The sequence below is a fragment of the Peromyscus californicus genome, unplaced genomic scaffold, assembly GCF_007827085.1.
Source record: "Peromyscus californicus insignis strain IS unplaced genomic scaffold, ASM782708v3 Scaffold_4__1_contigs__length_199733344, whole genome shotgun sequence".
Classification (NCBI taxonomy): domain Eukaryota; kingdom Metazoa; phylum Chordata; class Mammalia; order Rodentia; family Cricetidae; genus Peromyscus; species Peromyscus californicus.
In genome coordinates, this window is record NW_026294562.1 from 72,041,239 (window position 1) to 72,290,741 (window position 249,503).

General features: G+C 45.4%; 7 protein-coding genes across 7 annotated transcripts; 4 read left to right on the forward strand and 3 right to left on the reverse strand.

Annotated features, from left to right (window-relative positions):
- Positions 1–8,878: 8,878 nt before the first annotated feature.
- On the reverse strand, positions 8,879–10,077 carry LOC128094402 (protein FAM24A-like). The gene is made up of 2 exons (XM_052712766.1): positions 9,962–10,077; positions 8,879–9,062 (listed from the first exon to the last, which is right to left on the reverse strand). The coding sequence occupies exons 1-2, from the start codon at positions 10,075–10,077 to the stop codon at positions 8,879–8,881; spliced, it is 300 nt and encodes a 99-aa protein (XP_052568726.1).
- A 6,926-nt stretch (positions 10,078–17,003) lies between these two features.
- LOC128123829 (protein FAM24A-like) lies at positions 17,004–18,228 on the forward strand. The gene is made up of 2 exons (XM_052760124.1): positions 17,004–17,137; positions 18,033–18,228. Exons 1-2 carry the CDS (start codon positions 17,004–17,006, stop codon positions 18,226–18,228), a joined length of 330 nt encoding a protein of 109 aa, XP_052616084.1.
- Positions 18,229–22,096: 3,868 nt separating this feature from the next.
- Positions 22,097–33,953, forward strand: LOC128095353 (CUB and zona pellucida-like domain-containing protein 1). Its single transcript, XM_052714215.1, has 9 exons — positions 22,097–22,178; positions 24,211–24,361; positions 26,165–26,379; positions 27,563–27,713; positions 28,016–28,233; positions 29,379–29,551; positions 30,782–31,173; positions 32,813–33,081; positions 33,738–33,953. The coding sequence occupies exons 1-9, from the start codon at positions 22,097–22,099 to the stop codon at positions 33,908–33,910; spliced, it is 1,824 nt and encodes a 607-aa protein (XP_052570175.1). The 3' UTR covers positions 33,911–33,953.
- A 3,328-nt stretch (positions 33,954–37,281) lies between these two features.
- On the reverse strand, positions 37,282–155,364 carry LOC128123830 (deleted in malignant brain tumors 1 protein-like). Its single transcript, XM_052760125.1, has 66 exons — positions 155,301–155,364; positions 146,816–146,911; positions 138,245–138,277; positions 134,737–134,766; positions 133,114–133,176; positions 128,140–128,205; positions 124,852–124,911; positions 122,220–122,537; positions 121,711–121,740; positions 119,156–119,197; positions 117,810–117,957; positions 114,987–115,177; positions 113,997–114,026; positions 111,477–111,518; positions 110,292–110,609; positions 109,692–109,721; positions 108,569–108,886; positions 107,997–108,029; positions 105,763–105,795; positions 104,141–104,294; positions 102,526–102,743; positions 101,204–101,521; positions 100,466–100,492; positions 96,382–96,535; positions 91,521–91,738; positions 90,175–90,486; positions 89,234–89,286; positions 87,132–87,271; positions 85,197–85,414; positions 84,264–84,575; positions 83,078–83,128; positions 81,977–82,015; positions 80,736–81,047; positions 80,193–80,216; positions 79,378–79,422; positions 77,527–77,841; positions 76,471–76,515; positions 75,614–75,928; positions 73,845–73,905; positions 70,676–70,722; positions 69,866–69,934; positions 67,717–67,755; positions 67,580–67,618; positions 67,393–67,431; positions 65,731–65,769; positions 64,927–64,965; positions 64,715–64,750; positions 64,566–64,615; positions 61,192–61,255; positions 60,377–60,415; positions 59,732–59,770; positions 57,575–57,610; positions 56,842–56,877; positions 56,702–56,740; positions 55,901–55,945; positions 54,594–54,629; positions 54,462–54,500; positions 54,266–54,304; positions 50,650–50,688; positions 50,314–50,352; positions 48,639–48,677; positions 46,637–46,948; positions 45,257–45,289; positions 43,947–44,122; positions 40,946–41,328; positions 37,282–37,884 (listed from the first exon to the last, which is right to left on the reverse strand). Exons 1-66 carry the CDS (start codon positions 155,362–155,364, stop codon positions 37,593–37,595), a joined length of 7,398 nt encoding a protein of 2,465 aa, XP_052616085.1. The 3' UTR covers positions 37,282–37,592.
- On the forward strand, positions 62,921–64,306 carry LOC128094633 (poly(rC)-binding protein 2-like). Its single transcript, XM_052713101.1, has one exon. It carries the CDS (start codon positions 63,047–63,049, stop codon positions 64,133–64,135), a length of 1,089 nt encoding a protein of 362 aa, XP_052569061.1. The 5' UTR covers positions 62,921–63,046; the 3' UTR covers positions 64,136–64,306.
- Positions 155,365–177,746: 22,382 nt separating the features above from the next.
- Positions 177,747–180,909, forward strand: CUNH10orf120 (chromosome unknown C10orf120 homolog). Its single transcript, XM_052760126.1, has 3 exons — positions 177,747–177,943; positions 178,089–178,164; positions 180,154–180,909. The coding sequence occupies exons 1-3, from the start codon at positions 177,747–177,749 to the stop codon at positions 180,907–180,909; spliced, it is 1,029 nt and encodes a 342-aa protein (XP_052616086.1).
- Positions 180,910–190,659: 9,750 nt separating this feature from the next.
- On the reverse strand, positions 190,660–248,175 carry LOC128123832 (deleted in malignant brain tumors 1 protein-like). Its single transcript, XM_052760127.1, has 29 exons — positions 248,115–248,175; positions 242,085–242,408; positions 238,978–239,004; positions 237,943–237,972; positions 236,709–236,726; positions 234,451–234,669; positions 232,197–232,265; positions 230,562–230,885; positions 225,565–225,888; positions 216,066–216,213; positions 214,512–214,717; positions 213,351–213,380; positions 212,722–212,751; positions 211,731–211,881; positions 210,080–210,285; positions 208,919–208,948; positions 208,290–208,319; positions 207,298–207,448; positions 205,649–205,854; positions 204,488–204,517; positions 202,856–203,179; positions 201,664–201,693; positions 201,098–201,127; positions 199,908–200,058; positions 198,204–198,412; positions 197,083–197,267; positions 193,882–194,270; positions 192,374–192,645; positions 190,660–191,030 (listed from the first exon to the last, which is right to left on the reverse strand). The coding sequence occupies exons 1-29, from the start codon at positions 248,173–248,175 to the stop codon at positions 190,858–190,860; spliced, it is 4,377 nt and encodes a 1,458-aa protein (XP_052616087.1). The 3' UTR covers positions 190,660–190,857.
- Between the last annotated feature and the right edge of the window lie 1,328 nt (positions 248,176–249,503).

The following is a 249,503-nucleotide window of genomic DNA, read 5'->3' on the forward strand; positions in this document are numbered from 1 at the left end:
TCTTCTGATACTTCTAGAGCAACAGAAGTATAAGAATGAATTTTTTAAAAAAGATTTATTATTTATTTATTATGTATACAGTGTTCTGCTTGCATGTATCCCTTCAGGCCAGAAGAGGGAGCCAGACCTCATTACAGATGGTTGTGAGCCACCATGTGGTTGCTGGGAATTGAACTCAGGACCTCTGAGCCATCTCTCCAGCCCAAGAATGAATTTTTAAAGTATCTGAAATAAGCCTTTCAATTTGCCAACACCTACAATTACTGCAGCTTCTTCAGTTACTGAAACCTCTCCTAGGAACTTGGAGCATACTGAAAGCCCATGGTGTGAACTATTTTACAAAAGGAAGGAGATAGATGTATTTGATTAACCTGAGTCACCAATTGTGATTTGGTAACTCTGTATATAAAGCTTCTGACAGTTTGTGGGGAAAATAAGGGATATGATACTGCTGGTTGGTTGCTCCTAGCATCTCTGGGTAAATTGACAAAGAATGAGCTCCATGATAAAATTAACTAACTTCTAGCATCTCAGAATATGGTGAAGGACAATAATGAACTCAATGACACAAATGGCCAGTTCCAGACATACAAAAACATTCCAAAGGTTCCTAAGGCTGCCCTGGAAAAGAATCTTCTCTGCAGCAGCCGTAGAGCTCAAGTTGCAGAGAATCAAACCAAAGCATTCATTATAAGATTGGCTGAATTACAGGGAAAATTCAAGTCCCACTCTCTTTTGGCAGTCAAGGACATTAATTGGTAAAGAATGGGATCCTGTAACTTGGGATGAAAATCTATGGGAGACCTCTATTAAGACTGAGAACTTTGAGGCCTCAGATTCTCAAGGGTTTATCTCACCTGAGGAAGAAGTCTCTCTATCCTCAGCAGAAGATGTGTTCACACTCCAACCCCCTGAAATACTGCCTTTTTTCTGCCTTTGACTGAGGAAATTAATCCGTCATTGTCTGCTAAACCAGCAGTGACTTTCTCTGAAGGAGATGCCAGGCAAGAGAATTCTGATGTCCCTCACGGCCCACCAATAGTCATCTCTAGACCTATAACCAGACTTAAGGCAGAGCAGGTTCCTCAAGGGGAGCTAGAAAGTGTGGTCCATGAGGAGGTGCTCTACACTGCTAAAGAGCTTAATGAGTTTGCTAATTCATTCAAACAAGTCTGGGGAATATGTGTGGGAATGGATTTTGAGGGTGTGGGATGATGAGGAAGGAACATAAAACTGTATCAGACTGAATTTATTGATATAGACACACTGAGTGGAGATTCTAGGTTTAATATGGAAGCTCGCACAGTTTTAAAAAAAGTGTCAAAAGTTTGTTTAAATGGTTGGCTGAAGCATTTGTCAAAAGATGAGGTACTGAAAAGGAGTTGGAGATGCCTAATATACCTTAGCATAGTGTTGATGAAAGAATTTTAAGACTCAGAGAAATTTCAAAGCTAGAGTGGGTGTGCTGTGTGAAACTTAACCCTCTACGATGGGAGGCCCAGAAAACACATCATCCTTCAGTAATCCTTTAAGATGCAAAATGGTGAGGGGGCACTAGCACATTTGAAGAGCTCTGTCATTGTCATTGGCCTACTGCCAGACCTTAGGGTTGGAGATGCTGCTGCTCAGTTGGATGAATTGAATGCAGTAGGTTTAACTGGGCTCTGAAGTAGTGGGGGCCATGTGGCAGTACTGACTTGCCAAAGACAAGGCGATCGTAGTTATTGTAATGGGCAGCACAGACAAAGCAGTGTCCATAATGGCCTGACCCATAATGGGCTGCACGGGCACAGCGAATTTGATGGTGGCATGACTTAGATGGACCTTTGGTACTGGCTAATCAATCATGGTGTTCCCAGGCATGAAATAGATAAGAAGCCTACTGAATTGTTTGATCTGTATAAGTGGAAAAATTCTTAAGCAAATAAAGGCTCCATTGGGTCATGGCAAAGGGAATCTGGGCCTGTGAACCAATTTCCAGACTTGAGCCAGTTTGCAGACCCAGAACCCCTTGAATGAAGGGATGGCCAGGTTTCCCTGAGGAAGGATCTTCATAAAATACCTGAGTTTTCTTGTTAGCCTTTCTCCAGTCCTCCTCCCTCCCAGAGGAGCCTATGGGCTTTTACAAGGGTAACTATACTGGGGGAAAGGAAACAATTAGACTCTCTGGGGTCTATTGGATACGGTTCAGAATTGACACTGATTCTGGAAGACCCCTAGAAACACTGTGGCCCTCCAGTTAAAAGTGGGGGCTGTGGTGGTATTGTGTTCCCCAAAATATTGTGCACCCTAATAAACTTATCTGGGGTCAGAGACAGAACAGCCACTAGATACAAAGGCTAGAAAATGGTGGCACTCACACCTTTAATCCTAGCATTCCAGAGATAGAAATCCCTCTGGATCTCTGTGAGTTCAAGGCCACATTGGAAATGGCCAGGCATGGTGACACATGCCTTTAATCCCAGAAAGCGAGCCTTTAATCCCAGGGAGTGGTAGTAGAAAGCAGAAAGGTATATAAGGCATGAGGACCAGAAACTAGAAGCATTTGGCTGGTTAAGCATTTGGCTGGTTAAGCTTTCAGGCTTCTAGCAGCACAGTTCAGCTGAGAGCCATTCGATTATGAGGACACAGAGGCTTCCAGTCTAAGGAAACAAGACAAGCTGAGGATCCAGCGAGGTGAGGTAGCTGTGGCTTGTTCTGGTTCTCTGATCTTCCAGTTCAACCCAATACCTGGCTCACAGGTTTAATTTTATTAATAAGAACTTTTTAAGACTCCTGCTACAGGGGGTTCATGGGGGTCAGTTGATCAATAGAGTTTTGACTGATGTCCAACTCACAGTAGGTCCAGGGGGTCCTAGAACTCATCCTGTGTTTATTTCCCGAGTCTCAGAATGTATAATTGGGATAGGTATACTTAGAAGGTGGCGAATTTTTATATTGTTTTCATGACCTGTGACAGTATCACCTCCCTGGAGGAATTACAGGAATTAGTGTTACCATCAGAGACTTGAAAGGACTTGTGTTTCCACCACATCTCCCTTTAACTCTATCTGGCCAGTCCAGAAGACAGATGGATCATGGAGAATTGACAGTTGATTATTGAAAATTCAGTCAAGTTGTGACTCCAATTGCAGCTACTATACCAGATGTGGTGTCCTTACTTGAGCAGATTAACACATCTACTGGTATATAGCATGTAGCTAGTGATCTGCCAAATGCCTTTTTCTTGATACCTGTCCATAAGGACCATCAGACAATTTTTTGGTTGGCAAGACCAGCAATACTTTTACAGTTTTATCTCAAGAATATATTAACTCTCCAGCCCTGTGTCATAACTAGTTTGAAGGGATCTTGATAATCTGTTTCTTCCACAAAATACCACATTGGTGCACTATATTGACAATATTATGCTGATTGGACCAGGTGAGCAGGAGTTAGCAGCTACTTTGGACTTGGTGGTAACACATGTACATCAGAGGATGGGAAATAAATCCAGCCCAAATTCAAGGGCCTGCTACCTCAGTGAAATTCTTAGGAGTCCAGTGGTGTGGGGCCTCTAAGATGAAGGATAAGTTACCACACCTGGCCCCTTCCACCACCAAGCAAGCAGCACACTGTTTACTGGGCCTGTTTGGATTCTGGAGACAGCACTTTCTTCACTGGGCTGTGCTACTCCAGCCCATATACCAAATGACTCAGAAAGCTACTAGCTTTGTGTGTGGCCTGGAACAGGAGAAGGCTCCTCAACAGGTCCAGGCTGCTGGGCAGGCTGCTCTACCGCTTGAACCATATGGTCCAGAAGACCTGATGGTACTTGAGCTGTCAGTGGCAAATTGGGATGCTGTTGGGAGCCTTTGCCAGGTCCTTTATAGGGGAAACATAGAGGAAAACTTTGGGATTTTGGAGCAAGATTCTACCATCATCCACAGACAGCTATTCTCCCTTTGAAAGAGAGCTTTTGCCCTGCTCTTGGGCCTCAGTGGAAACTGAACATTTGACAATGGGTCACCAAGTTACTATGCAACCCTAGCTGTCCTTCATGAGGTGGGTGTTATCTGACCCATCAAGCCATAAAGCAGGATGTACACAGCAGAAATCCATATCAAATGGAAGTGATATGTACGTGATCAGGCCCTAGCAGGTCTTGAAGGCACAAACAAGTTTCATTAAGAAGTTACCCAAGTTCCTGTGGTTTCTAATCCCATTGAATTGCCGTATGCTGCCTAGCATGCACCTAAGCCTCATGGGTGTGCCCTATGGTCAGTTAACTGAGGAAGAGAAGACTAGGACTTGGTTTACTAATGATTCTGCGTGTTATGCAGGAACCATCCAGAAGTGGGCAGCTGTAGCATTTCAACTCCTTTTTGGGGCAATCCTGAAAGATACCAGCAAAGAAAAATCTTCACAGCAGGCAGAATGTTGGGCACTGTACCTGGTCATACATTTTTTTTGGCGGGGGGGGGGGGGGGGAGGAGAAATGGTCAGGTGTGTGATTGTTCACTGACTGATTCATGGCTGTAGCCAATGGATTGGCTGGATGGTCAGGGACTTGGAAATAGCCTGATTGGAAAATGGGTGAGAAAGACATGTGGGGAAGAAGTGGATAGATCTCTCCAAATAGACAAAGGATGCAAAGATGCTTGTGTCTCATGTAAATGTTCATCAGAAGGTGACTTCAGCTGAGGAAGAGTTCAGTCATCAAAGAGGATGACCCATTCTCTGGATAGTCAGCCTCTTTCCCCAGCCATCCCTGTCATTGACCAGTGGGTACATGAACAAAGTGACCATGGCAGTGGCAATGGAAGGCATGCATGGGGTTCGACGACATGGACTTCTACTCACCAAGGCTGACCTGGCTACCACTGCAGCTGTGTGCCAGATGTGCCAAGAGCAGAGACCAGTACTGACCCAACATGGCATCATTCCCTGGGGTGATCAGCCAGGTATCTGGAGTAGATACTTATTCTGGTTATGGATTTTCCTTTTCTTCATGTACTGCTCCTGCCTAAACCACCCTCCATGGACTTACAGAATGCCTTATCCACCACCATGCTATTCCACACAGTATAGCTCCTGATCAAGGAACTTCCTTCACAGCCAGAGAAGTGTGACAGTGGGCCCACAATCATGGAATCCACTGGTCTTACCATATTCCCCACTGTCCTGAAGCAGCTGGCCTGATAGAAAGATAGAATGGCCTTTCAAAGACCAGACAGCTACAGCACCAATTAGGTGGCAGCAGCCTAGAGGGCTGGGGTAGGGTTCTCCAGAAGGGAGAATCAGCATCGAGTATGTGGAATGGGTTCTCCTCTAGCTAGAAGTCATGGGTCCAGGAATCAAAGGGTGGAAAGAGGAATGGTTCCACTTACTGTCACCCCTAGTGACCCACTGGGAACATTTTTTCTTTCTGCTCCCATGACCTTAAGTTCTTCTGGCCTAGAAGTTTTGGTTCCAGAAGGGGGAGCACTTCTGCCAGGAAACAGAACAAACATTCCATTGAACTGGAAACTCAGACACCACCCCACCACCCCCACCCCTCCACCCCCCCAACCCCCTGCCACTATGGGCTTCTGATGCTAATAGGCTGAGAAAGGCATAGCAGTGTTGGGAAGAGCGATTGATCCAGATTACCATGAGGAAATTGGATTGCTTCTCCACAACGGAGGTAAGAAAAATTCTGCCTGAAGTGTAGGAGATCCTTTAGGGCATCTCTTGGTGCCAAAATGTCCTGTGATTAAAGTCAATGTGAAACTCCATCCTAATCTACGCAGGATGAAAAAGGGTACAGACTCATCAGGAATGAAGGTATGGATTATATATAATTGACATGAGTGTTTCTGTAATATTTTGTTAAGAATGTGTTTATACAAGTATTTGTGTTTTCTCAATTTCTTTATCATGTAATGTAATATCAATTAAGAGAATATCAGTGGTTTTAACATTTAAGTTTGAGATACTAAAAAAATATCCTTCAAGGGATATTGTCACTTACTTTAAAATGTATAATGCATTTGCAGTTGTATGAGAGATAATTATATCACATTATATGTAATTATGACCTGGTTAAATATTGAATGTGTTTGTAATTGTACATGGGATAGTTATATCAGGTTGAGTGTAATTATAACCTGGTTATTGTTTTCATTTGGGAATTAAGGATGACATAAGGAGATATGATTGTGTGTCAAGTTGAGTAGGGGTGGGTTTGTGGTGACTGTTCTTCGTTGTCAACTTGACTACATCTGGAATTAACTAAAACCCAAGCAGCTGAATACACCTGTGAGGGATTTTTTTTCTTAAATCCTTTGAAGTGGGAAGGTCTACTTTTAATCTGGGCCACATCACCTGGCGGCAGCCTGTATAAGGACATGGAGGAAGAAAACTTTGCTCTTTGCCTGGTAGAAAGCAGCTGGCCTGATAGAAAGATGGAATGGCCTTTTGAAGATAGAGCTACAGCACCATTTAGGTGTTAGCAACCTAGAGGGCTGGGGTAGGGTTCTCCCCAACACCCCCTACCCCCATAGCCAGCAAGTCCATTCCTTCACTACAATTAGAGCCTAATTTTTCAGGATTCTGGTGTAAACTGAAGACCAGCTGAGACATCCAGCTTCATGGACTGACCAACTACTGAATTCTCTTGGTAGACTTCCATATCAATTCTATTCCTCTAGAGAACCCTGACTGATCGAGTCTCTCTGTTCTTATTTAGTCTGGTCCCTTAGGGCCTGTGCAGCCCAGAACACTGGGCCTCCCCGTAATTCTTAACAACCTGTGATGGTTAGTACTGGTTATCAACTTGACAGGGTCTAGGGTCTAGAGTCACCTAGGAAACAAACCTCTGGGTATATCTGTGAGGGAGTTCCTAGCCTGAGTTGAGGTGGCTGGGGTTCCAGACTGATAAAAAGGAGGAAGCAAGCTGAGCACAGCTTTTGTCTCCCTCTGCTTCCTGACTGCTGACCCTGTGTGGCCTGCTTCTGTGTGACACATGCTCCTGTCACCATCACGTCTCAGCGGACTGTACCCTGAAACATTGAAGGCAGAGCCAACCTTTCCTTTGGTTTTCAGTAGCAGGAGTTTGGTCTCAGCACTGAGAAAAGTAACAAGTATGCACTTGAATTTGGCAACTTGGTAACAGATTTGCCAGCTTGATCCATGGAATTCAGGTTTATTAAACCCTAAAGTGTTTTCTTTTCTGTTAGTATATATTTAGTGATAAGAGTTTTTATGGTACTACTTTTAATGTTTAATAAATGGAACTTAGAAATAATGTGTTTTCAGTAGTAAAGTTTGGGTCAAGTAAATTATGATACATCCATGTAGAATTCTTATATTACTGATAAAAATACTTTTTGAGGGCTGAAACATGGCTCAGTAGTTAAGAGTGCTTGCTTTATTTCTACATGACCTAAGTTTGGTTCCCAGCACCCATGCCAGATAGCTCACAACTATAACTCCAGCTTTAGGAGATCTGCTGCCTCCTTCTGGCTGTATGGGCACTTCATAGAGATGGTGTACATATAGACAATCAGGCACATATGTATACACATAAATAAAAGAAAGTTTAACAAAGAGCTATAGAGGACCCACAGCTGGACAATGTACAGAGTGAGAGGTGCTAAATGGGATGTCTCTATAAATCCCACCCCCCATTCACATGTAGCTCAGGGAAACCTGCAGAAGAGGGGGCAGAAATACTGTAAGAGCCAGAGGAGATGGTGGACACCAAGGAAACAAGGCCTTCTAAACACAGCAGAATGGACACACATATGAACTCACAGAGACAGGCAGCATGCACAGGGCTACACAGGTCTGGGGTCTCAGCACTGAGAGTGGAGTGGAAACAAGCCCGTATCCCTAACCCAGAAGCTGTCTCCAATTGATAACTACTTGCAAGTTTTCTCTAGTGGAGTCTCACCGTGTCTACAGACCACTCTTACAACCAGGGCCCAATGCCCAATAGTAGATGATCAACACAAAACAAACTCAATGGTATTTGGGGAGTTTTGTTGGTTTGTTTTTGTCTCATAATGACTTATCTGGGACTTTTTTTTCATTTTCTTACCCTCCAGGTCTTAAACATTATGTTTCCCAATTTTCTGTTTTGTAGGGATTTTTATGTGTTTCTTGTGCATTTTCCTTGGCTCTTTTTCTGTTCATGTATTTGTTTTCTCCTATTCAATTTTATTTGTTCTTATTTTATTATTTTTTTCTTTAGATGCCTGTTTGTTTTCTAATGAAGGCGAGCAAGAAAGGATGTGGACTTGGGTGGGGAGGATCTGGGAAGAGTTGGGGTATTTGGAACCATGATCAGAATATGCTGTAAGAAAAAAATCTATTTTCAATTAGGAAAGTAAAATTTAAGTACAATGGAGTTAAAAAAAAAAAAGAATGGAAGTAAGAAAAAAGAACAAGGAATACCATGTAACAAAATTCAAGCAGAATTTAGCACTGAAAAAGTCATCTCACTCAGAGGCCTTATTTTTCTCTTTGGGCATAGGAAGTTTCAGTCTTAAACCTAATTTTAAAATACTTTTAAAATTTATTTTAGGCATTTAGCAGAATGATATCCCATTAAAACTGTTTACATGACCCTTTTTAATCTTCTACTCTACTTCTCCTGTTTACATGGCAACATAGTAATATTCTAGGCTCAAGTCTCAAAATGAGTGAGAAAGAATAAAGGCTGTTCATAACCATCACCACCACCAAGTGAAGGTACAGGATTATTTTGATTATTGTGTGCTTATACAAAGTACATAAATACCATAGTAGAGAGTAAATAAGAATATAAACATTATAGAAATTGATTTGAAAAATAAAATAGTCTACTAAGAAAGAAGTACTGATCGTGAAGATTTTTGTGTCCACCACTGCCATGTCAGAGTCCCTCATTTGTGCCACAAAAGCAAGGTGGCAGTGTGCCAACATCTGCATAGATGCTACAGTCATCACAGCGCTGGAAGGTGCGACAAGACCCAGGGATAATGGGTTGTTTGGGCCGGATGATCTTGTCTTGGTTGAGCTTGCATTGTTCAATACAGCTTTCAGCATCCTTTGCGATTCTTAAGAAAACACACGCACAAAACAAGCTTAGAATTTTCCTTCCCAGTGAGCTTCTTACAATCACGAGGGCTATGTGGGGAAGTCCAGGGCTGGAGCCCATCACACATGCGACACCAGCCTTGGGTTAAAGCTCTCTGCTCCTTCCCATCTTTTCCTCCCCTACAATCGCTACACATGTGAACCCAGGGTACCACTCCAAGCAAGGGAGGGTGAATTGCACCCCAGTGACTGCTACAGGCCCATGAGATGTGGGAATGATGGAGAAGGTGCTACAGTTGGCTGGACTCAGCTCTGGCCTCCACCATCTAAGTCCCCAGGGAGGGACACCGTTACTGCTGACAACCAGCCTCATACTTCAGGCTGTCCCTTCTCTCCCAAACTTCAAACATCTCTTGTCTGATTCCCATCCCTGTCAGCAGTCCTCCATGGAGTCTCTATTCTCTTGGCCCACTTGGATTTTCCCACAGCCATTGAAATGAATGAGGGAACGTGTGAACTTCCCAGTGAGTGGTAAGAGGTCACTATGGTCATAACTCTGTCTGAGTAGGAGACAGCTCATCCCCAAGGCATCCTCTGCATAACTGTAAGAGGATGGAAAAGATGCTCAGTCAGGGTCCTGTTAAACACCTGAAGGCACACTCCCTGAGGCCAAGTGACAGAAAGCAATGTTGGCGCGCACAGGGTCCAGGCTGAGAGCAGTGGACTTGTAAGCTCACAACCCCGAGCTAGAAGGAAGCCCTCAAGCTTCTGTCCCCACCTGCCCCCATCCCCTCACACCTGACAGTGGCCCTTGACTTTCCCCTCCAAGTGACCAGTGCAGTAAGAAGTGACCCTGCTCTGGCAGAGGGCCCAGTGTCCCACTGGAGAAGTGGTGTTCACTCCTACTCACATGACTTACTTGAGTGCCTTGGCTATCTTCACGTAAAGACAAAAGACAACGGATATCAGCATAATTGCAGTAATCAGCATACCGCTAGCAAGGCCCATCATAACCTTCGTCCTCAGGTCGAACATCTTCCACACCTGGCAGAGAAGTTCAGGCAGTGAAGGTGGCTTCATTCACAAATTCAACAGCCACCTGGCCACCGCTGCCCCACATACCATCCCCCGGTGAAGAAGAAAGGACCCGAACACAGATCTTTATGCATGTAAGTAGAAGGAACTCTGTCCAGGGAGGTCCATGCTGACCTCAAGTGGGTAAGAGGGTTTAATTTTGGTTGAAAAGAGACTTGGATGTAAAATCCAGATAGCAGGAAATGAGGATGACAGTAGAGAGGGTATTTACTTTTCACAGGCAGTGAGGAGTCCTTGTAGAATGAACCAGACTGCAGTGGAGCCTCCTACATGCCTTCTGAACTGTGCTTACTGAATGAGAACTGACTCAGAATTCACTCCAGCAAGTACATTGAGTTAGATCTGTTTTATGGACTGAGAGAATGACTCTTCTAAACATTATTGCCCAAAACTGCTAAGAATGTACACACCTATTTTGAAAGTAGTTTTTTTTAGTGGTGGTGGGGGGAACCCCACAAATAAACAAACTAGGTTATGCTATCTCAGGGTTAAAAAGATTCTGAATGCGTCCAGCCAACTCCTTACTGAGGCTGACACAGAGGCGTGCTCAGACCATGAGCCAGCTTTCTCGGGAGTCTCTTGTGCCTCATTCTGTCTTCTAAGAGACTATGTGTCTCCCTACTAAACACTTAATCCTCCCACAGAGTCCCCTTTTCTGGAATAAACAATATACTTAGTCTAATATCTGAAACTGGGGAGCAGAAAGCCCAGAGAAGACAGAAAACAATCTGACTACAAAACATACTTACCAAAGTCAAGCCGTCCAGCACTGAACTAAGGACATTTAACACACACACACACACACACACACACACACACACACACACACACACACACACACACACCCCTCCCAAAATAAACAGTAGAAAAAGTTTCAGAAATAGGATGCTTCAGAAACCTGCAGCTTCTCAGACCTGTGATTGAGAAAGAAGGATCTAAATGACCCTGTTAGAGCAATTAAGATCCAGGCTGGTGTGCTCTGCTGTGGGAGGCCTAAGGTCTGCTAGGGCTGCTGCTGGAATACACCAGCTCCAAGCCAACCTGTGTGACATCAGCTCCCTTTCTGAGAATTCTGAATTCTGTCCCACATCTAGGCATATTTTACCTCCAAGAAATATAAATACTATTTTGGGTCCCTTAAAAATCTAACCTTTGAGAGTCTGCCAATCAAAAACTGGTTAAGTGTTTCAATTCAAGAGAATGATGGATCAAGGTTTTAAACACCCTTCTATTTAAAGCTATAGATGACTGGCTGTGTTTCAGCTACACAGTGAGATAATGCAAAGCGGGTCACTAAGACTCAAGTCCACACTCAGTGACACTGGCAGAGTCTCCTACCTCATGGTCAAACAGCTGCAAAAAAACGAAAGTTAAAGAGAATACCTCTTTTAGCCAGGTTTGTACTGTATGTTTTTTTTGTTTTTTGTTTTTTGTTTTTTGATCAGTTTTTTTTTTCAGTCTTCATTTTTTTTTCTTTAAAATCTAAGGTGACCTAAGAGAAAGATCTGTGCCTCCTACTGGGGTTACTTTTGTTTGAGGCTTTCTTCAGAAGCCAGATTTCTCAGCAGGAAGAAGTATTTCTCTGATGAGTAAGTTCAGTTTCCAGCTGGATCAAGTTACCTGCGTCCCTTCCTTTTGAGCCTAATGTTCCACCTGTCACCTAGGGACATAGACATCCAAGGATGCATCTCAGCTGAAAGTAAAAATTATATGCAGTTTAAGAAAAATTTATGTATATATAATTTAAAAATTATATCATGTATATAATATTTTAAAAAAAATCCAAAGCCCTATCTGAGACTCAAAGCACCCTTTTAACTATCAACACTGTAAAATTAAAAAATAAATATACTTCCAACATACAATGGCAAAAACTATACATCTTTCCCACTTTCAGACTGGGCATCCAGGATCCACACTCTGTAGCTAGCCCACCCCTAACTCCAGGAAATACGGTAATGATCATTTGGATTCTTACTGCTGCTGGTGAGCTGTGGTTCTCTGTATTCACCTGTCTGTTTGGGTTATGGACTGGCTCTCCATCCTGACCTCCGTTCTCTAGCTGACTTCTGTAGAGCTGTTGATTTTCAGTTTGTTCAGCTTCTTGTTGTGAGCAGAAGGATGACTTAAGCTCTTCACACATTTGGAGGAAAAACTGAAAGCCCTGGATTCATTTCTACCCACCTGTTCCTTTTTCTGGATAATCTCAATTGGCCCCTCTCCAAGTTCATGGATTCTTCTGTCTGCTCAAATTCAATATTGAGCTCCACTAGTGACATTTGCATTTTACTTATTATAGTTTCCAACTCTGTAATTTCTACCTGACTCTTCACAGTAGTTTTCTTTTTATTAATATTCTTTATGAATACTTTCTCTTAGTTCCTTAGACATGACTTTCTTTGAACATATTTTAAAATGGCTGAATTAAATCTTTGGCTAGGTAGGATCAAAATCAGGACCTTTTCAATTAACATTTTGATTGATTGTTCTATCTTTTGTGGGCCCTATTTTACCATGCTTTACAGTCATTTTTTGAAACTAGATATCTTATTTTTTTTAAAGTTTATTTATTTATTATGTATACAGTATGTCTGCAGGCCAGAAGACAGCACCAGATCTCATTATAAATGGTTGTGAGCTACCATGTGGTTGCTGGAAATTGTACTCAGGACCTCTGGAAGAGCAGCCAATGCTCTTAACCTCTGAGTCATCTCTCCAGCCCAGAAAACTAAATATTTTAAATGGTACAACATGGTGTCTTTGAAAATTAGTCTTCTAAAGAAAATGTAGTTTCTTGAGTGGCTTTCCCCACTTGATTCTCTAACATCTGTGTCCTTTGTTGTATGTGGACACTGATTTGCCCAGAGACAATTAATAATTAGGCAAAAATTTCTTTAAATTTCTGTAACAAGAACAATAACAAAAATCTCCCAGTCTTTGCTGAGGGGCTCAGGATAACTGTGAGTCATGCTTATGACATAGAGGCAAACAGCTGAGAACTATGTCTCAGGCCTCCTCTCTTTCTTAGGAAGAGCCTCTAACATCCTCCAGATGCAGTATCTTAAGACTAGCTAATGCTTTTCTAGGTGTGTTTCTAGTCTTAGGCACACAACTTTAAATGGTACATGGTCTTCTAGACTCCCAGGAATATGTCAGAGCTTTCCAAAGTCCATAGAGTTTGGGAATCTCTTTGTCAAGTTCAAAGAAAACTCCATTTCCCCAAATTTCCAAAAGACAGAAAGAACAAATGGCTAGCTGTGGTGCCTATTAGCATATCAAAGCCCATGCTGGCCCCAGGCTCCCTCAGTATCACAAGTACCTGTTATACATTTCAAAGTTCATGCTAGCATCCTAGCTCTTCTTACCTCCTCCCCTACCCTAAACTCCCCCAGCCCACAGGCTTCTCTCCCCCTAGTTACTCATTCTCCTTATGGTCCTGCTATTTCATCTATGGTCAAGCTCTTTGTTGTCCTCTCTCCATCTCCCCCCTGTCCCTCTCTCTGCTCTCCCATGTTCTCCCTCTCTCTATGTTCCCCTTTCTCTCTCTTCCTGCTCTGCCACTGCTTCTCTCATGGCCAGGTCCAATCTGTTGGCCATGTTCAGTCTACTTCTTTCTCTCTGCTCTGGACTCTTCCAGATGCCACCGGGTGTTCTCTCTCATCGACAATAAAAACCTTCTCCTTAATTGCACCACAGAGTGGTCATGTCATTAGTGTATACACTAGGTATAATTGTCACTCAGCTTTTCCTTTATTTTTTGTCAACTAGCTAGAGTCATCTGAGAAGAGGGACTATCAGTTGAGAAAATGCCTCCATCAAATTGGCCTGTAGGCAAGTCTGTAGGGGCATATTCTTGATTAATGATTGATGTGGGAGGACACATCCCACTGTGAACTGTGTCACCCACCAGCAGGTGGTCTTGAGCTTTATGAAAAAGCAAGCTGAGTGAGCCATGAGGAACAAGCCGGTAAGAAGTATTCTCCCATGACCTCTGCTTCGGTTCCTGCCTCCAAGTTTATGCCTTGAGTTCCTTCCTTGATTTCCCTTGATGATGGACTATAGCCTATAAGCTAAGTAAATGCTTTTCTGTCTCAAGTTGCTCTTAGTCAATGTTTTATCACAGCAACAGGAAAGCAAACTAGGACAGTAGCCAAGGTTTTTCTTTGTTTTTATCAGGTTTATAGTACCAGGTATACATTCCCGCTGTGCAACAGACCTCCAATGTGATCAGAAAGTGGTGGGTTACCTCCCTCCCCGTACCAATCACGCCACTATTGCTCTAGTGGGCGTGTCTTGCCCGGCAGGTTAGTATTGTTAGTATTGTTCAGTGATCTCTTTTCTATCCCAGAGGCCAACAAAACACCTTCTGGAACTTGCAAGCTACCCAGCAGGAGGAAAGTTTCCCTGTCAGTTCCAGCTTGATTTCTCTATGTCCTGCAACCGAAGCATGTGGTGTCTTCAGCTGTAGAGTTTTGCCATCTAAGTTACAGTGGCCAACCAAGAGTGTGTCTCTTTGACTAAATATTCCATGCATGGCATCGAGATTTTTCATTTAGTAAAATGAGCATTTTAAGACATTGGCTTCCTCGCCTTATTTTTTGTTTGTTTATTTTGCTTTGTTTTGCTTCTGTTTTGAAACCCCAAATTTACTTTTGATTAGCAGTCAAATTCTAAGTTTCTCTGGGAGAAATAAAATCTGAAGAGGAAAACCAAGAGTTACACATGTTCCGATGTGTTTGGGAAATCTGTGCTGAGGTTTATTTGAGCATGGAATGGAATTCAGAACTCTGGGAAAGAAAGCCAGTCTCTAGAGAGTTGATGTCACACAGATGTGTCCCAGACTAGGGAGATGTAAGAGCTAACAATGGCTGTCCGTTCCAGCAGGCCACACTTCTGAAAGTAAGTTCTTCAAACTTAGACCTCAGCAATTACAGTTTTTTTTCTGTTTTAAGTAACATTTTTATTCTTTGAAAATTTCATATGTCGCATATGTATACAATGTATCTTGACCATATCTACCCTTCCCCCCTCACTGCCCCAGAAAGCTTCCTGACATCTCTTTCCTACTCTTATATCATCTTATAAATTTTTTTTTTATAATCTACTGAGTCCAATAAGTGCTGCCAATATGCACATGGGTGTGGAACTGTCCACCATGGCATGGACAAGTTCTTAGTGGAAGAAAATGGAGTCTTCCTCTCCCAACAACCCCCAATAGACTGCCTAGGGGTGGGGCCTCAGGAGGCCCTCCCCTATATATGCCGAAATTTTAATTGACTTGATCTTTTGTAGGTAATCACAGCTGCTCTGAACCATGGCCTCGAGAAAGCATGACACAGCACTCCTCACTCCACACCCTTTAGCTCTTATATTCTTTCTGCCCCCTCTTCCACAGTGTTTCCTGAGCCTTAGTGTCAGAGATCTGAGGCTGATAATATATGTCTCATCTATGCCTTAGTATTCACAGTCAGGTAATCTTAGCACTTTGACCAGATATTAGTATGAGCATTAACTGTTGCCCACTGCAAAAACAGAAGCTTCTCTGACCAAAGCTAAGACCAGCATTGACTTATCAGTATAAACATAAATATTAAAAGGCAGTTTGACAACATGACCATGTAGTAAAATATGAGTAGTGGGTTCCCTCCTAAAGCCCATGACCTCCCCAGTCAAGGTTTTTGACCAGAACTTAATTAACCAACATGAATTTCCTCTTGTGCAGCAGGCTTCAAATCAATCAGAAAGTAATTGGTTACACCTCCCCCAGCCCAGCCCATACACCATTCATGCCACCATTGAGTACCTACTGCCTGGCAGGTTAGTATTGTAGTATGAGGGTCCAGCATTGAGTAAGACCTCTGGTCCCTTTCTTCCCCACTAGGAGCCTGCACAATACCTTCTGGCACTAAGAAAACTAGTCATCAGGAGAGAGTTTCCTGGTCAGTTTGAGACTGATTTCTCTGTCCTGCAACCAAAGTGTGTGGTGTCTTCAGCAATAAGGTCTTACCATCTAGTTATGGTGGGCAACAAAGAGCATTGACAATACGTTGTGTTTTCTTGGGTGCTTCTGGGTCCTCCCTAACCAGTATCTCAGAAAGTTAATCCACGCTTAGCATTGTTTCCCAAGGTTTAGTTTGGTTGTCTAACTGTATTTCTAAAAATGTTGGCTTTCATCCAGCGTTGAGAAGAATCAGAAAGCTGCACGTGGGCTTTGATGTCCAGAAAGCCTATTTCCCTAGCTCACTTTTCCTCTGAGAGTGTCAGAGTTAAGTTTAAAGAACTTGAGTATTCCAAATGAGAAATGTTGAAGATTTGGGTCTTAGAAGGACAGCAGGAGCTTTCAGCACTTGAATCACCCACCCCACCCCACTCCTGCCTCCCATAACACCCACTATTTGCAAAATAGATGTTCAGGTTCTCAAATTCTTCAAGTTATGGCTTAGAAGTAGTCTTTCCTCTACAAGACCCCTGAAGCTCACACTCAGGGTGGAGTTGGTTGTGACTCTGAGCACAAGCATAATTCAAGAGGCCCAGGCATGTGGGAAGGAGGCACCCGCTAGCTCCAAGGTGGGCCCTTCTATTATTTGAGGGTCTATTAATTTCTGCCTGTCCACCTTTCCACTGCCTGTTCTTTAGCTAGCTCTCTTGCCTCAAGATTTTACATTTGAATCTCCTTTTACATGGAAAATTTCCCACCTACCTACTTTGGGCCCAGTAAGACCTCTCTGGAAAGAGTCCCTCTGGTTTACATGTAATCTGTATTTGAGGTCCATCACCCCTTCACTGAGAGAAGTATGTGGAGGCTGCTAATGACTGGGTGTGAGGGAGACCACATTCACTGCTTGTCTGCGCTTCTCTGCCCAGGTATGTCTAGGTCTTTTGACCTCCGAACAATAATCATGATCGCCATTGGTAGTGGGATCCTGGCAGGCATGTTTCTACTGATAGGAGTTGTTCTCTGTCTTTACACCAAAATATCCAAGGCACTGAATTCAACTAGGTAAGAATGAAAAATACTGTTATCTAATGGGACACTGGGCCCTCTGCTAGAGCAGGGTCACTTCTTACTGCAGTGGTCACTTGGAGGGGAAAGTCAAGGGCCACTGTCAGGTGTGAGAGGATGGGGGCAGGTGGGGACAGAAGCTTGAGGGCTTTCCTTCTAGCTTGGGGTTGTGAGCTTACAAGTCCACTGCTCTCAGCCTGGACACTGTGTGCCAACATTGCTTTCTGTCACTTGGCCTCAGGGAGTGTGCCTTCAGGTGTTTAACAGGACCCTAACTGAGCATCTTTTCCATCCTCAGCACTGTAGACTGGAGAATCCACAGAGGATGCCTTGGGGATGAGCTGTCTCCTACTCAGACAGAGTATGACCATAGTGACCTCTTACCACTCACTGGGAAGTTCACACGTTCCCTCATTCATTTCAATGGCTGTGGGAAAATCCAAGTGGGCCAAGAGAATAGAGACTCCATGGAGGACTGCTGACAGGGATGGGAATCAGACAAGAGATGTTTGAAGTTTGGGAGAGAAGGGACAGCCTGAAGTATGAGGCTGGTTGTCAGCAGTAACGGTGTCCCTCCCTGGGGACTTAGATGGTGGAGGCCAGAGCTGAGTCCAGCCAACTGTAGCACCTTCTCCATCATTCCCACATCTCATGGGCCTGTAGCAGTCACTGGGGTGCAATTCACCCTCCCTTGCTTGGAGTGGTACCCTGGGTTCACATGTGTAGCGATTGTAGGGGAGGAAAAGATGGGAAGGAGCAGAGAGCTTTAACCCAAGGCTGGTGTCGCATGTGTGATGGGCTCCAGCCCTGGACTTCCCCACATAGCCCTCGTGATTGTAAGAAGCTCACTGGGAAGGAAAATTCTAAGCTCGTTTTGTGTGTGTCTTTTAAGAACTTCAAAAGAAGCAGGTGCTGTAAGCGATACTGATCCATGCAATCCAGGCAAGGTCACCTTTGACAAGATCATCCGGGCCAAACCCATCGCTGCTGAGTCTTGTCCCACCCTCCAGTGCTGTGATGACTACAGCATGTATGCAGATATTGGTACCCTGCCACCTTGCTTTTGTAGCATAAGTGAAGGACTCTGACACGGCAGTGGTGGATAAAAAGAAATCTTCATGATCAGTATTTCAATTTCTTAATAGAATATTTTCTTATTCAAGCCAATTTCTATAGTGTTTATGTCACTGGTACTATCTAACATGATATCTATGTACTTTTGTATAAATGGACAATAATGAAAACAGTCTCTGTCTCTATTATGTTTCTTGGTTATACTTCTTATGCCAATACCCACTATGAGATTTGGGCAAGCAGGCATGTAACATGTTTTGGTAAAAATAGGAAAAAGAATAGAAAATAAAAGTGCCCTGCACTTTTCCAGTCCTGGAAGGTAAGTTGATTTCAGGGCACTTCTAACTTGAGCAGCAGTTAAGTGTGGGAAGCTGGGGTTATGGGAATGGTTCTGAGAGATTGTTCCTCCTCAGTCCAGCTTGTCAAATGTCCTGACAGGGACATCACTCACTGGGAGAGAGTGAATACATCCCAGTGGAGTATCTCTCAGTTTACCTTGTCTGACGTTTAATGATGGGTTGATCTTTGTGGCTTCGAAAGAAAGGGAATGTGGAACATAATGACACCCACCTACAATCCCACCTGGCAGGTGGAGGCAGGAGGATCGTGTGTTCAAGGTCACCATCAACTACACTGAGTTTAAGCCAATCTGGGTTACATTAGACCCTTCTTCAGAAAAGAGAGATGGTTTGTGTGCTAGCAGGAGCAGGCAAACCTGAGATTTCTCTCACTGCTGACCAGCCAGATTACACATCTGTTCAGAAGCAGGTGGCCCCTTTTGATCACTTTTACACTGGCCAGTGCCGATTCAGCTGACAAAAATCAACTATACCAAAAGCCTGTAACCCAAGACAGAAGCCCAGGTTCCCTTCCTCACAGCACCAGCAAGAGGATGGACCTCCAGCATGTCTGTTCTTTCTACGGATGCTCCTGCAGCCCCTTCTAGCGCAGATGCCTTACCTGTCATCACCATGAATTTCCTCTCCTTAGCTAGGCATATGAGCACCACAGATATAGTTAATATAAAGAGTTATTAACTAGTGATGGGCTGTCACCTACTAAAAGGGAATTAAAGAAAGACTGGAAAAGGAAATGCAGAGAGCCCCTGCTTCCTAGGGATGGAAAGAATGTGGAGGATGCAGCAGGGGACCCTGCTGCCCTTCGGGAACCATGCTGGCATGCCTGCTCTCAGAAACTGAACGCTCTAGGCCCACCTCTGTAGTGGGCTCCCCAGGGGCACCGCCCCAAGATTCTCTAGGTGAAATAACCTGTCTCTCTTGAGTTTCCAGAACACTGCCTTCATCCCTTACTTGGCTTTGATTCTTTTGTCTACCAGCAAGGTCCTAGTGAATGAAGAACAGTCGAGTACCTTCTAACCTCATCCAGTGGGCAGCTGAGTACCTGATATGGGGAGGCCTGTGGCAGCTTGTCCTTACCTGAGGGACTAGGTCTCATTTGGGTATTAGAAGGCACATGAGGAAGGTGGGACAGGGCATCTGGGGGATTTTCAGGATAGGCAGTAGGTCAGAGCACTCACAGAGAACCAACGGATTCAGATTACATCTTAACTTGGCCTGCACTTTGGGAAGCCCCAAGACCTCTCCCAGCCATCAGTTACTTTCATTTAGAGTGGGACTTGTGTAGGGACCATTAGTGAGAGGAGGTCTTCCATGCTCACAGAAATCCTGACTCATGGCAATGACACAAAGCAGGCTTCCCACCTACTTGGACTCCAGGTGTTCTTCCCCTTCCAGGGTGACTACAAAGCCTTCACACATAGTGTTGCTCAGGGACAGGGGAAGGAGGAAATTCTAGTCATGGGAAGGAGGAGTGATTGAGGCAAAACCCAGAATGGGGTGATTATATACAGATATAGCTGATTGTGAACAGTTCCTAATAACTAGAAGGGTCCACACAGGTATCCCATTCACTACCCCACATAAATACTATGTCCATGTCTCTTATGTGGCTACTTGTGTAGATAGAATCCAGCAGAGCTGTGTCAGGATCTGGGGAGTTTCCAAGCTCCTTGTGAAAGCCACTCCTCAGTGCCATTGGGGTCACCTTGCTGCTGTAGTATAGGGTATGGGGCTAACACCTGACCCAGAACTGACCAGGAATGGATTCCTTGGGGGCACAGTTGAGGATTATCCCCTCCCCAAGTCACAGTTCAGGACTGAATGAGGAAACCTGGACTTGAGAGAATCTTGAGCAACACAAAAGAGCGGGAGGTACAGGAAGGTTCCAGTTGATCCTGCCTCATCTTGACCTCCAAGGAGCTTCTGGATGATTCTTAGTGTCTTAGTTACTTTTCTATTGCTGCGATATGACACCACAACCTAGGGAACTTATAGAAGAGAGAATTTATTTGGGCTTACAGTTCCAGAGGGGGAGTTGATGACCACCACAGTAGGGAGCATGGCTGCAGGCGGGCAGGCAGGTGGGCAGGCAGGCAGGCAGGCACGGCACTGAAGCAGTAGCTGAGAGCTTGTATCTGATCCACAAGCAGAGGGCAGACAGAGCTAACTGGGAATGGTGTGGGTGGGCTTTTAAAACCTCAAAGCCCACCCCCAATGACACACCCTTCCAACAAGGCTACACCTCCTCATCCTTCCTAAACAATTCTACCAAGTGGGGACCAAGAATTCAAATACATGAGCCTTATGAGGACATTCTCATTTAAACCACCATACCTAGAAGGGGCCATTCACTAAAAATTTCCATGTGAAGTTAGAACAAGATTGAGTCTCTCTCTACCATACAGGTTTGTCTCCATCAACTACTGCCTGGACTTTCCTCCATCTCCCTTCCCCTTTCCCTCTCCTTTACACATAGTCAGACTAGAGAAGTTCCTGCCCCAGGGCCTTTACACATGCACTTATCTTAAAGAAATCCCTCAAGTAAGATAAATGATTATCTTTCTATATTTGCTTCCATTTCATCTTCTCAAGATGCCTCTCCTTTTCCTTAATTGGCATCCTTTCCCACCCAAGTTTGCCATAGTCTATCTGATCACCCCATTTTAGTACACTCAACACACTTGCTCCTATATGTATTTTTAATTTGTTATCTATTTCCCCCACTTAGAATGCAGGTTCCATAAGAGTAAAATCTATGTGTCTTGTGCTCACTTCTGTATTCCCACCTCCTAGGACAGTGAACAATGAAAGCTTGCTCAGTGAATAAATGAAAAGTGAATGAATAAATGAATGGATGGATGAATGAATGGGCAACCCCTTTCATACACACACACTCTTCTTCCTAGTCTCACTTGGACACCGGGAGTCCTGTCTCCGAGTTGCAAGCTCATGCCTGAGGGAGTCTAATCCACCCACTTTATCCTCTTCAGAGGGACAGGGCCAGAAATCTTTGCAGGGAGGCCTGACCTGTGTTGTGTTTTCCTCCCCAATCCTTTGTCCCTCTCCTACCCCTCAGATCAGCCTCCTGTAGGCATCTGAGGACCCAACTGGGCCCAGAGTTTACCAGGTACCATGTTATCCCCTGGCCTGCTGAGCTTCGGACCCCAACGACTTCCATTCCTGGAGAAGTCATGGCCTCAAGCCAATGGTGCCACCTCACTGGTGATCTGCACAGGTGGGGCCAAGGCTCAAGCGCAGATCAATCCCAAGGCCAGAGGGACTGCTATGTGGCTGCTGCTCCCCGTGCAGAACTGGGCTGGCTGGCCTACAGCCCTTTGAGAAGTGACGTGGAAGAATGAGTGCAATGCGGGCGACTGCTGGCCAGGATGCAGCCCCACAGCTGTGGGGTTCTCACCAGCATCACCCCCAGCGTGGCCAAACTGACACGTTTCCCTAGATGCCAGGAAGCTTATGAAACTCAGAGAAATATAAAAGCCTGCGGGACCTGAGGCACCCCGCAAAGATGGAGGTCATTGGAAGGTTGTTCATTTGGGCCGTTTTAGCCGCCTGCTGTGGGGCACAGCTGAATTCCACGGTGGCTGAAGGTAAGAAAATTGAACCACATTCTTCAACTCAAACATGGAAGACCTGCTTTTACCAGGCTTCTTCCCAAACTTAGAAAGCTTTCATATCTGCCCTCAGTACAGAGAATAACTCACCTCTGTACTCTCTGGAGGACTTCTGTTTCAGTGGTCATTTCCTTAAGGCCCATGTGGCCATGTTCATTGAAATAGAAAAGGCACACACAATTTCACTGTGTCATTTCACTTTTAACAGCATATCTTAGGAAAATAATCCTAAAGCTATATACCTGCATGAATAGATATTGACATAATTTTAAAAAATGTGAATTTTAGTTGCTGATTATTTTTAACGGCAAGTCAATACAGAGACTTACTCTTAAAAATTCTAAAAGATTACATATACAAGAAAGGGTCTCTATTAAGAGGGAAAACATCTACAATTTTACAATATTGATAGTGCTTATGTCTAGAACGGCGCATGGGACATTTTTAGAATGGAGAAAAGGGAAGAGAGGAAAGGACTGGCGGATTCACAGCAGGGTTTTAGCGAGGATGCTGATCCTGGGTGGGTGGGGTTGTGCTATCCTTTTCAGTTATCCTTGTTTTCCTTCCCCTGACAAGTGTGGAACTAGTTACTGTTAGGTAAACACAGGGATGGCATTCATCGGTCACAGGTGAAAGAGAACGCAAGAAGGTTTGTTTCTAAATACATAGGGGTTTTGATCATCAGTCTCATTTGGAAAATGTATCTATTTTTGTCTTTGCTGGAGTGTGTGTGTGTGTGTGTGTGTGTGTGTGTGTGTGTGTGTGTGTATGTTTTCATGAGGTAGGGTCTTACTACAAATCCCAGGCTGCCTTTTTGCAGGGGAGCCTCCTTCCTCAGCCTTCCAAATGCTGCAGTTACAAGTACATGCCTCCATACCTTGCTTTCCCCAGTTTTCACTGGGTTCTCTTATTTTTTTCTTTTTACATGTGTCTGTCGTGTGCGCTCAAGCACATGTGTCCTCACACATTACAGTGCTCAAGCGAAGTTCAAAGGACAACTCTCAGCAGCTGGTTTTTCTCCTTCCACCGTGTGGGTTCTGGGGATTGGGTTTGGGTTGTCAACCTTGGCAACGAGCTCCGTTACCCCACTGAACCATCTCACTGGCCTCATTTTCCTTCTTTGTTTCTAATAATTTTTGTTATATAAACCAATTTTTAACTTTAAACATATTTTGATCATATTCTTCTCCTCCCCCAAGTCCTTCCAGACCCTATCCTCCTCCATACCCATCCAACGTTAAGGTCTCTCTCAAAAACAAACAAAAAACCCAATACAAAAACAAAACCTAGAAAACAAAATACATCGACAGCAACAACAAAACCTATAACCAAGTAGAAGCACAAAAAAAACCTGTGGACTCTACTATATGTTGGTCAACTGGTCCAGAACATAAGGCCTGCCCTGGAGTGGCTGATATACTCAGTGTCACTCCATTGGAGAAAACTGATTTTTCCTCTTCCAGCGGGTATAAATGACAATTCTGTTGTTAACCTTTACTCTAGTACCCTAGATTTTCATTCATTCATTCATTCACCATTCATTCATTTAAAAAAATAACAAGATAAAATATAATAAGAAAAAACAAAAACTATCACACTGAAGTTGGACAAGACAAACCAACAGAAGGAAAAGAGCCCAAGTGAAGGCACAAGAGCCAGAGACCCACTCTTTCACACACTCAGGAGTCCCATAAAACAGCAAACTGGAAGACTGGCCTTGTCTTTTAACTATTGAATTGTAAGAACTCTTTATCTATTCTAGATAGGTTTTTCTTCAGGCCCTAATATATTCTTTTAATGGACCACATGTAGAAGAATTGCAATTTCTCCCCCAGGACACAAAGGGCAAACCTGTTGCTTGTGTGTTCGTTTGCAGCAGCTGCAATATTTCCCCGAGTCACCTGCCTATTTATAGGTCTATCCTATTCCTTGTGGGAGGTTGAATCTTGTGTCTTCTGTGGATACAGGAACCATTCCTTTCCTCAGTGCTAACTATGGTATCTACCAGGCAGATCAAGATGCACGGCCAGTCTGGGAGGGGCCAATCTGGGAGAGACCCACAAAGCCCTGATCCTACAGCTCAATGCTGATGAGAACTGTACCTGGACCATCGAGAGACCTGAAAACAGGAGCATCCGAATCATCTTCTCCCACGTCCAGTAAGTAGAGGCTTCAAGTTTCTCAAGGAGGGTGCTGACTCTAGCCATGCTGGAGCAGGGGGTGAGCTTTCTGTGGAGGGGAACTCAGCTGCTTCCAGAAACTGAAGGGATTCCCCATGATGACGATAATGATGATAATTATGGTTGCTGTTCATCACTGAAGACTGGCATGCTAAAATCTGAGTCACACAGGCGCTGTGAAGCCAGTGCTTGAGTTACAGATGCAAGGAGCTTGATAACTTACCAAGATCAATCAACTAGTGCCCAGAACTATCAAGGTTGGTACCCAGGTAGTCTAGTTCTAGACTGTAGACCTTAAAATCTTAAACTCTGGTTCCAAACTCTGATCCACATTAGAGCCATCATGGAAGCTTTCAAAAAAACCCAATCCTAGGCTGTACCCTATACAATTAGATCACAGTCTCCAAGGGTTGGACCCAGCCCTGACAATTTTTGAAATTTTACTTTGAAAACATACATTTATGCATGTTTTGTAATACCCTTGCTATACCATGTGGATCCTAGCCTCTGTTGTACTACAAAGCCTCAGGATGTCGTAAGATCTGCCCCAGTTCTTTTCTCAACACCCCTCTGTAGCAAGTGCAACCCAATTCAGTAGACAAGAAAGCCCAGAGAAGCCATTCTCTGGACCAAGGTCATCAAATAATAGATAAAAGAAGGGAATGGAATCCCAGGATCCTGGCTCTGGGGCCCCGATCTTACCCCACGTCAGTGGTTCTTACTCTGTAGCTGCCAGAATCATCAAGAGGGCTCATCAAAGTGCACATGCTGGGTCACGTTGGGGTCCATACTATCTAATTTAAATAATTGGGTGGAGCCTGAAAATCTGCATAAGAAACAAATCTCAAGTGACTCTGCTGCTGCTGTTCCATCCACCCCACTGGGAGAACCAGGGCTCTACATCCCAGAAGCAGGAATTTACTGACCTTCAGTCAAATGCACAGAAGGCAACTCACCATTTTCCTGGAAAAGGAGAGCTATCAGAAACCTACACCTCTCCTCATTTTTTTTTTTTTTTGATATATAAAGAGAAAGAGCAGAATTGTGGTAAGAGCAAAAGTCAGTGGAAAGAAAATAACATTCATTGGGGTAACTTCTTGTGTACAAAGCCTATGATAGGTGCTTCATCCTAAGAACACCAAAAACAAAAACCTTACATAAAAATAAAAAGTACACTATGATGTTCATTTTACAGAGGAGAAGACTGAGGTCTGAGGTCAAACAAGGTTAAATAACTGGTCTAAAGCTCTACAGCCAGGAAAGTGCTTAAGGTGGAAGGGGAGTTCAGCTTCTCTGTGTTTGTATTACTGGCTCAAAGCCATCTTGGACATAGCTCCTCTGGGGACATTTGGAAAGAGCCTGACAGCGTGGGCAGCTGGGGGATGCTTCCCTGGAAGGTGGCCTTGGAGAAGGACTTGATTTTCAGCAAGCTTGGATATCAAATATTAGTGAGGCTGGATTCTAAATTAGAACTATTCTATATCAGCTGGTCACCATGGAGGCACAGCAAACAGGGGGGACTGCAGCCCCGGATGCCAGGCCTGTGTTTGAGCATTCCCTAACTATAAGGTGCTGGCAAGTGACTTCACTTTCCTGAGCCCATTAAGGTTGTGGTTTGATGTTAAAGAAGGGTGAAGCCCATGACTTGTCTGGCAGAGGTCTAAATGAGCCAGATTGCCGCCACTTTATAAACTGTGGTGCTAATCCGAACAGGGGACAGTGTATTTTGAAAGCTACTTTGTGAATGGCTCTTCTCCAGCCACAGGCGTGTTCTGTTCCCAGGTTGGATCCAGACGGAAGGTGTGAAAGTGAAAACATTAAGGTGTTTGATGGAAGCTCCACCAACGGGCCTCTGCTAGGGAAAGTCTGCAGTAAAAATGACTTCGTGCCTGTATTTGAATCATCATCCAATTCCCTGACGTTTCAGATCGTCACGGGCTTGACAAGTGTTCAAAGAAGTGTCTTTATCTTCTACTACTTCTTCTCTTCTGATACCTGTAAGTTGTCCTTGACACATCCTTCCCACAGCCCTCTGCAAATACAGGTCACAACAGCTCCTGCTGGGACATCGTGCTCTCAAGCCCTGTCTGGAGGAAAGGCATTTCTCCAGTTCTGTGTACAGAAATCGCAGATTCAGTCGCCACCTTTGAAAATCCCATTCTTTGCTTCTGGGGAAGCTCAGGGTGCTTTTCCTCTAACCAGATTTCTGGCGAGGCAGATTTGGCTCATCAGACAGCTACAGGTTGACAAGTGCTAAGCCCAATGGAGAGACTCTGTTCAGCCTGTTTAGTAACTCGAGACCTCTGCGACATCTGCCAGGGACCAGACTCCCCTGGTCTGATTCATTAGATGTGGGTTGAGGCCCTTAGGTTCCTGGAGGATGGAGTGATTCTGACAACAAGAATGGGAGCACATGTGGTGTGAGGCTGATCCAATTTTTAGACAGTCAGATGCTACATGATTCTACATAATCAGCCCCCGGTTCCAGTTTGACCTCAGGCAGAAGCCATGGCCGTGAGCCAGCAGGTTCCTGAGGAGAGCTTCACTCTGGATGTGGTAGAAGAGCTGATCTTGACACTGATATCTTGTGCTAAGGTGGAGACATCAAGCTCTTCTGGAGCTGGACCCAGGCCACCTCCTCACACCAGATGTGGAGACTCTGCCTGACATGGGTCCTATGAGTCAGTCAACCCAAACTATTTTATACCTCCAGGCTTCAGTTTTCTATGTCGTGTTGGCCTCTACTGTACCTACACTGGCAGGGAAGGACTAAGGAAGGTTGCATCTGAGCTGAGCTTTGACTACCAGCATGACTAGAGGAGAGAGAGGAGAGAGGAGCAGAGAAGGATCCTGTATTGAAACCCAAGCAGACGTGTTAAGAAAGGGCAGTCTGGAACAGCAGCTCCGATGCTGGTAGCCAGTGAGACTGGGCAGTGACTGTGGGTGAGGAGCCTCCAGCACTAGCCCTGAGGGTGTGGCTATGTTCTGCAGTTCCATGGATCTTTAGTCTGGTCCATTTGACAGTAGGGCAGAACTGTGCTGAGGGCAAAAGGTCTGGTGCTAAGGGAAGGTGAAAGCCTCAGATATGACACACAGAGAAGACAGTGGTGTGGCACTCAGGGATGACACTTTATGCCCTTACACCACAGAAAAACGACAGCCATCTTTGTCTCTTCCCAGCTATTCCAAACTGTGGTGGTTACCTGGACACTTTAGAAGGATCCTTCACCAGCCCCAATTATCCGCAGCCACACCCGGAGCTGGCATACTGTGTGTGGCACATACAAGTGGAGAAAGGCTATAAGATAAAACTGAACTTTAAAGAGGTCTTGTAAGTATTGTGGTCTACTGTAGTGACCCCCAGCAACCGGGGGACCAAACGGGGGAGGAAAAAAATCTCAGGCCCCACGCGTGGGTACATTTCAGAGAAGCATTATAGAAAGGAAAACACAGAGCAGTGCTGTTAACTATTTTTCTGGAGATTCTGAGGTCCCATGAAGGGACTGACAAAGCTTTATCATAACTCTGAGATGTCATTGTAAGGACAAATCCTTCATGACTTCAGAAGGAGTGATGGACAGTAGAACTGAATTGGTTTGGAAAGGTTTTTACATTGGAGGCCATCCTTCTTAGCCTAGAAATGGACGAATACTGCCGATTTGATTTCATCGCACTCTATGATGGCCCCTCCACCACATCTGGCCTGCTGGAACAATTGTGTGGCCGCGGGCAACCTACCTTTGAATCTTCCTCCAACTCCATGACAGTTGTGCTATCTACAGATTATGCCAATTCCTACAGGGGCTTTTCTGCCTCCTACACTTCCATTTATATAGACGATGTCAACACCAGTAAGTCACGTTTCATGACCTTTAAGCTAGTTTGAGCTTGTCGATTATGACATACATAGACCCTGCTTCTTAGTTCTTAGCCTGAATGTGGCTAGCCTTGTTTGCCAGCCTGCCCCGGGAACTTGGAGAATATAGCTAATCCAGAGGCTTGAGGATCCGCTCTGTGCCTTGCTTACTACAGGAGGATGTAAATGACTCCATTAAGCTAAAAATGACTTCTGCAGGGTCTGGTTGGGCTAAGGTCTTCTGTAATGACATCATTTTAAAGAAATGTAACATAATAATTGGGGAAGAAGAGGCTACGAATTTGGGAGTGGGGTAATGGAAAGAGTTAGACGGAAGGCATTTGGGAGGGGCTTAGGGAGTGAATGGGAAAAAAGGGGGAAAGTGATGTAACCATTTTAATTAAAATGTATAAATATATTAGATGTGTAGATTATAGCTCTAAATAAGGTAGCAACGGGCATGTGGAAAAAAATCACCAACTACTTGCCTGTGGCAGTCTTCTACCTACTATTTAAGGTATTGTGAGTTCAGATATTTATTTATTTTGTGTGTGTGTATGTATGGGCACGTGCGTGTGTTCATGTATTTGTGTGTGTGTGTGTGTGTGTGTGTGTGTGTGTGTGTGTGTGTGTGGCCAGAGCAGGGCATGGGGGCTCCTTCTCTAGCACTTTCTGTCTTATTCCTTGAGACAGGGTCTTAATCTGGAGGTGGGCTGGCAGCCAGCAAACCATAGTGATCTTTCTGTCTCACTCCTCAAGAGCTCTAGAGTTCCAGGCACGAACACAGCCACACCTGGCTTTTTATGGGGATGCTGGGGATTCGAACTCAGGTCCTCATGCTTGTGCACAAAGTTCTTTTACTGCTAGCCATCTTCCCAGCCCAGTGTTTACAGGGAGTTTGTTGCTATTGTTTTGCTTGTTGAGACAAGGTCTTGTCATGCAGCCCTGACTGACCCAGAACTCACAGAGATCCACCTGCCTCTGCCTCCTAACTGCTGGGATTAAAGGCGTGCGGCACCAATTCCAGCAGGTTAAACTTGTAGTAGATTCATCTTCACATGGAGGTCTTGAAAATGCAAAGTTCCCAGCTGGCCAAAATGTGATCATTCTTTCTATTCTGTTCCCCCTTTTTCTTGATAGCATCTTTAAGCTGTGCTTCCGACAAGATGAGAGTCATTATAAGCAAATCGTACCTGCAGTCACTTAACTACAATGAGAACAACTTGCAACTAAATGATCCAACTTGCAGACCGAGTGTATCAAACGTCGTAGAATTCTCTATCCCTCTGCACGAATGCGGTACAGTTAAAAAGGTACTGTGAAACCCACCACTGGGTTCTGTCAAATGCTAAGCACATGGTGATGCACAGGCATGAAGCTTGCTGTATCTTTGACAAATGACATCAAACTCACATGGCTGGATTAAGAAAGCATGTTCATAGATGTGCACACACCCAATCACACACAGAGACAGGATTGTCTCATTCATTTGCAAGGTAACTGGAGGATGAATGCTTTTCCCAGAAGGCAAAGAGCTCTGAACCCTCACCGTAGAGAGTTGGAACATCTGTAGTCAAGATTACCTGGCTTAACAGGGAAAGTTGTTCAGAGAATGGTACATTCTGTATTTGGTAAAATTGAGCTGGATTTTAATCTCTTATTTTCCTTGAAAAGGCAGAAAGTAAAAGCATATTTTAAATATTGAAAGATGTAAGTCTGTGGTTTGGTCTGCACACTTTAGAAATACCATTTAAGACCTCAAGCATTGTCAACACTTCTAGGCCCCTTTAAGATACGTACTGTAGACTTAAACCACTTTGTGATTGAAGAAGGCGGAGGCTAGACCAGAGAAGCTGATAAATATTTTCTTCTGTCCATTTTTTCTTCCAAAAATGAACACACAAGCTTTATTTCTCAGATGTCTAGGGTGCCAAGCTCCAATCTATGTGCACGTGGGGAACTGCCTGCTTAGCCACATGAACTTAGGCCTCTTTAGGAAGGAAACATGGTAGAGTTCAGTCTTTTATTTATGGAACCCAGGGCCTCACACATTCTAGGCAAGCCCTCTGCCACCAAGCTACATTCTCAGTCCTCTTTTGATTTTTTTTTCAAAACAGGATCTCACTAAGTTGTCCACACTGGCCTTGAACTCTGTAGCTCAAGCGGGCTTTGAATTGTGATCCTTCTGCTTCAGCCTGCCTGGGAGCTGAGTTTATGGGTCTGTGCCAACAGGCCTGGTCTGATGAGTTTAAAATCTTTATAGGGCAGGAAATGTGCATTCCACAATGATGTTAATGTAATAGAAGGAAATCCGACCCAATTCCATCTTTCGATCTTTCCACTACAAGCTCCATCTTTCACTTCCTTCCTTCTGCAGGTCAGTGCTGCAGGAAAACACATTTAAGGTTGAGAGGATTTGGTGTGAAAGCTGCTCTCTCGTGACTTGTGGAAATTAAGTTGCTACCTGCAAGTCTTATCCTTCTCTGTGCTCTGAAATATTGACGGGCTAAAGTATAAAATTTGAATTCCTTCCCGTTCTGCAGATAGAGGACCACACAATCTCTTACACCAACATAATCACCTTCACTGAGTCTCCAATTTCTGCAGTGATCACCCGTCAGAAGCACCTCCAGATAGTGGTGACATGTGAGATGGAATATAATTCTACTGTGGAGATTCTGTACATAACCGAAGATGACATCATACAAAACCAAAGTGTCCTGGGCAAATACAACACCAGCATGGCTCTTTATGAGTCCAACTCATTTGAAAACCAAATAGAGGAGTCACCATATTATGTGGATTTGAACCAAACTCTTTACGTCCAAGTCAGTTTGCATACCTCAGACCCGGGTCTGGTGCTGTTTCTGGACACCTGCAGAGCCTCTCCCACGTCTGACTTCGCATCTCCGACCTATGACCTAATCAACGGCGGGTATGCACTTATGTAGTGGGTCTCTGTACGTGCCAGTGGAAGTGTTAGGATTTTGTTTGTTGTTTTGTTGGCTTTTCGAGACAAGGTTTCTCTGTGTAGCTTTGGAGCCTGTCCTGGAACTCGCTTTGTAGTAGTTTTTTTCTTTTTTTTTGGTGAGTATATGTGTTCCTGGGTGAATGAGTGAATGTGCATTATCTGTGCACGGGTAGGCAAGACACTGGCATCCATCGTCTTCCTCAAAGATTCTCTGACTTATTTTTTAATTAATTTTTCTTGTTTGTATCTACGTGTGGCACGTGTATGTATACATGTTCACTTGTGTGTTGGCACACATGGGTATTCACATGCATGAGTGGATGCATCCGTGGAGGCCTGGGGTTGATGCCAAGACTCTCACTCTACATCTTATTCATCGAGGCTGGGGGTCTCAGTTGAACCTAGAACTTTGCTGGCAGGGTGTTCTGGCTTGCTTTGGGGTTTTCCCTGTCTCCACCTTCTGAGTGCTGGAGTTACAGGTGCCCCCCCCCCTCATCTCCACCTTCTGAGTGCTGAAGTTACAGGCCCCCTCCCTTCCCCTGCCTTTTCTGTAGGTTCTGAAGAGGGATCCAAATTCTGGTTCTCATACTTGCACAACAAGTGCTTTAAGCGCGGACCCATCGCTTCATCCCCTCATTGCTTTTGGAGATAGGGTCTTTCACTGAACCCAGAGCTTGTGGATTCAGTTGGGCTGGCTGGCTGGCCAGAAAAACACAGGCCTTGTCCTTACTCTGCCTACCTAACTAACACTGGAATTGCAAGCATACTGACTTTCATGTGAGTGCTGGGGATGAACTCAGGTTCTCATGATAGTGCGCCAAGCGCTTTGCTGATTGAACAATCTCCCCAGCCCACAGTAGTAATGATTTCAATAAAGTAAGTTTTGTATTTATAAACACTCATTATGTGTGTGGGTATGTGTGTGTGTGTATGTATGTATGTATGTATATAAAATTTTCCTAGTATGGAATTTTATTAAGCTTAATCATTTAAAAATTGTTACTGTGTACTAGCCACAAATAACTCATGTTAAAATATTTAGATAGGCTGTCTGTATTCCTTGATTTAAAAATATGAATATAAAATATTTGTTGGTGGGGGAAAATAACCTACTTATGTTTTGTCTAGCGGGGCCTATTTGTGGTTTTGCTTTTTGTATATTTTGGCTGTTTTTTGCAAGGACATGGAAGGTTCTTAAATGTGTGCCATCCTTCAAACATGACGTTCTCAAGAAAATAGATGTAACATTTTTTTAAAAGAAAAGGCACGTGATCTTTTAAAAGAGATGCTCCTTTTTCCTCTAAAAGTTGATGGGCAATCAGCTGTACTTGCGCATCAATACTGAGCACTTTAGGAGAGGTGTTTGAGCCCCATATAGGTGCTGATGTTCTGGTAGCTCACAGGGCCAGGAATTTCAGAGCGGGACCTTATTACCTTTCCCAGAACCAGTCCCGCCTCTCAAGCTCACAACACTCTGAACCACTGATGTCTTTCTAGAGAGGTTCCTGGGCTCACACATTGAATACCTCAAAGCTTGTATCATCTCACTTTCACATGGAAAAGCTGCCATGTACCTTCTAACTGTCCCTAAATTGTGTTCCAGATGTAGTCAAGATGAGACTTGTCAGGTGTATCCCTTACTTGGACACTACGGAAGATTCCAGTTTAATGCTTTTAAATTCTTGAGGCATCTGAGCTCTGTGTATCTGAAGTGTAAGATTTTGATCTGTGATACCAGCGATGAAACATCTCGCTGCAATCAAGGCTGTGTCTCAAGAAGGAAACGAGATGTTTCTTCATACAAGTGGAAGACTGACTCTGTCATAGGACCAATTCGTCTGAAGAGGGACCGAAGTGCAAGTGGAAACTCAGGCAAGAATATGCTGTTCATGATCTAAGTTTACCTTGTGGCTCGTAAAATGTGGCTTAAATCTGTTGTTCCTGAGATGTGCAGTTTAGAGATTTAAAGTAGAAATTTTAGCAAACAAGTGACTACATACACAAGATGAATACTTCCATCACGTGTATCATATATGCATCTATAATCCATCGTACACTGGTACTATGCCATTAGTGTGGCCTTTAAGAGTTCATGGGTACTATCTGCATCTCTAAAAACAACTTTCTGTTAATGTCCCAGTTACAGATGTCTAAGCAGATAACCAAATTAGAAATAATCTATTTTAACTTCTCAATGAGGAACAAAGTTAACCAGTGCCCACACCAGAGCCTATTTGGGAAAAAAGGTTATCTTTTCACCATAGACAATATTAACACAGGACAACCTACTTACTTCTGGGCATGATGAAACCTGATAGGCTGCATAGGAAAGACTCAAAAGACAGCCCAGAGTTAAACGGCCTAGGATAAAACATAAACATAATGAATTCAGATTGTTTGAGAATTGTCCCCCTCTCTTAAGTTGAAATTACATATTATTAATTCATGCATACCATAGGGCATAACATGAAATTATAAATACTGCCAAAATTTGGTAATACTAATACGAAAACTATTTCTGATTCCAGGATTTCTGCCTCAAACACACGCAGCAGAAACTCCAAACCAACCTCTCAGCCATCTACACCTCTTTTCCTTCATGGTTCTTGCTCTCAATGTGATGGTTGTGGCCGCAGCCACAGTGAAGCATTTTGTAAATCGACGGATGGATCACAGATACCAGAAGTTGCAGGTCTACTAGCTCTCGACCCTAAGAAGGCCCCTTGCCTTCTCGTGGATGCTGGATGAAGCTGCTCCTCATGCCTAAACAAGGGTTAGGAATAAACCAGGAAGGCCTGAAAAGGCAACACAATACTTTTATGTTCATATCATGGTGATAGTGTGTTTCGTTATGGGATGGCTGAAATGAATAAACATTATGTCTGGTCACCTTTTTTTGGAAAAGGTCTCACTATGGAACTCTGACTGGCCTGGAACTTGCTATGTAGACCAGGCTGGCCTTGAATTTACAGAGACCCTGTCTCTGTATCCCCAGGGCTGGGACTAAAGGTGTGAGGCACTACATCCAACTCAGTTTCTTTTTTAGATGCTAAATAAAGCTTGTCATCTATAAAAGTTAAAGACTAATGCAGATACGGTACCCTTTGGATGATAAAGGTGATCATTTGAAACTGAAGGGAAGGAGTGTGGGCTCCTCAGTCCACTGCTGGCGGGCAGTCTGAGTACCTCACCCTGTGCAGCTCACAAGGGAGCTTTGGTGGGAAGAACCTGATGGTGAGACTTCAGACTGCTTTCTGAGTTATAAGATAAAAACATCCCTCTTCTCTTTCCTGTGGGTTTGAGCAGATGTTATTGAAGGCCCTAAAATGAACTACTTTATACCTGCAAATACCAGAGCTAATACGTTACACACACACACAAGTAAAGCAACCCCATCTTGCCAGCAAACAAACACATACTTTCACATTCCAGGTAGATCTCAACAGGTAGCTGCATCCCAGAATGCCAAAGGCATTTGCTTCTTTTTGGTTTTTGTTATGTTTTTCTTCTATAAATATGTGTCGTGTGCACCATGTATTATAGGGAATCCACCGACATACAACGGATATGAAAGACACCACCCCAGTCCTTCCAGACCTGCTGACTTTTTCCTGCCCTAAATCAAAGCAGATAGTCCTCATTTACTTAACATCTTAGTGCAGATCTTTCAAAGGCTTCCCAAATATTCATGTCATGACTCCCCTCTCTGTCCATCCATATAACCTAAATCTCACTACCACAAACTCCTTTTTAATATAACATAAAAACACCTGAAAGTTTCACTAGTCATAGGCAGATCATATTGAAGTTTTTAAAAAGATTTATTTTTATTTCACATGTGTGCATATTTTATCTGCATATATGAATGTGTACCACACATGTGCTGGTGCCTGGGGAGGCGAAGAGGGTATTGGATCTCCTGGAACTGGAGCCAGACAGTTGTGAGCTGCCATGTGGGTGCTGGGAGCTGAACTTGGGTCCTCTGCAAGAGCAGCAAGTGCTCTGAAACTGTGGCGGCCCCTCTCCAGCCTCACATTAACTTCCTATGACAGCACAACTGTCTGGTCTGGCTGCTGCCTGTCACCCATTTTGTTATCAGGAATTGATTACATGTTCTGTGTTGGCCATCGTGGTAGATATTCAGAGACACTCCAGGCACAAATATGCCATTCTAAGAAAATTATCACGTATCGTGACTCAATAGAGAGTAGAGTCATGGTTACTATAGTAAAGGGATCAAAGGTCCACGTCCTGGAGTTGGTGGGCTAGGAAAGGTCCTTACCTCTTTCCTGTTCAGATGTACTGTCCAGATTACCTTCACCCTCTGTCTCTACAACTGAACAGAGGGGTTGATAGGAGTTAGTGTTAGTATCATCTGGGGATATGGTCAATGAAGGAGAGAATTTCCTAGCAACTAGGGGCATCCGTGCTCCATTCATTCCCCACTGGTGAAGAGTCATCTTTGGATGAGGGCTGCTCAAATGGAGCTGTGAACTTGGACAGGGCAGCTGTCCTTATGGAAATTCCCGGGGAACAGTGGAGCTGAGCCCCTCACCAGCAGTACTCCCAGAAGCCTAGTGAATGTGTACCTCTATTTGAGGGGCATTTGATGTCACCTCTGGGCACCTACCTACTAACTTTCTAAAACATGGCTTTCAGAATGTCTTCCAAAGCAAAATCTGCTTCTAAGCTTTATTCAGGAGGCGTACTTAACCAAGCATTTCAGTAGGCTAAAAGCAAAGGGATGGGCATGGAATACCAGGCATATGCCAAACAGAGGGGCAGGGTTGGTCTAGCCTACCTGGTGTTCTCTGCTCCCCTGAGTGGTCACCTCAACCCTGGCTCTCCATTGGGCCTGCCTAAAATGAAAGGATTCCAGTTCCTTTCTAAACAGAAGTGGGAGTGGAGTCCAGGCTCCCCACCTGGTCAGCTCTGATGAGTGCGGATGAGGCACATCCTAACACTAACTCCTACAGGTGATGAGCACCTCAAACTCCATTCTGCCTTCTCTGAAATCATCCTGTCCTGGTAGAGGATGGAGGCAAGGGTCCTCAGTCTCATCAGGATGATAACTGGGAAAGGACATTTTTGTAATCAAAATGAAATGGTCCCTAAGGTAATGTGAGTTGTTAGTCGAATTTCTACCTCAGTCCCTCAGAGTTAGCCCCCAGGTCCCACTAGACTCTGCCTCCCCGCCTTCAGAAGGTAGGACTACTGTAATCTTCTTTCTTACATGCTCTTTATCAGCAGAGCCTGAAACAATTTCTTGGACAAAGACGAGGACTCATTTTAAATATTTCTACTGAATGTTTCTGGACAGTGGAAAGAACAAAACCATTTGCACTCTGTTCAAATCTTAAAGAGAATGTGCTGAGCAGGATTGCATGTTCAAAGACAACCCGGGCTAGGCAGTGAGACCTTGTCTCAAAAGGTACAGCAAAACCAAGTGACCACTTTGAAGGTTCTGAGTACAGCACCGCCTGCCTCTCCTTCCAGGAAACAGGGAGATCAAGGTGAGGGCAGTCCTCTGCTTCAGGAACAGAACATTACAGACCAGTTCCTGTTTGCTCTGCAGCTTTCCTGGGTAATTTTCAGGTTTCCTAGATGTTTTGAGAACATGACTGTGTGCACACGTGGAGCTCAGAGAGAAGCCCCTGGCTTCTTATGATTCTATTCTCCCATTTGCAAGCTGAAATCTAGACCCCCAGAAGCTAAAGTGGAGTTCACACAGAGGCCTCTGGCTTCTGATGATTCTGAAAGCCAGACCCTCAGAAGCTAGGCTCTGATTTGCCCCCTTCAAAACAAAACAACTGAGCGAAGAAACTTTCTGAAAGTTGTCACCGATGACTTGTGCCATTCAGCTGTTCTGATTAAAGGAGTTTAAAGAAAATGAACAGTGGTTTCCCAGAAAACGCTTTATTATTATTTTTTTACAAGATTACTGGCAAGATCTAGAAATGAATTCTCACATTTCCAGAAGAACAGAAAGAGGTCCACCCACCTATCAGCACCCAAATAGTAAGTAGACATTTATAAACAATCTCTAATTGCCCATGGTGTCAAAAGAGACAACCCTGTTTTTTCTAATATTTTGTACATTTTAAGACAGTGATCAAGTTCTTGAGAGTGAATAACAAAATCAGCATTCTTTTTTTTTTCTTTTTCTTGCCTACAAACAGGGCAACTGCGTTAGAAGTTAGTGCTCAGAGATTACTTAGTAACAAGCCCCAGAGAAGCAATCTCTTGGGTTCTTCCACCCATCTGAATGGGTAGTGTAGATGGTGTGGTCAATGTCTGGCTTCTGAGTGACTAAACATTGCTTCCTGGTAAGAAACAGACCTTGCTTCCAGTTTTCTGACACACTCATATGAGAGTCAGAGTGATCACACCAGGGCCTTGCTCTGATTATCTGCTCTGTGGATCTTCAGCGGCCCCACTGTTCGGAAATACTCAGTTTGTTCTTCCCTGACCTCTGCAGAGCCTGTGCCTCTCCTTCCTCGTTTTGTACAGCTTTGTGAGCATCGGGGAGAGTGGTCCCCGATTCGGCAAACGGCAACCTTACACTGCAGGTAGACCACATCGTAGCTTTTGAGGAAGCTGAAGGCGTTGAACTTGAACTGGGCCACGTTCTTCCCAGGGGCATGGAGGTTGGAGTAGGATTTGTCTCTGATGCACCTGATGGGAGAAAAACCCAGGCCTAAAAAGTTAACTAATCCATGCTATGAGTTTTCTCCAACCCACATAACCAGGCTTGGTTCTAAGGCTCTGAATCCCAAGTGGAGCTCTTCCCACTACCCTCCCTTTTATGAAGCTACAACTAGTACTACTATACTACGATTACTACTGCAGTTTTAACAGCATTGTTAATGGAAATCCTATACCTGGTCATAAACAGAAGGGGATTGTCAAATACAGTGAAAACAGGTCAAGGTTTTAGCTGCAACCTTTGCTTGCTAAGTCTATCCTAGTTTGTCTAAAGGGAAGGTTATAAGGTAGATGCTATATTTAAAAATGCACTTAGATTATTTAAAAAGTGTATTATAGGACTGGTAATGCAGATCATTGGATGAATGTTTGGCTACCTAGCACTCCCAATGTCCTGAGTTCAATTCCCAACACTACCCAAAGAAAGTATATTGTAAACCATAGAGTGATATAAGTGGTACATCAAGAGGAGATAAAATGTAATTATGTAAAATATGCAGTTGAAAAGAATCACAGAAGTCAGAAAAGGGGTCAGCACAGGGCAGGGAAAGACAAAAGACAAATGTAATGAATGAATGGTAAATTCTAATCTAACTGCTTGGATAAGAATGTTAAATACGAATGGTTCATATTTACATCAATATAAAGACAGAGAATATATTACAAGGAATACACAAAACATCAGACAATATGTTCTTTACAAAATAGTCACTTTAAATATAAAGACACTAATACATTGAAATGGAATGGAGAATAGTCCAGCAGCGGTTCAGAGAGAGCAGAATTGTCAGGATCAAGATGGATGTTTTACAATAAAAGAAAGGGTCACCTCTCTAAGAAGAGACCCTTAACCAAGATAATTGAAGGAAGGAAAAATGTTTATCCAAATATAATAATCATTCATGTAATGCACCATCAAGCAGAGCATTAAAACGTGGGAGGCAAAGAATACTGCAGTAAGATATGGACAAACCCACTATGATAATCGGATGCTTCAATATCCCTCTATCGATTGATCGGGCCAGTGGGCAGAAAGTCGGTAAGGGTGCAAATGACATAAGGAACACTATTAATCAACCAGATCTTGTTGACAGCAATTAAACAGTTTATCCAACAATAACAGAATACAGATTCTTCTCAAGTCCAGGAAGAACATTATTAGGACAGACCACATTCTAGGCCATAAGAAATGCTTTAATAGTCATTAAAAGATAGAAATATGTTCTCAGGTAGCACTGGGATTAAACTTGAAATTAATGGCAGCCATCTTTCTGGAAAATTCCCAAACACTCAAAACTAAACAGTATACTTTCAGCTAACTGTTGTATCAAAATGTCCTAAGAGAAATTTAAGACTGTTGAATGAGGTGAAAATGATATGTGTGGTGGTTGGATGAGAATAATTCATAGAGGGTCATTTTTGAATACTTGGTCTCTGGTTGGAGGAACTGTTTGGGAAGCTTTGTTGAAGGATATGTGTCACTGGGGTTGGGCTTTGAGGTTTCAAGAAACTAGTGCCACTCCCAACGTCCTCTTTCTGACTCCTACTTTTGAATCAAGATGTGAGCTCTCCCCTTTTCCTGCCATATCCCTTCGGTTGGCCATCATGGACCCTAACCCTCTAAAACCATAAGCCAAACTAAACACTTTCTTTTATAAGTTACCTTGGTCATGATGTTTGTTACAGCAATAGAAAAGTAAATAATACAATACCCAACTTATCAATACTTGTGGGATGCAGCTAAGGCAATGTTTGGGGGGATTTATAGTATTAAAATGCCTATAATTTGTAAAGACGTCTGATCGATCTAAGTTTTAAAGGCTAGAGAAAAGGGAGCAAATTAAGCCTAAAGCAAGAAGAACAGCATGCTAGCTGTGAGATTGACACCTAGCTCAACTTCTCACCTTAATAATGTGATCATAAGGAGGGTCAGAAGGGAAGCAACTTCTCCCTCTAGAGCTCCTCCAGTCTATGCATCTCATGCCACAGCTCACAGAAACCTGTGGCAGGTGCTGTCTTGCTCCTCTGTTGATCTTTGGTATCAGGTACCTCACTGTTCCCCATGGGCTTAAGACTGCTGTGGCTCTTACATACTAAAACTGTCACTGAGTAAATAATGAATTTCTTAACTAGTTGCCAGTTACCCTTGTCCTCCAGGCATGACCACTGCCAACTCGAAAGCAGAGCAGCTAGGATTAGCCATATTCAGGAGACCCCCCACGCCAGGCCATTAAGATTCCTTCATACAGGGAAGGAATTGTTAGTGGAAAGGTTGTTAGCTCCTGAGCTGATCCCAGCCACTCCCTCCTACCCAACCCCAGCCGCATGTGATCTCAGGAGCACTAGAGTATGTAGGAGGGGCTCCTGAAGGGGGCTCCATCTGTCCAGCAGCATTCACCGGGATATGTCATCCATGCTGGGGTGGCACACTTGGGGTCACCTATGCAGCTCCTCACTTATGCTTCTGCAAATAAGCCCAGAGAACTTACCGGTTCACCAAGCTGGACTTGGATGAAATTATTTTGGGGGAGGGGTTGTCCTTCATGCTATCTGGAGCAAATAGACATTTGTGTATGTTTCCCAGAGAAAGCAATGCAATAGCACATGATAAGAAATGAAGGAGTCACAGAGGCAAACAACGTGCCAAGGTTCTCACTTGGCAAGTCACTTGGTGAACCAAACAAGCTAGAAGACATCTGGCTAGTTTAACTAAGAGCTTAGTTTGGGAAAACACATTGACCTATGGGTATGAGCCAAAGTGCTGAATGTCTGTCCTAGGAGAGGGAAACTAGAAAGGAAGGGAGGATTAGGCAAGAAAGAGTGGTTTGGGGCAGCAAAGTACTGAATGGGGTCTTTGAGGCGTCAAGGGAGGTTGTCTAGGCTGCTGTATTTCCCACTGTGAACAGAGGCTTGGTAGAGACACCCTACATCCTTCTGACTTAGGATTCCAGGTTCAGAAACTCCAGGTTCCCCAGAGAAACAGCAAACACATTTAATATCAACTAGGGAGGAGAGGTTCCATGTTCCTTACCCTTCCTGGATCAAATCGTACTTGACAGTTGTGAAATCACTGGAGTCAGGAGAAGCCACACAGGTATCCACAATGAGCCTCAGATTGGGATCGTGGCTATGGAGGGTGGCCTGGAGGAAGACCTCTTCCCTCTGATGGGTATAAGCAGGAGCTCCAACCCCCATATCCTGAGATACAGGTGACTGGAGAAATGAAATCGACACATCATAGCTGACATCATCCTTCTGTGTGTCACTTCCATGCACAATTTCAACTGCAGACTGGCCATCCACTTTGCAGGTGAACTTCACCTGGGGCACCTTGTGCCTCACAATGACTCGGCCAGGGTGGCCTTGCGTTCTGCCTCTGATGGAGTTAGAGTAGCTGAGAGAGCCTTGATGCTCCTGTGAAGATGAGAGAATTGTCAGGTAGTGTATCTGGTGCCTTGATACCTTCCCTTTTTCTACAGTAGAGTTCTTGCCTTCCAATATGTGCCAGGTACCAGCTTCATGACATACTTGAGAGCTGGAGTCCCTGGCTGGACCACTGCGGTAACATCAGGAAGGGGTGTGTGTGTGTGTGTGTGTGTGTGTGTGTGTGTGTGTGTGTGTGTGTGTGTGTCTGGGGGTGTCCCTTGAGTGAGGACCACTCCTTCCCTCCTATAACAGCTAATCTGTAGAGCTTTGAGCTGGGTGGCAGGTCCATGGTGTCTATCTGGAGCTCCCTCTCTTTTGAATTCCTCCACATATTCAATTCCCACTGGCATCCCACCCCTCTGACCATATCCAACTTGGATCTTGTATCTTCTCTGCCCTTGACTGCTGCGGGCCACAGGAATATATCATAAGAGCTAAGCTGGTTATGGCAAAGTCACTACCTGGAGGAATCAGGGAATTCCTCCACAGGAAGCCAAATTCCAAGGAGCTTTTGGTGTTACTTGGCTTGTTATATATCAACTGTATTCTGTTATGAAAATCATGTGTGCCTTCATAGTTTTCCCAATTGACTTTTCCCTAAGAAGGGCTAACAGTGTGGACTGATCACTCTCTGGACACACACATTCCAGGTATTTGGAGAACAGCCTCAGGAAAGGCTTTCTCTGGAATCAGATATCTCCCTTAGCCACTTTCAAGGATTGCAGGAAACACCGCCCAGGTGGGCGCCCAACTTCCTAGATAACAATGTTAACAGCCCACGTGCAAGTCTCCTGACTTAAATTCCACAAGGAGACACCGCCCAGGTGGGTGCCCAACTTTCAAGAACTAACAGTGATAACAGCCCACATACAAGTCTCCTGACTTAAGGTAAATTCCACAAGGGGACACTGCCTAGGTCAGGTGGACATTAAGTAATAGCTTTATACAATTTAGCTCAGACCCTTCCTTCTTACAGTCTTACTAACTTTAGACCTCTAACTCCTTGCCTAACCACTTCTAGGAATATTTAGATTTTTAACATTTTTAACCAAACACATTTAAGATTATAGTTGTGCACATAAGATTCCTCTTCTTAGATATTACCCGAATTTAGCCTTTGGTTGATTCATTAGTCACTTCCCCTTTGGGTTGCAAATAGTAATTAACAACTATTGCCCCTCTTTGTGATTCTTATCACCCCTCCATTTGATCCTGATAGTGGACAATCACTGCCTGAGGAATTTCAGGCTGGGTGTCCTGGGTGGAGGGGAGGATTGTGATTTTTTTGGGATATATAACTGTAAAGCAAGAGACGATGTGGAGAATTAAAGCGAATGGACCAAAGAACTTTGTGTGCGTAGATTGATTCGCCGACCTTAAGAATAGATTCCCAGCTGGCTGATAGGTTCTTCCCCGGACCCTGGAAAAGAGACTATTGGGGGCTGGACCCCTATAGTCCCCATTACTTGACCCCAAGCTAGGTTTGGCTGCAGGTGAGCTGCAGGCCTGCCGCTGTCAGCCTTGGCCACTAGCCATGCTTCTTGCTTCTATCCACTGCACGTCACTTCCAGCAGAACATACAGGTCAGAAGTGGGATGGACAGCATGATGGGCAGGAGCTACCGCCTGCACTCCTTCAAATGCCCTGTGTGGATGCGCAGAGGCACAGCCTGGCCAGGGACGTTTCTGAAGCATGTGTGACTCAGATCCAGAGACTCTCTTTCAGGGGCCACCTTCCTCCTAGACAGAGGGACCTGCTGGCTTGGCTCCAGGGGCAGAAATCTCTCAGTTAAGAAGTGCAATATTCAGAGCAAAAAGGATAAAAATGGCCACAATCTATATAACCAAACAGCAGACAAAATGGAAGTGTGGCACTCGAGGGCTTAGGTTAGCTGCATCACGTGGTTGGTTTGAATGAATGTGACCTCCAACGTGTCAGGTGAGCCTTTTGCATATGGACAAACAGGGAAGCAGGAACACAGTGTCAGGGTCATGTTTGAATTGTGTCACTACCAACTACACTGAGAAGGGTGTCATGGCAGAACAGTTCCTTCATGTATACACAAGTGTCCTTAATTTCCGTACCATTGTTTCATGAGATACGAAGGCGGTTGCAGAGAATTAAATAGACACATGTATTTAGTGACTCCTGAATATCCTAGATGTTTGCTTTCTCTAGTGTGGACTACGACTAGCTGCTTAGTTAGAGACATAGCAGACAGGCAGACAACCTGTCCTCCCTCATCCCCAGCACCATAACTTGCTCATGGGAGATATGCCCTCACGTTCAGTCAAGAAGCATGTTATGACAAATGCTGGCCTTGGAACTGGGAGAATATTATCAGCCCATTAATCATTCATCTATCCATCACACTCAACACACTATCCATGTCACTGCACTCAACCTTTGTTGAGTTGACACCATCTCAGGACAAGTGTGTGTCTGAAGTTCTCCAAATGGTGGGACATTTCAGACAAATCAGTGAGCTGCTTCAGAAACGAAGCTCTTCCTCTGTCTTACACAGGTTTTAACAGGCAGTTTCATTCTCTAAGCCTCTCTTCTCGGTCCATCCACAGAAGGTCATCACCTCCCTGTCAGCCTCTTACCTGCCTCACGGTGCCACAGTGGCCATAAGGAATATTGAAGATGAGGTAACGCCCAGTGACTTGGGGGCGGCACATCTTATCATTTAAGTGGATGTCCCAGGAGGAGTAGCCTAATCTCCGGAGGTAGCCTCGGTCAATGACGGCTTGGAAGAGGTGAGGCAAACAAGACAGCTGAGCTGAAGGAGAGAGAGAGAGAAGCTGGTACATTGACGTGTAGCTCAGGAGCTGTCTGTCTGTTACACAAGTACCACGGACAGTGCTCTGGGATGGGGTGGACCTGCTTCAGTATCCCTTACTCCAGCGATTCTTAACCTGTGGATCACAATCCCTTTGGGGTCACATATCAGATATCCACATTACAATTCCTAACAGTAACAAAATTACAGCTATGAAGTAGCAGCAAAATAACTTTATGGCTGGGGGTCACCACAACATGAGGACCTGTATTAAAGGGTTGCAGCATTAGGAAGATTGAGAATCACTGATTCACTCTAATTTATCATCTTGGCTTGATGTCTGCTGATGTGTGTGCATGTGTGTGTGTGTGTGTGTGTGTGTGTGTGTGTGTGTGTGTGTGTGTGTGTGTGTGTTGTGTGTATGTTTGTGTGTTGTGTGTATGTGTTGTGTGGTGTGTGTGTGTGTGTTTGTGGTGTGTGTGCATGCGTGTGCGCTCACACACGTTTGTGGAGGAGGCGCTAGGTGAATGTTTATCTTTATTTTTTGAGACAAGGTCTCTCATTTAACCTGGAGTTGCTGATTTGGTTAGACTGGCTGGCTAGGGGGCCCCCAGGATCCTCCTCTTGTCTCCACCTTCCCAGTGCTGAGAACATAGATGAGTACAACTGTGCCTGGCTTTTATGTGGGTGCTCATGGTCAAACAAGTCCTCAGGCTTGCACGGCAAATACTTTACCAACAGAGGCATCGCCACAGCCCTGACTTTCATTGGCTTTGCTAATAGTCTCAAAAAAAAAAAAAAAAAAGGCTTTGAAGTTAGGCCACATCAATAGGGAATCCTGCTTAGAATCCCTAATCCATAGGACACAGGTCAGAGCCTTGCCCAGGGGGTTAAAGGACAACCCTTGACATGCTCAGTCTGAATGCATATCTGTCTGGACCTTTGCACAGTGGTAAGCTAGAAGAAGAGTCGGAGCAAAAATGGAGAGAGCTTGAGTACAAAGGGACTTCTTCCCCGACCTCCTGCTGTTTACGAAGTGGGCCTCCCTCATAGCCTGCTTTTTCTCTCCATTCAGCTCCTTTCTTAGTTCCTTCCCCAACCAGCTTCAGACCCCAGGAGGGAAGATGACTTTACCGTTATCCTGGGGCACAAGAGAGTCAGCTGGACCTGTTGAGGGGAGCGGAAAAGTACATGTCACTGGTCTGAAACCCCAGAGGAGGACAGTAAACCATCATTGGACAAACCATTGCAGCTGGATTGTAATGGCACGAGAACATTCCAGAACATGCAAAGGGGACCTAGTGTCTCCTGACAGAGATGGATTCTGACACATGTGAGGTAGCACTGAGGACACAGGTGTTATCAACACCAAGATTTGTGGGAGCAAAAGAATGGGGAATACAGACACCACCGCACGAACAAGCCATTGGCTTCTGTCTCTTTCTACACCCAGGCATGCTTGGGGCCCCAGGTTGAGAAAAATGGACTTCTCTGGCTCAGAATCAAGACAGAACAGTGTCCCAGGGCCAAGGCTCAGCCCAGGTAGTGTGCAGTCAGATTCACTCAAGCCCTTTAGACATAATAGATCCCTGTGGACATGGGACATGGTTGGAAGGAGGCCCCTTGGTGTACAGTCCAAGAACAGAATGTGGGTCCTTATTAAAAGTGGGCTTCTGAGAGGGATGAACTGTGAAAAGGCATGATAACAACCCGTCTAAAGGTACAGACTCCAGAATAGGCACATGCAGCTTCCATTTCTTGGGTAATCTTGGCTTCAGGGGACTCTGATGGTATTTCTATCTGGGCCCCATGTCTATGCAAAACAGGGCTTATACAAGGTAAAAGCAACGGCCATGGTGTGTTCACCTGTAATAAAAGCTGCAGCAGAACAGACGAGGTGAACTCAGGTTTCTTCAAGTCTTAGAATTCCCCAACTCTCTGAAATTTGCATGGGCCAGTTTGGGGCTAACTTAGAATGATTAGAAGGAGGTACTGTGCCATACAGTGGTAGTCAGAATGCCAAGACCGACATAGCTGACTGAGAGAAGATACAGGCAAAATCTTTGATGCAAAGGGCACAGGGAAGCTAGGACACTGTGGAGTGTATTTCAGACTCTGAAGGTTACACAGTGTCTCCAGGATGGGGCCTTTGGTAAGCTCAGAGACTGAGAAAGTAACAGGATAAACTGTGCCTGGCCACAGCAATTGCTAAGCTCTGAATGGTCCTATGACACTGTCACACCCTTCTTTAGATCTCATAATTCTTCAGCTATATTTTTGACAAATATTTCACTGAGCTGGGATTAGAGCAAGCTCATTAACAAAGTCAGGCCAACGACCAAAATGTCACTATCACTACGCTCTTTATCCTACAATGGGATGTCTTGGCCAAATGATGAATGTCTTAAGGATGGGTGGTGCTGAGACAGAGCCTGGAGGAGATTTTTACAAGCCTAGGCCCATACCTGCAAAGGAGCCCACAGCAGCCCTGCCTGCCTGCGTAGGAGCCCCTACCTGCGCAGACCACACTGGCATCCTCATAGTGGTGGCAGTTGTGCCTTATCCAGCCAGCATGGGCACAGCTCTCCAGAGAGTCCTCTCTGCCGGAACAGCGCACTTCATTCATCAGGATGGGGCCTGTGCCTGCCCCAAAGTGGCTTCTGCCAGGAGCGCCCAGAGCATGGCCGCAGCCCAGGAGGCGGCACACAACTCGGGCATTCTTGATGTTCCAGCGATCGTCGCATACGGTTCCCCACACCCCCTGGTGCCGCACCTCCAGCCGGCCCTCACAGCGGTTTCGCCCGCCTACCAGGCGCAGAGGCAAGTCTATGGAGCAAGAGAAGTCAGTTTAGATTAGGCTTCCACAGTAGGCACTGAGGGTGACATTTGCAGTGAGATCCTTCTCTGTGCCCCTAAATTACCCTTAATACTACTATCCTTAAGAGGCAACACTTTGACAACGAAACTGTATTATGTAATTTAGCTGTTCTACCCTTATACACAGATCTGAGCGCCACAGAATTCTCCAGGAGCCATACACCAGCAATAACCTTGCTGCTCATCTACAGGGCACTGCCCCATATGAATACTTCAAAAAAGTTTAAATTTGAATAGAAAACAGTAAAAAGCAAAACCTGTACAACTATGTTGCTTAATCATGAGGATACATTTTGAGAAATGTACGGATAGGAGACTTGGTTGTTACATACAAAAAACCAGCTGTGGGGTCACTAGGCAACACAGTCTATGGAGCAAGGAGTCAATGATGTATATGGATATGTGAGCACCATTGTTGACTGAAACATCCTTTGTGGGAGGCATGACCTTATTACTGTATCTGTGAGGTGTCATGCACAGAGATAGGTACCAGGTGATTTGTCTCTGTAGTAATTAGTCAGCCCTGCACTGTTTGGTTCAAAGAAAAGCCTTAGCAAATATTAAATCCACAGGCATTAGTTCTGACTATAGCGTGATGGTCTAGGATAGCTGCCCTGTCTTGGCCTAATTGGTATTATAATGCCAAAAGCAAGGTACTTGTGTTGCTAGGAGAATAGGCCGAGGATGCAGCTTGGTGGAGAGTGTTTGCTGGCACATGTCAGGTCGCGGCTTGCATCAAGCGCCAGGAAGGAGAAAAGTGTGACTTATGAATAGATGTGGGTATCTTCTGATCGAGATCTTGGAGGTAAATTTCAAGCATGTGTGACCGACACTGTGCATATGTCAGCATGTAATATACCTACAGGTTGGTAACTCTCTTCCTGTAGGGGTAAAAAAATCTAAGTGAAAAAGAAATGTGACCCTAACAGTATCAATAGACACCTTGTCATTTTTAGAGAGTAGAAAGAAACAAAAACTATCAGTTAACAATTGCCTCATCAATGCAAAATGTTAGAGGTTTACAAATGCTCACCCTCACAGGCTCGCATTTCAGTTTCAAGCTGAAGAGGAAATGCTTTCTGTTATTTCAGACCCCAATCCATTGACTTGAGCACAGAAATGCTATTCATGACATTTTACTCTCTCGGCATCAAAATATAACAAATATTGTTATGTTTTTTTTATTCTCCAAGAGAAAAACAATTTGTTAAATGCTCAAAACAGAACTTTACACATCGATTTTTAAAGGAAAAAATAATAAAAACCATTCAATTGTATAGGTAATTTTTTTTTGAGACAAGGTCTCACTACTTAGTCCTGGCTAGCTCCTGGAACTTCTTATGTAGACTAAGCTGATTCAAATTCACAGAAACTCACATGCTTCTGCCTCCTAAGTGTTGGCAATAAAGGTGTATGTCACCATATCAGGCATTAGGCAACATTTTTATAAGGGCTGAGAATAAAGGGGAGGATCAAGGTCCTTGGGTGAAGTTTTAAATGAAAAAAAGATGGACTAGTATAGTAAACAATACAAAGGGAAGCCAGGTAGAAACGTTAGCAACAGATGAGGAGATGAAATGTGGTCACATAAATTAGAAAATGGAGCTCTGCTCCATCAATAAGCACGGGTGATCATTACCAGGTGGCAGGGTCACTTTTGTCAAAGTTGGAACTGTGGCTGAAAAAAAAAAAGCAGTGAAAAGAAGGGATTAAAATGTGACTTCATTGAAATTCTACATTAGACTTCAGGTCTACAATAATAAGCCTGTTCCAGAGCAGTATGCATTTATTGTGTGTGTTTCTGCATGTTGGTATGGCAGGATGTGTGAGAAGCTGATGTTGTGGAACATGACTGAAGAACATTTTCATGGTGCACATCTCCAGCATGCCAGATAATCTACTCCCCTGATTCTTACAAAAACTAATCTGGGGAAGTTTTTATCACTGCTTTAGTATTGAAAGAAATGGAGACTTCAGAGGAAGTCTCAGGGTAACAGGACCAGGTCATTCTCAGCTTAAACCTTCAAGCCCCAGGGCCCATGTTCTTTCTAACTATTCTGTATTTCAGGGTCATAAGTTGTGGGAGCTGCATTCATGCTGGACTCAGGGTGAACTACAAAAGAAATAAGGTAAGGGTTAATGGTCACATTAATGACAGACAGAGCAGCAGAGGGCTTATTACTGAAGACAGAACTGTCACAGGAATCAGAAGATTTTCCTGAAAACACCAGGCATTGGAAGGACCTTGGATGAGAGTTGCGACACCTGGTTTTTATCTTGCTCAGGGATCTTAAGCAAACGAGTTTCTTCTCTGTGACTCATTTTCCTCCAAAAATAAGAGATCTCTCCTACATTCTCCTCCTGGTTCTGCACCTGAGGCTCCAATAGCCTGTTCTTGCTGTCCCCAGCATCTACCTGCCGCCATCACAGTGATCAGTGTTGCAAGCAGTGGAGGCCTGTTGCGCTCTAGGGGAGCTGACTGGCCTCTCTTGCCACCCCTGTCCTATCTTCTGACTTCTCCTGGAGAAATAGGACTTGCTATGGGCCTGTTTCTGTTTGGCTGACTATTGCTCAGAAAGTGGCTTTCCCGGGGGCTGCAGTGAGCAAGGAGTATGCCCAGGGTAGAAGAGGCCTGGAGTGGGAAATGGAGAAAAATGCTTTGGTTTGACCAACAGCATGGTGTAAAACAAAAGAACAAATAAGTAGAATCACTGTCATCACCTATTTGGGGTGTGTGTGTGTGTGTGTGTGTGTTTATGTGTGTGTGTGTGTGTGTGTGTGTGTGTGTGTGTGTGTGTGTGTGTGTGTTCTGGTGTGCAGGCTGGGTCGAAGCGCAACCTGAAACAACACACACAACCAGATGAGATGTGGACCCTCTGCCCGGCCTCCCTCAGGTTCATCTGATCAAGATTAGGGCTTGGGCAGAAGGTGCCTGCAGTGGAAGGGCCACTTAGGGGTCTACGGCTGAGTAAAGGAAACAGGAACACCACCATCTCTGTGGAGAGGATGTGGGGTTTCTGTGTACATCGGGCTTATGCTATAGACAAAGTTCGGGGCACAGAAATTTCATTCCCAAACAGAAAGAGCAAAAGCTATAGTTGTGTTTCAGTTAAGAAACACAGCAGGCTGAAAAGATTACCAGAGATCTCGGCAGCGTCTGTGTGCAAACCAGAGAAGACGGTGCTTTAAATGAATGCCTTTGTATTAATCTTTATTTGATGACAAGGGACTCATTAAACAGGCTCGTTTTATAAATGCAACATGACAAACAAGAAATCCATTATGTAAGTTTAAAGGCAACAATGGGGACTTACCACTTAGAAAGGTCGGTTCTGCTAAGGTTGAAGAACTATCTACAAAGAACAGAAAAGACCCAGCTAGTTTCATTTGCCAAAAGAAAGCAGGAAAGCCCTGACTGTGTTTAACATAAGCTGAAAGGATTACCAGACATCTTCTCTGCTGTGACTGAAGAGGCATCTGTGTGTAAACCCAAAGAACGAGATGCTTTAAATTCTACCAAATGACACTGGGGGCATTTTTCATATATTTACTTTGTGGTCAATATGATCATTAAGCAGATTCAGTTTTGAAATAAACCTAATAAATAAGAAACCCATCTCTTTATTTTAAATAGCGCAATGGGGACTTACCATTTGGAGAGCTCGCTTCTGCTGAGGTTGAAGAAGTATCTACAGACAAAAAGATGAGACCTAGCAATGCCATTTGCCAAACAGAAAGGGAAAGGTCCTCCTTGTGTTTAGGAAATGGGACCCTCTGGGTCAGATGGGGATTTAGAAGCTGTGTTGTGTATCATGAATATAATTGAGGAGAAGGACTTAGGGTGCCACTACAGTGCTCCAGCCAACTCTCTGACCCATGATCCATTGTAAGCTGTGTTTTCCAAAGAACATCTCCCACAAATGGCACTCTGGGAGGTTAGGTTACATGTGAATGGAGTGTGGATTGAAGTGGGAAAAGGAGCTGGTCAGTCTACTGCTGTCACCTAGCTGGGACACTGCTGCTGCTGCCATCCTGGCCAGTATTAGATGTGAACCATTCACAAGACTGGCACTGGAAAAGCCAATGGAAATTCTGGAAGTGAAAGAGTCACTCGATTAAAAGCACAGCAGAAAGTGTCACCATTAGACAAGACCTAGCAGAAGAGTGAACTTCAGGGTTCTACAACAAGTTGAAACAATAATACAGCCTAAAATACATAAAGAAGAAAACCTAACAAATATGACTCAGTTTGCAAGAGATCAAGCCTAAGAACCCATGGAATAGAAGAAGGAGCTCCAGGGGCCATGCTCACCAGCAGAGGGGCAACTACATGCCCTATGCTGTTCCAGACTGACTGACAGCCATCTCTTCCCACAGCCCTCACTACAGAGTGGAGGACACCACTTCCATCTTCACTCCCACCATGGGCAGTTAAATATGAAGACAAGGCACAAAGGGACCACGGACACGAGGAAGAAGATCCACCAAGCGCTGAGGAACCAGCTGTTAGGGGGTTTGCCTTGGACAACTGCAAATCAAATGATGAGAAACTCTAGAGGTCAAGAGCAGAATTTGTGAACTTAGAGTTCCTCATTTTAATTAGTGTAGGCTTGGTATCAGGTTCAAATCTCCTCATGGTACTAAAATAAAAAGGCTTGAGCTCAGAGATAGCAGAATATCTAGAGGTCTGGACATGTTGAGAAAGGCACTTTTAAAGCTCACACATCTAGATCTAAGTGGAAATATATGAAAGATATCAGCACCTTGAGACCTCTGAAAACCTTGGATGATCTAAAAAACTCAAATCTGTTGACTGTGAGGTTATTAACCTGAATAATTACCAAGAGAGTGTCCTCAAGCTCCTCCCACGACTGATTTTCACCAAGAGAACCAGGAAGTCCCTGATTTAAATACAAAGGTTGATGCTATGATGAAGAGGAGGAGGAAGAAGATGAGGACACTGAGGAAGAAGAGTTTGATGAAGAAGAGGATGAAGGTATAGAAGAAGAAGATGGCAAAGATGAAATCATTGGTGAAGGAGAAGAAGAATATGGATATGATAGAGAAGTTGATGAAGGTGAAGATGAGGAAGAAAACAGGAAAGGGAGAGAGAGAGAGAGAGAGAGAGAGAGAGAGAGAGAGAGAGAGAGAGACAGAGACAGAGAGAGACAGAGACAGAGAGAGACAGAGAGAGAGAGAGACAGAGAGAGAGAGAATGCAATGATGGAGAAGATTATTAATACCTCAAAAAACCTGCCAAAGCAGAATCAGTCAGTCAATGGCTGTTGGTGGGATTGTTTGGAGTTTTTTGGTAGATGTTTACAAAAGCTGTGATACAAACTCCAGGAGGCCTGCCCACTCAAAGAGCCGAAGAGTAGTTCCTGTGACACTCTGCTTTCCCCCATTTAATCTCTCATTGATAATGGTAAACTCCAACACCAACCTTGGGAACCCTGTTCCAACAAAATTGTTAAGATTGCTAGTTTTTCGTGTAAGTCTCTTGATGAAGTATGGATAGCTGTGATTGGTAAGACAACTGTGTCTACCAGTTACTCTGAGATTGTAACAACACTTTTATTGTATGTTCAGCCAACAAGAGAAGGCTTGGTAAATAAAATATTAACCTTTGGGGTCAGAAAATAATATATGAAAAGGCCTGGTCAACAAGTAGGTGGCTATGGAAGAATGAAATTAGATCTACATCTCTCACTCTGCACAAAATCGATTCAAGATGGATCAGAAACCTTAATGTAAGACACAAAATGCTGAAACTTCTAGAAGATAACATGGGAAAAAAACCACTTGAAGATGCAGAAATAGGCAAAAACTTTCTGAAAAAGACTATTAGCAGAGTAAATAAATTAAATAACTGAAAAAAATGGGACTACATGAAATTAAAAAGCTTCTGTACAGCAAAGACAACCACCAGTAGAGTGAACAGACAGCCCACAAAATCTCCTCCAGCTATAATTCAGACAGGCGGCTACTATCCAGAATACAAAGGACTGCAGAAATGAAATCCCTAAACCCTAAAGCTGTCAATCAATAGACAGGCTGACAATGGAATAGACAATTCAAAAAGAAAGAAATGCAAACGACCAACAAATATTTTTGAAGTTGTTCAACATCCTTAGCTCATCAGGAAAATGCAAGATAAGACTACTTCTAGGGATGGAGAGATGGCTCAGTGATTAAGAACAAGTACTCATAAGTGCTTGTGACACCAGCTCCAGGGATCCAACACCCTCTTCTGGACTCAGAAAGCATCTGCCTTCACATCTTTACATACTTACATACAATCTCTTACACACTAAAAAAATAGACTACTTCCTTTTTTTTTTTTTTTTTTTTTTGAGACAGGGTTTCTGTAGTTTTGGTGTCTATCCTGGAGCTCACTCTGTAGACCAGGCTGGCCTTGAACTCACAGAGATCTACCTGGCTCTGCCTCCTGAGTGCTGGGATTAAAGGTGTGCACCACCACCACCCAGAAACTACTTCCTTCTTGACCCAATCATAATGGCTGCCATCAAGAAATTAAATAACTAAATGCTGATGAAGATGTGGGGGAGAACTTATACACTACCGATAGAAGTATAAACAGATAGAGCCACTATGAAAATCCATGTGGATGTTTCTCAAAAGACTAAAATTAGAACTACCATATGACCCAACTATGCTACTGCTGAGTGTACACCCAAAGGACTCTAAGTCCTACCTCAGGACCCTTGCACATTCATGTTTATAGCTATGATATTCACAGTAGCTAGATGTTCATCCCCAGACGGGTGGATAACAAAAATGTGCTAAATATGCACAATGGAACTTTATTCAGATGTAAAGAAAAATGAAATAATGAACTCTGAAAGAAAACTGACGGAATTGGAAATAACTGTATTATGTGAGGTAACAAACTCAAAAAGACAATACCTCATTCTCTCTCATGTGCAGAGAGAGAGTTTTAAATCTTTCTGTGTGTATATATGTGAGCATATGAGTACAGATGTAGGTCAATAAACAGGAGAAGGGCTGTGGGAAGAGAAAAGGAAGTTTTAAGAAGGAAGAGGGGTAATAGAACACATGGGACAAAAAAGGAAGTGGCTTACTGGACTGGAATGTCACAAGTGCTGTGGGGGGGTGGTGACAACAGCAGAGTGTGTATAAAAATGACAGACTGAAACTAATTACCATATTTGCCAATTTCTTAAAAAGCAACTAAAACAAATTATGATGTTTTAAATAAAGAAATGTGACAACAGGACACTTTACCAGAGGAGCTTGTCTCTTCTGCTGAGGATGAAGATGTATCTGTACAGGAAGCCAGAGAAGGGGGTACTTTAAAGCGAACCTTCTGTCACTGGTCTGTATCAGATGCCAAAGTCATCACTAATAGATCATTTTCTAATTGTAACACAACAAATGAGTATTTGCTCAGTATTTTAAGCAGCAGAACAGGGGGACTTACCAGTTTTAGAGCTCGATTCTGCTGAGGTTGAAGACATATCTAGAGGTCAAAAGGAGATGCGTGACTGTATCCATTTGCTGAATAAAGGGAAGGCTGAAATTGTGTTTAACTTAATGTGGTAGAAAGTATTACCAGAAGATGTCTCTTCTGCAGAGGTTGAAGATGCATCTGTGTAAAAACAGAAAGCATGAAGCTTAAAAAAAAGAATGTCTTTTTATTGATCTGGTTTGTGGTCAATACAACCATTAAATAGGTTCATTTCCTAAATACTATATGACAAGCAAGCAAGAAACACAAATTCTTGGCTTGCAGGACATAAAGAAATAAAACTGAGATTCTGGAAGCTTTCACTCTGCTGGTTAGTTTTCACGGTGCTGGAAGGTTCTGTTTAGGCTGCTGGGGGAATAATTGCTATAAATAGTCTTACTCAGCTGTGACCCTTTAATGCTATACTGCTAACATGCCAGACATGATGTTCTCACAGGTGTAAGGGTGCCATGACTGTTATGGGGATAACCAGCTGCTTTCTGACTGGATTTGAAGCCCTCTCCAAAGAAGGGAATTTATTATCTGGTATTGTAAAACTGATCTGGGTAGGTGATAAGCCCTAGTGGGGAAGGTACTATGGTGTTCTTGCTAAGTGGATACAATGTGACTGTCAAATTGACTTCTAAATTCTTATAGTTCTGCCCATAGGTTAGTGGTGCTTCCAGCTTTGGCCAGAGAAGCTTGTTTTTGCATGGGTTTATGGTTATTGCAGAGACTCATGACTGGTCAAAGTGCTGAGAAGAAGTGACTTTTATGCTTAGCCCCAACTGAGACTTCAATATACCTGTTCCAGGTCTCAGGAACCATATGGTAGAAGGAGTAGAAAGAATGAAACAGCAGGAGGAAGTCCTAGGGAGTTCTAGAACATTGTCTTTTGGGCAAGACATAGATGTTGCATTCTTGACTTTCAGCAGCTGTGATTGTATACACAAGACTTGCACAGGATTGGGCTCATGGTCATCCCATTGTGGAGAGAGAAGGAGCTCATGAGGCCTCGCCTCATCCCTCCCTGAGGCGCTATAGGCAACTGATGGTTGCTGAGGGAGAGTGAAGGGCGTGGGGTGGGCTTTCTTCATGTTGTAGCCACTGATAAGTTGCCTGCACTCTTGTAAGTAACTCCTCACCTATGCTTTGCTAAGTAACCTTAATTAAACTGATTAGTTTATAAAATAAAGTCATGAAGTAGAAGATGGCCTCACTGGGAAGAGGAACAGAGTTAGTAAGAGTCTGAGGGGCACAGAGGAGGGTGATAGAGGTGAATATAGTCAAAGCACACTATATGAAAGTGTGAAATTGTCATAACAAAAGTCGTTATCATATATAATTAACATATGCTAAAATTGAAAACAAAAAGTACTTATTAGTTAAAACCACACAGTAAAAGATGTTACCACTTCGCTCTCCACTCTTCCCTTCTGCTGAGGTTGAAGACATATCTATGAGCAAAGAGAAGAAGAAATGTATGTGTGATCACTTTCCAAACAGAAAGAGGAAAAACTATGATTGTGTTTCACTTAAGAAATGTGATGGGCTGTGGAGGAACCCACAGACAGCTGACCTGAGCTTGTGGGAGCTCATGGACTCTGGACCACAGCTAGGGAGCCTCCATGGGACCAAACTAGGCCCTCTGCATGTGGGTGACAGTTGAGTGGCTTGGTCTATTTGCTCCTAGCAGTGGGATCAGAACCTGTCACTGGCACCTGAACTGACTTTTGGGAACCTGTTCCCCATGCTGGGATACCTTGCTCAGCCTTGATGTAGGGGGAAGAGCTTGGTCCAGCCTCAACTTCATATCCCATGCTTTGTTGATTCCCATGGGAGGCCTGCCCCTTTCTGAACTGAGCCAGAGGAGGAGTGGGTGGGGGAGAGGGTAGATAGGAGGTAGGGGGAGGGAATGGGAGGAGAGGAGGGGGGAGAAACTGCTAGGTATGTAGAAATAAATGAAAAATTTTAATAATAATAAAAAAGAAATGTGATGGGGTGAAAAGATCACCAGAGGAGATCTCTGCTATGGTTAAAGATGCATCTGTGTGTAAACCCAGGGAACAAGATGCTCTGAAATGAGTAGAATGTATGGGGGGGGTTCACTCACTTTACTTTATGATTAATGTAAAAATAAGCTTACTGTCTAGATACAACACAACAAATAAGGAATTTCTTCATTAGCTAAGCCCCACAATGGAGGGCTTTACCATTTGGAGAGCTGGATTCAGCTGAGACTGAAGAAGTACCTATAGATAAAGAGAAATAAATATTTAGATAATTTACCAAATAAGAAGAGAAAGGGCTGTCATTTGATTAACATAAAAACATGACAGGCAGAAAACATTACCAGAGGCGGTATCTTCTGTGGAGACTGAAGAGGCATCTGTGTGTAAAGCCAGAAAATAGAGACTTGTCATTTTAGTGTCTTGGTATGAGAAGGTGGCTCAGTAGCTAAAACACTCGCCTTGAAAACACATGAATCTGAGATCAATTCCCAGAACCCCTATGAAAATGCCTGGAGGAATGTGACCTTGTAATCCCAGCACTGGGGAGACAGAGCAAGAGGAACCCTGTGCCTGTGACCAGTCACTCTAGCCCAATTAGTGAGCTCCCAGCCAATGAGAGCCCCTGTGTCAAAGGAGATGGATGGTGCTTCTGAAATTGATACCCAACATTGTCCTCCAGTCTCTACATACGTGTGCACAAAGGTGCAAGAACACTATCATATTCATGCACTATCACAGATGCACGTACTATCACATAAGAACACACACACAGATATAGATAGATAGATGGATAGAGAGAGAGAGAGATAAGGAGAATTGGCGTTTTTGTATTTTCAAATCTTTGGACAATGTAATCATTAGCTAGGGATATTTTTAAATAAAACTTGACAAACTATCTGAATATAGAAACAGTACAGTGAGGACCCTCTCAGGTGGAAAGCCTGCTTCTATTGAAGTTGAAGAAATAGCTATAGAGCCATAGGAGAGGAGGCATACTTAGATTTTTTTTCTAATGAAAAGGGGAAAGCTCTGGTTGTATTTAAATTAATAGATGTGACGGGTTGAAAACATTACCTGAAGAAGTCTCTTCTGCTGAGGCTGAAGATACATCTGTGTGTAAACCCAGAGAACAGAATGATTTTTTTAATGACAGTCTTCCATTGATCTTTGCATTGTGGTCAATATGATTTAAGTAGTTTTGTTTTCTAAATATGAATGGCAAGTAGGAAAACCATCTCTATTATTGAAGATACCATACACTTTCCTGGCAGGACATGCAGAAAGGAAGCTGTAACTGAGCTGGAAACTTCCTCCCCACTGGCTGGCTTTTGTAGTGTTTGAAGATGCTGTGTGAGCTGCTGGGGAAGAACTGCCATCAGCAGCATTTCTCATCTGTAAACCCCGAAGGCTACAATACTGACTATCCCGGAAAGCTATGTCCACCGTTGTAAGAGTGCCATGACTCTTGTAGGTGTAACCGACTCTTCTGATTGGCTGTGAGGCTGCTCCATAGGAGTTCTGTGCTGAGACGTGGTCAAAAGTCCCTGGTTCCAGAGGTGATAGGCTCTAGTGGCAAAGCTACGGTTGATGTTTTGCTAAGTGGGTGTGACATGGCTGTCAAATTGACACCTAAGTAATTGTGTTTTGATGAGTGCTGGTTTTAGCCTTGGTCAAAGAAGGTTCTTTTTGCAATGGTTGGCAGTTACTGTAGAGACTCATAACTGGTCAAAGTGATGATAACAAGCGACTTAAAGGCTTAGCCTAAATTGGACACTTCTGTTTCCTCTCTAAGATCGGGGAGTAGCATGAAATAGTAGACAGGTTTATCATGGTTTTATTTAAGACTGTAGTTAGCTCTAATGATTCATGCTTCATTTTGAAGACTATATTTAAGAATCCTTTAAAACAAAGCAAGTGTAAAAGCCAGAGGAAGTGATGGAGAGCTGTGGAACATAATTTTCTGGGTATGGTACAATTGCACTCTTGAACTCTCCCCTGATGTAATTACCTGCATCTGACTTGCCTAAGGTTGATCCTATAGTCATTGTCATGGAAGTGGGAGACTCAAGAGACCTGCCACTCCTTAAGGGTCTCTACAATAACTGATTGCTATGGGGGGGGGCACTGACTTTAGTGGCATAAGCCACTGCTAAGTTGCCAAGGCTTTCAGAAATAACCCTCAACTATGCTTCTCCAGTAACACAAATCAACTCATTGGTCCATAAAATGAAAGGCACCAAAGGAGAAAAGATCCTCACTGGGAATAGAAACAGGGTTAGGCATAGTGTGAGGAGTATTGGACAGAGTATTGGGTATGAATTTCATTAAACATGCTATGTACACATTTGAAAATATCATAATGAAATTCACTATTATGTATGATTAAATGCTATTTTTTAAAAGGGGGTGCTGGAGAGATTGCTCTCTGGTTAAGACTGCCTACCGTTCTTCCAGAGGACAAGTTCACTTCCCAGTACTCACGTTGGTGGCTCACAGCTGTCTGTAACTCCAGCTCCAGTTGGATCCTAAGTCTCTGGTCTCCAAGGGCACATACACTCATGTGTACATATACATGTGCATACCCAATAGACACAACTAAGATTTTTTAAAAAAGAATTTCATTTTTTAGACAACACAGTGAAGGACTTTACCAGTTGTCTCTCCACTCTTCCCTTCTGCTGAGACTGAAGACATATCTATGTGCAAAGAGAAAAAGACATGTATGTATGCAATCACTTTCCAAATAGAAAGAGGAAAAACTATGACTGTGTTTCACTTAAGAGCTGTGATGGACTGCAAGATTACAAGAGGAGATCTCTGCTGTGACTGATAAGAAAGTCATCTCATTTAGCTAAACAATACTGGGGACATTACCAGATGGAGAGCTGGATTCAGCTGAGGTTGAAGAAGCATCTATGGACAAAGAGAAATAAATATTTAGATAATTTACCAAATAGGAAGAGAAAAGGCTGTCATTTGATTAACATAAAAACATGACAGGCAGAAAACATTACTAGAGGAGGTATCTTCTGTGGAAACTGAAGAGGCATCTGTGTGTAAAACCAGAGAACAGGATGTTTTGAAATGAATGAAATTATACTGGGGTTGGGGTTGTTTTTTACTGTCTTTACTTTGTAGCCAATGTGGTCATTAAACAAATGTACTGTCTAAATATACCATAGCAAATAGGGAATTTCTACACTAGGTAAGAAGCACAATGGGGTACTTTACCATTTGGAGAGCTTGATTCTTCTGAGGTTGAAGAAACGTCTATAGACAGAGAAGAGACATGGATGGCTAAGTCCTTTGCCCAATAGGAAGAATAAAAGCTCTCACTGTATGACAGGTAGAAAAATTACCAGAGGATGGATCTTCTGCTGGTGAAGATGCATCTATATATAAAACCAGAAAATAGGATGCTTTAGAATTAGTGTATTGGACTGGGAGCCTGTCTCAGGAGATAAAACATTTACCTTACAAACATCAATTCAAAATACCCACATAAAAATGCTGGGAGTGGTTGTGTGCACTGTCTTCCCAGCACAGGGGAGACAGAGAAAGGGGATCCCCATAGCTCTGTGTTCAGTTGCTTTAGTCTAATTAGTGAGCTCCAGGGCAATGAGAGACCCTGCCTCAAAGGAGGTGAGCACATGTTCGTGAGGATGACATCTGAGGTCATCTTCCAGCCTCAGACACGCAGAAAGATGCTCATCCTCTCCGTACAAACAACATCCACAAACACATAAAAGATGTGTTTCTTGTCACTGGGCTTTATTTTGTGGTCCGTGTGATTATTAAATAGGCTCGTGTTCTAATTACAGCATGACTGAGAAGAAATCCGTTTTATTTAGCTAAACAGAATATTGGGGGCATTACCAGTTGGAGAGCTGGATTCAGCTGAGACTGAAGAAGTATCTATAGATAAAGAGAAATAAATATTTAGATAATTTACCAAATAAGAAGAGAAAGGGCTGTCATTTGATTAACATAAAAACATGACAGGCAGAAAACATTACCAGAGGCGGTATCTTCTGTGGAGACTGAAGAGGCATCTGTGTGTAAAGCCAGAAAACAGAGACTTGTCATTTTAGTGTCTTGGTATGAGAAGGTAGCTCAGTAGCTAAAACACTCGCCTTGAAAACACATGAATCTGAGATCAATTCCCAGAACCCCTGTGAAAATGCCTGGAGGGATGTGACCTTGTAATCCCAGCACTGGGGAGACAGAGCAAGAGGAACCCTGTGCCTGTGACCAGTCACTCTAGCCCAATTAGTGAGCTCCCAGCCAATGAGAGACCCTGTGTCAAAGGAGATGGATGGTGCTCCTGAAATTGATACCCACCATTGTCCTCCAATCTCTACATATGTGCGCACACAGGTGCAAGAGCATCTGAGGAACACATGAGTGCATGCACGTGTGTGTGTGGGTGGGCGTGTGCGTGCAAGTATCTTTTGGTCATTGCTTTGTGGTCAATGTGATCATTAGTAAGCTTATTTTCTAAACACAACATGACAAATAAGAAAACTTAGTTAACCATCACAATGCGAGACTAACCAGTTGAAGAGCTCGCTTCTGCTGAATTTGAAGAAATAGCTGTAGATAGAGAGGAGGAGACACACCTGGATTCCTTTGCCAAATAGAGGAAAAGCTCTGACTGTTTAGTAGGAAATTTGACAGTCAAAAAACATTACCAGAGGAGGTATCTTCTGCTGAGGCTGAAGATGCATCTGTGTATAAATCCAGAGAACAAGATGCCTTAAAATGAGTGACTTTCATTGATATATTTATTTTGTGGTCATTATGATCATTAAGTAGGTGCATCTTGTAAATAGACATTACAGGTAGGAAAACGATATCTATTGCTGAAGATACCACACACATTGTGTGCAAGACATGTGGAAACAAAGCTGCAACTGAGCTGCAAGCTTCCTCCCTGCTGGCTAGCTTTCATACTGTTGGAAGGTACTATGCAGATTTCTGGGGAAGAACTGTCATCAGCAATATTTCTCAGCTGCAAACCCCACAGGCTACAATACTGGCCTTCCAGGCAAGATATGTCCACTGGTACAAGAGTGACGTAACTGATACGGTGGTAACCAACTCCTTTCTGTTTCCCCCTTTCCTTCAAGGTTGTCCTCATTGGGTGGTGTGGGAGCCCACAAAGGTTTTCTAGTGAGATCTGAGCTTGCTTTACACAGCAGGGCTGCATTAGGGGATGGCTGGACCATGTGTAAGGTTACCAGGTGTTTGGGATGGTCTACATTTGGCTGTGCTGGGGGAGGTCTTTTGCCTCACCCCATGGCATTCCTTTAAAAAGCCCTGTAGTCAAGGCAGAAGGGGCTGGTGGGTTGAGACCCAGGTCCTCCCGAGGCTATCCTGTGTTTTCTGTCTGTCTCTATCCTTCTATCTACAAATTCCTCATTTCTCCCTGCTCAAGAGTACCCTGGGGGAGTGAGAGGGAGCTGGCCTCCCTCATGGGGGGGGGACTTATGTCTAGTACTGTAAACTTGACCTGGAGATGTGAAAAGTCTTAGTGGGGAAGCTACTTTTGTTGTACTGCTAAGTGAACCTGGCATGCCTATCAATTCTTCTTGGAAATGTCTACATGTATGCCTATGGATCAGCTTTGATCAGAGAAGCTTCTTCTTGCAGTGGTTGGTGGTGACTGCAGACACTCATAAGTGGTCAAAGTTTTAACAGTAAGCCACCATTGAATGGGCATCTGTATCACCTCTTCCAAGTGTCAGGAAGTATCACGGTGAGAGGGTGGCAAGAAGAGAATGTGTGAGGAAAGGGGGGAGTGCTGTGAATACAGCTGTTGGGATCTTGGACTCTCAGTAGCTGTGATTATCTGTACAAGACAACCACATGATCGGGCTCATCGTCATCCCATCATAGAGGAGGGAGGAGCTCGTGGGATCCCATCCCTCCCTGAGGATCTGTAGGCAGTGAACAGTTGCTGGGAGAAAGGAACATTTTCAGTGGTGTAGCCCTGGTAAGTTGCCAATGATCTTGCACATAGCTCCCTACTGGGGATCTTCTAATAACCTAGTTAAACTGATTAGTTTATGAAATAAAGATGTGAGAGTAGAGGGTGGCCAAGCCAGGAAGAGAAACAAAGATTAGAGAGTATGAGGGGACAGAGAGAATGATGAAGGTTAATACAGTACACACATGTATGAAAGTGTCATCATTAAACCTTTTACGTGTAACTGATACTTGCTATTAAAAAAAAAAAAAACTCCAGTCCAGACCAGCAGAGGCAGCAGCCTGAGCAGCCGCAGCCTGCGCCCTCTCCCGCCCGCCCGCCCTCCACCGCCCTCCACCCGCCCCGGGGTCTCTTTCCCCTCTCCTCCTCCTCTACCCCCCCCCTCCTCCGCCCGCTAGCGGGGGGACCCCCTCGCCTTCCCGCCCGCCCCTATTGTTCTGCCCCCGGCTTCCCGCCCTTCCCCTTCCCGCCCGCTCCCCTTTTCCCCTCAGTCGACTCGCGCCTCCAGTGACCAAAGACTTGACCACTCAAAGTCCAGCTCCCTGTAACTACTAGACATGGACACCGGTGTGATTGAAGGTGGATTAAATGTCACTCCCACCATCAGGCTACTTATGCATGGAAAGGAAGTTGGCAGTATCATTGGAAAGAAAGGAGAATCTGTTAAGAAGATGCGCGAGGAGAGTGGTGCACGTATCAACATCTCAGAAGGGAATTGTCCTGAGAGAATTATCACTTTGGCTGGACTGACTAATGCCATCTTCAAAGCCTTTGCTATGATCATTGACAAACTGGAAGAGGACATAAGCAGCTCTATGACCAATAGCACAGCTGCCAGTAGACCCCCAGTCACCTTACGGCTGGTGGTCCCTGCTAGTCAGTGTGGCTCTCTCATTGGAAAAGGGGGGTGCAAGATCAAGGAAATAAGAGAGAGTACAGGGGCTCAGGTCCAGGTGGCAGGGGATATGCTCCCCAACTCAACTGAGCGGGCAATCACTATTGCTGGCATTCCGCAATCCATCATTGAGTGTGTCAAACAGATCTGCGTGGTCATGTTGGAGTCCCCCCCGAAGGGCGTGACCATCCCGTACCGGCCCAAGCCCTCGAGTTCTCCAGTCATCTTTGCAGGTGGTCAGGACAGGTACAGCACAGGCAGCGACAGTGCGAGCTTTCCCCACACCACCCCGTCCATGTGCCTCAACCCTGACCTGGAGGGACCACCTCTAGAGGCCTATACCATTCAAGGACAGTATGCCATTCCACAGCCAGATTTGACCAAGCTGCACCAGTTGGCAATGCAACAGTCTCATTCTCCCATGACTCATGGCAACACTGGATTCAGTGGTATTGAATCCAGCTCTCCAGAGGTGAAAGGCTATTGGGCAGGTTTGGATGCATCTGCTCAAACTACTTCTCATGAACTCACCATTCCAAACGATTTAATTGGCTGCATAATCGGGTGTCAGGGCGCCAAAATCAATGAGATCCTTCAGATGTCTGGGGCGCAGATCAAAATTACAAACCCAGTGGAAGGATCTACTGATAGGCAGGTCACCATCACTGGATCTGCTGCCAGCATTAGCCTGGCTCAGTATCTAATCAATGTCAGGCTTTCCTCCGAGACAGGTGGCATGGGGAGCAGCTAGAACAGTGCAGATTCATCCATAATCCCTTTCTGCTGTTCACCACCACCCATGATCCATCTGTGTAGTTTCTGAACAGTCAGCGATTACAGGTTTTAAATAGTTTGTAAATTTTCAGTTTCTACACACTTTATCATCCACTCATGATTTTTTAATTAAAAGCGTTTTAATTCCTTTCTCTGTTCAGCAGTTACGCTGAGATATCCATATTTAGTTTTATAAGCTTCTCCCCTTTTTTTCCATTTTTTTGGGGTTTTTTTTGGCTCATGAATTTTTGTTTGTCATGGAAATGTAAGAGTGGAATATTAATACATTTCAGTTTAGTTCTGTAATGTCAGGAATTTTTCAAAAAAAAATTAAAAGATGAAAAAAAAAAACTCCAAAGACAAAACCCACATGTCATTAGTTACAGCACAAGAGCACAGGAAAGGACTTTACCAGTTGTCTCTCCACTCTTCACTTCCGCTGAGGATGAAGATGTATCTGTGAACAAAGAAGAAATGGATGTGTGGTCACTTTCCAAACAGAAGAGGAGAAGCTCTGAATGTGTTTTTAAGAAATTTGACGGTCAAAAAACATTACCAGAGGAGGCATCTTCTGCTGAGGCTGAAGAGGCATCTGTGTGTAAGGCCAGAGAACAGGGACGCTCTAACATGATTACGACAATACTTGGGGTGATTTCGTTACCTTTACTTTGTGGTCAGTGTGACCATTAAGTAGGTTCACTGTCCAAATACAACATGACAAATAAGAAACTAAGCTCATTAGTTTAGCAGCACCAGGTGGGCCTTTACCATTTGAAGAACTTGTTTCTGCTGAGGTTGAAGAAATGTCTGTAGACAGAGAAAGAGAAAAAAGGCATATGCAGATCATTTACCAATTAGGAGGGGAAAAAAAGCTCTCATTTTATTTAAATTAAAAAATATGACAGGTAGAAACATTACCAGAGGAGGTCACTCCCGCTGATGAAGATGCATCTGTATATGAATCCAGAAACAAAATGGGAGGCTTTAAAATTAATGTCTTGGGCTGGAAGGATGACTCAGCTAGAGAACCTGAGCTCCATTCCCAGGAGTTATGTAAAAATGCTCGAGTTCTGGTGTGTGTCTGTAATCTCAGCGCTGGGGAGGCACAGACATGGGAACCATACAGCTTACTGGCCAGTCATGCAGTCTAATTAGCGAGCTCCAGGCTAACGAAAAACCTTTAAGACGCTGTCTTAAAGGAAGTGGATGATATTCTAAGAGTGACACACAAGGACCTTCTCTCATCTCCATATACAAGAGCACCTATGTGTACACACACACCTCACATGTGAACACACACAAACACACTAATATGCTCAGAAGAAACGAGTCTTCCTTTGATCTTTACTTTGTAGTCAATGTGATCCTTTAGTAGGTTCATTTTCTAAATACATGACAAATGAGATTACTATCTTAATACTTAAATAGCACCACAGGAGACTTTACCAGTTGAAGAAGTCATTTTTGCTGACCTTGAAGACACATATATGAATGAAAAATAAAAGAAACATATCTAGGTTCCGTTGCAAAATAGAAAGAAAAAAAGAAATGTGACAGTCAAAAAAACATTACCTGAGGATGTTTCCTCTCCTTCTGAGGCTGAAGATGCATCTGTGTATAAACCCAGAGACAGGATGCTTTAACATGAGTGTCTTTTCATTGATCCTTGCTTTGCAGCCAATATGATCACTGAATGGATTAATTTTCTAATATGACATAGCAAATCAGGAATCGTTCTCTATTTAGAAGACACCACACACTTTGCTTACTGGGTATACAGAAATCGAGGTGGGACTGAGCTGTAAGCTTCCTTCTTCCTGGTCACCTTTCACAGGATTGGATGGTATTATTCAGGCTGTTGGGGAAGCGCTGTCATCAACAGTCTTACCCTCTGTGAAGTCTGCATGTTACACTATTGATTTGGCAGGCAAGGTGTACCCTTTGGTGTAAGAGTGACGTGACTGTTGTGGGTGTAACCAACTCACTTCTGCTTGGATTTGAGGCTACTCCCCAGGAGTCTGGTGTGGTAAATCTGCTCAAAAGCTTATGGTATAGGATTCGAAAGCTCTAGTGGGAAAGATACTGTTGTTTTGCCAAGTGGAGTTGATATGGCTGTCTAGTTGATATCTAAATTGTTATATTTATGCCCATAAGCTGGTTCTGGTTTCTGCTTTGGTCAGAGAAGCTTCTTTTTGCAGAGACTCATAACTCCTCAAACTGCTAATAACAACTGATTTAAATGCTCAGCCCTAAGTGTGACTATTTGAAGTAGAGTCGGGTTGATCTTGAGTTTTATTGAACTTTGTGGATAGTTACAACAACTCATACTGCATATGATGAAGAAATGGAAAACTTCAAAACCAAAACAGAATGCAAGTGCCAGAGAAAGGCTCACAGTGATTTGGCATGCCATCTTCTGGGCATGGTATGTTTATGGCTTTCTCACAACTCCAACAAGCATGACTACCTGCCCCAAGACCTGCACAAAGTTGAGCCCACCACTATTCTGCCACGGAGAGTGGACAGTTATGAGGCCCTTCCTTTCTCTAAGTTATAGGCAATAGCTGATGGCTAGGGGAGGGAGAGACATTTTCTTCAGTGGTCTGACCACTGCTCCTGCAAATAACCCCTTCTCTACGCCCCTGTAAGTACCCCAATTCATACTCACTAGTTCACACATGCACAAAACAAGTAGAGGTAGAGGGGGAGATCAGCTGAAGTGTGGGGGGTACTAGAGAGGGTAGTGGGGTAAATATAAAAATACAGTATGCACACATGTATTAAAGGTCAAAATGAGGCCCCTTAGTATATATAATTTAAACATGCTAATAAACACCTTTAAAAACAAACACATCGCTGGGCGGTGGTGGCGCACGCCTTTAATCCCAGTACTCGGGAGGCAGAGCCAGGCGGATCTCTGTGAGTTCGAGGCCAGCCTGGACTACCAAGTGAGTTCCAGGAAAGGTGCAAAGCTACACAGAGAAACCCTGTCTCGAAAAACCAAAAAAAAAAAAAAAAAAAAAAAAAAAAAAACAAAAAAAAAAAACAAAAAACCACATCTCTCTGGCTGGCTAAGCAACATTGTGGGGGACTTTATCAGTTGGAGAGGTTGCTTCTGCTAACACTGAAGTAGTGTCAATAAACAAGAAGAAATTGACTTACAGCCACCCTCCAAACAGAAAGAGTAAAAACGCTGAGATATTTAACTTCAGAAATAGAAGCTGAAAATATTACCAGAGGGTGTCTCCTCTTCTGCTGAGACCGAAGCTGCATCTGTGGAGAACCCCAGAGAACAGGGCTTAATGTCCTGCTTTAAAATGGGCAGGACAGCGCTGGCTCTGTCTTGTCTTGGGTCTTTACTTTGTGGCCATCTTCTAAATACAACATGACAAGTGAGAAACAATACAACGCGGGACTGTACCATTCAGAGGGCTTGATTCTGTTGAGGCTGAAGATGTGTCTGCAGACAAAGAGGAAGAGGCATGCTTGGTTCATTTGCTTCAAAGACGGGGGACATGTTTTATAGGAAAAAAACCTATGACAATCAGAAAACATTACCAGAGGAGGCCTCCTCTTCTGCTGAGATTAAAGACATGTCTGTATGTAAGCCTAGGGACCAGGAGATTGTAGCCTGAGTGTTTGGGCTGGAGAAACAACTCAGTAGGTGTAGGAGCCCCCAGAGGCTATCTAGTGAGAACTTACTCAGGGTCAAAGAATCTGAGCTTGCTTTACCCAGCAGGGCTGCATAAGGAGATGATTTGGCCATGGGCGTGGTTACCAGGTGATTGGAAGAGTCTACATTTGACTGTGCAATGTGCTATGATCTAGCAAGGGGGAGATCTTTTGCCCCTTGGCATATTATAAAGAACTCTTTTGAATAAATGGAAAACACTGTTGGGTATTGATCCAGGCCCTCCCAAAGCTATCCTGTGTTTCTGTCTTTCTTCTCACCGTCTAGGTCTCTCTTTCTAGCTGATATTTCCTTATTCCTCTCTCCTCCATCTAAGAACCCTTCAAAAAAAAATAGGAGCTGGATTCCCACAAGTCGGCAAAGAAGTTGCCTTGTAAGCATAAGACCCGGGATTTGATTATTCCTAGAACCCACATAAAATGCCAAGCATGCTGGTATGCACTTTTAAGCCCAGCCCTGGGAGGCAAAGACAGGAGGATCTCCGGGGCTTCCTGGCCAGCCAGGGTAGTCTAATTGGTAAACTCCAAGCCAAGGAGAGACTCTGTTTGTAAGGAAGTGGTTGACATTTCTGAGGAAGACATCCGAGATTGTTCTGTGGTCTATACACATGCGCACATGTGTGCCGTACACATGAACACACACTTAGGCATTTGTATGCACATGAGTACACATATGCTTGCATACATACACATATGAAATGAATGCCCTTTCATTGATCTTCATGTTATTCTTGTATGATCATTGGACAGGCTCTCTCCCTCCCCCCCCCCTCTTGTTTTTTCAAGACAGGTTTTCTCTGTGTAGTTTTTGGTGCCTGTCCTGGATCTCGCTCTGTACACCAGGCTGTCCTTGAACTCACAGAGATCCACCTGGCTCTGCCTCCCAAGTGCTGGGATTAAAGGCGTGTGCCACCACCGCCCGGCAGGTTCTCTTTCTAAATACTACACAGCAAATGAGCAACCCATCTCACTAGATTACACAGAACAACGGAGACGGGATGCCCCGCTGACACTGGGTGAACGGCAAAGAGACTCAGGGATGGAAACAGATGTTCATCTAAGCAACTGTCCCAGAACCAAAAAGAACATTCAAATTACCAGTTGGAGGGATTAGAAATGGAGTAGTTGCCAAAGAGCCTGTAAATAAGAAAAGGTAAATGATCAAATACTATTCAATACCAAACAAAGGAACCCTGACACCTGACTTTCATGTATTTAATTAACTTTTCTTGATTGCCTGCTCCTCTGTGCCAGCACTTGGCTAGGGCTGGAGAGAAAGTCAACAAAACTACATTATGATTCGAGTCCTCAGAAAGAGGCCCGTCTCGTGGGAAGACAGACAAGATCAAACATTTCATAAGGAGTTGTAAAATTGCAGTGAGGGCAAGTGCTACGAGGGAGGTGTGAGTGTGTGTGTGTGTGTGGTGTGTGCGTAGTGTGGTGTGGTTGTGTGTGTGGTGTGTGTGCGTAGTGTGGTGTGGTTGTGTGTGTGGTGTGTGTGTCATGTGGTGTGTGTGATGTGTGTGTTGTGTGTTGTGTGTGTTGTGTGATGTGTGTGATGTGTGTGGTGTGTGTGCATAGTGTGGTGTGGTTGTGTGTGTGGTGTGGTTGTGTGTGTATAGTGTGTGTCTATGTGTGTGTTGTGTGGTGTGTGTGATGTGTGTGTGTTGTGTGGTATGTGTGATGTGTGTGTGTTGTGTGATATGTGTGGTTGTGTGTATATAGTGTGTTGTGTGATATGTGTGGTTGTGTGTGTATAGTGTGTTGTGTGTGATGCGTGTGTGGTTGTGTGTGTGTATGGTGTGTGTGTCTGTATGTGTGTTGTGTGTGTGTGTGTGTGTTGTCAGAAGCTCTGACCTGGCCAAGGAGCTCCCCTCTCTCTAGGAATCCCCCCTTCACCCTATCCCCAGTTCTGGGTCTGGTTCGATGAGGCAGTCTGCTCAAGGACAACGACAACCACTCTCAGGCCTTGTGTTCACTTTAGCCCCAGGGTCATGGCAAACACCTGCCGTCCTACCTGTGCACTGTGGCGGGCAGAGGCCGTTATCACGGGGAGGAGTTACTTCTACTGGAGTGGGAGCGATGTCTGATACAAAACACAAGTGGGAATGTCAGTCAACTGAACGGAAGTTTTCATTCATTTTCTGGTTACACTCAATCCCACCTTTACTGCAGTCTGCCTTTGTTATTGGGAAAACCGATAAGAGGGGTAGTTATTCCACATCTTTCTGAGTAAGGGCTTAAACATCCAGATTCAAAGCACACACCCTGTGATACTATAAATTAAATCTTTCCTGAGATGAAATCTGCTACTTGCATGATCCAGACCCATTGGGGAGAAAATTACTGTTTGTATTAGGATACAGTACAGAGGTAGCTCAAAGGACGTTGGGGTAAATGGGCATTTTTGCTCCATATGACTATTGTAGCATATACTAGCATCCCTGCCATTGCCAATAATAGGACTAGCCCTCCCAGTCCTTATACCCCCACCTCCAACCTATTTTTTTCCTACTGTACAGTCAGTAACTCAGTCAGAGAGCCAAGTGCTAGGGTATTCCAAAACAACACACTGGCAGGCCAGGAGACAGGCTTTGTGGAATGCCCAGAATGTATGCAAGCACAGGACTTGAACTTGAACTTGGTCTTGACTTGGCTGTAGAGAGGCCCTCTTGGTATACTTCTGGGATCTTGTCTATTTCTTGAGATATTCATTCAGCCAAGTGACTCTTGGAGAACCAGGGGTCAAACTGTACTAGCTTGGTAGAATTTCAACATCATATTATCACCGATAGAAAGTGAGTTGGAAAATGAGCAGAAAGCTTACCAGTTGCAAGGACAAAAGCTGCAGCTGGACTTGAGGTAGGAACTGTTGAAACAAGCAGGGTAAGAAAATTGTAATTAAATGCCATCCTTGTCAATCAATTCTGCTTGTAAAAGTGAATGACTCCATACACACATGTGTCCTAATATGTTCAGTTCTACTTTGTTCCTATTCGATTCCCCTAGTCTCCGTTTCATAAAGTTAAAGCAAATGAACAGTAGCAAGGTGGTACATGGGGCTGGAGCCAAGAGACTGGCTCCTAGTGTCTGTGTAACAGAGTGTGTGACCCTGGATGAGTCCTGAATCTCCAAACTTCAGCCCCTGCATGGGAAGGTCTACCCTGCAGATCAGCCGTGTCTGTGACCTGCTTTTAGAAATACAGATTCCTGGGGCTGAAGAGGTGGTTCAGTTGTTAAGAGCACGTACTCATCTTGAAGATGACCTGGGTTTGGTTCCCAGCACCTAAATGGTGGCTCACAAACATCTGTAACTCCATGTCTGGGCAATCTTATGTTCTCTTGTGATTTCTGCTAGCCCCAGGCACACACATGGTGCATATGCATGCACGCAGGTGAAACATTCATGCACATAAAACAAAAAGAAGAAAAAGGAATGTAGACTCTTGGATGCAAATCTGCATTTTAACAGAATCCCCAGCAAGTTTTGTGCACATCAAACTCTGAGAGACATGGGAAAAGAGGTGACTGCAGACCTGGACGCACATGGTGGAGTCAGGAGCAAATGGGAAAGCCTGTGCTCATACGCAGGACAGTCCTCTCTGCTCAGCCACAGCCAATTGCTGTCCCAATGAAATTCACATTACCATTGGGCACTTGGAGTTTTTTTTCCTTTGGTCCAAGCTAGAAATCTTGATCTAGAGGTGTAGTTTGATGGCAAATAACTTGTACAAGGCCCTGTATTTGTATATACTTGTATCTGACCCCTAGCATGGGGAAGAAGACAGATGGATGTGTGGATTTTGATATAAAAGCCTCTGTTTTTAAAAAGTGGGGCTAATAAAGAATGAAGTGGCTTCATTTGCAGGAAAATGGGTGCAAGTGGGAAGATCCCATCTCAAGAAGACATACCAGATCATGTTTTCCTTCGTTTATGGTTTGTGGGTTTTTATATAAATGCATAACGTTATGTGTGTTTGAATGCTATGAAAGCAGAAACAAAGCTGTCCAGGGAATGAAAAGGGCTGATGGGAATAAAAGAAGGGAGTAAGAAAAGGGAGACTGGACAGCAAGAGAGGGGATGTGTTTACACATAATGTATATGTATGTGGAAATGTCTTTATGTAACACATAATCATATACAATGAAGATATACAATGAGAACTATACACAAATTTGAAAAGGAGAAAAATGTGGAGCTAAAGATAACTTCAGCATTCATAGGCAAAGCTGGGTGACCTGAATTTCAGCTCTTAAGTGGGCAGTGGGCTCATGTGTTCCCCACTTGGGGCTTCTGGTCTTTGTGGTCTCTGAAGTTTCTTTCAGCCCTTGTAAAGTGCTGAGCCACAATGGTGTCACCCCTAATTTGTCCTGGCCTGGAATCCTTAGGCACATCTCACAGGTCCAATACAAAGAAAGAACTGGTTTCATTGTGTGATTTTCTTTCAAGGTTAATTTTTACCAAGCCTGGAAGATGGTTCTGTGATTTTGGAAATATGGATGACAGGCCATTTTCCTAACAGTTTACAGTTCAGAGGGAACTCAGGTGGTATTTCTCCAACCTGTTTAAGTGTATGCTCATCAACATGAGCTCTAGAATGAGCTCCAGAGCGTTATGTAGAAGGAGATTTACAACAGGGTGTAAGGAGAGAGGGGCTTGCATCCGGGAACCCCTAGACTCAACAGACAGCAGCATACACGTCCATGAGGAGCTCCCATCACCGAACGACATAGACCACTAAGTCCCCAGGACATAGCTCTGAGGTGACTCTTTATCCTCATGTTCTACAGATGAAGGGGTAGCAGCTCTGAGCAGTAAGGGGTCCTGCAGACCATCACCCAGTGGTTAAAGATGGAGCCAGAGCATAACCCTGGGTTCTCTGGCCCAGCATCCCAGGGTACAGCATGATTACCCAAGAGTTTTCCTTTTCACCCAAAGAAATCTGAGCAAAATTGGGTTCAACCAGAAAATTTAAAGCTCTGTTACGATACAGCCTTTGAGAAAACTGAATACATGAGTAGACTGTATTTAAAAGAGGAATTTGATATTTCTCCAACACATCCAGCCATGGTATTCCTTCCTTCTCGTTTCCACATCACTGAATTGGTGTCTGGTCCTGTGAGACACACTCGAAGCATGTGTCTCTGCACTGTTTTGTGAAAATGTAGATCAGAGTTTTGTCTGAGGTGTCTGAAGTCTTATGAGGGTTATTAAAGAATAAAAGCTAGTTGAAGAACCCATGTGCCCAACCCTGATGAGAATATGAGCGAAGCCACACCATGGTAGCTTTATCTCAGACACCAGACATCATGTCAAAAAGGAAGGGGACAGGGGCTGAGGAGATGGCTCAGTTGGTAAGTGTTTGCCATGTAGGCATGAGGACCTAGGTTTGGATCCCAGCACGAATCTAAGAGCTGGTTCTGGGGAGGCTGAGGCAGGCAGGTTTCTGGAGCTCACTGGCCAGCCAATTTGGTTCAATGAGAGACCTTGCCTCAAAAACAAAAGAGAGTGATTGAAGAAGACACTGATGTTAACCACGTGCACAGGTACTCATATGTACCCCCCCCCCCACATGTGCATGCTCACACACACGGGAAAGGGAACAAAGTATACATACTGTATTGTAATTGAGGAAAGTAACCCAGTTTACTCCTTCAGTCAATAAATGAAGGAACACCCTATGTCACTTTGATACAAATTTAGGGCACAATTTCTCTTTTCATATATAACCCTTTAAGAGACAGTGTCTCGTGTAGCTCAAATTGTCCTCAAATTCAGTTGTAGCTGAGGAACTTCTGATCCTTCTGCCTCTGCCTCCCAGGTGTTGGGCCTACAGGTGTGTATGATTCCAAGCCCCTCGCTATGCTAGGGTCAAATCCAGGACTTTGTACTTGTCAGGCAAGCACCTTGCCAAGTGAGTACATCCCAGCCACAGCGAGTCATTTCATATGATATACAAACTGGAAGCTTAATCACAGGTAAGGCAATCTACACATTAGAGAAAACAGTAAAGAAAGAAATATTACCGGGTGACGTTGTCATTTCTGTGGCTGCTGCTGAAATGGCAAAGCAGACAAAAACTTAGGAGGTCATTTTTATTTAAAAAGCTGGCACATGAGATACATTAAAATCCCATACAGACGGCTTCTGGAATGTGGAACTAAACCAAAAGACAGAGTTGGTTGTTTTGTTTTCATTTTTTTGTTCTTTACTGTTTGTTTGGTTTTTTATTTTTTGCTGAGACTGAAATAAAAATGGGCTGTATGAAGACAGGAAGCTGGAAATGTTCACTGGCTACGGACAGTTTGTTCCTCTAGGTAAGGTCAGAAAGCTACTTCTCCGGTGCAATGAAGAGGATGTGTTTTTCAGGGTGGCAAATTACTAGGCGCCTTCCTCATTCAGTCCTTAGACTGATAATGCTGACTTCTCATTTACACCAAATAGGGTTGTAACACAATGCTGAGTTGTCTGAACACTGGATAAAAAATTCCTTACAATAATAAAGCATATTATCACCCTAGATTCGCTCTTCATTCAAATTTGTTCAGATTCTATCATAGTTAACTGCATAAGTGATTGCAGCCCTCCTTACGAATGCTCTTTTGTTCAGTAACCACAGCATCGGCGCCTGGACAGCTCTGCCTGGTTCACAGAGTGCTCAAGGGATACATATTAAACAAGCAGTCAACACAGAGACTCTTTACTGGTCCAGGTGCTGAGGATAAGTGATTATTAAGTGCTCAGCTCTAAACTAGACATCTATACCGACCCCCTCAAGGCTCAGGGAATGATGAGGAAGTGGGGGGCAGAAAGGATGTAAGGACTGGAGGATGGAGGGGGTGCCATGTCTTCTGAGCATGATATGGCTGTTGCCCCCATGACTCACTGCAGTTACGAATATCTGCACAAGGTGAAGCCAGCAACATCAGTCAATGCACCGTGAGACAGATTAACCAGATTCAGTGGATGACAGAAAAAGAAAGAACAGGACATGAAAGGAGGGAGGGGACATGTTGGGTGGGATCCAGGTATCCAGGGAAAGCAGGAAGAGGAAACTGGGGCTTGATCAAGATACATTGATTGAAATTGTCAAAGGATAAATAAAGTTTAAAAAGAAATATATATTAAGTAAATAGATGAATGACTTCCATTTTCTTATCCTAGTCTCTGCCCTATTTAAGAGATGCTTGGCCGTGGTTATTTTCATTTTGTCTTATTTTCTTCTCTTTTTACTGTCTGTTGGGGTGGAGCAAAAGAAAACATAATGCATAAACCTTGCTGAATTAAGCAAAGACAGATGGACAGACAGGAAGGAAGGAAGGGAGGGAGGGAGGGAGGGGGGAGGGAGGGAGGAAGGAAGGAAGACAGGTAGACAGCAGGAAACCATCCCAAGTGAGAGGCCAAAAGGAAACAGTTTAAACTAGCAAGAGAAACTGGATTGTGTTCATAGAATTCTGCAGTGGTTAGTGGACAGAGCACCTGGAGAGCCCTCAAAGAGAGTACAGTCTGAAGGCTCTAAGGGGAGCTCATAGGTGTTGAGTCAAGCAGGGCACACTGAGGGAGGCCAGGAGTGATGGGGGGCTCCCAGAAGCAAGCGGAGGGTAGGCAGTGGGGCTGCATATTATGTACTACTGCCCCAGAAAGCCTCAGAACATTGAGACAGGGCCCTGGGCATGATTAGTAGACCCCAACAGTCTCCAAATGTTCCCATGTTAATTTCCAGGACCCACACCGAGAATCATTGACGAAGCCAGCAGCAGGTACCTGAGCAGATGGCACTGGCGTCTTCATGGTGGCCACAGTTGTGGACAGACAAGCCTTGGTGTTGGCACTGGCCCAGCGAGGTCTCACTGCCCTGGCACTGCACATCGTCCAGGAAGATGCTCCCCACGCCCTCTCCAAAGTGGCTACTCCCAAGGGCGCTGACACCCTCCCCACAGTTCAGCTGCCGGCATACCACATGGGCATCCTCGATTCCCCAAAGGTCGTCGCAAACAGTGCCCCATGTGCCATTGTGGTGGACTTCCACTCTGCCTTCACAGCGGTTCTTTCCATCCACCAACCTGATCATGAGCTGGCCTGGGGAAGACTCAGAGGTTAGTCCTGGAGTGGCATGGGCATCATGGAGGGCTTTTCTTTAGTTCTGGATACAATCCCTCTAAACCTCAGAACTGTAGGAACTCGGGCCTCCTGCCTCCAGGCCCCCCAGGACTACCCTGAATTAATGATTGTAAATGCAGTGACCTGCTTTCCCTGGCTAATTCTGATTTCTTATCTTCAGACTAAAAATATGTTAAAGTTATGGCAATGATAATCACATCCTTGGATCCAAACCGCCAAATCCATAGGCATTGGTGTTAAATATGTCAAACTCGTTTCATTTTTTCCCCCTTTTCTTGTCCCTGGGTGCAATTTCAAAGTTAAAATCCTCTAAGAAGCAGAGGGAAGGCATGCAGTAAAAGTCCATATGAATAGCCTTTCCTTCAGTTCAGCTTACTCCTTTGCAATCCCAGGGAAGCGGAGCTCTAGCTAGCCAGTGATAGTGCAGGCTATAACCTTGGGGAGGTTCCTAGAAAGATCCAATAATTAGGAAGTAGTGGGAGAAGCCATGGGAGTATTACCAACTGAGGGAGCCACTTCTGCCAAAGCTGAGGCAACGCTAACAGCTGAAAGAGACAACGAGAAGCATTCACATCAGTGGAGGAGGTTCATTTGATAAAATACCACAGGCCGAGTGGACAGGAATCCTCCTCATGTCCATGTGATGGGGCGCGCGCGCGTGCGCGCGCACACACACACACACACACACACACACACACACACACACACACGTGGTTTGGTCATATGTTAAAGAGCCAGCCCATGCAAACAATGTCTCTGAACTACCTTCCCATCACCTGACTTGCTAATCCTCACTGAAAACATCGTTAGACCTTACAGGCAGGTGGCATTTTGGGGATTTGTGACCGCAAAACAGGAAATGAGAGTTTTTTATTCCCTGGCCCCAGGAAACTAACTCTTCAGATAGAAACAAAACAAGACAACCAGTGAACTGATAGAGTGGAGGAGACAGCCTCTCCTCACCTTGATCTTCATACCATCTCCCCACCTCACCTCTGCCTGTTCCTCTAGAGGGTAGAGAATGAGTAGTCCTGGGCATTAGTGAGGCCTGGCAGTAGGACAAGGTTATAGAGTTTTTGGTAAAGTTCTTTTTTGAGTGGTAACCTTAACTTGTCCCTTGTGGCAAGAAAGTCCCAACACCAGCAATCAGCAATGAGGACAGTATCAGTATAATCAAGCTGCCTGAAATTTCATCATGAGGACTTGGGAGTTTGATGCACATAGAAGGACCGTTCCCAGGAGTTAAAAACCACCCTACAGCAGGGCATCACTCTGGCTTCCAGGTATATTATTACTTCTGCATGTAAAGCCTGGAACACAGGCTGTGACAATGGACAGTGGACCCTCATTTCCTGACACTAGGGTGACCAATGTTGTTAGCTGTTGGAGTCCAAGGATGCTTGAGAGGCATGAGGCTCTTGGTGCTAATGCCGGGGTAAGTTCGCCCCTAATGCCGGGGTAAGTTCGCCCCAGCAGGGACCCCGAGCCCTTCTGTGTGGTTGTATCTGGTTTGCTGCTTGGTAAAAAAAAATGAAGTCCCAACAGAGACTGGGTACCTGAACAGATGGCTCCTGCATCCTCATGGTGATCACAGTTGTGCACAGACAGGCCGAGGTGGCGGCAGTGCCCTAGGTTGGTCTCTGTGCCCAAGCACTTCACATCGTCTAGGAAGATGGGGCCAGAACCATCGCCAAACAGACTGCTCCTGGGGGCCGCCAGGGCCACCCCACAGCCCAGTTGTTGACATACCACTTGGGCAGCCTGTATGCTCCAAAGATCATCACACACAGACCCCCAGGTCCCATTGAAGTAGACTTCTACACGGCCCTCACACTGGCTGTTCCCATTGACCAGTCTCACCAGCTGCAGATCTGCAGGAGCCAAAGGACAAATCAGCTGAGGGTCCTTCAGAGCTCAGAGAGAACAGCGCATCAAGCTAGAGAATCCTAGCCTGGGATGTGACCTGCTGTTGGGGTAACAAGCACCTGTCTGTGAAAGGCTGTGCTGACGTGGGAGACCTATATACACAAAGGAACACATATGACCACTTTCTGTGCTGGAAATTTAATGTGTTTCTATCTACGTTGGGTTGTCATCCTGGGCAGTTTTATTATGGGAATGGAGGCCACAGGCTAGCATTGAGGAAGACGTACCTAAAAAAATACCATGCTTCCATGGAGCTGTTTCTCTAGTCCTCTTTTTACCCTTTCTTTTGAGGTAAGAGTCTCACTAATTTTCCTACGTTGGCTAGACCGAACTCCCAGGCAGCCTTGGAACACGCAATTCTCCTGTCCTAGTCTCCAGGTCTTTGACGCAATGCACACGGCTCACTGTTTCTAGGGTCCTTTTTCATAAAGCCGCTTTTCTTTTTTCTTTTCTTTCTTTTTTTTTTGTTTTTTCGAGACAGAGTTTCTCTGTGTAGCTTTGCACCTTTCCTGGATCTCGTTCTGTAGATCAGGCTGGCCTCGAACTCACAGAGATCCACCTGCCTTTGCCTCCCAAGTGCTGGGATCAAAGGCGTGCGCCACCACCGCCCGGCTAAGCCACTTTTCTAAAAACAAGGCAGCTGCAGGCTGAGAGTTCTGGCTGTATTTCTAACCTGGTTCCCTCAGATAGGACGTAATTTACAAAATAAAGTTAGTTGTTCATCACTTGAATCCAGAAAATGTAAAGTATCTATCAGAGATACAGCGTCCCTGAGGCAAGGTGGGGAATTAACCAGGAAGAAGACCCTCTGAACTAAAACAGATGAAGTCAATTCCCAGAGTCTGAACCCTCAGAACTGGGGTGGGCTCTTTTCAAGGGTTGACTAGGGCACAATGTGGAGCCTGGTCTTGGAACATCAGATTCTGCAGTTGAGATGGGTGGGTAAATTGGCTCTCTCCTTGAAAAGACCTCCATAATAGAAGCTACATGTGACAAGCTCTAATGAACTTCTTTGCTATGTAGCACCAGATCCATAGGCCATGGAAATAATGTTCTGTGTGTGTGTGTGTGTGTGTGTGTGTGTGTGTGTGTGTGTGTGTGTGTGTGTTTGCATGTGTGTGTGTACACACTTGCACTTGCCTGTATAGGTTAGATTAGATTTCACCCCAGGTTTATTCTTCAGGATGCCTTCTATTTTGTGTTTTGAGAATATTGGGTCTCTTATTTTTACCTGGAACTTCTTGATTTGGCTTGACTGGCTGGCCAGCAATCCCCAGAGAGCTGTCTGTCTCCACTTGTCCCAAACTGGGATTGCAAGCATGTGCTGCCGTGCCTGGGCCTGGGGACTGAACCAGGTCCTTCTGCTCACATGGCTAGCATTTTACCTACTGAGCCGTCTTCCAGGCCTCCTGGGCTTCATTTCTGTTAGTCACAAACAGCCTCAGAGCAAAGAGTCACAGACTGTAAGAGTGAGGACGTACCTATTGGATGGAAACCATGTGGATGTCCCTCAGGAGCTGAAGTAGCTGTACAGGTAAGAACGGGGAAGTGGGAGGAAGTCATCATAAATACATCCGAAGCAAATAAAAGGCCAGTTCATACCCTAACGTGCCATCTAAATCATAGAAGTGAGTTTGCCTTTAAGCAACCCTGCTGAGTAGCTGATCAGATAGTTTCCCATTTAAAATGCGACAATGGCTCATGCATGTGTGTGCATTATCCTACATAAGAACGAGACATCAAGTTCATGTTGGGATTGTGAAGCTGTGGCCTCATAGCAGGATCTCACTGTCAGGTCACCAACCTCATCCCAGGTCCCGAGTGTAGGCTGCAGATCGAGAAGGAGCCCCTGCCCCCGGGTTCATCTGCCCCTAGGACCACCTGCCCTCCTTGGCCTCCCAAGGCCTCTGTTACATGAACATCTATTTTGGGTCAAAAACTGGTATTATGGTTTCCTGCTGAAATGTGGCATTCATGTGCAGAAAGGATGGCACACCAATATGTTAACATCCAGAATGCCTTTTCTCTGGGTGTATGGCAGGCCCCCAGGGACTGAGGGACAACAATCTAGATCTCAGGGAATTGTCAAAAAAGAAAGAAAGAAAGAAAGAAAGAAAGAAAGAAAGAAAGAAAGAAAGAAAGAAAGAAAGAAAGAAAGAAAGAAAGAAAGAAAGAAAATGAAAGAGGAAAAAGAAAAAAGAAAAAGAAAACTCAGAAGAGAGACTCAGTGTGGTAACCCTATTGGTAAACTTTAGTCATTGGGCAGGAAATACAGTATTCATGAACTCACAGTTACCTGAATGTCCGGCAGCTGCAGAATCTATAGAGAGAAAGGAAACATGAGATGGTTGATATTAGAAACCACAATGGTGAAGTGACCTGAAGGACATGGTCTTTGTTTAATTGCAACTGAAGGAAGCTGGTGGGAGCAATTCTTCTTAAGCATCCAAGGCTGCCCTCCTCTGCTGTGGGCTTTCACTTGCCTAAAAATCCAGTCACATGATTCTGACAGAATTAATCTTAGTAACAAAAATTACAACAGCTAGCAATTTTGTGTAATTTACGGTTTCTTAGATGCTTGGCTAAGCATTGTATATGGGTTGTCTTGTCAATGCTTACCAACTCTATGAGGCCAGCACTATTATTTTCTTTATTGTAGGGCCTATTAATCTCTTCAGGCCCTTACTTTGAAAACAGTCACCCCAAGTATTGCAAGCATAGTTTTCAGTGTTGGCAAAGAAACCCACCACCCTGCCCATGAAGGCAGACTCAAGGTGTGCCAGCATTCAGGCTTGGCTTGGGGAGTTCTACAGCTGGTCTAAGATGGGCCTTCTCTCACCTGCACAGATGACACCAGCATCTTCCTGGTGCCCACAGTTGTGGGTGAGCCAGTCGCTGTGAGGGCACTGTGCCAAGGAAGACTCCTTTCCTGTGCAGTTGACATCATCAAGGAGGATGCTGCCTGACCCAGGGCTAAAACTGGTGCCTGGCAGGGCAGATAAAGCTGGACCACAGCCAAGCTGTCTGCAGACCACGTGGGCATCCTCTATGGACCAGTTGTCATCACACACGGTGCCCCAGGTGTTGGCATAGTACACCTCAACTCGGCCCTCACACCTGCTTGTCCCATTCACCAGCCGCAGGTCCAGACCTTGGTGGGCAATCCAAGAACAATCCCCTTGAGGGCTCATTCTTAAAGACTGCCAGAAATAGCAGCTATTTCCTGGGAGTCATGCATTGACCGTCAAGGATGGCAGACCCACTTCCTTTTCATTTCAAATTAAATCAATTCAATTCTTGTCCTTGGTACCATTCCATGTGTTTTCAAGATCGTGTTTGGTAAAGAAATGATTGTTCCTTGGCCAGCTGGACCAGGAACTTGCCCTGGGGTCCTCTTACTGCAAGTTGCAAGTCTTAGTTTCTGGTGCTCACAAAGTTGTTTTTTTTTTTTTTTATTTGTCATAAAGAGCTGTGCTAACTGGTGTGTGTGTGTGTGTGTGTGTGTGTGTGTGTGTGTGTGTGTGTGTGTCTGTCTGTCTGTCTGTCCGTCTGTCTGTCTCTGTGTGTGTGTGTGTCTGTGTGTGTGCCTGTGTGTGCACATGTATGTCTGTGCATGTGTACATTGATTAAGGGGTGATAGCAGCAAACACCAGGATCAAGAGTGTCCCATGTGTCAAGGTGTTCCAGGGAATGAGAAGGGCAGTCATTGCCTACCAATGCCCATAGTCAAAAGCTGTTGTGTCAGAAGAGAATAAAATGTCAGAAGACAGCCTAGGTCAGTTGCTAGGCAGAACTGGGTAAGGACAGCAAGGCACCCTGGGCCTTAACAGGAGCCAGCTTCCACACCAACCCCCTGCAAATTATCCTTGCTTCTTGCAGTATTTTCTAGTCCCAGATTTTCTAGATGGGCCAGGCATTCTCAGTCTCCTTCCAGTAGCAGCCATTAACAGGGCCAGCCTGAGCTAGGGAGGAGGGTGGGACTAGACAGTGTTCAGCAGGGACACATCTCCTCCAGCAATGCTGGATTCTGGGCTCAAACACTACAAAGGAAAGGTGACTGAGGAGTGGAGAAAAGGTTACCTGTTGTTGCAGACACCTCTGGCTGCTTTACCAATGATGCTAAAGATGGATAGAAAGCAAAAGAAGAAAATTACACTGCACCTTTGGTAAGTGTCAGGCATCTTCAACTCTGTCAATTTCCAGGGGGCTCTCCACCTTCAAGACTATCTACAGATAGCTTCAAATCACATCCCTTCCAGTATGTTTCTCTGTAAGGAGTAATCCTTCCATCCCTCAATCAACATGTACATAGTGAATACAAACTACTTTAGAAGCCCAAGAAAATCAGAGCCTGGGGGTGAACAGATTTTTTTAAAAATACAGTTTAAAAACAATGAAGCAGCCGGGCGGTGGTGGCGCACGCCTTTAATCCCAGCACTCGGGAGGCAGAGCCAGGCGGATCTCTGTGAGTTCGAGGCCAGCCTGGACTACCAAGTGAGTTCCTGGAAAGGCGCAAAGCTACACAGAGAAACCCTGTCTCGAAAAACCAAAAAAAAAAAAAAAAAAAAAAAAAAAAAAAAAAAAAAAAAAAAAAAAAAACAATGAAGCATCCTTTGAAGACCTCTGGCACCAGAATAACCCAAGCTGATGCTTCCTCTAAGGGCTTGGGGTCTTTCTCCCAATTCTTCTCTGCATGTTCAACTTTGCTCTTAAAGACCTGCCCTGAAGAGCAGTTAACCAAGTTTGAAATGTGGTAACTATTGGGCCGCAAAGAGCCAGGAGCAACTGTAAAAGTTAATGCTTTTGGCTTCTTTGTTCTTAGTCCTGCGGAGGAGAAAGCAGTATGCAGAGGGAAATGTTTACAGCGCTCTGACCCCGGGAACCAGAAGTTATGGCTGAGATCTACATAGCATGTTCTATCACATACCGAGCACCGTGCCAACCCCTCCCTCTGTACTAGGAAAGTCACCCAATCCCAACATATCCTGAGGATGCAAATGCCACCGTCCAACCTCCTCCCCCACATCCAGAGGAGGAAACAGAGACTTGGAATAATTCTGTGATTTGCTAGATTTAGTGATGATGAAGACAGGGTGTCTGGCCTCTAACTACTACCCTACTTCCCAGTGTAACTCTGCCAATGCAGATTAGAGTCAACCAATCAAGAACAACTGACATTACCTAAAATCGTATCACTCACGGGAGATGACGGTGCTGGGTGAGACAGAGAGGCTAGGAAAGACACAAGCAGAGTCAGGGGAGTCACCAAGTCACCTCTCTTCATCCTTTTAAACCCCACAGGTAAGACTGCTTATTTGAATTATTTGCTTGGGGAGGAACCAAAGCCAGATGTATGCCATCTGAGCATCTAAGAGTGACCCCGAATCACCACCTGAGGTTCTGGATTCCTAGGTCCATTATGTCCTGATAATGGATACTAGAATACAATTTCTTTCCTTTCCAGATAGTCACCTATATGAAGCATCTGTCTTACTAGTCAGTTTGGTTTTATAATTCTTATTTTTAAGTGAATTAAAGGTCAATCAATTACACACAAGATCCCATGCAGTCTAGGCTAGCCTCAAACTTGCTGTCAATTTGCTGTGTAGCTGTCATGTGGGTGCTGGGAACTGAACCTTGATCCTCTGGGAGAGCAGCCAGTGTTCTTAAGCATCTAGTCATATCCAGGCCCTACTAAATTTTTTTTAAAGATTTCTGATTCTGATAATGATTTCATTGTCACTGTGTATGGTGTTTTGAGGCAGACTGGCTCTCAGATATTTGGCTCATATATTTGAATGCTTGGTCCCCAGCTGGTGGAACTGTTCGGTTTTGTTGAAGGAGGTGTGTCCCTGGGGACAGGCTTTGAAGTTTCAAGAGCCTAAGGAATTCCCAATGAGCTCAATCTGCTTCTATGGGTGGATCAAGATGTGAACTCTCAGCTACTGCACCAGCACCATGCCTACCTGCTGCCATGCTCCTCATAAGGATCATGGACTCTAACCCTCTGGAACCATGAGCCCCAAAATGCTTTCTTGTATAAGTTGTCTTCATCATGCATGTTTTATCATAGCAATAGAAGAGTAACTAAGAAACTGTGCTTGTGTTGAATTGTGGTCTGTTCACAGCTTGTGGTCCAGGCTCTCTGTTTAAGCTGATGAAGTTTGAAGTGTCCTTGGAAAAGGAACTCACATAAGCAAAGAGTCAGGTTAAAGGAAATGGCTATGAAAATCACACCTTGAGTAGCAGGTGGGTATGCTGGCACAGTGGCCTGGGGACTGTCCTAAATTCCCTTCCTGCTTTATGTGTGGTGGGGCTGGAGGCTCCCAGAACTGGAAAGTCACTAACCCCTCAGAACCCAGCCCACCTGAGCAGATGACACCAGCATCCTCATGGTGGCCACAGTTGTGGGCAAACCAGCCACCGTGCAGGCACTGCCACAGTCTGGCTTCCATTCCCATACACTCCACATCATCCAGGACAATGGGGCCTAGGCCTCGCTCAAAATGTGCCCGGCCAGCGGCTGCCACAGCTCCACCACAGCCCAGCTGCCGGCACACCACCTGGGCGTCTCTCAGGTCCCAGCTGTCGTCACACACAGTACCCCAGCTGCTGTTGTAGTAGAGCTCCACACGACCTTCACATGGGTGGCTGCCATTGGCCAGTCTGAGTGCCACATCTGGAAAAGCAGACAAGCAGGGTCACCACCCTGAAGCCCCCCTTGGTTGACGAGCCCTCGAAGGTAAGAGGACATGTTCTCTGCCTTGACTAGCTTTGAGGGCTCAGTCCTCACACTGGGGAGGGCACTTGATGGCTTACAACTGGCTGCTGAGCACCTTGGGTTTGATACAAATGTGATATTTGACCCAAGGGATGTTTTTTCAACACCCCCCCCACACACACACACATACCCAGGGTTAATTTTATATTCCACAGAACCCAAAGAAGACTCTCAATAGCTTTTTATAAAGTGACAATATTGAGCACGCAAACATTGCTGCTCTATTGTTTGTGAACTCATTATCAACACAGCTTTGAATAAAACAGGTTCTAACATGGGGCCGGCTGAGTCCCCTTTCTCCGAACGGTTCATGGACCTCTAACCTCAGAAGATGTGTGCATCTAAGACCAGAGCAATGTGCTGAGCAAGAAGTCTCTCCAACTTACATCTCAGGAGCTGCAACTGACAAGAAGCCAGGGAACCACTCGCAAATCCCTAGCACCCAGTTGACTGAAGGTCCATCTGAGTTCAGTGCCACCACCAAGCAGGACCAGCAGCCGAAACAGTGGAAGGACCTACCTCTGTCTTTCTCATCTTGTAACAGAGACTCATAAGATGCATAGAATCCAATGTTGGTGACAATGTCGTCACTGTGGAACACCACGCTCATGTGGCTCGAAGAAGATGTAAATACTGGGATTGTTTCTGAACAGAATCTCCCCAGTGAAAATGATTCACTTTGTGGGCCATCAAAAATCTCAATGAAGTCGTAAGGGCAGCCATAGAAGTTTTCCATCCTGTGGATGAGATGGCGTCATTCAAGCTCCTTTCCGGGGCCCTTTTCTCCAGAAGTGACTTCCCAGATGGTAGCAGCAAGGGTCAGGCAAAGCTACTGCAAACCCATACCTCTTCCCATAGGTTGGAAGAAAAGGTTGACCCTACTGATGTGGCCAAAGGTACCTTTCTATTTCTAAATGTTTTTTTTAGTTTTGTATTGAAAGAAAGTATTTTCACACAATATCTTCTGCTCACATTTTCCCCTCACAGCTACTCCCCACTCAGCCAACTCCATGTCCTTTCTTTCTCTCTTTAAAAGACAAACAAGCAAACAACAAAAAAAACCACATAACACACACACACACACACACACACACACACACACACTACCCACAAAATGGAACTCAAAGTATACAAGCAAAACACCAATCAGACAAAAGAAATTCCCAAAAAAGTCTACAAAAATACCTTTAAATTCATTTTCTTTTAATTTGTCAAAAGTTTTAATTCAGCTGGGCGGTGGTGGCACATGCTTTTAAACCCAGCACTCAGGAGGCAGAGGCAGGCGGATCTCTGTGAGTTCAAGGCCAGCCTGGTCTACAGAGCAAGATCCAGGACAGGCACCAAAACTACACAGAGAAACCCTGTCTCGAAAAAAAAAGTTTTAATTCAATAATATCTTTTCAATGTGTGCTAAAAGCTCGTGGAACATAATTTAAGTGATAATGATGGCTTTTGGTAAGAAGGAAAATCTCCCATGCCCACTGATCCCCACACTTGATTCCGCTTCCCAGAAGCAGCTCTTTTTCCTTCCACAGGTAGCTTGCACACGAAGGGTGGCAGATTTGACAGTTGTCCACTGTTTTTTCAATCTCATTCTGTAGCAATAGTCACTTATTCTGTGACAGTAACATGTGGCTCTACCAAAAATCTGTTTAATGGATCTCCTGCAGATGGGCAAGTCGATTAATCCCAGTCACTGTCACTGTGTGCAAGCTGCACACTCTCCATGTTCTCACAGGACTTAAAGTTCTGGGATTTGTGTACTTACACTTTTGATCAATATTACAAGATACTTCAAGGTACAGCCCATTTGGGAGAAGTTTAGCCTTTTAATATTTTTATGTAATATTTATACATGCATGTACTATGCGCATTCTGACCTCCCCAATTCCTTCCTTTCCAATTCCTCCCCACTTTCCCTTCCAATTTTACATGCTCTCTCTCTCTTTTTTTAATTTTAGTTATTTTTACCTATTTGTTTATTTTGAGACAGGTCTCACAATGTAGCCCTGGCTGCCCTTGAACTCACAGAGATCTGCCTGCCTTTGCCTCTTGAATGCCGGATAAAAGGCATATGCTACCACATCCATTTTTATTTTGAATTTGCTACTCACTGAATCCATTCCGTGCATTCTGTACATGCATGGATACGGGACCTTCTACAGGAGCATGGGCAGCCTCTCAGGGCCTGCATCCCTGAAGACACGTGGCTCTCACTCTCCCAGTGGCCATCAGTTGCCAACAGCTTCTCAGACAGAGGTGGGACTTCCTGAGCCCCTCCCTGGTGTATGCTGGGATTTGGGCTGGCTTGGTGCTATGCAGGTCTTGTGAGGGGGGTTTCATGTTATGAGTTCAAGGGTGCCACGGCACTGCTATGTCTGGTGAAGCGGCGGTAAAACTGACGTATGCATAGCCAAGTAACGATAACTGTAAAAGCAGGAAATAGTTACTCACTTGACCACTTCAAAGGTGAGTCTGATGTGAGCACTAGTGTCCACTCGTATGTCCCAGGCACATACCACACTGGTGGGATATTTTTTAGGATACCAAGGACTGGAGAAGGAGCCTGAACTATTTGTGAGCAAACCACCACACTGGACATTTTCATCTGTAAAAAAAAAAAAAAAAAAAAAAGTGAGGAAATCCCGTGAGGAGACACCAACCTCTGATGCTTTCTGTTTTGTTTTATTTTTAGCAAGGTTAAGAGGAGACACATTGAAAGCAGAGGTAAAGAAAACAAGCTGAGTGTGTGTGGGGTGCACGTCTATAATCCCAGCACTGGGAAGGCTGAGACGGGATCTCAAATGTGCAGCAAGTATGAGCTATAGAGTCTGAAGCAAGATAATCATAACAACAAAAAGACGTGATGACAGCTTATGCTAGGGCTGCCTTTCCTTTTTTTGTTTTGATGCTTTTTTCTCGGGGTGTGTGTGTGTGTGTGTGTGTGTGTGTGTGTGTGTGTGTGTGTGCCTATGGAGGACAGAAGATGGCACTGGATCCCTTGGAACTGGGGTTACAAGAAGTTGTAAGCCACCTGATGTGGGTGTTGAGAATAGAACTGAGGTCCTTTGCAAGAACAGCAAGTACTCTCTTAACTGATGAGCCATGCCACCAGCCAGAAAAAAAAAATCTTTTTTGAGACAGGGCTCGAGTGGCTGAGGCTGACTACATAGCTGGGGGTGACCTTGAACTCCTGAGATCATCCAGCCTCCACCTCCTGAATGCTGGAATCATAGGCACGTACCATCATGACTTGTTTCATGCGGTGCTAGGGACTGAGCCCAGGGCTTCCTATGTGCTAGACAAGCTCTCTTCCAACTAAGCTACACCCCCAGTCTCAGCATCAGCCTTGACAGATGAAGATCATTCCCTTTGTGACGGGGAAATGATAGCAGCTAGAACTGAATGGGCCTTATGAACCCAGGTGCCCGGGTAGGTTTACATGTGCAAACCCAGTATGCTGTGCCGTAGAACAGATCAGTGATTCTCAATCTGTGGGTTGCGACCCTCACAGGGGTCACATAGCAGATAATTGTGATTCATAACAATAGCAAAATTACAGTTTTGAAGTAGCAACAAAATAATTTTGTGGTTTGGGGTCACCACAACACGAGGAACTGTCTTAAAGGGTGGCAATGTTCAGAAGGTTGGGGCTCTCCAATTGACTTTACTAAAAGAAATAATTGGGAGGCTGTTAAACTGATTCAAGATCTTAGTTCTGACATAAGCAAACCAAAGTCAACTCAGTGTAGATTGTCATAACCAATTAGGAACTGCCAACTCACCTCTAACTAGGAACTTCCCACTCTAATGATCCAAAGGAATACATTGGCACACTCTCACCAAGCAAACATTGGCCTTGCCTCCAACTTTGCCCTATCAAAGCCCGTCCTCCTGGTGGAGCCCCAAATGACCCCAGCTTGCAGCTACTCCGTTCAAAATGGCTATCTGCTCAAAATAAATCCTTTAAAGTTCTAAGGCACCAAAGCTTGTCTTTTAATAATTATATACAAGTTGGAGCTGAAATCAAAACCAAGATTAATTATCCAGTTAGTACTAAACTCTTGGATTTGGTGTGAGATAGCCATCGACTCCTATGAAGCAGCTTCTCACACAGCAGAAGAAGAAAGGGCATCAACCAGATATAGGATGAGTTAAAGTGGAAAGAGAAGCACATACAAGAGGAGCTGTAGTACCTGTCATGACGTCACCAGTGGAGTCTATGAAAATATACAGAAAAAAAAGTCATGATCAAGAATTTGTACTATATTTCATTTTTTTCTTAAAATACTGGAGACTGTTGACCTTCAGAGGCAATTATTCCCCTGCACTCAATGAACAGAGATGGCTCTGACTCTCAGGAGCTTGCACATTTGTACCTCAAGAATATGGAGGGGGCCACTGCAGACAACCTGGAATTTCTGGTTCCTTGCTCCATCTAGAACCTCATGACATGATCATCACTGCCAGCAGTTGCTCCTCTCTCTACTGAACCAGTAATGAGATTTCCTCTCTGGTGGGTCTGAACCTTCCCTTACTCTCTCCTGTCTTCTCACCCTCTGCAGCAGTTCAGTCCCACCATCTTGCCAACTGTAATAGGCGTTAGTGCCTTTGTTCATCAGAAATCAGAGTCTCTAATCAGGCCGCCCTCTCCAGCCCCAGAACTCAAATGGTAGCTGGGATGCTCACCCATGAGGGCCCTGACAACTGAGTGTTGACAGACAGTACCTGCTGGTCCTTGGCTTAGTGTGTCGTCAGCACCTATTCAAAGTCAAATGTGAGGGTGAGAGACAGATTAAATCAGGGGGTCACACGATTCCCTATAAAAATCAGGCTCTTGGTTTAGGATCAGACATGCTCTGTTTGGGCCATTGGAAAAGTAGAAGCAAAGCTCATCCAGGCCAGTGAAGGAATCAGTGAGCCGGAGTGAGGGAGCACACTATCTATACCCTTGTGGTTCAGGTACAGCATGGTGTTTGTTTGATTTTGGCCAGTCACTGGGACAACAGAGCCTCTGTAACAGAGATGAGCTCGGTCTTTAACCCAGGACCTCAGCCAGGCAATACTTATAGAACATGGCCCTGCATGTGGTGTTGGATATGCCTTTGAGGGCCTGATAAGCTGAGTACAGATGCTATTGTCTCTACTTTCCTGGAAGCTGTGGGTATGAACTGAAAATTCAGATGCTCTGGTTGTAGGACAGTTGGGCATTCACAGAACATTTGGTGAGTACTGGGTTATTACCAGCACCCAGGCATGTCAGGCCAGGTATACGTCTGCTAACACTGACCATTTATATAACTGCTATTTTGAGCACTTTACAGGTGCCAGAATCTAAGATCGAAAACTATCTCCTAAATAAATTGACTTAAAAATTGGCTCCAATCCCAGCGCTCATTGCTGACCGCTTGCCTGCTGGTATTGACATCTCCCTTCCCAATGGCTGGGGGTTGGCGAGGCTCTGTCTCTGAGGTGTGGTGCAAGCCATGCCACTCACCTGAGCAGACCACGCTGGCATCCTCATGGTGCCCACAGTTGTGGGAGAACCATCCGTGATGTGTGCATTGCCACACCTTGGCTTCATCCCCCATGCACTGCACATCGTCCAGCATGATATGGCCCACGCCTCTATCAAAGTAGCTCTCAGCTGGGGCTGACAAGGCCTTACCACAGCCCAGCTGCTGGCACACCACCCTGGCATCTGTCAGGTCCCAGCTGTCGTCACACACTGTACCCCAGGTACCATTGTAAGAGATCTCGACTCGGCCCTCACACCTGTGGCTGCCATTTACCAGTCTCAAGGCCATACCTAGGAGTGGAAAAATAGGCGCTTCTGAGATGTGGCATTGTCCTCATAGTCTAGGATCATCTGCATGTTGAAAAAAATGTTCTCCATGTTGGACCCTAGGAGTGGCCCTGTGACCTGATTCCCTAAAATAGTCTTGCTTTATGGCTGCTGAAGAGCAATTGATGCCTGCTAATTTTTTAACACCCCCCACCGTGTGTGTGTGTGTGTGTGTGTGTGTGTGTGTGTGTGTGTGTGTGTGTGTGTGTGTTTGCTTGTGTGAGTGTAGACACATTTGTGGATGTCAAAGGACACCTTTGGTTGTTGGGTCTTGCCTGGTTTGAGACAGGCCTCTTCTTCACCTATCTACATCCCATTCACACCAGTCTAGCAGGCTTGTGAGCTTCTGGGAATTTGGCTATCTCTGCCTCCCATTTTACAGGGATTACAGATATGTGCTACTGCACCCAGCTTTAAGGCTTCTGGGGGATCTGAACTCAGGTTCTTTACCCACTGAGCCATCTCCCAGTCCAGTATTTTAGAGTCTCATAAGCTCCCAAAAGTACCCCAGTTGGAGGCTAACTTACATTAAACACAGAGAGCTTTGGAATGTTCCTGCTCCCTGCTGTGGGACCTGGGAGGTCCACAAGTGTTCTGGATGGTGTGTGCTGATCACCTTTCTTCTGATCATCCAGTCAGAAGAAAGTAGATGGACAATTATACGCTGTGATAGTTCCAGAATGATCTTTCACACTACTTTATCCCTTCCTTTGGGAAGGGAGGGTCTCAGTGGGATTCTCTATTGGCACGCACAGATAATATGAGACAGGAGGTCTCAGCCATATGTTTCTAGATACTTTAGTAGAAGACAGTGACTGTGGCTGGCAGAGCAGAGATAAGGGCTATGACTGCAGTCATACCGAGTGTATGCCACAGTAGCAGAGGTGGACACACCAGGTGTGGTATAATTCAGGTCAGATTTTCAGTGCATCTTCTCTCTAAACGGGACAAGGCACAGGCAGATGTGCTTCCCGCAAGGTGCATGCCAGGATACCCACCATTCTGCTTTTCATCTTGGTGAACAGTGTTGTACAGAGCATAGAACCCTGTGTTGGTGATCATGGCGTCACTCTTGAACACCACTGTCATGGAGTTTGAAGAGGAGAGGAATGTGAGTTCTGCCCCAGCACAGACTTTGCCCATGGACAGTGAGGCAACTTGCTTTCCATCAAACACTTCGACAAAGTCATAAGGGCACCCGTAGATGTCTTCTAGCCTGAGCGGGTAAAGGCAGCATTAGTTCCCCCCCAGTCAATCAGCTCTGCCAACTCCTCCTTCCCACTCCTACTCATCACTCCACCTCTAAGAGCCCTTGAGTTTACCCCTACCCACATACCCCCCCCCACTATTCTGACTCACCTGGTCTATTTTGGTGGCCTCTATCTGGAAGCCTAGTTTCCAGCCTCTCTGAGCCTCTTCCCCTTTGTCCTAATAACTCTTTGACCCTCTGATTCAAGCCCTGCTTTGGGTGGTAGTCAGTGTCCATCAGAGACTCACAGAGTAAAACACTCAGGAAGACCTTGACTGGGGGAGATAACGACACCATAAAGAGGCCTAGCAGGAGGACTCATCTCACCAACGTCCCAAACTGCCTGCATTTCCATGAACCTGGACGATGACAGAGTTAACCTGGACAGTGGGTGGCAAGCATCCCACATGCTGTCTTCTTCTGCCTTGACCCTAGCCTAGTTTTACAGGTATTGATTGCTTTGACGTCATAGCGCATATTAACTTATCACTTCCTGAAAATTTCCACCAAAAATTTCACAGTTTGTTTCAGAACTGTTTGTCTTTCCATCTAGATGTGAACTCATGGCAGCAGAGGTCTTATCTATTTTGTTCAGCCCTCTAATCCCAGTCCTAGACAGGAGCCCACACAGAGTGGGAACGATCAGTACATATGGAAAGCTCTCTGGTGCTTATCTAACACAATAAATATTACGTAGCATGCAACATGATATGCATAATTTCTGAACTATAGCAAGTAGCCATCTGTGCCTCTGTTGTAAATTCTCATTGCAAACGCACTCACGGATATGTATAATATTATATTGTATATGTATTATACATATCCGTGAGTGCGTTTATATATATAGATATCTATCTATCTATCTATCTAGATAGATATATATATCCACAAACCCAACGGACACACTTTATACACAAACAGTTCTAGATTTTAATATCTGCCGTTGTACATCTATCCCAGTGAGTAAAAACCAAACACCTAAAACTAACACATTTTTGTTTTGTTTTTGAGACAGGGTCTCTCTATATAGCTATCTGTCTTGGAATTCACTGTGGGCACCAGGCTTCCCTGGACGTAGAGATCTTCCTGTCACTGCCTGCTAACTGCTGGGATTAAAGGCACCATGTCCAGCTATAAAAGAACCATTTTATTTTTTATTTTATTTATTTATTTATTTATTTATTTATTTATTTATTTATTTATTTATTTATTTTTGGTTTTTCAAGACAGGGCTTCTCTGTGTAATTTTGGTGCCTCTCCTGTATCTCGCACTGTAGACCAGGCTGCCCTCAAACTCACAGAGATCCGCCTGGCTCTGCCTCCCGAGTGCTGGGAGTAAAGGCATGCACCACCACTACACAGCTAAAAGAACCATTTTTAAAGGGGAAAAAAGTGGCAACACAATTTCTGTGTAAGGTACAACAGAGTGACAGTTACAGGTATTGAATTCAAATGGAAGCTGTACCCAGAGTGTTCCTGTGCAGAGGAGCCAAGAAAGCCCTTGAGGGACCTTGGCTTTGACTTGCAACATAACTAGCTGAACTTGAGCTATGTCTTGTAAATGATTGTATTGGGACTGAGTGGTATAGTGTTTGCATGGCAAGTATGGAGTTTTGGGTTCAAACCCAGTGGCTTAAAAATGAGAAATAAATGCCTATTTCTTTATTAAAGAAAGACAATTCAAGCTTGACCTGAAATAGTCAACATAATACATAGCTAGGGGCTTCCCAATGGGATGGACCAAATGAGGCAGTTCTACAGCTGCAGCCAAGCGAGCATTCTCTTTGCCTCACTTCTGTGTGCCTAGGAAGGCTTTCCTCTACAGTTCCTTAGTGCAGCTCCGGAATCAGTTCTTGTTAGTTACCTGATTCATGAATCCTTGTTGGCCAAATCAACTAAAAATGTCACTGTACCCCAGTTTACCCATTTTTATCAATCTGAAATGTTATTACTTCAGAAAGCAGGAACTCTTGGTGAGAATGAAATGGCAAAATTTAAATATAGTATAACTCAGAAATATCATCTACTTCTTTTGAGAGAGGGTCTCTTGTTGGTCTGGAGCTAAAGGACAGATGGCTTGCTAGCCACTGAGAATCAGCCTGTCTCTACCCCCCCCCCCACAGCAATGGGGTTACAAGTATGTATTACCACACTTAGCATTCTTATGTGGGTTCTGAGGGTCGAACTCAGATCCTCTTACTTGCCAGGCAAGCACTATCACCGACCGAGCTATCTTTCCAGCCACCACATACAGACGTAATTTTACCACTTAAATGTGAACCGAAGTTCCAAAGGTATGGTGATGTTTTATTTGTACTGAAATGTGATTTTAATTGTATGTTAATAAATAAAGTTGCCTGGGGGTCAGAGCTGATAGCAAGCCATAGCAGAAGTCTAGCAGTGGTAGCACACGCCCTTAATCCTGATCACATGACAGGCAGATCTCTGTGTGTTCAAGGATACCACCAGCTTGGAGACACACACCTTTAATCTCAATACCAACCATAGAAGACCTGGAGGTCTGTATAGACAGGCAGTGACGAGGAGGTCATGTGGTTGGGTTTACAACCAATGAGAAGGCAGAACAGAAAGTCTATAAGAAGACAGACACACAGGAAGTAGTTCTCTTGCTGAGGAGGACAGCAGTGGCAGTAAAGGGTAAGGCTTTTAGCTCTTAGCTTTTGCTCTGACCTCTTGGGCTTTTAACTTTGCAATTGACTCTGTGTTTCATATTTAACAATACGGTTAGATCTACACATAGGCATTGCAAAAGAAAAACAAATGAGCCTCAACATAGGTCAGGGCTTCTTGGTTTTAGTTTCACAACTGCGCTCAGGATGGTACTGGAAAACTCTTTTCTTGGGAGGGGTGGAGGGAGTTGTCTAGATCATCATAGGACATTCAGTAGCCTTGACCTCCATCCACTAGATGGCAGTGCTTCCTCCCTCAATTATGACACTCAAAAAAGACCCCAGACCTCTGGAAAATATCTTGTAGGCAGGCATAATCACCTTTAGTAGAGAAGCCCTTTGTAAATAAAAAAAAAAATTGTATAACTCAAGAAACAAGATGTAAACAACAATATATTTAGGTTTAAAACCATCAAACTCCAAAATCATCAACTTTCTCCCTGTTCTGGGCAATACATTAAACTACTTCATAATCAGTGTGCTTTAAAACTATAGGAGGAATTTATGTTGCAAAAATTATTTAGATTACAGGAGATTTGGGGCATTACAACTGCTTGGAATAGTGAAAGAGTGGCATGCTCCACGTCACTGCCCACACTTCTTACACCTATAAAGGTAGCGCTCTGATTGTTGACTGCTGTGACTAATGAATGCAGGTAGAAGGAAATGCAGAGGTCTGGGACACACTGAGAGACAAAGTCAGGAAGAGAGAATGACCCTGATGTGACAACATAGAAAGATGAAACCATGGCTGCATAGTATCTGGAAAGGTTGGTTTTTGGTTTTTTGTTTTGTTTTGTTTTTTGTTTTCATTAAGAAGTTACCTATATTCTAGGGGGGAGGGGCTTGGTTCTGCCTAAATTGAATGTACCAGGCTTTGCTGACTCCTCATAGTAGTCCTTATCCTTTTGGAGAAGGGATGGGGGGTGGGTCAGGGTGAGGGGAAAGGCTAGGGGAAGTGGGAGGAGGGATGAGCAGGGATCTGTGGTTGGTACGTAAAATGAAATAAAAAAAGAAAAAAGAAGAAAAGAAGTTGCCTATATGAATAGATGCATGTGTATGCAGGCGGCCCTCTGCATCTAAAAAGTCAACTAAATGTGACTCAAAAATATTTGACATAAACCTTGGTGCTGAACATGTGCCGGCTATTTCTTGTCACTGTTCCAGAAACAATACAGTATAACAATGATTTGTTCCATGTTTACATTGCATTTCTTGGGTATCCTAATAACATGGGATGATTTAAAGTACACAGGAAAATGTACAAGGGTTATATCCAAATTCTATAATATTTTATATAAAAGATTTAGACTTCTGTGGTAGCTGAGGGGGCTCTTGGAGCCAATCTGTGAACACCAAGGGACAACTATATATATGATATATAAAATGTAGACACATAAATGTGTACATGTAAATATACATCAAAATATGATTGTTTTCAAATGGATGATGATTGGTGAAAGAGCAGGGAGCACAGGTACTCGATGGGAGAAATGAATAAAACCCTTTAATTTGTTGAAGGAAATTTTCTAGCAGGGGATCTGATAGAAATTCTTGAAGGAAAAAGCAACTATACTTATATCACATAGTATCTGATAAAGGATGATCAGACAATGAAAAGGGGAAGACCAGATATGCATCTTGCAGAAGGAAGAAACTTATATGTGATGGAGCAGGGGCAAAGTCTGCTGGTGTGGACCTCCCAGCTAGAGCTCCATGTCTCCATGTCTGGGTGTTCATGGGTATTACCTCAATGAATAGGATACGAGGATAATAGACGAAAAGACACCCACAACAAAGACCATCAGTGGTCACCTAAAATGTGAAAGGATTTCCTCCCCGTGGAAAGGCATTCCTCTTGGGGAATCACAGATTCAAATCTAGTCCAGCCATTAAGTAGAGAAAGGCAAAGCTGCTTACTTCAGGCTTGGGATCGTCAGCTCTATGTTGAACTTCTCAGCCACATGTATCTCCCAGACGCATTCCATGTCAGTGGGGTAGTTCGTAGGATACCAGGGACTGGAGAAGGAGCCCGAGTGACTTGAAATTACTCCTCCACAAGAATTACTTCCTTCTGTGAAAGCAGATGAGAGACCTGCGGGTGGCATCTTCAGGAATGCATTTGGCATTTTCTCAGATGCAGAATCCAGAATTGCATTACTATAATTCTACATTGGGAATCATAAAATGGGAAGAGAATTGGCTGGTCTGGATAGTCATAGTTTGGCTGGTACAAGTAGGTATACATCTAAGAGGAGATGTAGGAGGGCAAAATACTTATGATTGGCAAGTAGGACTCTAAAACTGATTGAAAATGGGAGTATGTGTATGTATATTGGGGACATGTGGGGAGCATCCAGGTTACACTTCTTTGTGTGCATGTTTGTGCTGGTGCATGTACACGTGTGAACGGGTGGGCAGAGGCTAACCTTGTATGGTTTTTCAGGTGCTGCCCACCTCGTGTTTTGATACAGGGTCTCTCATTGACTCAGAACACATTGATTAATGTAGGCTGGCTTGCCAATGAATCCCAGGAATTCACCTTCTTTGCCTCTCCATGTTGGTATTACAAGCTTACAGCACTATGCTTAGCTTTTTTATATGGGTTCTGGGACTAAAACATAGATCCCCACACTTGTAAGACAAACATTTTACCAACTGAGCTATCTCTCTAATCTCCTAGACTATGCATAATTCTTAATGGTTTTCCTAGACTATTGCATGAAAGCCAGCTCAACTCAAATGAGGCCAACATAGCTGCTTGTGAGGACTCCATCCCACCATTCCTTCCCCCCATGTCATACAGGACAGACAGAGTCCATGCTGTTTATATGAGTTATCACAATGTCATTTAAGTTTGTATGTTACAGGTTATACTTCCAAGCAAAATAGTACCTTGTGGTTTATGGAATTGAGAAATGGAAGTTTCCAAAAAAAAAAAAATCCAGAGAAATGGAAGTTTCCCCCAAAAAAAATCCAAACTAAAAGCTAGAATAGAGTCAGCATTATATAGTCATTTATACTTAAGTGCCAGTGAATGGGCATATTACCACTTTGAAGTTTTAACAGATAATTTGGAGACACTCAATTCTCTTTCCATCCTGATCTTGGATAGAGCTCCCCTTCTCTCTGTAGAATCACCAGAAAAAGCATAGACAATGCCCATGAAGTCAAATTGTCATAGACATGACTTCTTTTCTGTAGAGTGCTAGGTCCACAAATCAAGGGCTGTCCTGACTGACCAGCAATCACCTGCAATGGCACCTCTGTCTTTTAAAGCATATACTGTGTAAAGCACCAAAATCCAGGAGACCAAAACTCACAATCCTTACAGCCAATATGGGGAAGAGCAGACTAGACAAGGGTTCTGTTGAGGGAAGAGGGCTGTCACTGGGGTCCTGTTGGTTTTGTTATGTAAACAGTTTATATTTCAATATTCTGTATTATCAGCATCTATCATATGGTGGATGAAGGGCGAGAAGTTTTGAAAGTTTGTCCTATGGGATTCTGGTACTTGATTGAGTTTTACATAAAGAGCTTAGTGGCGAAGTTTGAAGTAGACAGGTCAGATGGTTCAAGAACATACTTAATCGCTGGGTCTCCCTTTTGGCCATGTCTGATGTGAAGTTCAGCAAAGATGGATGCTAGCAACTTGCCCATCTTTCTTGGTCCTTTGTCAAGAGTGTTGCTGGATATTAATAGCATGGGTTTTTTTTTTTTTGCTAAAGTATCTCATAAGTGATTTTCTTTTGTGCCTAGGTAGGTACAGCATGTTCTGTCCATAAGTGGTTTATTGGGTTCTATTAGACACTGATGGTCCATCCCCCTTGTGGCGGTTTGAATGAGAATGGCACTCATAGGCTCATATATTCTAATGCTAGTCTGCAGTTGGTGGAACTATGTAGGAAGGATTAGAGGGTGTGGCCTTGTTACAGGAGTTATGCTACTGGGGGTGGGCTTTGAGGTTTTAAAAGCTCATACCATTTCCAGTTCTCTCTCTCTCTCTCTCTCTCTCTCTCTCTCTCTCTCTCTCTCTCTCTCTCTTTCTCTCTCTCTCTCTCTGTCTCCAACTTGTGGATCAGATATAAGCTCTCAGTTACTGCTTCAGTGCCATGCCTGGCCTGCCTGCTGCCATATTCCCCACCATGATGGTCAATATGGACTCACCCTCTGAAACTGTAAGCCCAATAAGCCCTTTCTTCTGTAAGCTGCCTAAGTCATGGTGTCTCTTCACAACAACAGAACAATAACTAAGGTCGAAGTTGGTACAAGGGAATGAGATATTGCTGTGACAGGGCCCCAATCATGCTGTTGTTTTAGAGAAATATGAAAGATATTAAGACTTAGGACTAAAAAAGTGGTTGAACATTGTAAGTGGGGCTTAATAGCCAAGTAGGAGCTTGGAAAGCAGTAGTGCTGAGAGCAATGTGGGCTATGGAAGCCCAGCTCAAGAGGTTTCAGAAGGGAACAACATCAGCAATTGAGCTAGAGATTATTCTTATGATATTTTGGCAAATAATATGGCTTTTTGCTCTTGTCCTAAGAATCTTCCTGAGGCTAATCTGAAGAGTTTTGGGACGAATTTTGTTGGCAGAGGAGATTTCAAGATCCCCAAATATTGACTCTGCCGTCATCTCACTCTGGGATACAGTCTGGACTTGGGTCAGAATTGGCAAGAGACCTCTACCAAGTTACCACTAAATATGTTATGGTCTTGCCAGCCCAGGATCTGGACAGCTGCCAGACACCTTGCTGTGCTCCAAAACACCATAAGGTACACTCCAAACTTTGATATTTGACTGGTCTTCAGGCCTTCACAGGAGGTAGACAGTAGCAACAATCACAGGTGGGGTTGGGAGGGTTGGAGGTGAAGTCTCAGGAGCTAAAGTCAAGAATGAGAAGAGCTGGGATCCCATTCCTGGGAAACATGGTGAAGCAGGAGGCACGATCACACAAGTGCTGGATCTAGAAGGAATCCTGAGCTTTGATGGAGGTCACTGACGGACATTGGCATTGAGCAGGTGACTAGAATTCTGCTGTGTGTGTTAGTAAGTCAGCAGATCCACAGAGGAGTCTTGGATAGTTTACGTTTTTAGCAGCATTGTTCTCTCATCCCTCTGGCAGGGTTTGCTATTGAATGCATCTTAGTTTTCCTGCATGTTTGCACTTTTTAACCCATGCCCTTGTGTCCACCTTTTCCCTCCTCCACATATCAATTCCCTCCTCAGCCACAGTGACTTCCTTCTCCTTCACCCTCCTACCCTCCCCGGTTCCACCAGAGAGGATGGTTTGGGATCTAGTTCCATTTGGAAAATGTCACAGCCAGTTCTTGTCTGAGTTACTGTTTTATTTTATTGCTACTGGGGAAGGGGGAAGAATGCAGGGTATGGGTTATGTTACGGCATCTCCATACATAAGCATCATTGTACTCTGCTTTTGTCCATTTCCCTCCCACACTGTGCTTCCTCATCTCCCACTTCCTCCTGGTTCTCTTCCTTCCTTCAGTTAGTTCCCACTTCTGCTCTCCTCGTACATAAATTCGACTACTCTCTCTATTTTCTACCTCCTTTAAAAATTCATCCTCCCCTCTCATAACCCCCTTCTCTGTTTCATGGCCTACAAATGCACATATAAACACACACACACACACACACACACACACACACACACACACACACACACACGTATGTACATCTTCTCCAAGTACATATCTCACAGGAGATTAATGTGCAGAGTATATATAAAGAACCACTAGTTTTTAAATTTTAAATATTAGAATCACATGGGAGCTTAACTATTACTGGTGACTAGGGGTGGCCCTGAAGACTCTGATGTGGCCAGTCTTGGGAACAGCTGAGCTTCTCGAAGTTTCAGAAGCCTCCTGGGTGGTTCTAGTATGCTGCCAGAATAGGAAATCACTGCTCTAGTCACTGTCCTCCAGTGTCTAGGTGAGGACACAGATTTCTCAACCTTGAAAAGATGGAATTTACAGTGTCAGACTTACCTGTGGGTGAAGGAGTCACCTCTGCATCTGCATGAACAGGAAACAAACGAGTTTAGGGAATTTAAATTGCATGGAGACAAAGAAATGCTAATTTTTCTAATGTGGGCATGTCTCAAGCAGACAGACTTCATGGTATATAAACAAGCACAAAGCTATAGTTTTTCCTGGGAAAGTGGCTTCACATGTGGGCAAGGTGCAGACAATAGGAAAAACCAACTAAGTGTCCCTGGGAATCTGTCCTCAGAACAGTCAGACTCAGCATTCCCTGTCTACCTTGCTGGAGGGGTGTTCCACTTGTCAATTTACCAGTTCAAGGACCCCCTAGGAGACAAACCTCTGGGTTGTTTAAGGAGTTTCTAGATTAGGCTTATTGAGGTGAAAAGACCCACTCTAAACGTAGGCAGCACCATTGCATGGGCTGCAGTCCCAGACTGCATGAAAAGAAGGAAGTTCAGTGTCAGTATTCACCTCTCTCTGCTTCCTGGCTTCAATATAATATGACTAGCTGCCTCAAGCTCCATCCTCCATGACTTCTCTGCCAGGGTAGACTGTACCTGAACTATGAGCCAAAACAAACCCTCCCTTCCATAAGTTGTTTTCATTGGGTATTTTGTTCACAGCTGTGAGAAAAGTAACCAATATGGCCATTTTCAATAGAGTCACATCCCTGCTCCGTTCATGGCTTCTATCCATCACTAAGCTGCCTCATAGAAGAACTCACTATGGGAGACACAGTACCTGAGCAGATAACTCCCGCATCCTCATGGTGGCCACAGTTGTGGTCTAACCAGGCAGAGCTGGGGCACTGGCCAAAGTGCTTCTCCTTTCCTGAACACTGAATGTTGTCCAGGAGGATGTTTCCAGAGCCCGGGCCAAAGTAGGCACTTCCAGGAGCAGCGATGGCATGGCCACACCCCAGTTGTCTGCACACGACCTCAGCTTCATTCATGTCCCACAAGTCATCACACACGGTGCCCCAGGCCCCCTGATGGAGGACCTCAACGCGTCCCGAGCACTGTCCGGAGCTGCCTGCCAGCCGCAGCGCTGGTCGGTCTTCTAAACAGGAAGATTTCAGTTTTGAGCATGGGAAGGTTTCTGTAGGAAGTGACTCCTAGAGGCTGTGCCAGGGCCAAGGCTAACACAAGCAGAAACCCTTGCGGTTGTCTTGATTCCATATGAAGCCCAAGGGTGACAGATAAGACAGACACTGGGGTGGAAATCTCATTCTGCTGCTGTCCTCTACTTGGCAATTGTTTCGTCTCTCTGAGCTGTTTCCTCATTTGAAAAGTGAGGAATCTAACAAGAGTTTATCTCAGGGGCCCTTGGGATGAACTGCTGAGAGCACACATATAAGACACACAGGTCACACCCAGAAAGGGGTTCCTTTCCTCGGAGACAAACAAACCCAAACTTCACACAGGAACTTACTGATTATGTGGTTTTCTGGCAGCCTCAAAGAATGATTGGAGTTCCCGCACGGGGAACTGGAACATCAAAAAATCCCACAACTGACAGGGAGTGTTCCTTGCAGGGTACAAACTGAACTCAGTTCTGCAATGGCTGGCTACAAGGCCAGGCCTACAAGGAGTCCCCAAGACTTTAATTGGGGGGAGTCTATGATTTGGGGCATGCTGGGTGTGAGTTGGGTCAAGAGGTAAAGAGCTGGGCTTCTGCATTTCAGAACTCTGGACAGTTCCCGAAGTGCATGTGATGGCAGATGCAGCCTGCAGACCCTTCATAGAGTATGGCTCTCCTTGGTAGCTGCCTGGCCCTTTACAACTATCCTTTCCAGTATTTTTTTTTTTTTTTTTGTACAGGATGTACATTACCATCTTTCTGTCACTTGCTACCTGGCCCTCATGGTGAGAAAAACTAGCCCCTTGTGAAGCAGGGGTAATGTGTGTGTGTGTGTGTGTGTGTGTGTGTGTGTGTGTGTGTGTGTGTGTGTGTGTGTGTGTGTAGTGTGGTGGGGGGAGCAAAAGGAACAGGCCTCTGTGAATAGGAGAGTGAAGTTAGAAATTGTTCTCTATTATATCCCCAAGATACCTGAGCTTTCCTACCTGACTCACTTCGATCTTGTGAAATTGCATTGAAAAAAGCATAAAACCCAGTATTTGTTGTCATATAATCGCTTCGGAACACCACTGTCAAGATGTCCGAGGAAGAGAAAAATACCACAGCTGATGGGGCACAGAACTTCCCCATGGAGAGTGATGCAATTCTGGGGCCATCGAAGATCTCAATTGAGTCATAGGGACATCCAAGGATATCTTCCAGACTGGGGGAATGAAAGCTGGGGATTAGTGACACCGTACCAAGATCATCAGTATCAATGCCCCAAACCATGACAGTCTCAGAGCATGAAGTTATTCATTATCTTTCCCAAAGCTTTATCAGAACTCTAGTTTCTTTGCCTGGGGAGTATGTAAAGCTTATTATTACAACTTTGTTATAAGTTTTATAATCATAGTGGTTCTGACCAGCCACAAAGATAATCTAGCTTAGGAATTTGTGATTGCTCTTTGTTTGGGTTTAAAGCAAGTCCAAATTGACAGCCTTGACACAGTCATGACTGAACTATGATTCAGTGCCTGGCTGAAGCTGACTTATCATGGAATCTCATGGTTTTGCTCTATTGCAGCATGGTGTGTGCCATGCTCAAGAAGAACAGCCTTGTGAAGATTTTGCTGGGAGAAAACTTTTGGTGAGGAATGGGAACTTTGACATCAGACAGACCTGTATTCATATCAATGGGCAAGTTAGTTACTCTCCATTATCTCATTTTCCTCATCTCTAATGAGGATGGCAAAGACATCTGTAGGCTATAATGATACTGGAGCATGACAAAGCCTAGGAGCATATAGCCCAGAGGCTGTGGAGATAACTCAGTTGGTAAAGTGCTTACCATAAAACATGAAGTCCAGAACCCATGTGGAAATTCTGGTTGTGGTGTCTTAGCCTACTTCAAGAGTTCAAGGCCAATGAGAGACCCTCTCTTGAGGACTAAGGTAGACAGTGCCTGAGAAATGACACATGAAATGACCTTTGACCTCCACATGCTCATAGGCACAGGCATGTACACATACACATAGAAGAAGCATGCAGTCAATGGTCCGGATGCACAGCATTCTAAAACATCAGCTGTTCCTTTATGTCACGGTGATGAAAAGGTGGCAGTGACTAGGGAACACTGGTCTCTTTGTGTCAGAGGTGAGGCAACAGCTCTTCCCTCTCCTTTCACTTTAGGGAACACTTAGAAAATGCACAACCCAGGCCTGGAATAGTTGACTAATATGTGTCTTGGAAAACTCTCTGAACATTTGTAAAAAATATGATGAGCAAAAAGTTGGCCTGAAAGAACATATATTGGTGCCTAGTGTATAATAAGGTCAAAGGTTTTGAGCATTTAGGGACTATTTTTAGAAAAAAATCAAAAGATAGACTATCAAAGCTGAGCTGTGTCAAATACATTGATAAAGAATTTTCTGCACTTTTTCTAGCTAGAAGAGACCTGCTGGATACCGCTACAAAAGTAAACTCAGACTTGAACTTGGACATGCTGCAGTGTTTTTCACTCCTACGCTTTCATCTCACTAAAGGATATGTCTTTACCACAGTTCAACAAACTGATGTTCTTACTCAAATTGAACTTTCTCTTTACAACTAGTTTCTTACTTTAAATTCGGAATCATAAGCTCTATGCGGAAGTTTTTCTCCACATGGATCTCCCAAACACATTGGATGTCTGTTGGATAGTTTTCTGGGTACCGTGGACTGGAAAATGAACCAGAGAGACTGGAAATGACCCCTCCACAAGAGTTACTTCCTCCTGAAACATGAAAAAGGATGTCAGGTTGCAGCCACATGGTGTCATTGAGTGATCTTCACAGACAGCGTGGTCAAGACAGAAAAGTCAAGTGTGGTCAGGTGGCAGTTGGCCTGGGTGAGCTGATACTTAGTTTAGCATCTCTTGGGAAGCCATTTGATCTAATTCTAATGACGCAAAAGCATCACTGTGTGAGAACCCCCATCCTTCCCTCTGCTCCCACCATCTGCACAGGGATGTCACACTTATCCTCTGCTTATCGCATCTCTCCTTTCCGAAACTGAAAGACTCTTTGTTTTCTGAGAGAAAGATGAGGCTCTACATTGTGAGAGACTGGGAAGGAGCGACAGAGAGATGAGAGTCTGTCTTGTGAAAGAGGAAACTCTTTGAGGAGGTCTGTGGAGCAAGAGGCTGTAGAAGAACTTTGAAGTCTGACTCAGCAGGGAAGGGGAGGGACAAGGGGCAGAGTTGGGAGCTTACAACTGGGCCCTCCTCAGTACATTGTCATCACTTTGCTGGATTGTGTTTATTTCCTTTAACTGGGTATACTCAGACTGGAACTTGAGTACTTGAGGATTTATAAAAGTTAAACAAGAAGACAGAGATCTAGTTCTTCCATAGTCATCATCGTTTTTAGTATGAATAGACACCGATCTACAAAGGCAGAATGCTGTCTAAATGAGTAGATAACTTAAAATTACCAAGTTATCTTGGAGGATCTTGAAAGCACAATGCACTTTACTGATCATATTATTATTGAATTGCTCAATTTCCCTTCTTTTCACCACTATGACCATCTTGTAATCCTCCCAGGATCCCACAGGTTCCTAATCTTGCCTAAGATAGATGCTGGGCACTGCTTCCAGACATCCTACATTTCTGCCACTAATCACATTGTGGGGTGGGAGGAAGCTTGGATCAAATTCAGGGTGTTGTGCAAGTGCTTTCTACCACAAAGCCAATTCCCCAGTCCCTTTTATGGAGACAACATCTCATTATGTAGCCAAGTATGGCCTTGAGCTCAAAACGGTCCTGTCTGTACCTCTCAAGTGAAGAGACGACAAGTGTATGCCACCATACTCCACTGATCATTCCATACTCCATTGATGACATCTATAGCTTATAATAACAGGACCAAGACACACATATGTGGCAAGAGAGGAAAACCAGGTGTCTATGAGCATCCACTACAGGGATGCGCCTAAACAAGACAGGCTGAGTGTGAGTCAGATGGATTGTAGAACTACATCCTGCCACCTTGTTGACCTCTTATCTACTTTGTCCTGGGAAGACCCACAGCCTTCCTTGTTCACACGCTACTCCTAATAAACAGTCAGCATTTACAGAGTGGCAGCAGCAGAGGAGTAAGCCCCTCACCCACATATGCCAGTGGCTTTTTTGAGCTACCTCCATGGACATTGCCTGGAATCTGCTGGCATAGAGTTACCATTTCAAGAAAAGAAATGACTACCTGTTATTGGATCCTGAGAAACTGGAGGAGGACCTAGAAGGGAAAAAAGATAGCAATGACATCCAGGGGGAAATCTTCAGTCCCATCTACAATTTAGTGCATGGTGAAGGCTTTCTTTGAAAACATCAATGATATGGTTGGTACAAACTTAGAAGAGTCTGAAGCTGCTGAGTGAACATTCTCTATGGTTCTATGCCTGATCAAAGTCAGCCAGTACTTGGACATGCCTCTTATCACCAGATGAGGACTATGCTCCCTCTCTTGAAGGCAAATGGGCTCAGCAACTACTTTGAACAATGGGATATAGCATAAGCTATGCTTGTCTTAAGAAATTGTTGATGCCTACTTTCTGTTCCTAGAATGATGCTTACTCATACAGCCTCACTCCAGCTTACCCACTGAACAGACAGGATGAAGAGGCCCTGAGACTTCCTGGAAGGGAAGAGGACCTATATTCCCAGCTGCACCCACAAAGGCACCAATCATGTAAGTAAAGCTATCTTGAGCGCTCCAAACCAGCACCCAGGTAAATGACATGGAGACCCTAGCTTGGTGCTCTGAGGAGAAGAATCCCAAGCTGAGCCCTGCTCCAATTCCTGACCCATAAAATCATGGCATGTATTTACCCATAGCTGTCTTAAAATGTTAAATTTTGGGACAGCAATGGAAAAGCAGGATGGCTCCTTCCACATTTCTTTAACACTCATACAATTTACATGAAATGAGCAAACTACAGACAAGCCTTCATTTGAATAGCTACTGTTGGAGTTGGGGATATAGCTCAATGGTAGAGTGCTTGTCTTGTAAGCATAAGCCCTGGGTTGGGTCCTCCAGTCTGAGAAATTATATATATATATATATATATATATATATATATATATATATATATATATATATATACTATTCTTGACCTTAACCATGGCCTTTGAGCTTTAAATGGCACTTCTCTCACTCATGACCCCAACACATAAGCTGGCCTTGCCTCAGGACACCCAGCATTCATCAACATCTCCTCCAGGTAAATGCCATGAGAAATGTTTCTTTCAACGACCTATGACTTACATTCTCTCTCTTGAAGCTGAAGGGAAGAATCCAGATACATTCAAAGGGTAAGTTCCAGTTTTCCTTTAAGCTACATATTATAAGATGTCTGACCACCCTTCTGGAGAGACAATGTGAAGAGGTCCTGGGAGCACAGGAAAAGGAAGGGGGCCCATTCTTAAAGTTGCCCCTAATAGAGTTACTGTGGGCAGGCTTTGGATCTCCCTTATCCTCAACCATGGGGATTAAATAATTAACATATCAGGGGCCCTTGCTTAATATTTACCAATGTTTGGGGCAGATGTTGTAATGAAATATGTTTTCATTCACTTCCAGTGTCATTACAGAATTTATAGTATATGCATTAGTCTGAGTTTTCTAATATCTGGTTATATATACATATGACTATATGTATGTATATCAGTGTAAAAACTTGGTTCCCCATTAATTTTCTTAATGATTAAAATTGTTTAATTGTTGTTAAATATTTCTTCTGAAAACATAGCATGTGTGTTTTTTAAAGAATTATCTTAGTGATAAGCAACAACCTGAGCAAACTGTCTCCCCATCTTTGCTACAGCTTTGTCTGATGTAGGTATCCACTGGGCCAATGTGGGTATTGCAAACGAGACTAGAGGTCAGCTGTACTGGCAGTTGACCCAAATGCCCTGGATATCCAAGAGTTCCCTGCTAACTTTCTATGTGTCTGTTTATCTGGAAAATGTAAATAATCAAAATATCTTCCTAAGGGGAATTAAAAGAGTTGGAGGGAGTCCCTGACTTATGAAGATTTGACATATTGATTTTTCATGAAGGGGAAACCGTCCTTCAAATTTTGAATTTAGATCTTTTCCTGGGGTCACATATGTGGATGATCCTCCCTTGAGATGCTGGACCACAGCGGTGAGCTCCCAGGCAACCACAGATGGTGAGGATAAGTGGCAGGTGCTCTCAGTGTGCTGTTGCTGGGCCAGGAAGTTCAGTAGGTTAGGTGTATGAAATGCATTCTTTGATATGATATTCTTACAGTGGGCTTTCTGGAACATAACCCCATCATGAGTTGGGCAATGTACATGTATGAAGAGCTCAGAATAACGCCTGACACTTAGCATTTTTTTAAAAAGTAGTTGATACTGTTATTATGGTTGTTCTTGGATGGGAAGTTCCTTCAACTAGGAGGGCAGTGGACCTACCTGGCGGCATGGGTGGAGGGAGGCCATCGGAATCTGCACACACAAAGAAAAGCAACAGGTCACTCTCTTTGGTGAGTTCAAAGGTTGAGGTGACAAGAGGTAGATGGTGAATAAAAGGGACAGGCTCATGCCCTTTCTGGGTGCAGAAACCAGCTGCTAAAACTGTCCATTGGGCACTCTCATCCAGGGAAGTCCTTGGCTTAGGAAACTTACCACAGCCATCAGGTCAGCTGTGTTTTATGATGGGCAGGACCAGGTTCCCCGGGGTACTCTGATGCAGAATTCCTGGGATTCTTGTTAAAGTGCTGACCCCCTAGCTCCTTTCCAAATCTACTCAGGCATAGTTTCTTGGGAGAGGTGCCCTGGAATCTTTACCATAATGCCCCAGCGTGATACCCATAGATACCCTGGACTTTCTGTATACTACCAGGAGCCACTCATGACAGAATAAGTGTCTGACACAGGACCCAGTCCTGAAGGGTTACTTAAAGAGTCAAACGGATGAGTGGAAAATACCACCCATCAAAGATGGTTTCAAAATGTCTTCAGGTGCATAGGAATAAGAAGAATACCTGAGCAGATGACACCAGCATCCTCATGGTGACCACAGTTGTGTTCCGACCATCCTGAATGTGGACACTGGCCAAGGTAGTGCTCCATCCCAGAACACTGAAGGTTGTCCAGGAAGATGTCTCCTGAGCCTGGGCCAAAGTAGGCCTCTCCAAGACTAGAAATAGCCTGACCACACCCTAGCTGGCGGCATACAACCTCAGCTTCATTTGAACCCCACAAGTCATCACACACAGTGCCCCAGACTCCCTGGTGAAGGACCTCCACTCGTCCTGAGCACGGGTTGGAGCCACCCACCAGGCGAAGCTCTGGCCAGTCTCCTGTAGACAGAGGTGTGGTGTGAGTCCCCACCCCCATGCTCTCATCTGGAGCCTAGCAGTACCAGGCTCAGAGGAGGGTTAGGGTGGGGTCTTGGGCATTGATCCTCATGTTTACTGTGGGTTTCTGAGTTGCAGCTTTTGGGGGTTACAGCTAATTTTGTTTCAACAGAATTTTTTGTTTCCCATGTTGGTACATGTTTCCACTGATGGTACAGACATAGACCCTTAGGGAGCATGAGTCTATTCACTAGTAAAATACATACATTAGTACAATGCATTATTCCACACTATGATAATACCATGAAAGCAAAGGGCAGGATTTTAGAGGATAATGACAGAGAGGAAGATCCTGGGAGAGAGCTCTTAAAAACTCAAGAAGGAGCTAGTCAGTGGAAGAGCCAAGGAAAGTCCTTCGGACCAGAGAGAAGAGCACAGGCAAGGAGTAAGGAGCCATGCCGTTTTTGTATGTACCTTTTCTCTTGGTGCTATGACAGTGAGGAAAGTGGTCAAATACGTAGCCCATTTGTCAGGTAATATGTGAGTGTTTTACAAAGAGCATGCAAAAACATAAAATGATGGATATACATGAGAACACACACACATACACCCACAAAATATCACATGTAATAAAACAACAGCAACAACAAAAAACCAAATTGCAGCCATACTTCCTAGCGGCATTCTGTAACAGTGTTTGTAGTTTGAAAAGTAAGTGAACTCAGAGGTGAAAGGTCAAATAGCTCAAGGATAAAGTCAAGGGCAGCTGATAGCTAACTGTCACCTATTAAAGGCAGGCACCACTGACCTGGAACATCCAACAGAGGTTTTTCAGCATCTGTAAGTAAGAAAAACAAACAGGTCAACATTTGGAGGAACTCCAGGCTTTAGTAACAGAAGATGAAGTCTGATACAAATTTATTAATCTATTATCAACCCCTTTAAAGAACATGGTACCAGGAAAACCAAATGTATCAATAGGTCTCACATAAGCCTCTCTCTGGGGTGTTGGTGTGTAGCATATGCAGTAGCTATGCTATCTAATATGCTGTGCAATAGCATAGCAATGTGAGAAGATAAACAGATTAAAAGGTTGAGGTTTGAACAGTGTCTGCTCCCAGGAGCTTGAGTCTATTTACTGGTGAAATATATACATGAGTAAGATGAATTATTCTGCATGGGCAGCTCTGTGGACCACACATCCATTCTCACAACAGTGACTGATTCTTTCAAGTCACATCTGGGATTGCAGCTGTTTGCTTAAAGACATCACATCATCAGACAGGGCAAATGAACACTATTATTTCAGCTCCCAAACATTTCTTGAATTCAGACACATTCTCTGCATGTTTCAGCAGAGCACACACTGTGAATGATTGCTTCCAAAGGAAAAAAATAGAAAGCGTACCTGAGCAGATGACACCAGCATCCTCATGGTGGCCACAGTTGTGGTCTTTCCAGCCCGAATGGGCACACTGGCCCAGGAAGTGCTCCACCCCAGCACACTGGAAGTTGTCTAGGAAGATATCTCCTGAACCAGGGCCAAAGTAGGCCTTGCCAAGAGCAGACACACCCTGGCCACACCCCAGCTGTCTGCATACGACCTCAGCTTCATTCAGGTCCCACAGGTCATCACACACGGTGCCCCAGACTCCCTGGTAGAGGATCTCCACACGCCCTGAGCACCGATTGGAGCCACCCACCAGCCTCAGCTCTGGCCAATCCCCTGCAGACAGAGACCTGGTAACTGTTGTCATCTGGGAGCATGATATCTTTCCATGAGATGGTTGAGCTGCCCTTTCCTATATTCTATTAGATAAAGAAAACCTACTAGAGTCAGCCAACTAGTCAACCCCAGTCAGAGTGTGATAAATCACAAAGATTGTCAATAACATCTAGCTCATACAAAATCCACTAATTGCTATCAGTTATGTCAGAAGCATGCACAAATCTGTTTGGGCTAAATGCAGAAAAATATGAAACTTGTACAAAACTTGGTGATTTTTGTGAGAAGCTGTCAAGTATCACTTTTATGGGAGCTCAAGATTATGCATCAGGGTGTTGGCATGCCAACCTTATCTGTGAAGGAACTGAAAGTATCCAAACTCTAATCAAGGCAACCAATAGGTCTACCTATTCAAGACCCTCCCCACCCTCTGCTTCAGAAGTGCCTTATTTTTTTTCTGTTGTTCTAGTTCATGACCTGTGGGATGGCTCTGAGCCTCTGCCTATTTTAGAAATATCAATTATTGATTTATATGGGAGGCAAACTGAACAGTACCTGGGTCAGGCACGGGAAGAAGTGAGAGACTCCCACTGGAAGTATTTGTAGGCTGTGCAGGATTTGAGAGTTCTGAAGGACATAAAAGCAAAACCAAACAACAACAACAAAACAACCTGTTTACTCAGGATGCAAAAGTCAGAAGATTCGAGGGGTTTAGAATGGTCTTAAATCCTAGGGCAGAGTCAATTGGTCCGTTTGCAAACACATGGACTGTGTATAGTTCTAGTACCCACATATTAAGCAGGTATAGACATGGATGCTAAGAGAAAGGGACACTTGGTACTCAAATGGGTGCATTCTGGGACTTACTTGGTCTTTCTGTTACCGTCTTGGAAGTTGCTGTGGGGATGGCTGTGGAGACAAGATGTGGTCTTGAAGGAAGGATTTAGGAAGTCAAGGGCAGAATTCTCAGATCAGCCTTTGTTAAACACCCAGACCCCCACTGATTCTTTCACCCTGTCACTTATATAATAAAGAATATCCCAAATCAAATCCTCTCTTCACAGGGGTCTTATGTTTCTCAGAAGTATGGGAACCAACTGAAATGGCATACCCCTCTGCCTCCTCACCAAAAATATAACTGCATAATTTGTGCTAAAATGAATACATTCATAGACCATGTCTTTCTGGGAGGAACCTCCCCCCCCCCTTTACTTTCTTCTTGTGATGGTGAGTCTTAATTTCAACTTAGTTTTTCTTGCAAAGACCTTTCCACCTCCTCAGTTAGCTTTATTCCTAGATATTTTATTTTTTAGAAGCTATTATGAATGAGAGTGTTTCTATGATTTCTTTCTCAGTATGTTTTATTGGTGTATAGAAAGCATATATATGATTTTCATAAGTTGATTTTATATGTGTCATTTCACTAAAAGTCTTGATCATTTCTAGAAGTTTTCTCTTGGCACATGTGGAATCTCGTGTTTGATGTCAAATCATCTGCAAATAGTAGTAATTTGACCTCTTCTTTTCCCATTTGTACCCCTATAATTCTCTTCTCTTGTCTTATTGCTCCAGCTAGTGCTTCAAGAAATGGGGGATAGTGGACATCCCTGCCTCATTCCTGATTTTAATGGAATTGCTTTAAGATTTTCTCCACTCAGGATGATGTTGGCTGTGGGTCTGTCATAGACAGCCTTTATTATGTTGAGGTGTGCTGCCTTCAGTCTTACTGTCTCTGGGACTTTTATCATGGGGACATGCTAAATTTTGCCAAATATCTTTCCTGATCTATTGAGATGATCATGTGATTTTTGTCTCTAAGTCCATTTATGTGATTTATTACATTTATGACTGACTTCCATGTGCTGAGCCATCCTTGCATCTCTAGAGCAAACCCAACTTTATCATGGTGGATGATCTTTCAGACATGTGCCCTATTTGGTTTGCTAGTATTTTATTCAGGATTTTTACATTTATGTTCACTGGTGTTACTGCCTATAGTTTTCTTTTGTTGTTGATGTGTTTTCCTGGTTTTGTTATTAGAGTAACACTGGCTTTATAGAAGGAGTTCTGGAGGGATCCTTCTGTTTCTAGTTTTCTGAATAGTATAGATCTCCTTAGAAAGTTTGATGGAATTCTTCTGAGAATCTATCTGAGCATTTTTTGAGGCTTTTTTAAAATTACTGTTCCAATTTCCTTATTTCTTATGGATCTTTGTAGGTTAATGATCTCTTCTTGGTTAACTTTGGTGATTTGGAAGAATATAGAAATTTGCTCATTCCCTTTATAATTTTATCTTAATGGAGTTTTTTTTTAAAATCTAGGGTTTTTTTTAACCTTAGTAGGTTTTTTAAAAGTATTCTCTTATTCTGAATTTCATTGGCTTATGGTTCCATGCCCATTTCTGATTCTGTTAATTTGATTGTTATTTGGATAATCTCCTTTCTTTCAGTTAGTTGAGTCAAGGGTCTGTTGCTAGTTGAGTCTCGTTCTTAAAGAACGAGCTCTTGGATTCATCAATTCATTGTATTGCTTTCTTTGTTTCTATTTTAATCAGTTTCTGCTCCAATTTTTATCATTTCCAGGAGACTGACTTCTGGGAATATCTGTGAAGTCATTTCCATAGAGTTTTAACTGAAATGGGAAGACACATCCTGGACATAGGCATGGTTTTTTATGGTCCCAGACTGAATAAAGAGGGAGAAATGAGCCAACCGCCTGTATCCACATCTCTCTGCTTCCTGACTGTGGATGCAATGGTAGTCCCAGCCACCACAGCTACAGCCACTCTCTATCATGCCTTCCGTCATGATGGACTACACCTCGAACTGTGAGACAAAATGGACCCTCCTTCCCGAAGTTGCTTCTGTCAGGCATTTTATCAGTCACAAGAAAAGGAACTAACATGTATCTGCTGTGTTAACTCTTAGATGTGGAATATCTAATTAAGTGCTTCTTGTTATCCTTGTTAAAAAACAAGGAATTAGAAGATCAAATAGACAATGATCAACAGAAAGTGACCTGTAGGTTGATTAAATGTAACTTGGTTGCAGTGTGACTGGACATTAGATTTACCCAGGAACTCTGCAGACAGAACCTCTCTGTCATGGTAGACTTATACTCGGAATTAGGAAACAGGAGAGTGAGAGCAAAGGCTGACAGCAAAAACACCAGGGAGGCTGGGCATGGTGGTGTACTTGGGAGGCCGAGGCAGGCAGATCTCTGTGAGTTTGAGGCTAGCCTGGTCTACACAGTGAGTTCCAGGACAGCCAGGGCTACATAGAAAGATCCTGTCTTAACAAAAAAAAAAAAAAAAAAAAAGCACCAGGAGTAGGAGCAGAGGAAGGAACTAAAAATGATGATTAAGTAAAGACATGAGAGTTGACTCACTGATCAAATATGGGGTCTTCGATGTCATCTCTGCAAAAACAAGGAAGCGATGATCAACAGATGCTTGATGCCAACTCTGGAGGTGTGTTTGACCCGTGTTTAGGTGTCATTCTCCTCTGTCTTGCAGCATGTGTCACCAGCATGCTCAGTGAGTTAGCCTGACCCTAACGGCCCTGGAGACTGTGTTAGCACTGTCTCCAACCAAAGAGATATGAGGCCCGCCTGGTATTTCTAGGTAGAGAGGAGTGTAGAACCCCAGGCAATTACTGAACCTCTGAAGCCTCAGTTTTCCCCTCTGTAAAAAGGGATGATCCATGGGTTCGTGTAAACACAACCCATGCAAGGAGCTTAAAACGCTAGCAAATGAATAATCAGTAAACATCAGCTGTTATTGTATTTGGCTCACAATTGTTTTAATTGATCTTGCTTAACTTGTGCATACTGTGCTCTAACAGAGGCCCTCAGCTTAGCTTCTGCCTTCCCAGCATGCACTGCATCCCATTTCCAGCACTGATCTTGCTTCTTGAGTCCTCTTGCTGTTTCTCTATGAACAGCTTACCCAATGTCACAGGCAAATCCAAAATTGATCTCCCCTGCTGTTTTCCTTGGTGTTTGAAGCCTTTAGTGCTCCTGTCTTTTCTAATGTCCCTTTTTGATATGAATATATGTGTCTGTGTAGCACATTCTAGTACACATACTATTTTATTGGCTTGCCTTAATTTAGTATATTCCATTTACCTTCTGATTGTGTCTTGTATATTAATCTTGAACTCCTTATATGTTGTGTACAAGTCTGAGAGAGGACCTAAAGGAACACATCCCCTTCCTCTGTATAATCTGTAGCACCCATCTGGGACTAGAGTCAGAGTGTTATCAGAAATGACTCCTTAATGACCCATCTTGTGTTGTGTGAAGCCCCACAATGGATTTCCCATCAGTCAAATGGCTTGCTTAAGGTCACAGAGCTGTGACTCCATGCCATCTTCTTACCTTTGGCTTCAAAATAATAATAAGCCATGAAATTTTTCCCAATGTTGTTCATGCCTCGGAAATACACAAGGGTCATTGAGCTTGAGTGGGATGCAAAGGTGATGTGCAGCCCACTGCAGGGTTTCCCCAGGGACTCCGTGGAAGATGGAGGGCCATCCAGGATTTCAAAATACTCATTGGTGCAGTCAAGTCTGGGGAAGCAAATATCATGAATGTCTCTTAATCTCCTCATTAGAAAGTTAGGAGGTACTTTGTGAGCCCTGCTTTATTTTGTATGAGTAAGAATGCTGGGGACAAGCTCAAATCCTGTCTGTGATGCAGACACAGTATGATCCTTTCATCCTGTATTTTTCCTTTGAAAAATACTGTCTGAAAGGAATGGGGTTTTTAGCTGATGGGAAGGAAAGAAGGCTGACTCTAGTGGACCCTGTTGAGGAATGGGGGCTGCTGTGACCACAGAGTACTTGACAGTTTTAGGCCAATAGCTAATCAAGGTCATTTCATCATGTGATGTTTGAGAGGAAGAGTCTAAAATGAGGAATTTTAGGGTTTGGTTGTTCATGAGGCTGGTAACAGAATATAGCTGCAGGTTCAAATCCACCTGGATCCCAAACAGACAAGCTTTGACAGTTAGCCAGTGGGACCCAGATCTGCTCCAGTGGGACCCAGATCTGCTCCAGTGGGACCCAGAACTGCTCCAGTGGGATCCAGATCTGCTCCAGTGGGATCCAGATCTGCTCCAGTGGGACCCAGATCTGCTCCAGTGGGATCCAGATCTGCTCCAGTGGGACCCAGATTTGCTCCAGTGGGATCCAGATCTGCTCCAGTGGGACCCAGATCTGCTCCAGTGGGATCCAGATCTGCTCCAGTGGGATCCAGATCTGCTCCAGTGGGACCCAGATCTGCTCCAGTGGGACCCAGATCTGCTCCAGTGGGACCCAGATCTGCTCCAGTGGGATCCAGATCTGCTCCAGTGGGATCCAGATCTGCTCCAGTGGGACCCAGATCTGCTCCAGTGGGATCCAGATCTGCTCCAGTGGGACCCAGATTTGCTCCAGTGGGATCCAGATCTGCTCCAGTGGGACCCAGATCTGCTCCAGTGGTATCCAGATCTGCTCCAGTGGGACCCAGATCTGCTCCAGTGGGATCCAGATCTGCTCCAGTGGGATCCAGATCTGCTCCAGTGGGATCCAGATCTGCTCCAGTGGGACCCAGATCTGCTCCAGTGGGATCCAGATCTGCTCCAGTGGGACCCAGATCTGCTCCAGTGGGACCCAGATCTGCTCCACTGGCTTTGTGGAAGCTATCTGCTTTGCCAGCTCTGTGTTTCTCTGTGAACTTCCATGTGGCTGTCGCCAGTGCTACTGTTTCCACATCACCAGCCCAACAGCCATCTATTCCAAACCATCTTTAAATTAAGCACAATTTAAGATACATAAATGATTTGGTGTTTTCTTGGGGTTAAATATAACTTTATAGTTATATAAAGTTAAACATAACTTTAATCTGTGAATGACTTCGTTTTTGTGTATTTACAATATTAAAACCTAAAATTTCCTCAGATTCTGTATCTTTCGCCAGATAGCCAGACACATGAAGTGTTTGTGTATGTGTGTGTGTTCCTCTCTCTGTCTCTCCTATCCAAAGCCTGTATAGTGAATTTTTTAAAATTAAAAAATGCATGGAAGTATGAATATGATCAAAATATATTGTTACATGTATGAAATTCTCAAAAAGTATATGAAACATTACATTAAAAAGTAAAGTCACATCTTGGAAAAATTCACAAACATACAAAAAGTAATCATATTTCTTTATATATATATAATGAAAGTGTGAAAAACAATATAATTCACAATCATTCTAACAGCATCTAAGGAAAGCAATATCTATATGTACAAGCTTGTAAAGAGGTAGTCTAAAATCCCACACATTACCTAGGGCAAGGTGAAGCCGGGTTACATGTGTTGCTGGTGGGAAGATGAAACAATAGTCGTTGTGGGAAAGTCTCTCTGTCCTAAGAAGCTAACTGTGTACTTACCATACAATGTAGCAGTCGCATTCTTGGACATTCGACCCTGACAAATGATCTTACATTGATGTAAAAACCTTCCCTGAATGTCCTGAGAAGTTTTATTTGAAATCATTGAAGACTAGTAACAAGCCAGATATTTCTCAGAGGGGAAAGGACTAACCAATGCTGGCTCAGCCATATTAACAAAACCCTTTTCCACAGTAAAGAGCAACAGTCCCTAGATACTACAGCAACCTGAATGGGATCTTAGGGGTACTATGCTGAGTGAAAAAAGTCAGATCTCTACCAAACTGTATGCTGTATCATTCCATTCACAGAACATTCTTGAAATGACAACATGTAGAGGTGGAGAATAGATGACAGTTAAGGGACAGAAATGAGGTGATCTGGGGATACAAAACGTGAAAGGGTAGTTCCTTTGTGCAATGGACCTGGAATGGAACAGGGATTTTGTGTAGCCATTCACAGGATTAAACTGTGTGGAACAACCCACCCCCATCCTCACACAAATAACTGCATGTAAAAATTTTTGAGAATTGACTATGGGTTTTGGTCCAGTTAACATTCACACTGATATCAATTTGGTGGCTTTGATAATATTCTATCACTGGGAGATGCTTGAGAGGGGTACACAGGGCTATGTATTGCTTTTGCAATTTCCTCTACGCTCACAGTTATTTCAAAATAAAAAGCTGAAAATACATGAAGGACTCTTTTGAATACGAGAATCAACGTCGTGCTGAATGATCAGAAGTGCACAACATACTTACATAGTGTGTATCACTTACTCAAGAGACGGGAATGCCAGTCTTACACGGTCAGAGGCATTTGCCCTGATTTCCCACACACAGGTTATGTTGTCATGCATTTCACTCATTGGGGGGTTCTTAATTTTTCCAGGAGCATTGGTAATAACACCACCACAAGGAGATCTTCCTAAAAGAAGAAAGAGGTGTGACAACAAAAACTGCACGAGACCACAGCAGTCAACATGCCAGCATGGGTGGAAGAAAGGTTCACAAGGCCCCACCCCTGGCTGAAGAGTGGCAGGTCAGACAATAACTCCCAACAGAGCATCAGTTTTATTTACTGATGAGGCCCCTGGTAGGTTGCTCTTCTCAAGTGATCAGCCCCCAAACCCTTGTACAGATGGGCAACACTAGCTGAACCCAGATAGGTAGATAGATGGGTAGATGGATAGATAGGTAGATAGATAGATAGATAGATAGATAGATAGATAGATAGATAGATAGGGACAAGGGGACATGGCATAGATTTGAGAGGCAGATTTGGGGATCATGGATTTGAGGATCATGGGAACATAAGGGATCAGAATGGTTAAGTTAGGGGAGGGACAAAGAGGGAGAGCAATGAAAAAGATATCTTGGTAGAGGGGGCCATATGTGATTAGGGAAAAACCAGGTGGCAAGGAAACTCCCAGGAATCCACAAGGATGACCCCAGCTAAGACTCCTAGCAATAGTGGAGAGGGTGCCTTAATTGGTCTTCTGTAATCAGATTGGTGACTACCCTAATTGTCATCATAGAACCTTCATCTAGTAACTGATGGAAGCAGATGCAGCGATCCACAGCCAAGCACTGGGCTGAGCTCTGAGAGTCAAGCTGAAGAGGGAGAAGGGTTTATATGAGCAAGGGGGGTGGTGGTTCAAGACCATGATGGGGAAACCCACAGAGACAGCTGACCTGAGCTCCTGGGAGCTCATGGACTCTAGACCAACAGCTAGGGAGCCTGTATGGGACCGACCTAGGCCCTCTGCCTGTAGGTGATAGCTGTGTAGCTTGGTCTGTTTGTGCTCCTAGCCGTGGCACCAAGATCTATCCCTGGCACATGAGCTGGCTTTTTGGAACCTATTCCCTATGGTGGGATGCCACGCTCAGCCTTGATGCAGTGGGGAGCTTGGTCATGCTTCAATTTGGTATGCCAGGCTTTGTTGACTCCCATGGGAGGCCTTACCCTTTCTGAGGAGTGGATAGGGAGGGGTAGAAAGGAGGTGGGGGAGGGAACAGGATGAGAGGAGGGAGGGGAAACTGTGGTTAGTATAGAAAATAAATTTTAAAAATTGATTAAATTTTTTTTCAAAGAAAGAGGATATCCAAGGACATTGAGTTCTCACCTGGAACCACTGTTGCTTCTTTCACGGCAGCAAATGGGGCATCTGCCAAACACAGAAAGAACATGTGGACCAGCAGCTGACATAGGACTGCATAAGAGTCTGTGTTCAAGAATCGTGAGGAGCTCATGGCAAATACAGTGCCTCGGGCCCTCCGGGACTCCTGAGTCCGTCTCTAGAGGAGAGGCCTGAGCATCTAACAGCCTTGTGCCACAATTCTCAAGCAGTGCTGAAGAGCTGACGAGATCCCTCCTAGACTTCGATGTATTACTCCCTTGTCACACATAAAAACAGGATAATTTTAAAATCAAGGGTTTAAAATAAAAACCAAAGAGCTCTAGCTCCTAAAGCCTCAGTAACCCATGGGGCTGGGGATTGTAAGCTTAGGAAGTAGAAATAAGAAGACACACCACTTCAGGGGCCAGAGTGACGGCTCAAACGGTAAAGCGCTTGCCTTGCAAGCACAGTTCGATCTCTAGAGCCCGTGTACAAACAAGCTGGGCTTAGTGATACACACTTGCAATCCTAGTGCCAAGGAAGCAAACTCAGGTGGGTCCCTGGGGCTCACTGGCCAGCCAGCCTAGCCTAACCAGTGAGCCCTTGGCCAATGAGAGTCCTTGTCCAAAAAAATTAAGATGGGCAATGCCTTGAGGTTGTCCTCTGACACACACTCACACACACAAACATGTATGTGCATGTGTACCCACATTCACAAGAACAGAAACACACACACACACACACACACACACACACACACACACACTCAGCTTTCCTTGGACTCGGTGTTGCTAAGAGATACTGAGTCAGGGCTTAAAGATGCAGGGCCTCTTCCAGGCTCCCAACATCTCCCCTCTAGCAACTCTAAGCTCAGTATCATCCATTGCAGATCATCCTTCTGGATCAATTTGTTCCCACCAGCAGGGGTGACCACTAGTGTAATGAAACTTTTCTAGACCTTGGGACACCCAGCTTTATTCCTAACTCACTCTCTGACTGAGAGTCATCTAAGAGTATGACATCAAGAGACCTCAAGGTCTGAGAAAGGGGGAGACTGGGCATGAGACACTCCAGGGAGGATGAAGGAATGCCAATAGCGATGGATACTTTGTGGAACCGGGCCTGAACCTGTCTCTATGCACACCTCAAAACTGACTGGACAAAATATTCTACAGAAGTCTTAGAAGTCAATTATCCTGTGTGTAGGATACACAGCAGAGGAGGTGAAGGGTGGTGGGGCTGGGCCAGATGACCTTGAAGGTACTTTCTACTCTCCTCTTGGACAATCAGGTGATTACATGTCTTGTCTATCTGCTACTCCACTGCCTTGGAGAATAAGACAAACGCAGTTTCCAACAGAACCTCTTCCCCAAGCCTCCAGTGAACCACATACATAAACATTATCTTCCCTACCTGATAGTGCCGTTACATATTCAGCATCTACAAAAGTGAGATATGAAAACATCTGCTGAGTGGCATACTGGCATATGTTCAGTGGTTATTTTTACACATAATGTGATAATTAGTTCATCGTTTACATATGAGCAACACCAATTGGACTCAGATATGTAGATATATAGCTCGATGGATGGTTAGATAGATAGATAGATAGACAGAGAGAGAGAGAGAGAGAGAGAGAGAGAGAGAGAGAGAGAGAGAGAGATGATAGTTTGATGATAGGTAGATGGATGGAGGGAGGGAGGGATGGATGGACAGACGGACAGACAGACAGGTAGATTTATAGATAGATAGATAGATAGATAGATAGATAGATAGATAGATAGATAGATAGATAGATAGATAGATAGAGACATGACATAAATTTGAGAGGAGTTTTGGTGATCAAGGGAGAAGTTAGAAGGGTGAGGTGGGATGGATATGATGCAACTATACTCATTGTATAAAATTCTAAGAAAAGGGTGCTTTGAACCTTTAGCATTCATTGTTCAGTTTACTAAATTTATAATTCACACTTTTTTCCTTTTCACTTTTCCAAAAAAGAGGTTTTACTGCTCAGCACTTTGTGGGTGTGCCTTAGGATTATTAAAGTTATAAACTTTAAGCTATTGGCAAACATGTGCCTGAAGTTCGAAACTTTTCTCATCTCTATAGAGACTTCCCTTTCCCTGCTGGGAAGACAGACATGGATCAGACCTTTCTCTCTCATTATGGAATGGAAATGGGAATTGCCTCACTGGGATAGTAATTTTCTCTAGCCATTTCCCACTTGGAAGGAAATGTCTTGGCCATATCTCACATTTCAACCATGCATCGGCCTCTGTCTCTATGCACACCTCAAAACTGACTGAACAAAGTATTCACAGAAGTCTGAGAAGTCAATTATCCTGTGTGTAGGATGCACAGTAGAGGATGTGAAGGGTAATGAGGCTGAGTCAGATGACCTTGAAGGCACTTTATACTTTCCTCTTGGACAATCAGGTGATTACATGTCTTGTTTATCTGCCACTCCACTGTCTTGGAGAATAAAACAAACCCAGTTTCCAACAGAACCTCTTCCCAAGCCTCCAGTGAACCACATACATAAACATCATCTTCCCTACCTGGTAGAGACCTTGTTACATATTCAGTGTCTACAAAAGTGAGACATGAAAACATCTGCTGTGAGTGAGTGAGTGGCATACTGGCATGTGTTCAGTGGTTATTTTTACACACAATGTGATAATTAGCCTCTCTTCATTGTCAACTTAACTAGATTTGGAACCACCTTGGAGACACCTCTGGACAAGTCTACAAGGGTGTTTCCAGAAAGGTATAGCTGAGGAGGGAAGACTATAATCTGATGGATGAGGGGTCCCAGGCTGCATAAAAGGGATAAAAGTATAAAGCATCCCCCGGTCTGATGTGTGACAGCAGGTGCAATGGGACAAGCGCATTCACACTTCCATCACAATGACAGACATTATCCTCAAATTGTGAGCCAAAACACACCCTTTCTTCCTTTCACTTTTGTTAGTATTTTGCTACAGCAGAGAGAACAGTAACTAAGATAGGCATGAAGGGTGTTCTCTTGGAGGGGCCGAGGCTTGGCTCTAAAGGACATGGGCTTTACCTGAACAGATGACACTGGCGTCTTCACTGTGATCACAGTTGTGGGAGAACCAGCCAATGTGGGAGCATTCCTCCAGGTGCTCTTCATGTCCCTTGCAACGCACGTTGTCAAGGAGAATCTTCCCAGAACCTTCCCCAAAGTAAGCTTCACTCAGGGCTGAAACAGCCCAGCCACACCCCAGTTGCCTACAGATGATGTTTGCTTCTGGGAGGTCCCAGAGGTCATCACACACAGTTCCCCAGACTCCCTGGTAGAAGAGTTCTACACGGCCCGCACATCTCCCATGGTTGCCTGCCAGCCGCACAGGGACCCAGCCTCCTGGGGAAGAAAAAAGGGGCAGGGAGGTGATAGTTAGTGGTCTTCTCAGTCCGCTGATGGCTATTGTCTACAATCCAGTCTGGTATTATCTTCCTTGACTACCCAAGGCAACCTATGCAATTACCCCACTGTGTCTGCTCCATAGAACCTATGGTACTTTCCTTATCTGCATCCTGTTTCAAGACAGCTTCACAGTGATGAATCATTTGCGGAAATAGCTATTATTCGCTTTCCTTATCCTCTTTGCAATACGACCCTGAGATGCTCCCAGTGAGACGCCAGGCTTCTTTCCTCCTCTATTGGCATTGTGCTCAGGGCCTTTCGTGCATCTTGACTTTGAGAGCATGCAGATGTAACTTACTCCCTGGGCACCCTAGAGCATCATGTGAATAAGCATAGGCGAGCATGCTGGATGATGAAGGACACAATGTAGCTGGTCATTTCACTCACTTCAGGTGGCAGCTATATTGCTTGCAGACATGTAAGGGAGCCGATTCTAGGATAGGCATCTTCAGTTGACTTTCCAGTGACTCACACTCATGAGAAAACCAAAGCCACAGTCAGCAAGCCTGACCTAGAGCAGCAGAACTGCCCAGCTAACTTGTAAACTCATAAGCAATAATTTAAAAGGGGGAGAGTATTTCATACCTTTGTATTTTGGGACTGGTTTTACATGGCAAAAGATAATTTAAACATTTCTTTATTCATATTCCCTTTAGATAACCTGCTCTACTCATAGCCAAAGGAAGACCTGGACCAGGGTCACATATCCTGGAATGGAGCCTGCCTGGTTAGGGTGTCAAGAGGAGTTCCCATTGACTCCAGAAGAACCAGTGCACAGCTGCACTGTGCCAGGTTCCTTCTGGGTATCTGGAGTCCAAAGGAGAGCTGTAAGATATAGGGGCAGAAACTTCCCCTGTGGGCAGCTATAAGTCATACAGAAAGGTAAGTGAAAAGAGAAGTTTCTAGGGTAGTGGCTGGTAGCCTAGCATGAGTGGGCACACCTTTAATCTCAATGCTTGGGAAGCTTAGGCAGGTGGGGTCTTACCATGAGTTTCAGACCAGTCTGGGCTATAGAGTCAGACCTTGTCTTTGAAAAAAAAGGAAAAAAAGTAAAAATAGAAGTGGTATAGCTGGGTCATGTGATAATTCTTTCTTTATTTCTTTCTTTCTTCCTTCCTTCCTTCCTTCCTTCCTTTCTTTCTTTCTTCCTTTCTTTCTTTCTTTCTTTCTTTCTTTCTTTCTTTCTTTCTTTCTTTCTTCCTTTCTTCCTTCCTTCCTTCCTTTCTTCCTTCCTTCCTTCTTTCCTTCCTTCCTTCCTTCCTTCCTTTCTTTCTCTTTGAAATTTCCAAACTGATTTCCAAAGTATCTGTACTAGTTTACACTCCCACCAAGAGTATATAAGCGTTCCCCTTTTGCCACAGCCATGCCAGCATTTGTTGTCATCTGTGTCCCTGATGATGGTCATTCTGACTGGGGTGAGGTGGAATCTTGAAGTAGTATTAATTGGCATTTCCCTGGTAGCTAAGGATGTTGCACACTCTTTGAAGTACTTACTGGCCACATGTATTCCTTCTTTGGAGACCTTTATAGATCTTGCTACAGAGACACTTGCACATCCACATTCATTGCCTCTTTATTGACAATAGATAGGAAATGGAATCAACCTAGATATGCATTGGTTGATGGATACATAATGAATATGTGCTACATTTACATAATTGGATATGACTCTGCTATAAGGAAATCATGAAAATTGCAACTAAACACATGGAATGGGGAAAATTACACTTATTGAGGTCACCCAGGCCCCCAAAAGACAATTGTTGCATGTTATCACTCACAGGCAAGTGCTAGCTTCAAATCATGTGTTTTATGAGTGTACCCTGGAATTCACATGAAACTCGGGAAGTTAGGAGGCCGGTGGGTGGATTGATGCATTTAGGGAGGAGAAAATTAATTATAGATGAAATGAAAGGAGAGAGAGAATGCTGAAGGCATAAAGGAGGAGGAACCATTCCCTGAGCAGGTGGCCTTGGGCTGTATAAGAAAGCGACCTAGGTATGAACCTGATCAAGGCAGCAAGCAGCCTTGATTTCTGCATCAGGATCCATCTTGACATCCTGCCCTGACTTTCCTCAGTGATAGACCATAACCTGTAAATTGAAATCATCCCCCTTTCCCCTAAGCTGCTTTTGGTCAGAATGTTTTATCACAGCAACAGAAAAGGAAGTAGAACACAATGCAGCACGAAGGCTTTTCTCCTCTCACTTGTGCAAGAGACATTCTCAGGAGGAAAAGCAAGGCAACCAACCTGATGGTTTGGATGACTCGGGATCTGCTGCTGGAGTGTGGTCTGGTGAGCCGTCAGCACCTTCTGAGGAAAGGAAATCAGCATTAAGGTCCAGAGCAGTGTTTACACTGTGGTTATAATAACTTATATTTCTGAAAAGATGAAACAGCATTGACGTCTGGGGAAATTACAGCCTCACACTGCTGCAGACAATGCCTGACTTCCATGACTAGATTAGAGCTCATCAACTACTTGGAGACAATTGATATTTCCTAAACAGCTCTTACAGAACAGAACAATAGAGAGCTCTTGATAGAACTCATTTGACACATTTGACATCCCATTGCCTGAATATCCCATTCTCTGCTAAAATAATCTCCAGTCCTGCCATGGATACATCTCTTTGACTGTAATTAGCATGTACTTTACTCTCCTAGCCCAGGGAGCTCTACTGTAATCCCACAAAACGAATTTTAGAAGGGGAAGTTTACCTAACGCAATTAGGGGAAGAACTGGATCAAGCCTCACAATGTGTGTGTGTGTGTGTGAGGATGCTGCAACCCCAGACTCTGCAGTAGGAACAGAAACAAGAGCCACCAGGACTGGGTCTGCACTCAGCGCTGAGTGCTGTGCCCTTCACCCATCAGTTATGGAGTGCCGAGATTTAAGCAACACCTCTCTAGGCTTGAAGGTGATGGTAGATCATTCAAAACCAGCCTCTTTAGACTGTTTGAAGCCTGGTACAACAGTTCATTTTCATACCACACCCATTACACAGAATAAACCAGAGGCAGAAGTCAATGTAGAAGGGATTCAGAAACCAGTGTTACCTGAGGGCAGGGAGTGTGTGTGTGTGTGTGTGTGTGTGTGTGTGTGTGTGCCTGCACATGTGTGTTGCTGCTGTTAGAGGGCCTGTTAGAGTACTGAGAGAAGGTATCATCTCTCCCAGAAGTGAGTCAATGACCCATTCAATCTACAGAACTCTTGGAATGCAAAAGACCCCCTTAGCAGAGCAGATGGCTCTGGAGCCCTCCTCATCCACCAGTGTGGGAGTCAGTTGTTGTGGGCACATGGGACTTTCCAAATCCCTGACTGAAGCAGGAGCTGAGGGGAGCAGATATTGTTCGACCACACATGAGTTGCCTATACATGCCCTGTGCCTCTGCCAAGTCCCAGCTACTGTCACACATGTGCCTTAGTGGGAAACCTCACCCACCCAGATCATCCTTCAGAGCCACATACCAGCCTCAGCCCAGAACAATCTTCTGTAGAGAGAAAATAAAGTGGGAGCTTTTCCGTTGAACCTGCCTAGTTGCCTGACTTACTATTCAGAGTCAGTCCTTCAGGTGTATAAGAGCATGTGGGCAAAAAGTATATAATAATAATATCACGTGATGTATTCTTTGTTAACCACTGAGCTAATCAGTTAGGCGATGGAGCATATGTTTCTAACACAATGGTACTTCACACTGATGTCAGCAAGGGAGACATGAAAATTTGGGGAAATTGATTTCACTGTGTGTAACATTCACCAAATTAACAGTTGATAGTAACAGTTATCTTTCTCCCTCTCCCGCTCATCAATTTGTCTAAAAGAGCAACTGGCTTTTAAAAAACAGTATGGCATGATATATAGGGACTAATGTAATTTGTGCTAGACCACAAAATAACATGGACAGAAATCATATAATTCATATGTATTAAAAAATGAAAAGAGGAAACTTGTAACATTCAGAAGAGTGCTTGTCTCTGAAGAAGGCGAAGGGGAGACTGGGGTGGGTAGTAGGAGCTTCATAGTAATTTATTTTTGCTTTAAAACACTGTTACTTTTGTGGTGTGCTAGGGACAGAATCCAGAGGGATACTTGGTAGCTACCATTGAGCTACAGTGCTAACCCTGGAGGCTTCATCTTGGTTTGTCTGAAAAGTTCATACATGCATATGATGTGTTTCGGTCAAATCACTCTCCCCTCCAATTCTTTCCATATATCCCCACCACTTCTCCCTCTCAACTTCCCATGCTCTCTTTATTTATTAACTTATTTCTATTTTTAGCTCACTGAGTCCACTTAGTGCTGTCTGTGTGTACGGCTGTAGGTCATCCACTGGAGTGTGGGTAGCTTCACAGTTACCACACTGGTGAGGAAAACTGACTCTGCCCCCCTCACCCCCAACAGCCATCAGATACCAGCAGCTACTCGTACAGGGGTGGGACTTCACAAGCCCCTCCCACATCCACACTGGGATCGTATCTGGCTTGATGTGACCCAGGTCTTGTGTAAGCATTCAAAGCCACTGAACCCATGTATGTAATAATAGCACAGCCATGTCAAACACATACTATTGTGCTGTTATCTACTACCTCCAGCTCTTACACTCTTTCTATCCCCTCTTCTATGAGGACAAGTGAACCTTGTGGTGAGGAGGTGTGAGACAGCCGTTCTATTTGGAGCTGGCTACTCCACAGTCTCTGATTCTATGCACATCGACTAGCTGTGGGTCTCTGTATTGTCACCTACTATAAAAGGAAGCTTCTTTGGTGAGGATTGAAAGATCTACTAACATATAGGTATAAAGATAAGAACTTAGGGCACAGTTTATTACTATGTAATAATAATAATATTAATACTACAGTAGTAATAGTAGTTTTCTCCCTAAAGCCTATGACCTAGACAGTCACGTATTTTTTGTTTTTATTTTATTTATTTTTTGTGTATTAATGATACTAGGCATGGGTTCTATCTTGCGGGGCGGGCTAAGTCTAATCAGAAAGTGGTTGGTTAGTCCCATAACCTTGGTAACACTATTGCACCACTGGGGCACATCTTGCCACGCCAGTTGTTACTGTCGGTCACGGAAGTCACAGCTATGTACGGCTTTTGATTGCTGCTCTCTCCCATTAGCATGCAGAGCACCTTTCAGAACTGTGAAAGCTAGCCAACAGGGATGGAAGCCTCGCCTTTAACTGACTCATTTCTTGGTAAGAATGGAAACCAGTAAGATAAAACACAGGTAATAAATAATAAGTAATGACATGGGGATCTGTTTGGGGTGTGTGTGTGTGTGTGTGTGTGTGTGTGTGTGTGTGTGTGTGTGTGTTCTGAACTTTACAACATTTCCCCTAGAAGAGCAAGAATAAAAAGATTACAGGTGTCAATGTCCTGTGGGGGAGGGGATCAACTAATCAGCCAGGTCTGGAGGATGGTGAGTCCTCTCTCACTGTGGTGCTTTCTCAAGTACTTCAGCAACTTGCAGCTGCTCTAGCTCCTTCTGATGATCCCCAGCGGTGGATCACAGGAAGCTCTCTTACCTTGGAGGCCGAGCCTGGGCACAGGCGCTCTTCGACTAGCAGGTGCTGCGTCAACCACAGGAAGAACTGGAATGATATGGAAATGGGGGTGAGAATTGAAGGTCTTCTCCTGAGACAAACACAGAACACATCATCAAAGAGCTGAGCTAGCATCTGGCACAGGAGTCAGAGGTTGGTCTCACTTCACCCACATCCTGGACTCACAAACTGCTTGATTTTCAGGGAAACCTGAACCAAGTTCAGAAGGCTGACAGCTACCCAGCAAGATCCTGCAGTTCTAAACACTTCCCTCCTCTTCACCCTGCAGAGACTCTGAGTTCTCCATGAGGATCCTTGGTGTTAATAAGGCAGTCATTGAAAAACTGGACCCGTGTTATAAAAGTCAAGGTGTTCTTGAGGACACTGGTTGTCTTCACTGACCCCAGAGGACATTATATAATCTGGTGACTTGTCTGCCCCACAATCCATCTAGATAGTGAGGCTGCACACGGCAGGACTGACGATGGAGGCATTGCTTTTACCTGACAGGACACTTGGTAACTTCTCACCATCCAACGATCCTAAAACACACACAAAACGTTTGTCAGAAGCACTTTCTTTTCTCATTTTCTCACTTGTGAAACATTAGCAGCACTCTCTAAAGAAGGAATTGTACAGATAAAGTTACTAACACTTTACAGAGAGTGCTTCTGTGTCCCACTGTCTAGCAGGATTTGGGGCCAAAAATCCAGGGTGCGTCAAGGGAGATCAAAAGCCTGTCTGCTCCTTGGACATTTTATTTGTTCAGTAAACACTGCTTTGGTGTCTAGCGTGTGGCAAGCACTGTGTAGGGACAGAAAGGTAAGGAGCAGAACAGATGAAGACCCTCGTGGTGGGTTAAAGTGTGGCACTGCAAATGATACTGAGCATCACATCCTCCGCGTATCCCTGAGCAGTATGTCTGCCCCAGCCCTGAACATCAGCCCATCCGTTCCACAGGCCTAGAATGCTGGGCATGGCCCATGCTGTGTACTACACCCAAGTTTTGTTGTTTCAATTCATGGCCCATTGACCTACCGGATGGTGCAGGTGGACGGGTCAAGTCTTCTGGAGTGTGGGAAGCTGGGAGAGCTATTGGAGAAACAGTACAAGGAAACTGACTTGGGATGGTTAATATTGAATAGAAGGAGGGGGACTTCTTTGATGCTTCAAGTTTGCTGAAAAATAATATATTACCTTTCCATTCAAAATTTTTGAAAGGAACCGCACAGCCTTGATTGATATTTTGCTGGGCGTGAACACACTGGATTTTCTGCGGTTTAATTTACATGAAATATCAAGAATAGGTAAATAAACACATAGAGGAAGAAAGCAAGCTGGTGACTGGCAGTGGTTTAGGGAGAAGGGACAGGTGGCTGTGGCTAGTCTCAGGGAATGGTACTTCAACTGCTTATCTCCCTCAGAGCGGTGGCACACTGCCATTAAACCTGGTCACACCGTAGGGCACCAGCCCCGCACCAGGCTCTCTGCTAAATGCTCTGCAGGTTCCCCCACTTAGTCCTTCTAGCAGCTCTTTGAAAGAAGTGGTCGTCCCACTTTTCAGAAGAGATAAGTCAAGTACAAGGAGGTGACAAGCCATGGTGAGGCCCACAGGGGTCGGAGGCAGCAGAGAGTTAGGTCCAAATCCAGCGTCCAGGCGTCAGCTCTGAGCAGAGTGGTGTTGGCTGAGGAGGCACAGCTCTTCCCTTTCTGATCAGCTCCTAGGCAGTCACTCAGATGACTCAAGAATTTTAATGCAGCTTCTCTCTCTCTCTCTCTCTCTCTCTCTCTCTCTCTCTCTCTCTCTCTCTCTCTCCTTCTCTCTCTCTCTCTCTCTCTCTCTCTCTCTCTCTCTCTCTCTCTCTCTCTCACACACACACACACACACATTTAGAAGTGAATGTAAACTGTGAACAGGGTTCTGAATTCATTACAGAATTTACTTATTTGTACATCTGATACTTTTGCCCAGAAAGGCAAATGTGACCAGCGCCTTGCTTAGCATCATCAGAGAAGCTTCCTCCTGCAGCAGATGGGAACAAATACAGAGACTCACAGCCAGATGTTACGCAGGGAGTGAAAGACCTTAGAACACTCAGCCCTAAATGGGATGTCTCCACCAAATCCCTCTCCTCAGGGCTCAGGGAACTCCAGAAGAGTGGGTGGAAAGAGTGTAAGAGCCAGAAGGGATGGAGGACACCAGAAAACAAGGCCCTCTAAATCAACATGATCAAAGTTCATATGAACTCACAGAGACTGAAGCAGTGTGCACAGGACCTGCACAGGTCTACACCAGGTCCTCTGTGTATATAATATGGCTTCCAGGTTAGTATTTTTATGGAATTCCTGCATGCGTGAAAGAGTGGGTCTCTGATTCTTGTGCCTTCTTTTGGGCTCTTTTCCTCCTCTTTGTCTTGTCCAACTCCTATGTGACAGTTTTTGTTTTATCTTATTATGTTTTATTTTGTTATGTTATTTTTAAAAAAGAATTTTAACATGGCTTCTCTTTTTTGTTTGGAAGTGGACATAGAAATGTAAACTGTGAACAGCCAAAGGGTCTGCATCCATTATAGAATTTGCTTATTTATGTATTTGAGTAGCAGACAATTCATCCTTGTTTCATGTCTAGTATCCTGCTATGAGTGAGTACATACCATGTTTGTCTTTCTGAGTCTGGGTTACCTCACTCAGGATGATTTTTTCTAGATCCATCCATTTGTCTGCAAACCTCATGATGCCATTGTTTTTTTCTGCTGAGTAGTATTCCATTGTGTATATGTACCACATTTTGTTTATCCATTCTTCAGTTGAAGGGCATCTGGGTTGTTTCCATGTTCTGGCTATTACAAACAATGCTGATATGAACATAGCTGAACAAGTGCTCTTATGGTGTGGATACTTCTGCTGTGGAGTGCTGGTATATGGTTGTCATGCATGCATGTCAAGCACTGCCCCAACTGAGCTATATCACCAGTCTCTACAGGGCTATTTTGTTTGTTTATTATATAAATACTATATTTGTTAACCTTGAAGGCAAATTTTATAGATAAGGAAACTGAATCCTCTGAATGGTTAAATCACAGGGTTAGAAAATTATAAAGGGTTAGATGGTAAACAGCTCTGCTCTTACTGTGCAAAAGCTGCCATAATAATCCGTACATAACTTGCTGTTCCAATAAAACTTTATTCATAACAAGCAGGCGATGGGTTATAGTTTGCTAATGTCCTGTAAAGATGATTGACACAGGGCTCAGACCTGAGTTTCTTGCCTTGCTCAGGAATCTTTGAGACTTCGGTCCAGTATGTGCTGACAAGTCTCTCATGCATGCTTTTCTCCTTTGGGATACCATCTTTGCCCAGATTCACGTCTCCTCCTGGATTCCTTATGAAGAGCTCAGGCTTACTAGGTCCAAGAACTTTGATCCCTTCCTCCTCTCAAGAGCAGGACAAGGCTGGGTTCCTGCTGCTCAGAGATTAGGGACCTGCCTAGCCTGAGCACATCCAAACACAAACAGAAAGAAAGATACTGGGAGAGGGTTCTGTGGGGAAGAGCTTGGAGAGACCTTGGTCTCCACACAGATGGGGTCAGTTGGGGCCTTTGGGAGCTGACAAGGACCTGGGGCTCTGCATCCTTAGGAAGGAAGTGCCCTCACTCTTGCGGCTGTGAGGCACATCAAGCACTGCCACTTCTGAGGCAGTGGAGGACATCTTGTGTCCTTCTATATCACTCTCTGCTGCATTCCTTTAGACCAGATCTCCCACTGAACTTGGAGCAAGAATATCCACCAGCAAGTCCCAGTGATCCTCCTGTCTCTACCCCTTCCTCCAGCCCACAGCTCTGGAGCCATATAGGCATGTGTGACTATGCCTGGCTATTTATGTGGGTGCTGGGGATCTGAATTCAGGTCCTGATGCTTACATAGAAAGTGCCCCTACCCACTGATCCACTCCATCCCGACCCTAAGTAATTTTTCAGAAAACAGCTTCATTGAAGTATAATTAGTGTACTATGTTTTCAATGTATACAAATTAATGAATTCAGAGCCAGAATATATCTGTGGAAGCATCACCATAAGTAAGGGAATGAATCTATCTCCTACCTCCAAGTTTCCCTGTGTTCTGTGTATGTGTGCAGCAAGGATGCTTACCAAGAGCCGCCCCCTTCACAAAAGTTCAAGTGAACAATACTGTGTTAGCATCCCGTAGCTCTCTGGAACTCGCTCATGTTGCTACAGAAGCTTCATGCCTGCTGAACAACAGTGTCCACGGCCCTAAGTCTTCAAAAGACCCAGCGTGTACTTAATGTACACAGCACATCTCAGTCCTACGGCTGTGTTGTTTTCAAGTACTCGGTGGCCACACGAACCCTGCAGAAGGAAGGGCCTGCTTTCCACCAGCCCTGTCACACTCTGAATTACATAGCTCATATTTGAATTATTGAAATGACAGTGGTCACAGATAGTGAGACAGCATCAGCTGTCACAATGACTAATGAAGTTGGACTGTAATGGTGACTCCTGCTCACTACATCCAGAAAGATGTGAGCCTGTGACTTACCAGCTTAGGCGAAATTAATTTCTCCTATTTCAGATTCCTCCTTGACATTAGCCAGCTTTTTTTTAACTTTTTTTTAGTGTTCAAAGAATGTGAAGTGACCTTTTGGTAATTTCTCTTTCTCTAGCACAAGCATATCCTTTCACGTTATAGTTTTCATTTGTGAAATGTGAAGCTTTGAGTTCCAGTGTTCTTGGAACAGTAAAACTAATGACAGTCAGATACAAAGTGAAGCTGGCAGGATTGAGTCCCTTTTCCTCAGATCACATGATCTCAGGTAAAGCATTCTGGGTAACACTCTCACATGATCTCAGGTAAAGCATTCTGGGTAACTCTCACATGATCTTGTAGACAACTTAAAAAACTGCAGTCAGTTCAGTGATGGTGGTGATGGGGTCCTACCTGATGCAGAGGAACTCGAAGCAAGTTTAGAAGATGGCTGAGTTGAGACAGCAGCAGGCAGAACTGGAGTAAAAAAAAAAAAAAAAAACTTAACAGTAATTGTTCATGGTGATCCAAGGACAGTATGGTGTCCAGGGCCCCCTGCGACTTCACATGTATAGTTTTTCCTCAGCTCTGAAGGGCCCACCGCATAAGTGATAGGAATGCTAACCTACCTCTTGGCCACTGATCTTCCAAGCCCTAGACTGAATCAGTGTTCCCTAACCTGTCTCTGTCAGACTTTAAGTCCAAATGCAGGTATTAGATGCTCTTCAATGATAATTATATTCTAAGAATTGGTACGTGCAGACCTTCAAGATCTCTTATTTGCTTTTTATGCTTGTTTTACTCAGTGTTTCATGACTGGAGGTTTTTGTTAGTAGTTTTTGTATTACACTATCTGTAGGTGTCACACGGCCTGTAGGTGCTGTACCAGTGTCTATAGTGGTCACTCTAGCTGTAGGTGTCATGTTGTCTCTAGGTTTGTGCTAGTGTGTAGGTACAGCAGTGTAGAGGACATCAAACTATGTGTTGCTGTCACTGTTGATTGTCAACTTAACAGAATCTAGAATCACCTGAAAGATGGATCTATGAGAATGCCTGCAAGATGTTATCACAATCGCATTAATTGAGATGGGAAGGCCTGCCCACTCTGGGTGGCAGCATTCCCTAGGTTGGGATTCTGAACTCTGTAAGTGAAGAAAGAGGGCTGAGCAGCAGCATGCATTCATCACTCTCTGCTTCCTGATTATTGATGTGATATAACAAGCTGCTTCAAGCTCCCGCTGCATTGATTTCCACACCAGGATGAACCACACTGTGAACTGTGAGCTAAATAAACTTTCTCCCTTACATTGCCTTTGTCGGAGTGTTTTATCACAGCAACAGAAAAGAAACTAAGACTCTTTTCTGCCATGATGAACTGTACCTCTAAACTGTGACCCAAAAGAAACCCTTCCTCCTTTAAGTTGCTTCTGTCACAGTGATAGTAACACCGATCCAGAAATGGATCTTCCTTTTCAAGACTTTCCAGAATAAGCATAGCCTGGATGACACCTTGCCTTTAGCTAAGTGAAACCCATTTGAGATTTAGGAATTCTAGAATTACAAGGCAAAAAAAAAAAAGTCTACATTAAGTCATCAGATTATGACAGTTTGTTATAGATGCCATAGCAAACTCATACAATAGGCTAGTATCATATGTGAGCAAATGAGTCTTCCTCCAAAGAAAATTTAAAACGTGTCGTTTATCAAAATTGAGGGAGTGTGAACTCCCAGAGGAGCAGGTCAAACTGAGCCGACCAACTAATTATGAAATCTACATAATCAAAACATTTTCTAGTATTTTCTAAAATTTAAAGTACTACAAGCCCCTTTTTTAGGCAGTTAGTGAGTCTATTGTGGTGATGTGCTGGAGGTCATTCCCACAAAAATTCAACATCCAGGGAAGGTTAAGACAAAGCTCTCCTCTCAGGGGCACAACTAAAAACCCACCTGTTCACCTTCTCTCCTGGATTTAGGTGGGTAAACATACATGCCCAGGAGAAACATCAATAACAATGATAATAACAATAAATCACTTACCTGATAATATGGTTGCTGAATTTCCATCACCTAGTGATACAAATAAATCAAGATATTTCTTATGCAATTCAATTGAGTGACTTTTACTTGGTATATTTATTAGTCTAATGTGATAGGTTTGAAATACAAAATAGGAAATCAATTCCTAGTAAAATACAGGCTCTTGGGATTAACAGGGTCCAAGAAATATTTGCTGAGTTGATTGCTTTGAAGATTTTCTAGGGTAAAGCCTTTAAACGTGGCTCTTTGGGAAAACTGAGAGTAAGTCAGTCACCACAGGAATTCAGGGCCATTTGTCTGTCCTGAGCAGTTGTTCACAGCTAGGCACAAAGCAAGAGGGTGGTGGCATGTTCAAAACTGAGATATATTCTCAGCTCATGCTTTCCTCAGAGCTGAGTGGACCTGTAGTAGACAACTCCACTAATCTCTTCTATACATGATTAATCATTCCATAGAACGTCATTAAATTATATCACATATTATAATGTATCATGATAATTTAAGTGTAGAAGATGATATATCATGCATCATAGTTATTGTATATGTCCGATTATTATATACTAATGTTGACTTACGACGTGGTTACATCCTGAAAAAGACCATAAGTCAAAAGAGCTTGAGTTAAAATATCCTAAATGAAAAGCCTTGTGTGGTGGTGTGTGCTTGTCATCCAGCTCTGGGGAAGCAGAGATAAGTAGTCCTCTGAGGTTTGCTGGCCAGCTAGCCTAGCCTACTAAGGGAACTCCAAACCAATAAGAGATACTGATGAAGGACACCTAGGGTTGACCTCTACACGCATGTGCATATGGACCCAAACACACATGTCCACACACACATATGTGTGTGTACCACACATGAGAACATGCACATATCTCCACAAAATACGGCAAACAAATTTCATACAACTAATCTACCAAACATCCAACTTTAGCAGCACAGCACCCTGTAGATACTGGTTGTTTCCTATGCCGACTTGTTGCTGTGATTCACTCTGGATCCCCGTATAAGGAAAAAATGATTTTCTTGCATGTTACTGACGTGAGAAAAGATGAATTTAAAATACGAAGCACCAAAGTATGGTTTCTGTTTAATGCATATTGCTTTCTTACAGTCATGAAGTCAAGAAGTCATGTCAAGGCAAAATAAGTACACACACACACACACACACACACACAGTGCTACAGATTCAAATGGCTGATAGTAAAGCACATATATGTGATAGACACATGTGAGATCAGAAAATTAGAAAGATAAGGGTAATGACCACATGGGTAGTAGGGAAATAAATGGAAAAACTACAAAACAACCAACTGACCCTTAGCTAATTACTAATTACTAGGAATTGGTTAATTTTAAACCCTGAGCTTCCTGGGATTGGAAAGGTGATGGAAACCCTGCATAATGGACCACTCTGTGCTTGGTAAGTGGTGTTTGCTGAGAGGAAGTCGCTGTCTTTGTTCATTGATCAATGACTTCATTAGGATGCTATGCATGCGCCAATCTTTCATCCTACAAGCATATTTAGAAGCTGTGACTGACTTGGCTCTTAGATAAAGATAAGGCAGCCCTCTCTCACTAACTCCCTACCCTGGGGAGGGAGGGAAGGGGACAGAAGCAAAGGAGTAAAGCAAAACTGTATACAAAGTCTCAGATGGGACAAAACAGTGGATCACATAGAATGTGACTGAGAGGGAGCCCATTTTCATTGTGTATTCCAAGGAATTCTCTCTGTGGGAGGGTTATTTTGTCTGAGACCCATGATAAGGAGAGTTTGGAACTGAAGGAAGAGCTGGGATAGGTCCTAGCTAGGGATGACTTTGTCTATTTCAAGGGTTGGACAAAGAGTCAGAGGTGGATCTGATGCAAGATGAGGTGTTTTCCTCAGTGGTCAGAGACAGGGGAGCCTTTGAGTGGTACATGCCTTAATCTAATCCCCGCACCTGGAGGATGGTGAGCTCAGCTTTGGCTCTGAGTTACAGGCCAGCCTGACTGTATACATAGTTTACAAAGTTAGATGCACTGTGGGGGACAGACACCAATGAAGCACCCTTTGGGAGGTTTTGAGCACAGAGGCATGATCCAGTTCACAATTATGGTGGGAACGCAGCAGAGGTAGGTGACTGTTGACAACACTGTTGTCATCACCGGAAGAAAGATGACAAGACTCTGGAAGGTGGTGTTCTTGGGGCTGGGGGATACTAAAGAGTTTAGCATATATTTTGAAAGTAGAGACATAATTTTCTGGTGTTATGGTTACGTAGAGTGAAGAAGGAGAAACAAGGAGTGTCTCCACTCTCTCCTGCTTAGATACACTCATGGAGCAGGAAGAAAGAGGCTACCTGTAGCATCAGCTGTCCACCCAAGCTAAACTAGGCATGATACCATCCAACCGGTTAGCACAATTCCCCTGGATGGCTGGTGACAGGGATCAGGGCAGTTTGATTAATTTTCTAATTCTGTTTTATCATCCATAAAATGGAAATGTAAAAAGGACCTAACTCATAGGTTTCTTAAGAATATTAAATAAGTCATGTATAGAAAGTGTTTAGAATTAAATCATTTAATACTGAAGTCAGGAACCTATCGCTCCATCCTACCTCATAGCTAGCAGCCACCCACCCCCACCCTTGCTCTCTCTCTCTCTCTCTCTCTCTCTCTCTCTCTCTCTCTCTCTCTCTCTTTCTGTGTGTGTGTGTGTGTGTGTGTGTGTGTGTGTGTGTGTGTATGTGTGTCAGAGGTTAGTATTGATGTCAGAGTCTTCATTCATCATCCACCATTTTTTTTTTTTGAGACAGAGTCTTTCACTGAACCTGGAGCTCATCAATTCGGCTAGGCTGACTCTGGACAATGAGCTCCAGAGATCTGCCTACCTCTGTCCCCTCGGCACTGGAGTTCCAGGTACACACCACCAAGCCCAGCTTTTATGTGGGCACTAGGTCTTCATGCTTGTGCAGGAGAAGTTTTTGCCAACTGAACTGTCACCCAGCTCCAGAACCTGATTTTGCAAGAGAAATTTTATGTGGAAACAGACGGACCCATGAGTTCATGACTGCCTGTGGCCAGTTTCATGTTGTCTCCAGCTGATTAGTCAATACTATGACACCATTGGCCTGTGACACTTAAATGTGCCAAAAGGGTTCTGTGCTCTGAACTAAAGATTCAAGTAGTGACTCTGTTGGTGAAGCTTCCACTCAGAATTGTCACACACTTCAGAGTGGTGTTGGAACTTGTCACCATTCCATGTCTGTGACCTCTAACTGAGATGTCGTGCTGTGAGGTAAGTGTTTTGTCTCCTTTTCCAGAAGGACGTAAGTGGCCTGTTATGATCATTGACACTAATGAAGTGGCAGAAATGGAACCTAGCCCTTCTGCTGCCAAACTCCTGAGAGAGGGGTGAGTAAGAACGGAACATACAACACATTCTCTCCAAATTTGTCTCAGTAAGTGTTAGGATGTCAGCATCAAATGAGCATGACGAGAAGAGCTTCAGCATGAAAACGACTCCTACCTTGGGGCCTCGCCACTGGCTCCTGGCCATTCCCTGTAGGGAGAGGGGATGAGAATTAAGGGGCTGTTGGAGCAAAAAAGAGCTAATGGTAGTTAGGTCAGATTCTGTGTCCAGCTATTTGCTTCACATAGTTCAGAAGAACATTCACTAGACAGTACTCTGGACAAGTCAAAGGATCTCCCTCTCCTTCTTAATGAGAGGGGGGAATGACTTCTGCTTTGACAGCAATTCCCTTAGGGAAAATGAAAATGGTAATATTGCAGAATAACTCAAACTTGAAACAAAAATGAAGCTAACTATTTAGAAGGATTAAAGTGAGCCAAATGCATTTTCTACTCAACATCTGGGATATCTTAATGTTTATTTTTAAATTTTGTTTATTTTAAAAATATTTGTTTGTTTTTATTGTATGTGTATGAGTGATTTGCCTGCCTGTATGTCTGTGTACTGTATGAATGTCTGGTACCCACAAGAGGTCAGAAGAGGGTGCAGGATCCTCTGGAATTAGATGGTTGTAAGCTGTCATGTGAGTGCTGGGAACAGAAGCCAAGTCCTCTGCAAAGGCAGCAAGCGCTCTCAACAACCAAGCTATATTTCCAGTTCTTTTTATTTATTTATCTATCTGTCTATGTATGTGTGTGTGTGTGTGTGTGTGTGTGTGTGTGTGTGTGTGTGTGGGTGTGTGGGTGTGTGTTAGTATATGCATGTGAGTGCAGTGCCCATGGAGGCCAGAAGAGGGCATTAGATTTCCTGGATCTGGACTTGGTGAGCCTCCCAACATGGGTTCTGGGAGCTGAACTTGGATCTCTGTAAGAGCAGTACATGTTCTTAACTGCTGAGCCACCTTTCCAACCCTGGGTAATACCTCAATAGCTCAGGAATGCAGACATTGTGACCACTGGAATAGACCAACAGATAGCCACTTCCACTTAATCCTTTAACATTAAACCAGCGTTCCCTCCCATTTGGTGTACAAATGTAACTTGGCATTGATAATGTGCTGAAAATTAGCCCTGTGATTGGTGGAAATCTAGAGTTATGTTTGTATCCCTAGACCAGTGCTTCTAAGTTAGGGGCAATTTGCTTTACAAAGGGACATATTAGAAGACATTTTTGCTGTTACAGAGGCATTGAGGGTACTACAGTTGTTTGTGAGTAGAGACCAGGTACACTGTAAAATAGCCCCAAATCACAGGGCAGCCCTGTGCCCACCACCAAGGCTGACCCCAAACGTCCACAATACTAGGAGAAGAAGCCCAGCGCCACACTGATCTCAATACTCTCCACTTCTTCAAAGACTTGTGATTACCACCAATACTTGCCATGAACTCAAAATTAGCAGGACAAACTAAAGCTATTCTAGGTCACAATTCTCTTTGTGTATGTGTGTGTACAGGTGAACATGTGTTGGGGCAGAGGTCAGCCTCTATCTACCTTGTTTTCTAGGCCAGGGTCTGGTCAGTGAGCACATGCCACTGCTCCTGATTCTTTATGTGGGATCTTGGGATCAAGCTCAGGCCCACATGCCTACATGGCAATCTCTTTACCACTTGAGCTATCTCACCAGCTCTATTTTTTTTTTTTTTTAGATCTCCCCTGTGTGAATCAAGCTAGCTGGAAACATAGTATGTAATGTGGCTGACCTTGAACCCTGAACTTTCATCTTTCCCCCTCCCTCAGCTGCCACAGTGCTATGCACTACCACTAGGCGTGGTGAGTATTTGCACTGTGAGTGTTAATGGGAAAATTTTATCTTCATTCATCACAATGCCCCTGAATGAGTCCCCTCACTAATGGGTCCGGTTGCCTTCTTATGAGATGTCTTGGAATCCTTACAATGGAACTGTTCGTGTCTGCCACCATGTAAATTTCTGTGTAAAATTCATTTCAACATCTAGTGTCTAAAATACCTGACCTTAAGTGCTGAGCACTTAAATTATCCACATCTCTTTAAGTCTGGTCTACCCTAGCAGCAGGGTCTATTTGTGATACAAAGGTCCCAAAGGGATTGGTGTAGGTGAAATCTTGATCAGAAGATGGGCACTGTCAGAGGGAGAGGTGACTCTTACCTTCACAGATGACACTGGCATCTTCTCCAGGACCACAGTTATGTAAGTGCCAGCCAGCATGAGGACACTGTCCCAAAAAACTCTCTGTCCCAGTACAGCCCATCTCATCCAGCAGAAACTCGCCTGGGCCCTCACCAAACTGTGCCTGGACTGGGGCTTCAAGGGCACGCCCACAGTTCAGCTGTCGGCACACCACGTCGGCTTCATGCAGGTCCCATTGGTCATCGCAAACCCTGCCCCAATGGCCATGGTAGAAAACTTCTATTCGCCCGGAGCATCTTCCTGACCCATTCGTGAGCTGCAACTGTGGCCAGTCTTGAAGGTACAAAAGGATGGCTGGAAGCAAGCTACTCCACTTGGATGGACTTGCCTAACTACACACCAAACACGCATCCAACAACACATCGGAGCAGACAGCACAGGGGATCCTATCATTAGCAGGATGGGCCTGAGCCTTCTTGTCACCAAGGTCAGAATCTAGCAGCAAAGGTGAATTCTGCCCCCTCCCAGCTGAGTTGAGATTCACAGGAAGAGCTGTGAGAAGTAGTATCTGGCACATTTAATCCTTCAGGTAGGTCCTGGTGGCGATACCTACCACTTTTCTAAAGTGAATTGTTTTAATAGAGAATTAAACAGAGATCTGTAAGCACGCAAAGGTGGTGATGGTGGTGTTCATAATGGTTTGAGAGTGGGTAATGGATGTAGGGTAGGGGTGTCTTTTCAAAGTGACAATGGACCCAAGGATTGGAGAGGCATAGGAAGGAGTTACTTGGACCAAGAACACCTAGGAAGAGGATAGAGCTTTCCTCCACACAGTAAGAAAAAAAAAAATCTAAACCAAGTCCAGACAGTGTTATGAATGGGGTGAATGCACAGGGTTTCTCTGGTGACATCATTCTATTCAGTAAGATTTGTATGACTAAAGGATCTACCGACTGGTTAGAAATACCTGCCAAATCACATCACACTAGGGGCTAGGAAATCTTGACTCACCACCAGGAAACGGTGTTAAAATTTCAGCATCTAAGAGCAAAGATAAATAAACAGGAGTCATTACCATGAAAAAGAGCCCACCCAAGTGCACTGCATGTGTGGCAGCTCACAGAGTAGACACTAGCTGGCACCACGACTACATGTGGGAAGCAGGGGTGGTGTTCAGTAGGACTGGTCAGTGAAAACTGATGACGAGTTCAGGCAGCTCAGAGTCATTCACAAATTGGATTATGTGCACAAATACATCGACTTCCAGAGAGCAGCAGAGTTCAAGGCTTACTAAAGAGCGCTGCTGTGGTAATCCCAAAGGAGGACATCAAGAGATTTGGTTGTTAGGTAAGCCAAGGCTTCCCCTTTCCTCCGTTAACATGTAATGGAGGAACTGAGGGCACACGTTGTCCTGGGACTCTACTCTCTGTTTTCATATGTCTGAAGTTAGGATTCTCCTTACTCGATCTGAGTTCAGTTGCACCTTTGAATTATAATTTGCCAACCCAGATCCTTGTCTCCTCTAGAAATCTCTGAAATACATTTGGGCAACAGAAACAAAGCAGTTTGGGGATGAAATACTACCCATGTGGTTGAAGCCAAGGAACTGACCTTTTCATTTTCCTTTCTTTTGTTGGGTCCTTATGATTAAGCCTGTGTTTGTCATCTGACCCTGCCACCCCCCACCACCGCCGCCTCCCACCTGGGTTACAGTAGCAAATGAGATCAGATGACTAGGGGAGCTGGTGGGCACTCTACTAAAGACGTGCTAAGGTCTTGGCTCTTACCAATATCTCTTGAAGTTTCATTTTCTGTGGGAATGTTTTCAGATTCTATGAGGAAAAAAAGAAGGTAGAACACAAGGTGAGTCTGTGGGAGAGGACAAAATCTGCAATGTCCTGCCTCACTGAGTGGCTTGCTGCTGCCCTGGTACCCTGTCCCCAGTAGAAAGCTCTGCCTAGAATTGGTCACATGGGGCTAGTTCAGAAAGGGCAATGCTATCCAAGAAGGAGGGTTCATTTGCCTTTGATGGGTGTTTGTGGGGATGTCAGGGGGAACTGTTTGCAGCAGGGTTTGCCCAGGTCTTTCAGTGAGGGTTGGTTTTGCCTTGGGATTAGAGCTGCATGACTCCAGGCTAAATAAGCACGTTTTCTTAAAGGATTTATGCTACCAGGTACTGAGTATTTCAAATGCTGTTTCATATTAAAATAAATGCAACTTTGGTATTATTTATACTTTGAAAGTGAATGGGATTCCAGAGTCTCTGCGGAGGGCAGGCAACCCCGGGGTTGTGCTGTTTAAGAAGGCAACTGATTCTCTCATGGGCGTTTGTTCTCTCACTGACAAGTCAACTACTCATTTTCCCAGTCAGCATCCTTTGTCTTTCTGCCTGTATCAGGAAAGGTAGGCACTTAAGGAGTTGGAATAGGGAATCTGAGGATGAAGGCTTTGCTTTAAATAAACCAGGACAGGTTAGCTGGCAGGGGCAGGGGAAGGGGCGGGGGTGGGGGGTGGTGAGCAGGGTGTCTCCCTGTACCTGAGGATCTTGTTAATAGTGTGTGTATATTCCTAGGTCCTCATCCTAAGCAGATGTTATGGATGAGATTATTAGCAGAGTAACACAGACAACTGTGGATGCTCACACACTTTGCTAAGGTTCAGGACATCTTTTCCAAAGTGTAGGCATATTTGGTGGAGAAATGGGGCATTGGGTTTGGGTGCCTCAGGCCCAAATGTGTGCTGGGTGACCTTGGTCAAGAAGGCATTCTTCTTAACCTTGACTTAATTTTGCCCTTTAATTTGGGTTTCTTTATTTTCAAAACAAGAACAATAAAACAACCCCACCTGAGTGATAAGGATGAGGTGGGAGACGGATGAAAAGTACTTACAGAATGGCCAAGTGCCACATGAGCAGACGGGATTTATGCTTTGAGGCAGTCTCTTAGGCAAAACCAGTCAGAGATTTGTTTCTAGGATACTAGGCATGCTGTGATTCAAATTCTAATTCAACATATCCACCAAAATAGCAAATTTACAAAAAAATCACAGGACAAATTTAATCAACTTCAATTGATAGAAAAGAAAAGCAAATGGGGCTGGAGAGATGCCTCAGAGGTTAAGAGCACTGGCTGCTCTTCCAGAGGACCCGAGTTCAGTTTCTAACAACCAGATAGTGGCTCACAGCCATCTATAATGAGATCTGGTGCCCTCTTCTGGCAAGCAGCCATACATGCAGGCAATATACTGTATACATAATAAATAAATCTTTTTTAAAAAGGACAAAGAAAGAAGGAAGGAAGGAAGGAAGGAAGGAAGGAAAGAAAGAAAAAAAAAGAAAAGAAAATCAGATGAAATTATTAGAAAGTGCTGGGCCCAGTCTGACACTTGGATAAGGAGTTGTAGACAATTTCCTGTCACTATGAAAGTAACTATTAATCAATTATCAATGCACTATTAATTTATAATTAGCCACTGATGTCAATATCTCCACCTGCACATGCTTGATTCTAAAGCTACATCCTGCACTACTGTCATCTGATTCTGGAACAGGTTTTACAATAGAGAGCCATCCTGTGCGTTGTATGAAGTTTCACAGTATCCCTGGATGTTACCACAGACACCAGGGGCATCCCCAAGCGGGGCAATCAAAATGTCCAAATGCCTCCTAGGGCACAAAATCAACTCCAGCTGAGAACAACCACAGAAAGATGTACTTGGGAAGGGCTTTTAAATCCCCCAAAGCAAGGTCTATACTTATGCTAACTTGCTAACTAGACTGCTCTCAGGCCCTCCCTCTCAGGGTACCTGCTCCAAGAATGTGCAGCCTCAGAGAGCAGCAAAGTCTGCCTTCTGCCCACCAGGGCTGCTCAGAGGACCCACATGAGGCCAGTGTGAGTTCTGCCCCTCGGTGGGAGGGCTGAGGGCTCAGGGAAATGCTTTCAGAAGCGGGTGGTCCATGCTAACCTTAAAGCAGGTCTCAGGGTAAGGATAATCAGAGGAACTTCCTCCAACAGGCTGAGGGCTCATCTCTTGGCCAGTGAATGAAGCCTTAGTTCCTGCTTTCTAGAAGGCTGAACCTTGACATATGAGCAGAGGAGACTCAGAAAGGAGTTTCTGGTTCACCAATTAGCAGCTGGTGAACGAGGAGGGGGCTTTCTTCTCTCTCCCACCCAACTCTACACCTTCCTCTGTCATCCACAGCTGGTTCCCCAAGGCCAGAACTACTCTGTCTCTGGGAGCTTGATTCCCCCAAAAGCAGAATTTTAGAGACCATGTCATTGGAAGCCCGGCTCTCAAGATATAGGTACTGGGTCACAATGATTACCGTCACAATGATTGCTTCCATTTAATTAGATAAAAAGCTAAAAGATATGCAATGCCACGCCAAGCATAGAGAGATGAATGTGGGGAGAGAACCAGCAGAGGGTTACCCAGGGGTGCCTCCCTGCAGTCCTGCAGGGCCCACAATTAGAAGGGGCCCACCCTTTGGAGCTCTGCTGTCTCTGTCTAGAAATTTCTCATAGCTCTCACACGAGGACCCACAAATCACATAACCTTGCAGCTGGCCTGAGTGTTTTCATTTCCAGTCTGTCACTCTAGTGTTGATGTTGGCCACCTAAGTAGATGCAAGAGGACTGGGGTAGAATACGAGGTCCACATTCAGCTGCCCCCTAAACCCCATGAAGGAGAGGCTCCGACATTCTAGAAGGTGCCTGGGACCGTGAGCAGACAAGGCTTTTGAGCACAAGACAATATGATACAAAGTTTCCTTTGGGTCGGGGAGAAAGGAGAATGATTGGATAAAGCGGAAAATCAACTCTTGGGAAAGATGGGAAGTGATTTACCGGAGCAGACGACACCAATGTCTTCCTCGTGCCCACAGTTGTGGATGAACCAGCCAGCGTGCGAGCACTGCCCCAGGGAGACCTCGGTCCCAGAACACTGCACATCATCCAGAAGAATGGGGCCGGAGCCCTGGCCAAAGTAGGCCTCTCCCAGGGTGGACACGGCATCCCCACAGCCCAGCTGCTGGCACACGACCTGCGCTTCCTTCTCGTCCCACAGATCGTCGCACACTGTGCCCCACACGCCTTCAAAATACACCTCCACTCGGCCAGAACACCTGTTAGAACCTTCCACGAGCTGCACAGGAAGCCAGTCTTTGGGAGAAAGGTAGTCCCCACCCCCACCTGAGTGTTGGCGAGTAGAGTGGACTCCCCCTCCCACTTCCTGGGAGTACCACCTTTGTTCCCAGCACATGGTTAAACCCTTCACACGGACATCTTTGTAAGGTTCCCAGATACCATTGCACCCATTGTACCAGGGAGGAAAAGACCACAGGAGCGGCAGCCTCCTGGGGGCAGAGCATTAACTAATGGGGACCAAAATGAGACTCCCTAGATCTCCTTAGATCCTCATGAAGTTTGGGTCCTGTTGTGATGGGAAGCCACAAGACTTTGCTTTGTTCTTGTTGGTCCCTTTTTCATTCTGTGCCCCAGCCACCACCTACTCCAACAAGAAAGTCTTCATCTAAGAAGATAGAAACTGTCCAACTCTGGCCACTTGGTATTTCAGTCTAAGAATCTGGATTCTTGGGTCATCTCCACTGTGCCCTGCAGTGTTGGGTCAGAGGTATTGGGCAAAGGCAAATGCTTGAAGAGTGCATTCTGCTGCGCAGAGACAGGGCAGGGCTACCCTCCACTGCCACTTGGCACTCACATTTTGACCTGCCAGCACTTTGCTGGGCAGCAAGCCTACTGGCTGTCCCAAGTTCTCAGGGGCAGCAAGCTTTGCTAAGACGGTGGCTAGGAAACCCCCAAAGGCAGGGCTTGACTTGGTCGATCACTAACTGTGCAATCCGTCTATGGGGGCCACCTAGATTCTCATCCACCTCGTCTGCAAAAGAAAACGGTGCCTTAAAGGGCAGTCCTGAGGCAAATACAGGCGTGGTGCCTGGCACAGAGGGAGTACTTAGGAGTCATTTTTGTTATCTCCATTTTATGAACCAATAATTAGATATATGAGGACTGTTCTGCATTCCCAAAACTGCTGATGAAGAGCTGTGACAGGGGAGGGGCAGAATGCTCTATTGCTCTCTCTTCTCTTCCCACAGAGCAGGACTTTAAAGTGTGGCCCTCAGACAGGCCCTGTTCCCATCTCTGAGAAAGCTTGTTAGATACGAAGGTTCTGGGGTACACCCTGTCTGAGGGGAAGGCCCAAGACTTTGCATGTTCAACAAGTTCCTAGCAAGTTCTTGAGTGATTCCCATGTACTCCAACATTTAAGAACACTCTTCGTCACTAATGTGTAAGAACCATGAAGGCAGAGAAGGTTCTGGTAATCTCTGTTGTGTTAGGCACAAAAAAACACCAGGGTATGTTTATGTCTGAGGATGAGTGACTCATCCCACTGAGTGTGGACTGTCCATCCCCAGGGACTTTGGTGTCCTTCCACCTCAAGGTACCCTTACTGCCTTGGCCCTCCTTCTGCAGGCCACAGGCATTGTCTGGCTAGGACTCACCTTCTTGCTCTTCCACAGACATGTCTTGAATGGTTCTCTTAGGCCTTTCCTTCCCCAACTTTGCTCCAGATCCTCTGATGTCCCTCCTGTAGCAAGCTGAGATGTAGCCGCCATGTTAGAGCCCTAGAGGGACCCTGAACACAGCCAGCCCAGGCCCTGTGGAGACCTCCTGGGTCTTGCTCCAAACCCACCACTCCCCAGGCACAGCAGATCCTGGGAATCTGAATTTGCAGCCACCCAGAGCAGGTGCCACCAGGAAAGGACCAGGTGCTCTGGAATCCATTTCCTTACGGTATAGTTGTCTTAAAAGTCCCCTCTTCTGTCAGTCCTGCATCAATTTCAGCTGGCCGGCTGACAGTCAGCAGACTTCATTATACTTCTCCAGCCGTCTGTAGTTAATGTCGGATTTTGTTAAGGAAGTGACAGTTTACATATAAATTCTACTATGCTCTTAGTTAATTTGCTGTTTCTAACTTCTTGGACTGGCTTTTTACAATTTTTCCTTTTAAAAAATTTTCTGTTCTTATTTTCTTCATAATTTTACATTGTTTTTTAATTTCTCTCTGTCTCTCTGTCTCTCTCTGTCTCTCTGTCTCTCTCTCTGTCTCTCTGTCTCTCTCTCTCTCTCTCTCTAGGATGATGTCACTCTGTGTAGCCATGGTTGGCCTTATGCAGACCAGACTGACCTTGAATTCACAAAATCTGCCCGCCTCTGCCTCCCAAGCACTGGGCTTAAAGGCGTGGCCCTGCTTTTTGTCTTTTAAAGGTAGACTTGGCTAATAACAAGATATTTGGTTTCTACTCAGAATAAATATAGCAGGGTTGTTGTTGTTGTTGTTGTTGTTGTTGTTGTTGTTTTAAACTGATTCCTGACTCTTCCTGTCCAGGAGCAACAGGAGCAATAGCTTTTCTCTAACATCATTAATTACAAGGCAGGACTGCCCCCACAGCAGTCCCCCTGGTGAGTCTACCTGTCATTCAGCCCAGACCTCTGCTTTAGCCATTGGGAGGAGGTGGCTCCCTGCTCAGTAGACCACAAAGAATCCAGGCCTACGGTACTGTTGGGTCAGGGTAATTTTACAATTGCTAATCAATGGCCAGGTGTTCGCTGAGCGAGCCCACTGTGCTTTGGCATTGGATCATGGCCTGGCACAGATCCAAGGTGACCCAGTCCTCTGTCCTCGTCACAGATGGACAACCACGTGAGGCAGTACACAGCCCCACTGAGCCGAGGTAGGAGTTAGGCTGCCAGAGACTACAGAGCTCTCTAAGGTACTGCTGGCCTTTCTTCAGTGTTCATGGTGGCCCCTTTGTGTCTAAGCACTGCCCATTCCCTGTTCTGAGCTGACGTGGGGAGACTCTGCCATCATTTGCACTCCTGTGTAACAGATGAGAAAGTAAGGACACAGAGAAGTGTGTGCAGGGTGTGCCCACGGTTGGTTCTGGAGGACATTCAGCCTCTGAAGTGTCTGGCCTCCCCAGAATCCTCTTCCTCTTATCCACACTCTATGGCTTGGCTTTGGCTCTGACTCTCCTCCTCCCAGACCTCACAAGCCACTACATCAGGTCAGGTCTTCCACTTCCCATTTACCCATTCTTCCTCACCCCCTTGAGACAGTCTGGAAGAGCCTCCAACTCTCCATCCTCCTGCCTCAGCCTCTTAAGTGCTGAGATTGGTACCATGCCTGGCACCAATTACTTGTCATTAATAATATTAAATCTTGGTGTATATTTTAGGCCTTTACTCTCTTTTGAAACAAGATCTCACTGTGGAGCCATGGTTGACCTGGAACACTCTAGGTAGACAAGACAGGCCTCAAACTCATAAGGATCTGCCTTCCTTTGCCTCCTAGCTGCTGGAATTAAAAGAGTGTGCCACCAAACCTAGATTCAACATTTTGAAAGTATTACGTATTCATCATCTCATTAGAAACCGTCTAATGTGTGCTAGTTAAGCCCAGCAAAGTGACCTGGATTGTAGGTGGTCATGGGAAAGAAGAAAGGAAGGGAGGGTTGGAGAGAGAGAGAGAGAGAGAGAGAGAGAGAGAGAGAGAGAGAGAGAGAGAGAGAGAGAGAGAGAGACAGCGGGGGGGGGAGGGAAGGAAGGAAGGAAAAGAGGAAGGGAGGAAAAGAGAAATGAGGGAGGTAGAAAGGGAGATAGATAAGTAGGTAGGGAAGGAGGGAGGAAGAGAGATATGGAGAGAGGGAAGGAAGGACAGAGGGATGAAGACTGGGAAGAAGGCAGGAAAGTAGGAAGGAAGGAACAAAAGAATGAAGAAAGGAAGAGAGATAAGAGGGAGGCATGGAGGGAGGGAAAGAGGAAGGAGGGAGAGAGGGAGGGAGGGAGGGAGGAGGGAAGGAAGGAAGGAAAGAAGGAAGGAAGGGAAGGATCTCTACTGCTGTTGTATGAACACATGGCCATCAGAGTAAGGAGGGGTGTGTGTGTGTGTGTGTGTGTGTGTGTGTGTGTGTGTGTGTGTGTGTATGTGTTTCTGTCTGTCTGTCTGTGTGTCTATCTGTCTGTGTGAACTGCCATTCTTTCAATCACTTTCCCTAATTTAATTTCTCCTAGTCCATGTCACCTGCCTACTCATAAAAAAGGCACATTAGCATCATTTTGATGACAGTACTAGGTCCTAATTATCTACTCGATAAAGATCGAAGTTCTTAGCCTGGGCTTAGAAACCCTCTATAATTAGACCACGGCTTCCTTCCCAGCCCCCGTCTTATTGGTAGGTTGTTCTTTCCAAAAAAGAAAGCTCATCCAGTCTTCCTCTAGCTCTTCTCTTGAACTATAAAATTCCCACATACGAACACAGCTTCCCGGCCATTCAGAGCCGACCGACTCTCAGCTGTTGGCTGTGACTGTAGATTCCAGGGGGCAAACTGATTGAGATAACACAAATTAACTCAAAGGTGCTCTTGGCTACACATGCTGCAAAGAAGAAAGCCAAGCACCAAGGTCCCTGGGATGCCAGCCACACAGACATTGTCTGTTCCCTGAGATAATCAGTGAACCAGTGGCCCAGGGGACATGGAGGAGACACCCGGCAAGCTTTCAAAGAGTTGACTCCCCAAACAAGGCAGTTTCAAATGCAGCTTTTCATGCCTATAAAATGGGCCTTATTTTCCCTTTGCTCATTGCCAAACCTGGGATCCCAGACAGGTTGTTTGTATGAGTGAGAATGGGCAGGAAGACCACTTTGTCCCTAGTAATAGTCAGTCATATTCTTCAAATACATTCCCCCAGGCTGTGAAGTCTGCTGTGCTGTGAATCTGAAGTGTGATGAGTGGAATATTGAGTAGCGCTGAAAGGTAAGTGGAGGTGGGAGAGGATAAAGGTGGGAAGGAGGGAACAAATTTCTTAGCCAGTGGTGGCAGCAGGAGAATGGAAGGAAGAGTGGGAAAGAGCTGCCCCAGGTGGCAGGGAGGGGACTGACTAACTGAGGGCAGGGAGAAGACAGATTAAGAGTGCAGCCACAGGGCTGAGTTCTGTGCTTGGGGTGTAGGGCTAGTACCGGGTAGAGTACACCAGAAAGCTGGAGGCTGGGACAGGTATTATGATTAGAGATGATTGGCAAAGGTCAGGAAGCAGATTGAACCACTGGGGGAAAGTGATCAGACGGGCCAGTGTGAGGTGAGGCAGGCTACAGGGTCAAGGAAGCAGAAGTACCTGAGCTCACAGATGCTAACCAACAGATTCCATAAGCTCTGTGAAGAAAGGCTAGCAATCACCTTCCCCTAAAAAGATTAATGCCAGGAAGGAGTTGGGTAAAGGGTTAGGAAGTGAGGGGAGCAAGGAATTATGACCACGTGGCCAGAATCTGGCTGTGGGGAAGAGTGACCTCCAGGGGTTCCACAGCAGAAAGGATTAAACTGACTACCTTCTGTTTGCTTCTCCCTTGAGTCATTGTCTCACTAAGCAGCCCAGATTGACCTTGGATTTACAGTCCCGCCTCAACCTCCTGGATGCTATAACAGGTCTCTGTATGGGAGAGGGACTCTATTGCTGGGGTCCGAACCTGGGGTCACACACAGGCCAAGCCTGTACTCTACCACTGAGCTACACCAGCTCTTGATCTTTCATATGGAACACTGACAATCTCCCAGTCTCGGGTAAGACACACTGCAACTCTGCATCCCAGCCCAAAGCTGTCCTCACGCCTCTTCTACAGAACTCCAGGGCAGCCATCACTGGGGACAAATGGTGTCTGGCCTGTTTGATTTGCTGTGTTTGGGAAGTATTAGTTGGAAACATGAGTTAAGGAGGCAGGAATTCGGGAAGATTTAAGGAGGACTGGGCAAGGAGATAACAGATACCCCAAGAAGGAGGATAAGATTGAGAACAGTGGATAGGAGCAAGGTTCCTTTAGGAGGAGGACGTGGAGGAAAGTGTTTGAAGCAAGTTGGTCAATTGTGGTGTTGTGTGTGAATGAATGTGTATGATGAAAGTGTATGTGTGAGTGTGTGGATGTGAATGAATGATTATGTGCGAGTATGTGTGAAAGAAAGTGAGGATGTGAGTGTGTGTGTGTGTGTGTGTCAAGTTGACACAAGCTAGAATCATCTGAGAGAAGGGAGCCTCAACTGAGAACTTACATCTATAAGACTGGGCTGTATGCAGACTTGCAGGGCATTTTCTTTATTAGTGATTGATGCAGGAGGGCCCAGTCCATTGTGGGTGAGGCCATCCCTGGGCTGGTAGTCTTGGGTTCTATAAGAAAGCAGGCTGAAACAAGCTAGTAAGCAGCACTCCTCCATGGCCTCTGCATCCATTCCTACCTCCAGGTTCCTGCCCTGTTTGAGTTCTTGCCCTGACTTCCTTCAATGATGAACTGTGATTTGGAACTCTAAATGAAAGAAACCCTTTCCTCCCCAAGCTGCTTTTGTTCATGGTGTTCATCACAGCAGTAGAACCCTAACTAAGACAGTATGTGTGAATGTATGTGTGAGTGTTTGGTAAGGGTGAGTATTTATGTCCCAGGTCCTCATTGCGTTCAGCAGGGTAGGTGACATTTGCTTAGCATTTGACCAGAGCTGCATGGGACAGCGGCTGGGCACCCTTCAGCAGCCTAGCTGGAAGGAGAGTCAGTTGACCACGGTGGCTTTGTGGAGACTGTTTTCCTGTTTAAGCTGGAGAGTGTTGTGAGCTGAAGCTTCCAGAAAAATAAGAACACTTGTATTGAAGAGACCACAAGGCTGGCTAGAACTTCATGACTGTGAACAGTCGGAAGGTTGCAGATCAAGAATCAAAACCATTCTGAGCTATTTGCAATCCCCTTACAGCCATTTATCACTCACCTTCTGCATTGGACCCAGCATACTTTTTGAGTATCAGATAACCCCTGGAATATATTCTTCGCAGACCACTAGCTTCCACCAACTCAAAGGCTAGGAATGTCATCAGACAGCACCTGAGTCCCAAAGCGGGGATTTACCCACTGTGTTAGAACTGGCCCACACTACATCTCCAGCCACAGCCTTCTTAGGTGGCCACCAAGTTGTCCTTTGTGCTTTTCATGTGAATTGCCCCAGTAACACCCAAGGCTCCAGGGATCTGCAAGCTCCACAAATCTCTTCTATCGGTACACGACCTTCGGGGAGCTGGACTGTGTCCCTGGATGGCTGTTCTTGGAAGGTCACACTGGCCCCATTGTCTATTAGACTCTGGTGCAATCATTAGGAGCCTGGCAAAGCCTATTGCGCCATATCATGTGACTAATCCTTGGTTCCTGGAAGCTCAAGAGCACCCCCGCCTGAAAGCTGTAAATGACTTACACACGTCAGTGGAGAGATGCAGCAAGGGAACAGGCAGGGACAGAAGGGTTGCAAAGGGTGCAGAGATAAAGAGGGTACCAGGGGCTAGAGGTAAAACCAGCCCCGCTGGTAACTGGGACCTGCAAGTAGTGTTACCAGGTCTGCTGAGCTGCTTAAATAGGCTTAGATTTGCAGAACACGGGTGAAAAACAAAACAAAACACACGTAATCCTCTTAATTTTGTTTTGAGAGAAGCTCGTGGGCAGAGGGGGCTCAGGGTACAATGTTCTTGCTTTTCCATTCATTTCCTCAGCATCTTTAAGTGGGCGCTCTGTGCTGCAGCATGATGCCACAGAGCAGTGTGTTTGCTGAACATGGCAGACAGCTCTAGCACTTAGTGGGACGTCAGCAAACTTCAAAGAGGACGGAAGCAAGGCAGAGAAGAGAGCTGAAGGCTGTGGCCAGCTTCCACCATTGCGGAATCACAACCATCACTGGCACAGACTTTTCTCACCAAGACTTGAGTTTCAGTGTGATGGAAGGTGGGACTCAGGGAAGGTTAGGACCAGGACCTGGTCATACCCCAGGAGCACTTCCCAAAAGTAGACCCCACTGTGGCTAGGGGCAGATCTCACTGGGCACCTTCTGAATTGGGTCAGGAGTCACTTTCACTCATGCTTAGGTTGGCATCCCCAGCGCCAACACTATCTCTTTGAATACACTCAACCTCAGCATCGTCTTTGCCACAGTGGAGCTAAAATGATTAAACAGAACTCTGAATTCTCCCAGCACATTCCAAAATTCTTATGTACCAGGAGACCCCATCAGTTCCCACATACCAATGGCATAGTTCACAGATCCTCAGTGTTTACCATGAACAACACAGCTTGTTATTCATGGAGAAAAAAAGGAAAAGTTCCTTTTCTGCTATATCTTGAAAGTTAAATCTACTACTTGAAAATCACTACTGAGGAGCTGGGGAGGTGACTCAGAAGTCAAGAGCATATACTACTCTTGCCAAAGTCCTGAGTTCAGTTCCCAGCACATGCACTGAGCTGCTCACAACTGCCTGCACCTCCAGCTCCAGAGGATCTCACCTCTTGTCTAGCTTCTGTGGGCACTGTACACATGTGTGCACATGCCTACACAGACAAATACACACAACTAACAGAGAAGAAAGAAAGAAAAGAGCCACTCAAATATTGAAAGGGGAGACTATCCTGATTGCTTGGGGGAACTTGGAGAATGGTGTTGTTATGGCTAAGTGTCACATTCTGCATCTGAGCTTCAACAATTTTATTTCTTCATTTGAGATGTACAATTTGTAACACACAGCATCTATAACAGCAATTAGATTGATTGAGCACTTTCTGTGTCTGAGGGACCCTTCCAAAACTTTGATTAACATCATTTTATTAAATCTACCTGAATGCTTCATGCATCATATCCTTTTGTAGGAGAGGGCACAGGAGCATGGGGCTTCAAAACTTGCTCCAAGTTCCTAGGGCTAGAAAGTGCTCATTAGAGCTTGAATGTTCTACAACAATGGTTCTCAGCCTTCCTAATGCTGTGACACTTTAATACAGTTTCTCGCATGGTGCTGACTCCAACCATAAAATTATTTTCATAACCATAATTTTGCTAATGTTATGAATCATAATGTAAATATCTGTGTTTTCTGACGGCCTTAGGCGACCTCTGTGAAAGGGTCCTTCAACCCCCAGGTTGAGAACTGCTGCTCTAGATCTTTGTGTCTCTAATCTGCCTTTCCAGGCTTTATAGGACATGTAGACTAAAAAGAAAGCACAAAGCACCCAAGAAATCATTAAATTCTTCCTTATGCCCTAGAACAACTGATCTGTTTTTCAATAGTGGGAATATTTCATGAACATATGCATATAATTATCAATAATCAAGTTATTTGTTTCTAGGAATATTTCCAAATATTCATTTGTTTACTTTCTCATTTATACTCAAGTGAGAAAACTAAACAATAAAAGACTTTAATATTTTCCCCCAAAGCCACTGAATGATGATAAAAATAATCAAGATTATGTAAATGTTTCAAGTTAGTTTAGTCTCAAATTAAATTAAAAGTTTCTTAAGCAAACTAGTAGAGAATACACATTAAAAAACCAAGAATATCAAAGGGATCAACCTGGTTTTCATAAAGTACAGATTTTTCAGAAAAGAAATCTTTATAAGTCAAGTTCTGATAATTTTATGTCATATCCAATATTTCAAGCCAGGAAACTTTATGGACATTTTCCAGATCCATCCAACACTAGAAAAGAAATGCCAACTATAATTCAATATTCTTAGTGAGCACTAAACACCAAGATATGAGCACATGAACCAAAGAACACTTCAAAGTCCCTCACCGGCTCATCTTGGCCAATAGCCCTTCTTCTCTGTTTCTTTCCAGAATCCTACAAACAGAGCCACAGTCTATGAAAGCAATAAACTGACTGATGCTTTGTTCACAGAAAACAAATCTTCCACGAAATATTTGACTCAACTTCCATAAAACGGATCAAGGTGGTGTGCAGCTCATCACCGCAACGGCGTCTCACCAGTGGTCGGATTATGTTAAACAGAGCAACCACTCCCTTGCTTACTTTTAAGCTGGTACATCAGAGGACAGGGGACAGATAGAACCACACTTTCTCTTTCCAGTTTGTCACAAGGCATTAGCTGTGTAAAGAGCCCTGGGGCACTGGCTGGGTACCTGCTTCAGGTAGAATCACACCGTGGAAGAACAGCAGCCAAAGTAGGCGGGCGTGGCGGCCCATGTTGGGAGGGCTTCCAGCTACTGGCTAGCCTCAAGTTCCAGCCTTATATTCTCTCCAGGCTCCCTGGTGGGAGTGGCCTGGCAACTTGATGCTCTTCTCCAGCTTAATTGGCAGGCATCCAGAGCAGGGCACAGCAACACATTTGCTTTGGCGTCTTGAATGTTTGCTCTGAGGAGCAAGAGTGATTTGACCTCTTAGGTACATTCCCTTAGAGCAGCTGGAAGTCAGTGCTAAACAGTGGGCTGGCACCTGGCCTGGCAGACAGAAGCCTCTAGGCCCTCGGGGAAGAGAAGCTAGGAGGAGTCTAGAGCCTCCCTAGGGTATCATTTCCTGTAGCATATGGCTGTTCCCAATGTAAGAGGCCTCTAGGATCCTATTTGTCACTCAGTGCCCACATCCTACCTCTCTCCTGTTCTTGAACTTCCCCATTAGTCTTCAACTACCTACACTTACTCCATCTTCTGATTCCCATAGCACTCATTAAGTGTGTGCATTTAACAACACTCAATACATTCTGCCTTGGTTATGATTGCTTGCACTCCAGTCTGAATTCCTCCACTGGCCTGTTCTAGTTTGCTTTCTATTACTGTGATAAGCACCATGACCCAAAGCAACTAGGGGTAGATAGAGTTTATTTCATCTTACAGCTTATAGTCTATCATTGGGGGAAGTCATGGCAGGAACTCAAGCAGGGCAGGAACTTGGAGGCAGGACCTGAAGCACAGGCCATAACAAAATACTGGCTTTGCTTTCTTCCAGAACTCAGGACCACCTGCTCAGGGGTAGCACCACCCAGAGTGAGCTGGGCCCTCCCACATGAATCATTAATCAAGAAAATGTCCCACAGGTTGGCCTACAGGGCCATCTGATGGATACATTTTTTTTTTTTTCAGTTAAGGATCATTCTTTCCAGATGATTGTAGCTTGTGTCAAGTTGATAAAAACCAATCAGCATAGGCCTAGAAGCTGTTTCAAGGCAGGGATTTTCTCCAGATTTTTGTAGTCTTGTTTATGGCATGCATAACACAATGCCATAAATATCTATTGGATTTCAATTACTGCTTCCTTCATAGGTAATTTCTCTCTACCTGAATAGTAACCCGAATCCTCTGCCCCAAGTATTCTGATTCACATTGCACCCTCTAAATCCTGTCTAACTTACATCCCTGCATATGAAACAGAGGTAAAGGTCTAGATTGTTCTGTGGACTTGGGTCGTGCATCATGAAAAGAAAAGGGATACCAAGAAACCCTTTCCCCAGTCTGAAAACTCCTTTTAAGGCTGCCCTACCAGTTGGGTGACTCAAATGTATCAGTCACCATGTCCAGTTAAAATAGCTTCTGAGATCCACGGCCAGGCACCAGGCTGAGCTCCGGCAATCCAACTGATGAGAGAGAGGAGAGATAATGCAGGTGAGGGATGTCGAGATCATGATGGGAGGATGTGCAGAGATGACCGGCCACACTAGTGGAGGCCCATGAACTGTGGACTGGTGGCTGTGGAACTCCCATGGGACTGGACTAGGCCCTCTGGATACAGAAGACGGTTGTTTGGCTCGAACTGTTTGTGGGGCACCCGGGCAGGGGGATCGGGATCTGTCCCTGGTCTATGGGCAGGGTTCTGGAACCCGGTGCCTGGGGTGTGACACCTTGCACAGCCTTCATGCAGTGGGAAGGGGCTTGAACCTGCCCAGGCTCAGTGTGCTGGGCTCTGCTGACTCCCCATGGGAGACCTCAATTTGAGGAATGTGGGGATGCGGGGTGGCTTGGGAAAGAAGGCTGGGGGTGGGAGGATCGAGAGGAGGGGATCTGTGGGTAGTATGTGGAGCGAGTAGAAAATTTCTTAATAAAGAAAAATGGAAGAAAAAAATAGCTTCTGAACCTCCACTGTGCATGCTCTGCTAAAAAATGGCCAACTCCACACCTGGTTAGGATGGTCAAAATAGGACCATGTGCAAGAAGGAGAGAGTCTGGGACTTGGATTTTAAGGGTTGGGTCTCAGGGCTTAGGATTTAGCTCAGTAGCAGAGTACTTGCCTAGCGTGCAGGAAGCCCTGGGTTCTATCCCCAGCACTGTAAAAATAGATAAATGCTTTTCAAAAAGCCTTCAGTCTTGTGCCTGACACTGTGATTTGGTCCAAATCAGCTTAGATTCCCAGAGCCTTGGTTTCCTCATCTGAAACAGTGGCTCCCAGTCTCTGCTCAGAGGACAAAACAAGGTATATAAAAGATGAGCACACGCACACAATGCAAACAAGCCATCCACTGTCTCTCTCCTTGAATTGTTTGTGAGGTAAGTTGTTACTCTGTAACACAGGCTGGCCTCAAAATCGTGGCAGTCCTCCTGCCTCTGACTCCTGAGTGCGGAGATAACACATGAATCACTTCTTCCAGCACTACTTAGCAATAGAAATCCTGCTTAGAGATTTTGAGATTTTTCTCATAGTTCTCGATGCTATTAAATGCCATCAAATAGGGAAAGGTATGAAGTGGGGAGGGGCGTTTAGTCAGATATAACTGTGGTTAAGACATTTCACAGGCATCTCTGGGCTTTTCCTAGGTCAGCCTGTCTCATGCTAGAGGCAGTCTACAGAATCACACAACAACCTGACTGAGAAAGCACCTCCTTGCCAAGCACAGCCCTGGTGAGTACAAGATTACCTCTTCCCTCCTTTCAAGTGTCAGGAAGCACTGGGCAGGCTGTGGCCCTGGATCTTGGCTTCTGTTCACATTGCCATCCATGTGACACACGTTTAGTCATGTATGGTCTTCAGACATGCTCATCCATCCATGTCCATGCTTGGTGACATGTCCGTGTCCCTCTGCAGTCCTAGTTGGGAGGGCACTTGCTGTTGTCTTCAGCATCCTATTCTTGGCTTTCACACCATGTCAGACTCGCCTTCCAACATGTCCCCAAGCACATTCCCTCTCCCTCCTCTGACTCAGACTTTCTAGGGAACTAAACCACTTCAGGGGTTGCCCTGACCCTCTGTCTCTTTTCTCTTACCTTTACCCTGCAGGACAACAGAGCACTCTGGCTTGGGTGGCATCTGTCAGGTCAGATCCCCCACTTATCTGTGTGCTGTGATGGTCCGTGGGCATCAGAGACCTGCCGGCATCGACCGTTCACTCCACTTCCTGCCCACGGGATACTAGGGGAAAACACACGACATTTCTTCCATGTGTTTCCTACTCTACATTCTCAAGCGCTAAGTATGGTGCTTTTACTTTCTAGGGCCGTTGATCTTGGAGGTGACACAGGCAAAATAAGGTGGGAGAAAAGCTAGATTTGCTTACATCCTCCCACTAGAAAAGGGGAGTTAGGGCATCCCATCAGCCAGGCCTGGGATGCAGATTCTGCCTTCTGTACCTTTTCAGTGCTCAGCACTTCTGTTTCCCAAACAGGACGGTGAGAGAGATCTCAGTGAGTCCGTGCAAACCATAGATAACAGGGAAGGTGGGGGACAGCTCAGCTGGTGATGTGCTTGCCCTAAAGGCACGAAGGCCCGACTTTAATCCCCAGAACCTACTTTTTTTAATTAAGAAAACAAACAAAAAACAGTCAGGTGTGGTAATGTGGGCTTGTAATCCCAGCACTGGGAAGGTAAAGACAGGCTGATCTCTGGGGCTTGTTAGCTGGCCTGCCTAGACCAGTCAGAAAGTTCTGGGTCTTGCCTCAGTAAGACCCAAAGTTTGGCAGACTAAAGGAATAACAACAGAGGCTGTCTTCTGACTTCCACATGTACGTGTATATGCATGCACACTCACATACACATGTACACACACACACACACACACACACACACACACACACACACACACACTAGGTAAGAGCATCCAAAGAAAGCTTAAAAGTAAATGAAAACAGCCGTTTCTATGTTTTGATTAAGAACAATGGGAGATGAGTACAGCCCTCATTCAAGAAGCTTTTCTTTGTAGTACACAACAATGGACACAGAGAACCTCATGATGGTCCATGAGCAGAGAACAAGAGCCTGTGGAGTGGTCAGCCTTAAAGGGCACGTATTCATCACATCCCTCCCATCAAAGCTCGGGTATCTTTGATGAAGTGGGGCAGAGCTGAAAAATTGTAAGAGCCAGAGGCAATGGTAACTTCAAGGAAACTGTTTTCCAGACACAACCTGGCAGTCACACTCAGGAACCCACAGTGATTGTTACAGCATGCATAAGAACTGTACCACCTCATGCCACACAGAATCCCAGCAGGGAGAAGGGGAGGCGGACATAAAATCCCAATGCCCGCTGAGGAGCTATTGGCCTTTGATAGCTGGGGAGAGGGAACGTCAGTTTCCTTTAAGGGTGTGAACCCTGATAGATCGACCATGCTCTAGGGCAGGTCCCACTCCCAAGAGGAGTTGGGCAACATGAACTGGACCGGATTGGGAAGGAAAAGAAAGAAAACTCCAAGTTGGGTGGATGGGGAGGGGAGGGTGTAGGGGGTGGATATGGGAGGAATTGGGAGAGGAATGTGAATATGATCAAAATATACTGTATGAAATTCTCAAAGAATAAAAATATTATTTTAAAAAGAACAATGCTCCCCCCATTCTAATATAAGCTTGAAACGTCCTGTATGGAAGGTATTTGAGGTATTTTTGTTACACTAAGTACTAAGAAGTTGAATTTTATATAAGCAAACTGGCCTAAGTCTTGGACAGCCCATCCATGAGTATGAGAATTTTGGAAGAATTTATACGTTATGATGAGTGGTCTGAGGCTTCTATTAAGGTCAGTTCTGGCCTGGGAAGGTGATTCAGTGTTTAAAATCCTTGCTATGCAAGCACTAGAACGGGAGTTTGGATCCACAGAACCCCCATAAATGCTAGGTGGGCATGGTGGCCTACTTGTAATTCCAGGCTTGGAAGGTACACACCGGGACATGGGGAATCTCCAGAGCAAGTTGGCTCATGGAAGTAGCCCGATCAGTGAGCTCTGGGTTTGATTGAGAGATCCTGCCTTAAGGAATAAGGTGAAAGAGCAAGTGAGGAAGATTCCTGACATCAACCTTGGGCCTACACACACAGGTGCATGTACCCCCACATACCTATGTGCACCCACCACACACAGGTGCGCCCACATATTATATGTGCACCCACCACACACACAAACAAAAGAAGAAGAGGAGGACATGGGAGATGACTAGCTCCTCCCAGGGCACCTGTGGCAGTGCAGATCACTCAGATCTGTACGGCCCTGGCTATGGCATGACCCTCAGATCCCCACCTGGCTCCAAGTGATGGCCCAGATCCAAGGTATTTGCACAGCCTCCGGTGGTATCAGGAGCTGTGAATATCAACCCAGATCCTGGCTGTGGTAGGGCCATGGACCCTGACGTCACCATGGCCCCAGGTGGTAGCATAAGCCAACCAGATTAGCATGGCCCTGGCAGCAGCATGGCCCTCGGACACCAACATGGACTCAGGTGTCTGACCAGACCCCGGTCATCCGCATGGCCTTCAGTGGTTACTGAAGCCATGGACATCAACACAGACGCTGGCTGCAACAAGGCCACAGACCCAGATATGGTCCCTGATGGGAGCACAGGTCACTCAGATCAACATGGTCCTGGTGGTGGCTTGGCCTTTGGACACCAAAATGGCCACAGGTGGCAGCCTAGATCACGGGCATCCCCGTGGCCTTGATGGCAACATGGGTCATGGACGTCAACACAGACCCTGGCTGTGGTAGGACCATGGACCCAGACTTGGCCCTAGGCAGCATCCCAGGCCCGGATGTCACCCTGCTCCCAGGTGACAAGCAGGCCACCAACATCATCCCATTCTTCACCACCCTCACTTCTTCAGAACTGCCTTTTACCACAGCACATGGACCATTCTGCTTCTCTTTCTCTCCCATTTCTCCACCATATACTTGTTCATCGTAATGGTGGGCCTGGGGATGTCTTTAGGCAGACTGGCCCATGAAGACACAGCCTGCCCTGTGGGTATCTCTTGACCTCCTGCGCCACATGGCATCAGGTAGACAGACCTGTGGAGGCCTTCAGGCAGGCTGCGTCATGAGGAGGACCCAGGCTGCCCCATGGGTGTCTTTGGCCTGCCTGAGCTGCATCCTGGCTTTTCTTTTTAAATGTCTCATTCACAGGAACTGTGGAAAGGTGATTATGATTCTGAATCCCCGTGCATTACCAAGCTCCATGTCATGTGTCCCACTTTTCTGTTGTTGGCTGCCACTCTTATGTCCCCACTGCGAAGCTAGATGCGTCTGAAAGCATCAACAGTGAGTCTAAACTCAGGAAGTTGCTTCTCAAGTGTTCCCTCGGCCTTACTGGGTCTGCAGAGGCCCCTGCACAGCTGCCGCCCCACCCCCTCGCTCCTCCCACCTTTTATCCGAGACTGGGGGCTGGCTCAGTTGGTGAAGTGCTTGCCATGCAAGCGTGAGGATCTGAGTTAGATCCCAAGTACCCGTGTGAAAAGCTGAGCACGCTTTCCAGGCCTATGGAGGTGAAGATAAGGGGCTCCTTGAGGCTTACTTGCTGTGGGATGGTCTGTATGTCAAATGTGTTGCTGATTGGTCAATGAATAAATCACTGATTGGCAGTGGCCAGGCAGGAAGTATAGGCGGGACTAACAGAGAGGAAAAATTGAGAGAACAGGAAGCTGGGAGGGGAGACACTGCCAGCCACCATGAGGACAAGGAAGATGTAAAGTACCGGTAAGCCACAAGCCACGTGGCAAGGTATAGATTAATAGAAATGGATTAATTTAAGCTGTAAGAACAGTTAGCAAGAAGCCTGCCACGGCCATACAGTTTGTAACCAATATAAGTCTCTGTGTTTACTTGATCGGGTTTGAGCGGCTTGGGACTGGCGGGTGAGAGAGATTTGTCCTGACTGTGGGCCAGGCAGGAAAACTCTAGCAACACTTACTGTCCAGTCCGCATAGCCTAATCAGTAAGCCCCAGGAACTGGTGTGAGAGACTGTCTCAAAAAAAAAAAAAACAAGGTGTTTGAACAGCTCCCACGGAATGACTCCTGGGGTTGACATTCTGACTTCCTCACGCAAGTACACACACATGCATGCAAAACAGTATACACAAACACACATAACTAGCACACACAGGAAACATACATGCATGCACACCACACACACACACACACACACACACACACACACACAAATTTGTAGACATTCACACAACTCATTAGATAAAATTTTAATCCGGTGCAGAACATAGAGAAATCAACTTGAACTGACCAGGAAACTTTCCCTGTCAGGTAGTTTATACAATGCCAGATGATGCTGTGCAGGCTTCTGGTAGAGAAAAAACACAATGTCTTACCCACCACTGAACCCTGCAAGCTACAACACAGACCTACTGGCAAGATGTGCCAACTGGGACAGTAGTGGCATGACAGTTATGGAGTTAGCCAACCACTTTCTCATCAGTTATGAGGCCTCACAGGATGGACTTCATGTCTTTTTCTGGAAACCTAATCTAAGGGCCATGACTGGAAAGATCATAGGCCCTAAGGGGTCTCTTATTCTTGGTGTCCTGCTAAAGTGTTGTGCTGTCAAACTGCATTCTAAATATTTGCGTTTAGATGTATAGCTTTGTGCTGTTCTCAACTTTGGTCAGAGGAGCTGCTTTTCACAGAGGGTGGTGGTTAATGCAGAGACTCATAACTGGTCAAGATGCTGAGTATAAACAACTCTGAGTGCTCGGCTTTGGCTGAACCATCCCATCAACCTCCCACTACCCAAGGATAGGGAACTCCGTGGAAGAAGGAACGGAAAGAATATAAGAGCCACTGGGGGGGAGATCTGTGAAAAGAAACTCTGACTTCTGGACATGCCATGGCTAGTACACACATCAACACGTAGCATCTGTGGTTATCTGCACAAAATGAAGCCAGTCAAAATCCCAGCATGGGTTGGGGAAGGATCATCGGAGCCCCACCATCCCAACAGAGCTATTGGCCATGCAGGCTACTGAGGGAGAGAGCATCACTCTCCTTCAGTGATGTGGCCCCTGGTAGGTTGTTCATGCCCTGGTGGATGGCTACATACTCATGTGCATACTATGGATAGCACTGATTGGACTTGTGAGGGGAGAGAGATTTTTAAAACAAGAAAAAGAGAGTGGAGAGAGAGAGAGAGAGAGAGAGAGAGAGAGAGAGAGAGAGAGAGAGAGAGAGAGAGAGAGAGAGATATGAAGCTGGGAGGAAGTTGGGGTGGGGTACTAGGGAGAGTTGGAGGGAGGTAGTGATGGATGGATATGATCACAGTACTTTATATAAATGTATGAAACCTTCAAAGAATGAAGAAAATATTTTTAAACTAAAAAACAAAGAGAATTTTAATTCAGAGACCCTCAACACCAAAAAGTGGGTAGAAAGAAAAGTAATTGTTTACATCTGCCAGAAAAAAATCTGACCTTTCACAGTGATGGTCAGGGGACATATCTGCACACACAGAATATGTCTTTTAAGTGAAATAATTTGGCCAGATTTTATTGTAGCGCTATTTATGTTTTTGTGACCTCCTAAAACCAACAGCTTTATTAGAATGCATATAATGAAAATAGAAGCCCCTTAAGGCTGGTGAGAAGGTTCAGTGGATAAAGGTGCTTCCCTGAGTTCAAGCCTGATGCCTTAGAACCCACGTAGTGAAATAAAGAACCAGCTCCCACAAGTTGTCCTCTGACCTCCACATATATGCCATGGCAGATGCATAACCCCCCCCACACACACACCAAACAAATAAATGCAATCCAAGTCATTAACTAAGCAAGGGAGGTAAATAAGACAAAAACAAGAGCGGGAGAGAGAAGAGGAAAAGTGGGAGACAGAAACATGATCGACAGGAAAAGTGCATTTGAAAGGGCGATTGCTGCGTGAGTGAAGGAAGACGACAGGATGCTCCTTGCACCACCTGACGTGTTTGCGTCCATGTTTCACATCTATTAGTCACATTGTAACCTTCTTTACAGTCCTGTGAGTGAGCACTGAAGATCCTCTTCTCTCTGATCTGGGCATGCAAGACCTGAGACCAGGAGATAGCTTTCCTGCCCAAGTCAGCTGGAGAGAACAAGGCAGTAATGAGAACTCGGGTTGGCTGGCTCGTGAATTCTCTGTCCCCATGTGATTGTGATTGTGGTTACATTCACTTTTTCATTCATTAATGGGAGGGGTATGCACTTGCCGGGACATGTACATGGAGGTCAGAGGACAACTTGCAGGAATCGATTCTCTGTTTCCACCATATGAACTGACAGTATTGAACTCAGGGCATCATCGGGCTCAGCCACAGGTGTCTTTACCCACTGAGCCACCTCACCAGCCCTCCTTTTCCTTTATTTTAATTATTTTTATTACTTTTGTACATATGAGTGTTTCCGGCATGTATCTATGTGCACTGTGTGATGCCCAAGGAGGCTAGAAGAGGGCATTGGATCCCCTGGAAATGGAGTTACAAAAGGTTGTGAGCTACCAAGTGGGTGCTAGGAACTGAACCCAAGTCGTCTGGAAGAGCAGTCAGTGCTCTTAACCTCTGAACCATCTCTCCAGTCCTCACCAGCCCTCTTCTTAAGAGCCAAGAGACATGTGGATAACATCTTGTGACTACAGCATACGCATGATGCATACACACACATGCAGGCAAGATACACATACACGTTAAAATAAATAAATCTTTAAAAATACTGGTGAGTATTCTTTCTCTCTATAGTGGACTCAATTTTATTATAATATCAAGTATTGCCCTTGACTTCAGCCTGTAAGGCTGGGTTATAATCATTCTGTGTGTATCCTCCCCCAGGTATCTTTGGGAACTGGTCTCTGAACGTCTGTGGATCCCAAAGTCCACAAATATTCAAGTCTCTTATGTATATGCAATATATCTGCATAGAACCTACACATAACCTCTATATACCTTATTTTTATAGTAAAAAGCAAAGCTGCCTTTATTCACACAGCACATAGTTATCTTAGAAATTTGTGATGGATCTACAAAAGAGCAAAGAAGTATATTTATAGAAGTCAAAGAATAAAAGATCAGTTAAAATTCTACATTTTCATATACAACAAAGAGTTATTAGAAATCAAAAATGCCAAAAATCAAATTTATTAATAATTACATTTAAAACAAAGAGTACTTATGGACAGATTTAGTCAATTATAAGTGAGATTGAGAAAATAAAACTAGAAAATACCACTAAAATTAAAGAAAACCCAAATAATAGAAAATTTCATCAGGTTCATGAGATGGATAACCCGGTACTATTAAAATATCAACTTTCTTCAGTTGATCTAATAACTACAATGTGATTTCAGTCAGTTAGCGTTCTAGCAAAAAGTTTTGTAGAGGTCAGCAAGCTGTCCTCAAACAATACATGAAAACATGTGGGAGCTACAGTAGGAAAAATAATTTTAATGCAAGCAAAATTAGACAACTTTACACAACTGTGTGATTAGTGGACTAATGTGTATATGTACGTGTATTTTTAAATTATTTTTGGTAATTAGCTTTTTAATGTCGATCCCATGCTTGTCTTGTTACTATAGCTCTATGGTATAATTTGAGATGAAGCATTCCTTCGAATGTGTTAAATTCTCTAGATTGTTTATAATACTTGATAACAATGCAATGTGACTATGTTGTCACACTATATTATTTATGAAACAATGACCAGAAAATAGTCTACACATTTAGCATCAATAGTTTTCTTTTCTAAATGTTTTTACTTGAGAGGTTGAGTCCATAGATGTAGATTCCATGAATGCAGAGGGCCAACTGTGATGGTCATTTTTATGTGACTCCACAGCTCAGCACTTTGTACCTCCTTGCACAAAACTCTGATAGGTGAGTCTTGATGTCTCTTTCTTCACCTCTATTCTCCTGCCTCAATGATGGTAGTGGTAGTCGGGGAGGTTGCCAAAAGGGGGCTTCCACAGATGGTAGTGGGTGAGGGGGCTGCATATACAAGTCCCCCAGGCATTGCCTGTGACAGAGGGTAGGGCGCACAGTGAAAGGGTGGATGGTAAGCCTGCAGCCACCGTTGGACTCCACAGATTGAGCTTTTCAGTTTGAACATCACTACTAAAGGGTTAACAGCTGGGGCCGGCCACCTAGCTCAGGAGGTAAAGCGTTGGCTGCCATGCCTCACAAGCTGAGTCTGATCCCCAGGCAGCACGTGGTAGGATGGAACTGACTGCTGCAAGTTGTTCTCTGACCTCCACACAGACACCTTCGTACACACAGGAACCTTCCTAAACACACCAAATAAATGTAACATAAGACCATTTTACATATTAACAATTGGAGCAAGAAATAGATGGGCTATTGTGGGCAAACGAAACAAACCTTTGTTGATCCTACGTGAGAGCTCAGCTGCCCACTATGAAGACCCCAGTACTGACTCATTGGGGTTCTTCCCAGGACTCTTCAGAGGCTCACAGTTGAAAGCTCATGGTTGCAGATCGATTGTAATTCCCTCCCTCTCCCTCCCCCCACCCTCCCAAGAGAGTGCCAGGATCCTGGGTAAAGCCTTGCCAAGCAGGGTTTTAAGATAAGGTAGTTTCATGTTTGTGTACCATAACTCACTTGATCTTCTTATGCACGTTCAATTAGCTTCAGCCCTCCTGGAAAACACGATTCCTTCCCTGGGCAAACCCCTCGAGGAGCACTGAGAACTCTATGGGGAGGCTAACAGAGAAAGACCAGCTCTTTGCACCACCCCTACACAACACAGACAGAAGTCTGCATCCTTGGTAACAACTCTTAGCAAGCTCCACCTCCAGTTGTGGAAAAGGCCGGGGTCTCATACTAGAATTTGCAAAGCCAGGGAGAGCAAGCAGGATTGCTTTACCAAACTCCCAGATAGAAAGAGATGCATGGGGCTGGAGAGATGGCTCAATGGTTAAGAGCACTGGCTGCTCTTCCAGAGGTCCTAAGTTCAATTCCCAGCAAGCACATGGCAGCTCACAACCATCTACAATGGGATCGGAAGCTCTCTTCTGGCATGCAGGTATACATGCAGATGGAGCACTCATGCACATAAAATAAATAAATCTTAAAAAGAAAAAGAAAAAAGAAGAGATGCATGAAGGAAGTGTACCTGTGTTTTCTGGAACATAGAGGAGGCTCCACCCTGAATGAAGATGGTGTCTGGTGGAGTTTGTTGCAGAATGAAGGTGAATCAGGACTGACACCTGCCCATAGGGATGGTATTTAGTCAGTATAGATCACCACAGCTGTCCCAGGCTGCACAACTTTCCCACTGGAGGGTAATGAGTCCTTGCATGTCTCTGTGACCACTGGGAACCACACCCCTTCCTTAACTCAAATATCCCTAATACAGAGCATTAACATGGGGTTAGTGTGGTCAGTACCCCATGACATACCGTGTACACAGCTCCAACATTGTATTTTAGATTTTGTGTGTGTGTGTGTATGAGCATTTTGCCTGCATGTAAGCATGTGCGTCACTGGTGTGCCCATGAAGGTTAGAAGAGGGTGTCAGAGCCTCTGGAATTGGAATTATTGGTGATTGTGAGGCACCATGTGGGTGCTGGGAACCGAACCTAAGTCCTCTGCAATAGTACCAAGTGCTCTTAACCACCAAACCATATCACCAGCCCTCAAGCTCCAATATTTTTAGCATCCCCTGCTTACTGACACAGATCATTAAAGCTGTTAATCTGCTTTGTCTCAGAAGTATGGATTCTTAAATATACCGTGCTAAGCATGTAAATGAGTTCATTCATGAACAGATGGTAGACTGGCACCTGCTTATAGTAGATGTACAGTGAGTATCAGATATTGCTACTATTTTGATGATGTTCCTTGTTTCAAAACCAGCCCGTCCTTTAAGGGTGTTTTGCCTGAATATATGCATATGCACCACTTGTGTGCCTGGTGACCCAGGGGTGACAACAGGAACTATTAGACGCTGTCTATCACTCTTTTCCTGGGTGGATGTCCTTAGCTTCGTATTTAATTTCGTTGTCCTTATCAGATGAATTTGCCTCATTCAGTCACCACCTCATTTCCTGGGAAGTCTGACCTCAGATTATTATATTGAGATTGGCCAGACTTCGTTTTACCTTGGTTTTTCTAAATTAAGATAGTATGACCTTGGGCAAATTATTGAAACTTTCATTCAGTACACTGCTTTCTTTGTCTGCAAAATTCTGCAAGCCAGACCTCCTGAGGGTTGCCTCCGATTGGCTCTGGCAGAGGCCTAGTGGGGGAGGGGTAGCCCTGGCTTTAGTGCAAGCTCAGCTGACCTGTCCTTCGCCTGGGTGATGGCAGAATCTCAATGCTTCTCTCTGATCTTCCACATCCAACATCTTCTTTGGGGGAGCCTCCCGAAGCCCTGTCTGTATATGGCCACCCTTCTAGTTCACAATCCCGTCTCTCATTTCAGGGAGTTGGGAAGGAGGGACTTGTCATCCTCCAGTCGGTTTCTCCTTGTGGTTGAATTCCAACACAGTTGTCCCATCATCTCATCGTACCTCAGCCAACAGTTTCCTTTGTCTCATCTAAACTCCCACAAATCTGTCAGAGCTGGGACTTGAACCCAAGACAAACCTCTTTCTTGGGAAGCATAGTTTTATTCTCTAAATGAAAAGACCTAGACACTTCTTTTTCCTGTCCCATCCCTCCCCGTCCTCTCATTTCTCATCTCTCCCCTCTTCCTCTTCTCTCCTGTCTCCTGTCTTTCAGTGTCTCCTTCTCCATCTTCCATCTCCCCTCTGTTTCTACCTCTACCACTCCCCTTGTTGTGTCCCATTTGTGCAGATTACTCTGGCTGTGTCTGACACTCCCATGCCCTGACTTCCTGAGCTGGCTTGTTAAGGGTCTTGGACCCATTAGCACATTAGCGAAAGGAGTTTCCAGAGTGGTACCTGCTCAGCAGGTTCTCAAACAGGGACAGAGAAGCCCAACTCAGAGGAGCAGCCTTTGGGGGGCTTCCTTTGGTCCCAGCTTATTCCAGGCTCCCTTGAACCTCCTTAAAGTCTGTGTTTTGGGGTTTCTGGCATCTAGTTATAGCCTGAACGTATATCCAACAGGGGTTGGACTTGTCCCGTGTCAAAATTGCTTTAGGAACCAGAAGGCTCAGGTGCCAAGTCTTCCCTTCAGGTAGAGTACTACCCCAAGAACATCTCTGAAGGACACAAGAGAAGCTGAATGCCCAGAACTGGCCTCTCCTGGTAACCTCTGGTGCTGGGTCCAATGAGAGTGGAGCTGCTCAAGAGAAGCTACCGAAGGCTGGGGACATAGTTTATTTGGTATATATAGAGCACTTGCCTAATGTACCTTGTGTTCAACACCCAGCATCATCACATAACCCAGGCATGGTGGTGCATGCCTATAATCCCAACACTCACAAGGTGAAGGCAGGATACCAGACGTTCAAGTTCATTCTTGGTTACATAGCTTGTTCGAAGTTCCAAGATCACAGCAGCCTGGGATATATATAAAACTCTATTTTTAAATAAATAAAGATGGCACTGAGGAGATGTGTGGCTCAGGGGCTCCAGGATGAGGGAACGTCCATGGAACAGCAGCATTCTGCTGCTTTCTTGTCCCTGTGGGTAGATCTCATTGACTTTTGCGCCACAGCAGGAGACAGACACATGTGTGAGTGAGAGCCTAGCATATGTTCCAACAGCCAAGCAGAGATCTCCTAACAGAGGCCCAGAGAAGGAGTTTCCCAAATCCCTTTCCCTGTGTTTGTTCACTTACTGTTGCTACTGGTGTGGGATTTGTAGGAATAAAAATCCATATCAAAGGAGACAAGTGAATGTTTCTAAATTTCCGTGTGCTTTATCTTCCAATACCCTCAATGTTGCCCTGTGGTACTTTCTGAGCCCTTGGATCAGCGCTGTGAGAGCACCCCATTTCCTTGCTATAGTGAGGACTGTATAGTTCACTGACCTTGAACGTCTGTCTCGTCCCACTGCACAAGCCCGTCCTCAAGGCAGGAACCCTGTCCTTTCTATCGTTGTGTTCCTAGTGTCTAGTGTAAAGAGTAGAGCTTATGGCAGGACTCAATTGAACGCATTAGTGTGTGAACACCAGAGAAAGCTGACCAGAGAGAAATATTCCCCTTTGCACATTTAGACAAACACGTATCTCACTAACCCCCGGAAATCAAACTGCTCATAGGTCCTGCTAATGATGTTAACACACACAAAACAAGCACTTGATAGTTAATTCATTCCCTGAGTGCTTCAGTGAATGAGAACGGGGGTGGTATAATTTGTCTACACAGAAAAAACCTTAGTCTCATCCCAGCACTATACCCCAATCCTAAACATCCTGAATCTTTGCTTCTCCATTTAGTGGTACCACATTGGTGTGTGGGGGACTCTGATTTACTACCCAGCCACTTGATTTTGGGTGATTCCTCTTCAGCCCCTTCTCTCAGACCTCCACAGGCTCAATGCATGCCCCACCCACAGTGAGCCATGAGGGTGGACCTCCCAGAAAGGGCCAATTCCTTTTCTACCAACTCAAATGGAGTTAGCCAATGGGGCACAAGGCACCATACGACTGGAGTGGAGCCTACCCCCTGCTCACCCTACCCTTTCCCAGGTCCTTCCCATTCCTTCTCATCATGGGAGGAAGAGTAACAGCATACTCTATGAACTTGACCAGGTACAACCCCAGGGACAGGGAAGGGTCCTCTCTCCTGTTTCATGTCTGTCCAGTCTGAACAAACAAGATGAAGGGGCTCCAAACACAGGGATTCTCCCCACCCAGTCTCCAGCTGTGTCTGGTTGTGGTCGAACCAGCAGAGTCACCGGAGCATTTGCCTGGCGCCATCTCCATGCCTGTCTAATACAGGAAGTTGTTATTTGAAGATAAGGGAAACCACAGTCAATTGCTTCCTCCGTAATCTGATATAACCTCGGAACTGTGGGAGACTACAGGCTAGGTTAGAGGCTCCGTAACTCAGCTGAGCAGGAACCCAGCAGGCCTGTGAGCTCAGGAGTTAATGCAACTCTAGACTCAGACAGGTACTTCCAGCTGCAAGAGAAGGGGGTATGTTTCCTGCCCATGGACCAATGGATGCTTACTTTGATGGCTGACGGACAACAAAGTACCCACCTCTTCCATGTCCCATCCACCCACTCCCTCTGCAAATCAAACCTCTTCTAGTTCCCCCAAGCATACTATCTCTCTCCAGCTCTCCTCCAGAAAGCATTTCCCCTCCCCTGCCAACTCCTCATTGTTGAGTTTGTACAAATGTCTGTAGACAACAGAGTCAAGGTCAGATGGGCATTAGGGTGAAGTTACCATTCCCAGGACCACTCAAAGTTCCCTTTCCTGGAATACACCTTTCCCTCAAAGGGTTCTGTGGTGGTCTAAATGAGAAATGTCCCCATAGGCTCATATATTTGAACACTTGGTCCCAGGCGGTTGGTGCTGTTTGAGGAGGTTTGGGGGTCTTTAAGAGGTGGAGCCTTGTTGGAAGAAGTGCATCATTAGGGGTGGCCTTTGAGAGTTTATAGCCTGCCCTCCACTTCCTGTTCACTCTCTGTTTCTCTGTGTGCAATTGAATATGTGGTCTCTCAGCTCCCGCTCTGGCAGCCTGCTGCCATGCCTCCCCAACTACGACCATCCCCTTTGGAGTCATAAGCCCAAATTAACTCTTCTTTGTAGAAGCTTCCTTGGTCATGGTGTTTTATCACAGCAACAGAAAAGTGAAAAATACAGCTCACTAATTCTTGGGTTTTCCAGAATTAGTCCTGGCTCTATAGGAACATCTGCTCTTCCACCCTCTCGCTTCTCTTCAACCCATGTGAGCTAAGGCTGGACTGACTGTTCGGGAAAGTGGACACAACTGAAGAGGAGCACGGGTCTGCAGAGCTGGCTCATGCCTGGCCGGGGGCTGCACTAGAGCTCCCTTGAAGGGACTCTGGCCAGCTTGAGTGTGGCAAGCAGGGCTCTGGCAGCCTTGCCTGTCTCTCCCACTCCCTCTGCCTGGCTAAAAACCACTCGATTACATTCCTAAAGCCAGAAACCAAGACTATTCCCTTATTTGGCCACTTCCTCCTCCTGAGGCTGACTACCAAGGTCCAGCTATCAAAATACTAAACTCCAACAATCAAAAGCCCCCTTTGGCTCACCTAATTAACATGTCCAATTAAAATTAAACACCTTACTCTAACACAGGGTTTCCCTTTGTACCATTATAAACTGCCATTTTCCTATGTACCATGTCTGTCTCCTCTCTATCCTCAGGGACCTGTCCCTTTTCCCTTGTTCCCTTCCCCTTCTCCTTTTGTCCTCTGCCTCCTGTCTTTGTCCCTTATCCCTGCCCTCTGTCCCTCCCTTTGTGCTGAAAACTTGGTCTTCGGGGTCCACAACAGGACCTCTGGGGGGGGTGGCATCCAGACATCAGCATTTTATAAAGCTCCCATATGAGTTCAGCGCAGCTCATTCTAAGAACCACGAGTGGTTGAATCCTCAGATACAGGATGTTTAGGCGCGGGAGGCTTCCTGAATTCAGAGATCAGTAATCTCTTCCTAAAATGGGAATAATCCGTTAAACCCATCAATGGTCCCAGAAATCTTCTGCAAATCTAGCCTACTGGGTTTCCAAGAAGAACACCACAGTGAGGTTGGGATGCTTTTGAAAAACGGAAGGGAAGAAGTTAGCAAGGCGTCTACTGTGGTTTGAATGAGAAATGTCTACCGTCATCCTTGGCTGTTTGAGCATTTGGTCCTCAGGTGGTGGCACTATTTGAAGAGGTTGTGGGGAGGTGTGGTCTTGCTAGAGGAAGTACATCACTGGGGGCAGGCTTTGAGATTAGAAGACCCCACCACCTCCAGTCCACTCTCTGCTTCCTGTGAAGATGGGATCTCTTGGCTTCCTGATTCTGACCATGCCTACTGCTTGTTGTCATGTCCATGCCATGATGGACTCTTATCCCTCTGGGACCACAAACTACAGCAAACTCTTCCGCCTGTGAGGTGCCTTGGTCACGGTGTTGTATCACAGCGACAGAGAAGTAATAAAGTGTCTAGGTCAATAATGTCTGTCCTGCTGAAAGCGAGGTTAATTCTAAGACAATTCTGGCCTTATTTTTCAGGTGACAGGCCAGGACTGTCAAGACCTTCACTTCCAATACAAAACCCATGAAAAAGTTCTCCAGAGATGACAAGGACAGTAGTAGGTGCCATCCTCTCTGGAACCAATCTGTTTGATTTTGACAGCTGAGGTGACGCCATGAACATGTGGAGACCACTGTTCCTTACGGGTCCCTGGGGAGCTCTTTTTCTCATTTAATCTTCCCAGCTGCCTCCTAACAGGGGTCATGTTATTGTTCTGGTTGTTCATCCAGAACTGAGGCTGTCTTATGTAAGGCCACTCCCCAGGGCTAGCAAGCTGGCAAATGGCAAGAGGCAATATTTGAAAGAGAGCCAATTGCATGCATTTATTTCTAATTCCATATTCCCTGATACCACTCACATCAGTATCATAACATTAATGCTACAGGACTATTTACACCAAAGAAATGGGTAAGTGCTACACATCAGGCCTTTTTCTGCCCTTCCACCAGCCCTGTGATGGAGTTGTCAAATAATATATAAAACAACCTGCTAAAATGGAATTGTCAATAAAAAATGAACTATTCCCTATGATAAGTAAATGGGATATATCTAAAATTAAAATGTAATGGATGTCCTGGATTTTTATTGTCAAACACAACAACTTCACTCAGAGAGCTCTTACTAACACATGTATGCTCCTTCCCATCATTCTGTAGTACAACTTTATCACTAACATTCAACTAATGCGTTAGGATTCTAATGTCAAACATCTAGTGACATATAAGGGGAGCTTATAGGTTCTTAAAATGTTCATTTATTAACTGTGAGGGTTAGTGGTCATCAGCTTGACAGAACCAGGAATTGCCTGGGATATGGGCCTCTGGGAATGTGGGGATGTATCTTGAGATAGAAAAACCTACTCTATCAAAACACAGTCCAGGAATAGAGTCAAGTGAGAATTCTGCGGGCTTGTGAGACCACTCCAAGAAAACAGGACAAAAGTCTTGCAACCTCATTTTCTTCAAAACCCCGAATTGTTCCTGGAATATGTTTTCACACTTGTTCCAGGTGTAGCAGACATGAGTGAGTTTACTTTGGATTACTCATTACTTCTTGCCGCTGCTAGTTAGTTAAATGTTTAAACCGGCCTTTGTGTGCTTCCATGGAAAAACATGTTTTTGCCACACGCGGCTTGTCTTTATTGTTGTGCACAGCTTGAACTCAAGTGAACTTTGCTCCTATGAGCTCTCTGCGCCCTCAGACTATAAACTGTCTGCTGCCCTGACTAAAGCTGGCTGTCGCATGAGACTTCAGTCGGCCTCCTTTCCCGGCGCCATGCTCCCAGGTCCCAGCCCCTCTGGAGCAGTCACTACGGGGTCACCATTTCTTGGGTGGAATCCTGGGCTGCATGCACAGCTGGAGAAAGGGAACGAACAGCATGCATTGCCCTCACTAGCTCTCTTCTTCATGACTAGATGTGACACACCCTGCTGCTGCTTCAAGGCCTGCTGCCTTTCTTCCCGCCGTCATAGACTGCACCTCGACTCATGAGCTAGAAGAAACCCTTCTCCCCTAAACTGCTTTTATCGGGATATTTTAATCACAGCAATGGGAAAAGAAACTAAGACGTTGGCCCTAATTTGAAGAGGAACGCCTGCCATATCACATAACCAAAAGCAAGACAGGAAGGAAAGTGTGTTTATTCAGCCTACACTTCCACGTCATAGTCCATCACGGAAGGAGGTCAGGACAGGAACTCAAACAGGGCAGGAATCTGGGGGCAGGAGCTGATGCAGAGGCCATGGAGGAGTGCTGCTTACTGGCTTGCTCCTTACGGCTTGCTCAGCCTGCTTTCTTATAGAACCCAGGACCATCCGCCCAGGGGTAGCACCACTCACAATGGGTTGGACCTTCCCCCATCAATCACTAATTGAAAAAATGCCCTACTGGCTAGCCTACAGCCTAATTTTATGGGGGCATTTTCCCACCTGAGGCTCCCTCCTCCCAGACGACTCTAGCTTGTGTCAAGTTGGTATAAACTCAGCCAGCACAATGTCGGCCTACACTTCAGGAAAGTACTGCTCATGCCTCATGGTGAATCTGAGCAGCACAAGAAACCAAAAGAAGACTATATTAGTTATTTTCCTCTTGGTGTGATAAAACCCCGTGACGAAGAAAGGGTTTATCTGGGGCTTACGTTCCAGGGGGATAAGAGTTCATCACCATGATGGTGGGAAAGCAGAACAGCAGGCAGGCATGGAGGCAGGACCAGCTGAAAGCTCACATCTCATACCACAAGCAGCTGGCAGAGAGAGATTAAGCTGGGAATGGAAGATGGCTTTTGAAGCCTCAAAGCCTGCCCTCGGTGACGGTGACATACTTCTTCCAGCAAGGCCACACCTCCTAACCTTTCCCAAACACTGATGCCAACTGTGGACAATGTCTTCAAATGCCTAAGAATATGGGGAATATCCCATTCAAAATGTCACAAAGGCACTTTTGAGGAGAACAAGGTGAGGGACCTCTCCATTGAACCCCTCAGGGGAAGGCTGGCAATGATTCTATGTAGACTCTGCTTTGTGTCTGATTCAGTGTCAGAAAGGGGTCCCTATATTTCAGGAACCTATTGCTTAGTCTTGGAGATGGCAGGTGGGCCTTGGGAATCATCCTTTAATGGGTCGAATATGAAACGCCCCTCAGAGTCTCATGTGTTTGAACCCTTGGGCTCCAAGTGGTGGTGACACTTTAGGAGGTTGTAGAAACGTCGGGACTGTGGCCTAGCTGAAAGAAGTGGGTTGCCAGGGCTGAGACTTGAAGGAGATAGCTACCCTGGCTCCAGCCTGAGCCCTCCGCTTCCTGAGCTGCGGTACCGCAGCAACAGTGAGCTCCCACCACTCCGGCTAGACCGCTCCACCAGGTCTTCCCCACCATGATGAAACTGTGAGCCAGTGTAAATCCCACTTCCCTCGAGTGTCTTTGGTCGAGTGCTTGGCTCCATCATGAGAAGAGCAGTAGATATAAGCTCTAAGACCTTACCAGAGGGAGCCGGAGTCCAGGCTGGTAGCTGCGGGGACAACTGTGGATACAGAGAAGGGAGTCCTCTGGCTTGCTCATAAACGCACATACTTCTTAACAGTCATTACAAAAAGAACTCGGAAATATACTTAAAAGAAATGGAAAGGGCAGTTAATCATTATCATATTAATGATTGTCCTGGAATTAATTACATGTGTATGAGTGTGAGTACCATTCCTACTTTGGATAGATGACAATTTCTTATACAATGTAAGGAAAGCATTAACCATAAAGGGAAATAGCAATAATTAGAGTGCACCTGGCATAAACATAGGAACTTCCATTCCCCAAAAGACACCTTTAAGAAAGTGAGAAGGGGCCTATCCCTGGTGCTTAACTGGCTCTTGGGAACCTGTTCCTCAGGCTGGATTACTTCACCCAGCCTTTTGGCAGGGGGAGGAGCTCAACTTGATGTGCCATGCTGTCTGTTTTCAAGCCCATGGGAGGCCTGCCCCTTTCTGAATGGAGAGTAGTGGTTGGGGAGGGGGTGGATGGGAGTCAGAGGAAGGGGATGGGAGGAGAGAAGGGAGGGAGAACCGTGGTCAGTATGTAAGGTAAATGAAAAAAATGCTAATTAAATAAAATAAAATTTTAAAAATAAACATTAAAAAGTGAAAAGTGGGACTAGCTAGTTTAGTTGCTAAGAGTACTTGCTACTCTTGTAAAAGAGGACCCAGGTTCTGTTTCCTACACCCACATGACAGCTTACAACCATCTGTAACTCCATTCCAGTGAATCTGATGCCTTCTTCTGGCCTCTGCAGGCACTGAATGCATGTGACATCCATGCATACACTCTGACACACATGCAACTACATAAAATTTAAAAAAAAAAAAAAAACAGAAACGTGTATAAAAATAGAAAGGTGTTAAAAGTTTAATAGAAAGGTGTAGGAGTAAATATTTGTAATTTATCTGACCAAAAATATGGAAAGCAAACCTATGGTTTTTAAGGAAAAAAAGACAGCACCCCAATAACCACCTTAAATAGGTATCGATGCAAAGTCTTTTTCTTCATCCCCTAAGAACTGAGAAGCTGCACTGCCTCCCAGTCACACTCTGCCCAGTTTCTTCCTGGGCTCCAGCCTACCACAGAGTGGCAGTGTTTTACCCAAGAGTCATTTAACAGACTTCACAATAAGGCCTTGGCTAAGCCAGTTATGACATGCTAAGTGCTTTTGACTGCCCCTTGAGCTCCCATTAAACTGTCTCAGACACTAACTCCAGGCAGTAACACCTCCTGCCCTAACCTATTGCCGGAGTATGATTAAAGAGTGGGAAAATCGCTTTCAGAGGTATAGAAGCCAGAGAGCTGCACATCTGAAGGCCCAGGAAGGGACCACTGCTGAGGAAGAGCAAGATAACAGAAAGCCATCCAAGGTGCCCAGTGTCAGCTACCCCTTAGTAGCTCAAGATTTTCCATACCGGAAAGAGGACTTCTGTCCCGCATCACCTCTGGGGTGAGTATGGCTTGGGTACCCAGTCCTCTCCTAGGTGTCCCCAAGCCTAGTTAAGGTAGAACTACCACCTGTGGGTTTCTCACCGCGAGAAGAAACTAGAAAGGCCCTTTCCAGTGCTCTAACTCATTGCCCCTCTGCCTTCCAGGATATGGACGGCATTCTACAAATCAGACCCACGCATTGCCCTTGGAAAATATTCTCCGATGGAACAGGAGATCCTGGTAAATGCCCTCAAGTTTGCATGGACTGAGTCCCTCTAGAGTCTGCTTGCAGAGGTGGGGGGAATCCTAGGGTTCAAAATCCATCAATCACAGATGCTTCCACAGTAGCTCCTGTTGGCTGTGTCTACTGATAGATTTCACTCTCTGAACATCCCAATCAGGAGTACAGCCATAAGCAGGGCTGGAAAAATGACTCAGAGGGTGAGTATCCTTGCTGTGCAAGCATGAAGGCCTGCATTTGAATCCTTAGCACCTTTTAAAAATGCTAGGCATGGCTGCATGTACTGTAACCCTGGCACTGGGAGCAGAGACAGGTGGACCCTGGGAGATTGCTGGCCAGCCAGCCTAAACAAAATGGTAAGTTTCTAGTTCTGTGAGAGACTATATCTCAAAGGAATATGGAGGAAAGTGGTAGGGGAAGGCACCTAATGTCTTTTTCTGGTCTCTGAATGCATATGCACAGGACATACACCCTCCCCCTATATGTTGGTAATACTTACACCAAACAGAAACACACACTAAAAAACACTGTGTTTTATGTAACTGTGATAATAAATAACGAAACTGCCATTTCTTAAGTACTTACCTGGCACTATGTTGTACTTTGAGTGTGACATGTCTCCCATAGGCTCATGTGTTTTAACCCTTGGTCTTTCAACACCACATGAGCTCTGCACAAATAGTGCCCATCAACATTTAGTCATGGTAGGTGAGGGTCTCACAAGGCTTCACCTCTCTCTGGGCAGTTCATAGTGGGGGCGGGGCAGAGAAGTCATTTTCTTCGGTGATGTAACCACTGGTAAGTTGCCCGTGCCCCCAGGAAAAACCTTCTACCAAGGCTCATGTGAACAACACGAATTAGAGGTGGTGGGTCACAGAGAAACCAAAAGAAAAGGAAAAGAGACACAAAAAGAGGACTTGTATGGAAGGAGAAGAAATTCAGTGGGACTGAGAGAGGGATGAGAGCAAGTAACAGGTGAAAATGTTCATATACACCTGTATGAAACTGTCAAAAATAAAAATCAGGAGCTGGAAAGATAGTCTAAACTGCTCTTTCAGAGTTCAGTTCCCAGCACCCAAGTCAGGCAACTTATAACTGCACATAACTGTAGCTCCAGGGTATCCAACATCCTCTTCTAGCCTCCACAGTTACCTGCACACATGTGCAAACACACACACACACACACACACACTTGAAAACAAAGTTAATCTTTTTAAAAAATAGTTGAAAAAATAAAAATGGAAAAAACAGAAATAAGGATAAGCTGCAAACCTCAGTGATAAAGATGAAGCTTCCGGGTCCTCAGCTCTTCTTTTGGGCACTGGGTTACACTTTGAGCGTGAAGTGTCCCCAGAAGCTCGTGCCTTTCAACATAGGGCTCTCAGTTAGTGGCATAGTTGTGGAACTTTTAGGAGGCGAGGTCTAGTTGAAGAAGGATGGGGTCACTAAGAGGGTGGGCCTTCTGGTTTTTGCCTGGCCTTGGCTCCTGCCCTGATCCCCTGAGATGGAGGCAAGCTGCTCCATGTCCCCACCACCATGGAGCCACCTGCCACCGTGTCCTCCCTACCATGACAAATTGTGTCCCCTCAAATTGTGAGCCAGAGTAGATGCTTCTTCCCTTAGGCTCCTTCTTGTCGGGTATTATTTAGTGACAGTGATAAGAAAATCACACACACACACACACACACACACACACACACACACACATGCATGCACTAGTTGCTCTCACACACATCATCTTTTGAGACTTCACAATACCCTTTGTAAGGTCAATAAAATGATTCTAAACTCACAGTGGATAGAAGGAGAGCCGGGCTTTGAACCCAGGCCTATGTGATCCATCCCCAAGGTCTACCCGCTTTCCTGTTTAATAAGGGATTCAATGCTCTTAGCAGTGGAGGAGAATCAGCCACTAGCTCATTCTCTCCATGGTGGCTGCCTACCCCTAGGTACTGAGATTTTTAACCATCTTTTTTTCCTGTGTTCAGCATCTCGGTGGCGTTCACACCATAGCCACAAGAAGATATTTGGCTGAGCAGCAGAGGAAAGAGTGGAGGGTGCTGAGAAAATTGCAGGCACAGTCATCAGACTACAAAATGGCAAAAAAATATAGAAAAGAGTCCTCTTCTCCTTGTACTGTGTGCGGACCCCCAGAAAAGATATGGACAGCGAAGGTGGTCATCCCTGCAGAGGAGTTTAAAATGCCCCACCGAGAGGTGATCGACATCGACAAACATATAAAAAGGATGCAGCTCGCACGAGCCCTGAGAAACAAGCAGTTTTCTCCATACCTCGAACGGCTCCGGAGTGCCACTTTGCTGTCTGGAGCAGAGCCGGGTACCACAGGAACAGTCAAGTCCAGGGAAGAGGGGGGCAAGTATGACAGGGATAGCTCTGATCAAGCCAGTCAAGAGGAGAAAGGGGAGGCTGAGTTCAAACCCACAAACCCACGAGAAATCACAATGAATGTAATTTTCAAGTCAGAAGAACCCAAAGGGTGTTTGGTATGTCATCGGAATGATCGGAAAACTTTCCTCCCTGTGAGGAAACAGGAGCGGCGCATCACGGGCCTGACGAACAGAAACCTCTTCCCCATCACTGGCTTTCCTGGAGACCTGATGCTCATGAACCAGGATTTTATATCACGGGGAATCCACCCGAGTGATGCCATTAAGATCTACTGGCTGCCAGAAGAGGATACCCGCAAGGCACTCAAACACAGGGCAGCTCGCTGCCCCTATTGAAGCTAGAGAGCCCAGAGCATAAGCAAGTGTCCTGCTCTTCATTTCTCCTGCACACCATGTCCCAGGGTCCTTCCTCTCTGCTCTTCTTTTGAGCTCCTTGGCTTCTCCTGCTCTGTCTCCACAGTGTCTCCAAGATGAGACCCTGCTGCTAAGGCTTCCTTGTTTCTGGCGACTCTTGAGTATAGCTCCCACCTCACCACAATCATAAGTTCTAAATGATGGGCATGCCCCCACTGGCCAGGCTGTTTTCCTGATCCTGGGTATTCACTCTAAAACTGAAGTTGCCCATCAAATACCGAGTCCTGGCACTAAGAGGCAATCCAAAATGTGAGTGAGAGGAAATGGATTCTCAGCCTCCTCCAAAGTATCTCCTGGCTCAACCAGAGCCTTGGGCATAGATAGGAACTTCAGCTTTTGGTGGGGAGGGGCATCTAGAGCAAATGAAGGGGTTTCCCTCCAATGGCAAAGCTCTGATGTTTCCTGCATGTGTGTCTATGTATCACATATGTGCCTGGTGCCCATGGAGGCTGGAAGAGAGTGTTGGATCCCCTGGCATTAGTGTTAGAAATGGTTGTGAGCCACCATGTAGTTGCTGGGACTCAAATCCAGGTCTTCTGGAAGAACAACCAGAGCTCTTAATTGCTGAGCCATCATTCCAACCCCTTACTTTTTGTTTTTAATACAGGATCTCACTAAGTTGTCCAGACTGAACTGCCTTTCCTTTCCAAGTAACTCAGATTTTAAACTTATGCCTTCAGGCCCAGCTTGTAATCTGTTTTTGACTGGTGGAAAAATAAAAGAAATTCAACATCCTCCCACACAAAAGTACATTCACATTTGTACACACACACACACACACACACACACACACACACACACACACCCATAAAGAAGGCATCTTCCCAGTGACAGGAAATCTCCTCTTTGCCCCTTCCTTCTCTTGCACTAAAGAAATGAGACATTTTCACTTGGAGGAGAGTCTCTTATAGCCTGTCTGTCATGGGACTTCTTTGTATTGAGCAAACTACAAAATTCTGAAGTTGAAGAGTGAGTGGAGAGTCTCAGGGAATAGAGAGGGTTCAGGAATTACATACTACCTATCCTTGTCAGCAATACCCAAACAAAGGCTACAGACATGCATCCTGAGTAAGGCCTGGCTCCAGCAACAGGGAGAAGTCAGCCTGGTGGCTTGGGGCTATGTGTGAGACACTGCTAAAATCTGTCTCCTCACCTTGAGTGACACTGACCAGGGTGAAGCTTCGGGGGGTACCACCAGGTCCACTGGATGGTCTAGAAAAGGAGAGTAAAGTGACTAGAGACATTTGCCTTTCTCAACAAGGCTCTGGGAAACAATAGCTCCTTCTTTTCTATCGTGAAAGTTTCCAAGGAAGAATATGCTGTGGATATCACTCTGTATAAATAAAATACTGATTGGCCAGTAGCCAGGCAGGAAGTATAGGCGGGACAAACAGAGAAGAGAATTCTAGGAACATGAAGGCTGAGTCAGAGAGACACTGCCAGCCTCCACCATGAGTACCAACATGTAAGATACGGGTAAGTCACAAGCCACGTGGCAACTTATAGATTAATAGAAATGAGTTAATTTAAGATATAAGAACAGTTAGCAAGAAGCCTGCCACGGCCATACAGTTTATAAGTAATATAAGTCTCTGTGTGTTTACTTGGTTGGGTCTGAGCGGCTGCGGGACTGGTGGGTGAGAGAGATTTGTCCTGACTGTGGGCCAGACAGGACCAGAAAAATTTTAGCTACAAGAATAACTAGTTGACCATGGTCCAACATGACTTCCTGCTTGAGGAGGTTTCCAGCCTCCTCTAATATACAGGCCTCAGGCCTGGGAGGTGAGACAGTCTAGGAATCTGAAGACAGGTGAGTAACAGACTAAAGGCCTTGCCTGCATTCACTAGATTTCAACGGCAGAACCAGGGCCAGCTCCCACTCCCCTGACTGATTTACATAAGAACCCTTTGAATGTCACTCTAGCTACAGAAACAAGCCCGGGTGGAACAGCAAAGATCTAGGAGCTGATCCCTTGGGAGTAGGTTGTCCAAACGGACAGACATGTATCTCCATTTATTACATTTCACACTAGGATCCTCATGGTTCATTCCCATGGCAGTGTCCATGGTTACAAAGTCTACAATACAAGCCCTTGTGTAACAGTCCTACAATGCAATGCTCAAAAGGGTTATACATAATGCTCCCTCACTGGGTACACATCCAGTAGAACCCAGAACATGTGTCCACACACAAGCTTGCACACGAATATTCATAGCATATTTCCTTAAAGTAGCCTCAAAAGTGGAAATAACCAAAAAGCCCCTATGATGATGGAAGGTAAAATGAAAGTGGCAATGTTCATGCAATAAAATATTTTTCAGGTGTGTGAAAGTAGGAACTGATCAAGATCCAATCATGAATATAGAAATATCATGCTAAGCGAATGAAGCCAGCCCTGAATGACCACACACTTTGTGCTTCTGTTTATGTGTAATGCCCATAAGAGCTAAATTCTGAGTTAGAAAAGAGGTTTGTGGTTACTGAAGTTTTGAGTGATAGTAGGAGCAAATGAGGACTGAGTTGTGATGGATTTGGTATTTCTTTTGGAAGGGATGAAGGCTGACTATGGCTGACTGTGATGATGCTGGACCATTCTGCCAATAGTCTAAAGATCCCTGGGTTATAAGCGTTAAGTGGGTGGATTGCTTGGTATGTAAATTATATATCAATAAAACTGGCATATAAGATATTAGTGGACATTAATGACATGATGAAATTAATAAAACAATGGAGTCAGCGGGGAAAAGCTGCACGTGTGGTCGAAAGCAACTGAATCCCTCCATTTGTAGATCTCTAGCAAATGGCCTGAGCTCTGCTGAAGATATAGGAGAGAAAGAAGGACCCAAAACCCAGGTGGGTGGACTCCCTTTCCCCTCCCAGTGGTAGGTGAGCCCCACAACAGAACACTGATAGACCATAGGCTTCCCATCCCATCCATTCTCTGCTTCTATGATGTTATTTATTTAGGGCAGGACTGCTTAACAAGACTGAAGTTCCCGTCCTCACGCCTCCCGATGTCTGACAACGGGGGACCCTGTCCTGGGATGCATGCTGTGCTATGCCATTCTGACCTCAGAACAGAGCAGGCTGGGCCCATAGCAAGACCACTGCTGCCTCCAAGCAAGAGCAGGAAGAAGGAGCTCACCGTGTAAAGCTTGTCCCTCGGGGAAACACTGAGGTATCAGCCTGACTGCGCAGATAGGAGCTTCTGGTCCCAGGCATGTCCCGCATTCTCTCCTCTCTCCTCCTGCTCCTCTCTATCTACATTCCTCTTTCTATCTATTCTCTCTGCATGGCAGCCCCACCTATTGCCCCTCCTGCCTGGCTATTGGCCATTCAGCTCCTTATTAGACCAACCAGGTGCCTTAGGCAGGCAAGGTGAACAAATGCAACACATCTTTACATAGTTAAACAAACACAGCATAACAAAAGTAACACATCTTGGTCCAGTGAGAATAGTATTTCATAACACATGGCCGTGGCTGCCTAGGGAGACAGAAAAAGGACTGTGTTTTCCAGAGACACCCAGAAATCAAAGTTTTGGTATTCCATGTCACAATGTCCTCTCAGCAGAAACATCTGGATTAGACTCGGTTTCTGGGGATTTTTGTACCCCAGATCTTTGTCCTGGCCACACTGTTTCTAAAACTGTCCTTAAACAGCCTCATGCATCTCGCCTGTGGGTCTTTCTTCTACTTCCCTATAAAACTTGAGACATCTGTCTGTCCAGACCTCCTAACATCATCCATCCCCATCTACTCTCTGCACTGCCCCAAGGCGCCCCCTCCCTCCCCAGTAGCCTCACTTCCATCCCACAAAGATGAGTGGAAGGACTGAAGGGTGTGTTATAAGCAGCCTCCTCTGCGCGGTCCCCCTCCATCTTAATAGAGAACTCCAGTTTGTCCAGCTATCCATTCCTATCCCACTAGCCAACGTGCCAAGAGGAAACTGAGTCCAAAACTCTGCTTGGAAACTAGCCCAAGAGCAATTTAGAGAAGGTATAAGTGACGGGCAGGAGCCCCGCCATCCACACCCGTGGCTGATGCAGACATGGATGTGATAAAAGCCCTGGAACAAGGAAGCAAAGTGACGTGTGATGCTGGGGGAGCTAAGAAGAGCTGCTCACCATCTGCTGCCCACCAAGGGGCAGGGCAGCTCTTAGAGTGGGCAGAGCAAGGCCAGGGCATGCAGGAGCGCCAGGGCACCAGACTGCTGTCAGGCTGCCACCTTTGTACGTCATTTCAGAAGTTGGTCCCTGTGCGCCTTTACACCCACTGGAGACTGGCTTTCTGAGACTTGCCACTACAAGGGGTCCTAAATACGTAAAGTGCCTGCCTCTTAGAGAGTCAGAAGAACAGTCTGTTACCTGCCGGCACCCCCAGGTTGAGAAGACTTTCTCAGATTGTTCACTCTGGGACATGCTAAATAGCTGAGGTAAAGGGTTAAGAAGCTCCTTCCAGGTCTCTCTGACAAAATATAGTAGATAGGTGATAGATAGATAGATAGATAGATAGATAGATAGATAGATAGATAGATAGATAGATAGATATAGATATAGATAGATGGTAGACACAGACAGACAGTCAGACAGTGTGTATGTGGGAGAGGGAGGTAGAGATTAGTGCTCAGCTCAGTTAGTGCTTCACCAAAATCTCCAAAGCAGTCACAGCTGCAAAAAATATCATCCAAAAAAAGTAACAGGAATAATCAGAGGAAAGCATGCAAAATATTCCACTTCAAGAATGCCCATCCTGATAGGAGACCATGGTAAATGAAGACCACATGAGAACAGGAAGAAGCAAAGTGCTAGAGAGGCCCACAGAAATCCACAAAGATACCCACACAACAGACTGCCGGCAATGGTCGAGAGACAGCCCGAACTGACCTACACTGGTGATGGGATGGCCAAACACCCTAATTGTTGTGCTAGAAACCTCATCCAACTACTGAGGGATCTGGATGCAGAGATCCATGACTAGGCCCTGGGTGGATCTCTGGGAGTCCAATTAACGAGAATGAGGAGGGTTTATATGAGCGAGAATTGTTGAGACCAAGGTTGGATAAAGCACAGGGACAAATAGCCAAATGAATGGAAACACATGAACTATGAACCAATGGCTGAGGGGTCCCCACTGGATCAGCCCCTCCGAATGGGTGAGACAGTTGATTGGCTTGATCTGTTTGGGAGGCATCCAGGCAGTGGGACCAGATCTTGTGCTCATTGCATGAGTTGGCTGTTTGAAACCTGGGGCCTATGCAGGATTGTTTGGCTCGGCCTGGGAGGAGGGGACTAGACCTACCTGGACTGAGTCTACCAGGTTGACCTCAGTCTGTGGGGAAGGCTTTGCCCTGGAGGAGATGAGAATGGGGGGGGGGGCGTTGGGGGGAAGGTGAGGGGGACGGGAGGGGGGAGAACAAGGGAATCCGTGACTGATATGTAGAACTGAATTGTATTGCAAAATAAATTAAAATAAATTAAAAAAAAAAAAAAAGAATGCCCATCCTGAAGATTGACAGGAAATTATTCCTAATGTCTTTCCTGACTTTGAACTCCACCACTTCAGCTTTCAAAAATTCGACCAACCATGGAAAAACAGAATACAGCTTGAATCAATAACCACACATATATTAGCAACTACATTGACAATTTCATTCTCCATTGGAACAAATAACCACAATGCTGTTCTGAGTAATTATTGCTAATCTGTGATACAAACTCAAAAATCCAAGCGATGTTGACCCAGAAGTCCGAAAGACTTTGTTCTCAGGGAAAATATCCATATTCCTACAGAGATTAATCAATGCCTGGGTTGTATTTCTATTTTCCTTGAGTATTCTACAGTAATTGTAACATGAAGAGCACACGGTGGAACACACGTGTATAGACCCAAATGCATCCTGGATGTTCCCTGCACTTCAAATAAGCCTGTTACTTACCATTTGGTAAATCCTCTGCCTGATGAGGGGCACAGCTTTTAGCTTTTAAATCAGCTATTACCATGAAAGCCTTTTCCCTCACAGCTTCTAACAATCCAACTCACTGCCTATTAGGGGTTGTTTCAGTTATTTTTGATATTCTGTGGAGAGTGTGAGGTACCCTTTCCTGCTTAGAGGGGAAATTTCCCCTCTTTGAACCTGAAATGCTTTCAAAGAGGAGAGAGATTGCCTTTCAAGAGTTAGAAAGCTGTCCTCCTCTTAAGAGCCGTGACGATCTCCAAAGGCTCCTAATGCAGAGAAAAGCATTAGCCACTTACATTTCTGCCTTAATGAGTACCGCGCTCATAGCTAGCCAACGGTAAATGTCACAAACTTAGGAATTATTTATCTCAGTGTGAAAAAAGTCAATCTGGTATCCACACTGTCCTCTTATCTCCGCTGATCCTGTGCAACACACATATGAGATATACATATCTCTTCTTATTATTCTCAAGGTTAACACAAATCACACCTGTATTTCTGCTGAAGAATTTGTCACTTAAGAGTAGGGGACAATTACAAGCAAGACGGTAGAATAGGACATTCCTAGCTCTTATTTTCTCCCATAGAAACAATCTGGTAACAATTAAGAATTGAGTCTGAAGTGTTCCCCTCAGACTCATGTGGCTGGTGGTGTCATAAGACCAGGCTGGAGGGAATGGGTCACTGCGGCATGTCCTTTGTCCTAGTTAGTTACTATTCCTGTGGTGAGACGCCATAACCAAAGCAAGTTGAGGGGGGTTTATTTGGCTTACACTTCCACATCACTGTTCATCATCTAAAGAACTCAGGACAGGAACTCAAACAGGGCAGGCACCTGGGGGCAGGAGCGAATGCAGAGGCCATGGAGGGGTGCTGCGTACTGGCTTGCTCCTTGTAGCTTGCTCAGCCTGCTTTCTTATACAACTCAGGGCCACCAGTCCAGGGGTGGCACCACCCACAATGGGCTACCCGCCCCCCTGCCCCCGTCACTCACTAATACAAAAAAAAAAAAAAAATGCTCCACAGACTTGCCTGTAGCCTGATCTTACGGAGGTGTTTTCTCAATTTTCTCCCTCCTTTCAGAAAACTAGCCTTGTAGGTCATGGCTGGATCCACTTCCGGGCCTGTTCCCTGCTTCCTGGTGTGTGGGCCACCACTGCTGCTTACCGCTGAGAACCGCACCGCTCCTGCTGCTGTTCCCTCCCACCGCCATGAGCCAGATGCCCTGAAGCAGTGACTGGGATAAGCTCCTTGTCCCTGCAGCATGTGTCAATGGGTCAAGACTAGTAAGTGAAATGTCTCTGGTTTGAGGTTCAGGGGACACTGAGGAGGACCGTCCTTTTGATGAGAGGTTCACTGGAAGAATTATTAGCACCATGGGCTTGCAAAGAGACAGACAATGTGGCAGGGGATCTAAAAAGGGGAGTGTTTTGCTTTGCTTCTCTGCTGCTGTGATAAGCACCATGACAAAACAACTTAGGGAGGAAAGGGTGGATCTGGCTGACAGGCTAGAGTCTACCGCCTTGGAGAATGAGACACGATCCTAGAGGCAAGACCCAAAGCAGAAGCCGTGGAGGAACACCACTGATTGGCTTGCTCCCGTGGCCTGCTCAGCCTGCTTTCTTATATAGCCCAGGACCACCTGCCCAGGGTGGCACCACCCACAGCAGGCTGGGCCCTCCTACATCAATCGTTAATAAAGAAAATGCTCCAATTCTGATAGAGGCGTTTTCTCAATTAAGGTTCCCTCTCCCCGGGCTGAGTTGACAGAAAAGTAACGGGCACCGAGGGTTCTGGCCCATGGTGCAGAGTAGCGGTCCCTTCTTATAGGTGTCAGAGGAAGGGAGAGGTCTGGTGGTTGATGAGTTGGCCACAGCAGGGGCCACAGCCGGGCTGCCCTTGATTCCTGGTGGGAAGGAGAGGGGAGAGAATTTCTTGGAAGGAACGTGTGACTCAGAGGCTATGGAGGAGGAGGAGCACATCAAGTTAAGGTGTACGCATCATACCAGTGGAGGATGTGCTGGAAAGTGCTGGAACCCAATCGTCCCCGGTGGCCCAGAGCCTAGCAACTTGAGATCTGTAAACTTCCTTGGGGACGAAAGAGTGGCCTGGGCCATTCTCCTGGAGTCTGTCTGGGGAGTCTGGAATCAGTCTAGGGGCTAGAGAGTCACAGACAGGCTCGGCTAAAGGAAGAAAGAGGCTTCTTCAGGTGGACATGGCCGCTGCCTCTAACCCAGCACTTGAGAAGGTAAAGACAGAGCAAGCTGAGGTGCTAGCCTAGCAGAATTGGTGAGCTCCAGGTGCAGTGTGAGGCCCTACCTCAATAAAGTGAGGAGCTATCCAGGAAGACACCGAATGTCAACTTTGGTCACAGACACAAGGGCCCGGGGGGGGGGGGGGGGGGGGGGGAGATACCCACATGCACATCATTCATACAGGAAGGAAGGAGGGAGAGAGGGAGGCCCAATAACAAAATGGCACTGATGTTGAGCTGTAGCGCCCTCTAGCTTCCACAAGTGGGATGGCAATAGGGTGATGGAGAGTTACCTGCTTGGAAGGGACTGGAAGTCAAGCTCTGACCCAGAAAGGTACAAGACAGAGCTCAAAACAAATTTGATGTGTCCTGTTCTTTTACCCACTGTGTGCCTATCATTCCTTTGAGGGTGTCACTCAACCTACAGTCACTGGGCTCTACACAGGTCCACATCTGTTCACATCTAGCCACAGGCTAGAGTCTACATTTCACGGTGCTGCCAATGTTTTCCAGGTTTGCCCATACAGAGTGACCCATTAGGACTTTCCCCTGATATTCCCAGCCTTGGACATGATGATGAAGGCCAGGAGAATGAAAATTGGCAAGATATGCCCTGGCTTCCTAGTTCCTCTGCATGCTGGAAGGGCTCAGGGGTCTGTCCCCACCCCCACCCCACCCACTGCCACTGAAGACTTATCACAGCTGGTGATGGGCAGTTCTCAGCCATCTCTGGTCAGAGCTGGCAGCTGTGGCGGAGTCTCTGCTGGACTTCTCTGGCCCCTTGTTCTAGGAGGTCTCACCTAACTCTAGCAACATGTTCATAGTTAGCATCACCCTAGCAGCTGCCTGCTGGGGTCTGAGCCCGGCTCCTGACATTGGCATTGCCAGCACAGTACCAAGGGGCTTAGGGCCTGCTCTCTGCTTCATTAATTCACTGCCACCTTGAAACCCACTACGTTCCTTTATCTTCAGCGATCACCTGTCACACTTCTCCCTGGAGACTTCATGCAAACAGGACTCCTGTCCCCGGCATCTGTACCCCTATCCAAGCCCTTGCCAGTCCATAGCTCTGAACACTGTGTCACAGATGGAAACATGAAGAGTCTTGGAAAACTAAAGATGATCGTTCTCTTGAAGGTTCTGGAAGCTGTGAAGTAAAGCCCCTGGGCCTCTTATCATCTCTGTTGCCATGGCACCACAGCTGCCAAACTTGAGGGAAGCCAGCATGTGGGTAAACCTCGGCAGACAATGACCAAGCAGACACTTGCCTTGAGAAAGAGTCTTTATTTAGTTTGCCTCGTCGTGAGGACAGACTAAGGTTGACACTACAGGTTGAAAAAGTCAGCTACAAAAACGTGAAAAGGAAAACTATCTAGAGAAAACATTATTGTTCCAATGTTTGGCTCAAGGTTGTGTGGGGTTATAGACAGGGATCTCGTTTTCCTATGACATTCCTCCCAGCCTTCAGCCGGTAGACCCTGGGAAAACTTGGCCCACACCTTTCTTCTCTGCCATCTCATCATACTTTGCCACGCATGCATTTGTGCTAAGGGAAATCTAGCCACGGTGTATCCAGTTGCCGAACCTCACGCGCTCATGTCTTCCATCTTTTCTGGGAATCTATGCACGTGGAGCCAATGTCTGGGTGTGCTTTGCTTCACATCTTAGTGCTCGGAGGTTGGCCATGGGCAATGCGTGTCCTCCTTCCAAGTGTGAAAGCTGCCACAGCTAGGACCACTGCCAGGAAGATTCCACCAAAGATGGCAGCAGTAGGGTAGACTGCCTGGGAGCTAGCGGGAGCTGGTTTCTCCACATCCTTCACTGCCAAGTCTGAGGAAAAACAGAGAGTGCGATGATGGCGTGGGATAGGACACAGGCCAGAGAATGGCAGAGGAGACAAGGAACTGGTTGGTCCTTGTCAGAACCTTTCAGAGGGGGAGGGATAAGGAAATGAGAGAAGAGGAAACTGAGGCTAGCTTCTAGGAGGCAAGAGAGATTTACTTCCCATTGTCTTACCAGCTAGGGGAGTTAGGGAAGGGTCTTAGCAGTGACTCAGACCTGGGCTTTGGGAGAATGAATCTGGATTGGGTCTGTAGATGAGTGTGAGGGGAGAGGGTTGTGGCATTTAAGCCAGTTGGGAAATGGTGACAAGAGTCCCAGGCAAAAGGAATCCAGGACCTGAGCTACTGTAATGACTGCAGGATAAAGGGAAAACAGATACTGGGCAGCACCTGCCTCTTGCTTTTCCCACTGTCCTGTTCAACATAGTCCCACCCCAGCGGAGGCACCAGATTCGCACAAGCTCTGCTCTGACGATACCCGTCTGTTTGCCTCCTGCCATGCAATAGGCCTATGGTAAACACTGAATGAATGAATGAATGAGGAAAGAGTGTAGAATCAGCTTGGCGTAGGAACCGGCCTACTGTGGGACATGAGGACAGGAAGCTATCACAGATGGTTCCCAGAAGGTGACAGTGATGCCCTGATCTAGGGGTAGGTTTGTGACAATATAACAAACCCATTTCTGCCTCTGTCGCCCTGGCTATTATATCTCCCTACCTGACACCAGCCCTCGCCAGAAGTCCTAGGAGTCCCACTGTGGACATTTCTAGTCAATACCCACAGCAAAACAACGTAACAGAAATCACACCTACCACCTGGTCTAGGTGGGGAGTAAAATGGCCCATTTAGTGCCAGTCCCCCCAGACGTCAAAATCAATTCACGTTTCCTGTGTTTCCATGCCCCACCCAGCTGGTGAATTCAAAACACCTGTTACCACCGTGATGAGGAGCAATACTCCCATTAATTATGTTAATAACAGAAACTATAGTACATTCATCAAACACCCAGTGACTTGCACCAGACAAGGACCAAAGTATTTTAAGGAACATTGCTTTAGCAAGACCTCTTAACAGTCTGAAGAGACATTAGCTCTCTCACCTTATAGATAAGGATTCTGGGATCTCCAAACCCAGAGAATCGAGCCTTCCAGGTCACAACTCTCTTGCCTACGACCTACATGTGACCTTGAGTCTCGGGGGAAGGCAGCAACCAGGCCTAATTCATTGACTGGTGTGCAGTTTGTGTTGACCCATAGCACAGACAAAAGCATCCCAAACCGACCGGAATCATGGACCCCACTGGAAAGTAGGATCTGAGGGTAACCACCTACCCAGGCTGCTCCTGTCTTTGCTGGGGGATTGCAACTGGATGGGTCCCAGGACAACGTCCACCTTTTCTTGATAGGAGCCTGTATCCCTCTTGGACCTCACCACACAGCCCCGGTAGCACCGGGAAGAGGCATCGTATGCTCTGCACACCACCAGTTTACACTGCAGGTACACTGAGGGGAAGCGGTTCAGGAAGTGGAAGGAACTGAATTTGAAGCGGGTAATGCGTGGTGACGGCGAGGAGTAGAGTCGGTAGGTTTCATCTCTTACACATCTGGGAGAAAGGAGAGGAACCGGTTAGCTTTCTGGAGCCTGGTCTCATCTGACTACCCCTGCACTCTGCAGTCATCCTGGCTGCCTGGGCCTTCAGTGCCACCACACACTCGTTGTGGGGTGTGCACATAAGTCCCTGCAGCCCCAGTACCTCGCCAGTGTGTTGACACAGCAAATCACCTGCCGTGACAAGCTCAGTGTGCTTGGATAACGAGAGTGGGGGGGCTCAAGTTTGGAATCCAAGAGCAAGCCAGAGGCAGGACAAGAAAGGAGATGGCCTCGTCTTCCCTTTCCTGGTCACTGGGCCTCAAAAGATGACAATCAAATGTAGGCTGAACATCTTCCACGCTCCCTGACCCTTGTCTGCTAGGGCCCCTCTGCTGACCCCCTCCCCCCACCAGGCCTGGCCTGCCCCTGTGCAACTACATGGCCATGTTGGCAAGTTCTCTCTAGGACCCTACTCCAGTACCCAGCACTTCCTCTCCCCTGGGGCACCTTGTCTCTGCTGGTGATAGACGGAAAATAGCGGCCAATCTTAAGGAATTCCACTGAGAAGTGCCATGCCCACCGGCAGAGATTACCCAGTGGGGGCTGGACTTCCCCAGCCTGTCAGGCCTCCTCCAAGAGTACAGAAGCATCACACTTCCTCCTCCAGGCAAGCTGGAGCAGAGATCAGGGCAGCCAACCTGGTCTCCATTGATTCAACCTCAGCATGGAGCCAGGGTGGAGAACTTGCTTTCCTGGTAGATGGCTAAGCTGTGTTCTCAGGGTCCATCATCCTTTTTCATTTAACTTTCCCAATATCTAATCCCTGCCCCTATCTCCAGCTGGCTTGTGGTGCAGAAACTGACCCAGAGATGTGTGTACTTTAGTTTGGGTCTGCTCTCAAATCAATGCGTTTCCCACAGCATGTTCATGTTTTTAACCATAAGGCTAGAGTTTGGTGACCAGAGATTTAACCCCAGTTTATAGCCAACCAGTTGAGTGACCATTGGTGAGTCACTCCTCTCTTCCCATAGGACATGGTGCCTAATAACCTGTCCCCTTAATCAGGAATGTGACCCAGGACACAGCATGAGGGCTCCTCAAAAGGCAAAAGTCCCGTGTAGAAAACTATCTAAGCTTGAACCCCTGGCAGGTTCAGCTAGCAAAAACTCTGCATTCCCTGAGCTTTATGGCTACTCATGTGTGAGTTATAAGGCAAAATTTTGCATCTGTCCCATACACAAGTCCTTACCCACTCCGGATGAGATCATATGTCAAAGATGAGAAGTCATTGGGGTATGGTGAAGCCACACAGGTGTCCACAAACAAGGCCAAAGAGGCATCAGAATGGAGAATTTCAGCCTGAAGGTACAAGTTTTGGTCCAGATCCACGTAGTATGGGCTGCTGGTCACTGGATACAAGAAGGAGGAGGATGTATAAAAGGAAACGTTCACATCAAAATTGCCATACTGGACTTCTTGGATCTCGACGGTGTTGTTGGTGATGTACACAGTATTGATCCAGGTGTTCTGAAGCATCTTGCAACTGACATGGATGTGGAGGTCCTTTTTCCTTTTGATGATGCCGTTCGAAACAGCTGCTTTGAGGAAGTTGGAGTAGTTGATGGTCTCATTGTCAGTCTAACAGAGGAAAGCAGATCAGATCGGGTCAGTGCTGGTTTGGGTTAGAATGAGCAGGAAATGACTCAGGGAGATACTCACAGAATCTTAGAGAGGTGCCACCTGTCTGCCTTGTGGCTGCTGTTACCTAGGATGGATATCAGCTTTACCAGCCAAAATGTCTCCCACTCTCCCACATTCTCTGGCACATGGTGATGCAGGCCCTGATAATCTGTACTTATGGCTCTTGCTTGTGGCAAAACGAAGATGTCTTGATGGCCCTCAGCCTGCAGAGTGTCTGACCAAGCTCAGACTCCATGGTTCAGGACTCAGAGCAGGATGTTCTGAGCCTATTCTCACTGTCACTGGGGGCAATAGGTCTCATACTCATGAGAGGGTCCTGGTAATATCAGTGTAGAATGCTTTCTATTTTGAGTGACTGATGACTTCTTCAGTGTGGTGATTGGCACAGTGGAAGCCAGAAGCCATGAGATCCGCACTTATAACTGAAGCAGGCCTTGACCCCTGAAGCTGAGACTTCCCCAGAGCCTCAGGTGAACAACTGAATGCGTTTATGGCAACCCTGACGCCATTCCTGCCTCAACTCAATTTACTATGGAACTATTCACTTTCACTGAGTAGCAAACTCATAAGGAGGCTGTTGCCTTGTGCCATTGAATGTGTCTACCATCTCTGAGAGCTGCCATGCCGGGAGCCTTACGCCTGGGGCCTGTGAGCATCTTAAGGAAAGAGTGATGTCTAAACACGTCTCTCTCGTTTTCTTGGTATAGCAACAGCATCAGTAGCATCTGTAAGTGTCTATGAAGCAACTGAAAAGAATGAAGCCAGTGGCCCAGAAGTACTTAGATAGGCAGAGGGTGTGGCAAGGAGCCAATGGCCAATGGCCAAGAGGACACACGTGAACACCCAGAAGCACCATTTTGGTGACTGTCTGGTTCCAAGGAAGGAAAGCACAAGTACGCTATCACCAGGCTGGGGCTGTGAGGCTCTTCACAGCCTGCGTGCTATGATGCACTTCTCCCAATCCCATGTCATGAGCCCTGCATGCCATATGGGCAGGAGAATAATACCATAGTGACATGGACAGTGTCACTGTACTTTTCATAGTGGATAAAAAGGCAGGGCAGGACAGAGCAGAGACAGACAGACACACACACACACACACACACACACACACACACACACAGAGAGAGAGAGAGAGACAGAGACAGAGAAAGCAAGCTTTCCACTATAGTCATGTGAACTGTGAAGGGTGAACCCCTAACTGATTGGGACCTGGATAAGGTCCCCTGTGTTCCCAGCACTTATACAGCTTACATATAATTATTTTTTCAGAATCTAGAGCCTTCCCCTTCTCGTCTGTTGTTGAGAACTCTGCTCTGCATGCGAGCCTTCCAGAAACACTGAACATGAGACAAAAGCTTTGGGATTGTAACACGAATCTTAAAAGGTCTTATTAATAAAAACAAACCCGGAGCCAGGTATTGGGGTGAATAATGGAAGATCAGAGAGACAGAACAGGCCACAGCTAACCTCACCTCACCAATTCCTCAGCTGATCTCGTTTCCTCAGACTGGAAGCCTCTGTGTCCTCATCCGAATGGATCTCAACTGAACTGCTGCTCAAAAGCCTAAAAGCTTAAAACGATTCTAGTTCCTGGTCCTCACGTCTTCTATACTTTTCTGCTTCCTGCCATCACTTCCTGGGATTAAAGGCGTGTGTCACCATGCCTGGCTGTTTCCAGTGTGGCTTTGAACTCACAGAGATCCAGACAGGATCCCAAGTGATAGGATTAAAGGCGTGAGTGCCGCCATTTTCTGGCCTCTGTATCTAGTGGCTGTTCTGTTCTCTGATCCCAGATAAGTTTGCTAGTGTTCACAATATATTGGGGAACACAGTATCACCACATTGGAGAATCTCTTTGACCCTTTCCTTATCTTTTCTAGTCTTGTCTCTCCCTCCTCAGACTGACCAGAGCCTAGGGCAGGGCCAGCCTGGTCAACAGAGGCATCATATCCTGCTGTGCTCCAGACCCAGGTCTAGGGAAGAACCTGTAGAAAGGACTCGGCAGTACACTGGCCTCCTCAATGTCCTAGCAATGTGTCTGACAGCTGTTTGCTGTTATAGAACTCAGGAAAGACGGTGCATTTGGATCTTTGATTCAGGGGGCTTCTGCTTCTTTCTCCCACCCCAAATGAAACTGTAGATGCCCCAGACTCTGTAAAATCCAGAGCTTCTCCTGGGAGCTGTGTGAATGGAGTTCTGCTGGCTGGTCTCTCTGTTGGACACAGCCGTGGAAACTGCCGGGCCTCCCCCTCTATGCCTGCCCATCCCTCCTATATGGAAGTAACTGTGGCTAGCATACCAGAGGCTCCTGCCTCCCTTCACATGAATTACATTCTGATGACATCACAGCCATACCTCCTGGACCCCCGGGGTTCTAGAGGCAGCACATATGTCACCGTGCTACAGCACGCTCGGGGCTGGGGAGACGGCTCAGTGGGCAAAGAAACTTGTTGCCAAACATAACAAGCTGCGTCCTATTCCCAGGACTCAATGTGGCAGAAGAAAGGAACCAACTCCCATAAGTTGTCTTTGACCTCCACATGCAGGCAGTGGCACACTCACACACACACACACACACACACACACACACACACACACACACACACACCACACACATAAACATACACACATACATACAACACACACACACACACACACACACACACACACACACACACACACACACACACACTAAATTTTTTAAAAAAGAAAGCATGCTCACTAGAGTGGGCCGTGCCAGGCTTACCTGTTTGGTAGTGCCACAGCCTGTGTAGGGAATTGTGAACATGACCTGCCTCTGTGTTATCTGGGGCTGACACTGGTAACTTGCATTCCAACCAGGAATGACAAGATCCCTGGCAGAATAGCCCATGGACTGAAGGTAGTCCCTGCTCACACTGGCTTGCATGTGATTTGACAAACAAAGGAGACCTGGAGGACAAGAGCAGAGGGTGCACTGAGTCAGGATTCCAAACCCCACAACCCTTGGGAGGGTCTTTTCCCAGGTAAAGATACACAGATCAAGATACCTAATGCACATGGTCCACACATGAGATGCATGCTCACAACAAAGTCACTATGGCCCCAAGAATACCCTATGGCTAACAGCCTTATCCTCAAGAAAGCCCAATGAGGGCTCTTGCATGTGTAGGATTTTCTGGTATGGAACTGGAGACAGGATTTTAAATATCCAAAGCATTTTGTCAAGTTAGCATTTTCCCATGAAGTAAAACAATTGTACAATAAGATAGTAGTGATGTTACTAGGTAAGGTCCTTTAGCTAAGGAGAAAGTGTATGCCTCTGATCCTGGCTGAGTAAGAGACCTTGGTTATCACTGTGCTCAAGCAATGTAGACATGCGTTCATATAGCATCTCAGATTGGGGTCATAAAGCCTCTGTTAGAGTAGCTGCCCATATTAAGGTGTCCATCTCTATCCATCTTCAGACAGAAATCAAATGTGTCAGGTCTCAGGACATGGCCAGTGACTCACCCTCTGGGAGGGTCACAGAGTTTCAAGCCTGGTGTCACCCACAACTCCTTCTGGCATTGTCTTCTCACTAACAGTTGAGACCAGCATCTTATACCTTCTTATTCTTTGCCGTCACACTCAGGCCAGTATAACTCTCATCAGCCAGTGCTGGCCCTTGACCCTCTTTTGGATGTCCAGAAGATGTCCCAAGTCTTGGATGCCCCAAGACTTACTGCACACACCCTCTCTCAATTGGCAATAGAGGAAATCCATCATAGGGACTACGGTTGGAGTATTCTAATTTTTTAGGTTACAGTCCCAGCACAATACAGGAGCAGAAGGCCCTCAGTGATGTCCCCAGTCCTAACAAGCCTTTGTTCTGACAAGGGAACTTACTGGTGATGTTATTGGCAAAGACTGAGTAGTACTGAGCCTGGAACCCTCTTCGGGTAACACTGTGATCAGTGATGAAGCGAACCGACAGGAAGTTGGATGTTGACGTGAAAGAGCCTATGGCCCCATCACAGACCCGAGCAATGAGAGGAGAACTGTGGTGGGGGCCATCGAAAATCTCAATATAATCGTAGCTGCAGCCCCCTTCAAGCCTGAAGAGACAAAACAAGCAGTTAAGTGTTATGGGATGTCTTTCTGTATGCTGTGACTATATGCTGTTCCCATTGGTTAGTAAATAAGCTGCTTTGGCCTTTGGCAAGGCAGCTTGGAGGCAGGTGGGAAATCCAAGGAGAGAGACAGGAAGGAGAAAGGCAGAGTCTGGAGAGAGACACCAGCACTGTTAGGAGAAGCAAGATGTGGAAGTACCGGTAAGCCACGGCCACGTGGCAACTGATAGATACACAGAAATGGGTTAAGTTATAAGAGATACCTAGCAAGAAGCCTGCCATAGGTCATACAGTTTTTAAATAGTATAAGCCTCTGAATGATTATTTTGTAAGCAGTTGGACTGCAGGACCACGGGACCGGGCAGGACCAGAGAAACCTTCCGGCTACAGTTAAGATCTCTACTGTCCAGACATGGATGAGAGCTCAGGGCTTATGGAAACTCTGACCAAGGTCATTATTTGAAAGAACAGATGACGTCTTTAAATCCAGGGAGAATTCATCTTGCCAAGGCCACCATGCCATGTCTTCATACTGCCATCTAAGGTCACATGTATAAGATCTATAGTCTCCCTTCCTGACAGTCCTTTAAATCAACAAAGGAAGGTCACCAGAGAACATCTTGATTTGTTCCTTCAAAGTGCTCCCAGGTCCCTTCCAGAATGGAACAAATATCAATGAATTCATAGTGATAGAGATGAATAATGAAAGAAAGAAACACTGAACCTCTCCAAGGCTCAGGTTTCTCATCTCCTAAGATGAACACTGTGCTCTATGCATACTGAAGAGTGTAGTGGTGATGTCCACATGGAGCTCTGCATGGGAAAAACAGAGTTCATAAAAGGTCACAAGCAGTGGACACTGTTGTTGGGGTGCTAGCGAATACGGGTATAGTTTCTTAGCCAGCTGGGCCACTCACTTCCCAGAATGAAACAAATATTAATGGGCTTTTGTAGACATCTTCTCTGCTCAAGAACAGTTTCATTCATAAGCATATGAGTGATAGAAACTCTCCATATGCATCAGTAATGCTAGCACCCTGGCTCCTGAGGACTTAGAAAGGAAGGGGCCGATGAGGAAAGGGCTGCACTGAACAGGTACATTTGTATATTGTGCCCCCAAGACTAGCATTGCCCAAGCCCAAACCCTCCCTCCCACTGCAAACATTTCCCAGTATTTGCACATTCTCTGATGACCTCCTGATCAACAAGATGAGAAAAGCAGGGATTCTGGCCCCTTCTCTAGCTGAGGCTTAGGAAAGTGGCATCCCATGGCCATGTAGCAAATTTAGGACAGTCCTGGGACTTTAAGTCAGAATATTTTCAACTTCCTGTGCCCTTGCTCCCATTCCACCACCCTCCATGGGCTGCTCTCCAAATCAAAACTGGAACCCTTATTTTAAATGTCCCATTGACTATAATCCCCTGGATTTCAAAGCACCCCAAATTTTCCCCCTAACGTCTGCTCTACACCCACACTTACTGCACATCTCTGAAGACCATAGTCACACGGTAGTTGTTTGGGACCTCAATGTTCCACACACATCTGGCATTGTTAGGGTAGTTCCTGGGGTAGAATGGACTGGAAAAGTTCCCAAAGGGTTGGGTCAGGAAACCTCCGCAGGTGTAGTTTACTGTCAGGCAAGAGAGGAAATGCTGGTGAAGCCCAGAACACAGCACACAGCTGCCTGACAGGAGGAGGAATGTGTGACACAATATCCAAGTTGGGAACCCAATAAAAGCCAGCCTAGCCCTGGCTCACTCACTGAAACCTAAGGGGTGTGTGTGTGTGTGTGTGTGTGTGTGTGTGTGTGTGTGTGTGAGAGAGAGAGAGAGAGAGAGAGAGAGAGAGAGAGAGAGAGAGAGAGAGAGAGAGAGAGAATATTCATTGGTAGTTGGGCATGTATACATAACTCAGATGTGTGTCTGGAGACAAGGTCTCTCATTGAACCTGGAGTTCACTGGTTAAGCTTGTAAACCCTTGCTTTCACTGACTGGCAGACAATGGTGGGGAGCAGGCCACTTGGACCTGTGCCAGGGCTCATGGACTCTGGATACAAAGAGATTCTTAGCCCCCATCTCGGGGTTTTTTTTTCCAAGGATGTTTGGCTTTTCTGGTGAGTAGTTGGATGTCTCTGATGGATGGAGACATAGAGAACAAGAAACATGGCTCTACAGCTCTTTTTACCTATCCTGTCTCATGGAGTCCAGGGCTGCAACCTTCTCGCAGAGACAGCATTATGATTTAGTAGAAAATGTCCACCAATAAGCTCATTACTAAAGACTTGGAGCCCGGCTCATGAATCCAGTCCTGTGATTGGATGCTGAGAGCTCTGAACAGATTTATAGATTAATCACTTGATCTAGTAATTAGGCAATGGGTCTGGTTGAGTAGAGTAGGCCACTGGGGGCATGCCCTAGAAAGATATACCTTAGACTAAGCTCTAGTGTCTCTCCCTCTACATATACCCTCTCTCTCTCTCTCTCTCTCTCTCTCTCTCTCTCTCTCTCTCTCTCTCTCTCTCTCTTCTCTCTCTCCCTCTCTCCATCTCTCTCTTTCCTCTCATCTTTGCTCTACCACAGGTTTCAAGTAAGGCCAGGAATATGCACCCCTCTCTCCGACCTGTTGGTTAGAGTACTATGGAGTGCTTTAGCTTAATCTAAAGTACGTACCATAGGAAGGAGTTGTTGTCGTCCACCAAACTAGAGAGGAAAGCAAAGCTGGGTTAGAGTGCGCAAGTATGAAGCAAGGGTGAAAATCACTGTAGCTGGGACATGGAATGCAGGGACCAGGGAGTCATTGCAGCTGGGAGAAAAGGACTCATGGAGAGCCAGCAATGCCCTATACCACGCTTGTGGATGCCCACCACAGGGAGAGTAAGGTGGCCCAGACCCTACTGGCAACTTTAATTCTCTCCTAAATGATGTCATGAGAAGTCTCAGTTGTCCCTCAATATACAATTCATGGGCAAGACAAAGCTCTGCCCAAGATAGATCCTAACAGCACCAGGAAAGACTGCTTAGTAATGCAGATTAATTACTGCAACTTTCTTATTCCACTGGGCCAGGCAGGGGGTCCTGTGAGCTCCTCAGAAGCTGCCTTTCTACTTTAAGGAGAATAGAAGGTTCTGGGACAGCAATAGTGCTGTAGGGTCCTGCCCATTCTGGAGCTACTGCCTGTTATCGTGAGCCGAGCTGAGAAAGATGGACACGTGAGACTTGAAGGACGATGGACTCACCTGGACTGGGAGTGGATGTCGCCTCGGGGACTGTGAAAATAAGAAGAAGCCATGTTAGATGCCCTGATCAGGAGGTGGCTAATCTGGAACCTGAGTGGATGACACTGGGCAGAATATGCATTAATCTGCTCATCCCCTGACTCAGAGTAGGAACTGGTAGCCATCTGTACTCCCAGGAAGATGTTCCTTGTGAGGGTCAATTAGTATTCTACTCTCTGGTCCTCCTCAAGGTGAGAAATGTGTCCGGAAGAGGTAATGGGCTGAACTTTGTATTTCATAGCTATCCAGTGATCCAGATGTTAAGTGGCCTTGTCCAGGTCAAATATTTACATGAGACCAGCTAGGCCTCAGGGCTAGGGTTGGGGGGTGGTGGGTTTCAGTGTGGAGTACAGGGCTAGGTTAGGGGTGGTGGGTGTCGGTGTGGAGTATAGGGCTAGGGTTAGGGGTGGTGGGTGTCGGTGTGGAGTACAGGGCTGGGTTAGGGGGTGGTGGGTGTCGGTGTGGGGTACAGGACTGAGTTAGGGGGTTGAGGGTGTTGGTGTGGAGTACACAGCTGGGTTAGGGGGTGGTGGGTGTCGGTGTGGGGTACAGGGCTGGGTTAGGGGGTGGTGGGTGTCGGTGTGGGGTACACAGCTGGGTTAGGGGGTGGGTGTTGGTGTGGGGTACAGGGCTGGGTTAGTTCTCCTCAAATGGACTTGAAGCACAGAAATGAAAAGCACAGAGATGTCATCATGGACACGGATGCTCCTCTCTTACCCTAAAAATACCTGTGCACAAACACACACTCACAGTCCTGGCCAATGGGCATCATTCAGAAAACCTTGTGAATGGTTGTGGACCGAGAACACTTTGAGCTGGAGAATATTCAATACCATAGTGTCTTCCTCACTCTCCAGACAGTGTCTCCCTCTCTCCCCACAGAACTGAACCATGAGAGAAGAAACACCGAAGCCAGTGTTTTTCTCCTGGATTCTTCTACCCAGTGAGGGGTTAAAATGACTGACATCCCTCAGGTTTGGGTCACCGGTGACAATTTCCATGGCAAGACGTATGAAAAGAGGAGAAACTCACTCCCAGTGAAGAATTAAGGCAACTTCAATAAATGAGAAAAACAAATCCATTGAGTAGTAAGACCCAAACATAAGAAGGCCTTTCATCTAGGAAGAAGACATTAGAGGTTCACCCAACTCACGTGAGCAGATGACTCCGGCATCTTCAGAATGGGCACAGTTATGGACAAGCCAGCCACGGTGACGACAGTACCACAGGTGAGACTCATACCCTGAGCAGGCCACATCATCTAGGAGTATGGGCCCTGAGCCCTGACCAAACGGAGCATTTCCTGGGGCAGACAGAGCCGGGCCACAGCCAACCTGTCTGCACACCACATTGGCATCATTGATGTCCCAGCTGTCGTCACACACGGTGCCCCAAGAGCCTCCGTACAGGATTTCCACTCGGCCCCGACAGCGGTTTCCTCCGTTGGCCAGCCTCAGCACCAACGAAGACTCATTTACTAAGGAAAAAAAAAGGCTTTAAGTAAACATTAAGTAAGTAAGCATTGAGTAAGTAACATCATAAAAGCAGTCAGATGTCCCCTGGACTCATGGAGAAAAGCCTTCCTTGAATCTTTGATTCCACCACTGGCAGATGATGGTGGATACCAGACAACTTGGACTGGTGGTGCAGAGTTTCTGCACCCTGGACACAAAGAGATTATCAGGCGTAATTAACACCTATCCCAAGGCTATTGGGGCTATTGGCTTCAATCTCTCTAGAGAACAGTGAAAATCTGGAGGAAGCACTGTGGACTCCACACCTATTTCTACCTGTTCTGGCTCACACAGTTCAGGGCCCCAGTCTTCCTGCAATGCCATGGTGTTATGAATGGAATGGGAAGTGTCTACCAATGGGCACTTATAAAAGACCAGAAGTCCCACTCAAGAGTCACACACCATGATAGGATCCTGAGGGCTCATCAAATCTGTTAACTGAACTGATTCTGCAATGGATTAAATAGGAGATGGATTTTGGGGAAGAGTAAATCACTGGCAATGTCACAGGAAAGACATGGCACCTTCCTAATTCCTTCCTTTCTTCTTGCCTCCCTGAGCTGTGCTGCACCACAGACTTCAAGAACATCCCAGAATTCTCTAACCTCTTGGTTGAAGAGTGTAAGGCATGCTTTGGTCCCATCCCACACTTACCATAGGAAGGATATGTTGTATTCCACCAATCTGGAGAGGAAAACAAAGCTGGATTAGAAGAAAGACTTGTGCATCAAGTTTGGACAAGTAGAAAATATTGTACAAATAAGCACTGTGGCAGAGAAAAAAGAAAGAAAGTCCTTTCCATGAGAGCATGTGGTGGCCCTGACCATGCTCACTCATGTCCATCAGACAATGGTGAGGTGACTGAAGGATGCAGGGCAACAATAACTATGTCCTGAGTGACAGTTGCATCCTAAAAGAACCAGGCCATCCATGCCTTAGGTATATGACAGGAACAGTCTCTGCTATCCCATGTCATTTGACCTTTACAAAAGATAGTGCTTTCAATACAAATAGCATAGGAAAAGACCACGAAGGCACATGATTTCAACAGAACAGCAAAGCATAGCAAAATGGATTAAGTGCTGCCACCGAGAAAAGCAGAAGGACACAATGGCTCAACAGAAGATACCATTGTCCTCTCTGTAGAGTGCTAAGGATACTGCGGGAGACAGAATCCTGAAGAGTCCCACCCATTCTGAAGCTGTTAAAGGTGACTGCAGGGAGAATAGGGACAGGTAGTAATATAGGCCATGAGGGAGATCTGGACTCACCAGGAATGGTCGGGAATGTCGATGGAAAAGCTGTGAGAAAGAGAAGCCATGTTAGAGGCCTTGAACGAAAGGTGCCTAGCCTGGCCCTGGGTTCATGACACAGAGCAGACCAGACACTGGGTTGTACTCATCTGCTGCCTCAGAGAACAGATTGCTAGTCATCTACATGGCCAGGAAGATGCTAACAATGGGGTCATTAGGAGCCCACACTCTGCTCCCACTTCAAGGGGAGACATGTGTCTGGATGTGTTGGCAGGCTGAATCCTGTGATTGGTATCCGTCCAGTGAGTCAGGGGTAACTAGTCAGGTCCAATTCTTACACTGGACCACTCGGTCCTCACAGGACAGCCCCACCCATGCTGGACATGAGGCAAAGAGCTGGAGGACCTTATAGTCAAGGACACAGACTTTACCCCAGTACCTTAAAGAACTGGACACAGACATACACCTTCACCAAAGCCCAATGAGGAAACTTGAATTTAGGATTCTCTGATGGGGAGCCAGAGACATGATTGTAAATAAGCAAAGTGTTTTGTCAATGAATCATTTTCCAACTGAAGTAAAGAACTCTACAGTCAAAGAGTGGCATTGTCATGAAATAGGGACTTGAGCTAAGGACAAAGTCAGTGTCTCTGACCCTCACTACATAAGTGACCTTGGACATCACATTCCTCAACCCTTCGCCACCAGACTCCTGGATCTACACAGCATCTCTAACTGGAACTCATAACCTCTGATAGAATGTTCTGTCCCTCTGTGTATGTCCTAATCTGTCCTTCTTCAGACAGAAGACAGATGTGCTAGTTCTCAGGACATGGACAGTGACACACACTTTGGAAGAGTCACAAAGCTCCAAACCAGCTGTCACCACCACTCCTGGAACTTCTCACCATCTGCTGAAAAATCAATTAGACGTTATATGTCTCTGGTGATGACACTGAAGCCAGTGTATCCCATCACCAGCCCTGGCCCTCAACCATATTTCTGGCAGCCAGATCCCCAAGACTCACTGGACACAGTCCCTCTCAACAGGAAGCAAGCATGGGACCCAGTAAGGCCATGCTATTGCTTATGTCCCAAACTCAGGAAAGCCGAGGATCAGAAGGCTCCTAGTGACATCCCCAAACACAAATGGACATCCATTCTCTCAGGGGAACTTACTGGTGGCAGGGACAAAGGTAGCGATGTAGTTAGCCTGGAACCCTCTCCTGGTGACACTGCCGTCAGTGATGAAGACTACGGACATGTAGTTCCGTGTTGAGGTGAAAGATCCATTGGCCCCATCACAAACCCGAGCAATGAGGGAGGAATTGTATTGAGGACCGTCAAAAAGCAGGATATAATCGTAGCTGCAGCCTCCTTCAAGCCTGGGGAGACAGAATAAACAGTAAGCTTCTCTGTGTCTGGAATTTGATGTGGAGTCTCACATCTCAGGGATCACCGTCCTGGTAACAGTGACAAAATATATCATCTGGAAGAATAGATGGCTTCCTGGAATCCTAAGGGAGTTTATCTATCTTCCCTAGACTGTCATGCCTGGTCTACATTGTTCCTGTGGGGGTTAACAAATGTGTAATCTATACCTCTCCATGACAGCCTTTTCATTCAACAATGGACGTCCCCTGAGAACATTCTAATTTGTTGCTTCAAGGAGTCCCCAGTTATTTTCAGGATAAAATAAATATCTCTGATAAATAAAAGAACGAGATATAAAACATGAGGTAGGAACTAGAGTGATGTCTCAGTTGTTGAGTTAGGTGGTTGCTCTTCTAGGAGACCAAGGTTTTATTCCCAGCATTTACAAAGGAGCTCACAATCATCAATAATTCTGTATCCAGGAGATTAGACACCTTCTTCTGACCTCTGTGGACATCAGGCAGGCATGCAGTACATAGACATACATACAGACAAAACGCTCACACACACAAAATAAATAATTATTACAAACAAAACCCATAAGACAAGTCAATGGACCTCTGTGGCCCTTGAGTTTCTCATCTACAATGATGAAAACTGCATTCCTGTCCACTGGAAAGGGCTGGGTGAGGCTGTGATGAAGCGGTGTGTATTATGTAGAAAATACATAATACACACCACTTCATAAAATGTTAGGAAATTTCAGTTCCTGTCAGTGAGGCACTGAAGAGAACCAGAATGAGGAGCCTTTGTGCCTAGGACGTAGTGAGCTAGAGGTGCAGTATTTATATTGTCCTACAAGGACATTGAAAAGATGCATATGTGGTACCGGAGCAGAGACTTCCAAGGCCACTACAAACAGTCACCCAGAGAGCACCTGGGAGCACAGATCAGTCAGTACGGGCTGGGACCCTCCACACCTCAGTGGAACTGCACTTTTATCTGGGCCCTGGTGACTCACAGAATGAGAGAGAGCTGTGAGGAAAGCTTTGCACTGAACAGGTGCCCTCATTAGCAGCACTGATCCATCATAGCCACAAGACCCTTATTACCTAAGCCCCAAACTGCCCCTCCCACTGAGCAACATTTCCAAGTCTTTGCACATTCTTTGGTGACTTTCTGATCAACAAGATGAGAAAAGCCCCCCTTTTTTTGACTGAGGTTCAGGAGAGTGGCATCCCATGGCCATGCAGCAAATTCAGGACAACCCTGGGTTTTAAGCCAGAATATTCTAAACTTCCTGTGCCCATGCACCCATTCCACCCTCCATGGGCTACTCACATCCCAAGCCAAAACAGGAACCTGTTTTTTATTTAAAGTCACCTTGACTATCACCTCCCTGAGTATCCAAGCACCCCTCATTCTCTCCAACATCTGCTCTGACCCACACTTACTGAACATCTCTGAAGGTCAGAGTCACATGGTTGTTGGTTGGGACCAAAATGTTCCACACACATCTAGCATTGTTGGGATAATTCCCAGGGTAGAATGGACTGGAAAAGTTCCCATAGTGCCAGTCCAGGAGACCTCCGCAGGTGTAGTTCACTGTAAGGAAAGAGTGGAAATGTCGATGAACCCCAGCACACAGCACACAGCTGCCTGACAGGAGGAGGAATGTGTGACACAATATCCAAGTGAGGAACCTAACAAGAGAGAGCCTAGCCCTGACCAATCCTGAGACAAAGAGGACATCTTCCTAGGTGGCTTTTCTTTGTGGGCGGAGGTGCAGGTTGGTTAATGGATGTGGGACAGGAATGGCAGTCTTGGGAAGTTCCATCAAAGCCACAGTGAAGTGTCCCCTAATACTTATGACTCCCCAGTTGCCATCTGATGGTGGTTATGAGATCAATTGGACCAGTGGTTCACATCTTCTGCACCCTGGATACAACGGGACCTTCAGGCACAATTGACATGTATTCCAAGGCTTATTTCAGGTGCATACGTGTTTGCCTTATGGGCTTCAATCTCTCTGGAGGAAGCACTGTGGACTAGACACCTATTTCTACCTGTTCTGGATCACAGAGTCCAGAGCCCCAGTCTTCCTGCAATGCCATGGTGTTATGAATGGAATGGAAGTGTCCACCAATGGGCTCACATTGAACATCTGGAGTCCCACTCATAGTCCAATGCCATGGTCAAATTTTAAGTGCATCATCAAATCTACTCATTATTATGGGATGTTTAAATAGGAGATGGACTTTGTAGACAGACTGGATCACTTGGTATGTGCACAGAAAATGCATGCAGTCTTCCTAATTCCTTTCTTCTCCTTGTTCTTCTGAGCTGTGCTGCACCACAGACTGCAAAAACATTCCAGAATCCCTGTCTCTCTCCAACCTATTGGTTGAACTGTAAAACCTATCCTTTGGTGTCATCCCACACTTACCAGGGGAAGGAGTTGTTGTATCCCACCAATCTGGAGAGAGAAACAAAGATGGATTAGAAAGAAAGCCTGTGCATCAAGTTTGGTCAAGTAGAAAACATTGCACAAATAAGCACTGTGGCAGAGAAAAAAAAGAGAGAGTCCTTTCCACGAGAGCATGTGGTGGCCCTGACCATGCTCACTCATGTCCATCAGAACAATGGTGAGGTGGCCCAGGGATGCAGGGCAACTATACCTTTGTCCTGAGTGACAATTGCATCCTAAAAGAACCAGGCCATCCATGCCTTAGGCATATGACAGGAACAGTCTCTGCTATCCCATGTCATTTGACCTTTGCAAAAGATAGTGCTTTCAATACAAATAGCATAGGAAAAGGCCTCCGAGGCACATGGTTTCACCAGGAAAGTGAAGCTCAGCAAACTGGACTAAGTCCTGCAACGTTCATGGCCTGAGACAAGCAGAAGGTGTCCTTGGCTCAACAGTCGTTACCACCCCACTTTACAGAGATGATGAAGGATCGATCTGGTGCAGACAAAACACTGAGGAGGCCGACCCATTGCTGAGCTGTTTCTGAGGCTGTGAGCAGAAGAGGGACGGGGGAAACACAAGTGTTGAGGGAGATCTGGACTCACCAGGAATGGTCGGGAATGTCGATGGAAAAGCTGTGAGAAAGAGAAGCCATGTCAGAGGCCTTGAACGAAAGGTGCCTAGCCTGGCCCTGGGTTCATGACACTGAGCAGACCAGACAGTGGGTTGTACTCATCTGCTGCCTCAGAGAACAGATTGCTAGTCATCTACATGGCCAGGAAGATGCTAACAATGGGGTCATTAGGAGCCCACACTCTGCTCCCACTTCAAGGGGAGACATGTGTCTGGATGTGTTGACAGGCTGAATCCTGTGAGTGGTATCGGTCCAGTGAGTCAGGGGTAACTAGTCAGGTCCAATTCTTACACTGGACCACTCGGTCCTCACAGGACAGCCCCACCCATGCTGGACATGAGGCACAGAGCTGGAGGACCTTATACTCAAGGACACAGACTCTACCCCAGTACCTTAAAGAACTGGACACAGACATACACCTTCACCAAAGCCCAATGAGGAAACTTGAATTTAGGATTCTCTGATGGGGAGCCAGAGACATGATTGTAAATAAGCAAAGTGTTTTGTCAATGAATCATTTTCCAACTGAAGTAAAGAACTCTATAGTCAAAGAGTAGCATTGTCATGAAATAGGGACTTGAGCTAAGGACAAAGTCAGTGTCTCTGACCCTCACTACATAAGTGACCTTGGACATCACATTCCTCAACCCTTCACCACCAGACTCCTGGATCTACACAGCATCTCTGATTGGAACTCATAACCTCTGATTGAATGTTCTGTCCCTCCGTGTATGTCCTAATCTGTCCTTCTTCAGACAGAAGACAGATGTGCTAGTTCTCAGGACATGGACAGTGACACACACTTTGGAAGAGTCACAAAGCTCCAAACCAGCTGTCACCACCACTCCTGGAACTTCTCACCATCTGCTGAAAAATCAATTAGACGTTATATGTCTCTGGTGATGACACTGAAGCCAGTGTATCCCATCACCAGCCCTGGCCCTCAACCATATTTCTGGCAGCCAGATCCCCAAGACTCACTGGACACAGTCCCTCTCAACAGGAAGCAAGCATGGGACCCAGTAAGGCCATGCTATTGCTTATGTCCCAAACTCAGGAAAGCCGAGGATCAGAAGGCTCCTAGTGACATCCCCAAACACAAATGGACATCCATTCTCTCAGGGGAACTTACTGGTGGCAGGGACAAAGGTAGCGATGTAGTTAGCCTGGAACCCTCTCCTGGTGACACTGCCGTCAGTGATGAAGACTACGGACATGTAGTTCCGTGTTGAGGTGAAAGATCCATTGGCCCCATCACAAACCCGAGCAATGAGGGAGGAATTGTATTGAGGACCATCAAAAAGCAGGATATAATCGTAGCTGCAGCCTCCTTCAAGCCTGGGGAGACAGAATAAACAGTAAGCTTCTCTGTGTCTGGAATTTGATGTGGAGTCTCACATCTCAGGGATCACCATCCTGGGAACAGTGACAAAATATATCATCTGGAAGAATAGATGGCTTCCTGGAATCCTAAGGGAGTTCATCTATCTTCCCTAGACTGTCATGCTTGGTCTACATTGTTCCTGTGGGAGTTAACAAATGTGTAATCTATACCTCTCCATGACAGCCTTTTCATTCAACAATGGATGTCCCCTGAGAACATTCTAATTTGTTGCTTCAAGGAGTCCCCAATTATTTTCAGGATAAAATAAATATCTCTGATAAATAAAAGAACGAGATATAAAACATGAGGTAGGAGCTAGAGTGATGTCTCAGTTGTTGAGTTAGGTGGTTGCTCTTCTAGGAGACCAAGGTTTTATTCCCAGCATATACAAAGGAGCTCACAATCATCAATAATTCTGTATCCAGGAGATTAGACACCTTCTTCTGACCTCTGTGGACATCAGGCAGGCATGCAGTACATAGACATACATACAGACAAAACGCTCACACACACAAAATAAATAATTATTACAAACAAAACCCATAAGACAAGTCAGTGGACCTCTGTGGCCCTTGAGTTTCTCATCTACAATGATGAACACTGCATTCCTGTCCACTGGAAAGGGCTGGGTGAGGCTGTGATGAAGCGGTGTGTATTATGTAGAAAATACATAATACACACCACTTCATAAAATGTTAGGGAATTTCAGTTCCTGTCAGTGAGGCACTGAAGAGAACCAGAATGAGGAGCCTTTGTGCCTAGGACGTAGTGAGCTAGAGGTGCAGTATTTATATTGTCCTACAAGGACATTGAAAAGATGCACATGTGGTACTGGAGCAGAGACTTCCAAGGCCACTACAAACAGTCACCCAGAGAGCACCTGGGAGCACAGATCAGTCAGTACGGGCTGGGACCCTCCACACCTCAGTGGAACTGCACTTTTATCTGGGCCCTGGTGACTCACAGAATGAGAGAGAGCTGTGAGGAAAGCTTTGCACTGAACAGGTGCCCTCATTAGCAGCACTGACCCATTGTACCCCCAAGACCCTTATTACCTGAGCCCCAAACTGCCCCTCCCACTGAGCAATATTTCCAAGTCTTTGCACATTCTCTGGAGACTTTCTGATCAACAAGATGAGAAAAGCCCCTCTTTTTTTTTGACTGAGGTTTAGGAGAGTGGCATCCCATGGCCATGCAGCAAATTCAGGACAACCCTGGGTTTTAAGCCAGAATATTCTAAACTTCCTGTGCCCATGCACCCATTCCACCCTCCATGGGCTACTCACATCCCAAGCCAAAACAGGAACCTGTTTTTTATTTAAAGTCACCTTGACTATCACCTCCCTGAGTATCCAAGCACCCCTCATTCTCTCCAACATCTGCTCTGACCCACACTTACTGCACATCTCTGAAGGTCAGAGTCACATGGTTGTTGGTTGGGACCAAAATGTTCCACACACATCTAGCATTGTTGGGATAATTCCCAGGGTAGAATGGACTGGAAAAGGTCCCATAGTGCCTGTCCAGGAGACCTCCGCAGGTGTAGTTCACTGTAAGGAAAGAGTGGAAATGTCGATGAACCCCAGCACACAGCACACAGCTGCCTGACAGGAGGAGGAATGTGTGACACAATATCCAAGTGAGGAACCTAACAAGAGAGAGCCTAGCCCTGACCAATCCTGAGACAAAGAGGACATCTTCCTAGGTGGCTTTTCTTTGTGGGCGGAGGTGCAGGTTGGTTAATGGATGTGGGACAGGAATGGCAGTCTTGGGAGGTTCGATCAAAGCCACAGTGAAGTGTCCCCTAATACTTATGACTCCCCAGTTGCCATCTGATGGTGGTTATGAGATCAATTGGACCAGTGGTTCACATCTTCTGCACCCTGGATACAAGGGGACCTTCAGGCACAACTGACATGTATTCCAAGGCTTATTTCAGGTGCAGACGTGTTTGCCTTATGGGCTTCAATCTCTCTGGAGGAAGCACTGTGGACTAGACACCTATTTCTACCTGTTCTGGATCACAGAGTCCAGAGCCCCAGTCTTCCTGCAATGCCGTGGTGTTATGAATGGAATGGAAGTGTCCACCAATGGGCTCACATTGAACATCTGGAGTCCCACTCATAGTCCAATGCCATGGTTAAATTTTAAGGGCATCATCAAATCTACTCATTAAATGGGATGTTTAAATAGGAGACGGACTTTGTGGACAGACTGGATCACTTGGTATGTGCACAGAAAATGCATGCAGTCTTTCTAATTCCTTTCTTCTCCTTGTTCTTCTGAGCTGTGCTGCACCACAGACTGCAAAAACATTCCAGAATCCCTGTCTCTCTCCAACCTATTGGTTGAACTGTAAAACCTATCCTTTGGTGTCATCCCACACTTACCAGGGGAAGGAGTTGTTGTATCCCACCAATCTGGAGAGAGAAACAAAGATGGATTAGAAAGAAAGCCTGTGCATCAAGTTTGATCAAGTAGAAAACATTGCACAAATAAGCACTGTGGCAGAAAAAAAAAAAAGAGAGTCCTTTCCACGAGAGCATGTGGTGGCCCTGACCATGCTCACACATGTCCATCAGAACAATGGTGAGGTGGCCCAGGGATGCAGGGCAACTATACCTTTGTCCTGAGTGACAATTGCATCCTAAAAGAACCAGGCCATCCATGCCTTAGGCATATGACAGGAACAGTCTCTGCTATCCCATGTCATTTGACCTTTCCAAAAGATAGTGCTTTCAATACAAATAGCATAGGAAAAGGCCTCCGAGGCACATGGTTTCACCAGGAGAGTGAAGCTCAGCAAACTGGACTAAGTCCTGCAACGTTCATGGCCTGAGACAAGCAGAAGGTGTCCTTGGCTCAACAGTCGTTACCACCCCACTTTACAGAGATGATGAAGGATCGATCTGGTGCAGACAAAACACTGAGGAGGCCGACCCATTGCTGAGCTGTTTCTGAGGCTGTGAGCAGAAGAGGGAAGAGGGAAACACAAGTGTTGAGGGAGATCTGGACTCACCAGGAATGGTCGGGAATGTCGATGGAAAAGCTGTGAGAAAGAGAAGCCATGTCAGAGGCCTTGAACGAAAGGTGCCTAGCCTGGCCCTGGGTTCATGACACAGAGCAGACCAGACACTGGGTTGTGCTCATCTGCTGCCTCAGAGAACAGATTGCTAGTCATCTATATGGCCAGGAAGATGCTAACAATGGGGTCATTAGGAGCCCACACTCTGCTCCCACTTCAAGGGGAGACATGTGTCTGGATGTGTTGACAGGCTGAATCCTGTGATTGGTATCCGTCCAGTGAGTCAGGGGTAACTAGTCAGGTCCAATTCTTACACTGGACCACTGGGTCCTCACAGGACAGCCCCACCCATGCTGTACATGAGGCAAAGAGCTGGAGGGCTTTATAGTCAAGGACACAGACTTTACCCCAGTACCTTAAAGAACTGGACACAGACATACACCTTCACCAAAGCCCAATGAGAAAACTTGAATTTAGGATTCTCTGATGGGGAGCCAGAGACATGATTGTAAATAAGCAAAGTGTTTTGTCAATGAATCATTTTCCAACTGAAGTAAAGAACTCTACAGTCAAAGAGTGGCATTGTCATGAAATAGGGACTTGAGCTAAGGACAAAGTCAGTGTCTCTGACCCTCACTACATAAGTGACCTTGGACATCACATTCCTCAACCCTTCACCACCAGACTCCTGGATCTACACAGCATCTCTGATTGGAACTCATAACCTCTGATTGAATGTTCTGTCCCTCCGTGTATGTCCTAATCTGTCCTTCTTCAGACAGAAGACAGATGTGCTAGTTCTCAGGACATGGACAGTGACACACACTTTGGAAGAGTCACAAAGCTCCAAACCAGCTGTCACCACCACTCCTGGAACTTCTCACCATCTGCTGAAAAATCAATTAGACGTTATATGTCTCTGGTGATGACACTGAAGCCAGTGTATCCCATCACCAGCCCTGGCCCTCAACCATATTTCTGGCAGCCAGATCCCCAAGACTCACTGGACACAGTCCCTCTCAACAGGAAGCAAGCATGGGACCCAGTAAGGCCATGCTATTGCTTATGCCCCAAACTCAGGAAAGCCGAGGATCAGAAGGCTCCTAGTGACATCCCCAAACACAAATGGACATCCATTCTCTCAGGGGAACTTACTGGTGGCAGGGACAAAGGTAGCGATGTAGTTAGCCTGGAACCCTCTCCTGGTGACACTGCCGTCAGTGATGAAGACTACGGACATGTAGTTCCGTGTTGAGGTGAAAGATCCATTGGCCCCATCACAAACCCGAGCAATGAGGGAGGAATTGTATTGAGGACCATCAAAAAGCAGGATATAATCATAGCTGCAGCCTCCTTCAAGCCTGGGGAGACAGAATAAACAGTAAGCTTCTCTGTGTCTGGAATTTGATGTGGAGTCTCACATCTCAGGGATCACCGTCCTGGGAACAGTGACAAAATATATCATCTGAAAGAATAGATGGCTTCCTGGAATCCTAAGGGAGTTCGTCTATCTTCCCTAGACTGTCATGCCTGGTCTACATTGTTCCTTTGGGGGTCACAGATGTGTAATCTATACCTCTCCACGACAGCCTTTTATGTAAACAAAGGAAGGTTACCTGAGAAAAATCTAACTTATTGCTTCAAGGTGTAACCACTTATCTTCAGGATAAAACAAGTCTCTGATAAATAAAAGAATGGGAGGAGAAAACATTGAAGACATGGCTCAGTTGTTAAGTTCACTGGTTGCTCTTCCAGGGGACTAAGTTAGATCCCCAGAACATACAAAGGAGCACACAACCATCAATCATTCCGTATCCAGGGCATTAAACACCTTCTGACCTCTACGGGCACCAGGGAAGCAAGCAGTTCAAACACATACATACAGACAAAACACTCAAACACATACAATAAATAAGTCATACAAAACAAAAATCACAAGACAAGTCATTGGACCTCTCTAACTTTCAAGTTTCTCATCTCCAGTAATGATCACTGCATTCCATGACTGCCAAAAAGGGCTGTGGGTGGTAAGGCCATGAGGAAGCAGTGTATATTAAGGGTGCCTTTGTGCCAAGGACCTGATCATCTACAGGTGCAGTATTTATATTGTCCTACAAGGACACTGATACCATGTTTGTGTGGTACTAGAACAGAGACTTCCAAGACAACTACCAAAGTCACCCAGAGAGGACCAGGGAACACAGCTCAGTCAGTACGGGCTGGGACCCTCCACACCTCAGTGGAACTGCACTTTTATCTGGGCCCTGGTGACTCACAGAATGAGAGAGAGCTGTGAGGAAAGCTTTGCACTGAACAGGTGCCCTCATTAGCAGCACTGATCCATCATAGCCACAAGACCCTTATTACCTAAGCCCCAAACTGCCCCTCCCACTGAGCAACATTTCCAAGTCTTTGCACATTCTCTGGTGACTTTCTGATCAACAAGATGAGAAAAGTCCCCCTTTTTTTGACTGAGGTTTAGGAGAGTGGCATCCCATGGCCATGCAGCAAATTCAGGACAACCCTGGGTTTTAAGCCAGAATATTCTAAACTTCCTGTGCCCATGCACCCATTCCACCCTCCATGGGCTACTCACATCCCAAGCCAAAACAGGAACCTGTTTTTTATTTAAAGTCACCTTGACTATCACCTCCCTGAGTATCCAAGCACCCCTCATTCTCTCCAACATCTGCTCTGACCCACACTTACTGCACATCTCTGAAGGTCAGAGTCACATGGTTGTTGGTTGGGACCAAAATGTTCCACACACATCTAGCATTGTTGGGATAATTCCCAGGGTAGAATGGACTGGAAAAGTTCCCATAGTGCCTGTCCAGGAGACCTCCGCAGGTGTAGTCTACAGGAAAGAGTGGAAATGTCGATGAACCCCAGCACACAGCACACAACTGCCTGACAGGAGGAGGAATGTGTGACACAATATCCAAGTGAGGAACCTAACAAGAGAGAGCCTAGCCCTGACCAATCCTGAGACACAGAGGACACCCTCCTAGGTGGCTTTTCTTTGTGGGGGGAGGTGCAGGTTGGTTAATGGATGTGGGACAGGAATGGCAGTCTTGGGAAGTTCCATCAAAGCCACAGTGAAGTATCCCCTAATACTTATGACTCCCCAGCTGCCATCTGTTGGTGAGTATGAGATCCCTTGGACCAGTGGTGCATAACTTCTGTACCCTGGATACAACAGGACTTTCAGGCACAATTGACATGTATTCCAAGGCTTATTTCAGGTGCATATGTATTTGCCTTATGGGCTTCAATCTCTCTGGAGGAAGCACTGTGGACTAGACACCTATTTCTACCTGTTCTGGATCACAGAGTCCAGAGCCCCAGTCTTCCTGCAATGCCATGGTGTTATGAATGGAATGGAAGTGTCCACCAATGGGCTCACATTGAACATCTGGAGTCCCACTCATAGTCCAATGCCATGGTTAAATTTTAAGTGCATCACCAAATCTACTCATTAAATGGGATGTTTAAATAGGAGATGGATTTTGTGGACAGAGTGGATCACTTGGTATGTGCACAGAAAATGCATGCAGTCTTCCTAATTCCTTTCTTCTCCTTGTTCTTCTGAGCTGTACTGCACCACAGACTGCAAAAACATTCCAGAATCCCTGTCTCTCTCCAACCTCTTGGTTGAAGTGTGAAACCTATGCTTTGGTCTCATCCCACACTTACCAGGGGAAGAAGTTGTTGTATCCCACCAATCTGGAGAGAGAAACAAATCTGGATTAGAAGAAAGGCCTGTGCATCAAAGTTGGGTCAAGACACCCTTGCTGGGAAGAGGAAAACATTGGACACAGAAGCACTGTGGCTGAGAAAAAGAAAGTCCTTTCCTTGAGATCCTGTGGTGGCCCTGACCATGCTCTCATGTGTCCACCAACTTACAGTGAGGTGGCTCTGGGCCCCAGGACAACTATAACTTTGTCCTGGATGACAGTTGCTTAGTTAAAGGATCATGCCATCTATACCATGGGCCTATGACAGGAATAGTCTCTGCTGTCACCATGTCCCATGACTCTTGATAAGACAATGCCTTCTAGACAGACCTTGCAGGAAAGGGCCTTCAGAGCAAATGATTTCACCAGGAAAATGAATTTCAGCAAAATGGATTAAGTGCTGCAATTTTGCTATGTCACTGAGACAAGCAGAGTGTGACATCGGCTCAAGAGAAGATACTGTTCTTAGTTCTTTTCTTTCTCCCCGTCCTTCTGAGCTGTGCTACACCACAGACTTCAAGAACATCCCAGAATTCCTGCCTCTTGCCAACCTCTTGATTGAAGTGTAAAAGCTCTGCTTTGGTCTCATCCCACACTTACCAGGGAAAGGAGTGGTTGTATCCCACCAATCTGGAGAGGGAAACAAGGATGGATTAGAAGGTGGGCCTGTGCATCAAAGTTTGTTTTAGAGACTTGTGCCAAGAAAAGAAAAACATCGGACACAAAAGCACATTGGCTGAGAAGAAGAGACTCCTTTCTGTGAGAGCGAGTAGTGACCTTGGACATGCTCTCTTGTGCCCGTCATTGCAGCAATGAGGTAGCCCAGGGTCCCAAGGCCACTGTAACATTCTCCTGCATGACAGTTGCTCAGTAAAAGAATCATGCCATCTATTCCTTGGGACCATGACAGGAACCGTCTCTACATCACATGGCTCTTGCAAAAGATAGTGCTTTCTAGAAAATAGCATAGGAAAGGTCCTCTATAGCAAAAGAGTTCAACAGAAAAGTGGAGTTTAGCAAAATCAAATAAGTGCTGCCACTCCGTTACCCCACTGAGACAAGGAGAAGGTGATATTTGGCTCAGCAGAAGCTGTCTTTACTTTATGGAGAATGCTGAAAGTTCTGGGACAGACAGAATACGGAAGAATCCCACCATTCTGTAATTGTTGGTTGTGGCTGTGAGCAAAATAAGCAAGCATCCTGACACCTGTCTCCTCCATTCACCAGCCTCACAGCCAAAGGAGACTCTGTTCCTGGAAAGACATGGTGGATTCTCCCTTGTTATTCCCGGGGGGATGATGGCGCTTGTGTGATCACGGGCAGCTCTGTCACGGGGTTTAATGCAATATAGGACGTGAGTTCTCCCATTGTTGCTCCTCGGGTACCCTGTCTTAGAAAGACCTTCACCCTGTCACTCTGACTTCACATCCTCATGGAATGTTCACTACCTGTGTTCTAGACATTAAAGATGTGTCTGTCACCAGGAGGGCTATGTGTCTGCAGGGTTGATATGGGTAGAATCTGCCCTGGATAGTGGCCAGACACCTACTCCATCTTGTAACTAAGGCCTTTGAGAGCCATGCACTCTTCTGGATGACAACATCCACTGCAGAATGTGGGCTGTTTCAAGGAAAGAGAGCAAGCAGAGTTCTCCAACGCCTAACACACAGACTGCACATGGGCACATCCACCGCACCCTGACCCTCACACACCAGCAGTAAGGACAAGAAGAGGAGGTTGCTTTATAACAGACCAAAGGGATAGAATGATGAGCTGGCAGAGAAAGAAGTCCATGGGTCCCTGGCAAAGCACTAGCTGCTCACCCAGACAAGGTGGAGAGTGTATATCAGAACTGCTTTTCAGGCCCACTAGAACAGTATTAAACATGAGTACAAGCTATTGTTCACACACTGAGCTGGGTCACATGACTGCCCCCATGAGCTCACCTTCTGTGTACAATAACAGCCCACTAGAGAACCCCGGGCTTTGTCAATGCTGGTCAGCAAGACTGATGATGTGAACTTATCACCAAAGTCAGGGTTTCAAGCAACCAACATGTTTAAACAAGACAAAGGTCCGCTCCAGTATTGGCCTGGACTAAGCCCCTTGTATTCTAGATAGGGCACCCCTTTGAAGTGACCCCATAATGGGATCCCATAATATAGCATCGGTCTCATTTTGCCACAGAAACCTCTCTGAAAGCTTGTCTTACCTTGATCCTCTAAGCCCAAACTTTATTCTGACATAACACTAAATTTAGAGACTATAGAATTTTGAAACCCACCCTCATGCTGACCGACTCCTCCTCACACAGGGAAATGGGCAGTGACAGGGGTCCCAGTAGAGGATAGCCTCCAAGATCAGGAGGCAATCCCACCTTCTCTAAGTTTTCAAAACACATGCCCACCACCCCACCCCCTTAACTGTCCCAAGAAAGTCACCACCATGAATGACACTGGCATTACAACCGACAGAGAGAGATTTATACAATATTTGTTACCTATTATTACAGTAGTCTCTGGAGTGGTGGTAGGCTCTGGAGTGGTCGGCTCTGCACGTTCATACATAGATGAGAGAGAGAAATGGAAAATATAAAGTTAAGTCTCCATTGAGAAAAGCCAAGACATGCAAGTACAGTTAAGTCTGCTGTCGGGATATGATTCGGGGTCTGTATTAGGTAATGCACACAACTATAGATCTTCCCTGTGGCCAGTCTTGGTTGCACCACCCATCATGCTGACACTGGACAGTAGGGTTCCTGTCCTGAGCAGTACACAGCTCCCAAGAGAATGTTCCCTGAGGCCTGACAGAGTGGGCCCCTCCAGGTGCCGATACAGAATGGACACAGTCCAGTTGCAGACAGATGACATCTTCATCCTGGGTGTTCCCCCTGTCATCACAGACTGTGCCAAGATAGCCTTGGTACAAGACCTCCACTCAGCCCTTACACTGGTCACTGCCATTCACCAGCCTCAAAGGCAAAGCTGCAGGTCCTGGCATGCTGTGCTCTCTACTAAGACCACCTGTGCCCTTTTTCCTCTGACCCCCAGTGCTGTCTTATTTGCCATTTCCCACCCTAGACCTTAAAAATGACCTTCTTCATAGTCTTCCCACTCCCCTGTACCTCAATTCTCTGACAACTTCCAGACAAGGGACCCTCAGGGTCACCTCTTCAGTCCTAATTCAGCCCTGACTGTCCCGGGGCAGAACTCTAGACTCAATTTCAATCAGCTTTCAGCATATCCATGTCTACCATCCAAACTCAGTCTCCCTCCTCCATCGGGATCCAGGATGCCACCCTGTGACACCCTGTGCCACCCTGTGACACCCTGTGACACCCTGTGCCAGTGTGCTGAGAATGTGGACATCAACTTTGATGTCTTCCTCCGCCTCTCTGCCCTGCTCTCATCTGTGTCCCTTGCTTGATCCTTGAGCTTCGTCTTGACAAAGTCACGTGTATTTCAGTCACTTCCCTGCCCTAAGGGCTTCAGCACAGGCCAGGAACAGTGGCACACAACTTTAAGTACTCAGTAGGCAAAACCAGGTAGATATCTGTAAGTTCAATTTCAACACGGTCTACATAAGGAGATGCAGTCCAGCCAGGGCTACATGGTGACACACGGTCACACACACTCACAAAGAGTGTTTGAGCATCCTCTCCATCCTCATCAGGATCAAGGATGCAATGGTATTTGTCTAACAGAAGTCTTCCCTCTACCACCCCAGCCTGCTCTCCCCGTGTAAGGACCAGCATGACTGAGGAATCTGCAGGCAGCATGCTTCTGCATGATGGGGTGCCCCTAAGTCACTCACAGTGGTACTCTGGGCTGCTTGTGGGAGGAAACAGACAGCAGGTGAGTGCTGTCAGGCCCTCAGGAAGGAACTGCTTTAGCATCCTGACAGCAGGAGCTGGATCCTGGGTGTGGCTTTGCTGTGGCTACTCTGTGGTTATGAGTACTCTGTGGTATGACAGCGGTACGTTGGAATAGATATAAGGTGAAGGATCAGATGTGTGCTGATGTTTGAGATCAAACAGGGGTGGGATGAGGATGGGCAAAGAACAACTGGGCATTCCAAGATATTCCCAAGAGCACTCTGAGTCTCATGAACCCATCTTGCTGCCCTCTGCTGGTCACTCTGTGAATGTCCCACTAGAGAACTGCCAGCCTCAGGTTGGCTCTCCCTAGAGGTTGATCAGAAAGCTTCCCCTGAGTCCCTGCCAGGACATTTCTCCATCTCTCAAAGAATGTACTGAAAGGGGAGGAATTGACTTTAGCATGCCAGGGTCACAGTGGCACAGTCAGTTGTCCTCTATGGCCTCACCTATCAAACTCAGACTCAAAAGTCTGCACACTCTCTGCCCTGATTGGGCAAAGTTAGTCCGATACAGGCAGTGATGGGTTCAAAGCCCACCTTCCCATAAACAGCCACAGAATCTTAGAGGCAAGTATTGACAAATTATCTAACTATGTCTTAACTTTCCCATCTGCAAAATGGCATTAATGACACTTATCTCAAAATGTTGGGAAGGTTTTATGATAACACATATTACCTGTATTAACTGAGCATTGATTATGTGCAATATATTTAACATTTGAAACATTTCTTTTATTTTGAATGATATGCATGGGCTTGTGTCTATGTGTGGGTATGTGCATATTAGTACAGGTGCCCATAGAGGCAAGGAGAGGGTGTCAGAACGCCTGGAGTTGGAGTTATAGGTGGTTATTAGCTGTCTAAACTGAGTGCTGAAAGCTGAACTCAGGTCTTCTGCAATCACAATGTGTGTTCTTAATGCCTGAGCCATCTCTCCAGCCTCTTCTTTCAATACTGATGCATTCATTTCACACATGAAAATGATTTGGCTGGGGGTACACAACAAGTTATCTAACTTTGATGATACTATTTACCTTTGCAAAGCCGGCTCAGATTGTACAGAGGAAGAAACAGTGACTGTTTCCACTAGCTTTTCTGACACTAGGCTAAAGTTAATTTCATCCATAGAGTGACTGGAGGGCAGAGAGAAGAAGGAAGGTGAGGGACAGGGATTGGTGGAGTGTGCCCGGCACCTTGACAACCACGTCTCTCATCTCGACTCCATCCCTGACTTCTGTGCCCAAAGCTGCACCTGGATTCCACCAGACAGCAGCAGCAGGGCTGCCCATCCGTCCTGGTGAGCTGCATTCTCACCTTGGCACAGCTGAGGCATTTGAAGGAGTCTCAATTGGGGATTTGATAAGATCGTGATTGCTTATGGCCATGTCTGTGGGAAATGGTCTTGATGGAGAACTGATTGGGAAAGGCCAGCCCACTGTCCTGGGCAGGGGAGTCTATGCTGTATAAAAATGTTAGCTAAGGATGAGCCAGAAAGCTAGCAAGCAGGGCTCCTGCATGTCCTCTGTATCAGTTCCTGCCTCCAGCTTCCTGCCTCCTGCTCCTGCAATGGCTTCACTGGATGATGGACTGTAACCTGTAAGCCAAATAAACCCTTCCCCCTCCAAATTGCATGTTGAAGAAAGCAAACTGGACCCCAAAACTGTAGCCTAAAGCCAGAGACCAAGAGCAAAGGACTGAGCATTAGTTGTAGCTTCTGGGATCCACCAACCTTATGAAAAATGAAACTCAATTTAGAAAGAATCCACTGTTTAGAAATGATCTCATAGGTTACAAAATTAGCTTCAACTGCATTGTACACTACTACTGGGATGGGGGGAGATGTGGTTCAGTCTTTTCTAAGTGCACAGAAGAAGGTGTTGATAAAAATGATTTTTTGCAAAAGGAGATAAAGCAAGTGGGTAGGAGATGAAGTTACATCATTTCAATATGATAAACAAGAGCTGGGCATGGTGACACTCTTGGAATCCCAGAATTCTGGAACTAGAGGTAAGAAGATCAGGAGTTCAAGTAGCCTTACCTACAAGCAAGTCTGAGAACAGCCTGGGCTACATAGGTCTTAAAATAAATAAATAAGCTGAAAAATTTACATATTTTATTGGTTTTTGAAGACTAAGAAAACTAATGGCACTTTCCCCTTGCTAATATTAAAGTCTTACTATTTGGGCCAAGGAGGAGTTTACTCAAAGTGTGCAGGAGGGCAGGTTATGCTCACATATCATCTGCCAGAGCACAGGTCCCTGAGCCACTCTGGGTCTCCATGAGTCAGAATCTTATGAGGGAAGGATGTGAATCCAAGACCCACACTCAGACATTCTATTTGATTCTGACACACAATAAAATTCCAGACAGGGGCACCATCCATGAAGACTGTGACTGACTGTGACCACATGAGACTTGATGCTCCAGCTGAGAGAAGCTTCTGTTGTAATTACATGTCCAGATGGGACACAGTTTGATCAGTGCAGCCTAGTATCATTCATATTCATTTAGTGAGGCAGTGGTTATTATGATATAGAGGGACACTATAAAATGATAGAGGTCCATCTATTCAAAGTACTTACCAGGTGTGGAATAGCTTGCTTGAGAAGCTGTAAGGAAAAAAAAACAAATTCAGATTGTGTGTTTCACCCACAGGAATCCTGGAAAACCCCTACCTGGGAAGCAATAGCCCTGACTCTTATGCATTGATCAACCAGGAACACCCGAGGTCAAGTTCACCAGCCCCTGAACAGAAAGCGTCCTCACTCTGCTATGTGGGCTTGCCCAAAGCCAAAAATCTAGCATTGAGCTTCCATTTTCACTGGTCAAAAGAGCATAACAGTTTTTATAATACCAATCGGCACTCTGTGTCCATGGCATCCTTCACTGATTACACAGGTGTTGGATCAAAAAATGGGGAACCCCTGCTCTGTACTAAGCATGCAGACACTTCCTCTCCTGTCCTCATCCCAGGAGCACTGTGGTCCAGCAGTGACCTATGCAGTCGGGATATTCTATTAGGTCTATGTGTGAGGATGACTGGAAGGACACAGGAGGGCATGTGGGGGTCACACACCAGGTTATATAAAGACTTGAGTATCAGAGGGTTTGGATGTAAGCAAAGGAGTTCTTAGAAAATACCTCCAATGGAGACTGAGAGATAACTGCTCAGAAATGACGAGGATGGTCAATAGTGTTCTTGGTTTATCATATGAGTATATATATATATATATATATATATATATATATATATATATATGTGTGTGTGTGTGTGTGTGTGTGTGTGTGTGTGTGTGTGTGTGTGTGTGTGTATGCATACATTATGGAAACAGCAGGGAGGCTCAGGTCTGGCAGGAGGCATGAGGTTGGGGTGCTCAAACTTACAGCCTATGTCCTGCTTGTTGAAATACATTCTTGCAATCCAGTTACCCTGTTAGGCTCATGTACCCTCATAGGCTACATTTTACAAGCTGGGCACAATATACAGAGATGTGTTCCCTGGCCACCAGAGACTTACACCAGAGTTAGGCTGGAAATGTATCATCAACATTGATGAAGACATCAACAGACAGTCTCACACAGCGGGCAAGTGCTAGCTGAGATGTTATTATGAATATGAATGTGTTGAGAATATGAATGGCCACTGGATGACATACAGTGTATGTGTGTGCCTCTGCGTCAATGTCCATTTCTGTCTATGTGTGTATGTCTGGAATTGCATGTGTCAGTGTATCTGAGTGTGTGTGTGTGTGTGTGTGTGTGTGTGTTCTGTGTGTAAAAATTTGTCTCTTCATCACATCTATCTGTGATGTGCATGTTTGCTTGTGAGAATATATGTATATGCCTTGCTGTATCCATGTATGTATTTCTCTGAATATACAGTTTGTGTTCATGCAAGTATCTATCATATGGCTTTATCTCTGTGTATATCTGAGTTTACTTATGTCTGAATGTTTGTGTGTGTGTGTGTGTGTATGTTTCTAAATATGTTGAGTATAAATCAGGAAGGGTCTTCTAAAGGGACAACGTCCCTGGTCTTCTGAAAGAGCAGTTGGAAGAGGCTGGTAAAGGAGAGGACAAGAATAGACTGACTCTAGAGACCAGAGCAGCCAGAGTGAGCTGACTGTGGCTACAGGTGGTGATGTTGGAGTGTGGACTGTAGCAAGCACAGCATCGCAGAGTGAGTGACCTGGAGAAGCCTTTATGATAGGAGAATAAATGAGAGGCACTCTGGGCACGGTGGCTCACACCTTACTGCTTTTCCCTCTGAATGCTGGAAAATCATATACAAACCGGGTTACATTTCTCCAAACCAACACTGGGTTACTCCTTGTACAGCATGTGTGTGCTGTCCCTGTGCTTTAGTGTGGGCGTGCTGCTGCTTTCCCATGGGTTACCTGTGTCACATAAACTCTAGAGTCCCTGAGAACTGAGAGGATTGACAGGACCCTGAGTGAGGATGCCATTGCTCTGGACATTCAGCAGTCCTTACAGGGGCAGTACTAAAAGGGACAGAATGCAGTTCTGGGAGCGTTAAAGGAGACCTGTGCATACTGCATTGCTGGGAGGCAGAGCTAGTGATCTCTGGGTCATACCTGAGCAGATGACTCCAGCATCCTCATGGTGTCCACAGTTATGGGAGAGCCAGCCTCGGTGGGAGCAGCCCCACAGGTAGTACTCATGTCCTGTACAGGCCACATCATCCAGGACAATGGGCCCTGAGCCCTGTCCAAATGGGGCATTTCCAGGGGCAGACACGGCCCAGCCACAGCCCAGCTGCCTGCACACCACGTTGGCATCATTGGTGTCCCAGCCGTCATCACACACGGTGCCCCAGGAACCCTGGTAAAGGACCTCCACACGACCCTGACACCTGTCTCCTCCATTCACCAGCCTCAGAGCCAAAGGAGACTCTGTTCCTGGAAAGACATGGTGGATTCTCCTTTGTTATTCCCGGGGGAATGATGGCGCTTGTGTGATCACGGGCAGCTCTGTCACGGGGTTTAATGCAATATAGGACGTGAGTTCTCCCATTGTTGCTCCTCGGGTACCCTGTCTTAGAAAGACCTTCACCCTGTCACTCTGACTTCACATCCTCATGGAATGTTCACTACCTGTGTTCTAGACATTAAAGATGTGTCTGTCACCAGGAGGGCTATGTGTCTGCAGGGTTGACATGGGTAGAATCTGCCCTGGATAGTGGCCAGACACCTACTCCATCTTGTAACTAAGGCCTTTGAGAGCCATGCACTCTTCTGGATGACAACATCCACTGCAGAATGTGGGCTGTTTCAGGGAGAGAGAGCAAACAGAGCCCTCCAATTCCTAACACACAGACTGCACATGGGCACATCCACCCCACCCTGACCCTCACCCACCAGCAGTAAGGACAAGAAGAGGAGGTTGCTTTATAACAGACCAAAGGGATAGAATGATGAGCTCCCTGGCAGAGGAGAAAGAAGTCCAAGGGTCCCTGGGGAAGCCTCTCACCAGCTGCTTACCCAGACAAGTTGGAGAGTGTATATCAGAACTGCTTGTCAGACCCACTTGAAGGTATTAAACATGAGTACAAGCTATTGTTCACCCACTGAGCTGGGTCACATGACTACTTCCATGAGGCACAATCACAGCACACTAGAGAACCCAGGGCTTTGTCACTGCTGGTCACCAAGACTGCTGATGTGAACTTATCATCAATGTCAAGTTTTGGGTTTATTTCAGCCCAATACGTTTAAACAAAACAAAGATCCCCATGGTTTTGGCCTGGATAACGCCCCAAGCTCTCTAGACAGGGCACCCCTTTGAAGGTCAGCAGAATGGGATTCCATAATATATCATCAGTCTCATTTTAGCTCAGAAATCTCTCTAGAAGCTTGTCTATTCTAGACCCTCTATCCCCAAAGTTTCTTCTGACATAACACTAAATTTAGGGACCATAGTGTTTTGAAACCCACCCTCATACTGACATACTCCTCACACAGAGAAATGTGCAGTGATGGGGGTCCCAGTTGAGGAAAGCCTCCAAGATCAGGAGGCAAATCCACCTTCTCTAAGTTTTCACAACACATGTCCACCACCTCATCCTCTTAAGTGTCCAAAACATCACCACCCTGAATAACACTGGCATTACAACCTACAGCAAGGGATTTAAACAGCTTTTATTACCTATTGGTGGATAAGGCTCTGGAGTGGTGGTAGGCTCTGGAGTAGTGGTAGGCTCTGGGGTGGTATAAGGCTCTGGAGTGGTGGGCATTGCATGTCCATACGTAGATGAGAGAGAGAAATGGAAAATATAAAGTTAAGTCTCCATTGAGAAAAACCAAGACAAGCATGCACAGTTATATCTGCTGAGAGGATGTGATTCGGCGTCTGTACTGGGTAAGGCTATGTGACTTTAGATGTATAAGAAATCTATGTAGTCTTGAGTTCTCCCATTATAAAAGGCTATTTGTGTAGAGAATGTTCTTAACCTACAGATTCTAATTTTGCATCTAACTTCTGCTGAGCTCTAGGGAATCAATACAAAAGTACTTCCCATACTTACACAACTAATTAATTGTTCTTATCTAATTGCATTGGCTATTATGCACAATACAATATTCAAACAGAAGGCTGGAATGCCTGCTTGTTTTTGTATGTGAATATATATTTTAAATTCAATATGCCTGATATACACTAGGCTAGACTGAAATTCAAGATCCTCCTAACTCAGTTCCTGAGTGCTATAATTGTGTGTGTGTGTGTATGTGTGTGTGTGTGTGTGTGTGTGTGTGTGGCCATACCTAGCTCACCGTTTTTTACTTTAGTGGATTTGCTTTAAATATATCCCTTTAAAATAAGATATGAGCTTCAAACACATGTGTGTAAATTGTTTAAATGGGCCCTGTCCTTTGCTCAGGACACCTTTAAACCGTGACGTGGTCCTGCAGCTTAGAGTGGACATATCTGGAGATCAACCCACTGCTGCCGAACATCCAGCTTCATTCTGAGAAACCTTAATAACTCTCTGCTACGGAGGAAGTTCATAAAAGCAAATGTGGTGGAGATGAAATTACATCATTTCATGTATGATAAACAAGAGCTGGGCATGGCAGCACACTCCAGGAATCCCAGAACTCTGGAACTAGAGGTAAGAGGATCAGGAGTTCAAGGGTAGCCTTGCCTACTCAGCAAGTCTGTGTAGACCAGCCTGTGCTGCCTGGGCCTCAAAAATAAATAAATAAATAAATAAAATATGTACATTTTTTTCTGTTTTCTGAAGTCTTAACAAACTAGTGACAGTATATCCTCTTAATATTAAAGTCTTAGTAGTCTTGGGCCAAAGAGGAGTTTTATCAAAGTCTGGACGGTGACAGGATATCCTCAAATATCATCTGGAGAAGCACCAGTCCCTGAGCCACTCTGGGTCTCCAAGTCAGAATCTCTTGAGGGAAAGATGTGAGTCCCAAGACCCACACTCCGATATTTTATTTGATTCTGAGACACACTGAAATTCGAGGCAGGGGCAACATCCATGAAGACCGTGACTGTATTACCACATGAGCCTTGAAGCTCTAGCTGACAGAAGCTTATGTTGTCATTTTTTTTCCAGAGGGAGTGTTTTGAGACAGGGTTTCTCTGTGTAGCTTTGGATCTTGCTATCGAACTCATGTGGCAGACCAGGCTGGCCTCGAACTCACAGAGATCTGCCTGGCTCTGCCTCCCAAGTGCTGGGATAAAATCGTGCACCACCACCGCCCGGGTCAGCTTCTGTTGTCATTGAATGTCCAGACTGGACACAGATTATTCAGTGCAGCCTAGTATCATTCACATCCATTTAGTGAGGCAGTGGTTATTATGACATGTGGGACACTATAAAGTGATACCGGTCCATCCTTTTAAAGTACTTACCAGGTGTTGAATAGCTTGCTTGAGAAGCTATAAGGGAATAAAAGCAAATTCAGATTGTGTGTTTCACCCACAGGAATCCTGGAACACCCCTACCTGGGAAGCAGTAGCCCTGACTCTTATGCTTTGATCAACCAGGAACACCCGAGGTCAAGTTCACCAGCCCCTGAACAGAAAGTGTCTTTACGCTGCTATGTGGGCTCTCCAAAGCCAAAAATCTAGCATTGAGGTTCCATTTTCATTGGTCAAAAGAGCAAAACAGTCTTTGTAATATCAATCGGCACTCTGTGTCCATGGCGTCCTTCACTGATTACCCAGGTGGTGGATCAAAAATCGGGAGGAACTCCTGCTCTGTACCAAGCATGCAGACACCTCACCTCGTGTCCTCTTCCCAGGAGCACTGCGGTATAGGGATAACCTACACAACTGAGATATTCTATTAGGTCTGTGTCTGGGGATGAGTGGAAGGAAGGACACAGGAGGGCATGTGGGGGTCACACAACAGGCTATATAAAGACTTGAGGATCAGAGGGTTTGGGTATAAGTAAGGGAGTTCTTAGAAACAACCTTCTATGGAGACTGAGAGGTAACTGCTCAGCAATGTTGAAGATAGGGTCAATAGTGTTCCTGGGTTAGCTAGGAGTAAATGTATGTGTGTATGCATACATTATGGAAACAGCAGGGCTGTTCAGTCTGGCAGGAGGCAGGAGGTTGTGCTGCTCACACTTACAGCCTATGGCCTGCTTGTTGAAATACATTCTTGCGAGCCAGGTAACCTGTTAGGCTCTTGGTACATTTACCAAGCTGGGCACAATTTACACAGGTGTGTTCCCTGCCCACCAGAGACTTCCAGCATAGTAGGTCCCTGAAGACATCAACTGACAGTCTCGCACAGGGGGCAAGTGCTAGCTGAGATGTGATTATGAATATGAATGTGTTGAGAATATGAATGGCCACTGGATAACATACAGTGTATGTGTGTGCCTCTGCGTCAATGTCCATTTCTGTCTATGTGTGTATGTCTGGAATTGTATGTGTCAGTGTGTGTGTGTGTGTGTGTGTGTGTGTGTGTGTGTGTGTGTGTGTGTGTCTAAATTTGTTGAGTATAAATCAGGAAGGGACTTCTAAAGGGACAATGTCCCTGGTCTTCTGAAAGAGCAGTTAGAAGAGGCTGGTAAACAGAGGACAAGAATAGACTGGCTCTAGAGACCAGAGCAGCCAGAGTGAGCTGACTGTGGCTATAGGTGGTGCTGTTGGAGTGTGGACTGTAGCAAGCACAGCTTTGTAGAGTGAGTGACCTGCAGAACTCTTTATGATAGGAGAATAAATGAGAGGCACTCTGGGCACGGTGGCTCACACCTTACTGCTTTGCCCTCTGAACGACGGAAAATCATATACAAACCGGGTTACATTTCTCCAAACCAACACTGGGTTACTCCTTGTACAGCATGAGTGTGCTGACCCTGGTGCTTTAGTATGGGCTTAGTGCTGCTCTTCCATAGGTTACCTGTGTCACATAAACTCTAGAGTCCCTGAGAACTGAGAGGATTGACAGGACCCTGACTGAGGATGCCATTGCTCTGGACATTCAGCAGTCTTTACAGGGGCAGTACTAAAAGGGACAGAATGCAGTTCTGGGAGCGTTAAAGGAGACCTGTGCATACTGCATTGCTGGGAGGCAGAGCTAGTGATCTCTGGGTCATACCTGAGCAGATGACTCCAGCGTCCTCATGGTGTCCACAGTTATGGGAGAGCCAGCCTCGGTGGGAGCAGCCCCACAGGTAGTACTCATGTCCTGTACAGGCCACATCATCCAGGACAATGGGCCCTGAACCCTGTCCAAACGGGGCATTTCCAAGGGCAGACACGGCCCAGCCACAGCCCAGCTGCCTGCACACCACGTTGGCATCATTGGTGTCCCAGCCGTCATCACACACGGTGCCCCAGGAACCCTGGTAAAGGACCTCCACACGACCCTGACACCTGTCTCCTCCATTCACCAGCCTCACAGCCAAAGGAGACTCTGTTCCTGGAAAGACATGGTGGATTCTACTTAGTATTCCGGGGGGATGATGGAGCTTGTGTGATCACGGGCAGCTCTGTCACGGGGTTTAATGCAAAATAGGACGTGAGTTCTCCCATTGTTGCTCCTCGGGTACCCTGTCTTAGAAAGACCTTCACCCTGTCACTCTGACTTCACATCCTCATGGCATGTTCACTACCTGTGTTCTAGACATTAAAGATGTGTCTGTCAGCTACACAGAGAAACCCTGTCTCGAAAAACAAAAACAAAAAAAAAAAAAAATATGTGTCTGTCACCAGGAGGGCTATGTGTCTGCAGTGTTGATATGGGTAGAATCTGCCCTGGATGGTGGCCAGACACCTACTCCATCTTGTAACTAAGGCCTTTGAGAGCCATGCACTCTTCTGGATGACAACATCCACTGCAGAATGTGGGCTGTTTCAGGGAGAGAGAGCAAGCAGAATCCTCCAACGCCTAACACACAGACTGCACATGGGCACATCCACCCCACCCTGATCCTCACCCACCAGCAGTAAGGACAAGAAGAGGAGGTTGCTTTATAACAGACCAAACATATAGAATTATGAGCTCCCTGGCAGAGGAGAAAGAAGTCCATGGGTCCCTGGGGAAGCCTCTCACCAGCTGCTTACCCAGACAAGGTGGAGAGTGTATATCAGAACTGTTTTTCAGGCCCACTAGAAAGGTATTAAACATAAGTACAAGCTATTGTTCACCCATGAGCTGGGTCACATGACTGCCTCCATGAGCTCACTTTCTGTGTACAATAACAGCCCACTAGAGAACCCTGGGCTTTGTCAATGCTGGTCAGCAAGACTGATGATGTGAACTTATCACCAAAGTCAAGGTTTCGAGTACCCAACATGTTTAAACAATCAAAGGTCTGCATGGTTTTGGCTTGGACTAAGCCCCTAGCTCTCTAGACAGGGCACCTCCTTGAAGGGCCTTAGAATGTGATTCCGTAATATATCATAAGTCTCATTTTGCCTCAGAAACCTCTGTGGAAGCTTGTCTATTCAAGACCCCATAACCCCAGAGTTTCTTCTGACATAACACTAAATTTAGGGACTACAGAATTTTGAAACCATATATCAGGCTGACACACTCCACACAAAGAAATGGGCAGTGACAGCGATCCCAGTTGAGGAAAGTCGCCAAGATCAGGAGTCAAATTCACCCTCTCTAAGATTTCACAACACATGTCCACCACCTCATTCCATTAATTGTCCCAAAAATTCACCACCATGAATGACACTGGCATTACAATATACAGAGAGAGATTTAAACAGCTTTTGTTACCTATTGGTGAATAAGGCTCTGGAGTGGTGGTAGCCTCTGGAGTGGTGTACGGCTCTGGAGTGGTCTGCTCTGCACGTCCATACGTAGATGAGAGAGAGAAATGGAAAATATAAAGTTAAGTCTCCATTGAGAAAAACCAAGACAAGCAAGTACAATCAAATCTGCTGATGGCACGTGACTCAGGATCTGTACTGGGCAAGGCTATGTGACGTTAGATGCATAAGAAATCTATGTAGTCCTGAGTTCTCCCATTATAAAAGGCTATTTGTGTAGAGAATGTTCTTAACCTACAGATCCTAATTCTACATTTGAATTTTGCTGAGCTCTAGGGATTCAAACAAAAAATGTTTCCCATACGTACACAACTAATAATGTTCTTATCTAATTGCATTGGTTGATATGACCAATGAAATTTTCACTAACAGAGGATTGGAAAGCCTGTTTGTCTGTTTTTGTGTGTGAATATATTTATTAAATTAAATATGTATGTATGTACCCTAGAGTAGACTAAACCTCAAGACCCTCCTAACTCAGCCTCTTGAGTCTTAGAATTATGTCTGTGTGTGTGTGTGTGTGTGTGTGTGTTTGTGTGTGTATGTGAGTGTGTGTGTGTGTGTGTGTGTGCGTGTGTGTAACTAGCTTATTGTTTTTTATTTAGTGGAAATGCTTCTAACACGCCCCCTTAATATAAGATATGAGCTTCAAACATATATGTATAAATTGTTTGAAGTGGGCCCTGGCTCTTGCTCAGGGCACCTTCAAACGGTGACGTGATCCTGCAGCTTAGAGTGTACATATCTGGATATCAACCCACAGCTGCCCAACACCCAGCTTCATTCTGAGTAACCTTCATAGGTCTCTGCTATGGAGGAAGTTGACCTCTTCCCACACACTAGGTCCTGATGCAAACAGCCCTAGGAAAGTCCTCTCTTGCAGGATGGTGCCAAAGGCTAGTCCAGTCCTCTCTTGCCCTTCAATCTGACTGATACAGTTGCATCATAGTGCATATCAAGCCTAGAGGAGATACTGCTACCTAAGAGTGTCCTGCAGGGTCCCCAACACAGAGGAGAAAATGGATTTTCCTTGTAGAGTTGTTACAAATAGGAAAAGGTGGAATCTTGGGGAAAAAAAGTACAGCTAAGTCAGAATAAAGCCAGTCTTGTCCTTGACATAACCTCACATGCCTGACCTATGGGCCATTCGATTTCCAAGAAATTCTGGTATGGCCAGAGCCCTTGGCGTGGAGATTGTTCTTGCTGATGACCTAGAATCAAAAAATCCCATGCAGAAAGGAAGTGATTTCCCTTCCCAAGGCCTGAGCTGACAGAGTCTAAACTGTTCTGATATGCCACCAACATCTCTCACTGGAGGAAGTCGAAGAGGAAGAAGAGGATCTGTGATGTCCCAGGGCAGAGAATCAGGACGTCCATGGGAGCTTCCTATGACTTCAGAGGGAGGGAAATGACAAGGGTCCTGGCTAAGCAGACTTTGTCTTCCTCTCCAGGCACGGAAGCCAGAGAGTCAATTCCGAGGCTGGCCACGGTGCAGTGTGAAACATGGGGACCTCCGGGCACTGAGAATGGTCAACAGACCCCTAGAAACAAGACCACCTAAGATCCCCTTATATTATATCTCAGGGACATAATCCATGGCATATAGTTCCATGTAGGCTTGAGGCCTTATTGAGAAATTTCCCCTGAGAGCTTAGGACCCACATCCTCAGCCTTCTGCCCATCTTCTGAATCAGAGGTGATCCTGTGGGTTATGGGGGCAATACGGCCACAGACATAACACATAATACATGTTACCTTCTGTGGACACCATTGTAGTTTCTTCAGTTGGATAGATAACATCTGTGGAATGAGAAAAGAAGAAGTCATTGGAAGTTGGTCCTCACTTGAATCTCAGAGGCTGAAGCTGGCATCTCAAACCTAAAGGCCTTCTGTCACTGAAATGCTGGAATTTTCCCTGTAGAATCTGATATTGACCTTTCTGTTACTTTGCTGCTGAGATGTCACCTTGAGCATCCTTTGTCCCTCACTCTCATTCAGCTCCTCTGCTTCTATTCCATCCCAACCCCCACCCAGTTCACTAGCAGCCCCACCCTAGACACAAGATAGGAAATAGCCACATGACATTTGAATTCAATAGTCATTGGGCTGTTTCTGTAGTTCAAACACAACCTCTCGTTATAAACATTTGCCATCACTAAAATATTCCTGAGAAAGTGGCCCCAAACAGAAAGAGAGGGGACTTCCAGAGATTATTCCAGAATGGGCCTCTCCGGGTGCTGATACAGAATGGCCACAGCTGAGCTGCCGACAGATGACATCTGCATCCTGACTGTCCCAGCTGTCGTCACACACGGTGCCCCAGTAGTCTTGGTACAGGACCTCCGCCCGGCCCTGACACCGGTACCTGCCATTCACCAGCCTCAGAGGCAAAGCTGCCTTGACACAGTGGGAACTGCTCTCTTGGGATGTTGTGCCCTGTGCCAGCACAACCTTGGGACCCTTCTTCTTCTGACCTCCAGTGCTGTATTGCTTGTATTCCTCACCCTGGACCTTAAAAATGACCTTCTTCATAGTCTTCCCACTCTCCTAAACACCACATTCCCTGAAAACGTCCAGACAAGGGACCCTCATAATCACCTCTTCAGTTCTAATCTAGTCCTAACCATCCTAGTGCAGAATTCTAGACTCAACTTTCCATCAGCTTTCAGGATATCCATGACTACCATCCAAACTCAGTCTCCCTCCTCCATCAGGATCCAGGATGCCACCCTGCAATACCCTGTGCCAGTGTGCTGAGAAGGTGAACATCCAGTTTGATGTCTCCCTCTCCACCTCTCTGTGCAGCACTCACCAAGGCTGTCACACTAAGCTAGATGTCCATCATCCTGAACCCACCCTCCTCTGGGACCTCTCCAGTCAACTCTGCCTCTGCCCAGCTCTTATCTAATGCTTGCTGATCCGGGTCCCAGCCAGTCCTTCTGAAGGGCATGCTTCATGTCTATTGTTGTCCTGAGGTCTCATCTGTGTCTCATGGTTGCTCCTTGAGTTTCATCTTGACAAAGTACGTGTAAATTTTAGTCACTTCCATACCTAAAAGTCACCCAAAGTGCTTTAGCATTTGCCAGGAATGATGACATACACCTTTAATGCCTGTACTTGTGTAGCAGAACCAGGTACATTTCTGCAAGTTCAAGTTCAATGTGGTCTACATAAGTTGTAGTTCATCCAGGGCTACATGGTGTGAAACTGTCTCACAAGCACACACACACACACACACACACACACACACACACACACGTGTTTAGGCATCCTCTCCATCCTCATCAGGATCAAGGATGCAATGGTATTCATCAACTAGAAGTACTCCCTCTACAACTCTAGCCTGCTTTCCCGTTGTAACATTGAGCATGACTGGGAGTTTGCAGGCAACATGCTTCTGCATGGTGGGGTGCCCCAAGTCACTCACAGTGGAACTCTTGTGGGAGGAAACAGACAGCAGGTGAGTGCTGTCAGGCCCTCAGGAAAGAACTGCTTTAGCATCCTGACAGCAGGAGCTGGATCCTGGGTGTGGCTTTGCTGTGGCTACTCTGTGGTTATGAGTACTCTGTGGTATGACAGCGGTAGGTTGGAATAGATACAATGTGAAGGATCAGATGTGTGCTGATGTTTGAGATCAAACAGGGGTGGGGTGAGGATGGGCAAAAAAAACCCTGGGCATTCCAAGATATTCTCAAGAGCACTCTGAGTCTACATGAGCCCATCTTGCTGCCCTCTGCTGGTCACTCTGTGAATGTCCCACTAGAGAACTGCCAGCCTCAGGTTGGCCCTCCCTGGAGGTTGATCAGAAAGCTTCCCCTGAGTCCCTGCCAAGACATAGCTGCATCTCTCAAACCATGTACTGAAAAGGGAGTAATTGGCTTTAGCATGCCAGGGTCACAGTGACACAGTCAATTGTCCTCTATGGCCTCACCTATCAAACTCACACAAAAGTCTGCACACTCTCTATCCTGATTGGGCAAGAACTGGTAGATGGAAGCCTTCTGTTTGATGAATACCATTGCACCTTTGATCCTGATGAGGATGGAGAGGATGCTGAAACACCTGTGTGTGTGTGTGTGTGTGTGTGTGTGTGTGTGAGAGAGAGAGAGAGAGAGAGAGAGAGAGAGAGAGAGAGAGAGAGAGACAGAGAGAGACAGAGAGAGACAGAGAGAGACAGAGAGAGAGAGACAGAGAGAGAGAAAGAGAGGATATCACCACGTAGCTCGGGCTGAACTGGAATTCCTTATGTAGACAATATTGAACTTGAACTTTCAGGAAGCTACGTGGTTCTGTCTCTCAAGTGCTAGGATTAAAGGTGGATGCCATTATTACTGGAAAATGCTGAATCATTTTGGGCATGGAAGTGACTAAAATATATATGTACTTTGTCAAGATGAAATTCAAGGACCAACCAGGGGACAAACATTTGTCCTCAGGACAGCAATGGACATGCCTTGACTGGAAGGGGAAAAAAAGTCTGATATAGTTTATCCTGGGTTCAAATTCTACCTTCTCATTTTCAGTCTCAGAATCTTAGACATGCAAGTATTGACAAATTATCTAACTGTGTTTTAGTTTTCCCATCTGCAAAATGGGAATAATGATACCTCAAAACGTTGGGAAGGTTTCATGATAACAGCACATATTACCTGTATCAGCTGAGCATTGATTATGTGCAACATTTTTAAGTTTTGAAAGATTTGTTTTATTTTTAATTACGTGCATGTGTCTGTGTGTGGGTATGTGTACATTGGTACAGGTGCCCATAGAGGCAAGGAGAGGGTGTCAGAGCGCCTGGAGTTGGAGTTATAGGTGGTTATTAGCTGTCTAAACTGAGTGCTGAAAGCTGAACTCAGGTCTTCTGCAAGAACAATGTGTGTTCTTAATGCCTGAGCCATCTCTCCAGCCTCTTCTTTCAATACTGATGCATTCATTTCACACATGAAAATGATTTGGCTGGGGTACATAACAAGTTATCTAACTTTGATGATACTATTTACCTTTGCAAAGCCGGCTCAGATTGTACAGAGGAAGAAACAGTGACTGTTTCCACTAGCTTTTCTGACACTAGGCTAAAGTTAATTTCATCCATAGAGTGACTGGAGGGCAGAGAGAAGAAGGAAGGTGAGGGACAGGGATTGGTGGAGTGTGCCCGGCACCTTGACACCCACATCTCTCATCTCAATTCCATCCCTGACTTCTGTGCCCAAAGCTGCACCTGGATTCCACCAGACAGCAGCAGCAGGGCTGCCCATCCGTCCTGGTGAGCTGCATTCTCACCTTGGCACAGCTGAGGCATTTGAAGGAGTCTCAGTTGAGGATTTGATAAGATCGTGTTTGCTTATGGCCATGTCTGTGGGAAACGGTCTTGATGGAGAATTGATGGGAAAGGCCAGCCCACTGTCCTGGGCAAGGGAGCCTGTGCTGTATAAAAATGCAGCTAAGCATGAGCCAGAAAGCCAGTAAGCAGGGCTCCTGCATGGCCTCTGCATCAGTTCCTGCCTCCAGCTTCCTGCCTCCTGCTCCTGCAATGGCTTCACTGGATGATGGACTGTAACCTGTAAGCCAAATAAAACCTTCCGCCTCCAAGTAGCTTATGGCCTGTGTTTTATCACAGCAACAGAAAGCAAACTGGACCCCCGGCACACCAGTAGCCTAGAGCCAGAGACCAAGAGCAAAGGAGAAGGACTTACCATTCATTGTCGGGTCTTGGTTCCACCAACCTTAAGAAAGACCAAACTCAGTTTAGAAAAGGACTCACTATTTAGAAATGGTCTCATATCATTTACAAAATTAACCTCAGCTGCACTGTATACTCATGCTGGGATGGGGGGAATTCTGTGATTCTATCTTGGCTCCGTGCACTGCCCGAGCTCTTGATCAAAATTATTTTTTTTTGTAAAAGTAGATAAAAGCAAGTGGTATGGAGATGAAGTTACATCATTTTAGATATAATGAACAAGAGTTGGGCATGGCAGAACACTCCTGGAATTCCAGAACTCTGGAAATAGAGCTAAGAGGATCAGAAGTTCAAGGATGGGACTCAGATATTAATAAATAAATAAATATGTACGTATTTTTCTTGTTTTGTGAATTCTTAGCAAACTAATGGCCCCTTACTCTTGCTAATATTAAAGTCTTACTAGTCTTGGGCCAAGGAGGAGTTTTCTCAAAGTGTGGAGGGGTACAAGTTATCCTCACATATCATCTGCCAAAGCACAGGTCCCTGAACCACTCTGGGTCTCCAAGTCAGAATCTCTTGATGGAAGGATGTGAATTCCAAGACCCGCACTCAGATGTTCTTTTTAATTCGGACACACACTGAAATTCGAGGCAGGGGCAACATCAATGACGACTGTGACTGTATTACCACATGAGCCTTGATGCTTCAGCTGACAGAAGCTTCTATTGACTTTTTTTTGAGGAGAAGTGGTTTGAGACAGGGTTTCTCTGTGTAGTTTTGGAGCCTGTCCTGAAACTCATGTTGTAGACCAGGCTGGCCTCGAACTCACAAAGATCCACCTGGCTCTGCCTCCCGAGTGCTGGCATTAAAGGAGTGTGCTACCACTGCCCAGCTCAGCTTCCGTTTCATTACATGTCCAGATGGGACACAGATTATTCAATTCAGACTAGTCTCCTTCATATCCATTTAGTGAGGCAGTGGTTATTACGACATGTGGGACACTATAGTATAAACTGATACAGGTCCATCTTTTCAAAGTACTTACCAGGTGTGGGAGAGCTTGCTTGAGAAGCTGTAAGGGAATAAAAACAAATTCAGATTGTGTGTTTCACCCACAGGAATCCTGGAACACCCCTACCTGGGAAGCAATAGCCCTGACTCTTATGCATTGATCAACCAGAAACATCCGAAGTCAAGTTCACCAGCCCCTGAACAGAAAGCGTCTTCACTCTGCTATGTGGGCTCCCCAAAGCCAAAAATCTAGTACTGAGGTTTCATTTTCATTGGTCGAAAGAGCAAAACAGTCTTTGTAATATCAGTTGGCACTCTGTGTCCATGGTGTCCTTCACTGATTACACAGGCGGTGGATCAGAAAATGGGGGAACTCTGCTCTGTACTAAGTATGCAGATATTTCCCCTCCTGTCCTCATCCCAGGAACACTGTGGTCCTGCAGCAACCTACACAGCCAGGATATTCTATTAGGTCTATGTCTGGGATGACTGGAAGGACAAAGGAGGGCATGTGGGGGTCACACACCAGGTTATATAAAGACTTGAGGATCAGAGGGTTTGGTAATAAGCAAGGGAGTTCTTAGGAAAAAACTCCCATTGAGACTGAGAGATAACTGCTCAGGAATGGTGAGGATGTGGTCAATAGTGTTCCTGGTTTAGCATATGAGTACATATATGTGTGCCTATATGCATATATTATCGAAAGAGCAGGGCTGCTTAGGTCTTGCAGGAGGCATGAGGTTGGGATGCTCACACTTACAGACTATGTCCTGCTTGTTGAAATACATTCTTGTGAGCCAGGCAACCCTGTTAGGCTCTTGATACATGTATCAAGCTGGGCACAAATGAGAGATGTGTCCCTGACCTCCAGAGACTTCCAGCATAGTTAGGCCTCTGACAACATCAACAGTCTTTTACAGGGGGCAAGTGCTAGTTGAGATGTGCTTGAAGAATATGAATGGCCAACGGATGATATACAGTGTATATGTGTCTGTGTCAATGTCCATATCTGTCTCTATGTGTCTGTCTGGGATTGCATATGTCAGTGTGTGTATGTGTGTGTCTTTGTTAATGTCCTCGTCTGTCTCTATGTGTCTGTCTGGGATTGTATGTGTCTGTGTGTTTATATGTGTGTGTGTCTATTTTGTGTGCAAAAATTAGTCTTTGTGTCACATATGTCTATAATATGCATATTTGCTTGTGAGAATATATATGTGTGTGTTTTTGTGCCCATGTATATATCTCTCTGTATGTTTCTATTCAAGCAAGAACCTATGTATGTATGGTTTTTAACTCTCTGTATGTCTGTGTGTGTGTGTGTGTGTGTGTGTGTGCGCGCGCGCGCGTATGTGTTTCTAATTATGTTGAGTATAAATTAGGAAGAGTCTTCTTAAGGGACAATGTCCCTGGTCTTTAGAAAGAGCAGTTGGAAGAGGCTGGTAAAGGAGAGGACAAGAATAGACTGGCTCTAGACAGAGCAGCCAGAGTGAGCTGAGTGTGCCTACAGGTGGCGCTGTTGGAGTGTGGACTGTAGCAAGCACAGCTTTGTAGCGTGACCTGCAGAACCCTTTATGATAAGGAGAGTAAATGGAACCAGGAGGCATGCTGGACACAGTGGCTCACAGCTGTAATCCCAGTACTGTGGGGTGGAGGCTGGAGAATCACTCCTTGAAGGCCAGCAGCCGTTGTTATAGAGATAGACATGTCCCCGTGAGATAAGCAATGTAGAAAACAGCAAACAACATGGAGGAACTGAAATACATGGAGATGTCAGCATGAGGGGCTGAGACATAAAGAAAGACACAGGAGACAGCGTGGGACATTAAGGAGGCAGCCTGCAGGCTTGGAGTCAGTACCATGGTGCAACCTCAGACTCTCCATGTTCAATAGCATTCAGCAGTGAGGTTCTGTATGCCCAGTGGTCTGTTCACACCACCATTCATAGACAAGCCTTGTCAGCCTTGAATGTGCAGAGACCAAAGATGATTACAGAGGTAACATGTCTGGTGAAAACCCCGAAGAGTTGAGTAGGAGGCGTCTTCTCAGAACCATAGCGCTAACAGCAAAGGCATGACTCCAAAAGTGAACAGGATAACAGGGCACTCTAAACCTAGGTGTTGAGACTCACCCGAGCTAGGTGTGGAATGCACACCTGTGTGAAGTAGAAGGACAGGTAGACACAAAGTGCTCAGTAGTTCACCAAGATCCCAAAAAGGACAGACTCAGCATTTTTACAAACCTAGTCAAGGCTGGTATTGAAGGGTGGGTGCTTCCTGAAGAATCCATGAATTATGCAGTTGTTCATGGAGGTCTACCATGGACTACACTACCGCAGATGGGACCTGGGTTTTGCATTTACTAACTGCAAGAAAGAAAGTCGTGACCACATCTGGGACAGAACACCAAAGGCTCTGCTTTGTGATGTAGGTAATCAGTCAAAGGTACACTCAGCAATGACTTGTTGAAGACCTAAAGATCCACCTCACAGTATTAGGATTCTGTAGGTCTCTAGCAATGCTCCATGCTCCCCTGCTCCAATCCTTCTTTCCAAGTGGCTTTGGGAGCATACTGCTTATGGTCAACCTGCTACACCCACACCCTCAACATTCATTTATAATTTTCCCCTGTGGTCATGATTGGGCTATTTAACACAAATCTGTGAGAACTCTGAAATTAGTACAGCCAGGAGAGAGGGAAGGAGTTACTGACCCTTTCCCTAAAGAGTCTTCTGCAGAATTTCTGAGAAGGATGCTGAGAAACACTGGGAGAAAAGAGCTTTTCACTGCTACTAGTTCCTTACTGATTTGCCCTCTGAACACTGGAAAATCATACACAAACCGGGTGACATTTCTCCAAACCAACACTGGGTTACTCCTTGTACAGCATGTGTGTGCTGACCCTGGAGCTTTAGTGTGGGCTTGCTGCTGCTCCTCCATGGGTTACCTGGCTCACATAAGCTCTAAAGTCCCTGGAGAACTGAGAGGATTGACAGGACCCTGACTGAGAATGTCATTGCTCTGGACATTCAGCAGTCCTTACATGGACAGTACAAAAGGGACAGAATGCAGTTCTGGGAGCATTAAAAGAGACCTGTGCATACTGCATTGCTGGGAGGCAGAGCTAGTGATCTCTGGGTCATACCTGAGCAGATGACTCCAGCGTCCTCATGGTGTCCACAGTTATGGGAGAGCCAGCCTCGGTGGGAGCAGCCCCACAGGTAGTACTCATGTCCTGTACAGGCCACATCATCCAGGACAATGGGCCCTGAGCCCTGTCCAAATGGAGCATTTCCAGGGGCAGACACGGCCCAGCCACAGCCCAGCTGCCTGCACACCACGTTGGCATCATTGGTGTCCCAGCCGTCATCACACACGGTGCCCCAGGAACCCTGGTAAAGGACCTCCACACGACCCTGACACCTGTCTCCTCCATTCACCAGCCTCACAGCCAAAGGAGACTCTGTTCCTGGAAAGACATGGTGGATTCTCCTTTGTTATTCCCGGGGGGATGATGGCGCTTGTGTGATCACGGGCAGCTCTGTCACGGGGTTTAATGCAATATAGGACGTGAGTTCTCCCATTGTTGCTCCTCGGGTACCCTGTCTTAGAAAGACCTTCACCCTGTCACTCTGACTTCACATCCTCATGGCATGTTCACTACCTGTGTTCTAGACATTAAAGATGTGTCTGTCACCAGGAGGGCTATGTGTCTGCAGTGTTGATATGGGTAGAATCTGCCCTGGATAGTGGCCAGACACCTACTCCATCTTGTAACTAAGGCCTTTGAGAGCCATGCACTCTTCTGGATGACAACATCCACTGCAGAATGTGGGCTGTTTTGAGGAGAGAGAGCAAGCAGAGCCCTCCAACTCCTAACACACAGACTGCACATGGGCACATCCACCCCACCCTGACCCTCACCCACCAGCAGTAAGGACAAGAAGAGGAGGTTGCTTTATAACAGACCAAAGGGATAGAATGATGAGCTCCCTGGCAGAGGAGAAAGAAGTCCATGGGTCCCTGGGGAAGCCTCTCACCAGCTGCTCACCCAGACAAGGTGGAGAGTGTATATCAGAACTGCTTTTCAGGCCCACTAGAAAGGTATTAAACATAAGTACAAGCTATTGTTCACCCACTGGGTCACATGACCGCCCCCATGAGCTCACTTTCTGTGTACAATAACAGCCCACTAGAGAACTCCGGGCTTTGTCAATGCTGGTCACCAAGACTGCTGAAGTGAACTCATCACCAAAGTCAGGGTTTCGAGGACCCAACATGTTTAAACAAGACAAAGACCTGCATGGTTTTGGCCTGGACTAAGCCCCTTGCTCTCTAGATAGGGAGCCTCCTTGAAGGGCCTCAGAATGGGATCTCATAATATATCATCAGTCTCATTTTGCCTAAGAATCCTCTCTGGATCTTTGTGTATACTACACCCCCTAATCCTAAAGTTTCTTCTGACATAACACTAAATTTAGGGACCATAGAGTTTTGAAACCCACCTCCATGCTGACATACTCCTCACACAGAGAAAAGGGCAGTGAAGGCGGGCCCAGTGAAGGAAAGCCCCCTTGATCATGAGGCAAATCCCACCTTCTCTAAGTTTTCACAACACACGTCCACCACCTCATTCTCTTAAGTGTCTCAAGAAAAGTCACCACCATGAATGACACTGGCATTACAACATACACAGAGAGATTTAAACAACTTTGTTACCTATTGGTGAATAAGGCTCTGGAGTGGTATAAGGCTCTGGAGTGGTGTAAGGCTCTGGAGTGGTCTGCTCTGCACGTCCATACATAGATGAGAGAGAGAAATGGAAAATATAAAGTTAAGTCTCCATTGAGAAAAACCAAGACATGCATGTACAGTTAAATCTGCTGTCGGGATGTGATTCAGGGTCTGTACTGGGCAATGCTGTGTGACTTTAGTTGCATAAGAAATCTATGTAGTCTTTAGTTCTCCCATTATAAAAGGCTATTTGTGAAAGCTTCTTCACTCTGCTCTGTGGGCTCCCCCAAAGCCAAAAATCTAGCATTGAGCTTCCATTTTCACTGGTCAAAAGAGCATAACAGTCTTTGTAATACCAATCAGCACTCTGTGTCCATGGCGTCCTTCACTGATTACAGGCGGTGGATCAGAAAATGGGAACCCCTGCTCTGTACTAAGCATACAGACACTTCCTCTCCTGTCCTCATTCCAGGAACACTGTGGTTCAGCAGTGACCTACACAGTGGAGATATTCTATTAGGTCTATGTCTGAGGATGACTGGAAGGACAAAGGAGGGCATGTGGGGGTCACACACCAGGTTATATAAAGACTTGAGGATCAGAGGGTTTGGTAATAAGCAAGGGAGTTCTTAGGAAAAAACTCCATTGAGACTGAGAGATAACTGTCAGGAATGGTGAGGATGTGGTCAATAGTGTTCCTGGTTTAGCATATGAGTACATATATGTGTGTCTATATGCATATATTATCGAAAGAGCAGGGCTGCTTAGGCCTTGCAGGAGGCATGAGGTTGGGATGCTCACACTTACAGACTATATCCTGCTTGTTGAAATACATTCTTGTGAGCCAGGCACCCTGTTAGGCTCTTGGTACATGTATCAAGCTGGGCATAAATGAGAGATGTGTCCCTGACCTCCAGAGACTTCCAGCATAGTTAGGCCTTTGACATCATCAACAGACAGTCTTTTACAGGGGGCAAGTGCTAGTTGAGATGTGCCTGAAAAATATAAATGGCTACTGAATAACATACAGTATATGTGTGTGTGTGTGTGTGTGTCAATGTCCATATCTGTCTCTATGTGTCTGTCTGGGATTGTATCTGTCAGTGTGTCTGTGTGTGTGTGTGTGTGTGTGTGTGTGTGTGTGTGTGTCTGTTTTGTGGGTAACTATTTGTATCTGTGTCATAGCTGTCTGCGATGTGCATATTTGCATGTAGGAATATATTTATATGTGTTTCTGTGTTCACGTATGTAGCTCTCTGTATGTTTGTGTTCATGCAAGTATCTATATATGTATGACTTTATCTCTGTGTATCTGTGTGTGTGTTTGTGTGTGTGTTTGTGTGTGTGTCTGTGCATGTGTGTGCTTCTAAATGTGTTGAGTATAAATCAGGAAGGGTCTTCTAAAAGGACAATGACCCTGGACTTTAGAAAGAGCAGTTAGCACAAACAGGTAAAGGAGAGGACAAAAACAGACTGGCTCTAGAGACCAGAGCAGCCAGCGTGAGCTGAGTGTAGCTACAGGTGGCACTGTTGGAGTGTGGACTGTAGCAAGCACAGCTTTGTAGAGTGACCTGCAGAACCCTTTATGATAAAGAGAGTAAATGGAACCAGGAGGCACTCTGGGCATAGTGGCTCACAGCTGCAATCCCAGTACTTGTGGGGCTGAGGCTGGAGAATCACTCCTTGAAGGCCAGCAGCCGTTGTTATAGAGATAGGCATGTCTCCATGAGATAAGCAATGTAGAAAACAGCAAACAACATGGAGGAACTGAAATACATGGAGATGTCAGCATGAGGGGCAGAGACACAAAGAAAGACACAGGAGACAGCGTGAGACTGTGAGGAGACACCCTGAAGGCTTGCATCCGGTACCAGGGTGGATCCTCAGGCCCTCCATGTTCAGTAGCATTCAACAGTGGGGTTCTGTAATGCCCAGTGGTATGTCCATACAGCCATGATGAAACTGAAAAGGGATAGCTGTGACATCTCGGGGCCCTTTTTGTCAGACTCAGAGCAGCCTCCCTAGTCCCAGACCATTTGCAGCGCCTGGAAGCCCTGGTTCCAATTTCCCCTGCCTTTCCAAGGAGTAGGGCATAGTTTCAATTACACTGTGGAATGGCTAGGTACAAAGAAGGAATCTGCCTGGAATGTGTTCCTAAGCAGCTCCCTCATTCTGTAAACCATTGGCTGTGAAGAAATGGGAACAAGGGACGTGACATTAAAAAGGGTTTTGTTCGTTTGTGGTTTTGTTTTTTAGCTAATTTTAGATTTAAAAGAACACAGCAAAAATCCCACAGAGTTGCCACAGGCCACTTACTCTCTCCCTCTGCCCAACGATAGCACCCTGCATCTCCCCATGCATTTGTCACAACTGACACCCTAATGCGGTGCCCTCCTTGTGACTCCTGGCTGGCCTTATGTGGATTATTCCCAAGTCTCCTCTTCTGGGAGACATTTCACGATCCATACTACCCTAAAGAAGCCACATTAGCACACAATGTTAGGGAACTGTCTAAAATAGGACACGGGCTGTCCTGAGGCTTACTCTATGTGATAGTCCTACCTGGGTGACCTCGTACTTTGACAACCCTTTGTAGAACAGAGAACATCGCCCCATTTGCGAATGAGTAAACTGAGGTCTATGGCAGGAGTTAGGTTGTGGCACCACTGCTGGCCCAATGGTGTTCTCGGCTCGGCCACTGAGCAGCAGAGGTACCACAGACTCTCCCCTGCCCAGCACGAGCCGTGCAGCTGACTTTGTACAAAGACAGCACTGAGAGCACCCATGCAGCAGATGTGCCCCCTTCTGCTCCCTGCATGGGGAAGCCATGGCTTAACCCGCCATAGCCGCTACTTCACTGCCAATAGACCCTACCCCGGGTTCAAATTCTGGCCCAGTTGCCAGATAGCCGCTCTCCTGGGCCTTAGAGTCCCCCAGCTGAACTATGGAGGTGATGAAGCCTAACTTTGAGGTGTCTTGTCACCAGGCTTGAATTGGAGAAGCTCATGTGGAAGCGGGTCAGCTTCCCTCTGTGTGCTGAAGCCATAAGCTTACATGAATATGCAGGCAGGCGTGCATGCATGCATGCACATGTGCATGGCTGTATATGTAGCATCATGTTAAAATGACAGCTCCCTCGGCCCCATAGTGCTACTGCCTGTGTTTCTTTGTGGATAGGACAAGGCAATTGATTATCTGCCCTCCGGGACTGTGGCCATTCCAGGTCACTGGGCAAGGACAGAGCAAGTCTGTCACCCTGAAAGCTGTTCCCACCTCCCATTTCACACTCTCCAAGAAGACAGCCTGTCTAGTCCTAGGCTGCCTCAGTCTAGATCGCCTTGGTCAGGATTTGGTCTTGGGATGATGTTCTCATGAAAACCATCCCCCACATGAGTCTTTGTCTTCAGCAGGCCCTCACCCAGCCTGGAGAGGGTGGTCGTTATGGAATTCATCTGGATAGCTAGCAAAAATATGAAATCTAGTCAAAAGTGACACCAAAGAAGGAAAAAAAAGACAGGGTATGTGAAGAAGAAATGAAGGAAGGAAGGGAAGGGGGGAGGGAAGACAGAAGAGAGGAGACAAAGGAGGGAAGACCTGTGAGGAGATGAAGAGATAAGATATCCAGGAATGGGAATATCCAGGTAGGGGAGGAGAGAGAGACAGAAACAGAGAGAAGGAAAGAGAGAGGGCAGAGACAGACAGATAGACAGACAGAGACAGAGAGAGAGAGACAGACAGAGAGAGAGAGAGAGAGAGAGAGAGAGAGAGAGAGAGAGAGAGAGAGAGAGAGAGCAGGTCGACAGGCTTATCTTCTGTAAGATGACACAGATTCAACCATGCCAAGGACTGGCCAGGTAAGTCTTCCTTGCTCATAATTTGACACTCTGAGAACGTGAAACCATGTTGGAGTGACTGAGCTGCAAGTAAGTGACAGGCACGGTGACACCATCCTGTCTGTCAGTCACTTGACCCAGCTTTGCTCAGCAAACATTGGTCACAGAGCCAGACGTATAAGGCACATGCAGAACACTGCTAGAGGATCGTCACTGTCCATTTTCACAGCACCCACCTGTGTGTCTAGCGAGGTCTAAGGCCTCTTTCTAATGCCCATGAGCCTTTCCTATCCTGGAGACCTCTCAGCACAGTCAATCATTCCCTTCCTTGAACGACTCCCTGAAAACATTATCAGAATGGCTGCTTTTTCTCACTGCCACCATGTGTACCTCTCGGGCAGAAACAGAGCATTCCTTCTACACACTTCCAAGTATTTACAATTATTAGTAAATAACTTCCTTGAGAAGGACAGTCACGGGTCCATGAACAAATTCATCTAACCTGGCAGGACCTATGTCAGTGACTCAGAGAAGCCTCCCCAATTCCAGCACTACTTGTAGTACCTAGAAGAGCACAATTCATGAACATAAAAAATGAGATAAAATACCTGTAGAAAGAATTTGGCCCCATAAGAGACATATTTGGATGATGACCGTGGAGATCCCCATTGTGCAGGTTCCTCTCAATTTGAGTAGAAATTCCTTGACATTTATAAGTTCCTGGGTGGAAGGAGGTGTGCCCTCCTGGGTGGTATATTTCTATTGCTGCTATAAATCGATATGAAGGAAGTGAGGAACTTTGTTAACTGCCTGACTAATCCGTGGGAACAAGGTTAGGTGTGTTTGATTGATTGTGGTATGAACGATCTGGCTATTGCCCAATGCAGAGGGCCTGACTTCAGTGATAAAACTTCCTTCTAGGTGAGCATTGAAGACTCCCAATGGCTCCTTGAAAATGGCCTTGATTTTCATCTTGGAGAGTCTTAAGGAAATTATGGGGAACAGGATGTGGTCTGTTGGGCAAATAAGAGACATGGTGCCAAGGGGAAGGCATGTGTTTGGGATGGTTTATACTGGCAGGTGTCCTCCTAGTTGGCTCTTGTGGCCATCACCAAGGCTCAGAGGACTGAGAATGCCCTTGCTTACTGACTAAAGAGTGGAAGGCATGAGGGAGTGTTCCACGCAGACCACGCACCCGTACTAGCTTCCACCAGATGGGCCACCAACATCTGAGTCTCACCCATGCCAGAGCCCAAGAGCTGAGAAATGCATGGCTTCAAACTTAACCACTCCCAACCATTTCACCAGCCTTGATTTCTTGTCCTCAGCAATCACACTGTGTGATGCTTGGTACTTAGCAAAGGTACACAACTTGTCCCTTATTTCTGCCTGTCTTACATTCAATCTCCTTCTTCGGGTTTGTGATGTAAATGCCCCCACACTCTTTAGGACACTCCACTCTGCATCCCAGGTTTCTGATAGACCCTCACACTCTGAGAAGGTTGCTCGATATTTGTAAGATACTCTCTGTGGTGGAAAGTGCTGGTGAGAAGCAGCCAGCCCGCCAGAATTGCCTGTTTTCCGGCCTGGTGAGTAGGGCCTTGCCTCATAAGACCCTAGGGCACTTGGCTCCTTCACCTTGCACTGTTAACCCGTGGTCTCTGCACTTGATTCTAGTGGGGTGCTGTGAAGTCACCTTTAAGGGATGAGAGTATGCCTCTAATTTCATCCAAAGGCAAGCCACATTCCAGGCTTGACTTCTGTGCTCATCAGGGTCTTCAGACAGTGGGGACAGCTGTTTTAGGGAGGTCCTCACAAGGATAGCACCATTGCCCATGACAGACTTTGAAATCAAACTCACCATAGGACAATCAGATTGTTGGAAGTTCAACTGCACTAATATAATTACACTGCTCAGGTACTCTTGGTATACCAGGAAATTTTAGTCATTGACAATGGAAGTATATTTTGGCTTTAGAATGAGTCTGTGTGAGAGA

Coding starts and splice junctions, on each gene's coding strand:
- LOC128094402 (XM_052712766.1), bottom strand. CDS start 10,077: ATGTTCGACCTGAGGACGAAGGTTATGATGGGCCTTGCTAGCGGTATG. Junction 9,063..9,961: donor AAGATAGCCAAGGCACTCAA/GTAAGTCATGTG, acceptor TGTTTTCTTAAG/AATCGCAAAGGATGCTGAAA.
- LOC128123829 (XM_052760124.1), top strand. CDS start 17,004: ATGTCTAGGTCTTTTGACCTCCGAACAATAATCATGATCGCCATTGGT. Junction 17,138..18,032: donor AAGGCACTGAATTCAACTAG/GTAAGAATGAAA, acceptor GTGTCTTTTAAG/AACTTCAAAAGAAGCAGGTG.
- LOC128095353 (XM_052714215.1), top strand. CDS start 22,097: ATGGAGGTCATTGGAAGGTTGTTCATTTGGGCCGTTTTAGCCGCCTGC. Junction 22,179..24,210: donor GAATTCCACGGTGGCTGAAG/GTAAGAAAATTG, acceptor GGTATCTACCAG/GCAGATCAAGATGCACGGCC. Junction 28,234..29,378: donor TATAGACGATGTCAACACCA/GTAAGTCACGTT, acceptor TTTTCTTGATAG/CATCTTTAAGCTGTGCTTCC.
- LOC128094633 (XM_052713101.1), top strand. CDS start 63,047: ATGGACACCGGTGTGATTGAAGGTGGATTAAATGTCACTCCCACCATC.
- LOC128123830 (XM_052760125.1), bottom strand. CDS start 155,364: ATGGGCCGCCACGCCCGCCTACTTTGGCTGCTGTTCTTCCACGGTGTG. Junction 64,966..65,730: donor AGGAGAGGAAACATCCTCAG/GTAATGTTTTTT, acceptor CTCTGTCTACAG/ACATTTCTTCAACCTCAGCA. Junction 55,946..56,701: donor TGAATCCAGCTCTCCAAATG/GTAAAGCCCTCC, acceptor CTTTGCTCATAG/ATATGTCTTCAACCTCAGCA.
- CUNH10orf120 (XM_052760126.1), top strand. CDS start 177,747: ATGATTAAAGAGTGGGAAAATCGCTTTCAGAGGTATAGAAGCCAGAGA. Junction 177,944..178,088: donor TGTCCCGCATCACCTCTGGG/GTGAGTATGGCT, acceptor TCTGCCTTCCAG/GATATGGACGGCATTCTACA. Junction 178,165..180,153: donor CGATGGAACAGGAGATCCTG/GTAAATGCCCTC, acceptor TCCTGTGTTCAG/CATCTCGGTGGCGTTCACAC.
- LOC128123832 (XM_052760127.1), bottom strand. CDS start 248,175: ATGGGGATCTCCACGGTCATCATCCAAATATGTCTCTTATGGGGCCAA. Junction 204,518..205,648: donor TACCTTTGTCCCTGCCACCA/GTAAGTTCCCCT, acceptor TCTTTCTCACAG/CTTTTCCATCGACATTCCCG. Junction 194,271..197,082: donor GCTGTGGCACTACCAAACAG/GTAAGCCTGGCA, acceptor TTCCTCTGTTAG/ACTGACAATGAGACCATCAA.